Raw genomic sequence first — 282,215 nt, forward strand, 5'->3', positions numbered from 1 at the left:
TAACGACATCAATGTAATTGGTTGCCAAAGGCCATCTTAGAACGAGCAGTGAGAATAGTTTTCAATTTGGTAACTTGGAATAGATAGTTCCAAAAAAAAAGTCAGGAATAAAATAATGCAGTGTACTGGTCATAATTTGGTACGCGTGTGTTAGAAAAATATATGATCTCATAAATTTAACTGAAATCGTACTATGCTTTCTGGAATTTTATTTATTTGGCCAATTAAATCATACAACTTGCAAAGTCATGCGCAGAAGTGAACTCATGCAACATGGTACTCAATGAATAAATATTGCCTTCAGCGAGACCACAGATTTTGTAACTAATTAAATCAATGTGTGTTGACTTGAGGTCTTTTCATAATGAAAAAATGGAACTTGAAAGTTCAATTAACAATGCTATCCAAGGCTGTACAGCCAAAAAAAATTCAATAGTTGGACCAAAGACCCAAAGGATTACCAAAAAAATTTCATTTATTATTAAACCAATGATATCAATACCCAAATGATTAACCCTAAGAATTTAAGATTGCTTTGTTTCCAAAGTGAAGGATGAAACTTCTGGTCCGAGTCATAAACCACCTAGATTTTACAACCAAATTTTAACGGTATAGATAATACTAGTAGATTGGTAAAATCGCTCAAAAAGGTGAAAACGTAGAGGAGAACAAAGCGTGCGTTTTTCTGATAACAAGTGGACCATACACTTGCCTCTTAAAATATTTCAGAGTATGCCTTTTCAGGTTAAAGCTTAGATTGAGAACAAATTTATTAGTACACCACAGACATCAAATAAATTATTTTTTTCAAAATCTACACAACTGGAAATCGACTTGCAAGAAAATCCTACCAGTCAAGATGAACAGTCCTCGTCAACTATATCCATTCTCTATGAACTGCAAAGCTATCAAGAGATGTAAATTATTTTTTATAACAAAATGACACTAACGAAGGGCAATATAGCGCACATAAAAATTCCTAAAAAATGATGTTTTAGTTCAATTTCAATACATAATTCAAACGTTGAAACTTGATGCACTTTGAATTCAGCCAAAAAATGATATGATGATTCCATCATCATCAAATTCTTCAGCTAATATCATTCTATACATGTTTGAGGTAGGTTAGGTTACAAATCTGATGGCTTCATGCCATAAGCCATACAAGTTACACAGGACAACATAAGAAATAAGTAATACATGGAAATCGAAAAAATAGGAAACTGAATTCATAGATAAACAATAAGATAATTTCTCAGTAGAAGTAAGGCTCAGTCAGGTGTGCCCAATTCAGAGAAGGATCATGAGTCTAATAGGGTCAACATGGAAAACAAGTTGAATGTTCTGAATTTTCTTGGAATGTAATCTAGATATGAACTAGGTCCTGAATTCTCCTCCTCCAAATCTGGGACTGGCTACACTTAACCATGATCATCAATCACTTTCTGTCTTTAGTTGTGAGAGCTTTAGAAGGCCTGGTACTCTATGGATGAATCATGTTGAACTGAAACCTGGATAGCTGCTGCGGGATGGTAGATATAACAGGTCCATATCTCTGTGTATGATCAACAATGAGCTCTATAGGGAACATATGACTATTGCATAAAGATGAATGACTATAAATGCTCAGGAAGAGTCGGAGTGAAAATAAATTAAAACGTTTGCGAACTCAAAGGAATGTTTCACTCTGAAAACAGAGCTAGCTTAGATGTTAACATGCCGGTGCAAATGTATTCCAAGTATTCAACATGCTCTGTCAATATGAGGAATACAAATCATGCTCTGTCAATATGAGGAATACAAATCAAGACATAATATCACAGAGTTGGAAGCAATAATTCTTTTCACTGACTAAAATAAAGGAAACAAGAACAGTGTAGTTAATGGAACCACTTCACTTGCTACACAAACACATATATAAAATGTGTATACACACACACATGTGCGAGTACACAGTTGTATACGCACATGCACAAAATGAAATTACTAAAATTTTCACACCTGAACATTGTCGTATAGTTCAAACAATGGAACAGCCAGAAGTTTCAAGTTCTTCGGCACAGCAAAATACTCTCGTTCAGACAAGTGAACAACGAAGAGCTTTTTGCATTCCTGCAGCAGCAAATATCAGCAATCAGTACAATTCCATTGAAAATGAATGACAGGTGTTCTACTGAGTCTCATGTTATTTTACCTTAGGCTTTGTTATATGTGGGGGGCAGTAAGGATACATGATAGTTTCAAAGTTTGGTCTCCACCAAATTGCCACACACTCTCCAACCTACATGAAAATTTGAAATTTCTCTCAACTCCAAAGCAAAATTCAACTGGAAAGAGATTGATATGCGAATAATGGCAATGAAGCAAGTAGTTGTGGATTTTCTTTAAGTATAGACCAAATCAGAATCAAGTTACTCAAGACAGTTAGACCAAAATCCTAGACAAATCCTAGCTTTTCTCCTAGACAGGTTACGCAAGTAGTTGTGGATTTTCTTTAAATATAGCATACGGAATCAGGTTACTCAAGACAAATCCTAGCTTTTCTCACGACAGTTAGACCAAAATTACTAATAAAAATGGCATCAATCTGTTATCACAATGTTGCATGAATCTCAAACCTTAGGTGCCTATACATAAAAAACACTTTTACCCATGACACTTTTGAGAGGTGCTCCTTAGGATTTTTCTACCTTACAAAATTGAGAGGTATTCTTCACTTTTTACCTGCCAATCTGGCTGTAGAGAAGGTGAATTAGCTGCAAGTTTGCTAGAGAGCTTCCGCTTCAGACCGTCAATTTCTGTAAATTGAATCAAGGGTAAAACTTAAAAGGAAAAAAAGTAAGACCACATTAATTCATACTAATACTTGCCAATCAAAAGTATGCTATACCACATTATCTTTCTGTGGTTACTTGTTACTGAGATTGACAGCCAAAAAGCTTATAGCATATAACAAATGAAAAAAGAGTACCCAAGTAAATATCATACCATTCTCTCCTGGCTTCAATCTACCACCTGGAAGTTTACAAAATGTATTTCCGATTTGCAAAAGGAGAATATGGGGATGATTATGTTCTTGGACCTGGAGGTTTAGACATTTTTTCACCATCAGAAAAGTTAAGGGATTGTCAACATCTTGAAATTAAGCTTAAAAGTATATAGAATGGCGTGACGGCGGTCAATGAGGTTGATTTTGTGACGGTTATTAAATCCTTAAAGCAGATAGAAATAACAGATCAAGATGAATGAACTCTAATTCTACCACTAGAATCCTGCAATAGTGCAGTGCAATTGGAAACTCATTTAATTTGTAGATCAACTTTTCATCATAACTTCTTACATATACAACATTTGACAACCTTATTGTACCCTAAGCTGAAATCAAGCATATTCAATTTTCTATAGGCATCTACACCCAAGCAACTTCATGGATACGGGCAGCAACAAAACTGTGGAAAGAAAATAAAAAATGGCAGACCACCTTGGGCTCACTTTTGATATCTATTTAAGCAAATTCACTAAGCAATGATAACATTCCTCAAGAGGGACTCAGAGACAATAACAATAACGGTCAATCGATGGGAGTTTGTATATTTGGCTCCATCTGAATATTTGTTGAGACTTGAGACATCACACCATCAAAAACCATTGTTTCAAGATAGCTTGGATCAATGTGAATATCATGTCCAATCAAAGCAATTGTAGAAGAGTGACAAAGATTCTAGTGCCATTTGAGTAGAACAAACATGTTTGCATAATGACAACAATTAGAAGGAACAATTATGGAGCCATGAAATCTTGCGCTATTGAACACATTATTTCCAGAGATCTACCAGAAGTTTGTGAGCCGAAAATACAAACCACGGTAAGAAGACACGAAAATTAGTAAAATGTAAAAGAAAATGCATACCAGCAAAATGCCCTCGACGCTAGTCCTCATACCCTCCTTCATGTAGCTGCACAAGAACAATCAAATTAAATATCAATTAGATTATTGGGGCATTTCTTGGTACCGCACTAAAACCCTAAATCGAATTTGATCTAGGGTTTTACCCACACCTGCCAGAAAACTGTAATGATGATATTAAAAGAGAAAGAAAAAGGGAGAGAAAAGGACGAACTTGACTTTCATACGAGCAAGGCGATCGGCGACGGAGGTGTCTTTCTCCATCTTGGGCTCTTTGGTGCCGAAAGTGTAGCTCGAAAGAGGATACGTATTTACGACCTGCGAAGTAACCATTTCGCCCCTGTTTCTCCGACTACTTGTTTAAATTGCTTCTTGTCAGATTTGCGGTAACGGATTTCTTCTACTTTGTCAAGAATTTGCAGCGGGAATGTGGAAAACTTAGAGGGCTCCCCGCTCTGCAAATACTCCAAATAATGTCGCTACTCTTCCTTTTCTATTACACAAGCGAGAAATTCGTCAAACTGCAACAAAACGCTATTTTCTGATTTTCTCCTACCCAATACTTTTTATTTTATGAGCAATAAGTCATACTCATAATTATTCTGGGGTGTCAAAACGGGTAGCGGGTATTGCGTACCCGCACACCCGACCCGATACCCATCGGGTACCTGCGATTGAAACGGGTAACGGATCGGGATCGGTAATCATATTTTTGGTTTTGCGGTAATCCCAAAAATTATCCGATTATAGTAAAGTATTTTGTAATTATTAATATTAATATAATTTTTAAATTATCCCGGTCACACTTAGATTTCAAAATATAATTTTTATCTTTTTTTCTCTATCAAAGAGCATACAAATACCAATGTTATATAGTATACAATAGCATATGTATATAGTAGCACATGTACAGTATTAGCGTATGCTACACACACTCGTTATATATACAGTAGCGTATACATATACTACTTATTAAATTGTAGATGTTCAATGTCTAATCACTAATAATTTGTGGATTTTTTATGTGCTTTTAGGATGCATAAAAAATACTAACATTACTACGGATAACGATCAACAAGTTGAGAATAATGCAAATAATAAACAAAAAAGATTTTTTTTTAAAAAATATCGGGTCGGGTACCCGCCGTGTCGGGTGCGGGATACCCGACTTGGGTATCGGGTAATACCCGACATAGTGCGGGACGAGTATCGGGACAACAATTTCAGCCGAAATCGGGTGCGGGTACCCGCGGGTACCCGTTTCGTCACCCCTATAATTATCCAATAACTACTCCCTTGTCCTACTCAAGAATCAAGATGTCTGCATTCTTAAATGACACTAAATTTTGGTATGAAGAATTGTTAGGTGATATAAGTACAGAAAAAAATGTACTCCCTCCATCCACAAAGATCGTCTCACTTTGATCGAGCACGGGTTTTAAGAAATGTCATAAAAAGTGAGTTGAAAAAGTTAGTGGAATGTAAATCTTACTTTTATATGTTAGGTTTATAATAAAATGTGAGTAGAAATGATTTAGTAAAATATGAGGTCCACTATAAAAAAAAATGGTAAAAAGTGAAATGGGACAAATTTTGTGGGACTGAAGAAAATGGGAATACGAGATAATCTTTGTGGGATGGAGGGAGTAATTGAATATTTTTAATGAGAAGATGAGAGAGAAATTTATTTCCAAATATAAAAAGTGGATATGTTGAGTGTAGGGATGTCAATTCAATCCGAAACCCATGGACCGGCCCGAACAACTCAGTAATATGAGCGGGTTAGGGCTGTAATTTTATTATCCGAATACAAAACTGGCTAAACGGGTTGAACGGGTTGGTCCGAACGGATTGCGGGTCGGCCTGATGGGTTGTGAGTTTTAATTATAAAATATTAAGTTTTAGGGGTTTTTTATATTTTTTAATCCTCAATCTTCATTATACACTCTTCCACTCAATCCCACAATATCAGCTTTCAAGTTCCATCTCAACTCATTATTGCACTGTCCCATCATCTGCCACTAGTGTCTTACCACCACCAAAGCCAATCAAGACAAAATTGAGAACTAACCCATCAAAATCTTAATATATTTATCATTTTAATAATGATTCATGTAAGATATGATTTTTAATTTTCATAAAGAATTAGTTACGAACAAGGCCATAATAATGACACGCACACAAGCTTTAATTTATATTGTAGTTGATCGAGATGAAAGGCTTCTTTTCAAGTATTATTGAAGAAAACTATGAAAATTTGAAGATTTTAAATGATTCTAAACTAAAAAGAAAAAAGTATCTAAAATTTAAAATCATTTATAAAAGAAAATTTTGATACAAGAGATTATTTTTTAAAGCTTTTAGGCCCGAATAGCCCGATGAGTTAGCCCAAAACCCGACGGGTTAGGGTTGAAAATTTATGACCCGAAAAATCCATAACCCGAATGACCCGCACCCAAATAGCCCGACGATTCGAGTGGGCTGGCCTGAAACCTGAACGGATTAGCCTGATTGACATCCCTAATTGAGTGTGACAAACTAAAAAAAAATGTAGACATTTTAAATGAGATAAATTAGTAATATGCAAATAATAATCACATAATATACGCAAATCATAAGATAATACAAATACAAGTAGTTAAAGACTAAGAAATTCATATTGTATTTACTATTTAATATATTGTTTAGTAACTATATTTTCTTTTCGAGAATTGATATGCTGAGGGACAATTTGTGAGGGACTATGAGCGCCTCTTCCTGCCACGTCAGCAATCTTTATTTTATTTTATTTTCATAGAATTCTCTTGCCTCTAATTTAACGCAACTGCCGAGATTTACAAAAAATTCACCCTGCTCTCAGCGTTCCTTCTCCTGCCAATTCTCAACTTTTTTTTTTTTATCAAGATGAAGAGAATGAATGCAAACAAGAAGAAGAAAAATAGGTTAATTCGATTTTGGTACTGCACAAATTCTCCATAAATATTCTCTTTTTTTTCACAATCAATATGATACTACAATTGTTCTCTTACAAAATTCATGCGTAGCTTTGGGAATTTGTTGAATGAAATGTGTTGTTATGCAATTGGGTTGGAATGGAGATGCAATGGAGGGTGATGAATTGAATAGCCTATAGTTGATTAGAAGTTAGGCACTTTCGTAAGAAACAGTGTTGAATATTGATAATGATTTTTGGATATTTTTTGTTGTTTTTTCATTGTTAAACAATTGAATTGGTTGTATATTTATTAATCATTTCATATTTCAGAATGGTGTGATTTGAGATTGTGAGGAATTACATTGAAAGTTCTTGCAACTTAACTGTTCGAGAAAATGCTTCAGTAAAACTTGCACTTGTTCATTTAACATACTTAGTCTTGCAAAGAAGCATATTTTTTCTTTGTGATGTATAATTGTACTATGTTTACTTGGTTAAGAATTAAACTCAATTCATAATGGATAAAGAGAATGCAAAAACTTAAAATAAGGATGCCCAAACATTACATTAGGATTCAAGGATTATACAGATTTGAAAAGTTATCAGCAAACTGATACATATTAAAATTTAGCAGCACTTTGTCTAGAGTGCCATTTTCTGGAGAGTTTCTCTTTAATTTCTCAAGCAATGAGGAAGAGTTACTAAGGAGATATTATGGTATTGAAAGAGTGAAGAAGACAATTTTTTGTGATGAATGTTTTTCAAATATTAATACGAAGTAAAAGTAACTAATCAAAATTTTTTATCAATCACACTAATGAAGACATTCTTCAGTTTATCCAAAGAAATGCAAGCAAATAACATAGCAACAATAGAAGATGTCGAAGGTTGATTAAAATACCTCAAAAAAATTACTATTGAAGAATTGCCAAACAAATTATGTTTGAAACCGTAGAAACAAAAAAAGTTCAAATGAATCAACATGAAATTTAAAACACCAAATATTATATTGAGTCCTAACTCTAGTAATCAGTCTAACATCATCAAAAACACAATTAACTCCAAGGTAGCAATTACAACTCCTTTTGAAAATAAAGTGAGATCATTCTGCCTTAAAGCCAAGTATTCTCCTTCAACTTGCATAACAGATCCAGTTTTCTCCTTCTTATTGCTAAGTTCCAATATCTGCACTGTTCATAAAAGCCACATTTTACTGTATGAACATCAATCCTTTTCAATTGCAAATTAATAACTGTCGTGGCAATCACCTGCAGCTGATCTGCAATTCAAATATAACAGTAAAAATGATGAAGTGAAATTTGTTGATTACTTAAATAACTATACAATATAAATGATAAAATTTCACAATCATACACATACCCGTCATGCAAATCTGGACAATTACGTTTGTCATGTGATACTCCACGAATCCCACATCCATGGCAGGCCCTAGGCTTTACAGTTGACTTCTCCTTTGAAGATAACATTCTCTTACCACACCCTTTTGTTCTAATTTGAGAAGGATCGCCTATACTAATTGATTTATCTAAGTTTTTCCTTCTCTGAGTACTGAACTTAATTGTTGGACTAATACCCATCTCTTTGATTTTACCATGTATATAGTCAAGTTGTTCATCCAAAAACTTTGTCCTCTCATCCGTCAAAGATGCATCATCAATCAATATTGCAGCTTTATAAGATAACTTGGAGTGTCGCGACATCAGAAGTTTTGTTGGATCATCATTAGCATTTTCATCATCTATTGTATATATAACATCAATCTTTGCTTCTCGTGTCCATCGCTTGAGTATATACTTGTCAGGCAGTTCAGATATTTGGCTAATTCGGAAGAAAGCTAGCATGTGTCTGCACGGAATACCATCAAACTCAAATTTTCCACAAGTACAAGATATATGATCTCTTTATCTATCATGTGTGAGCAGCCTTGGTTTCGAGGATGAAGAATTTTGGAAATTCATCACATTGTAAATCGTAATATCATCTTGTGTAGAGGCATATTGCTTATTTCATCTTGAAATTCCGTCCATTTTTTTCTTGTATACACTTTAACCATTTGAGTCTCTATTGGCCAACATGTTTTGATTTTGGGATGCTCATTCATGTCAATATGGTCAGCAACTAACTCATTATGTCTCTGGTGTCTCAATGCTCTATTGAAACGTGTGATAAAATCCATCAATGAGTTCTTATTGGAGACATATTTTTTGAAAAACGAATGTGAACTCTCAGATCTCTGACTACTTGACATCCCAGCAAAAAATATGTGGCTAAAGTATGTTGGAACCCACTTATGTCGCAGTCCATACATCAACAATATCCAACTATTTTGCTCAAAGTTAGCACTTCTAATTACCTCCTTCCAACCATGCTCAAATTCCTCTGAAGATGAAGAATTTTTTATAACATTTTTAATACTCTGATAGTGGTCCCGAAAAGTTACTGGAGAAATCTTTTCTGGAAACTTGTTCAATATATGCCACAAACAATAGCGATGCACAGTTTCCGGCAAAACTCTTGCAAGTGCTTTTGTCAATGCCGGATCTTGATCGGTGATGATTGCTTTTGGAGCACTTGTTGGCATAGCTTCAATAAACTTCTCAAGCAACCAAATATATGATTCAGTTTTCTCATCGCTTAGAAATCCACATCCAAAAACTATAGTTTGATGATGATGATTAACCCCTACGAAAGGTGTAAAAATCATTGCATACTTATTGGTGTTATAAGTTGAATCCAACACAACGACATCACCAAATACACTATAGGCTGCTCTTGACTTAGGATCTGCCCAAAAACATCGGCTGAACCTATTATTCGAATCTGTCTCAAAGTCAAAGAAAAATGATTTGTTCTTCTCTTTCTCAGATGTAAAGAATTCTATCAGAGTTTCAGCATCGATTCCCTTTTGTTCATCCCTTAATTCTTTCTCAAAATTCCTAATATCTCTTTCTGTGCAACCTATACTTTCAGGTCCACCATACTCAATCTCTAATAGTTGCATTTGCTGACATGTCAGAATGTTAGCTTCTGAAAATTTTTGAGTTAATACTTTCTTCACAGTAGAAACATTACGGTGTAATCGAAGCAAGTGAACTTTTGAAGGAGTCGAAAGTCCATGATTATGACCTTCCACAAAGACGCTGACACTCCAATCCGGTCCAGTTTGTTGCTTGACAATCGAAATTTTTGCCTTACAATCAGTTCTAACTTCACCACGAGCTCTTGAATTGATCGTGGCACCATTCACTGCTCTTTTTTTTGAACGATTCTCATCAGTTTGACCAGCTTTGAAGCACACAAATTGTTTCCAAACAAGCTCATTGTTTTTCTTGTTCTTTTTGCTACTACTTGATCTTGCGCTAAAACCAGCTTCCCGTGCATACTGATTGTAGTATGCAAACGCATCATCAACCGTTGCAAATCTCATTCCAATTTCCGGCTTTCGATCATTTCCAACTTGAGGGATATATAGATTCTCGTTCATATTTTCACTCAAAGAGTTGATATCCTCTTCATCATTCTTTGCAGGTAAATAAATCGTGCAACTTAGTTTCTCAAAATGCAGTGAGGTAATAAATTCTATAAAATATAATCTACATAAAAAAATAAAAATTAATACAATTAATAAAGAAGAAAAGGTTAAAACTACTTACATGAGCATCTTCTTCCATAACTGCACGATATCAAAACAAGAAAGAGCATTAGTAACTTAAATAAATGAAACTAATGCCTGCTATTTCTTGATCCAATAAAGAAAAACAAATCATGTGTAATCAATTGACATTACGTTTGAGAAAAAGAACAACAAAAGGTGTAGTAAAAATTCAAACCTGTACTCATCTATGTGAAAATTAAAACAACAACTGGTGCAAACTTGACTAGCGAATTCTTGAGGAGGACGTGGGCGTGGAAAATTTGAGAAAAGCGATCAGCAATGTAAACTCAATTTTTTATGAAAACGGCGTATTCAGCAGAATTCTCATTGAATAGGTTAATATTGCGTTAAATTAGAGGCGAGAGAATTCTATGAAAATAAATAAAATAAAGATTGCTGACGTGGCAGGAAGAGGCGCTCATAGTCCCTCACAAATTATCCATCAGCATATCAATTCTCTTTTCAGAGATATCAAGTTAGAAAACATAATTTACTAAACATTGTCTCCATCAAATAGAAAAAATATGCTTGGCGATCATATTGTATTGCTCTTATATATTCGAATATTTAGATACTAGTAGTAAAATGAAAGCGAAAACTTGATGGGCTGGCCACACTTCTATAAAGCCCATGGGCTATATGACTTAACCCACATCCTAAACGGGCCAACGTAGCATTTTTGTAACCTGGTTTCTCTTTAAATACACCAAATTACTAATAGGTATGGGTGTCAAAATGGATATTGGTTATTGGATATCCGATATCCGAATCCAAAATATCGGGTATTTGGATATCCGATTTTTTGGGTTTCGGGATCGGGTTCGGGTATAGAATTTTTTAATTATCGATTCTCGGGTAACCCGATCGGGTATACCCAAATTACCCGATATTTTTTAAAAAAATTTAAATTTAATAAATTATGTATTTATTAGATTATTTAACAAATTAAATAATTAAATCTAGTCCCAAAATCTTTCACTCTTAAGTCACATTTAGGATTAATATATGAATTATGATGTTTATTATTGATGAATGATGGATGCTATAACTTATGAATCTTTTATTTCTATTAATTTGTAGTAGTTTTTTTTTTCTCTTAATCGAACTAATTCAAGTTTGTATCAAATTTGAACTATTACAAGTTTGTATTTTTAAAAGTTTGTTATTAATTTTGTTAAAAAAATAAAATCAAAATTAAAATAAAAAACCAAAATTGGGACTGGACACCCGAAATTATTTTCAGATCGAGTATCGGGTATTAGATTTTGGGAAATTCGGGATCGGGTATCCGAAATTTTTGGATCGGGTATTCGCGGATATCCGATTTGACAGGCCTCCTAGCAGGGAATAATTAATGTGTTGAATAATTTTTATTCCATAGCTCTCATTTTATTTTCTTTAATTTAAATAATAATTATAAATTTATTATATTACTCTATAATCCATGGTTCTTGATTATTAGAATGAAATAATCTTCGTCTGTTTATTATTCCTCAGTCCTCACTTCAGATTTATATACTTAGTGTTAATGAACATTACTTTTAAGGAGGAGTATGTATAGACCTACTACTGCTTCTGACAATGATCAGGTATCAATTACTATCATTGAAGAAGAAGCATATTAAGAACATCAAGATGATATTGTTGTAAACATTCAATCTCATGCGGATGATATCATTTAAAGTCAATCTCAACAACCTCAATTAAGACTCTCGTCAATGGCACCACAAATTTTATGAAGTAGTTCTTTCATTTGGATTCAGAAAGAATGCTATTGATGGTTGTGTATGTCACAAGTTCAGTGGGAGCAAATGCATCTTCTTTTGTTTTGGAATCGAAAGAAATAATTTTCACTGCCCTAAGATAAATCTTGAGATTTAGAAAATGCAGAAGGTTCCATACACTTCGGCGATTGGGAGCCTAATGTGCGCTCAAGTGTGTATTAGATCCAATTTGGTTTTAATTGTGTATATGTTGGATAGATATCTTGATAACCTGACATGGATCATTAGGAAGCAGCAAAATGGGTAATAAGATATTTATAGAGAACTAAGCATTACATCCTCACATACATAAAATCAGATCATTTGGAGAGATCTTTAGGCATTTTTATTCTGATTTTGTTAGATGTCATCACAGTAAAGGATCCATTTTAGATTACGTGTGTCTGTTGGCTGTGAAGCCATTTCGTGGAGAAGTGCTCAGCAAACAATTATAGCTACTTTTGCCATGATAATAGAATTCGTAACTTGTTTTGGGGCATCTAGTTAATGAATATGACTGTGAAATTTTGTCACTAGGCTGCATATTGTAAGGTATTGAAAGACCACTTAAGTTATGTTGTGACAATAACTCTTCAGTATTATATTCTAAAATAACAGGAGCTTCCTGGTTGTTAAATAAAGGGTTCGGAATGGACAAATACATATAGAGCATAATGGAATGGATTTGATGATTATAAATCCGCTCATTAAGGGACTATCACCCAAGTTTTTTTCATGGGCATGTAGCCTAAATGAGTGTTATGAAGTTATAAACTCATGTTATTCTCTGCAGAAATAAAGCATTATGTTTTGTCCATTATTTTTGGTTTGATCTCACTTTGGGAGGACCAGTTGGAAATAGGCATGTATGATCACCTTGCATGAAATTTCCATGCTACACTCCATAATTGATCGGTTGTTAATTATGTTTGCATATGTGTTTGCTTAGTCCCTTTTTGATTCAACATGTAAAGCTTCTGAATATGAAGTAACATAATTGAGCATACAAAGATTGATATACACACTTAGTGGCCCAAATACTAGAATTATTGGAAGGATGAACTTTACTATTTCTGAATGAGCAAGAGAAACCAAATGTGTCCAAAGCAGAAATAGAAACCAAATTCTGTCTTAAAGACAGTACAATAAAGTGTCATTCAAAACTAGAAAAATTCCAGTCTTTATTAACAATCTAAAATGCCCAATAGTGTATACTTATACTGATTTGTCATATCACAGTGAGATGTGTCTTTCACCATTAATTGACTTTCGGCAGTTCAGACAGCCTTGCGTTGATAACCTTATGTGAGTAGTAGCACCAGAATCTACCCACTAAATATCATTATGGACTAAAGCCAAATTAACTTCAGAATAGACCAAAACAAGAATTGTAACTTCCTTTGTACGCCATGCGTGATATTTGTCACAATTCTCCTTTTTATACCCATGTATACCACAAAAGAAACAACTATCATTGTCCTTATGTTGTTACCTTTGTGACGAACCTTTATCCATAACAACATTCTCAATACACTTTTTCTTTAATGCCCTTTACTTTATTTCTTGAGATACTGACCAGATGTGCAACACCAAATGCACAAACAAGTCTTTAGAATTCAAGCTTGAGTGAAGCAACGTGAAACATTTTCATAATGTGCTCCCTTATGTTGCCCTTGCCCTTATATACTTTATTGAGATCAAGCACGCTTGTCTCAACCTTATCATTTTTCACAAAACGTTCCTTAATTTTGGCAAGGTATTCACTGGCCTGTCAGATGCAGTGCCTCAAAAGGCTTCTAGGATGCTAAATCCAATGATCAGTAGACTTACACGATTCGAGTATTCCTACTTCTCGTAGTTTCTCCTTTGATAAGAAGTACTACCGTCTGTAGGAGAAGTATGTTGCTCAATCCTTAGCACGTAATCCAGATCCATGCAACCCAGAGTAATCAAAATATAATCTTCGCATTCCTTAAAATTTGACCCATTCAACACTGACATATTGTTCATGTTGGAAGAAACTGCATAAGCAAACATCATAATTGAACAGAGTACAAAACCAAATTAATTGCCATGCTCACATCATAAAATTCAAATAAAATGGTAGCATCTCGAGGTACCGGCACAACATTCAAATCAAGTCTGTGGACAGTAATATGAACTTGCAAGTGGTAACATTTTGCAGTAATCAAACACTGACAATAAGATCATGTCAAGCAATGTCCACTTGTGAGCATCACATTTACTCACACGAAAACTGGATAATCATCACGTATTCACCACAGGTATGTGTGTATCTCGTGCCAAATATTAATCTTCCTGTGGGCCGACTAATATCCGCATTAAAAATACGCACACACTTACCGTCCTAACATTCGCAGAAAAGAAGTCTAGATGAGAGAGGTTACTGTTGCAACGTCTTATTTCGACTAATCAATTTTGAACATTAGTAAACCATATCGAGGTACCGAGCACAACATTCACAATAAGTCCTTTGACAGTAATGTGAATTTGTAAGTGGTAGCCTCTTTACAGTGTGATCAAACACTGACAATAAGATCATGTTAAGCAGTGTCCACATGTGGGCATCTCACATTACTTACACAAAAACTGAATAATTGTCACATATTTATCATTAAAGATATATGTGTATCTCGTGCCAAATATTAATCTTCCTGTGGGCCGACTAATATCCGCATTAAAATACACACATCAATAAAGGAACATGAGATGCACCAAAAAATTTGAATTTAAAATTTTAAAAAACTTAAAACCGAATATAAACGCTCGCAAGCGAGTCGTTAATAACTTTCCAGAATATAGTGGCTAGCCAACGAGCCACTGGGTTCGCACACCTTGCAAACCCATCAAGTCGTTAAATCCTGACGGCCAGTCCAATAACTCCCCAGCAAATCGCAAATTGCTGATTCCTAATGGGATTCCATATAATTTTTCCAAATTCGATTTTCATTAAAATCGACAAAATCTAAATTTTGATGTTCCCAAGATTATAACCAACGAACATAAACACATCCAAAAACAACATCAAAACAACCAAATAAATCCATAAAATACAGTCTCTAGATTTTATGGATTTACCAAAACAAGAAGAAGCAAAAAATCCTAATACTCCAATCAAGAATATAGAATTAGCGAAGTACTTTACTTGAACAGGACTGACCAAACATATAACATGAATGGAATTCCCACGAATTCTGAATTCGCGAGCACAAAGTCACGACATATGTACATATATTATTTTCCACAAAACGAGTATATGCGTGGATATGAATTGAAATATCAATTTCTAAACAGAAAACGTGAATTATGCAAGCAAGATTATACATTATACAACAATGACAATCATCCAATAAGTGTGCATAATTATAAATTCACCGAAATCAATTTTCCCAAAACTGCCGTGTATATATATTAAGATTAAGATATATGACATGAATACAAATAGGAAACCATATCTCAAATCATCAAAAAAGAATCTTGCAATTAAAACATATCACAAAGCGGCGCAGCGGCGATGAATTGATTTTCATAATACAACCAAATTAAAATTATACACAAATCCCATCAATTCACAAAGACTGAACAATTCCTCAACATGCTATAATTATTATAAACTTGAAATTGAAATCCAAACAAGTTATACAAATCCATAACACATAAACCATAATTTTTCTAGATTCGTAAAACCAATTAAGAATTAGAAATCCTAATTCTCATTTTCCAATTCTCAGAGAATCATTAATAGAGTGGCTCTGATGCCACTTGTTGTAATAATTGAATGAACAATTACATAAAGCTCTCTACGATGATTAACTGAGAACGACGGACAAGGAGCATAAACTGTAGAGCGGAAGCGTACCTTGATCCATAACGAATTGAATGGTGGAATTGTTTTGCAGTGGCTATGGATCTTCCAAACGATCAGAGACATTCTTCGCAATAGTCTGCCGAGAGAATACAGAGATATCGAATGTTCTTCTGACGTCAGGGGACCATAACCCTAGCTTATATTTATATTAAATATAAGCCCCTTTATTTTCTATTCGGTCCCTCATCAAATAGAAAATCTCATATGGTATCTACACTTATTTCTATAATAAAATAAATACACTTTAGCCCAAACTTTAATCTTTATTAGATCACTTTAATTGGGCAACTGAAAGATAGCCATACACATTAAAGTAGTCATGTGGAAGCCCAAAAATTCTAACACTTAGAGCAAAGATTTTTTTTATTTTTTGTGTTAGTATAAGATTAATAAAAGCATAAAAGTAATAATGAAAAAGACCCAAAATATGGAGTAACATATTTGGAAGATATTTGTTACATGAGGGACAAAAATGTCAAGCAATGTCTTTCAAAAGAAACAAGACTTAACACGATATATTTTGTTGCTATGAATTTCAAATTAAACCAAACAGCAAAGTATTGGAAAAGTCTATCTAAAAAATCAAGAAAACGACACTTTCATATGCAACGCTAGAAAAGTGTCTGGCCGCAAATTGGGCTGCTTGTGCGGCCCATTGCGTTGCGGGTAGTGGTCTGGCACTGGACGGGGTTTGGGCCACTAAAAGGGTGGGAAGTCGTGATTGTCGGTCGGTCCGGCTCCGAGAGCGATCTGCATTGCGGAGCTTTGGCCGAAGCTGAAGTCGAATTTGATATTTTAAATTCGAAAATTTAATTTTTTATTATTTGGTAGCTAATTTATGGTCTATAAATTCGACATATTATGTAACACCCCATTTTTTCGAACCCTAATTTTATAGCAAAAAATTTAATTCCCTAATTTATGACTTAGGAGACGTGAATTAATTGAGGAACGAAATTATGACCGAGTCAAGTTTAGGGTTGCGTTGGAAGTTTGAAAAGTCAAACTTGTTGATTATATGACGTGGCATGCGAATATTTGAATTTAAGGAATTATGTGATGAATTATGTGTTTGTGGGTGAGTGAGATTATTAGGATATTTTTTCATAACCTTATTTACTTGAATTTTCGAAAACCCCTCATTTTATTGGAGAAAATCCTATTTTTCCGAATTTAATTTAATTCTTGGGATATTTATCCAAATTAAATCCAAAACCCAACTATTCCCTATTTTAATGAGAAAAAAATCGGCCCCCGCTTGTTCTAGGTGATTTTCGAAAATCACCTATATTTGGGAAGGAAAGAATTTATTTTATTTTTAATTGATCCCTTATTGATTTCCTTCCATACCTCAAATCAAATATTCTATTAAATCTTACCATGCCTCAAGAAGATCTTGCCATATCTTATTTTAGTTAATATTAAAAATCTGTCACTTATTTAATACCTATAGTACACGCCTATTTTCCTTTCACAATGGGAGGATTTTTATTTTATTTTTCTCCGTGATATTCTATTCTACTCCGTAAAATATTCAAAACAAAATCTTGGCTAATTAAAAGCCACCATTTTCAAAAATTTTATGCTTGAGCCCTAGAGCTTATTTTTGTTAATTTCTTCTTGATCGAGTGAAAGTGGGATAAAAGGGATATGGAACATATGTGTGCATGTGTGTGTGCGTTGCGTGTGTGTGTGCGTTGCGTGTGTGTGTGCGTGTTTCGTGTGTGTGTGTTGTGTGTATGTTGGCAAAATACTCTTGTGTGACATATGTTGATGATAGATCTAGAATTAAGATGCGAATGAAATTTATATGATGAACATGACTTGATCTTGATTGGTGATATTAAGATAAACCGATGGGAAAAGGGAAAACGTGAGGCATGCATGATTTAGGAATTTATGTTAGGACTAATACATGGTATGTACATGTGTGGTAAAAAGGTGAAACCTCGGTTGCAAAGTAGGATAACAAAGGGAAAGAACATACTTGAAATCTAAGCAGTCGAGGTGGGCTTTACTCTTAAACTCTCTTATTTCTTGCAAAAATATTGATTGGTGTTATAAGGGTGGTTTGAAACGTTATGCCATGCATGTGATTGTTTTTGATGATATTGTGTGTCTGATGCCTAGTTTGTGAGTATGCTCCATTAGGCTACAGTGGCTATGGATATGTATAAACGAATTCGGGTCTGAGTACGGGCCGCAAACCCTACCAGGCTGTGTACACGGTGGGATCGGGAGTCGTCCTTGCTAGTCGGTCGGTCTCGTGGGCGAAAAGTGTGGCCACACTTTCATCGCACCATGGAAAGATTGTGATTGTGATTGTGATAATTGATGAGAAAAGTGGGGGAGTTGTTTGACTGGCCAGTCTAAGAAATTATTTTTGTGATACTCGTGATATTCTTTTATAACTGCTTAAAACTCGAGTTCACTATGGTAAGGGTGGCATAACTTATTAAATAAAATGTTTTGGCAACGAGTTCACTGGGTATTTCAAAATACTCAGCCCTGCATGTGTTTTCCTTATGTGCAGGTTGAATGGCGACGAGCGTTGGCGGGTGTTGAGCAAACTTAATTAATATGATGGATATTTTGAATCTCGAGTGTAGTCGTGTCTTCATACATGGCTTCACTTTCTCTTGGATGCTTCCGCTAAATTTCGAAACTCATTATTATCACTTAGTCATTTTGAACTAATTTTCTCCTTTGGCTTAGACGATTGAGACATGTCGTGGATTTTGTTGAGCTTATGTCAAACCCTTGTTTTTGGATCGTAGTTTATGATATCTTTTCTCCTTTGACTTTCTTGTTGAACCCTTGACTTTGATCGTCATTTATGTTATCCACTCTTCAGTGATTTTCTTGATTAAACTGATGTCTTATTGCTTCAATAGCTCGTTAAATGCCTAGGTCAAATATCTTTAAATGAAACTCTAACCTTGTTCTTGTTGCATTTATGTGGTCTAGATAGCGACCGCCGAATTTATTGTACCCTAGGAGGGCGGGTCGTTACATATTACCATCCCGATTCAAACAACTTACAATATCATAGTTCGATTCTAATTTAATTTTTAAGAATTTTCATTAATACGGAGTATAATTTTTATGGAGATATGATGAGGAAAAATATGAGGTTGTAGGAGTGGTGGGTTTGAGGCAAAAATTGAGAGAAGTTGACGTATAGTTGGGGTATAAAATGGAGGACCGAAATGAAGCCCTCGCGTGTTTCATGATGAATTTCAATTGAGTTGAATTTTTATTATTTGGAGGAGTATTAATTTGTTTTTAGAAGTTGATGAAGAAGTGGGGCTTGCTATAAATTAGACGACAGTTGTGTGTAAAGAGTAAAGATCTTCATCGTCAGTTACTCCCTCCATCCCACAAAGATTGTCCTATTTTTCCATTTCGATCTGTCCTACAAAGTTTGTCCCATTTCACTTTTTACCATTTTTTATAGTTGACCTCATATTCCACTAACTCATTCCTACTCACATTTTATTATAAAACTAATATATAAAAATAGGACCCACATTTTATTAACTTTTTCACCTCACTTTCCATTACATTTCTTAAAACCCGTGTTCGGTCAAATTGGGACAATCTTTGTGGGACGGAGGGAGTATATATTTTAAGCAATAACAACCTTAGAGTGTGTGAGGCCTTGAATCAATACACGTAGAATCGATACACCACATATATACTCCACATGATAAAGTGGGATCTCTATGAATCTATATCAATGAATACAGTATGTTTTAAAAAGTGTACTACTACTATATACAGAGGTAGACATTTCACCACCCATTGGTGGGTATTATGTGCCGTACCGCCATCACTTCGACTTTAGCTAGGCACCTCATCACTTTCTCTCTCATTTTCCACACATATTTACTCTAACCATAATCAATGTTTTAATAGGTAGTCTATAATTGTAAAATAATAGTACTACTATGTAGTAGGAGTAATATTCGTTTTTGGTGAAGATTTAGTGTCTGTACCTTATCCAAATGACTGACCCAAGATACTTTTTCTGAGAAAGAATTGGAATCTAGAGAGAGTGAGAGAAGGAGATAATAGTATATGGATAAGATAGTGAGAGCAGTAGGATAAGGTAATATAATTAATAAGATCGTTGTACGCATTCATGTCCAATACATAGTGTATGAGACACAGAAAGCTTCACCTCTGCATGTCTTAACTGCTGCTGCAGGACCTGGATCTCATCATCAATTAATCTTTTCTTCACCTAAAGGAATTACGTTACAATGGATATATATACTCCTGAAAACTTCTTACTACATATATAGTCGACCGAATGATTTACTATTAAGTTCTTCGGATCGCAAAACACATTCAACTATTGACTAGATAATTATATATGCATGTATATGACCCTTGACCCCTTTATCTTTGAATTTGGAATATGAAGCCTTTACATTTTTAATTCCATACTGCTACTTTACATGGTTAAGAAAAGAAACTGCATGTAGGATAGATTCAGCAAATCGACTATTTATGTCTGAATGAAATGTGGAAGAAGACATGTGATGGTTCAAAACATATGAAACGAATTTATTATACATACACATGTTTTTTGGTCTTATGAGGGGATGTGAAAGTTCATGTGGTTAGCTGCTCCAGCCAGCGAACATAACTAACTATAATTTGGTATATGTCATTTTAATCATAAAATGACACTACTAGTAATCTATATTGCTTGTTAATACACTTTTATTTGTGAATGATCGGAAAACAAAATCAACAATTAAGAATGAACAGAGCAAGGTTGCATTGATATATTGTCACTCATATCATATGGATTGAAATCAACTCTATTTGAATATACGCTTTAATTTGCTAAGAAAAGGCAAGATTAAGCCATAACTCAATCCCCTCAAAAAATAAAAGTTGCAGTTAATCAATCAATCAATCCCTTGGTCGACCTTCAAACACCTTCAACACCCCATCGGATCCACCCGCCACCAGCGTGCAGCAGTCCCCAGCCGTCTGCCGCCAGCACACGCTGCTGACGAAACCCTCATTCTGCTGCGGCGCCGTGTCAAACCCGCATGCCCAGATCGGGTCTCCCCACCTGCTATCGTAGACAAAAACACGGTTATTCTCCGAGCCACAGCTCAGCAACCCACCGCCTCCTCTCCACACCGATAATCCCACAAACCTCCGGCTGTTGACGTGTCCTCTATACCTCCGAATAAGCCGACGATCCTCCACATGCCACGTCATCAAGCTCCCGTCGATGGAAGAAGAAACTATCGTCTCCGAATCCATAAACCTCGCGTAGCTCACGGCCTTCTCGTGCCCCTCCAATACGAAAACCGGCTCGGCCGCCCTCCGCGCATCGTACCCGTATATTCTCCTGTCCGCGCATCCCAGGGCCACGGTCGGACCGCCGAGCGGGTCGAACTCCACGCAGCAGACCGGGCTGAAACCCGCCCGGTCGGGCCGGACCGTGGCCACGGATGTCCCCGCATCGCAGCGCGTGTCCCACATTTGCATGGTCCCGTCGTCTGAGGCGGACGCGCCGAGGGCGGGGTCCGCGGCGGAGTAGTCGATGCTCCAGACGCGCCTCCCGCCGTGCTCGTCGCGCTCGAAGACGGGGAGGCGCCTCTCGAGGTCGTACTCCATGACGACGCCGTCGTAGTCTCCGGATCCGAGGAGGCGGGATCCGGAGCCCGGCTTCCACTTGAGGCTGCTGAGTTTGGCCGGTGTGTAAATGCAGTAGTCGCATCCCTCTTTTAGGTTTGCGGCGGTGTAGATTCTGATTTTGCGGGCGATTCCGCCGGTGGCGAGGAGGGAGTTGGTGGGGTCGAACTCGAGGACGCCGATGGCGTCGGAGGAGGGGGAGGAGGAGGAGATGACGGCGGAGAGTTTGAAATCCCAGTCGCAGCGGGGTGTATCAGCGGAGGAGTTTTTCATTTCCCATTCATATTTTTATGCGGCGGTGGAGGTGGAGGTGGAGGGTTTTCAGCCAATCAGAAGCGTTATCCATGCTTTGAAAATTATAACTACGCTTATCGTACTTAGATTACTTCACCTATTTATATGCTTTTTAAAAATGGGTTGATGAGGTCGTCTGTATGTGGCATCATTTATATCAACAGTTTTTTCAGTAATAGTAGTACATTGACATTCGACTTGAATGTTGAAATAATTTATCTAAAATGAACTCTACGTATGTGTATTTGTATATAAAATAATTGAACATAAATACAGCTTATCATCATATGTACTACTATATATAGTCGTCTGGTCCCAGGAATACAATGAAAATTAGAGAAAGTGACGATTAAATGGCCACGACGAAACACATACAGACACATAGCGAGAGCCACTTTATTCCATTTCGAGCATTTGGATTTTTTTACATATATAACAACTTGCCAACGTCTCTAAAGTCATTGTTGAATAGCTATTTTGCTTCAATTTCTTTTTTTAGAAATAAAAATGGAGGATAATATTCCCTAAAAGGTTATTTATCCGGCTTATTTTTCTAATACAAGTGTAGTTACTTCTAATTTGCTTGTAAATTCCTTGATTTTCACCAAGTTTTAGTTTTGCATATTAACTTTAAAATCCATTTATAATCACCAAACTATTAATTGTTCTAGTTTTGCAATCAAATTATTTGATTTTGCAACCAATCAATATCTTTTTGTATTATGATTTCATTTGTTGGTACACAAAATCTCTTACATTTAATTAATAAGAGTTGAGGCGAATTCATCATCCCCGGCCTGGTATAGCCGAAGAATAAATCACGATAAATCTGAGTCAATTTCTCAAGGAAGCAATCTCATTCTTAATGTGCACAAAAAATCACTACAATTTGATGAAACTTGCACTGTCACGGCCGAGATTTAACATAATCTCTTACTTTTAATTAACACAAGTGGAGCAAGAGGGTAGATTAGATCTTTGGGCCTGCAGGTGAAAGTAGTTATGTATCGGTATTTATTAATTTGGGGTTTATATAAGTGGCGGATGGGCAACTGAAAGGGTGTGGTTGCTTTTGTACCTCAATTCAGTATTGTGGACAGCCCCAGTCCGACGTGGCTCAAGACAAACCTTATGTCAATCCTAATCTTCACTACAATATGTCGTTATTTAATAATTTTCTTTTACTTTCATAAAAGTGGTGTTATTAATGTCATTAAAGTATGGATTGTGAATTGAACACATTATGCCATTTTTAAAAAATATGTTCAGAGATCTTGTGTGAGACGTGGCGCTAGCTAGTTTGTGAGATATTAATATTGATATTTAGTGCATCGCATAAGAGCATCCATTATAGGTGGACAAGTTTTGGTGGACAACTTTTTTTTTTTGTCCAGCCCCATTTTATTTGTCCACAGCCCCAAAAAAAAGTGTCCGCAGCAATAGTGGACACTTTTTGGTGGACAACTTTCACTTTATTTTTCTTGTTGTATTTTTTAATTCAATCTACAAATTATCGGACTAAAAATAATTCGAGAAAAACGGCTAGTGCAATAAAATTAAAATTGAAAACTAAATTTTCGTCGGATTAAAGTGAGAGGAAAATTACAACGAAAATTTGATCTACGGAAATCACACATGTTGTTCATGCTACGCCGCCTCCCCTACGTGCCCAGATCTCTTCAATCAAATCGACCTGGAGTTGGTCATGTGCTGTGCTCCGGCGTATATCAGCGAAACGTTGGATCAGATATTCATCACTACGTGGTACACCCATCTGTATCGGCGCGGAGGCAACACCGTGACTTGTACTTGCACCATCTTCCGGCGCCCAACGTTCTGCAGCAAATCCTTCATCTTCTATTATCATATTGTGCAATATGATACACGCTACCATGATATCCGCGACATCATCTTCGTGCCACACTCGTGCCGGGCAGCGTAGAATGGCCCATCGCGCTTGGAGCACACCAAAAGCTCGCTCCACATCTTTCCTAGCGGCCTCTTGTTTGCGCGCAAAATATTGTCTCTTCGCGCCAGCCGGTTGCCGAAGTGTCTTGACGAATACGGGCCAACGAGGGTATATTCCATCTGCCAAATAGTATCCCCTGTGATACTGCGTGCCGTTTGCTACAAAACTGATCTCTGGACCCTCTCCCCGGCACTCATCATTGAAGATAGACGACGACTGCAGAACGTTGATGTCGTTGTTCGAACCTGCAACACCGAAATATGCATGCCAGATCCGCAAACGGTAGTCAGCAACGGCTTCGAGGATCATCGACGGATGTTTCTGCTTGAAACCGGTAGTGAACTGGCCTTTCCACGCCACCGGGCAGTTTCTCCACTCCCAATGCATGCAGTCAATGCTGCCCATCATCCCGGGGAAACTGTGCACCGCACCGTGCATATCTAGCAGTCTCTGGCACTCATCAGTGGTTGGCTTTCGTAGGAACTCCGGACCAAAGACTTGCCGAATGCCCTTACAAAACTGCTGGAGCACAGTTAGACTAGTCGTCTCACCCATCTGTAGGTATTCGTCGAACATATCAGCCGGTCCGGCATAGGCAAGCTGCCTAATTGCAGAGGTGCATTTCTGCAAAGTAGACAGACCGATCCGGCCAGTGCAATCCCTCCGGAGCGTGAAGCACTCGAACCGGTCCGCCAATGTCGTCGCTATATGGGTGAATAGCGGTCGCGACATTCTGAAACGGCGACGAAAAATCTTAGCCGGGTAACGAGGCTGATCACTAAAGTAGTCGGCCATAAGCCGCTCAGCCGCTCCGACATGGTCTCGTGGGATTGTCCGACGATGACGAATCTCACGAGGGATCGCCGCCGCCGCCTCCTCGTCGGCCTCCCTCTGCACCTCTTGAATCAAAGAATCCCATGCTTGATTCCACAAATCATCCATAAATTGAAAAGTTTTTAGAGATAGAAAATTTGGGTAGAGAGTGAAGAAGTGGGTGGAGAGAAGATGAAAATGGAGGAATATTTATAAAAAAACCTTTATAAATTCGAAATTAAAAAAAAAAAAAAAAAAAAGGAAAGCCGGCGACCGCCGCGGCGGTTTCGCCGCGCAATAGATAGGCGCGGCGGCCGCCGCTTTTCTCTCTCATGCGGCTCGTCCTCGCCGACTAGCCGGCGATGGCCCTTCCGCCCCAGCCAATTCGTCCGCCCCCGGGGCGGACGCCTTCCCCACTACACATCGCCGCGGCGCCGCCGGGAAGGGGGCGGCCGGCGCGCCGCCCCTATAGTGGACGCCCAAGATTACTATGGCGTTGCCAATGGTGGTGACTGTAGTGTGTACTATAAAAACAGTTGTCACTTGGTGTTGAGGTTGCATGAGCACAAGATCGGGTATCGACTCGATGTTGAGGTTGTATGAGCATAGTATCGGGTATCGAGTTTGTATATGTGCTAGCTGATATGTCTAGTATAAATTCAATTAATTCATATCACGTCTATAAAAAATGTGCATAATCTATCTTGATATTGTGCGGTTCCAAGGGCGTGCCCCCACAATTTTGGTTGACTTGGTATGAACTGGTCGAATTCTTAATGTGCGTACTAAAACTGTGCACATCCACCTCCGGCCATGATATTGTGCGTGCTATGAATTCGGACAACTTATATAGTGTCTTCTAGACATGTGCAATACCTCGACACCGAGCACCAGTTGATACGCATGTTATGAATTGGCCATATTTATGCCCCTAATTTTACATATTTGTTGTGTTGGTGACATGAAAGTATAATAAAACAGATCTGGAGCGTCACTATACGTGAACTGCAGTATCATATGAACAACGATTTGCATATGAATCGGCGATGAAATGTAGTTTCACTCTATGACGACTCGTTGGAGAAATAATCATCGACAAGACTGTCTGGTGGCATTTTCCCGATATGATGCATATGCGTCCTGCCCTATTTGCTTTGCACCATTGCATCGAGCCCCCAATCATGGCACATATGACTTCCTCCTATGTGATGAATTGTCCGATGCGTTGTCGAACGAATCAATGAATCTGCTTGGATCCACAAATTTAGGAGAATTATGTGAAGAAAATTGATGAATTTGAAAGAGAAATAGTAATTAAAAAAAATGGATGAGGATTGATATGAGAAATAACAAATGATGGTATTTATAGTCGGCGAAATTGAATCACTGAATAAGTGCACCATTATATTGGAAGGCCACAAGGAAAATACAATACCAGTACAATACAGTTTCATTTCGATTGAAGGGTACTGACTTAAATTTCTTCCACGAAATCTAGTCAATCAACAAAGCGAAGCAACAATGTCATTTATTTTCCACTTTCTTTCCACATCACATAAATAAAACTAGAATCTAAAACAAGCCAACTCTGTTTGCATCTGAAACTTGAGATTTTCGGAATATCACGAAATGAACAAATCCAGTAATTTCTTATTACATTGCCCATGCGAGGGGAAGGAATTTTCCTCTTTCAAAGAACTAATAGTCCTTGTTTCCAAAATTTTTGCACCACATCTGGGAGGGAATTGGGCGCACAGGAAGATGTGGACGTTGCTGCAACAAATTAAAGGCACAATAAATCACTTTGAAATTACTATACATAAGCTGCATGTATAATCGTAAACAAGTAACAAGTCATCTAGACACAGAAATAAAAGCCTCAGGAATATCTATCAAGCAACTGACGATGGGCGCTACAGTCAATAAACTAAAGCTAACAAACCCCATACAGCAGGAAATCAAATCTAGACAAAGAATATACAGCTTTCCAGTAAAGTGTATAACAAATGCTAGTGGCATTTTTTTGTGATCTGTCTAAGGTCATGCGCACAGGTGTGTTTTTGCAGGAGACAATTTTGGTAGCAGGATTTTGTAAGTAAGAGTATATCTTCAATGTTATATTGTGTGAACATATAGATATACTTATAACTCAAAAATAATCTAAAAACTGCACCATGGTCCTAAGTACTGTAATAGGACGAAAAACTGCATTAGCTGGGGTAAAGAAATCATTCCTAGGGTTAACAACAAAAACCTAAAATAACTTTCTGGAACGTTCAAAACCAGTGACAACATCCAAACAGAGACAATTTAATGATGTTTAAATGTGTTGAGAAAAGTATACTTGTACACACTTCTACAGCTCATGCTAAAGGTTTTTGTTCTTGTCAAAGCTGCAAGTCAACAGGTTTGTTAAAGTTAACCTCCCTTAAAGTATTTTAAATCAAACAAATAAGTCTCATATTAACTTTATCTGTCTACCAATACTATCTCGTGACCCAAGTTAAAGCATGCAGATTATGACCATAAGACACTACTTTGCTTGAGGCCTTCCAATAGGACCAATACAAAGATGTATGTTTTCAAAGAAAACACTACTTTACTCAGAAGACGTTGCATCTAGGTAACCGTCAACCAAAATTCAGATGGTATTTATATTAGCATTGGTCCAGTTGAAATTCCAACCTTGATCTTAGATAAGCTCTATCATACAAACACTTTCACAACTTATAAGCTCTTAAACCATTGCATTCTATAAGCTCTTGAAACATCTTACATCTCTCTAAAATAAGCTTAGCCAAACACTCCCTAAGTCGCTAACAGACCATATGGTCCATATCATCGTAGGAATACAAGGCAAATTCTCTAACATACTGTATGAGGTTTTCAAAAGATGCATAACTAATAAATAGGATACACGAGTCAATACGGAGTTTGGCATACACAACCACACTTTATGATGCTGCATTTTCTTTTGAACCCTTCAATCCCTCCCTCACCCCTTTCTCGACCCCCCCCCCCCCCCCCCCAAAAAAAAAAAAGAGCTCCCTGGTTTCTTTTTTTCATTTCCTCTTTCATGATTGGATGCTAAATAGTGATGTTTTCAACGATTCAACCCTCAGAGAGCTGAACTTTAACAGAAAATGGATAATGTGAACTAGCCAAATGCCCAAAGCTGACGGTAGATAATCCCCAAATCACACACCCCTAAATACAATCACGCCTCTAAAGCACCTGTATTAGGAATGCACAGATCGCGAGAAGCAGAAAGGCCTCAATAGCGTAAGGCAATTAAATGAAACAACGGAAAACAATCATAACTGAAAAAAACCCTACAATCAGTTTGATGGAAGAGCAGAAGGATTAGAAAATTAAGCAGCAAAATCAAAGTCATCTGGAATTGAAGGTGTGTACCTCAAGCTGGGCAGATTTCATGGCGATGGGGATACAGATCAGGACGATGCCGGCCATGGCGACGGCGGTGTTGCGCTTCCAGTGCTTGGGGCGGCAGTTGGCCCCGCCCGTCATGCTCCACACTTTGGCCCTGAAATCTCCGCCGTGTGCCCCATCTGCGTGGTGGTGGTGGTCTCCGCCGGCGGCCATCTTGCCGTTAAACAAACTTTGTTGGTGAGTGGAGACTGAAATTTGTGGGTTCGGCTGAGAAGCGTTGCCTTCTGAGATCTGGGCTTTTGTTGGATTTGCTCCTCATAATTCTCAATGATGAGTGAATGGGCCTCATTTTTTTAAAACGGGCCGTAGAAAACAACCCAATTAATAATGGGCTTATATCATTTTAGTTTTTTTCAGTATGATATTTTTCTGTTTATTTTGGTTCGATTAGAAAATGACAGTTCAAAGAGAGTTAAACAAACAGACAAAGTAAATAATAGTAGTAGTATTGATTAGAAAAAGGTGTAATTTAATTTAAGAATTATTGGTGAAACTAAAGTGAGAAGCAACAATTGACTTGTCAGTAGTGCGTCAGATAATCTAGGTGTGTGTGAATTGATGAATGAATGGCGATGATTGATTTCTTGACCACCTAGAATCTGATTATCTCTCCTAATCTAAGTTGCACAATTGCACAACATTACTGCCTAAAACAGAAAATCAAAATTACTCACAGTAATACTCCTAGTAATAAATATCCCATTTCAGACATGATGTTATCATTACAATAAACCCAGATCCCTAAAATTTAAGGTACTCCTTCAATATCACTCCATCTTTTTAATTGCTCGCTCTTTTTCATCTGGATTTTTGCATTTTTCTTGGAATGTTGGTGATTGGAGCAAGAGGTGGAAAATTGCAATTGTCTTTGTGTGTGAGTGTGAGTCGAGATTCTTCTTAACAGAAATGAAATGCTTTCATCCGATTTATGTATGATTTGGTGTTTGTTGTAGTTGCTGTGTGTTCATTTTCGTCTAGTTCTGTCTTAATTTGGCTCCTTCAATTCATGAATTTCTTTGGAATTTGCTATAGAATTACGATAAACTTTATCCCTTTTCTTTTCTTCTTTTTCCTGGTGGTTCATAATTGCGTTTTGAAGATATGATATCAAGAAATTGAGCAGTGGCAGAATTATTAATTGGAGAAAATGAAGTTGGGAATTTTTTATTCTGTACCAACTGAAGTAGCTCTTGTTGCATATTGTAATTGTCTCCCCGAATGATTCCTTTTAGTCTCATTTTGCTCTTATATCTTGAACAATCTGTTGAGCTACTGTGATTGCAATAGGTTTGAGGTGTTCATCTGCTTCTTTGAAACTCTAGTTGTAACAGAATGCTTCATATGAAATGATGAACAGTCTTGTTTAATTCTTTTTAGGGTTGGTGATGTTGTAAGCCATAGTTGAGGATTTTGTGAAGCGCGAATCATGGGGGATGAGTATTCTGGAATCAGAAGATGGGAGGACATGGATATTGATATCTTGGTGAAGATTTTCCAAAGGATGAACATCTATGAACTGACCTCTGGAGTTGCTCATGTTTGTCACACGTGGAGAATGGCTGCCTGTGACCCTTTGCTCTGGAAGACCCTTGACTTGACATTGCTAAAGTCGAACTTCATCAAAATCCCGCTGGAGCCATACGTGTATGTGGATGGTCGATCTGATAAAACATTTACGCGTGTTTTGAAGATTGCTCTGAATCTCAGCCGTCAGAGCATATTGACCATGATTTTCCATTTTAATATGTATGTCAGCGACGATCAACTGACATACACGGCTAAAAGGTAAATCACGAGCTATATACTGCTGATATTACTGAATACTGATATGATCTTATCATTCATGAGGTGAAATTGCTAATTATAAGACTTAACATTCTGCATCTTTGCTTTACTTAGTGTATCTGACTCATATAGTATATCTTATTGGAGATATCGATAATTAGCAGATCGTTTGATTCTCACTATATCCGATCTGGTGATCTGCGTTGTAGGTGCCCACGGCTCAAGCGCCTGGTGATGCCCGCGTGGAACAGAATAAAGAAGACAGGCATATGCCAAGCCATTAAGATTTGGAGAGATCTGGAGTCACTCACAATGCCTAGCATATCAAATCCCCCATACCTAATGGAGGAGATTTCGAGAAGCTGCAAGAATTTTGCACAACTGAAAGTGATGGGACCTTGCGACATATATTTTGCATCCACGCTGGCTCAATATTTGCCAAACCTAAAAGTTCTGAGCCTGCGTTGCTCGGTGCTGTTCAAGGATGCTTTGATCATAATCCTGGAGAGCATGCCGGGACTAGAAGTGCTCAACATATCGCACTGTCTGCTCATGGAAGTCCCTCCGCCGCCAGCGCCTAGGAGAGTCCTTAAAGCATTGGACAAGTCTATTCTAGAGAGGGCAAGCAGGCTGAAGAAGTTTGTGACGTGCATGAGCGAGTCCTGCACGATGTGCCAGAGGACGAGGAACGATGAGGGGCTGATAAGGTGGTACAAGTACGAGGAAGATCTTTGGAGAGATGATGAAGTGAGTTCCCTTGCCATATAGAAAAGTGTACTATGTAGTGTATAAAATTTAAGTGGTACTGTGGTTGACACACCAAAACTGAATAAGAATATATGCGCAGATATTTGATGGTAAATACAAGCCATCTGCAATTGACTAGTAAATTATTAAATGATCATCAAGCTTTCAGCACTAAATTTTGATTTTTTTATATTTATTGTATTCTAATTCAATGCTATAGCTTATACTCCAATCAGGGCCAATCTATTCCAATGTAAATAGAAGAAAAGGGCCAATCTTATCAACACCAATCATCACTTCTTAAAAAAAAATTATCGTATTGATTGGACTTGCCAAAGATAAATAAATAAAGTAAATTAGATAGCGTAAAAATAAAAATATTACTCCTACTGTCTTATTATAAGTGACACACTTCTCTACATTATTATCTCTTTTATTTATTTTCTTTTCATTTTAATTATTTATTCTTCTTCCGTTCCTGAAAATTTATCACTTATTTTTTTTTTGATCGGTCCCTAAAAATTTATCACTTTTCACTTTAACCATTTTTTAATAATAAACTCTACACTCCACCAACTGATTCTCACTACATTTTATTTTAAAATTTATACGTAAAAGTATGATTCATGTGTCAATTTATAATTTTTTCGAAACCAAACTGAACATATAATTATAAATTAGTACTACTCCGAATATTTTATTCATTTATATTAGTATTATTAAATAAACCTATCGAACTACTCAAATATAGAGTACCTTCGTGTTTCATAGCATTAACTTTTCACACCTTTTAATTCATTTGGCCAATCCCCATGCCTAGTGGTCCATGCATATTTGAGGTTTGACTGTGTGAGCCTCTCATTTCAATAAGGGAATAAAAAGGCCATTTACTCTTTTTTATTTCATTATATCAAATTGAAATTGAAAAGATTGAAGTAAAAACAAACTTAATTATACTGAGAAACAAAATTAAAATTCAGCATTGGATAATATTTGTAGAAGTCAGATAGTCCAAATAGCCGACTCAATTAGTAACACTCGTCGCCAGAGCTTTCCAGTCACTTTCTTACCTACCAACCATCATCTCCCTCTCTCTCTCTCTCTAGAGCGCAATGGCCCTTCAATTGTGGGAGACATTGAAAGAATCGATCACCGCCTACTCAGGGCTATCTCCGGCTACTTTCTTCACGGTTCTTGCTCTAGGCCTCACGCTTTACTACGTTGTCTCCAGTTTGTTCGGCTCCTCCGATGGCGGCCACGCCCATGACAGGTCCAGAGGCTTTGAGGAACAGATGGAGCCTCTTCCCCCTCCTGTTCAGCTTGGTGAGATCACCGCCGAGGAGTTGAAACTCTACGATGGCTCTAATTCCGAGAAGCCTCTACTCATGGCCATCAAGGGCCAGATCTATGATGTCACGCAGAGCAGGTCCCTCTCCTCCCTCTTCCCCTTCCGTTTTATTGAAATTTCTGTTTTGGTGGATTTGATGTTGCTGAGGTCGGTGTGCGCTCCATTTGTTAGGGTTTTGCACTGATTTTCTGTGTATTTGCTAAAGAGAAGGGTTTAGTGAATTCCCTTTTTTCTTTATATGGTTGATCGATTGATTCCGTATGTCTATTTTTTGTTGTTCCATGCTTTAAATTCTCACTTTTGAGCTTCCTTTTCTTCTGGATTCTTTGGAAAGTGATTCAACTTTTTTTGGGGGGTGTTTTTTCCTTAACCATTTCTATGCAGTTGTGCTAAAAGATTTACTATAAGATATTTTGAGTGAGTATTTCCTAGTCGCTGTCTCAATGAATTTTATTGCTTGTATCTTCACTCTAAAAGACCAAAACAGACAACTTCTGTAGAAATAAAAATATGCTATAAAAGTTTATACTTGGTATTCTGTTTGCTTAAGATACTGGTCATATCTAACTAAACTTCCAAAGAAGAAGATAAGATGAGTCAATAGGTCAGTACAAGTCATTACCTTTCTTGTAAGGTTCATGAAGTGTTCAACCTTCTTTTGCGCCTATAAATGTTTGTGCAAATTCAGCGAGGACTGTGCTTTCTGTTCAAATTGGGTAAGGTGAGGGATGTGAAGTTTCCCTCTTTAATTCCTTGTTTTGTTCATTGTTGCAACTTATACTACCATTTGATATCACTGAGTTAACAATTCTTCTAGTCAGCAATCTAGTTGTATAGTATGTATATGCCATATTCTACACTTATAGCATAAAAGCACTGATGCTCATCTTTTATTTGCTATTCTTAACTAGTGGTTATAATAATTTCCTTTGTTTAGTTACTCTGGATTAGGCACTTAACTTGTTTGTAATTGCTAAATCAGCAGTATTTCATCTTCTACTGCCAATTATCTACTCAGCTGAGAGAATCACTCGACTCCATATTCAATTTGATTGCTAATTACAATTAACTATTTTTTTGCCATGCTCCACTACTCTGCCAGCTTGTCGCCAACTATCTAACACAAGCTAACATAGCTTATACGTTGAACGAGTGAAGAATTCATATAATCAACTCTTGGTAGACAAAATGAACTCTTAAGTTGCTGTTTGCGGAGCATTGTGCATGTGACAACATAGATAGATACTAAAATTCACGTATGATTATTGAATAAGACTTACCTACTTTGGAACTTTGCCCACACTGAGAGTAATCTTTTACATAAGTAGAATAGATGCTACGTGTCATAATTAACAATTGAGGTCTGGAAACACTGGTAAGCCAACATTGCTGTCACTTCTGGTATTTTACATGTTGTATCAATCCAGTGCTTCTTCTTAAGGAAGCTGGAAGTCGAATTTTAGACCCTATAAGAACATGCTTAAATTCAAAGTGCCAGATGCTGAATTTGTGTAGTTGGGGTCATTCTATGGTTGCAGGATGTTTTATGGACCTGGTGGACCTTATGCATTGTTTGCGGGAAAGGACGCTAGTAGAGCTCTTGCAAAAATGTCCTTCGAGGATAAAGATCTTAATGGCGATCTTACTGGGCTGGGTGTGTTTGAGATGGAAGCTCTGCAAGATTGGGAATACAAGTTCATGAGCAAATATGTGAAGGTGGGAACTGTCAAGACAACCGTGCCAGTAACCGATGGTGCCGCCCAAAGTGAAGCAACCGATGCTTCTCCAAGTGATGCTGCTAAACCGGCAGAAGAAGCTGCCGAGGGTCATGTTGCTAAACCTGCTGAAGATGGTCCATCGGAGACTGCTGCTCCTAAGGAAACTGAGGAAACCACAACCGCTGCTGCTGATGTTGATGTCGAGAAAAAGGAGTGAAATACTATCTATATGTTAATGCAAATAGGGTTGAATGATATACTTTACCCTTGTTTACATCATTTCTCTCTTATGACAGCCCTTGTAGGTCACAACTTGTCTATTTTTTTTGGCTTAATAATGACGTGAAGCTTATGAAGTTGTGTTTTATACGCCAATTTATTCAACTATTTAGGTTCCAATCTTTTGTTATCTTTCCACTGCGAGCTAGAGGAAAAGGCAAAAGGCATAAATGCTAAAAGGCTAAAAATTACATCTTGCAGGAAAGGTTGCCCACGAGAATTTTGTGATATAAGATTCAAATTCCATTCGTAGTGTTTCAACTTTCAATTCATAATATCTATATATAGTACTCCATAAAATAAATTTTATAGTAACATAGTAATCCCTCCGTCCCACAATAGGAGTCACTCTTATTTTGGGCTCGAGTTTTAAGAAAGATAAAGAGTTTGAAAGTTAATAGAATATGAGACCCATTTTTTAATATTGGTTTTTATAATAAAATATGAGCGAAGTGAGTTAGTGGAATGTGACACCTACATACCATTTATGTTAAAAATAAAGAGTTATTCTTATTGTGTGACGGATCAAAATGGTAAAGTGTGACTCTTATTGTGGAACGGAATGAGTAATTGCTATTTATTTGAAAAATAGAATTAGAAAAAATATTTTTACTTTTGTATTTGTGGACTCAATAAATTCATTTTTATTTAATAAAAGTAATAGTAAAAATTTAAAAATATTTATATACTCTAATTTAGTGCAATAAATATAAAATTAAATTTAAAGAAAAATAAAAAGAATATGCTTAAATATTGAAAGTTAGAGTTTGCATGGAGTAAGATATTAAAACTAGTGTTTAGTATTTCCACCATTGGCTGTTTTTCAAATAAAATTAGTTTTAGTGTATGTTTTCATGCTTTCCGGGCGTCTAAAGAATACAGTAATTTGAATTGAGTAGGAGTATTAAGTAAAGCGGTGATGAGTTTATGTTGTTACTAAAAAGCTGAAAGAGAGATATAAGCAGTTAGAAGTTTGAATTGGGAAATGGCAGCAGCAGAGTCATCGTGTTCACACTGGTGGCACGCCCCTTTCTACGTGGCCATGTGTTGCACCCTCGCTTTGATGGCCATCTCCACCGCTAGATACCCCTCCACCAACCACCACGCCCTCGCCCTCAACGCCTCCCTCGCCCTCCGCCTCCAGGGCGGCTTCCACATCACCGCCACCCTCCTCCAAATCTCCCCGGAGCTCTTCCTCTCGTCCCCCCACACCACCCTCTTCGCCATCCAAGACTCCGCCATGTCCCTCCTCGCCCTCCCGCCCTCCTCCATGCGCCACCTCCTCCGCTACCACGCCGTCCCCGCCACCCTCCCCATGTCCCTCCTCCTCAAGAAACCCCCCGGTTTCTGCCTCCAAACCCTCGCCGCCCGCGACACCCTCGCCATCACCAACTCCACCAACCGCACCTCCCTCACCATCAACCACGTCTTGGTCTCCCACCCCGACATCTTCCTCCACGGCCCCCTCGCCGTCCACGGCGTCTCCGCGCCCTTCCACAGCAGCAGCAGCCGCAAAGGGGCGGTGGAGTGGAAACGGATCATCAGGGTTTTGAGCTCCAATGGATTTGTTTCATTCGCCATCGGATTGAACGCGGTTGTGGATGGGATTCTTCGAGACTACGCCAATCTTTCCTCCGTCACCGTGCTTGCGGCGCCGGATTTTGAGTTTCTGTCTTCACCGTCGCCGTTCTTGGATAGAATCGTGAGGCTTCACATTCTGCCACACAGATTTACTTATGTGGAGTTGAGTGCGCTGGGGATGAACAATTCAACGCTCACTACATTGCTTCCTGCCTCTCATCTCCACATTTCTCCAAATTTGGCTCTAAATGGACTCCACATTACTAGGCCTGACATCTTCTCCTCCAACAACGCCGTCCTTCATGGAATTTCAAGGACTTTTCATTTCCACGATTTCTTTCACTAAATTCCTTCCTTTTTTTTTTTTTTATAATAATTTTTGCTCTTCTTGTACATTGTAAAGACTAAAGACAGATATGTAGATACGGAGATTGCAGTTTTTGACTTGTTATTCATTTCATTTTATTATTAAGAGTCAAATTATTTCTGTTGTCTTACAACTGGTGCTCCATAATCTATTAATTAATTAGTATTGTTTCAATATCCGTACCAGATTCAGTGGTACAACACATTCTAACAAGAATACAAGATGATCAGTTGACAAAGTAAAACGTGAGGGTGAAGAAGATAAACAAAGATGTCATTGGCCTATCGGATCAAGGAAACCATATAATGTCAACCACTTGTTTATGCTATTTTTTCAGATATTCCTTGTGATTTGATACTAGTATTAATCAAATTCCTAAAGTTAATTAAATACTTAATGAATTAATGGCACTGCATAGTTGAATTGACAAATGGATATGACCAACTCTAAGATTAAAGCCACACAAAACTTGCACAGAAAATGCCACTGGTAAGAGTCTTAGATTAGTAGGCTTAGGTCGCGCCTGCAACAGAGTTGACCCCAAAACAACATCCATATATTTCAATTACTGCTTTAATTTCATCCAATTATAATGTCTTGTAACTGCTGCACTAGATCACTATATTCCTTTGAGAGGAATTCAAATTCAAATAATAATAATTTTCCAAAGCAATACATACAATGTGGAAAAACACAAAGTCAACTACTAATTATTTTATTAACAGTTCACGACGTGAAACCATTGTTTTCTTGAGCAATACTGTGGCACGCGTAGAGACGTTGCTTCTCATCCCTGCCTCTGACTTTCTTCATATATGGATAAAAAAAAAAAAAAGAGAGTTTCTTTTAATTTGCTATAAGTAGCTCTACAAAACATCATTTGCAGTTCATCTTGATTTAGTTAAGGATCTTCTTTCTTTTAAAAAAAATCATTCGGATATGAGAATCCAAACTAGTTCGATCTTGTTTCTCATATTCATGATTGTTTCAGGAGAGTTCCATGTTTCCAGTTGCAGAGACATCAACCATGCTGCCAATGAAGCAAGAGTGAGGGCTAACTTTTATTCCACTTTTCTTCGACACTTCTCCGTTGTTCCTCAGTACACAGCCGAGAGCAACAAGCTGCACGTGGTGTCGCGAAGGCTCGTCCCGTGTGGTCCGAACCCGCTTCACAACTGATCTTGCCAATCATCCAAGATAGCTCTGAGTCTTTAGTTTTTCTATATCTGAATATTGAAGACATAAATAGCCTAAATATGATACAGATTTTATTCCCTTTTGTTATTTCATTCAATAGATTGGATACTGTTGCAAATATCGGGAGTTTGTTGGATTCTTTGGATTGTGAAGAATCATTTATATTCTGATGATGTGTATAAGTTGAAGGGCATATACATGAATGTTACTCCTTTCAAACTCCATGTGATGTAAATTAACAGGCCTATTATAGTATTATATGCAACTATTTAATTCAAATGGTTTTTAATTTCTTGTTTTCTTTACTTCAGTAACGTGAATATCGTGAAGAAATCAAGCTTCACAGCACAGTTTATATTGTTAGAAACTTGTATTTGAGTGATGTTCTAAAAAGGGGTTGACTTGGAAATATGCTGCGCCTCATGTTGTCAAAAATAAATGATTAGTCGGAGAAAAAGAATTAAAGATCATTTTTTTTTTCTTGTTTTGAAAACATTGGAATAGTATTGATATTGCGTTGAAGACCCGCAAATTACAAGGCTATAATTTAATTTAACATAGAGTAAATGAATAAGACAAGAATTTACTGTGACACACATTTATTAATGGCGGCCTACTCTACTCAAAGACTGTAAAGTTGGAGCTTTTTTCCTTTATGTATCACAAAAAATGTAAAACGCATCTTCCTTTGGACCCCATCACTGTCTCTCTTTTTAAGTCTCTTGGGCGGGAGGGCGTGTGACATGTAATGTTCGTTGCGGTCAGAGTGGATTCAAATAAAAATGAACAAAAAAAGGGGGCAAATAAAATACTTACAATAAAAAAAAAATGCTGGAAAAGCGGTATTTTTGTAGAATTGATTGAATCCCAGTAGGTGAAAGATCCTAGTTGGTGTTTCTCTTGCAGTGCAAGCCCACAGAGTGGTCGTGAATGCGATTTGTCCGCTTCCTACCCCCAATTAAACCACTCTGCTCACCCTTCACACCTTCTTTTCCCTTTTTCCTGTTTTCTAGTATTTCCCAGCTTTACCTTTCTTCAAAGATTACAATTTACGCTATCTATGAAATCACGTGAGAGAAGAAGAAGAAGAAGAAGAAGAAGAGACTGTGTTTCCTATTCCCAGAAAAAAAAATTCTCTCTTTTTTTGGGGGGAAGTCAGTGTTTGTCCCAGGAAAAGAAGTTGTAAATAGTGCAAAATTGTGAAATGGATGGTGAACGCCCGGAGTGGCTGCCGGTGGACTGGAAAGTTTGTGTGAGCGTTCGGAGCTCTGGAAGAAAAGATAGGGTAAATTAGTTACTACTACTTTATTTCAATTTCATAATTAACTTTTTATTTCTGCAATGCGATTTTCGTGGCTGATTATCTCGGTGTAAGACTTGTCTGATGAGTTCATAGTTAGTACATGCAGTTTGATTTAGTGAAGTGGGAACTGGGAAGAGCAGCTGATCTGTCAACGTGATTATTTTGAATTTTTTTGTTGCTAGATATTATGTTGAGAAGCACTTGGTTTGGTAATTAAAGTCTGATAAATCAAGATTCAGTCTTTTGCTGTATTACATTTGAGTATGAGATCTTGAGACTTGATCTTCTATTTGCAACAATCCATGACACCACTAAAAAAAAGCCTCAATGGCGGAATACTGTTTTTTGAAACTGGTTCTGATTATTCTGTGTACATGGCTAGTATTATGTGAGTCCATCAAATGACCACAGATTCAAGTCCAAGCCTGAGGTGTTTCGGTTTCTTAAGAATGCTGAGAAAGATCTCAAACTCAGGCAGCGGAATAAGGTAGTAGAAACTAGAAACCTTGTGTTCTTGTCCTATCCCAACGACGTGAATCCATCTGTTAAAGGAGTTTATATACTTTCCCACTCTGGCAATGTGTAGGTAGACATGAAAAAGAGTGTCGAAGAAAGATTATTACCTTCGGGATCGATCAAGGGTGGCAAGACCAGGAGTGACACGGTAAAGTCAGGTACAGCTTGTTTCTTGCATGTAGTATCCGCTTATTATGACTCACATTTACATGGGACATTCCAAGTGATAATTCTGATAGTAAAGATTGTTTCTGGTGGCGCAGAAGGTGAATGCATTGAAGATGAGGAAAAGGCAGCATCCCTGAAGAAGAGAAAGAAAAACAGCAAATGGATGAATGAGTTGCCTCGCAGAAGTTCAAAACGGCTTGCTCGGGTTGAAGCAGATCCACCATTGGATGTTGAAACCATCGGCAAATCTAAGCTGTCGGGTAGTACAGAGATGAGTAACTCTGAAAATCTCAACCAGCATGAAGAAGCTTCCACTAAATTTCCACTGGAAGATGTTTCATCTGCTGAAGAGCATGAGTGTGATGAAAAGAAGCTCGAGTCTTCACTGAATGATTTAGTTATGGATCCATGCATCGAGTTTGCAATCAAAACTCTCACCGGTGCAATCCTGATAGAAGATGTGAACAAGATGCATGAGGCGTCACCCATCCAAGCTTCGGCTTCCTCCTCCGCGCTTCCTTTCAGTGATATATGGGGCGATCCTTGTTTTGAGTTCGCGGTGAAGATGCTTACCAGTGAAATCCCGGTGGAGGATGGCTCCCATTTTCAGATCGCATTCCAGCAGCTTCTTAGCTCATCAGGAACCACTACCAAATGACAATTCCGACCACTGTATTACAAAATGAAAATGTTTGTAGCAAGTTTCTAGGTTTAGATAGATGTTCTGTTTTGATCCCCTTGTCTAAAATTACTTGAAATATTTGTCATTCTAGTGACTTTTTGCAGCAGCTGGTTAGGCTTTCCTGATTTTGTAAATCTATCTGGATAATCTGAATTATCAGACTTCAGATTACATGGTCCAGACTCCAGAATGATTTTTTGAAGAATTTCAGCGTTCTTAAACATTGCTATCACAAATGCACATAATGATAATATAACTTGAAGCGAAATGCAAGTATATAGTAAAAAAGAACAGCAGCCACTTTACCATGAGAAAACTATAGAATTGATGTCGATTCAATGCCAAACTATTCAGATAAAAAATTGAACCATGAGATGCATATAACAATGTGTAATACTAGTATATAACTCTATTATAAGGTTGCTATAGCACTATCAATTCTAAACAACACTGGATCCAGCACGAACTCGCAATGTATCTGTTCTCTCGCTTCTTTCCATGGCATCTACTAGCCACTTTACACTTTCTTTGATCCCAAGCCTGCGGTCACGCCCAGAAATTGTCATGTCCATATCTGAACATATCCTACTTCAGTTGCTCTCCTACCAAATAAAGTATAAGCAAAAGAACGTGTTTACCCATCAGTTGCCGAAACTGCTTGAAATGCATAAACTCTTTCGTTCAATTTTTTTAGGTCCAGATATCGAGCAAGTGCATCAGCATGTACAGCATCTTTGAGATCCTGCAATTTACAATCTAATAGTAAGTTACTAGAGATATTTCTTTTGCTACATTTTTATTTACTTCATATATAAGGATTTAGTAACTTATGGTGAACAGATAATAAAAGACTGTATTAAGGGGGCCCCTCAATATTTGTTTTGTGATATAGTAACATTCAGGATTACGCAGATGGTCTTGTGATATTATCTGTGACCATTATTTCATAACCTCAGTTCGAGAGTACTTAACAAGATCTAGAAGTATAAGACTATGAAATGAAGTGTTTGATAGTACTCTTTTTCATTGTCAAAAACATCCCTTCTGGCACAGGACAAGATGTTTACCTGTTTATTTGCTAATATCAGAAGTGGAGCTCCTTGCAAATCCTCATGCCGAAGAACCTTTTCTGCAAACCAAATTCAAAGTGTAATGCCTTTTGAATACAATGTTACACATAATGAAGAAACACAAGAATGACAACAAGAATCATTGTAATGCAGTACTATAAATATTCTTGCCTATAAACATTACCAAGAGCAGATATTGAATCTTCAAAACGGGATGGACAAGCAGCATCAATTACATAAACTACAGCATGTGCCTCTTCATAATATTTTTCCCAAATGGAGCGAAGACCAGGCTGGTGAAACATGGTAAGTATCTAATCAGTCAAAATTTTCTCGAACAGAATAAGGAACCAAAAATCAAGCCCTTAAGAGGTCAGCTGAAAAGAAATAGTCATTAGAGGATAGAGCAGAGCTATTAAATCCCCTTTCCGCTAAAAAGAATTGCACCCGACCCATAATCAAAGTGAACGTGTGCTCAACTGGGTAGAAACTTCCTCCTTATTCTTAAGGAAGGGCAGAGCTTATTTGAAGGGAACACCAACTATGCATGGCGAAAAGGGCACTCCCCTCTCAACGCACATGTTAAGAGTATTTGGAAGGGAACAAACTTTAATAAGTTTGATGACGCAACTATTAGAATGATGCTGCCAGGGTAAAAATGGAACTAACATAATTATATCGTTGATTAATGCAGAAAGCTAGAGTGCATTTCAAACCTGACCTCCCAGGTCCCAGAAAACGAGTTTTGTGTTTGACGCTTCAACACGACCAATATTGAGCCCCACCGTTGGAACAATTCGGTCAGGCGGAAGGCCTTCCAAGTTTGAATACTGTGACTTCACTTTCTCCAGTAATGTCTAAGAAACAGAAGTCATGAGGAACAAACAAAATATAGCAAAACACAGAAAGCTCTTTAGTGATTTACTGTTTTGCCAGCTTTGTCAATTCCAAGAATGAGAACACGAAACTCCATCTTGGTGAACATGTACTTCCAGAGTCCATAAAATAATGAAAACATCACTCAGACTGTTCGGGTTCTCCAGTTATATCTTGTACGAAGTTTATGAAAATAACTAGGAAGCTAATAGCTTGCAACAGTAACAGGCTACAGCAAAAAGAATAAAAAAAGTCCCTGTAAGTAAATGGATAGATGTTGAGCATGTAGGGTGAAACTTACAAATGTATACTCGTAGATTATATGATCCAAAAAAATAGGGAACATTGCAAACAAAGATAAAAATGTAATAAAGGTAAGGTACACCCCAACCAAATAAAAATAACTTATTCTTATGGATGACTATAACGCTCGACCAAATGCATCAGATAGTCTGATTTTTCACATTGCCATGACTAGAGTCTGAATTGCTAGGATACCTCTCAGCTAAAAAGAGTACGCCACAAACATGTTGCATTCCATATAACTTGCATTGGCGTTGGTCCCCGATAATTCTTTATCAAATGCATGTTGATATTAATGATCGGCACTTAAGGAAAGAGCTTAAAATTCAATTCGTAACCCAATCTTTCATTTCAAAACCCACCATGACTGCTTTAGTTCAGTGACCGCCAGTGAATAAATATAAGAAACTCAAATCTCATTTGATAACTCGAATGTCAAGAAAGGTAAGTAACGCCAGCATATTGATCAATTAGATTTCAACCAAATTATCCTAAAACACACTGAGACGGAGACGATCCAGCATTCAAACACATTAGAATTCGTGTACAGGTCTAGAATAATCGGGATCAAGAAACAAGTGGCAATGCAACAGAAATCAAAATACACAAATCCGTATAATTTGAAAAAGAAATGCGTTAGTGATAGGAATTCGTACCTTCGGTTGTTATTTGTTAAAGAATGAAATGACTGGAACTAGCTCCCAACTGTGTCGGTAGTTTAGGCGTAGAAAAATGGTTTGAAGTTTTGAACGAGGCCAGATTTGTGTATTAATTTTGGTGATTAAGCCCAATTGATTGCTTTGTTTCTTCAGTCGTTCCGGAAAAAAAACCCTACTAGTACATGTTCAGAAGAAAAAAAGGAAATTATAACAAAATTAATGTCAACTGCTAATTAAGTTGGATTAATTATAGTTATTTATCCTAAATTTTCATTTACTTTATTTTTTATTGCTGCAAGAATAACAGTGTCAAGTTTACCGCTAAAATCCAATCACTTTTTTTAGCCATATTCGTTTGTTTGATACATGTACTTTATCGATTAAAATTGAACATATAGCTCAATAGTTTAATTAAAAGTCGTAATGAGAAATTTTCATCAAAACAAAGCAAAAAACAACTACCGTCATATTCTCATTAAAGAAAATACTCCCTCCGTTCCAAGGTATTAGACCAACTTTCTTTTTTGGGATGTCCCAACATATTAGACTCGTTTCCTTTTTTAGCAAAAAGCAGCTATCTTATTTTATTCCCCACCTACTTTTTTTTTCTCTTCTCTCCCCTACTTTTTCCCTCTCTCATATTTTACTCTCTCCACTTTAACTATTTAAATATCAATTCCTTAAATCATGTGCCCAAAAGAATTGAGTCTAATACTCCGGTAAGGAGGGAGTATGAAATAGGTACTTAAAGTTTAAACCAGTAATTTGTTGTGTTACCCGAATCTTAGCGACTGGGTTTAGAATGGTATCTGGATAGTCCGATTCATTCAACTCGGCTGTACTATGACTTTTCTATAGGCTTATTGAGGGGTATATTTGTCATTGTTTAGGCAGCAAATAAATTCCCGATTCCTGAATCCGAACTGCAAAACGAAGAGGGAAGACTCATCCATTTCGCAGCGCAGCATATTAGAAGGAACCCAAAACGAAATCCATCGTGTATCATCAAATGTATGAAACTCTTATTCTCTTTCTCAATTCATTTCTGTTTCAACATCTCTAGTTTTACCCTTGTCAAAATGATTGGTTTGACCTCGTTTTTTAGGCATGAAGGTCTTGAATGATTTTAATTTCTTAATTTGCCCCTTTTGTAACAGTTTATTTAACATCGAATATGAAATGTAAGAGTTAGGCATTTATTTTATTTTTTCTAGTTTGTTTTTGTTCTTTTTTTTTTTGTTTGGGGAAATTTTAATCATAACACTCTCTGTTTCGTCCGAGAATAATTGGCCGAAATATGATCTCATGGAATGTTGATATGCCTAAATTGTTAATCTCTACTTGAGTTCATCTGTGTATGAATTTGTACTAGCAGAAGGTGCTTCATGAGTTATACAGTATGTTTTTGATTTTGTTGTTTAGTATCGGTTGAGGCTTGATAATTTGATATTAAGAGTTAAGTTGTTTCTGTATTTCCGTTATCTGAGTTATCAGTTTGCTGCTGCAGAGTATGATTTGGGACTATTAAATGATTTATCAAGTTGACAATCAAGAATATTGTTCCCTTTGCACATTGCCATTGTATCGTATCTTAGAGTATTTTGTTCTGAATGTTTGCTTGTCATAATACTCTATTGCATGATGTATATTGGTTTTGGATTTTGTGACTGAATTTTGTCGTTTCGAAGTAAAATGGTTCTTTTTAATATCGACCTGTCATGAAACACATAGCTTTTTTTAAGGGGTGAAATGAGATATCCAGATTGTAAATAATGAGATGTGATTGCTCCAGTGATTTGTTAAATTGGACTTGCCAACATGTTGTATGTATATAGCAGTAATGTGGTGGTTAATATCCTTTTTGTGACTGTCATGACCCTTTAGGCTTTAGCTACATGAATGATGGTTATTAAATGTAAAATTTTTTGGTTATCATCCATTTGTGCTAATGCTGGCCATTTTGTTTCTTGTGCTAGGTCACGAGTGAAATGGAATGAAGATAATTTAGCTGAAATTGAGGCAAACAAACCTGTCAGGCAGAAAATAACTGAACCAAAGACACCGTACCATCCCATGATTGACGATGAAGATGATGGTGGTATGTATATACAGTTCCAGTTGTAATTACTAATTATTAAAGTATATAGGTCCCAAGACTAAATTGGAAATGCATGGATAAAATCTTAGTTGCAACTTTACAAATGTTAAAATTAAAGGCAGTATGGCATATGCTGTTAATCCGCTGAATGAAATTCTTGTATTGTGTCAGATTTGCAAATGTATATAACTAAAGATTGTTGAACCACATAGCTCAAGTGGTTTGTATATGGTGTATATTGGCTTATAACTGGTTCCTACAACCCTACTGTTGCAGATTCATCATCTCCTTCGAGAAGAGGAGGTTTCGGGGATCATTTTGAAGATGCATTGAATATACTAGCGACATCATCTTCATTTAATGATGTAGGCTCCTCTAGTAAGACTGGCTCACATCACTCAGGCTGGACATCATCTGATGATGATGCAGACGCAATGGATCAAGATGAAGAAGGTCTGTCTTTTGCCTTTATTATTAGTTCAAGTATGCACTCATGTTTCCAAGATGGTATAGCATGTATCATCACTTAATCATGTGTTCTTTTGACCAAATTAGTTTTTAGAATTGCAATAGATAGTACTAGTTGTTAAAAATGGTCATAAATGTTCGACTCTGTTGGAACTTGGAACTTGGAAAAGTATTGTGCTTAGCCCCTAAACAGTCCTTTGTTGATTTTCATGCCTCCTTTTAGCAGCCTTCGGTATTTCATTGTATTATTGCAATGTGTGTTGCTTTACTTTTCTTTTCTTATGTTTTTACACTAGATGACTAATTCAGAAACTACTTTGGCCTATCAGATTCTGATTCGGAGAGGCGCAGGAGCTTTAAGGAGCATAGGAAAGATCACTATGACGAGTTTCTCAAAATTAAAGAGTTGCGTCGAAATGGATCCCAACTGGAAGAAGCATCTGACGATGAAACCTCAATAACTGCTGGTGTGAAAGACATTGATATTCAGGAATCATCTCGACCTGCAAATGGATCTTAATATCTGCTTTTGATACTTGCTGGTACTTTGAAACTGATACATTCTGTTTCTCAACTTGTAACATGGCCACTTCATTCAGCGTTTAGTTTTCCAAGCAAAATCTTTTAATCTGTACTGGAATGAAATGTTGTCTGGTATTCCAGAACTTGTGTGTAATCTTAATCTGTTCGTTAAGCCTAATATTTGATCTACATCAACAAGGATTGTGTTATTGATGTAGCGTTAAAAATATGAAATTGAATATCTGAATATGTCCTATTCTTCTTTTTTTCTATTTTTATTGTGGGTGGGGTAATAAGGGAAGTCTGCTGAACAACCTCCATTCGAATGCCTCTAAACTTTAAAGCATGCCGAATCTACAAATATGAGTGTTGTTTTTGATTCTTCAGTGGTTTTAGAAATTTTTACAACTCAAAAAGTGGTTACAGTTTTACTTCGCTCGATTGGACTCTGTATTCATGGAAGGAAAACCATTTTTTTTATATAACCAATTTTTGATGTGCCCTAGTTTCTTCAACTAAAAATGAGCAAAATGAATTTAAAGAGATTATGATGACAACTTTGTCCAGAGAGTAAACTTTACGCATCAACTAGAATAGAGAAAACAAATAAAAAAAATACTAAAGCAAAGTCTCATAAGCCCAGGGCCTGAAACTAAGAAGCAAATTGTGTGTGATCTTCAAGTTTGACTTCTTCATATCACAATCCATCAAAGTGAGAGCTGCGTGAACTCCATGAAGCTTACAACAGAGATATTCTCAACAAGCAATCTCATTCTGCACGCAGCCTTTGCAATATCCCTCACACTCATCCTCTCTCTTCTCAAGATCCCAGCTTTATTTCTTCATGGTCTCCACACTTACATTCACCCAGATGATGTCAATCCCAACGCCACCACATCTAGCGGAATCCGAGCGGCAATCAGGAGGCCAGGCGCCGCCGACTCCGAACACCCCAAGCCCAGAAAGAAATCCAAGGAGAACTTCGAGTTCGACGAGAATAAAGCTCAGATCTTTAGACTCAAACTCACTGAAGGTCACCTCCAATCCAGAATTTATTTCGGCGATTTTTACACCGCTTTTAATTTCTCCGTTATTGGGTTTCTGTCTCTGTCGCTTCATAGATTCTTGAGGATCGATGCTGATTCCGGATTGGTGAAAAGTGGGACAATAATACCTCTTTTGTTAGGGCTCGTGGGCGTTTCAAGATTGTTCATCTTGATCATTAGGGTCGGATTTCAGAGGTCCGCATCGAAGAGGTCTGAGAGGCAATTGAGCTTCGTGTGTGGGGTTTTGGGGTTTCTGTTTGGGTTGATTATTGCTTTTGGGATTGTTCCTGATTGGATTCTTGATTTTAGCTTTGAATCATTGGATGGTTTAGGTAAATTTTTTCTTGCTGTTTCCATGGGATCTACTGTGGGTTATCTCTACATTCCTGCTTTGCGATATGCACGGGCTTTTTGGCTCGGAACTGATCAAATCCGCTCTAATTTGTCGATAATTTCGTGCGGATGGTTGTCAAGAACACTTCTTTATGCTAGTTACATAATGACTGTCTTCACTTCATTGCTTTGGATTAGCCCTTTTGCTGACCTCCTCATTAATGGTGGCGCGAGTAGATCACATATGGCTACTAATAGGAGAGAGGTCATTGAAATAGCTAGCCGTCTTGGTATGCCAAGATCGAGTTTTGACAATGTGAGGAGCTGGTGTTTGTTTGGTTCAGGAATACTGCAGTTTTTAACCTTGAGGCCTAACATACAGTTGTTCCTAAACGAAGCCGTGCTGTGTTGGTACCAAAGACTGCACGCCAGCAAAGTTCCGGACTTGGAATATAGCAGGGCGAAGGTCTTTCTTCACAACCACTACCTGTGCCTAGCAGTTGTGCAATTCTTTGTGCCTGCCATGATGATACTTCTTCTGTTTGGCTTGTCTCAACTCGATGATGGTTTCCTTAAAGGTACCCCGGGGGTTCATAACTTTAAACTTTACTCGGCTTGGGTGAAAGAAGTTGCCTTCTTTATGGCTTGGTGGATTATCTTTGTTTGGAGTGTGCTTAGCTCAGCCATCCTTGCCTTGTATCGCCATGGAACTTTATATGTTTCCTGATTTTACAGCTCTTGGGGATGTCACATATTTTGATCATCCCACAGTTTGAACTGATTAGCAGTGTGATTCACCTTTTATGTTTCACCTGGGAACATGACAAGTTTTGCTACAGTTTTGACATTTTTACCGAGTTTTTATTGTCTTTATCGTTCCCGGTTTAAACGCATGCCTATACTTCAATTGGAAAACTTGCTGTTACTCACTTTGAAGTTTTTACCTGTACATGCACCCATCATGGTAGACTAGAGAGTTGATCTTGAAATCTAATCATTCAGTTTCATTAGATATAAAATAAGGTTCATTTATGTTTTGTTGATCTTTGGTAACTAGTAACTCTTAAGTACTACTAGTTTTCTACTAACAGGACTACTACCATGGTTAACAACCCTTTGAAACATTCATTTTGTAACAATCTCATGCCATAACTGCATGTTACTACTACTTATTAGCCATTAGGCATGATTTAGAATTTTGGCATTCATAGATTTCTTTTAAAAGTTCCTATCGTGAATATATTGTCTCCTATTTGCATATTCTCATAATCTCCCTCTTTCTGGTACTCCCCCCGTCCCACGTTACTTGAGGCGTTTCTTTTCGGCACACGAGATTTAAGAAAGTTGTGTTTAGTGAGTTAAATAAAGTAGATGAAGTAAGAGAAATAATAGAGAGTAAAGTAAAAGAAAGAATAAAGTATGTGAGATTAGATGTTTTGTTTTTAGCAAAAAAAAATGACTCGAGTAATTTGGGATAATCCAAAATGGAATATGACTCAAGTAACTTGGGATGTAAGGAGTAAAATTCAGTTAATTCACGCTCTTATCCGTGTATCTTCTTAATCTTGTATATGAAGGAAGTTTGCAAAAGTTTGATTAAGTAAAATATTGTGTTAATTACAAAGGTAGGATAAAAAGAAATGGGCATAAATTTACAATAAAATTTTGAAATGAAACACTTCATCAAGGACAAATAGGGAATTCCTATTGACGAGAGCAGATTGTTAATCTAGCTTAGGAGAAAGCATAATAAAGATCAACGCCACTAAAGTAATCTACAGATATGTGCTTACTGTTCTAATTATCGAGTTTTAGGGAAGATAACAGTCAGTGAATCATCAAGTATCGTGGTTCTTACTTACATAAATTCCAACCACTAATAATTCAACCACACTGATACATATTCAATCCTATTCTGTCCTACCAAATTTCTTTACAGACCTATCAAACTGTCTACCAACCAGAAATACAAGTGTAAGAAACCAAAAACTAAGGCCTACCATCTCAATCCCAGAATCAAAATCCACAATAGTATTTACCAATTCAAAGCATTCATGCGTTGATCTCTGCATTGCATTGATTCTCCCTACTGCAGCTTCTTCTACCCCAGAACATATTCGAACATGTCGTTCTCTCTGATCTCACCCCCTCCAGTTTTTCCCGTTCCCTTGGTTCAGGCTGTGGATGATGATGAGGAGGAGGAGGAGGAGACTCTTCTGGAGGTTCTCTTTCTCTGGAATCAAAATCAGGGCAAGGGCCTTCGTTGCATGTACACAACGGGATAGTCACCGAGGGAAACAGACTACAAGTGACCGGACAGAACATATCTGAGGAGACAGAGGCAACACGATTCTTCCTCTTGTCAGGTGAGCCAGCAACCTCTGATGTGGTGTCCTGCTCACGTTCTCTTGGATGAAGCATGCAGGGGGTGCATAAGCCAAGGGATAAGGGCAGTTTTATGTCTTTAGATGAAGAACCGGGTATTTTGACAAAATATAGAATGGCGTGCCGGCAGAAGGGGCAAGGAATGGAACCAGGAGGTGTTGAAGATTCCGAAGGAATGCTACTGGTTGAGCAAAGGTAGAGAGCACATCTTACACACAGTTCATGTGCACATCCTGAAAGCAAATAACATAAAAACCACAAGTAAATCAGGGAAATATATCAAAATTTTGGAATCTTCTGTCTCACATGTGTAACTCACACAGCATATTAATCAAAGATTTCACAGTAAATGGCAACATATAGTCAAGTTTCAAATCTTCTACAAGCAAAAGGGATCAATCCAAAATGACGACCACTTAATAAAAAAATGCATAACAGGTGCATATGATTCAGGAGAAAATATCCAGGTAAGGAGACAGCTAACCTTCAGCAGCCACACTACAAGCTCTCTCGAGGCAAACAGCACAGATATCCGTATCATCTGACCCAGTAGCTGAGGATTGCAATCCATAGTCTCTGCAGCAAGTGCCACACTACTCAGTATAAAGAAAAATTGATAAGCAGAAAAGGAATTCAGCTGCTAAATAAATAATGATTTACCTAGCTATATTTAGGACACTCAGTAGTGGAAGTGATAAATAATTAGAATGTGGAAAAGTTGGGAGTGGCAAATCAGAATTAGGCGCCAGCAGTGGCTCAAGCCAATGACGCCCCCACATCCTTGCAACATCAATAGGCAGCCATCTGAAACAGTGTATACACTGTTACTTTTAGCAAGGAAAAACTTAATTGACCAGTGTGCAAAAGAGCATATACACAGGTAAATTACCCGTTGCAGTTCAGCGACAAACGACTAGCACCTTTAGCAAGAAGGATCTGCAAAAGTAGAGAAAGTGTAAATGTAACATATTACATGTAAGCAGTCAATACCAAGAAACTATGGCATAGAATTACTAGCATGTATTAAAAAATTAATGGGGGTGAACTATCATCACCTGGCAGCACTTTATATGTCCTCCACATGCAGCATAGTGCAAAGGAGTGCTCCCAGCCCCTATAAAATACAGATAGAAATCGATGTAAAGTGACAAATTAGAAAATTTTATGGAAGTGAGCTATATGTGGCCATGGAATATACCTATCAAATCCATCGATGTGCCATAATGAAATGTTACGGCTGATACACTGGCATGAAGGTCAAGTAGGAGCTGAACACAGTCAAAATATCCATTCAACGCAGCCATATGAAGAGCAGTAATGCCACCATCTGCAGCCTTGTTTACAAACTTAGAGAGAGCACTGCCATGTAGAAAGGAAAATATTCGATAAGAACAGGTTTAGGCTTTATAGCTCATTTCAAGCTTGTAGTTGGGGAAGAAGCATGTTTTCAGTTTCAGATCCTGATCAAACTAGAGTTACATGTGGGAGTGCATGACCCATGTAATAGATAAATCTTTAACTAACAAAATTTCCTAAAGTTTAAGTAAGGTACCAAGTTGATCATTTCATTGTGTTCATTATTTGAAGGAAATTCATTTCTACCTTTCCAACCCAGTTGAGATATTATCAAAGCAGTATAATCTACCACTTGCTTTAGTTTCCGTTTCCGTTTCCATTTTGACAAGTGATGGCCAAGATAAAAGTCACAGTGGAGGATGAAAAACACAAAAACCTCATTATGTACCTGGTTTTACTATTAGAACCATCACTTCCGTCACTAACTGTTTGGGCATTCTGAGGCTCGAACAGAGCACTTGGAACAAAATCACTGAGCACCAATCGCATGCATCGCACGTGTCCATTGACAGTTGCAAAATGGAGAGCAGTCCTTCCACTAAGATAATCTGCTCTAGTAACCTGAAGTATCCGAGAACACAGGACATCATAGATAAGTATAGACTCTCTATGAACATCAACTAAATCTTGAAAATTGTAGGATAAGTAAACCATAAAGCTGAAATACTCACATTGCATCTAAAGAGAAGAAGAGTTTGAACAACTTCCCAATGTCCATATCGACACGCTTGCATCAGAGCTGTCTGCATATATGGTATTTAAAGACAACAATTTAACATAGATCCAGCAGCATTCATTCATCAATCAAACTTCCTAATTAAAGTATCTACATATAGTGGGGTACTGTTTAACAAGTCAAATTCACACCACAGTTGATTTAAAGTCATTTATTGAATAGAGAAATTTAACTTTACGAACGTAATAATCTTTCCCAAAATAGAGAAATTTGTTCACCTGTCCACAATAATTCCTTGAATTGACATCAGCCCCGTTGTGTAGCAACAATGCCACAATCTGAGAATCCAATCATCCTCGAATCAAGATCAAACGAAATGAATAATTGAAGGGGTAGAATTGAAGTAAAACCTCGTTGTGGCCCTTGGCGGCAGCGAAATGAAGAGGAGAGTTCAAGCCACCGAAAGTTGAGTACTTTGCAAGGTGCGGATTGCAATCCAAAAGCATCTTCGCCTCAACAAAATCCCCATCTCTCGCTGCGGAGACCAATCTTTCTCCTGAAGCTGAGCAGCCAAACGAATTCCCCATTCCTGGTCGACAAAGATTGAGGATTCACTAATATTTCTCTCTCTAAATCTTTGTAAAAGATCGTGTACGTGGTGATGGTTTTGTCTGGTGTTGGAGAGGACTGAGGAGAGTTATAATTATAATTGAAGAAACATGATTGCATAAATTAGGTCAACTGTCATTATACCATTCTCCTTTTTTCCTCTTAAAGCAACAAACTGAATAAAACTACTCTTAAATATCCATAGATTAACTGAATTCATTGAGAGTATGAATCCAACAATTACCAATTTTATCGCTATTTCACCTTCCAAAAGCAGGAGTAGTAAAATTTGAGAGTGAAAGTTGTGCTCCAATGGTGGAGTATAATTGATTGGGACTCCTCTTCATTGTGGGAACTGAAAAGAGGAAAAAAAAAGAAGGATGTCTTGTTTTCCTTTTTTTTTTTAATGTTTTTTGGGGGCTTTCACTTTTGTATTTTTGTAACAAAGTTAGTACACACTTACATGTTTAATCTTCTTTGGAATAAAAGACTACTTTTTCTTCTCCCTATTAAAATTCCAATACCATCGAGATAGCAAAGTGAGGAACAAAATAGAGGACACTTGTCAACGTCTCCAACGTGTGAACTAATTTTCTTATAGATTTATGAAATATAACAAATTTTAATAATTAAATTGAACAGCATGCATGTGTAGCTAAGATAGTGATCAAGTATGAATGCTTGTTAGACTTATTCAAGATGTCATTAAATGACCAATTAATAATGAGCTTGAAAATTGAATTATGTGGTGATGCTAAAAAAGATTAAAGTTGGTAGCTTATAAAATTCATCAAGTCTATACTTTTTAGAGGCTATTTCTTAGATATATGGTACTTATTCAGTGTAGTGGGACATTGATCTCTCTTTATCCTTGAAATCAGGAAGAAATAAATAATCCAGACTTCTATGATTTCATTTATCACGATAAACTATTGAAGTTCTGCTGCAAGAGACAAGTTGGTAACACGACAACTACTTGTTCTCTAAACAATTTCTCCACTACCCCATAAAAAGTAACCCATCATCCTTAATTGGCTTTTTAATTTTTATATTTCAAATTTATTGAAATGTTAAATCTCGTGGGGAAAAATAACTGGAGTACTAATTTTTGAGTTTTTGTCGTTGTTACATATGGTAGTATATGTTGTTAAGTTTAAAAAATAAAAGATTTGTGTAAGTGAATCAATCAAAAAGTGGAGGATTGAGGAGTAATGCAGTCTGTGCTTGGGAGGCAAGATATGTGTGGAGCAATAATTATTATGGGAACAAAAGAACTAAAATTGGGAGTGAAATGGGGCAAGTGAAGTGAGTTAGCAAGAAGCCATAAGATTGGGAATTTGTGTTTCGAACTAGGGCATGGCTCTCTGTCATGTCTTTGTTCCCACCAAATGGTCTTGCCCTCCAGAGTGTCTTACAATTACAGTAAGATACTCTCTCTGTTCCATAGTAGTGGAGGCAAAACTTTTCGGTACGGAGATTAAGAAAAAGTATGTTAGATGAGTTAAATAAAGAGAAAATAAAGTGGAAAATAAAAAAGATAGAGAGATGAAGAGAGAGTAAAGTAGTGTGGAAAAATGTGGTGACTTTTACTAAAAAGGGAAATGACTCTATTACTATGGAACAGACGAAAATGGAAAAACGCCCCTATTACTATGAAACGGAGGGAGTATTTTATTAATATTACAATTAAATATCCCCACCTAGAAAGTGTCCATTAAAAAGTTTTGTTGTTTCGAAATACTTAAGATTTAGTTCAAGATAAAAACGTAACAAATGTGAATTAAACACAATCATTTTAAATGATTGCAAGTTGGATAACCTTTGTTAAAAAATCAATTAAAGATTACATTTGACAGACCCCCTTTGGACGTGTTATTTGCATATATATTTTTATTTATATTTTGTAATATTAATAATAATTAGTTTAATTATATTATAGTTATCGTAGGTGGTTTAAATATAAAAATATTACCACTACTATTTGATTTGAAAAAAGCGTAAGCGCATGGATTTATTTTTCAAAAATAAAAATGACTACATTTTAAAGGTATTTATAGTATTTATTTTTTAAGACTAAAAGGGCAATATATGTATTACTTAATTCGCATGAATTATGCTTTGTAACGCCCTTCATTGATAATTATTAAAATAAATTGCAAATAAAGGAAAATTGATAGAATTTATAGTATGGATATAATAAAAAATTTCGAATTAATTTAAAAATAAGTGGCTTCGCCCGGACTCGAACCGGAGACCTTCAGTGTGTTAGACTGACGTGATAACCAACTACACCACGAAACCAATTATACTAAGTAGCACTCCAGTTCCCTTATTATTAGATGAACTGATCTCTTCATAGAAAATAAATTCCAAGTCTACAACTGAGTAATTGACTTGACGTTTAGAAAAGCAAGCCCCAACCCAAGGGAGTGGAAGCATAGCACTGTAGCACTAAATAATTCAAAATACTGGTAGTAGTATAAAGTAAACAAATGATTTATTAATCCATATAACAATATATCCTAGAAGATGTCATACTCAGATAATGGTATGAGTATTACTTTGTGTTAAATTGAATTTTTTTTAATATATTTATATTAATATGAGAGAGAATTTTTTTATTTTTTTTTAAAGAGAAATATAACATCTTTTATTGGACAAACTAAAAAAAAAGTGTAATATATATATATATATATAGGGATGTGATCATATCATAACCCCCAAATCACATAATAACTCTATAACCAAATCTGGACCACACATATTTGATAATCTTGTGGTTGAGATTCAAACTTAGATTTACTTATAAAAAAGGCGCAGAGGGGTAAAAATGTAATTTCCTCATTTAATTTCTGAATTCTACTCCAAACGCGCGAATCACGCTTTCATCCTTTTTGAACTCAATTCTCTCCTTCATCTTCATCTTCACAATTAAGATCGATTCTCTCATCTTCATCTTCCATATTTCTCGCCTATTTTATTTCAACATCTCCAGATTTTCTTCGATTTGTTTCATTATTCCGTATTCTCCAGATTTTGTTTCCATAATTGTGATCGGGAAGATGTTTTCAATTTTGCGTTCTTATTTTCATTGATTACCTCTTCAATTGCTGTGAAAATTTGCTTCGATGGAATCTGTAGCAAATAACGAAGGTAACAATCATTATCTATTACTTAGCTTATTGATTGTGTTCATATTCATGTATTGAATTTGATTTTAGATTAATATTAGTTGTTGATTGGTTTATGTTTCTGATGTACTGAAATTCTTATTTGATTATATTATGTATTGTCGATTATGTGTTAAAATGATACTTTTGGCTTATAAATGTTAGGTTTACTGCATAATATGATAGTTTTGTCGGATAAAATGATATTATGATAAAATGATACTATGATAAAATGATACTATTACTGATTTGTAGGTATGTGCATTCCTGTTTGTGATGATAGGTTTACTGCATAACATGATAGTTTTGTCGGATAAAATGATACTATGATAAAATGATACTATGATAAAATGATGCTATTACTGATTTGTAGGTATTTACATTCCTGTTTGTGATGATAGGTTTATTGCATAACATGATATTTTTACTGCATAAAATGATATTATGATAAAATGATACTATGATAAAATGATACTTTTACTGATTTGTAGGTATGTACATTCCTGTTTGTGATGATGCTTTGAAGCCAATGATTGGTATGAAATTCAATACATTAGTAGAAGCAGTTGGTTTCTATGAACATTATGCTCGTTCAGTTGGTTTTGGCATTCGTAAAATGGGTAACAAATCAGTTCAAGGTATTACTAAGTGGCAGTATTTGGCTTGCAGCAGACAAGGCTCTAAGAATTTTATACCTGGTCATGCATCCCAATCAACTGAAGTGTCTTTTAAAAAGCGTAGGTGTCGATCATTTAGGTGTGAATGTCTTGTTAAGCTCAATTTGAGATATTATTCAGATGGCAAGAGCAGAGGATATGAGGTTTATCAGTTTGTTGAGTATCATAATCACTTAATGGTTGCGGATGAGCATAGGCATTTTATGATGGCCAATCGCAATCTGGATCCTATCCATCGGAGGTTTATGGAGGATTGTGGCAGGTGTAATATTGGTCCCACTCTCACATTCAAACTTTTGAAGGAGATAATGGGTGGACCTGAAAATGTTGGATGTGATATTATTGATATTAGAAATGGTTATCGTGATATTATGTCCAATATTGATGGTTCAGATGCTCAAATGATTTTTGATTATATGCGTTCTCAAAAGGAATCATCTGATGCCTTCTATTATGAAATTGAGATAGGATCTCATGGAAAGTTAACTAGACTCTTCTGGGCTGATGCTATTTCAAGACGAAATTATCATATGTTTGGAGATGTAATTTCATTTGATTCAACATACAACACTAACAGGTATATTACTTTTGTTGCTAATAGACATAAAATGATACTTTTTGCTGATTAAATTATATTTCAGTTGATAAAATGATACTTTTTGCTGATAAAATGATAGTCATAGCTGATAAAATGATACTTCTGAATTATATAATGACAAAATGATACTTGCAGTAGATAAAATGATATTTCTTACTAATAAAATGATACTTTTGCTGATAAAATGATAGTTATAGCTGATAAAATGATACTTTTCTATATGCATGAAAATATAATTCATTTTTATGTTATAAAATGGTACTTCTGAATTATATAATGACAAAATGATACTTGCAGTAGATAAAATGATACTTCTTACTAATAAAATGATACTTTTGGCTGATAAAATGATACTCAGAATATACTCATTTTATTCACAGAACCTATCATTTTATTCCCCGAAACTATCATTTTATCATTTTATCATGCAAAAGTATCATTTTATCCGCTCAAACTATCATTTTATGATGCAAAAGTATCAGTTTTCAAATAAAACAGAACCACCAAAAAACATCATCAAACCTATATCATTTTAACCATTTTATGATAAATATAATTCATTTTTATGCTATATTCTGAAGGTATTGCATGATTTTTGCTCCATTCACTGGAAAAGATAACCATTCTAGACCAGTTACATTTGGAGCTGGCTTGTTATCAAGTGAAGGTAGAGAATCCTATTCTTGGTTGTTTGGCTGTTTTGTTCGATGCATGGGGGTAGCACCCAAATTGATTATCACTGATCAAGATTGGGGGATCAAACTTGCTGTTCAACAAGTACTTTTACAAACAAGGTACCGATGGTGTATGTGGCATATCATGGTTAAGGTGTCAGATAAGTTGCCCAAATCTTTACTTGGTAATGAAGATTTCAAAAAAGAGTTGAATGCATGTGTTTGGTCTGATTTGTTAGAGCCTGATGAGTTTGATATAATATGGAATGATATAATGGAACGGTATGGATTAGAAGACGTGCACTGGTTTGGATCAATGTTTGAAGATAGAGAATTCTGGGTTCCTGCTTATTTTCGAGATTTTCCCATGGGGTCGCTTCTTAGGACTACATCGATGTCTGAATCGGAGAATAGCTTTTTTAAAAACTACACAAAGCCACGTGCAAATCTTGTACAGTTCATCAATTTCTTTAATTATGCTGTGGGAGATCAAAGGAATGCCAATTCACGATTGAACTACTTGGATTACTCAACTATTCCTGATTTGTCAACCCAATTGCCTATTGAGAAGCATGCATCTACAATCTACACTGATTCTATTTTCAAACTTGTACAACAGGAAATAAGTATGGTATGTGAGATTGTTTCTATAACTACTGTTGAGGATAACATCAAGATGCATCAGGTCAAGGACCAATATGGTAGAACATTGGATGTTAAGTATGATTGTAAGAAAGACACATTCGACTGTAGTTGCAAGAAGTTTTCCAGAATTGGTTTGTTATGCTGTCATATATTTTGTTTGTTGAAGAATAAGTCTGCTAATCTCATTCCTGAGAAATATTTTGGTCGAAGGTGGTTGAAGAGCTCTTTACTAAAGGCAGCACATGGTCTACCATCTGAGGAACAACAACCATTTGAACGTGTGTTCCATTTTTAACCTTATTTGTAAAAATTCTATTTTTCAGTCAGAGAAATGATAGTACTTATTGTAATAATGTTATCTTTTATCTTGCAGATTTGGATGAAAAGCAGGAAGTTAAGAAAAAGTTGTTCTCCAACTTTTATCGATTAGTCCAAAAGTCTGAAGGAAGTATTGATCATTTGTCTTTGTTAAGTGCTGGTCTTGATGATTTGGAACAACATATATTTGGAAATTGTGCAGCACCTTCAGTCATTGAAAAGAAGAAGATGGTTGAGGATTTTTATGGAATGGCAGTACCTGATGTAATTGATGTACATCCTCCAGACGTTGTTAGTACCAAAGGATCAGCTAGTGGCAAAGTAGCAAAGAGGCAGAGTGCAATAAGGAAAGCAAATAAGCCTCTACGACGGTGTGGTAAATGTCATGAGATGGGTCGTCATGATTCAAGAAATTGTGGTAGAGTCAATGAGAAGACAGATTGAAGCCATTTGATATAGTTTAGGTATTTTTGGTGTATAAAATGACATTTTGGCTGATAACATCATACTTTTGTTTATAAACTGATAAAATGATACTTTAACCTGGAAAAAATGACATATAAGCTGATAAAATGATACTCTCAACGGATAAAATGATATTTTAATCTGACAAAATGATATATAAGCTGATAAAATGATACTTCTGACTTATAAAATTATAAAATGATACTCGCAGTTGATAAAATGATACTTTCAGCAGATAAAATGATAAAATGATACTTCTGACTGATAAAATGATACTTCTGATAAAATGACATTTTTGTTTAATAAAATGATACTTTGGGCTTATAAAATGATAAAATGATACTTCTGACTGATAAAATGACAAAATGATACTTGCAGTAGATAAAATGATACTTTGGGCTTATAAAATGACATTTTGGCTTATAACATCATTCTTTTGTTTATAAACTGATAAAATGATACTTTAACCTGAAAAAATGATACTTGGAGCAGATAAAATCATAAAATGATACTTCTGACTGATAAAATGACATACTTGCAGCAGATAAAATGATAATTTTGGGTGATTATATTCGAAACCACTATTACAAAACGCTATTATCAAGTCATATAAGTTAGTATACAAGGGGTTCAAATTCTCTGATCATCTTTTCAACATCAATTTCTCCTTTTTTGCTGTCATTCTCAAACTTCTTCTTTATCATTGTAAGTGTCTCAAAAGCCTTCTTGTTAGTATCTCCAATAAGCAATGCTTCAGTATATCTGGCACGGAGTTTTATGAAAGACTCTGTTCCCTTTTTCGTTAAACCTGAATTCCAGTTACGAACAGGACCACCCATGTAAGTCCCCAAATGGCGCATCACATAAATTCCACAGTCAACTTTATTTGTATCGTTCTGCCATGGCATATTCATGTATCTGGTTTTTGACAGTTTGACAGTTCTTCCCATTGATGGATTGACTCCATTTCCAAGATAAGTTCGGAAGAAATTTCTCTATTCAAATAACACAAAACATACATGAGGTTGATTAAAAATTATATTATGTTCCATACTGAATTATATTCAATGCATTTTAACTAATAAATATTGAATGCATTTAACTAAACATATCAGAGTACTTGGTGCATCTTCATATTTCTTCTCAAGTAAATCTTCACTAACCAGAGAATTGTCAATCACATCCATCATTTGATTTTTGAGATTGAAGCAGATGATATAATAATGTTCATACGCCCATATCGGAAAGAATATCTAATTTTCAAAACATTATATATAAATGTCATTTTCAAAAATATAGGTATGTTGTTCTGTAAGGGATGTCATCATATCATAACGCATATTTATGATGATAACCTAATAACCCTCATTTTATGGAAGTAAAGTATCATTTTATAGAACAGAATATCATTTTATGGACGAAAAATATCATTTTATCATGTATAAATATCATTTTTAGTAAAAATGATACTTTTGACCCATAAAATGATAGGGTTATTAGCTTATCACATAAATATGGGTTATCATTATAACGCACCCCTCTTCTGTAATGTATATCTAATTATTACTTACCAGGTCATAATTTTCCCATTTGAAATTTTCAATCTTTGACACAAATTCATTCAAGTTTGAGCAAAATCTTTCTCGACTCTCTGCTTCAGTCCAACCAGATCTCCTTGCAATAATGTTGTAAATCTGTCATGTTTACATTTTTGTAAATATATTTTAACTTTTAATGTAATACTATTATTTATTTAATCGTTTACTGTACCGTAGGTGTGGTGTTGATGAAAAGACGACTCGGTGATGCCTTTGATTTGAATTTTTCATTGTGGTTGAGGAACACAACCCATGCATCTATGATGTTGATCCTGACGTATGTACGTGGAGCAAGGCTGTGGAAGTCAATCTTGAACAATGTGATCTTGTCGTTCTCATAAACTATCTCATAACTGATTTCAAATTCATATTTAATGTTAGTTAAAAGAACTGAATAAGAATATAATTATGTAATTCAAAACTTACTGTTCACTTTCTTCATCTGCCATCAACCAGTACATTATTTCTCTCTCTTCTTTATTCAGCTTTCCTTTCAGATTCACTGCTCTGACATTGTAGGGAGAGCACATTGCTTCAACAATTTTCTTTGTTGTTCTGACCACTTTCTCCTTTTCCATTGGAGGATCTTGAGAAACCATCTTCTTCCCTTTGTCCTTATTCAAATTTTCTTCTTTTTGTTTTAAAACTTCATCATCTTCTTGAGAAACCACTTTCTCATTATTCAAATTTTCTTCTCTCTGTTTTAAAACTTCATCATCTATGTGGATATCCTCCATGACAGTGGTTATTATGGTATCAACTCTGTCATGCTTTCATTAAAAAAAAATATAAATTGTTATTGACAGAAGGTATACTATTTTATCCACAGGAACTATCACATTATCAGCCAAAAATCTAAAACTATCATTATGAAACAAAAGTATCATTTTATTCACAGAATCTATCATTTTATTCCCCGAAACTATCATTTTATCATTTTATCATGCAAAAGTATCATTTTATCCGCTTAAACTATCATTTTATGATGCAAAAGTATCAGTTTTCAAATAAAAGTATCAGTTCTGGGATGATGCTATTTCAAGATGAAATTATCATATGTTTGGAGATGTAATTTCATTTGATTCAACATACAACACTAACAGGTATATTACTTTTGTTGCTAATATACATAAAATGATACTTTTTGCTGATTAAATTATATTTCAGTTGATAAAATGATACTTTTTGCTGATAAAATGATAGTCATAGCTGATAAAATGATACTTTTTATGTTATAAAATGATACTTCTGAATTATATAATGACAAAATGATACTTCTTACTAATAAAATGATACTTTTGGCTGATAAAATGATAGTTATAGCTGATAAAATGATACTTTTCTATATGCATGAAAATATAATTCATTTTTATGTTATAAAATGGTAATTCTGAATTATATAATGACAAAATGATACTTGCAGTAGATAAAATGATACTTTTGGCTGATAAAATGATACTCATAGCTGATAAAATAATACTCATAGCCAAAAATCTAAAACTATCATTATGAAACAAAACTATCATTTTATTCACAGAACCTATCATTTTATTCCCCGAAACTATCATTTTATCGTTTTATCATGCAAAAGTATCATTTTATCCGCTTAAACTATCATTTTATGATGCAAAAGTATCAGTTTTCAAATAAAACAGAACCACCAAAAAACATCATCAAACCTATATCATTTTAACCATATAAACAATCATTTTATGTACTTAAACTATCATTTTTAAAAGTTACCTCATATTCTTCATTCTGAACTTCTTTCCCTGAAACTTTTTCCTCTTCTTTTCCAGCTGCTTTATTAGCCATTTCCTTTTCGCTTTCATTCTTTTTCTCTTGCTCGTTTTCCACCTCATCATCTTTTTCCTTCTCTACATCCTTTTCCCGATTAAATTCTTGATTCTCATTAGGACTGTCGTCACATTCAGGTATCAGAGTGAAGGTAGGGAACTCATTCCTATTTTTCAATATATATGTCCTCTCAGCAGCTTTAGTTAACTCAATCATGATATCAATCCATTCAGGATCATCAGTTTCATCATTGTTTATAGCCTGTGTCATTGTATTCCGACTTTCTATAACATGCTGCACACCTTCCTCTCTCAATCCCACTGCATTTCTTGTTGTATCACAAATTATCTTAAAGCTATTTAGATTCCTGAGTTTTTCCGGCGCTGCTTCAAGGACATCAACAATCTTCTCCATTGACGCTTTAACATTTTTGGCAGCTTCCTTCCATTCATGTAAGAAATTCTCCCATTCATTGGTTGTCCCCACTTCTACATCTTGAGATTCTTCTTCTTCGTCATCTTCATCATTTTCTTCATGTGGCTGCTTTTTATATCTGTCATACATATGACCCATACCAAATGTTGAATTCTCCATTTCTGCTCTTTGTCTTTCTTTCAACAGTTCGGCAGTCCATCCTTTCACTGTTGGATAACATCTTGGCACCATTTTTTTTTCAAAAAGAATCCTGTCCACGTAACAAGCCTACATTAAACAAAAACTAAATATTAGTTTTTCTGTAAATAGATTCATAGACAATGGAAAACAAATATATTCTTACCACTACAAAGATAACTGGCCCGGTAAATATCTTTGCTGTGTTTTTTTTCCACCTCTTTTGTGTTTCATGCAATCTAGATATGACATAGCCACACCAATTGTATTCTTTGATCTTCTCAACATCAGCTATGTAATCTAAAATTTTTGGCCTCAAATTTCCATCAGCAGGAGTGTTAATCAAGGCATACTCCATGAGAACCATAAAAGTCCATTTAAACAACTCACCACCTTCTTTGTCTCTCTCCATCTGCTCTACAACATACTTTGGCACCATTTTTTTCTCTCCACCTTTACAGAATTTAGCAATTTCAGTTTTGATGTGGGTATTTTTCTGAAATTTGCTCTTATTGATAGGTAAAGATCCAATCGGGAACCCAAGAGTTATGTGAACATCTTCATCGTCTAAAAACAGTGATTCCCCACTGTTCAACTCAATTGATGAACTTTTACGGTTAAAGTTGTAGATCAGATAATACGCTAATGCTCTTGGGAAACTTCTTATATTGAAGTTTAGGAGTGCGCCAAACCCAATCTCTCTAACAGCTCTTCTTTGATTCTCGTTTAGAGATTCAAGCATGTCAACGAAGAAGTCAGTATTCCTTCTTCCTGCCAAAGTTGCTATCTTAATGAGTGTAATATCTTCAACAACTTTTTTCTTGCCCTTCTTTGATGTTGTCTTACCATCAGTTGCATCATCATTCTTTCTTTTCTTCTTATTTCTTATATGTTCTACTTCTTCTGCTAATGTTCTATGTTCATAATCATCATCATCACGAATGTTCTTTCCTAATAAACAAAAGATTTTAGTGTGTTAAACAGTTTATGTCATTATATAAAGTCAAAGTATCATTTTATCCCATGAAATTATCATTTTATCAACAGCAATTATCATTTTATCTTCTGAAACTATCATTTTCTAAATTTCAATGAGTTCAAAAAAGCAGAGAGGGCATAACTTGTCACTTAAGTAGAACAAAACACTATTCACAAAGTATCATTTTATCATTTTCAGAAACTATCATTTTATCATTTTCAGAAACTATATTTTATGCACCCAAAGTATCATTTTATCAAGCAAAGGCACAATTTCTACATTTAAACAGATCACCAAACACATAGCAACACACACACACATACAAAAACACAGAGACACACACAACAACACACACACAAACACAGCAGCATTAGCATCAGGACACACACACAAACAAACATAAAGTATCATTTTATCCCATGAAACTATCATTTTATAATGTAAACTATCATTTTATCCCATATCCCATGAAACTATCATTTTATAATCTGAAACTATCATTTTCTGAATTTCAATGAGTTCAAAAAAGCAGAGAGGGCATAACTTGTCACTTAAGTAAAACAAAACACTATTCACAAAGTATCATTTTATCAAGCAAAATCACAATTTCTACATTTAAACAGATCAACCAAACACATAGCAACACACACACAGCAAAAACACACGTAAACAAAGCAAAACACACACACAAACACAGAAAAACACACACCAGCAGCATGCACGGTAAAATGTAAATCTAAATATGTAGATTGTTCTCAATATTGTTATGCATGAACGATATTGTATAAATGTAAGAAATATCTACACTAAAAAACTACAGAATCTAAAAAAAATCGAGAAAATCTTCAGCAAAATGATAAATCGAGCAAAATCAAAAGTGAAATAAGTAATAAACTTCATCCAACCTTTCTTCGGTGAAGCTTCAGCGTTTTCCTTCGACATATTCCAGAATTGTGATGATTTTTCCTTCGATTCGTAGGGTTTGAAACGGGATTCGGAGGGTTTGATTGTGGGAGATATTGATGGAGGGTTTGAGTTGTGAGAAATCGAATGTTAACGTCTGAGTCAAGTTTCTTCTTTCCCACCAAATTTTAAAATGAAATGACAATTTTGCCCTTAATATATCCGAAAATGATAGTTTTATTTGATAAAATGATAGTTTTTGTTAGATTAAATCTAGACCATATATTTTAAAAATGTGTGGTGGAGATTTAGTTATAGGGTTATCACACAAATTGGGGTTATCATTATAATGCACCCCTATATATATGTATATATAGGGATGTATTCAGGTCAGAACGCTAAGTATAAGTAAAACTCAAAGCACTTGCAGTCCATTGGATCATATGATCTAATGGTTAGATTAATGCCACGTGTCATCTAATAATGTAGAATTTTAGACTAATAATGTAGCTCGGATAATAATGTAGCATTTTAGTTTAATAATGTAGCATTTTAGTTTAGAAATGTATAGTTTTAGTCTTACAATGTACATTTCTAGTCTAATAATGTACCTCGCCTAATAATGTAGATTTTTAGTATCATAATGTAACAAATCACAGCCATCCAATCTAATGATCCAAGGGCTGTGATTTGTGCTGTGTTTTACGCTAAGATGCTGTAAGGACCCTAACACACCCCTATATATATATATATATATATATATATATAAAGCTACGACTTAGTAATTTACATCTTTGATATCACTAATGATTGTTCAATCTTGTCCAATATTCGTTTTAAACGGTTACTAAATCGTTGCAAATTCTTAATTTTAAATTTAGATTAAATTTTTTAAATTGGACGTCAAAGCCTTATATGAACCTTTTTCTTCTCAAAGAAACTTTAATCAAACCTTGTTAGTTGTTATTATATACAGAAAGCCTTTAATCAAGCCTTTTTCAGGTGGGAACCTTAACCTAACCAGTTTTAGGAGGAAACCACAACTCTAAAAGAAAACATTAATCAAACCTTTTATTCATAGAAAGGACACTTCAATAAATTATACTCCCACCGTCCGCCATTAGGAGTCTCATTAATGGGCGGCACGAGTTTTAAGAAATGTTAAGAAAAGTGGATGGAAAAAGTTAGTGGAATAGGGGTCCCACTTGTATATATTACTCCCTCCGTCCGCGAATAGGAGTCCCGTTTTTCCATTTTGGTCCGTCCACGAATAGGAGTCCCGGTTCATAATTACCATAAATGGTAAAGAGGCCCCACAATTCACTCACATATCATTTAAAACTAATATATACAAGTGGGACCCCTATTCCACTAACTTTCTTCCACTCACTTTTCTTAACATTTCTTAAAACCCGCACCGATAAGAAATGGGACTCCTATTGTTGGACGGAGGGAGTAGTTTTAAATGAAATGTGACTGAAATGAGTTATTGGAAGGTGGGACCCTATTACCATTTATGGTAAAAGTGAACCGGGACTCTTATTCGCGGACGGACTAAAATGGAAAAACAGGACTCTTATTCGCGGATGGAGGGAGTACCTTATTAATCAAGTTTCCTCAACAGTCTAATCATAGTTAATCTTCAATCTTGACGGGTTTTGGAGAGATGTAGAAAGAGAATATAGAATGAGAGTGGAACGAAGGGACACTGGAAAAGGTGAGAAACAATGGTTTTATATATACAATAATATATTAATGGGAGTAATGATAACAATTGTTTATGAGTAACGATAAACAACCAAAATAAGGTTAAATTAATAATTTGATGCATTAATTATATTAAAATAATAAATATAGTAAGTGGATAAGTTAAAAAGATTTATTAGCCTTTAACCTTATTTTTTATTTTTATATTTGAATTTCCTTCCTATTTTTTTAAAAATTTGAATTAAAGTATACATTAATTATATTTATGGTTCCCAAAAAATAAAAAAATTATATATAAATCATAAATATATGACCATAATATTATGCACTTTCCATATACTACATATGTATTCATATATTTTAATTAAATGCATAAATAAACCTATTTTTTTAAATAAATTAGTTTTTAGTTATACAAAATTTAGTCACATAGATTTGTTGTTTATAAATACAATAATATATTAGAATTTAAAAAATGAAACATTCTCAAAATGCGAGCAGCTTAGACTACGGCTGAAAATGGACGGTGGAATGCTCTTACTATAATTGATATTTTATTAAGTAGTAGTACTATGTTACAATCAAATATCCCCAACCAAATCTGTCCATTAAAAATTACTACATGCCGTTTCAAAATACGAGATTTATTAGCAAAAAATATCACAAAAGCGAACCAAAAACAATCATTTTAAATTATTGCAAGTTGGATACAAAGATTTATAAAGAGTACGTACTACTAAATAATACTAATAATTAGTTTGATATAGGAGTATTATATTTATTTTGGGTGTCCGCTTGTGTATCTAAACACAAAAATGTATTATTATTTCATTTTGAAAAAGCGTAAGGCATCTAGTTATCTAAAGATGAAGACTGCAGATAATATATGAGTACTGTATAGATTTATTTTTTAAAATAAAAAGGACAATATGTTTATATGTTAAGGTATTTATATATTTAATTTTCAAGAATAAAGGACAATATATTTACTGTAAGTAATTCACATGAATTATGCTTTGTAACGTCTGCACAGATGCATTACTTTACTCATAATTATGGTCATATTGGAAATAAATGAGACTTGAGAAAAATTGAGATGAGATTCGCCAAGTACCATACTCCTATTATGTTAAAAAAATATTTAAACAAGAGATAATTGAATATAAAAAAAAAATAGAATGAAAAAAAATGGCTTCGCCCGGACTCGAACCGGAGACCTTCAGTGTGTTAGACTGACGTGATAACCAACTACACCACGAAACCAAGCTTGTTCATTGATCTCCAGTTTATTAATATGAAAGAAAGTAAAGTGGTGTATTGGATGATATCAATACGAGGCCAATTCTGCGGATGAAATAATCTTTTCATTGAAAAAAAACTGCATCTAAACAATTGACGTTTAGAAAACCAAGCCCAAGGCCCAAGGGAGGGGGAAAATAATCTTTTCATTGAAAAAAAACTGCATCTAAACAATTGACGTTTAGAAAACCAAGCCCAAGGCCCAAGGGAGGGGGAAGCAAAGCATAGCACTAAAGTAATTAAAATGGAAATAAAGTAGAAAATCGAGCAATTCAAAACAAATAATGATCATTCAATTTTGTCCATTCATTTTAAACAATCACTAAATCGTTGCAAATTTATAATTTTAAATTTGGATTCAAATTTGAAGTTGGACGTCAAAACCTTATTATATGAACCATTTTTCTCTAATAGAAACTTAATCATGCCTTTTTATACACAGAGGAAACTGATACGAGTAAGGAGGCAACGCTACCCACCAATGTGGCACCAGCAATGGATCCAGGATTGTAGATTCGGAGGTACGAAAAATAGTTATAGGAGCTTAAAATCAGAACAATGTTTTTCATTCTCTTAGTAATGAATGTCTTGTATAGACACGAATATAATTACTAAACGAGAAATATATAGGAGTAGTTTAAAAATAAATCTTTATGCGGTAATCAAATCTTTTGGATATATAATATTTGAGTAAAGTTTCAATTTTTTTTATAGATAAAATATATTTTAGAAGTAAACCTTGTGAACATAAATAATTTAAGCAAAAATTCAATTATTTTTATAAAATTGAAAATTCATAGATACTCATACTCCATTTTTATTTTATTATTATTATTATTATTATTATTATTATTATTATTATTATTATTATTATTATTATTATTATTATTATTATATATATATATGCTACAGAAGTTTGTAATTGTTTTGATAAAGCGAAAATCTGAAAAAAAAAGATAAATAAATTGTTTCAATAAAATAAAACAGAAAAAGAATTGAATTGAGTAGCACTTGCAATTGTTACACTGTTCTAAGGTGGGTCCGTGTTAAGGACTCCCTCCTTAACTAGGATCGGCGGTCGAGTTCCGGCGATCAAACGCGTTTCCGGCGCCCTAACATAGGGTCGGGCGTAAGCTAGTAATTCAGGCTGTGCGCGGTTTTCCGTCGGGCAGCGTGAGAAACTAAGGTTGTCGATTGAATCCAAGATTTGTGGGCAATTGGTAAGTTTATTCATAATGATAAAGTTCGTACAATTGCCCTATTTATAAACTAAGGACCCTATGGTTGATTCGACCTAATCCTATTCATCCTGGGAAAGAATCAACAAAGAAAATCCAAGACGAAGCTTATAGATATGCTCGACTCGTACTGCAAAAATATAAAACAAAATACTAATTATTCAAAAAGGAAAGAAAATAGAAAAAAGGAATAAAAAGACTCGATATCTATTTGGGAACGAATTCGCCCAATCTTTCGGGCGGGCGAACGTTCCGCTTCCCTTTCGTTGTCGCGATAGATGGCGGTATCCCCGGCTGACCACTCGTATCCTCTTGCGCCCTCGCCGGTCTGCCTTGGGCGGTGACGGACTGATGCGGGTCCGTATCAACCCCCCCCCCCCTCGATAGCAACCTCCTTGTCCTCAAGGAGCACATTGGGAAATTGACGCTCAATGACCTCTAACGGTTCCCACGATGGCGATTCCGTGCCATCCGACCACCCAACCAACACATGCTCCTTCGGTTGATCCTCGTGCCACAAAACTCGGCGATCCAGCACCCTCACCGGATAGACCACCGGCCGATCATCTAAAAAATCCGAAGGTAATGCCGCAGCAACCCCTTCCTCATCTCCTTCCACAAATGGCTTAAGTAGCCTCACATGAAAGACATTGTGGATCCGACTGCCCTCTGGCAACTTTAACTTGTACGCCACCTGACCGATACGTGCTATAACTTCAAATGGTCCGTAAAAACGACGGGCCAGCTTTGCCGACAACGGTCGCGCGACCGAGTGCTGCCTGTAGGGCTGCAGCTTAAGTAACACCTTATCGCCCTCCTTAAATTCTACATGCCGACGATGTTTATTTGCAGCGTCCCGCATCCTTTGTTGTGCATGCTCCAAGTTACGGCGTAGCTCCACCAACAAAGCCCCCCGTTCACGGATTAACTCGGCGACAGACGGCGGCGTTGCCGCCGACGGAAGAGCGAAGATCAAGCTCGGCGGCTCCCTGCCGTATAGCGCCTTGAAAGGCGACATGGCCAATCCCGCATGGTGAAAGCAGTTAAGGGCCAATTCCGCCCAAGGAAGAAAATTTGCCCACTTCGAGGGTCTGTCTGGCGTGAAAGCTCGCAAATACTGCTCCAGACCTCTATTCCGGACCTCCGTCTGCCCGTCCGATTGGGGATGATAGGCCGTTGAAAAATTCAGCTTTGTACCACTAAGACGCATCAAGTCCTCCCAAAATTGATTCAAGAAGACCGAGTCCCGGTCTGACACCAGAGTATTGGGAAAACCGTGGTGACGAACAACGGTGTTAATAAACAAATGGGCTACCCTCAAGGCGTCGAATCGCATTGGCAACAGCGCAAAATGCGCGTACTTGGATAAGCGATCCACCACCACCATAATAACCGTGTACCCTCTCGACTGGGGAAGCCCTGTGATGAAGTCCATTGAAACGTCCTCCCATACCTGAGTTGGAATAGGTAAGGGCTGCAATAGACCAGCCGGCTTCTGGGTACAATACTTCGTCGTCTGGAAAACCACGCAAGCGTCTACAAAACGCTTTACCTCCTTCTTCATATTTGCCCAGAAAAAATTAGCGGACACCCGTCTAAGGGTCCGTTCAAATCCCGGATGGCCAGCCGACGGCGAGCTATGATACTCTGTCAAAATAGGCGTGCGAGCGGAAGAGCGAGACCCCACAAAAATCCGTCGGTTGTAATAAACCAACCCTGCTACAAATGTCAGATGGGGCGGTGCACTGCCCTCCTTGATTTCCATAACAATCTCCCTCATTTCTGGGGACGAGGCTGCCTCTTGGCGTAGCATTTCCAACAACTGGGGAACCGGGTGGGCCACAGCACTCAAAAGGGCGCCGCTCGACAGCGCGTCGGCACTCGGATTCGCTGCAGCGTCGTCCCTCGGTATCTCCCCTATCGCCGACGATCTTTCCTGCCGGGACAAAGCATCCGCTACGCGATTCAAGGTTCCCTTCTTGTACTCGATCACAAACTTATAGCCCAGTAATTTACGCACATATAATTGTTGGTCCGGAGTTTGAACCACTTGCTGAAGTAGCTCCTTAAGGCTTTTCTGATCACTCCGGATGACAAACTCCCGTCTTAGCAAATATTGCTGCCATTTTTGCACGGCCTCCACTATGGCGTATAATTCTTTATGGTATGTCGACGCAGCTCGGCGTCGGGGGCCCAACTTTTTACTAAGTAAGCGATAGGATGGTTGTCCTGTAACAAGACCGCGCCAATGCCGGTGTCAGAGGCATCAGTCTCTATGCAAAAAGGTTTATCAAAGTCGGGAAGACGCAGAACCGGTGCGCTTGTCATGGCCTCCTTTAAATCTTGAAAGCTCGATTCCGCTCCCGCAGACCATATAAATGCGTCCTTTTTAAGTAGATCTGTCAACGGAGCTGCGATCAAGGCATACTGGGCAATAAAACGTCGATAATAGCCTGTTAAACCCAAAAACCCTCGGAGCTGCTTCACATTCTTGGGCGTAGGCCACGCCGTCATTGCCTCGATTTTACTGGGGTCGGCCTTCAGTAATCCTGCCGTGATTAAGTGGCCCAAATATTCAACTGTCGTACTGCAGAAAGAACATTTAGACATCTTAACAAAGAAGTTGTTTTCCCTGAGGACGGTAAGGACTGCTGTCAAATGTTCGCCATGCTCTGCTATGCTTGCGCTGTAAACCAAGATGTCATCAAAAAATACTATCACGAACTTCCGGAGCATCGGCTGGAATATCGCGTTCATAGCTGCCTAAAACGTAGACGGCGCGTTCGTCAGACCGAAAGGCATTACAAGAAACTCAAAGTGGCCATTGTGCGTCCTGAACGCAGTCTTGAAAATGTCCTCATCATGCATCCGGATTTGGTGATACCCGGAACGAAGGTCCAATTTGGTAAACACCCTGGCTCCGCCCAATTCATCGAACAACTCGTCCGCTGTTGGAATAGGAAAGTGATCGGGTACCGTCGCGTTATTCAAAGCCCTGTAATCAATACAAAAATGAAATGTGCCATCTTTCTTGCGGATAAGAAGGACCGGGGACGAGAACGGACTGCTGCTCCGCTGAATTATTCCCTGCTCAAGCATTTCCCGGACCTGGCGCTCAATTTCGTTTTTCTGAAAATAGGGATAGCGGTACGGCCTTACGTTGATCGAGCGCGACCCGGGTAAGAGGTGAATGCGATGGTCATAAGGTCGTTTAGGTGGCACCCCCTCCGAGATCGCGAAGACCTGGCGAAACCCTTCCAGGGCCGTCAACACATTCGGCGGTAAGCCCAGTGGAAATTCATCTTGACTAGCTCCTGGTTGTGTTTGCGTCTCCGGTTCTAGCAGCCAGATTTCATAACACTCCAGACTCGCACTGTGGCTGACCAACGAAGACAGTGATTGCAAATTTACACGGCTTGGTGGGGGTACGATCCTGCGCAGAGTAATCAGTTTGGAATCTTGTGTAAATTCGAGCGTCTTGCCAACGAAGTCTGCCGTGACCTTGCCTAGAGATTCAAGCCAATTCATGCCCAATATAATGTCCGGGCCGTGTATCGGCAAGATGTGGAGGTCCACTGTAAACACGTTCCCCTGTACCGACAACTTTGTTTTGCGCGCCACATGTGTGCATAGTAGTGCCTCGCCATTCCCGACATATACCCTAAAGGGCCGAATGGGGGACAGGGGTAAGTGCAAAGACCCTGCTATCCTTGGGTGAAGGAAGTCTCTATCACTGCCAGTATCAATGAGGATGCAGACTTCCATCTCTTGTATGTGTCCCACTACTTTCAAGGGTCGTGACTTCCGGTCACCATTCATTGCATGGATGTGAGAGATGTCTGCTGCAAATAGCTCATCTGGTGTGTCTTGTTCAAAAATATCCAATGCACAGTAGTAATCGCTGTTTACAAACGTGACCAATGACCCACTTTTCCGGGCAATGCCAACACAGCCCCAGACCCCTGCTCGGCGTCGTGGCTGCCTGACCTGAACTCGAGGTTGGCTGAGTAGCCGTAGGTGCGGCCGTGGCTGCTGTCGACGCCCGACTGTCCCGATTCTGCCAAGGACGTCGCGAGGTTGAAGAGGGTTGGGTCTGCGGTGGTTGGTCGACCGATGTGTCGGCCAATTCCAAGGCCAGTGCCATTGCCTCTGCCAGAGACGCCGGGCGGTGGAGACGTAGGCGTTCCTGCATGTCCGGTTTAAGGCCGGCCACGAACAAGGTGAATAATTCCGACTCTGGAACACCCTGAACCCTATTGAGATATTTTTCAAACGTATCGTGATACTCCAAAACTGTCCCTGTCTGAGTTAATTTAGCGATCAACCCAAAATAATTCTTAAAACTTTGTCTGTCGAAGCGATGGCGTACGTCCACCAAAAAATCCTGCCATGTGACGAACTCTGTGTTCTTGCAATAATTGAAGACCCATTCTGACGCCGGTGGGTCAAATAGCATTACTGCATAATGTAGCCGTTGAGCATCCGACATCATGAGATGGTCAAAGTAATACTGAACCCTAGATACCCAATTGGTTGCGTCAGAACCATCGAAGCGTGGTGGGTTCATCTTGACGCGCTGTGGCTTTTCATAACCCTGGACATTGTTATGATAACGTTGGGGAGGGTCCCAACATGTAGCCGGTCGTTCAAATGGAGGTTCGTTCCCGCCAGGAATAAAACGCGCCTGTCGGGTGCCCGGCTACTCCCAACCTGGGCCGTTCCGACCTCTGCCCTCGCGACGTCCTCTCTCCTCAGGGACGTTCTCTCGGAAACCCAGATTAGGGTTATGAGGCTGATTTCCCCTGTCTCCAAACCTTCGACGGTGGACCTCGTCATAATCGCCGTCCTCTCCATCATCAAACCCGAACAGAAGGTCGGTCTCACGGTTCAAAATCGGACCCAGATTGTCAAATTTACGGTTGGTCTCATCCCTCCATATGTCGAACTGGTCAAATTTCTCCAACAAGCGATCAAGCTTAGTATTCATGTTATCGTCCTGCAGATTGTCCTGCGGCCCACGGCCATCGAACTCTCCGTCATCCCCTGGCGTGCGGTGGTTCCCGCCGCCATTACCGCGCCCCGCGGTTGTCAGTCTTCCCCCGAAACGGTTCGGAGGGTAATTGTCATGGCGTGGGGTTCCCCAAACCGCCTTGCCGTTGTTGTAATTGTTCCGTCGCATGAGTACACGGATGAAAGCACCAGTTGTTAAGGACTCCCTCCTTAACTAGGATCGACGGTCGAGTTCCGGCGATCAAACGCGTTTCCGGCGCCCTAACGTAGGGTCGGCGGTAAGCTAGTAATTCAGGCTGTGCGCGGTTTTCCGTCGGGCAGCGTGAGAAACTAAGGTTGTCGATTGAATCCAAGATTTGTGGGCAATTAGTAAGTTTATTCATAATGATAAAGTTCGTACAATTGCCCTATTTATAAACTAAGGACCCTAGGGTTGATTCGACCTAATCCTATTCATCCTGGGAAAAAATCAACAAAGAAAACCCAAGACGGAGCTTATAGATATGCTCGACTCGTACTGCAAAAATAAATAACAAAATACTAATTATTCAAAAAGGAAAGAAAATAGAAAAAATGAATAAAAAGACTCGATATCTATTTGGGAACGAATTCGCCCAATCTTTCGGGCGGGCGAACGTTCCGCTTCCCTTTCGTTGTCGCGATAGATGGCGGTATCCCCGGCTGACCACTCGTATCCTCTTGCGCCCTCGCCGGTCTGCCTTGGGCGGTGACGGACTGATGCGGGTCCGTATCAGTCCGCCATTGTGTGGCACCCGAGGGAAGGGACGAAGACTTGGAGGTGAATGAGCAGACCGGAACACCGACAGTGGCGCGCAAAGAAGTAGATCAAGTAGGAGAGACAAGGAAGACGAAGGACCGGCTCAAACAGAATACCCGGAAACCCGAGAGATACCAAGACTATGTCTCACGTTGACTTAGTTATTTTAAATTTTTTACGTTATTTCTTTTTGAACTATTTTGATTAAAGTATTTCGAGTCGAGCATAATTATAAGATCCGTGTCGGGCTTTCTTTGTTGTTTTTTTACCGAGATACTTAGGAGGTCGAACCAACCCTAGAGTCCTTAGTTATTATAAATAGAGATTCTGTACATTATTATCAATGTTAATACAACAGAATTTACCTAATTTTTCTGCTCTTTAATCTTTGCAAGTTATTTCCGCTGCCCTAACCCTAGTTGGGCGACACACGGTTGCTCGACGGGAAGATTTCTTGCGAATGGACCTTCTATCCTCCGGTGATCCCTCGTTGCCAAACCCCGATATGAGTAAGCTCGTATCAGAAACCTTAACCAAACCTTCTTTTCATATCAGACCGAAACCTTAATCAGGCTTTTTTTTCAGAAGGAAGCCATAATCAAACATTTTTTCAGAAGAAAATCCCAATTAAACTTTTTTGTGCTTACAAGGAAACCTTAGTCAAACCTTTTATTCATAGGAAGGAAACCTTAATCAATTGAACATTATAAATCAAGGTTTCTCAACAGTCCAATCATAATTAATCTTCCCCAAACTACTGGGAGGAGGTTTTAGTTGATGGCCGGTGGCCGGTTTGGCTTAAATTAATGAGCCACATAATCAAAATATAACGTGATTACTTTAATCTAACACGATGTTAATAAATCAACCAAAATGTCTGCATGACTTATAATCCTTAAGTGGAATAACTTGATAAAAATTAATTTTTTTTATATTAGTCTGTCTATTAATTATGATTAGTTTATTTTTAATGACTTAAATTGTATTTTATACTAACATTAGTTCAACCATTTTCTCTGTTTATTTTTTTTTATTTTATCAATTTTTATATTAGGATTTAGGGTTTAGGGTCAACCCTATCAATTTTTATACTAACAATAGTTCAACCCTATCAATTTTTATATTAAAATGATGGTCATCTGAAATTTAAAAACAATTTTTGATAATACAAAATGGATTTAAGTATAGAATGATTAAAAGTCATGCAGATTGAAATGTAGCACACAAGTCACATTGTGCACCTACTAAACGAATCCACCAAATATAATGCAAAGCAATTTCCAGTAAATCAAAAACAAAAATATGAAGGTTGAAAAAATGATGCAATTAATTAGGCATATGGCAGTGGGAATGGCGGTGATAGTAGTGCTATCGGCAATTCCGGCGGATTCGTCGACGGACTGCAGCACAGTGACGGCATTGATCTCGTCGTGCTCGAGCTTCGTGAAGGACGGGACGCCCGATCCGATGCCCGGATCCCCCTGCTGTATGGCCATGACCACCCTCAACAACGTCGCTGACTCAGCCGACAACCGCCGCAGCGTCTGCCGCTGCTTGATGGACTTGATTACCCAAAACAACCCTAACGCCACCGCAATCGCCACCTTGCCTGGTTTCTGCGGTGTTTCTCTCGGATTCACCATTGATCTTAATACCGACTGCGAATAGTACTCTCTCTCTCAATCTCGATCTCGATCTCGATTCACTGTTAATTAATACTATTAGTATGTGTGTGTAATTAAATTCAATTTTGTGTAGCATCGACCAATTTGCTGAGCTTGAAGGAAGGTGAAGGCAATGCTGTGGATGGATGCACTCAAACTGCAAATAGGTTTTTCTTTTTTTTTCTTATTTCAAAAATGGGAATAATGTATCGAGTTTTCAATTTTTAGTGGAGTATTGAAATAAAATGGGATAAGTAACTTGAATTCGAATGTACCAGGGGGGTACTATTTTACAATCTCTTCAAATGTTTACATTTTCTAATTTGGGCTAATAGCCAAAAAAATATACTCCTACTTACCAATTTTTGATCAATTAACGTGTTTATCACAAACTTTAAATATGGTGAAAAAATACATTAACTTTTTTCGGTAGTCAATTTGTCAAAAAATTCAATACGTGCTGTACTTGGATGTCTGCTTTATCTGACTGCTGGTCCCTTAAACAATGTAGTAGTTCATATAACGAACTTATAATGTATTAGCACAAAAAATAATACAAACTTTAAAATACACAATCTTAAATTTGCTGGAAAATTTAATCGTGGGAAATTTACTACTAATAAATTAAAAGTTTGTGGGAAATTTACTAATAAGTTAAAGTTCGTTATAAAAACATGAATTGACCAGAACATAGTGTATTTTTTGGCTATTAAGTTTAACCCTTGTAATTTCAACAATCATGCGTTGTAGTATTTAATTAGAGTAATTCATAAGAAAGATGAATCTGACAGAGTGTAACTGTAAATAGTAACACAGACGTAATAGATACTCCATATTTATTTGAGTATTTCACCTTATGAGCATGTGACAGAATATAAACAAAACATCCCGTGAGCTAATAATTCAAGACATTTCACTTTCAAGGAATGACAAATCTCATCCCTTAAAAAAAAGGTAAAAAAGACAAAGGAATGAACGTCTTGTCTTTTTGAAATTTGGTTCCATGTTTTTTTAGTAATTATTGTTTAATGGAGGAAAATAGATGGGAGATTTGAATTGTATAGTATGTACTTAGACCACCTCCAACCATACACCAAATCCCATTTTTGGTATAAAAATGTGCTCCAATCATACTCCATACCCATACCCATTTTTGGATTTTTTAATCAAACAACACCAAATTTGAAGTGAACACCAAAATTGAGTATCTACTGCAAAAAAGTTTTAAATATTGCATAATAGTCCTTTATATTATTTGGAGGTTCATGAATCAGCCGGCCATAATTTGTGTATTGGAGTACTTGATAGTTTGAATCAGCCGACACTCCTTGCAAATATTGAGTAGAGCTATGGATGTTGAGTAGAGATATGTTGGCGTGTGTTTTACTAGTGTCTAGAAAATCTGATCACACACACACTCTCTATTTGATTTTGCAAATATTTTTCCATAAGAAAATTAAAAAGGAATCAGAAAGCTGACCATATTATAATAAATTATATTTTTTTTAGCAAATAATAACTAATAAATTTACAAATATATGAATGAATATTGCTAAAAAATCTTGTTATTATTGCTTACCGTATTAATAGTTTAAAAGTTTCAATTATGTGTCAATAGTTTAGAAGTTGTTTAGCTGAGATTCATTTTTACTAAAGAGCTATGGATGGATGTCGCACAACTATAGAGCAAGTCTTTATTAAGAAAGCAAGTTAAACACAATGCATTAAAATAAAATAAAACACGAACAACAAATTATTATAATAAAATGAAAAACGTCATCTAATAATTTGGTAAATCAGAACCGGAACCTCCAATATTGTCGAAGTACGAAGAATATGCTCTAGTTGCATAGTCATCTGGTTCATCTTGAATATATAAAGTACATTTAATATATAAATATATTAATAAGAAAATTTTGTATACTTATTTAATTTACATAATTAAAAATATTGCGGGACTAATATGTAATTTAAAATAAATATGTAGGTACAATTAAAAAGGTGTAAAAAGTATATAAATATGGAATATTCTTTTGGGTTTGAGTTTGGAGTAAATGATTGGAGTAAAAGTACTTTTTGATGTGACCCATACTCAAAAATGAGTTTGAGTTTGGTGTAAATGGTTGGAAATGGCCTTATATAGAAAATGGGATTTCATTCTATAGAGTGAATTTTTCCAACGACCCCCCTAAATAGGCATGGTAAATTTCAAGAAAAAAACTCGTACTGTCCAAAACAATTTGATGGAATTTTGAATTCAGATTTACTATCTATTTGTGGGGTATCTATTACTATCATATTTTAACTTATTGTTATAATTGTCATTGACATCATCATAGATTGTTACTCGAGTCAAAAGTGAAATTTTGCGTGATTGAAGTAATTAGTAATCCAAGTGGTCACAGCCTTCGTGACTTACTCCATTTTATTTTAAATATTCAATTTTGAAATACGTATCCAACTTCACTAGCTTTTGTAGCATGCCAATTGAGAGATTTAAGAGAGGCCATCAAATCACAAATCATAAATCATAATACAGCAAATTATCAATCTTCTACAATATTATATGTTATAAACAACAGCAGAAAATACAAATCAAATATGTGCAATATTGTTTATTATGGTTGGAAATAAACACAAGAGCTCAATCTATTCTTACAAACAATTACTGATCACAAACAAAACACACTTACAAAGCCAACTTCAAGAAACAAGAAAATCATGGGCTCTTTTCTCCAAACTACTACTCCTTAGTTCTTACCATAAGTTCTGCCAACAATTTCATGCCCTGCAATATGTGAATCTTCTGCACACACTGACTTTTATGATGCAGCTCAGACAAAAATCATGGCAAAGAAATTTATCTGTAGGCCCTACGACCGTAGCCAGCATCGTTTCTGGGAGTCCCCGGCCTCTTTAAAAGACCAGAGTACATATATGTGTTGCTAAATGCAGATCCCCTTTCTGAGATAGTGTCCATATTCCAAGGATCACAGCCATGTGTAGCGTTCAAGGCGAGCTCCTCCTGCTGTGTTGTTCTCTGCTTGGGCGCGCTATGAGACCTGACTTTAGCCCGAGATGACTCGGTATTTGCCATGTAACTGGGGTGACTAAGATAATCACCAAAAACACTTCTTGAGCACTCGCTCCGAGCAGGAGTGAACGGGCCCCGTAGGTTGCTGGTTCGTCTGGACGAAGCTGAGTGTACTCTCGGGCTGTTGTCAGCAGTCCTTGCTTCCTCGGATGATATACTAGGATTCGGTTTTTGAAGCTTTGAGAAAACTCTCTTTGAATAGTCATGTCCTAAGTCATTATTCTTCCATGCTGAGAAATTGTGGGAGTTAGGAATTGCTCTGTTGTCACCACCGGTTTTCTGGCTAGGCTTCCATGTATCTATCTCCAGTATCTTGTCATTTCTCTCATCATCAGCATTCCCACTCTCTAGGGAGGCCTCATCATGGAGGTTGTTCCGCGCGTTTTGTTCCATCCAGTGATTTAACCATCTTGAAGCTTGATGTGGCTTCTCTTTGTCGACATTGTTGCCAATATGTGATCTTGAATGCTGCTGCTGCATTTTCAGGAAGCCACGAGGCACAATAAACGAATGTTCTTTGCTTGATTTCTTTAATATCGTGAGTAAGTAGAATTGGGATTATCATCAGTAAACTACCTTAAGAAGAGATCCACCATGTTTCAAAGTATTTGACCTCTCTGCGTTTCTTCCGATGCCTCCCACGCCCTGCTAGTATTTTGAACACAAGAACAGAATGTTAATGAACAGCACACTGAGTCATAGAAGTTCATTACAGCAGATGTCTTTTCCAACCCACTAATTCTTGAACTGAACAAAACACGTTCATGCTTATGCACCGAAAGCAGACTCACTGTATGATTAGAACTACAGAAGAAGTTAATTCTGGCATCTGTGTAAGATCGATGTGCAGAGGCTCGAGCCTGGATCTTGGCCATTGTTTGCATGCGGTAGAGCATATCTGCGCTTTGCTTTCTCACGATGTGCCCTCTCACCAGGGCTTGAAGCTTAACTAATCCCTTAAGGGCCTTCAACGCTCTCTTAGCCTACAAACAAGCATTAGACATCATACCTTCTTTGCTTTGTCGCACGACAAATATGACATAAATAATTTGTAAACAACTAACAAGAATCGACCTTATAGATGCCTAAAAAGATAGTAACCACAAAAAAGCAACAGAGTTAAGCCAAACACTTATGAATCAAGTATATTCAGGAGTTTCTCGCTTGCTCTGCAACGGGATTCCTAGAACCGTATATCAAGCTTATCAAGAGGTCCTTACAAGAACGTCTTAAGATTTTCATTACAAGATTCTCGAGATGTATCTAGTAAACCGTCTTAGTCAATTCAATAAGCAGCAGCAACTGTTTAGATCAAGTGATAGTCCATTGTTGCGTCATTCTACTTAAAATTGGTCACTAATGACATCTAAGTCCCACTCGCCACTGTTTTACACGCACAAAGGTAAGAAAACTTGTGATTCAAAATAGTCGGTCGTTAACTGGTAAGCAGAAAGAATGCTACCAAAACTTTAAAGTTGTTTCGCATGCGCCCAGAAAAATTTCAACTTCACATGTTATGCATCACATGGTTGTTATCCTAAAAACTATGCTTTCATGTCTCATACTGGCCAAATAAAAGGACATATACAAACTTCCCATCAAAGTAAAACACAAAAGCCCCTATTCCATTACCAAAGGATAAACCACAGACAATAACAGGCATCTAAAACTCCCAAAAGAAAAAGGGAAATATTCATCACAGCTCAGAATTGCTGCAACATCTGTGTTATAAGACAAAGGAACTAAATGTTAGTGATTGTGAAATGTCACAGCCACTAGCTTGGTGGAATTGAGTCCCTCTTTTCCTCTACCACTCCTTTACTTGATGACTTATAACATCAACCAGTACTTCCCCCCAAAATCACATACCATATTTGTTTATTAGAGGTGAAAGTCGAAGAGCATCTACTAATATGGGCATGTTGTCAGCATGTGTGAATGGAACTAGTGGTATATGATTTGCTGTCATTCCCCACAAAATATATATATGTATGACAAAGACTGCATCACATAATCCAAGAAACGGAAGAGGGACTCTCATCCCCCCCAAACTTCCTGGCCACAAATTGAAGTCCATAACCACAACTCAGTTAATGCTTCCACCCTCTTCGATTCATTTCCATAATCAAACAAATCACACACTTTTTAACTAAAAGAGAATACCAGAAACATAAATCGAGTAAAAGACACAATTTTTATAGTTGGGGGTGAAAAAAAAGCAAAATTACGAACCAAATAAGCTCGGAAAGCAGACTGAATCTTGACTGCGGCCAATACAGACCTCCGATCAGCAATGTTTGGGGCAGTTCTCCCACTCCCACTCCCGCTGGTCAAGCGGACCACCTGAGCGGCGGCCTGGGCCGCAGCCAGCGCCGCCTCGGCGACGGCGGCCGTGGCGGCGGCCACCGCTATTGCATGCTTGTTGGCGTCGATTCCTTCAATGTAGGGACTGGCCATGGGGTCCTCCCCGTAATTCTTGAAATTGAGGGAAGCATCGGAGGGATTCCACTTGTTCTTGTTGTTTCCCTTGGGCGGCGCCTTTTTGGAGGAGAAAAGCGAACGGAACCACCTAGCAGCCTTACCCATGGCGCATTATAGGAATTGGAGATGAAGAGATGGATTGAGGTTGAGATGCGGTGAGCATTTTGGTGGAGAGGGCATAGGAATTTGGATGAGAAGATCAATCGGTGGTATTTAATGAAGTGGGGGAGGTTTAAACTTTTTGACAGAGAGGGAGAGACTTGTGATCACGCGCGATACTGCTGTAGTGGTGGTTGCTACTTTTCTATGAAAATCCAATTGGACTTTTTGCAGGTAAAAAAAGTCCAGTGAGAACTCATTTTAATTTTGACTCTATTACCTAAGGGGAACAAATTTTTATAGTGAACACTAACTTTCCCACTGCTACATGCATTCATCTTTCTCGGTTCTTGGTATAGAGATTAACAATTTTTATACATGGACCAAGTTTTAATGCAAGGATTTAATAAATCGATATGAAAGTGCTGAAATTTTGGTGCAAGTCAAAGTGCAAGTTAATGATATAACTAAGTTAAGGACACAATTTTGAATAATTTAAAAATGTGAGACGCTAAAAAGAATTTTGCTACAAATTAAAATACTCCCTCCGTCCCTATGTATTAGAGATGTTTCATTTTAACACTCTTTTAGATAAATGATAATAATAAATAATTACAATAAAGAGAAAATAATATAAATAAAATCTTTCTCAATATTATTATCTCTATTATTTTACTTTTTCTCCACTTTAACTATTTATTAATATTATTTTTTAAAAACAAGTGCTCATAAAAAATGCTTCTGCTACGGAAGGACGGATTGAGTACTACTTTACTCTAGCCTAGTGAATTTGAATCGTATTCGCAAAACTTTATATGAAAATGAAGTGCTCCCGATATCATTTCTTGATTTTAGTTTTGAACTTTTGGATACAATACTTTATACTCCTAATATCTTAAGATAATCTGGTCATGAGCCGGAGAGATTAAAGATTTAAAAATAAAATAAAATAGCACCTCTTTTATTCACACAAACTATTGTTTTCTACTCCCTCCGTCCCAATAAATATGAAACATTTGGTTTCCGGCACAGGATTTTATGCAAGTGTTGTTTTGTGAGTTAATAAAGAGAGAGTAAAGTAAGAGAGAGGGAAAAGTAGAGAGAGTGATGTTTCCATTTTAGGAAACGTTTCATTTTTAGTGGGGCAACTCAAAAAGGAAAACGTTGCATTTCTAATGGGACAGAGGGAGTATTTTTTAAAAGTACAGTTTACAGAAGTGTTATCGTTGCTCTTAAAGAATAAAATTATTTTTATATGTCAAAATACTACTAACTTTAGTTTGTCGCTCAAGTCTTTATGATAAACCCAATTAGCCTGCGTGACTTATGAGGCTTTAGTATGTAGTAGTACAGTAGTAGCATTTATTTATTGATTTTATATGAGAGCGAGGTTTTAGCTGTTTCATTCTTTTTAAATTTTAACTAGCAAACTGGTACTTGCAAAAGGGCCTTGATATGTCAATTTAAAAAAAGAAAAGAGGTGTTTTTCAAAACAATCGGTGAAGTAATCCATAATTAGATTGGTTGGCAAAAATCTTGCACTTGAAGTAGTACCAAGAGTGATGATGATTGGAACAAATGAATGGGATGATTATTCGGCATCAAGAAAACAATTTCACACGTTAAGAATTAGGTAATATTTTTTGGTGTTAAAAATGATTCCAATTTCCCACTCATCTCATCCACACCACAGTAATAAAAGAAAGGTAATGGGCACTCAAAACAGAAGACGTGACCCAAAGATGGGTAAAGCTAACAAGAGCCACTAGTCCTAGTAACCCATTGGTGATTGGCCCCACCCCTACTTATGAAAATGAAATCACACATTACTGCACCACCTAACCAAATCTCCCCATCTCCTTCAATATCAATCCTTCAACACACAACAAACACAAACATCTACCATGTTATGCAACTACAAATTGAGGATCATAGATTCCAACCATCACAAGTCACAACCTCAGATGATTGAAGTGGTCCGAGTTGATATTCGAACACTCTAAATCGACTCTCTAAGCTCGGGATTTATTTACTATATACACTTACTTGATGTGAATTGCATTTCTGGGGAGATAATTTTTTATCCTTTCGTATGGAATGCATATAACATGGGCCGCGGGAAACACCATCAGATAAATTAATCAGCATTAAGTCTGTCCCTTGATCATGTACTCTGTATCATGTGAAACAGAGAAACTCAGGCTTTCAAATGCAAAATAAGGAAGGAAAATGTATAGGGAAAAATTGAGTAAAAACTTGAAGGTTCATATATGTTAGGATTAGATTGTTGGTTAATGGTTAAATCAGATGCTTGATACATACTCTGCATCATATGACTGGATTCAATGGTGTATAAGCCCTTCAATACACAGTAAAGCATCTGGTTTTAATTGGCAGGACACAAACAGCCAATCAGGAAGTTTTTCAAAATCCAACCAATATACCTGTGTAAGGGGACTTGGTGAAGAAATATACGTGGGAGGAGCACATGCAATAGATAGAACTATCCCAGGTGGAGAAGGACGAATATTTAGATTGCAACTCACACCAGGGATTTGTTCACCACAGTGATTCAGTTGATCTTTATCAGGTAGTATTATACTTTCAGCTTCAGTGGTTCCTTTCATCACATCAACATTCCTGATCCTCAGAGTCATTTCTATCAAGGCCAACATCAGCTAGCTCGTTGTCTGAAGCACGAGGACCTTTAGCTTCCTCAAAAGTTCTAAAATTCAAGATTCTTTCAATTCCTCGCATGACTTCATCAAGTTGCCTTGAACATATTATTCAGCAGCCCTGGCAGATATTTTCATTATATTACGGCAAATGTCTTTGTAACGAGTGGGTATAATCTTTCTGTTGTCTTCACCTGCACAACTATGACTTTCTCCAATTGGTGAAATCCTTGCATCTTTTGCCCATCTCTTCAAGATATAATAATTTTTATATTTTGATGACCAAGGACTTTTAGAGAATTATATGCAACTAAGAAATCAGCTGCACAAAAATCCTACATGCTCAAACATCATGCAGTTGCAAGAAACAGTGCCATCAAAAGAATTATATGCAACCATGGACTTTCCATATGTTTTGGCTTTGTAATCAGTTCTTATATCAGGATCACCACACTTATCAATGATGACATTTAAACATTTCTCATATTCTCTCTGAAATACTTCAAAAGCCATAGGGTATACGTCTCACAATTAGATGGAAGCAAAGCCTGAATCATAGTAAACAATAATATATCGAGAGAGTTCAAACGCTATTTAAACCCTTAGAGCAGCTAAAGATGTTGTAAGTTGTAGTATCCTTGCCGTAGACCCCGATTTGTCACTCAACAAACATGATATAATAGGGGACTGACCAGAATACGAACGAAGACAATGATCACAATTTATGTATATTTGCAGGACCGCCCTGGTTGTTAGCACTTAGCATATTATCAACATGACACCGTGAGTCAATGCACAATATACTGCCACCAACTGCATCCATTAATAACCGAAAAGAAACCACGAATGGAACACATTCCAGCTGTGTGTATATTGTTCTGCGCTTGTTGTTAGTATGTTAATTTTATGTCTTGAAGAGCACAAATTTTGACACAATTAAATTAAGTATGGATTCTCACTAAAGTCTAACCAATTGTAGTTTGAAGATTACTTCTGAACATATCGCATAATATTTGGTCTCGTTATGATGTTAGTATGCCTTGAACTGGGAAATTAGCTGAAGTGGCAATTGAAGCAATACACAGTACACAGTGATGAGACTGACAAATGGAGTCGAGCTCGGAAGCTTCAGTTAATACACAAGGAATAAACAATGAAGCACAGAAAGAGAAGCCGCGAGAATTTGTGCTCTCCGTCAAAGGCAGGTATCGAGACGATGGTTGATTTGGGCGGAGATTGTCATCGGAGAAATGGTGAAGTCCGATCTCATCAAATTCAACCGTTCATGTGTTTTGGGTCAGTTACTGTTTACTGGATCTGAACCTCACCCGCTCGTTCCTTCCATTTTTTCTTTTTTTCTTAAATTTGTATACAACATTTCATTTTATTTTATGGTTGTTTAAACTTAATTATCTTACAAAGAAAAAATGGAAACTTTGCTAGTTTTAGATTGTTTTCACTCTTGTAGAATTATTTTCTTATCAATACTTCCTAAGAAACGATTGTTTTTCCAGTGTAAAATTAATGAAACTTTGCTATCTTAGTTTGTTGCATTGGCGTCTCAACTTAGGTTAATTTGTGAAAAAAAATTTAATTTATTTTTATTATGAAGATGGGAGTAGTTGATAACCGGAAGGGATCACCTCCTACACTATATACTACTAGCAACGACAAAATGTCAGAATCTGCAAACTAGGAAGATAAAAATAGTTTTATTCCTGGGAAAAGGAAGCCATATATGTTTATTGGTTATCTGATGAGAATGGCTCTCGAACATTACATGAGGAGAAAAAGATAGAAAAAGAGATTGTTGTAAAGCATTATTGTTGATGATCGAAATCCCAGGGTCAGTTTGCTGTTGCATCAGAAACAATTTATCAGTATACGTAATTAATAAGAAGAAATGTTAAAGAAAAAAGAAAAGAGTAGATTACGGCAAGTGAAGGGAGGGAGGTTGCACTGAGCAGGGATGTGAGAGGCGATGCGAAGAGTGCTGCACAAGCAGTCACGGTCAATAGACTGAAGGGCGCCGCAGCAGTCGGAGCTGGGGTTGCTCACTGCGCCTGGCACCACAAACGGCGTGCACACGTTCAGTGCCGACAGCGCCGTGGAGCACGTGCTCTGTGGCTGTGCCCAGCTTCCACTCATCATGCCCACCACCAAAACCACCACATAAATACACTTCACTATCTCCATCTTCATTATATTGCAATGCACTTATGTTTCTCTTTTCTACCCCCTAATTTATAGAGATAGAAAAGCCTAGCCACTGTTGCTCAACTTTTGCATGGCCAACCTAATTGCAATCTGTGTGTCATCACATCTGTGCCTTTTGGTTTTGGAACCAGGACTATTAAAAAACACACAACTAACAAAAAATTTTTTGGCAGAATATACAAATAATTTATGATTAATATGTGGATGCTAAACTTTTGAAATAGATAGATATGTACATGTCCATGTAGAGTGTAAATCTTGAATCAGCATGTATGAGATCAGGTGTTGAGGCTCGGCTGGAGAGGATCCAGTGTCCGCCTGGCCTCATCACCCGATCGACCTCAAAATATTAGTATAAGCACATATGAGCCAAGGGAATGAGGCAGCCATGTCAAAACCTGTAATTGGAGGTGATGAAACCTAACTCTGCTCCTTGCCCCTCCCAAGCTGCAAATATGTTTCGAGATATAAGATGCAACCCACACCATGCATCTACATGAATGTGTTCCTCTAACTTGAGGAGGTTTATGGCTTAATCTTTACTACCCCCGTCCCTGAAAGTTTGACACGGTTTACCATTTCGGTCCGTCCCTGAAAATTTGACATACTTCACTAGTTGATCTCATATTCCACTAACTCATTCTTACTCACATTTTATTATAATAATACTAATACTTTAAAAGTATGACCCACATCCCACCAACTTTTTCAACTCACTTTCCATTACATTTCTTAAACCCGTGTCCGGTCAAAGTGTGCCAATATTTGGAGGACGGAGGCAGTATATCATAATTCAGACCATCTCTCAGTTCATTATCTCATCTTCAACTTCTTGAAATTCTGTCCTGCTCGTTTCTCATTAGGTTCAATCACAATGAATGATAATCGAAAATAGAAAACAACGTTATGTGAAACAAAGCCAAATGAAAACCATTAAAAAGACGAGATCTGTCCATGCAGACTCAGGTAGAAATTCTTACACCAACAAAAATGATACTGATTAGTATCATCGGACCACATTAGCCAAAGGCCTTTGTTAGAAAACCATTGCTAAACAAACACATACGGTCTACATTAGCCAAAGGCCTTTGTAAGAAAACCATAAGCCAAAAAGACACCTCAGACGGGAGCGAACAAGCTCTACAGGATCAAGGAACATCCAAAAGAAAAAGGACAAAAAAACTAAAGTAAAACCAGCCTATACAAACACATGCGTAATGTATACACATAAATGAAAAGTTATCCCTTCCAACTGAAGTTCATGCTTTCATCAAGATCATTGTTAAAAAAGCCATTTTCGATGAATTGGTGGGCAATGTCCGGAACCATCTCATCAGAAGAATGAAGGCTCTCTGGAATATATGCTGATTTCTGGCCATATCCCATATGACCAACAGATGCCGTAGATTCACTATTGAACGAACCAGCTTTAAAACTATTGCTTCTGCTTGGTGGTTGCACTTGAGCATTCCCAGCTGCAGATGTTGCTGGAGAATTTCTGATGCCAAGCTCACTGGGATTTTGAATGGAGTAGGTCTGCTGCATGGCTGCTCCCTCATTATTCTTTTTGTTTATATCATGTAGAAACTGCTGAATCATCTGATGTTGTAAGGTTTGGTTGTTTTGTGAGAGCAGAGGTTGACTTTGCTTCATTTGATGTTGCTGGGGTGCTTGGCTACCAGAAAAGCCACCCATCTGTGGATTCTGAAACATTCCCGCCAAAGCGCCTGAAGACCTTGGAGTTGTGCGCGGAGTCTGACTGGAAATATTGAAGGGAGAAGAGCTGTCATGCTGATTTACACTATTAGCTGAGTTCATTGAGTTCTGTCTCATCAGCAAATTTTGGTAGTTAGTCATTGCAAGACCACCATGTGCTGATCCAGTCAAAGCTCCTCCACTACTCCCCGCATGTGAGCTATTGCTATTGAGCCTGGGATGCAATGCCATGAGCTTGTTGAGTGTGTTCTGATCAGTTGGAAGACATTGAAGGCCTCCCATGTGATGTGTTTCTTGCATCTGGACCCGAGGTGCAGAAGAACATCTGGGGAAACTGTTCAAGCCCTCTGCAAACAGAATGCATTGGTGAAATGACTGTTCAATCTTACATGAGTTTAAGCTAGTAAATCAGGTGTTATGCAAATATGTCAACAACATATTATACAGCATAACACAGAGAATGGCATGCACATGAACGCGAAATTTGTTAGAACTACATAGAAATACATAAATACAAATTTATGCCCTTACCTATAGGGCCTTTCTTTTGGTCTCTGCAGAAATCCATCAAGTCTTTCATGTTGTTAACAACATTAGCTATCTGCTAACAGTAGACGAATATGAAAAACTAGATGAAAGGGATTGTTAGCCTTAAAGGGGATGTAATGGTTAAGACATGCCTGGAGGCACCGGACATATCTTTTGGAGAAGCCGAGATCATTTAGTGACGGTAACTCTAAACTTTTAGCAAGTTGGCGCCCAGCTTCTAAGACCCTACAATAAAATAGCATTAAATTAATACCCAAGCACAATCCCATATGGAAGTCAGTACACCACCAGACCAAGATGAAAGAAATCTAAACCAATCAAAGTCCTTAATATTTACTCACATAGCACTGTTTGCCTGTAAATCTGGCTGAGAAACACTGTCTGTCCCACTCTCAGATAACGTGCTCTGACATTTCTGAGCAACCTGGAGCAATTGATTAACCTGCCGCAGATTTTTGTTCTATAAGCTCCATGACCTAAATGTAACACTCTCCTCGTGCAAGATCTTTTCTATAAGTTAAATGTATACTGTTTCTCTCTATGCTAATCCGTATATCAACTTCCCAGACTTCTACGCAATGAAAATCAAATTCTCAAGAGTCCACAGACATGTCATTGTCAACAATGTCGAACAATCTATTGAGGCATTAGATTACATGAAAATTCAAATGAATGTAGTTGCTGCTATAGCATAGCAAATACCCAAGTGAGTACTGTTGAAATGTGTGGGAGATGAAACTAATTGTCATTATGGTATTGCAATTTTAAAACATTTTAATAATTTAAAAGTTCATCACTATGGTACAGGATTCGAGTAACAACATGATGCACAAGAGACATGTAAAAGATTGTGCACAACTCATTAGCAAGTAACAAACCCACTTATCAATGTTATTACAATGGAGTATTAATCTTATATTCCAAGAGTAAAAAAAAGAAATCTGTTACTCCTAGGCAGGTAGCTTGCCAAGCTCAAATAGAGAATATGATTATGCAAAAGTAAAACAAAAAGTATAAACCACATTCACTAGTTATCCAAGCTGCTTATCACAAGCAACATAGAATATGAAGATTAGATAAGTATAACAATATGAAATATGTTGTCTTGTGCTGGCAACAAGATTGTAGGGCTCAGCCCATGTAAACTCAATCAAAAGATGTCTACCTGCGGCGCAACAACCCGACGTGGAAGAAGTTCTTCATGATGTCGTGCACAAAACTCCCAAGACAAAATCTAAAAAGTTTTGTTGAGGCAAGTGTTAATCAAATTAAAAACAAAGAACAAAAAATCCCAACCGAACTTTCAAGTCAACTAATATTGCGGTTTACCTTTAAATCAGGAGAGAACAAAATGCGAAGATGACCCTCACGAACTACGCGAAGTTGCTCATATACACTTTCTTGAACTGCCTTCGCATACTCCAGCATCATTACTCCCGAAGGGAATCTACACTCACGAGGCAAGTCCAGAAATAGAAGCTCATCGATTACACCACTGGCAAATTTGATCTCATTAAGTCTAGGGATAACTTCAAAAGTTGCCTCTGTTAAAACCACAAAAGCAGGTCAAATTTTCAGAGCAGTAAAAGCTAGCTGACTCACAAGTTACTTAGTCAGCTATGCATGCTAGATGGAGTGAATATGGGTAGAATATTATTTTAACAAATAATTAAATTAACTCAAGCAACATCTACAGGTTGAGATTAACACGCACCAAACCCCCTTCCAGATTTTGAGCCACAAATGTCACAATACCATGCATCCTGTGGAACAAAAGCAAACAAATTTCATAATCAGCTCGGAAGGACACAAAAAGACAGAAAAGCAGAAACAGACACAGGAACATGCCACAGACAGAGAAGAGGAAGTGCATGAATTTCATGGGGAAGTTGTGTTCCTTTGTAGGACAATAACAAAATAGTCAATAGAATTAAAAAAGAAACAATACCATTGCAGTCTGGGGAAACACCCCGACTGAATGGTGCCCAACATTATTGTACAGGGATAGACACCATCTCTTCTTCGCACGTGGAGAGTAATACTCCGCCACAAATTTTCTCCAATAGGCAATAGCATTGTCCTGAAAGGAAGCAACTAAGTCCAGCCATCATAACATGGTATGTACAAGGTTGCCGACACAGGTCAAAATAGAAGAAATTTTTTAAATCAATTAGCAATGACATGAGACCTGTATATCAACACAAAAAGAACAGTAGCCAACCAAAATACATGGTCCGCCGTCTGCCATATATAATCAAATGGGATTAAAGTACTCACAGTAGGACGTTGTCTCTGGTGATACAAATATTGCATTAAACGACGTGAGCATACACCACCATCATAAGGCCGTTTAACTGCAGTTCCAGATGGCATCCCCTGCATTTGAAGCTGCTGTCTTAACTGCAACTGCTGTTGTTGCTGCAACTGCTGCTGTTGCTGCAACTGCTGCTGTTGCTGCAATAGCTGAGCCCGCTGCAGTGGCGGCATAGCCTGTAGAATCTGTTGTTCTTGCTGCCTTAATCTCTGTTGCGGATCAAACCTTGCAATTGAGGATTAGAGTTCTGTAAATGCATGGAAACAGCTGTTGCAAAACCTGCTGCTGTACAATATCTTCCTGCTTGATATCCAATGGGGTTTTTTCTGTAGCTGAGACATTACAGTTTGGTCCTGGGTTTTGCATCCTTGCAATTTGCTCCATGTGTGGCAAAGACGTAGCACTGGAAACTCCATGATGCTGCTGGGTGTGCTGTGAACCAGGATCTTGAATAGAGCTTTGTTGTACAACTGAGGATACTCCTGAGATGCTAATATTATTAGATGAGAATGACATGGGCGAGGCAAGCAAGCGCATGTATGATTCTGTATTAACACTAGCACTTCTTTGAAGGTGGGGGCCTCCTGAAAGTCCTGAGTTCGCATCAGTAACCAAAGAACTTGCCCCAACACTGGGGCAGAGCTTCCCAGACTATTTAAGAATGTATTGCTGACATCCCCGGAAAAGGGTCCTGGTTGTGCCTGTGCACGCCTTGAACTGAACTGGGAATTTCCTGGAACCTGGCCCTGCCCATCCCCTTGAAAGAAAATTCCCGAGCTTGAAGACGATTGTGTCGTTCCTCCTGCCACCCTTGGAGGCACCATCCGTGACGGGGATCTGAGTTTTAGTACTTATAAACAATTCACACCACCTAACCAGATATCCCCCAATAATCCGGTAATCATATATGCCAAAATGGTTTGTTTTGCAGCTGTCAGCAAGCAGAGTATCAGTATACAACAAATACAGCTAAAACTCGCATAAAAATAGCACGGAACACGAGTAACAAGCCATCTACACAACAAACGGAAACTTCGCCACCTCGACTACACACCCATACAATTACTTTCACCAAACCCTAATTTCCAACTTAAACATAAATTTACTTAAGCCACACAACTTAAAAGTAAAAGCAAAGCAAAAGCACCAACTGATTACGCACTCAACTGAGCTACAACCGAACCTGGTAAACAAACCCGCCTTACAGCAAAGGAGTGATCATACCCAATTTTAAGTTAATTAATTCGGATTCCTCACGCACCAATATTTATTAGATAAAATTACTACATATTAAGCTTCAAATTAGTTAACCTCGGACGACACAGATTATAACCAGAGATTGAAAATTCACAATTGATCCAAATTCGGGATGACAACAAAATTCAGAGGTCTGCACTAGAAATGTTCACCTTAAAAATTTCTAAAAACTTACTTCCGCGTTTTGAGGGAGAGGGGGAGAGAGAGTTTTCACATAAAAAGGGAAAGCAAGTTGAGCTGGTGATCAGTGTTCACCTCAGCAGCTACCTAGCGGGAAACAAAAGGGGGAGTTATCGGCTGCAGCCAGTCGAAAATTATGAATCACCGGTTGTAGGCGGTAAGATACACGTGTCAGACGATTAGTAAGGGTGTAGAACCAGTACAGGAATCAATGGCTCATGTTTGTCGTAGGTATACGCGGCAATATGTCATTGGGTGTCAGAATCGCTCAGCTGAGGTTGTTTTAGGATATTTAAAAATTAAAACCATACCAACAGTTTTAGTCAGTGTTTTAAAAACCGGACCGGCGAGCGAACCAGCGAGGCTACTGGTTCACTGTTCAACTGGTCCAACCGATCGAACCATCGGTCGAACCGTTTTACTGTAGCATTTATATATATATGAGTATATAATTAAATACATATTTATTATAAAATACTTGGTTTCAAAAATACATATACGAGTATATGTAAATAAACAAGCATTAATGCAATATATAATTTAATTTTAAATAATATAGAGATATATAAGTATAGATAAAACATATATATACCAATTCTTAACTAGTAATACTAGTAATGTAAAAATACATATTCATATTTTTATTATACTATATATTAATTTTCATGTTATGAACACTTCTCCCATTATATATTCTTGTTATTTTATTTTCAATCTAAGCATTAGTAATTAAAACTTTATTTGAAAGTTAATTAAGATTTATTAATTTTAGTTATGATATAAAATATGTATATAGCTTTTAATTATAAATATACAATTAGTATATAGTCGATAGTTGATATAATATGAAGTAGTACATATTAACAAAACAAACTACATCCCACATTGAAAAAGTAAAGGCAAAAGATTGTAAAAGCTAACTATAATAAGCTTTTCATCCCACATTGAAAAATGAAAGAACAATCTTGTGGAATACTTCTATAAAAGAAAGACACAAATGATTTTTAAGCTAGTTTTTATAAATTCATAGGTCCAATACAAGTATGGGTTAATATGAAATGAAAGTTTAGGGTAAATTTTTTTTAAATTGATTTTTAATTCATTTTTAAAAATAAAAAAATTTGGTAATTGGTTCGACCGATTCCCGGTTTTCGGTCCAACCGGCCGGTTCACCCGGTCCAAAACGGTTCAATGCTCCACCGGTTTTATATGGTGAATCGGACCTGAGAGGTCACCGGTTCGCGGCCGAACCGGTCCGACCGGCCGGTCCAAACCGGTTTTTAAAACACTGGTTTTAGTAAGATAGAGTGAACTACAAAAAACACCCTTACGTATGGACGTTTAAACGTTGGAGGTATCTATGTTTCACGTATGGATAAAATATCAAGTGGAGTCATTTTTCACTTTTTTGGGTCTTCCATGCCCTTTTGGCCCTCAAATTTTTTCCAAAATGCCACCCATGGCATTTAAGTCCTTGTATGTATTCATCATTTATTTTAGTATATAAAACTAGGTAAAATTGATGAATTAACATACTTACCAATTCTAATTATCATTTCATATTGTATTACATAATTTACTGTTTTATTCAAAAAAATTTATTTACAAAAACTTATCCAACTAATATAAAAACATACACCTATTCTAAGAATTTCCACAAATAATAACACTATCGATAAGTATTTTAATTTATCAATCTAATTAAATTTAAAATATTTATGAATTAATTCAAAATATAAAATAAACGTATTATATAATAATAAAAGTGAGAAAGACTAAAATACCCTAGGAATGGCATATAGGTTAAAAGTAAGGGAGAAAAGGGCATAAAAGACTCAAAATAGTGAAAAAGGGTCTGAAATGATATTACACACATACGTAGAAGCTTACAGTGCATTTTTTTTAAACATAGGTATCTCTTGCATTCAACTTGTCATACGTATGGGTCAATTTTGTAGTTCACTCTCTATGATATTTCAAAGCTAAAATTTTTTTGGATGCATTCACAACCAGTATAAGTGTTGTTTTCTTATTGGTTTCCTTAAATATCTTTTGTCCTATAAGTATCGAAATAAATGGAAAAAGAAAACCACATTTGTTAAAAGAGTACTTTATTTAATTGTAAATGTAAGAAAAATGCACGAGTCATATTTGGTTTTTAATGCTCCCTTTATCCCAACTAAGTTGAGTCCAAACTTTTGAGCATGGAGATGAAAAAAATATGTAGAAAAGTTGGAGAGATGAATAAAATAGAAAAAAATAAAAAGAGAATAAAATATGTGATGGAATATAGTATGAGTGATTGAATGTTTTATTTTATGTCAAAAGAAAAAATAACTCAATTTTATTGACACATTCTAAAAATGAATACGACTCAATTCAATTCAATTGGGACGGAGATTACCTACAAACATCTAGTACAATAGATATAAAATGTTTCACCTTTTTGTGTTATTTATTAAGCACATCATTTTCAAACATGCTTTCCACACACACAAAGTTTATTAATGGGGAATTGTTTTACATTTTACATCTCAAACACTAGAATTCCTCGTTAAGACCTATAAATATTAATTCGATCATTGTACCAAATTATCAATCGATATCTTGAATTAAAAGCCACTAATTTTAATTAGAAGGCCCATATATTTTTTTTGGACCTCCTTTAAGAAACGGATAAGGCCTATCAATAAATCCACATTCGGGCTTGTTCCACTTTGAGTTAGAGCTAAGGTCATTTTCAACCCAGCAATTAATTTGTGTTGAATTAAACCCGCACATCCCCACCAAAAAATAAGCTCTAATAAAATCCACCCACCCCACCAAATCTTGCTCTAAAACTGGTCTACATTTAAATTTAATTTGTGAACCATTTGATAAACATTAATAAGAACACAATTAAACAATTAAATTGGGTAATGCATAATTTAACTAGTGCAAATTATTCTTAAAAATACTAATACTCTCTTTTGTCCACATTACAATTTACTAGGGCAAATTATTCTTAAAAATACTAATACTCCGTAATACATAAAATAAAGGAGTTTAACTATTAATCGCATTTCAAATTACATAAGGTATAATACTTTACTATAATGTCAGTAATGTACCCTACCGCACACAATCAAAATATGTCCTTAGCGAGAGTCTTTTAGTTCCTCAATTATCACTTAGTCTAGGCTTCTTACTTAAATTTAAACGTAAAGGTTGGAGTAGTAGTTACTATTTTCCTTGTTAGTGAAACATTGTTATCTATTACATCGAAATCTCATTCAAAATAGGTTGGTTAAATAGGTAGAATTGAAATCGACAAGATTGATAAAATAAATAAATAAAAAAGTCACAAATGAACTCCAGTAGTATATGTTTTTCATTTAATCACCAAATTTGTGTATATAATGTAGTACTATAGAAAATCAATTTTGAAACTTAATTTAGTTATGCATTTATTTTTCTCGTGTACTACTGTAGACAATAAGATATTGGAACATATTTCATTTACTCCCTCCGTCCCAGATAATTCGACCTAGTATTCCATTTCGAGTCGTCCCACATAATTTGTCTCACTTCACTTTTATCATTTAGTAGTGTACCTCATATTCCACTAACTCATTCCTACTCACATTTTATTATAAAACTAATACTTTAAAAGTAGGATCCACATTCTACCAATTTTTTCAACTTACTTTTCATTAGATTTCTTAAATTTTGGGCCGGGTCAAAGTGTCCAGGACGAGGAGTATTTAGTAAAAGAACAAAAAAAAGTGGCCAAAATAAAATAAATACTGGTAGTATAAAGTAAGTTTCAGACAAAAAGAATAGTATACGCCTCACCTGAAATAGTAAATGATGTAAACAATAGTTCCCAAAGTTGGCAAGTAAATAAGTCTGCAACCGACGGTAGTGTCGGTGGATGTGATGGTGTTGGATTTCAGCTTTTCAACTTCAATTATTATCATCTAAACTTATATACAATATATATACTCTAGCATCGTGAAATTTTTATCCAAACATTGATTAGTTATTTCATAATTGTTTGGAATTATGGTTAGGATTTGATAATGTACAATTTTGCTCTAATGAAGCATAATCGCGATTTAATATTTCATAATTATAATTTAATTAAACTCTTATATACATACGCATAAGATTACAATTGGTGCATACCCCTCTATTAGTTTGTTTTTAGAAAATGACAATAAATAGGGAGTATTTAAAGTGGAGAAAGAGTAGTAATCGAGATAATAATATATAACAACAAAAGTCTTATCTACATTATTTGTCTCTTACTTTACTTAGCATATTATCATTTTTTTCAAAATGAGTACAATAAAGAAGTGATTTAGTTACAATGCAACGGAGAGAGTACAAAATTTGTAGTGTAAATCGAGCTTAGGACAATGCTTGGGATGCTTATGCTATATACTGTATTAGTCAGTTTCAATTAGTTCCGTGCATAGATGTAGCAATTACTTTTGGATCGATATTTTAGTTTACAACACTTTATTGTCAATTTATTATTCATTATTATCAACAGATAGCATACAATTAATTCAAGAATGAAATACCAGTACAAAAACATTCGAAGACTCTATTTTTGCTACTAACGATATTATCTGTATTGCCTATTTAATAGTACTGTAGTTTTGTTACTGTTTATGTGGTCTATGAATTTAATTTGAAATATTAGGAGTAACATATATTTTCACAATAATAATTTTCTTTTTGACTTCCTATCTTCGTCTTCGGTTTCTTCTCCTTTTTATTTCTTTCTCTAAAATACATAAAATTGGATAAGAGAAACTTGATTGGATGCAATTGTAGAGTTTTTATCTAAAAGATAGGAGTAGTACTTAGTTCATACTCCCTATATCCCAAGTTATTTGAGTCGTATTTCATTTTGAATTATCCTAAGTTATCGGAGTCAATTCTTTTTATTGGCTAAAAACAAAACATTTTATCTCACCTACTTTTTTTTTTCTCTTATTTTATTCTCGCGTCTACTTTATTTAACTCACTAAACAAAAATTTCCTAAGTCTCGTACCGAAAAGAAACGTCTCAAATAACATGGAAAGTATGGAGCATTTAAATTCCAATAAGGACAACACTATATACTAGTTACGGTTTAGTAAATATTTAATATAGGAACCAATGAACCATGGACTTTGTAGCATTTTCTTAGAAATACATTTGTTTCTGAAAGGGATGTTTAAATTCATCGATAATATGTCATAATTACATTTATATTAATGATTAAAATATCTGCCAGTAATGATGTATCGAGTCAGCTACATTCCGCGGTAAAATATACGCCGAAATCATTAACAACTTTTAATTGAGTAACAACTAACAACCGACAATGCAAAATTTTGTTTTCTACCTCTGTTTTGTCTCCTTATTTGAACTCATCGTTATGTATTCTTATTTTTTTGAATGTTAACGAGGGCATCCACGATAGGGCGCTATAAGGTCCGCCTATGCTCCGACACGTCACCATCTTATCCTCCTACTCTTCCACTTGCAGTGGGATGCTCTAAAGTCCGCATTATAATTTTTATCCTCGTACTGGGTGTTGGAGCCGAAGGGCCGGTATTCATCGGCTTCTGTACTCGGCCACCGTGCATCACCACCGAACATCAGACTATTCGGACTTGGGTAATCTTCAGGATTCATTCTATTTAGTGAAATAGAGAGAATGAGAAATAGAGAGAATTGAGAGAGTGGAAGAGTGAAATTGAATGAAAAATGTGAGGTAAATATATCGTGTTTAATGAATTAAAAAAAAAAACAAAAACAAAAACCCGTCGCATTGTCCGCGTCGCCCACAGTGGGGCGGACAATACCGCGGACGATGGATAGTAGAAGGCCTATCGTCCGCGGACGATCTATCGGGCGCAGACGATGGATAACCCATCGTCCGCATATCGTCCGCCCCATTGTGAATGCCTTAAAAATTAATCTATTTATAATTATAAACTTTATTATGCAAGACATTATTTTAATATAGTAGTGCTATTAAGTTATGGTATTTTCTAACATACTTGATAGGACCCTCGATCTACTAAATCACGTCACAAGATAGCATATACTATTTTATTTTAGTCTATTTTTATGTAATCTTTATTTTTATAGAGTCTAGTTAGTATCCTATAAAGAGTGAACTACAAAATTGGCCCCTACGTATGGCAAGTCGAACGCTAAAGATACTCATGTTTAAAAAAATGCACTGTAAACCTCTACATATAGGTATAATATCATTTCAGACTCATTTTCGCTATTTTGAGTCTTTTATGCCATTTTTTCCTTGACTTTTAACCTACACTAGTATTACACCTGTACGATGCTGATTAAAATTTTTTTAATCGAAATCAATTAAACAAAATTAGGAATAATATCATTATATAAAAAGTGTAAATAATTAATATGTACTCATAATACAATGAATTATTGGTGAAGAAATTTATGAACTGATGATTTTGTATGAATGATTTACACCAAATCTTCAAACAAAAATGCATATTCACCTACTTTCTTTACTTTTTCAGTTTTGCATATATATTTTATATAAATTACTATATATCAACCCGTCAATTTATACTTTGTGTTATGCAATGTTCTAATGAACATGAGTGTTCCTATTACTTTATTAGTTTAATTTTTATTTTAAGTAAAAGAATATCAAATTTCTTTCTTTTTCATTTCTCATTTAATTTATTTATACTATTACACATCAAAATTTATTTATTTAAATTGATAAATTTTCAAAAAATACATACTTATTTAAGACAATAATTAGTTTAAATTAATACGGTGTATAACTCAAATAAAAAAAATTAACAAATCCCATAACATAACTAATTAATAAATATATTAACCAAGAGCAATAATATACTTCTGTAAATAATATATTCCATTAACAACTTTAGTAATCGGTTGATGAAACTCATGTATTGAAATATATAACCAAACGAAGCTTTAATAAATTAAACCTAATTTTAAAATCGTGTCTCCATACCACAACGTCTTCTTGATTCTTCCTTTATTGAACTTCCTCTAACATGGTCAAGGTATGTTGCTATTGGCCCGGAGAACAACCACTGGATCGGGGGATGCCCCCTTCTCATTTATTTTATTTGTACATAGTGAGGAAATATGTTAAATAAATTGGCTACATTCAAAACCCCAAAAATATATGACTCCCTAGAACAAAAATAAAACTGACCATTATAAAAGTAACATTACATGTACAAAGTAAATCATGAATAACAAAAAGGCCATCTGTTACGAACTTGAATCCTTCGAGTGGATTCTAACTCCAACAAAATAACTAATTTGTAAAAATTTAGAAAACTTGATAGACTAAAGAAAAAAAACTTGATAAACTAATGGAAACGGAAATATACTTTTCTATTCTTCTCTGCTTAATGCCAAAGGATTTCAAGTACCTTAGCGGAAATGGTAGGGGTGGCTTGGACGTGGTCATCGGATCTGACGACATAATCGGCCAAAATGACGACGTTGCTCTGGATTTCTTCGGAGACGCACTTTGTGCCAGAGGCCAGCAAACTCAGCCATATGGCGTTGCTCCTCCGCAGAAGACACATGAAAACGAAGAGTAAGCCAAGGACGCCGACGTTGGCACACGCCACCATCGCTGTTTCTCCGTTGAAGATTGGGAATTTCAATCTCAATCAAGCAAAAGCGATCAAAATATTTGTGCCAGGTCACATGTGTGTATTAAGTAGATGAAACACATAATACTACTCCACTAATTATATTTTCCCCTATATATTTAGTTCATATTTCATCCTCTGTTCAATAAACTAACACTAAACATTATGCCACTAACTATACCACTAATCCATTAACTATGGAAACTGACTCTAAATAAAAGAACGTTGTCTTCAACATTAATCTTTATATTTAATTAAATAATAATATCTATTTTACAAAAGAGCATTTTCCTAAATATCCTAAAACTCTTTTTATTTTCCTAAATATCCCCAAAACTCCCCTTTTATATATTGTATAGATGTCATTCCAAGGGTGCTTGAAGTGACTAGAGTAGACGTGCAGTGCAGGTACGGTATGATTTCACTCGATCTTACAGGTCCAGAGGATTCGACTAGACTTCAGAGGCTAGAAGATCATGAAACTATCAGAAAGGGGTCGTTGGGTGCACTCTATTCCTTCAAAAACCTCAACCCACTATACTACAACTTAGCACAGGGAAGTAAAGGATCGATCCCACGAGGACGAAGGTGTTACGAAACTGCATTTGAGAATGTTTTGGGAAAAAGGGGTTTGGCTGCTGCCATGCAATTTTGTGGGTCGAGAACTTAAAACTACTGGGTCTGAGAGATAGGAAAAACTTTACTCTACCTACTAGGTCTAAGAACTGAGAACGTACGAAACATACATGACTTAGAGAAACTAAGATATTTTAAGTTCTAAAACAACTGGAGTAAACTTAATAGACACACTTTCCTAATTTGGACAGACAAGCATAAAGCGAAAAGTAAAGACAAGTTTCCTTAAACTACCAGGGTTTGGAAAAGCATGCAGAAAAGCAAAAAGACAAAGCAGATCGTACTGACAGGGTCTAGGGGTGCAGAAAAAGCAAAGTACATATGCAGAAAGTACTGACAAAAGCAGATCTGGTTCTAACTACCAACAACTTCATCTTCTTCGGGAATCAAACGAGAATAGCAGATAAAACAGAGTATTAAACACCATGAAAACAGAGCAAATTTCAGATCTAAACTTAAAACGAGAAATTAACGCCTAAACTAACAGATCTACGCTACTAGACCTAAAGGATGCAGAAACAGAAAGTAAATAGCCATAATCATGCACAACGTAAACAACAAACTCCAAATACGCGAAACTCCAACCCAAATACATCACGATTCAACAAATCCAGACATCTCCATACGCAAATCCCCAACCTCCATCAACAAACCAACAGATCTCAGCTCCAAACATCCAACAATAAACAATAACGAAAGCTAAAAGCAAGAAATAAACATCAACTCAGCGATATGCAACAGAAACCAACATAAACTTCCATAGTAAAGAGAAATAGGTTCGAAGTCAGAACTAGAGTTCCGAAATTTAAAACCAACAAGTACTAAACGAAAGCAAGTAAAGATTATTTCTTCGCCTTCACAAGGCAGTGTTACACAGCAGCAAAATAACAATAATGAGAACCACGGTGGCCAGAATCCTCCATCTCCAAGTGCGCAGCAGACGAAAAGAGAAATTTGAAGTGTGGAACTAAAGCATGGAACGAAAACTTGAGCTAAGAAAGTGTAGAAGTGGCTATCTTGTTCTTCAAGGTTGAGCTCTTTATATATGTGAGGCTCTAATCCCTAGGGTATCCCTCTGGTGATTTGACGCTCTTGCCCTTGAGTAAGACTCTTTAAAATAATCTACTCTTGCTTCATTCTGCTCCTGTCGCCAACTTTTGATTCTCCCAGGTCCGAGCGACGACTTCTGATTTTTACTTCAATTCCATCTCTTTTACATCTGCCAGGTCAGGTAACAACAACTCCTGGGTCCAGCAGATTCACTACGCTTCTGAACTCATAAATGCACATTAATGCCCCAAATACACAGAATTTTAACCCTAAACCAATGCATGAAACGAGCCTTATCAGTGCTTTAGTCTTTCTCGCTTTTATCATTATTTATGACTTCTCTATTCTTCTCCCATCTATCTGTTCTCTCATCTTATCTCATCAGTGTGGCAGTCATCAACTAATAGTTATCATAGGAATGATTTATGTTTATTTTAGTTATATATGTTTTTGTAAATATTTTTTTAAAATGAAATTGTAAATATATGATAATTACAATTGGTAAATATATTAATTCATCAATTTAACCAAATTTTATATATTAAATTAAATGATGAATAAATGGAATGACTGAAATGCCTTGGGTGGTATTTTGGGAAGAAAAAAAAAAGTGGGTCAGAAGGGCATAGAAAATCGGAAACAGTGAAAAAGGATCTCAAATGATATTATACATATACGTAGTGGGGCCTGTTGCATTTTTTGAAATATAGGTACCTCCAGCGTACGAACGTCCATACGTAGGGGTGTTTTTTTGTAGTTCACTCTTTTTTAAATTGAAAGTCAATGTAGATCTTTATTCATTGAGAAATAATACACAAATTATTCTCAGTCACAGTTCTGGCGGAAATCGTCCCTAGAACTTCCACTAGGGTTATTCTATTTTCTCTCTACAAAACTCACGGTAATTCCACTCCTTTGAACCGTTAGGGAAACCCAAAGCCTAACAAATTAGTGTTTTCACTGTGTTCTCTTCTTTCTATTCACGCAATTCGGATTTCCACTCTAGAATCTTCAATCATGGAATCGACTCAGATATGCTTGGTGTCCCCATCACTTTGACAAATCTAATGATTGCCATGAAGAATCTTGTGGCGACAATTGACACACAAACTTTAATAATCGAGTCCATGAACATCTAGTCCGAGTCAATTCGTTGCCAGATGGCCGAGTTTACCGAAAACCGAATATCCGAATTGAACCAAATTGATATTTTGAAATTCGATTCGATTTTTTTGTTCGGTTCAGTTTTAAAAATACAAAAATTTCGATTTTTTAGTTCGGTTCGGTTTGGGCGAAAAAAAAAACAAAAAACCGAATTATATATTAAATATAATATTAGATATATTTATTCTATTAATTTAATATATTATATCATATAGATATTATTTTAATGTATTTTATATAGTATGTATTATATATATTCTATTAATTTTGTATTATATAAATTTATTTTCTATCAGTATATATAAAATAAAATAAATTATATATATATATATTAATATATACTATTTTTTTCATTTTATTTTTTAAATTTCGGTCTTTTTCGATTTAATTTGGTTTTTGAAGTTCGGTTTTTGATTTTTTGGTTTCTCGGGTTCGATTCGGTTTGGGTTTTGAACTAAATTCGGTTTTTTGAGTTTGCTTCAGTTTTGGCAAAAAACCGATCCGAAACCCGAATGCTCACCCCTAAGGTCAACATAGATCTTTATTCATTGAGCAATAATACATAAATTTTTCTCATTCACGGTTATGACGGCAATCGCCCTCTAGAACTTCAATAAGGGGTTTTTTTTCCTACCAAATTCACGTCAATCTCTCTTTTATACGCAAACATTGGCTCGTTGGGAATTGATCTCGTATTAATTCATATTAATTGGTGCTTTCATTGATTTACTCTTTTCCACCATGTTGGTCATGCTGTCAAGCTCCCCTCGTGCCCCTAGATTCTTTGGTGTTAACCCAGTAAAATGGACTTTAGATAGTAAAAAATATTTTGATTATTTCAAGTTATCTGATACCGATTGACTGTTTTTCGTGGGGATATTTTTGACCATCTAGTATCTGAATGGTTCCATTACTATCGAAGTTCGAATCCTTATTGCTCATGATAAGAATTTTTGGTAGTTGTTTATCGAAAATTTGATGCATCAGTCATCATCAGACAGATGACGCAAATTCTCAATAAAATGACAGAGGTAATTACGTATTTAGCAAAAAACCAACGTCAAGAACGACGACGAATTGCCACAAGCAAAGGACGAGACAATGGCTATGGTGGAAAGTAAATTTCCTCCAAAATTCCATTTCCCAAAACTATATGTTGTCGTCATTGGTCATGTAACAAAAGAAGTCTCACGTCAGGTAAATGATGCAATTTTGATTGCAAACGATAATTAGACGGAAGCTTATTTTTTTTGGCTTCGTCCTTGAGAGCAATGTGGTTTTTAATCGTGAGAAGTTGATGGGGACTTAGACTTTTACTTTATTCTAGGAGTGAGCTGATGTTTTCTGTCACGCCTCAACCAATCCTTTTGTCCTATATTCTTATAATTATATATGTCACACTTAAACCCCTTTTACATATATTCTTATAGTAAATAAATCAATAAATTTAAAAGTTTTTTACCCACATGTCAAATATAACACTAATATCAAATACATTAAGTAAAAACATCTATCTATATCATCGATATCTTGCTTCTGAAAAATACTAGTGGTTATATGAGCCACAACTCAGTGTATATATTTCACCTTTAATATTACAATTATCAAACAAATCCTCTAACCAACACATATAACCATAAGCATTAAATATCATACACAATTTCACATCCATATGCATATGCCTTTTTGTCCAGTTTATTATTCTGTGACAATTCAAGCCTTGTATCTGCCCGAGATTTTTAAAAATGCCAATATGATTTGACCTGAAGGTCCTACTATGATTGACCCGAAGGTCCCAATATGATTGATCCGAAGGTCCCAATTTTAATTGACCCGAAGGTCCCAATATGTCTATTGTGATTTCAGATCCAGAGCAGGATCGTCACAGATCCTCTTTAGTCATATGATTCATGTACTTTCAATACCGTATGTAAAACATATGAACTCTATCAACTGCATATTCGGATTATACACATTAAATAATTTTAATACAATCTATAAAGCACATCCATCGCATCATTTCAATACTTTTAATTTATATCAAACCTCCACCATATAATCTAAATATTCATTCCAATTTATCATATAACAATATTGTAAGATTAAAAGTGTAATATAAACACACCTGATATAATTTAACTCAAGCTCAATATTCTTGCTTCAGATTTATAACTCTTGATCATGAGGTGACCGAAACCTTCTTCTCAAATAATTTTCTATCATCAGAAAGGAGACTGCTCCCTTCCCATATTCATTGTATATACCTATATTTATATTATTCCCAAAGCCGGTCTAACCGACTAAGAAAATAGGAGGTGTACAATCTATAATTCCACTTGCTATTTAATATACACGTGTAGCTCTCATATAAATGAAGAGCTATTTTAATAATTAAAAAAAAATCCTTTGCAATTTTCAATAAATAATAGTAAAATTACTGCATGAAATTTCCAATCACATTCTATGAAGCCCACGTAGCCCGAGTAGTAATTTCTGGATCGTGCAATATGATTTCCCTTTTGTTTACGTTTTAATTATTAATATTCACCTCTATTATTTCATTCATATCAGAAGTCCGTACTTGTTTACTTGAAATTACAAATATTGAAATAACTAAAAATATATAATATATTTTGGGTCAAGAATGTCACATTTTCCGTTACTTATTTAGCTTATTTTAAGATGTATTGTACTATTATTATTGTTTAAGATTTGTTTTTCAGAGTTGTAGGAGTTCTTGTTTTTTTATCATATATATTATAAATATGTGTAAGTGTTATTATTATTAAGATGAATGAATTAAATAAAATACTATATATGTGTAAGTCTTATCATTATTAAGATGAATGAAGTAAATAAAATACTATTTCTGTCCATGAATAAGAGTTATAGTATATACTATTTCCATGCGTCACTCGTTAAAAGTCATATTTCATTTTTACTATAAATATTAAGTAAGCTCCACATTCCACCTTATTCCACTCACTTTTATTATAAGTATGACTATATTTCACTAATTTATTCAAACAACTTTTCTTTATATTCCCTCCGTCTCATAAAAATATGCATTTTTTTCCTTTTTGGTCCGTCCCACAAGAATATGCACTTTTCAACTTTGAATTTTTTTTTTTTCTCTAATGAGGTGGGACTCATTCCCCACTTACAATACTTTATTTACATTTTCTCTCGACCTCTCTCTTACTTTACCAATTTTGCATCAAAACCCGGCATGAACCCAAAATGCATATTCTTTGGTGACGGAAGGAGTATTTATTAAAATCCGTGCCAAAACCAAATAGGACTCTTATTAGGTACTTAGGTACTCACTCCGTCCCAAGATAAACGAAGCATTTCTTTTAGGCACGGGATTTAAGGAATTGATATTTAAAGAGTTAAAGTTAGGGGTGCTTAAACGGTTCTCCGGTTCTCGGTTAACCGGAATCGGAACCGGAACCGAATTTTCCGATTCCGGTTCCGGTACCGGTTCCAACTTTTTAAATAAAACCGGTTCCGGTTCGGAACCGGTCGGTTCCGGTTCCTAACGGGAACCGGATTATAATTCAATTTTATTTTTTTTATAATTTAATATACTAATAAATCTAATTTAATTGAATTAATTTTGAATTATAATAAAATAATTTGAAACATTGAGTGATTTTTAGATTTAAAAAGTGTTAGATTTGCGAGCTCTGTTTCTGAAGTATTTAAAATGTTTAAACCGTGATACTTTGAATCTACAATTATTTCCCCAATCAATTTTTGATTAAATAAACTACAATAAGTAGGGCATCATAAGTTTGTTTTAAATTTCCAAAAGAACTTATACAATTACAATATCATTTCATATGATAGAAATTTAACTTTATAACAAATATATGTAACAATTCATTTAATATACGATTTTAACATGTTTGTGAATAATTTATTAACTGTTCCGTTATAAACCATAAAAGTCACAACCAGATCAATTAGTAATATTAGAAATTTCCATTGAATTTAGCCAAAAAGGGGAAATGGAATTCAATTTTAAAACTTATTTTTTTAAAAAATTGCTAAAGTTTAGAAGTCCTATTTTTTAATTAAAAAATTGCTAACATAAATTAGTTCGACCTACTACACTTGGCATCACTCTTATCCATATATGAATATTATTGTATTGTTGGTTTGTACTTTTGTGTATTTACTTGATTTTTTATGTATTATTTGTTATATTTCTAGATGTTGGCTTATTATTTTTTTAGTATTGAACTATTTAAAATTATAAATAAATTCGGATTAAAATTACACATCGGTTCCGGTTTGGAACCGGAATCGACCGGTTCCAAACCGGAACCGATCGATTCCGGTTTCGGTTCCGGTTCTAGGATTTATGAAAATTTAAAACCGGTTAACCGGTCGAATAAGCAGGCCTAGTTAAAGTAGATAGAAGAAAGTAATAGAGAAAGAAAAGTATAGAAGTAAAGAGAGAATAAAGTAGGTGGAGAATAAAATAAAAGATGAAAATTTTTGCTAAAAAGAGAAATAACTCACTTATAATGGGACATCCCCAAAAAAAATATGACTAGCTTATCTTGGAACGAAGAGAGCAGTATTTATCATTTCACTTTTATGGTTTCTCCCTTAGACCATTTCCAACCATACACCAAAAATGAGTTTTGGTGTAGAAATCTTCTACAACCTACACCAAACACCCATTTTTGGTGTTTTTTGTGAAACAACACAATATTTGGTAGGACTAACAATTTTTGGCACGACATGAACCCGCACGAAATTAATGGGTATGTGTCAATGCTTATTGGGTTCGTGTCCTTATCGTGTCGACACGATAAGGACACGAAAATTTCGTGTCGTGTTCGTGTTACACGTTAAGTATATATAATATTAATTTTATTTTTATTTATTTTAAAATTTTAAAAATTTAATAATTTAAAATTGAAATTAAAATTTTCATATTAGAAATAATATTAATATATTATAATATTATTATAGTGTTGTTATCGTGTTGTGTCGTATATGTGTTGTTATCGTATCGTGTTGACCCGAAGTGGTTCGTGTCGTTAATGGGTTCGTGTCGTGTTCGTGTCTAAGGGTAGCGGGTCGTGTTCATGTTTGGAGTTTTCTTAACGGGTCGTGTTCGTGTTTGTTGTTATCGTGTCGTGTCGTTATCGTGTCGACACGATAATCGTTATCGTGTCGACACGATAACGACACAACACGCACGATTTACCACCCCTAATATTTGGTGTTACTGCTGAAGTTTTGTCAGGCAAAATCCCAAAAATGGTGTAAATCTTAAATTTGATGTAAATTATTGGATGAATTATTTTTTAGTGTGACGTATATTCAAAAGTGAGTTTGAGTTTGATGTAAATGATTGGAGATGAATTTATAATGAAAACCTATTTTTCTCTCTCTACTTACATGTTCCTTCTTTTTGCTCTCTCTTCAAATAATTTATCTGATATGTATTACTTCATATTAATATCTTATCATACCTGTTTCACAGTTTTCTCTATTTATATTTTTAAAATTTGCAATAAATGAACTATTAACATTAACAATAATAGTAAAAAAATATACATTTAGTAAATTAGTAATGTATATCTTAAAATGACAATATAGACATTTAATATCTTACAAGTATTTAAAAGATTGACTCTAATGATTTATCGTTACTGGTATTTGAAAGTTTATTTCGTTATAATACATAGTAGTATTAAACAAATTACGTTATCAAATTAGTGACTTCAGTTTTATTTTTGCCAAGTCAATTTTAATTCAGTCGGAATGTTAAATGGAGAAATTGTTTACAACGTCATACTTAATTCATAATTTTCCATCCAATTTTTAAGTTTATGAAAGATACTACTATTCAACCAGAGTTAATTATTTTAGCGACAAATACCTCTTATTTTCTTTTTAATAATTGGTACATAATCACTTTTTAAGCAAGCATGATTTGATATTAGAGCTATCACATCAAATCACAATGGTTAGTTGGCAAAATATTTAACGCTTTTCGATAAAAGTGAACCAAATTCAAGGCATGACTTTAAATACTTTAAGTGTAAACTATAAAATTAGCTATGATAAGTCGAACCCTAAACTTTAAGTGTAAACTATGATAAGTCGAACGCTAGAGGCATCCATGTTTCAAAAAATGCATTGTAAGCCTCTATATATGGATATAATATAATTTCAAGTTCTTTTTCATTATTTTAAGTCTTTTATACTGTTTTTCCCTCACTTTTAACCTAAATGTAATTTCAAGGATATTTTAGTCTTTCTCATTTTTATTACTATATACACTATATTTACTTTATATTAAAATATTGTTTTTATTTAATTCGTAAATATTATAAATTTAATTAGATTGATAAATAAAAACACTTATCAATAGTTATGATAAGAATGATTTATACAAATTAACTATTGAAAAGAAGTATAAAATATTTTAGTTAAACTAAAATAAATCCTAATTTCTCAATTAGGTTAATATTAAAATTAAAGAGAAGATATTTAACTAAAATATTAAACATAAATCCTAATATTGAAAAACAATCCATCTTCTAATTTAACTAAAATAAAAACATAAATCATTCTTAAGATAACTATTGATAAGTATTTTAATTTATCAATCTAATTAAATTTATAATATTCATGGATTAAATAAAAATAACATTTTAATATAAAATAAACATAGTACATAATAATAAAAATGAGAAAGACTAAAACATCCTTGGAATTACATTTAGGTTAAAAGTGAGGGGAAAAGGATATAAAAGACTCAAAATAGTGAAAAGAGATCTGAAATGATATTATATCCATACGTAGAGGCTTACAATACGTTTTTTTAAACATAGGTACTTCTAGCGTTCGACTTGTCATACGTAGATACTAATTTTATAGTTCACTCAATAATTAATTAGACGTCTGAACTCACAAAAATTATACAATAACAACACAATACCCACCCTCGATCCCCATCTATTAGTTCTTGTGATTTATTACTACTAGGCAGTTGCATTTTCGTTTTCTCCTGTTGTTAGCTTCTCATTTTCATAATCAAGATTTTTTTATTTTTAATCCCTTGATCTATGAAAAATATACGAAACACATTATCCATTCCATCACAATTACTCTTGTAAAATGTTATGACCTTTAAATGTACAATGTTGAATTTTTTATTCGATAAGTACTAATATAGTAGTAATTCTTATTTAATTGTATATATTTATAAAAATAAATAAATAATTTTAATATTTTATATAGTATTTATTTAATTCTATTTTATCATTCACTATTTTTATAGTATTACAGCTCAATTAGCTAGCTAGTGGTCAAACCAATCCAATCAGTTGAAACAGAAATCGATGGCTTCATCAGAGCGATTAATTTTTAAATATCACCCAACTCCCATTTCTATAATAAAAACTTTATTGTTACTCTTACTATTAATATTAGCATTAATAAAAATATTGGACCTGGAAGCGTCGTCTTGCAATGTTTAAATACATCAAAACTAGAAAAGGATACAATATGATTGCATTTTTTTTAATAATAAAAGCAAAAATAGTAATGCTCTAACAAACATACCATATCCATATCTACTGTACTATTTTCCCACCCCAAAGTAAAATAAAAAAATATTAAACACGTTAAGATATGGAATTATTTAGTATACGAAGGAGAGAGAGAGTCAACACCTTTCATTGATTAAAAAGAAACTAAAACACTTAGCCCTAAGCCAGTAATAATAGCATTTCAAATGTAGCAAAACAACGTTTTCTATATATGCTTCTTTTGAGGGCAGATCCTTCTTCCTTTTTGTGGATTTGTTATTTTCCAGGACCAAGATTCAGATATAAATTAAATGTCGCTTGTGATTCGAGAAGCTCCATTAATATTAATTATCCGAGCAAATACTAAAAAATCAAGGGGTTACTCTTAAATGGAAATTAAATGCAACCCAAAAATCATAAAAACAAATTAGATACTATAAGTATGGAGATTGATCAGGTTATCAACACTATAGTTATATCTATATCTATACATACATAAATTCTTACCGACAATAGTTTTTTCACCAAAGTTAGTTTCTAATATTGGCACTGTGTTATTAAACTACTCCGTACTTATTTTATTAATATTACATTTTTTACTATTAGCTAATAGGAGTACTGTGTAAGTGTAACTATATATCTGGTCATTGAAATTTTTATATCTATCTTAAATTAAAGTTATAAATTTAGTTCCATATGAAATTACGTACAATTCATTTTTCTGAATTCAATTAATTTTATGTAAGATAATAATTCTATACATCCAATACTATGATTAGGGTTATATTAGCTTAATTTAGTGCGGATATGACTATTTTTTTTATTGTTCGGGACGACGCTGAAAGCAAACGGAGGAGGCGAACATGGTAATTTTACGTCCCGATATGAGGAAAATAGTCACACGGAGGACTCCCCCTACTAGATCCGCCACTGTTTGCAACAAAACTATATATTCATAAAAACAACAATACTTATTTGTATTTTGCAGAAGTTCCAATGTAGCCATCCAGTGTCGGCACACTGTCATCCAACCTACTACCAAATAGAAAGCCAATATTTGGTCGAAGATTAAAAATTCACAAAACAGTTAAAATAGTCAACAAACGACCGCCCCCTGTTTTGTTATTCAGTCGCCATCGAATATCTTTTCTCTGCTCCATTCTTTAAGCCTCAGAGTCGATGCACGGCTCACAACACGCCACGTGTCCAATGAGATAATCATGTGGTGGCAAGGTGTCGGTGGCGTTTAGTGAGTCCTACTTCCCTTTTTTAGAAGGGTTGTGGCTAATGACGTACTTACCCCTGATTCGATGATTCCTTTTCTTGCTGATAACTAGACAAGTACCACGACTTTTTAAAATCTGTTTTTTGGGTTGTTTTCCATTTTTCAATTTATTTTCAAAGACATTCCACTTTAGTTGGTAAGAGCATTCCCAATGGAGGTGGCGAATTCTCGGCGATAAATCGCCGGTTATCGCCGAATTATCGCCGGCCATTGTGGCGAAGTCGGCGATAATTCGGCGATAATGTTGCCGTTGCTTCGCCGAGTGGCGTTCTAACGCCGGATTATCGCCGAGCGATCGCCGGCCACTGTGGCGACGCTCGGCGATAATCGGCGATAATTAAAATTTTTTTTTTTTTTTTTTGAACCCAACGGCTATTTTACATTCCACCCCTATAAATATTTCCTCCACTTCCTCCATTCATCACCCACAATCTTCATTCTCTCCATTTTCAATCTCTTCTCCCAATCTTCAATTTTCATCAAAATTATGAGCTTTTGGAAGAAAAGTTCCCGATCGGGTAAGGATAAGGGTAAGGGGAAAGAGTCGAGTTCACAAATTCCCAACACGGATGAAGCAAACGAGCAGTGGATGCAGTCGTTGTTGGCGATGGGTTCTCCTCCCGGCCAACTTCCATACGGGGGTCCGTCTCCTTTGCAGACTCCTCCGGCGCGGAGACTTTCTCCGTACTTCAACTCTGCCGGCAGAATGCCCTTTCCAGCCGACGATGTGTATCGGCCCCAGTTCGACACCCCCGGATCAACCCCAGGCGACCAAGAATCTCAGGCCGCGACACTGAGCGCGGAGGACTTCGAGGTGGAAGAAACGCCCACCGAGCCGCCTTCTAGGAGCGGGAGGGGGAAGGCGCCGGCGTCGTCGGCTGCGACTGATACGGGTTCCGATGAGAGGCCGAAGCGGGTAAGGACTACTTACACTCTGCAAGAGTCCGAGCTGATAGCCGACTGCTGGGCGGACACGTCACAGGACGCGGAGCGCAGCAACTACCAGACTGAGATCATATTCTGGGAGCGGATTGCCGCGAAGTACAGGAGCCACAAGACTGCCTCAATGAAGGACCATGGCAGCGAGGCGATCCGTCGGCATTGGGAGCGCCTCATGAGGGACTGCGGGCACTTCAACGGTATTTATTCTAACTTGATGACTCACATGACGAGTGGCCAGAACGAGCACATGGTCCGAGATGAGGCCATCCGGATGTATAGTAGCCAGTACTTGTCGACGAAGGGCTTCAAGTATTGGAACATCTACGATAAGCTGAAGGATCTCCCCAAATTCCGGACGGGAATGCACGACGCGCTGCACGGGAAATCGGTGCGCTCGCGACTTAGCGTTTCGGAGAGCGAGGGGAGCGCGGCCCACATCGACTTGAGTGGGGATGGTCCGCACGAGCGCCCGGAGGGAGTGAAGAAGGCGAAGGGGAGGCGGAAGGGGAAGGGCGCAACGTCGGAAGTCGCGTCGGAATCCGTCATCGACTTAGAAAAAGCCACTTATTCGAGCAATGTCGCCAATCTGACCCAGATGTACACGCTGTACTTCACCGGCGGCGGGACCCCTGAAGAAAAGGCGGCCCTCTGGAAATGCATCCAACACCTGCAGAGTACGCTGGGGCTCGATCCCGACGCCCCTCCGGCCCCTCCGTCTTAGATTTTTTTTTTTTAAATCTTTGTTTATTTGCGTTTTTTATTTGTAGTTTTTTTTTTCTCGTTGTATTATATTTTCCAATGATTAATACAACGATGAATTGTTCATTATTAGTCTATTTATTAAATACATTTGTAGGGAAAATTAAATAATATAAAAAATAATGATGTAAAAATGAAATGTTGAGTTAGGGAGAAATAAGGGAGAAATAAGGGAGAAACCAATGTAGCACTTGGCTAAAAACTGGGGATAAATTTTGGTGCTGATGTGGCGCTGATGTGGCAGGAGTTAGGGAGAAATAAGGGAGTTTTTAGGGAACTCCATTGGGAGTGCTCTAAGCTTGCTTCCATGCGTGTTGTCACATAAATACTGCCAATCAACAACCCACCATTGTTAATCTATATAAAATTAATAAATTAATCACGTAAGTAGCTATATTAATCGTGTAGTAAGTAAAATTGTTACATGACTTTAGTGAGTATTTTTGAATTGGAATTGAAGTCATAAATTCTAGAGGTTGCTTATTTTAGTGGAGTTTATTAAAAATGAATTAATTGACAAACTACCATCCACACTTGCAAGCCAAGTACTTGTTGTGGGAAAAAGGATTGTCTTGATGATATATCTGAATCGAATCGAAGTGAAGCTACTAAATTAGAATAATATAAAGATTTTTTTTGAGTATTCTATGTTTTTGTTTAAATTATGTGTCATTTAATTTGTAGGTAAGTCTAGAATTAGGTTGTGATTATAGTTGTATAGTTCGGTTGATATGACTCGTTATCATATGATTATTCATCTAAGATTAAGTTGTCAGATTATTTTAGCAGGAGGTGAGTGGCTATGACTTATTATCATATGATTATTCATTAATAATTAAGTTGTGAAATTCGATCTCAAGAATAAAATATAATAAAATTATGTAATATAATCTTTCAAAATAACATGCCTATATATACATCTTTTTAATCCACCCATCTACGTATACATCTATGTATAGGGGAGTGATCAATTGCTAACTCATCCCTTAGTTCCTAACTACAACTAATTTAAGACCATAAGATTTTAGAAATCTTGTGGTCTACAATTTGCCATGTGTAATTTCGTTTTTCATTTTTTAATATTAAAAAGATAATAGCAATTATCAAATTTAGGGTTTAGAAATATAATGTCAATACAGTGTAGGAAATACATCAACAAGAAGACATAATAATGTCAACACAATTTCATATTGACATTTTACAAGCATAATATTGACATATTATGTAAGGTGTATTGACATAAATCTGTTCGTAAAAAATATGAAAATTAAAAAAAAATGCAAATTTTTTTCAAATTTTGACATCGGAACATATGCATGTAGTATATCGTTGGAATCCTTATAAAATTATCTTTAATTTGATATATTTTATATGAATTTAAAGTTTTAGGATTTCTTTTAAAAGTTAGTTATAACTAAATTGACATTAATATCCCTATTGATTTTTATTAGAATTAATCCTATAGCCTTATTGACGTTTTTTGTTGATCGTATTGACATTTCGTGGTTGATGATCTAGGCCTTTAATTTGAATATCTAATGGCTATTATTGAGTTGTAGTTAGTAATTAACCATTAAGTTAGCAATATAACACTCCCCTCTATGTATAATACCAAAAGATATATAGTCCGAATTGGGAAATTTCCTTATGTATTAGTACTAAAACGTAATTGATGGCATAAGAGATGATTTATTATTTTGGAGGAGTAATTACGGAGTATTTTATTTTATTGGGAATAATATGCTAATGATTGTTTTGAGGAAACGCAATATTCTTTTTCTTAATCTCAATTCGGGAAATAGAAGAGGCTTGACACAATCAATACATATCTTGATAAAAAGGAATGGCATCATTCAAGTTAAAGGGGGCAGAAGGTACCATGTTCCAGTATTTCATTCAAAAGCTATGATTAGTGATTATATGACGACCACAGTAATTACTGCCCAGCATTTAAAAATATTAAGGCAAAATAAAATTGTGTAAGTTTTCGCCAGAAGTTCAAAAAAAGAATTACCATTCTTATAAATAGAAAATGATTATTTTTATAATTAGAAATCAAAATTTGTCTCAAATAAAAAGTGACATTTCGTGTGATTAAAAATAGATCTTATTTTATTATAAAAAGTATTGTTTAAAAAATGATTCGAGATAGGATGTATTGAATCGAACCAACCTTGATTCAATCGCGCACCCATCAATATGTGCCAAAATTAATAGATATCGATACCAAAACTTGTATTATCTTGACTTTATTCATTTACTCATAATTGAAGCCTTGTAGTTGCAGGCAATGTCACGATCTTAACAATCTTTTAATTTGATAATTGAGTTTAGTAACTGCACAAACAACTTGATTGTAATGTGTAAAGTTTCATGATCTTGATTGTCCAAGCTTGAAGATATGGAGTACTCAAAGAGAGCTTTGAAAATATGTACATTTATATCATCAATATGCAACGATAAAATACTGATAATAATGAAATTATATCGGCTATATAGTAATACAAACATTGACAATGACGGACACATAGTAAACCATCGAGGAACTCGTGTCTTTATCAATTTTTTTTTTTTTTTTTGTAATTTAAGTAACAACATCAAAATTTTAATATTTTCTGCAATTTATTATGCGAAAGTCATAACAAGAATTATATGCAAATTTATGTGTGTACCCATAGGCCATAAGAATAAGAGTGTATCTAATTCGAAAATTTAGATTAATTTACGGTGAACATCTTTTCCCAATATAAAAATATAATAATACGACAAAATATTGAAAATCTAGTAGACGGATTCGTGTAGATTCGCAACCTGCATATACTTTTGCTTGAATTTCACTGCTGCAGTAATTTAGCTCTAAATGGTCCCACCATCTACTCTCTAACTCTCAGCTCTATTATAATCGACATCCATGTCAGAGAAAAAGAAAAAAAATAAAAGAAAAGAAAAAACCGAAAAGAAATGAAAGACAAGAAAAGAAAAAACAGAAAAGAATAAAGAAATCAACAATCATTAGCGCGCTAAGCATGACCTAACAAAACCTACTGCGCATCTTCCCAAAACTTAACTAATTAAGCATCTACCTAAATCCCAATCATTACCCTATTAATTAACATACATATCTTGATCAATTTATTACAAAGATGCTAGATGTTTATTTTATGATTGATATAATATATATTGACGAAATACTTGTACATCTTGTTATTAATTAGTAATTCTCATCTTTCATCTTTTTTATTGAGATACGGACATGGTTTGACTAAAAAACCCCATTGATATGAACAGTGGACTAGGAGTATAGTACTAATATGTTTTCTAAAGTTTACTTGAAAAAATAATTTTTAAGTGAGTTAACTAATTGATAACTACTTTTACATAATAAGTTATATACAATTTAGATTAATAAATAAGACAATGTTAAAAAACTAAAATTTAAAATTAAATTTGATCTAGTAGAGGCTTAAGCCCCTTCATCTCCTCATATGGGTCGGCCAACAATATAAATTGAGCAAAATTATCTCAAATGATAGAGTACATAAGCCTAAAATTTCATATATATAACAATCAATCCAAGTAAATAGTACTAGTCCGTTCGGTTGACATGCCTCATTATCGTATAATTATCCATATAGGTTTAAATTATTGAGATTATTTTAATTAAAAAATAATAACTATAATTAATTATTGATTATGCATCTAAACTTAAATTATAAAAATTTAATCATATGACCAAACACATACTTAACATATTCATCCAAACAGATACTCACATATTCATCCATATAGACTATAACCCTCAAGGTAAGTACATAATGTTATGCATAAATTTCATTATCCAATGCGCATTGAACACATCGGCTTCGAGTTTACATAAGAAACTGGTGAGCTCAATTATAAAAATATTGATGACATTTATTGTTATCAAGCTATATAGGAGTATATGTTTCCCATGACGCCAACTCCACAATAAAAAATGTTGCTGGTTAAACTGTTTGGATTTTATTAAAATATATCTTCAATTTGCATGTCACCCTGTATTCTTGGTGAATTTTTAACGAATAATTGATAATAATAATAATAATAATAATAATAATAATAATAATAATAATAATAATAATAATAATAATGCCACAATCAAGCTATGATTTTAACGAATTAATTGAAATCCCCAATTCCACTTAGAAAATATTTATGTGTGCCAATATGTGGGTTGGACCTTGTTTAATTTATTCTCTCATTTACATACATGCACATACATTTATTTATTTCATAACTACCGAAACTTCAACTGAGACATATCTTATGATCCTTAATTAATATTTTGTTCTTAGTTTCTTCGAAAGTCATGTTTGTTATGAGCCTATGACTATATTCTGAATATATTTATGAAACTCATTTACCTTTAGCACTAAGATGTGGATTTTGTTATATGCATGCATATACATTTATTAAAATACTACTAGTATTAATTTGTTTTCAAGCGTTTGTCACATTTATTTATCGTTCATGAATAATTTAAACCTCATTTTTGTTGGTCAACTATGCCCTTGCCACGGAAAAAAATATGCATCGTCACAATATCTTATTAATTGTATTAATACATCAAATCAAATCAAGTCCAGACCGATTATGATCGCGACGTTAAACCATAACAAATCCGAGGGGAAAGTTAAATCTTCAATGTGTCTGAGATAATTGGGATAACATTTGCTATGGTGAATATATTTATCGGCATTCTATGTTTTTAAGTATAAACGAAACATAAGAAGATGCTTTAAAGATAGTTTAATCGTTCTATGATTTTATTATTATTACTATTGTTACTATTACTATTACTATTTCAGGTCAACTTATTTCTTCTTGACTTATATATGTGGAATTTAATGGCATGTTACTATGTTAGACACAATTGGGCGTCTCAAATAATGGATCGATGCAACTAACGCCATATGAAAATAGTAACTTAAAACATGCAAACATTTAAAATAGAACGGATTAATAAGCTAAGAAGAATTAGTTGGTTTTCATCAAACGAAGATAATAGACTAATTCATATTAACATAAAAATACGACGCCCAAATGATACTGATATACCTAAATCATTATTGTAACTTTTTAAATAGGGAGTACAAATGTTGTCATGATTGAAGAATTATATGCGAGTTCATTATATAGTAGAGTACTTAGTAGTAGTAATTGTTTATGAGATTTTGGCGGCACACGACTAAGCTACTATGCAGAGATCAAATTTGATAAGTTAATACATAGCCGACCACACCCAATATAAAAGTGCAAATAGATAAAAAAAAAAAATTAACTGAAAGCATATTAAAATAATCTATTATAATAAAATTGATAAATAATAAGTACTTCAATTGACTATTAATCTATTATGGTTAAACTTATTGTATTTTCTTTTAATTTTTACTTTCAGAGGCGTCGGCGGCTTTCGTGGGTCTTGTAATTTCCTCATTTGTTTTTTAAATGTGTAATTTGGTTTTGGTGATTTTATAGAATTTACTGTATATTTATATAATCTGACCTCAATGCTGTTGTGTTCGCTGTCCATACAATTTTTAATATCTTTACGTTTCTCTCTCTTAGCGTCTTCTTTCTCCAGCCTTGCAGAGAGAGAAGCACGCAGTAACCAACTCAATATTCAGTTAATCTTTCCTCGTTAGAGAGTTATGGCATTGTGTTTTTTTTGAGGGATTTTCATCGGAGTTTTTTCAACTTACGGAGACTAGATATTAGCATTTGCAGATTTCACTCTGTAACTGATTCTTTCGAAATTTTTGTGAGAGATCTGATTATTTTTTTATTTCTGTCGGGCGATTCAGCCTCAACCCAACGCAATTAACCACCACTCTCCGCCGATCTTTCCCGAACACTCGAGATTCCCGGTTTGACTTTATAATTTTTTACCTTTTTCCTTTTTTTCCCCATTCGAGCTCAAACTAAATCTTTGTCCCATTTTATTTGGTGATTTCCTCTCACGAATTTGCGGTAACATTCAGACGTTGTGATCGGGTGATGATGAGATTCAGAAGTTTGTGAATTTTTTTTATTTGCGAGGGTTTTTCTTTTCCGAGTCAACCCGTGGATCAAGTCGCAGTTTGTTTTTGATCTGCTGAATTCCAAAAAATTATCGGGATTTCAACCGTAGTTGATAGTATCTGTGATCGAAGATGATGCGGATGAGGACTAAGAATGAAACGCTACCACCCGGCGCGGAGAAAGAGTGGGAGATGAGGCCCGGCGGAATGCTGGTCCAGAAGCGTACCGACGGCGGAGAAGAGAGCCGAGTGCCGCCGCCGCCCACCATTCGAGTCCGCGTCAAATACGGTTCACTTTATCATGAAATCCGCATCAGCTCGCAATCAACCTTCGGTAATTTCCTCAGCGTGATTTGCTTTTATATGTTTCGTTTCAAAAAATTTCATTCTGTTTATGTTACTGAATTTAGGGGAACTGAAGAAGATGCTGTCGGCGCCGACGGGGCTGCACCACCAGGATCAGAAGCTGTTTTACAAGGATAAAGAGAGGAATTCGACTGCGTATCTAGACAGTGCCGGAGTGAAAGACAAGTCTAAATTGGTGTTGGAAGAGGACGCCATTAGCAAGGAGAAACGCTTCCTAGAAATGAGGAAGAATGCTAAAATGGAGAAGGCTGCAAAAACGCTGTCAGATATCAGCTTGGAGGTTGATAGGCTCGCTTCGCAGGTAATTGCAAGCTTCATTCTGTTATTAGTATGAACTATTTATGAAAACTCGTCGTAATTTGGGATTGGCGCAGGTATCTTCTCTTGAAACTGTGATTTCTAAAGGCGGGAAAGTGGTGGATAAGGATTTAGTGAACCTCATTGAGCTCTTGATGAATCAATTGCTCAAATTGGATGGCGTCGTTGCTGACGGCGATGTCAAATCACAGAGGAAAATGCAGGTAGTTTATTCGAATGTGTAGTCTTGTCTGTGTGAGGTGTGGTGTTACAAGGAAGAAGCTGATTCTTGAATCTTGAATTTTATAGGTGAGAAGAATACAGAAGCATGTGGAGAAACTTGATGCGATGAAACTCAAGAACTCGATGCCTGTAAACCAAGTTTCATCGCAGAAGCACTCGAATGGTCCTGATGTGCCTTCTTCACCTGCTCAGCATCAAGCCAGGCATTCCCTGGGGGAGTCTTTGATCGACTGTGATTCACCAAAGCTGCAGGATGAACATCAACCTTCAAGGAGCTCGGGCTCAGGCACTTCTGTGGTGATCACAACACAATGGGAGACTTTTGATTCTACTTCGAATCCATTTTTAGGTGGCCCTTCGACCTCCAGTACAACAGAAAAAGGAAACATTCGTCCAGCTTTCAGTTGGAACTTGCTGTGAGTTGGTAGTAAGATCCAACGCGGATGCTGTGTCTAGTGTGGATTTGTTTGGAAGTATGTTTGGTATCGATTCTCGATTCTTTTCTGTATTTAGAGCTCTTGTCTTCCCATATGTGTTTCTCTTCATCACAAATAAATGGGGATACTTGCATCCACGCTTGATCATCCCCATTGAGTTTGTTTATATTTTGTAATGTTGGTGATATACATCATGTGTCGTGACTACTTGTACTTATAGTTTGCAATTGCATTTCAATGAGTAGTTTTTTTTGCTGATGCAACAGAATCTTATTCGGAGTTGTAAGTTTTGTTTAATACTTTACATATGAGTAGTTAAAAGTAGGTCAACCCTGGTGTGATAATGTTCTTCCCAGTTCCTTGCATTATTGAGAATTAATCATTCGTCTATATAGTATATATACACTTGCTTCCTAAACAACATTAAACAAGAAGAATACATATCTGTGAAGGATTTACTTATTCATCCATCAATAAGTTTGACAGTTATTTTAATTAATTTATTATTGTACTATCAAGTTGTAAATTGGTACAAACATAAGGACAAACTTATGATATGATCATAGCTTATTCTAATTTTTTAACATTGTACACTATATTCATAATTGTTCATATTAATTATTATTATTATTATTATTATGAGTATGATTTTTTCCGTTTTCAATAATTAACCATGTCTTTATATACTTTAAAACAGCTTGTTTGCTGGTCCTGACAAGACAAGGACAGTATATTGGTGATGATGTTTCCTTTCTTCTCTCTTTTTATTTAGATAGAGTATCAAACTACATTATTGCTTGAAATACAATTTTGTATGTGCATAGGTAAAATCCACTATAAGCCATAAGGCCATCGCATTTAACCTTGTTCATGAAATTGCAATTTTGTTTTGAAGTTTTTATTAATAACCCACGATAGTATTAATTGATATACAAATATAGTGATACAGGGTAGTAATAGGTCAATTCGTTCTACATTTTATGTTTTTAGTGCACATGACATGAAATTTAGGTATTTAGAAATCTAGAATCAAACACAGGGTAGGGAAATGCATAAAGATCCCCTTTTTTTCCTTTTGATATTAGCATACAATACATACTCATCATCATCATCCTGTAAAATGTAGGCAGACAAACTGTAAGTGTTTCCAACAGTTAACTCTAAGTTACCATTTCCTTGGATCAGTAGTTCAACTATTTTTCAACTTGAAACCAATTAGTATGTACAGCGATTAAGGTGTTTCCAAAGCTGCTGAATTCAGATCCCTTCAAGGGTTTGGATTTGATCTTCTCCAAACAGTCCAAAGGCAAGTAAAGATTCCAGAGCAGCGTCGTTGTAGTCGCACTGTATTGAACAAAAGTCAGTCGTAAGCATTATATCGGGCAGAGTAATTAGAAGATGATGAAGTTACAGAATAGCATGCCTGATCTGTAGATTCAATAGCTTTATGGAACTGAGAAGAAGTAGTTCCAAACACCACAGAGTCTATTGTTCCTTGTACCTGCTGTTTGTATATAACAATTGTGTAAATAACTAAGAACCTCTGAGAAAAACAATTTTGCTGAACAAAGTAGTGAGTGTTTTAGACTTGCCTGGTAGCCAGCTAGATCATAAGATGAACTAGTCATGCCAATGTCATCATATAAGAGGGTGGGGCTTTCAGTATATTCACATCCACGCTGCTGTCAAGTTCTTCACTTAATCAACAGTTTCTAAAAGCTGTGTTGTGTGTGTGCTAATGTAAAAGTGAAGAGCAAATAGAAAAAGTACCTGTTGTTGATTTTGGAAGTTGATGAGTTGATATGAGGGCATACTACTGTGAAGATGAGTTGGATTCAAGTTGAAGGGCTGTTGTACATGTGAGGCAGGCAAATCATAAACAGAACAAAACGGCGAATCATCAACTATCCCTCCATTGAACTGCTGGTCTTGGACAAAAGACAGATTCGATGAAGGCAGTGGTGGCAGCAGCAACGGTTCATTTAAATGTTCCGCGTAACAAGTTTGGTCAATGTTGTTCAGCAACTCATCAATATCAAAATTCACAGAGTTTCCTGACTGGTGGTGCACTATATGAGTAGTAGAAGGCAATGCACAAGTAATTTCTGACTTTTTGTTGATTGAATTTGAGCCAAGACTAATATGGGATGTGGGATGTGTCTGATATGACTCAAACCGAAACTGAGGTTTGGTTAATCTGTTGAGAGAATAATTCGACGCATAGCTTGGCATCCGAATCATAGCCCCATCATCCTCACCAGCCTCGAGTTTGTAACTTGCATCTGAAACTCGTTTCAAGAACATCCTATATTTCTGCAAATGGCTAGCCACATTTTCTCTGGTTAATCCAGGTACGTCCATCACTTGAAGAATTTTCTTTGGCACAGCTCCTACATTAATTTAAAATCAAAATAAATTAATTGTGAAAATTGAGATTGCATAAATATGAATAGAAAGTGGTAATGCTTACTCTCGAGACCAATGCTTCTAATAGCCTCCAAGAAGCGATAATGCAGGGCATTAGTCCAAATAACTTTGGGCTTTTTAGTATTAGCATCACCACATTCAAGCCTCTCTTTATTCTGTGGTCTTCTCTTGGAGTTTTCATTACTATTTGCTTTCTTTTTCAAGGAAGCAAATTGCCATAAATCCTTCAAGTCATTTGGAGACACTGGCTTTGATATGAAAAGTGCAGCGCCACTCTTGTTCACCTTCGAAAGCACAACCTCTTTGCTATCAACCGACATCACTGCGCCATACCATAAAAGTATTCAAGCAATGAATGAATTAAACATGAAAATAATATACAAATACACAAACTTACAAATCACAGGCAGATTGAATTCATGAGTGATGGCTTCTCGAAGCTGGAAACCGTTCATGTCTGGCATGTTGACGTCCGACACCACCAAATCAAACGCACCGACCTTGATCCGAAGGGCGCACAGCGCATCATTTGGGTGCTTCGCCGTCACAACTGGAATTCAAATTCATATACTTATTCATGTAAGATTAATTGAATACATTTCAATAAAAAATTAAAAAAAGAAGCAAATTGTGAACCTGAATATTTGAACTTCTTAAGCAGCGCTGCAACAACTGCAAGACATGTTGTATCATCATCCACCACCAAAATACTTATCGAATCGCATGATCTTCTCGGCTTAGACGAACGCTTCAAACAAATATTTTCACTTGCCATTTTTATTTTGGGAAATTGGGTTGACAAATGTTGAAGATGATGATATGGTAAATAAGAAAAGGGGAGGGAAGAAGAGCAAAGGCAAGTGAGAAATTATATACAACAATGTTTTGGAGGTCCTTTTTAAATATTTATTTTGGAGCCGTAACAATCTGTATTTGGAAATAAATAAACAAAATTTGGAGGGAAATTTCATTTAAAATTCTGTAGTGGTGGGTTTGAAGTTTTTTTTCACGGTGTAATTAATGTGGGAAATCTGAGTAAAATATCATATACCATACATATTATAATTAAGATGTATGTTCATATAATGTAGTCTGCTTTTTCGGATCGATTAATTATTTTGATGTATGGCGAATTTAATATTACTCCTTTTGAGGTTACTAATGTCTATATTAGATAGTGCACATAATTTTGGATGAGTTATTGTTATTTAGTTTGAATTGATATATTTAATAGATCTCCTTGCAGGGATAATTTATTTATAATTATAATTATAAGCAAAAATAACAAATAACTTAATTTCCGATGTGCGTCCAGAGAACATTTAGAAAATCTCAAAATTCATTTATTTAGTTAAAATAAAAGAAACTTTAGGGAATAAATGAGAAAAAGTAAAAACTCTTCATTTACAATCAAATAATACAATTAGATGATTTGTCACATTTAACCACGTAGATAATAAGGGGAGTGTTATATTGCTAACTCAATGCTTAATTGCTAACTACAACTCAATAATAGCCATTAGATATTCAAATTAAAGGCCTAGATCATTAACCACAAAATGTCAATACGATCAACAAAAAACGTCAATGAGGCTATATGATTAATTCCAATAAAAATCAATAGGGGTATTAATGTCAAGTTAGTTATAACTAACTTTTAAAAAAAATCTCAAAACTTTAAATTCATATAACATATATCAAATTAAAGATAATTTTATAAGGATTCCAACGATATACTACATGCATATGTTCCGACGTCAAAATTTGAAAAAAAAAATCTAGAATTTTCGTATTTTTCGTACACAGACTAATGTCAATACAGCTAAGATAATATGTCAATATAAAGCATATACAATGTCAATCCTAAATTTGTGTTGACATTCTCAAAGCATTGTGTTGATATTTTCAAAACACTATATTGACATTTTCATCTAAAACCCTAATTTGGCGTTTTTTTTAATTTTTTTTATTTAATTAATAAAAACGAAAATTACACGTGGCAAATTGTAGACCACACGTTTTTTAAAATCATGTGGTCTTAAATTAGTTGTAATTAGCAATTAAATGATGAGTTAGCAATTGATCACTCCCCTAGATGATAATATATCATGTACTGTCCACGTCATCTCAATTTGATCGAAATAATTTGTAAAAAATAATTAGAAAATTTTAAAATTCATGTACTACAACATTCGCATTCGCATTTGTAATCTAGAGAGGAGGTTTATAGGATGAGGCAATGAGCACGTGGGTCACGCGTTTCCGTGGGAAAACACCTGATTAACTGTCATCCGTGTATTGAAACCAGTCAACCTGCCTTCTCGCCCAATTTTGTCCCTTGCTTTTTAAGATTACTTACCTAATAAATTAAATCCATATTCTATTTAGTCTACTAACTTTTTATCTTAATTTAGTTATGAAGCTTTTACATAACATTTCAATTTTGCGGCCGATGTTGCATCAACTCTTTAGGAGTTTAATTTATTTTTAATTTATTTTTTATAACGAGTAATAGCCGTCTTCTTCAATTAAAATAATCTCACAATGTAATCTTAGATGGATAATTATTATGAATTTATGATAATAAATCATAGCAACCAAATGCCACCATACAAATTAAAAATGACTAAATTAAAACCCTAGTTAAATTATAACAATATCCATAGGATCATTTGGTTTGAATGACTATATCGATTGAATATGTACTACTATGTTTGATTTATGAGATTAGATCTCACAACTAAAAGTTAGATGAATAATTATATGATAATGATGGTTAGCCATCCACTCTGAATTAAATAATCTCACAACTTAATTCTAAATGAATAATTATATGATAATGAGTTATAGCAACTGAACGATATCATAGTGTCATTCTTACCACATTACTATGTCTAAAAAGCTACAAATAAAAAACATTGTGAATAATAATAATAATAATCTGTCTATTTGTAGCGGACAGTGCGAGTTTTAATATACAAATAATCTAGTAAGGGCGAGAGAAAAATGTGGTTGAAATCATTAGTAATACTCCCTCCATCTCATCATAAGTGAAACACTTATTTTAAACACTTAGTTTTAAAAAAAAGAATAATATAGAGATAAGTAATACTCGTTCCGTCCCAATTTAGGAGTTCAAGCTTTGACACGAGTTTTAATAAATGTAAAGGAAAGTTGGTGAAATACATAGTCTATTGCCATTTATGAAATATTCTAATTGGAACTCCAACAGGGATACAATGATAAACGGGGAACTACTGGAGTGAGACGAGGGGGTATAAAACTAATTATGACAAACTAGCTTAAAGACAGGTGGGAATGGGAAAAATAAGAAATTTATGGTGCAGTGGCTCTTTTGGATTTTGGAAAACGTCACAATCACAACAAGTTCACTCATTGTTAAGACTTTTACACGTGGTGTAAGAGACTTATTCAAAATTATGAATAAAAAAACAGCTGGCCTATTATAAACTCCCACATCACTTCACTTTCCTTTTTCTTCCCTTCTTCCTCCAGCCTGGCATCTTACACATCTCCGTGTCTAACTAATTTATAAAGTACTGGAGTATCACTCATTCCAACAAACTGAAACAACTGAAAAACACTCTCGAAACATATAGTCAGTGCTTATCGATGGACCATTTCTCAGTCTCAGATGATCAACTCAATCTAGCTTCCAACAGCCCAAAGAAGCGGGCAGGCCGGAAGAAGTTCCGAGAGACGCGCCACCCCGTCTACCGCGGCGTGCGTCGCCGTGACTCCGGCAAGTGGGTCTGCGAGCTCAGAGAGCCCAACAAGAAGTCAAGAATCTGGCTCGGGACCTTCGCCACCGCCGAAATGGCGGCCCGGGCTCACGACGTGGCTGCCATCGCCTTGAGAGGCCGGTCCGCTTGCCTCAACTTCGCCGACTCCACCTGGCGGCTGCCGATTCCGGCGTCGTCGAGTGCTCAGGACATTCGGAAGGCCGCGACGGAGGCGGCCAAGACCTGCTGCTCTGATCAGCCGTGGCTTATGTATGATGATGACTATGAGAAAGCGTTTGGGATGCATGGATTGGTGGCGGATATGGCTGAGGGACTGATGATGCCGCCGCCGCCGCTGCCTATCTACTATCATGACGTGGAATTCGATGCTGATGTGGCGCTGTGGAGTTATTCTTTCTAGTAGTATAGCACAGGAATCTCCATCACGTGTGGTTGTGTTACTTGTGTAGGTAACATTAGAATTCGTACTCTGGAAAGTACAAATGTAAAAGATTTGTTTTCTATGAGCACCAATAAGAATTAAGACCAATTTAAGGAATCCATACTTCATTCCTAAATTTTGAAATCAAGGTTACGATTTACGAAATAGAGAGTGAAAGAGAAGTATTGGGGGTTTCTCCATACTTTTTCTTTTTATGGGCTGCATTTAAAAGAGAACAATGAAAGTGGGTCCACGAGATATTTAAACTCGCCCCATGAGTCTTTCTTATTTTCATGAGCGCCTACCCTGGGGGGTGTCGTAATGTTTTACAAGCATCACAACAGCCCCTCTATATATTCTTAGATGATTTCTGTTGATAGCTTCTCCCTGTACGGAAAACCTAAACAGCTGCGGATGAAGAATTTTAGGAAATATTTATGTTATGGTGCAAACATAATGAAAGGCGAAAATATGAACCCATGTTTAGTTACTAGTAATAATCTACATAGCACAAACTGAAGGATGAGCTTTGCAGTGCGCTTACCATATAGTCAAACTCATAGAATAAGATGTGGGTTGTTGGAATGCCCAACACTGGAGCTGCAATCATGACCCTCATTGCATCAGCTCTTACTTTAAAAGCTCGTATTGTAGCTAGAAAGAGGGACTATCCAGTCTTCTCGCATTGCCAGTCTTACTTTAAAAGCTCGTAATGTTTCCTCACACATCCAGTCTTCTCGCATTGCCAAACACAAGCCCTAGCAGTTATTCAAATTGTTAAACGAAATGCAAATAAGTTCAATGGACCGCATCAAAATAAGGAGCCATTAATAGGGGTGGCACAAAATTTTACAACTAAGCCAGCTATCTAAAGCGTTTCGTATAGCAAATGATATAAGAATTGAAAGGCACAATGTTTGTAAATGTAAGGAGAACATGAATCTCTAAGAAGCAAGAAAAAGATGCTTGCTGGAAGCCTGGAACATGGTGACTCGTACTATAAAACAATGCCAAGATTCATGCCTATTATAGATATGAGATTGTCCAATACTAACGGAGCAATTTGAGAAGACATGTATGATGGTGAAACAATGCTAATCTTAATACTCATACAGATTCCAACAAAAAGTATAATCACATCTCATTGGCTTTTTAACCTAGAACGTGCCATCACCCTCCTTTCCAAAGAAGCATCTCAACTCCAGACATCATTTTTAACCACTAAGCCTGCATCAGTTAACTGCATGTATGCAAAATACCAGTTTGGGTTCCATCAATCCGATTTTCCAGAACCAGAAAGTTCAGAAAAACTATGCACTGTATCACAGCAAAAGAAAATAAATACCATAACAAATCCTACTCTAGAATCGATAGTTCAATCCAAAGTTCTGAACATGAGGAAACATATTCTGCAGACATAAGTCTGCAACTGCTATTAGTCTAGAAACACTATTTAATTGTTTTAATGCCACATAATTTTGTAGACCCTGTGATAAAAGAATAACGCTTTTCACATAATAAAAGACAACAATCTAAAAAAGCTTACTGGTAAACGGAATTGGCATCATCGGGGCTCCCTCGAAGCAATCCAAAGAAGCAAGATAGAGCAACCGCAAAAGGAAGGATCCAGCTTGGGGCCCTCAGATTAGCTGCTTTGTTCAGCTTCAAACAGACACACACACCAAGATTTGATAGACTGCCGCTCTTTCTCATGTTCTTGTTAATTTGATCAATAAGGAAAGAGAAATAATAAATTTGTGCCCTTTGCCTTTCTTTTTGATTAGTGGATGATAGTTATTTCTGCATTAAAGGATGGAGTTTTTTATTTAATGGATTTGTTACCTACAGGAAACAAATAATAATTTGTTACTACTGGCACACTCTGCTGCTTTAAGTTGTGGCGAACCTCATTGAATACGGGTTGATTGCTAAAACAAGCAATTGGATGTAAAGTGGTGAAGATTTAGTTCAAGATCGTCGTCAAATTCGTTTAGAGTTCGTTGGATGCAGGAACGAGAAGGGCCTCGGAGACCAGTTGACATACTACGAATGATACCAGACAACTAAATAGTTTTTTTCATCTTCTCATCCTTAATTATTACATGAAATGCCAAACAACTAAAGATGTGTATTGACTACAGGGCCAGAATGACTAGTTTGTATCCTAATTGTATAATTTTTAAATAAGACACTTACTCGGAATGTTGTCAGTTCCTACACAACTCCAACCTACTGGCTTGGGGATGTCCCTGCTGCCCATCAGTTCCCTCACTTTTATAGCATCATCCCATCTCTCTGCACTGGCATATGAGTTGGATGAGAGCACATAGTTTGCACCATTACCCGGATCCAATTCCAGAAGCTTCTCAGAAACAATTCTTGCTAATACCAGATTACCATGAGTTTTACAAGCACTCAATAATATCATCCACACTGCAGCACTGGGAACTATAGGCATCTTCCTTATGAATTCGTATGCCCTACTAAGGTCGCCAGACCGACATAAAAGATCCACGACACACCCGAAGTGTGTCATTTCCGGTGCCAATCCATGATCCTTTTGCATACTGCAGAAATATTCCAACCCTTTCTTCACCAAACCAGAATGGACGCAAGCCAGCAGCACCCCAACAAAAGCTCCATGAGTCGGTCTTAATCCTCCTCCTCTCGACATTTCCATGAATAACTCAAGAGCGCGGCTAGATTTTCCATTCACAGCAAGACCAGTGATGACTGAGCTCCACGACACAGAGTCCTTCACTTTCATCTCATTAAACACCTCCATTGCCTCTTCAACAGATCCACATTTGCAATACATGTCTATAAGAGCATTCTCAACATAGATATCTGATTCCACACTCTCACTGATCACATAATCATGAATAGCCCGGCCCATCTCAAGCCTCCCTAGACGCGCACAGGAAGAGAGCACGGTCGCTACTGTGATTTTATCAGGAATAACCTTTGCTACCATCATCTCTTTGAAAAGACTGATAGCATCATCGTGTTGGTTGCCCTGAGCGTATCCGGTGATCATGGAAGTCCACGAAATCACATCTCTCTCCGGCATCTCACTGAAGAGTTTCCTGGCTGCAGATAAATCACCGGATTTGGCAGTCGCAATAACCATCACATTCCAAGAAACAACATTCCTTACAGTCATCCTGTCAAAAATCCTTCGAGCGAATCCAATCGAGCCGCGCCTTCCATATACATTAATCAGTGTATTGCCCAAGTACACATCGATATGAACACGATTATTCTCTATATACTCCACCACATAATCCAAAATTTTCCACGCACCTAAATGATTACAAGCTAAAACAACTTTTACCAAAGTCACAGCATCAGCCGTCACATTTTCCACCATCATCGCATCAAAAAGCCCCAAAACCTCAGAATAATTCGCGCATTGACTGTACGAACAGATGATAGAGTTCCAAGAAACCAAGTCCTTGTCACCCATTTCATCAAACACTCTTCTCGAAGAACACAAGTCACCACAAAAACCATACATATGAATCAAAGCGTTGCAAACAAAGAGGTACGACTCGAACCCAAGTTTAAAAATATGAACATGGACCATTTTCCCGAATGTAAAATCCAAAACCCTAGCACAAGCTTTGCACAGAAATATAAAAGTGAGATTATCGCCACGCAATCCTGAGTGACGCATTTTCCCAAACATGTGGAGTGCGGCAACTGGGGTGTCGCTTGTGGAGTGAGCGCGTATCATGTGATTCCAAATAGGCAGTGTGGGTTGGTCGATCCCGTTAAAAGCGGAACGGGCTTTATGGATAGATATTTTAGAAAGGGCGTAAGATCTGATGACTGGTGACATTGCGTTCGAGTTCCTGTGCTGATGGGTACGGACAAGGTGCGCGTGCAGCTCCCTGATTGGGTCATGGACCATCTGGTTGCTGGAATATGGACCGGACTTGGTGATCTTCGAGGTGGAGAAGCGGCGGGAACATACTGCCGCTAGTTTCATCACAAGTGGACAGCCTTCAAGATTTAACAGACTGGTTGTACCTTATGCATATCAACACGTACCTTTAAGGTTTTAATTGCATTAATTAGCTCATTAGCGGATTTGGAAAAGTAATTATTATAAAAATAAAACTAGGGGTGGGTTGATACGATATATCGTATCGAAAATATTGTATCGTGTTTCCTATCGATAGAAAATATCGATATGAAAGAATTTCATATCGTTATCGTATCGAAAGTTTCGATATATCGAACTTTCGATATGGATAATATCAATATCGTTATCGTATCGATATTTCGATATATCGTAAGATCGATATGATATATCGAAATATTGTTATCGTATCGAATACCTGTATATCGAAAAATATAATTTCAAAACTGAAAAATAACACAAAAATTAATAAAATTTTAACACAATAAAATAAACAGTGTTCTTATTAGGGTTTCATATATATATTTTCTAAATATATGAATGAATTAAATGAATTTATATATATTTATAATTTTAAACTTCCATATGTATTGAATTTCAATATGTTTCAATATATATGATATATATCGTATATTCGATATAAAACGATATTTCGAAAATATCGATATGCATCGTATATTCGATATAAAACGATATATCGCGATAAAAGGAAATTCATATCGTTATCGTATTGAAAACTTACGATACGATACTGTATCGTATCGAAAATTACGATATACCGAAAATTTGATAATTTTTTGATATTTTTCAATACGATACGAGCGATATATCATTTTATCGATACTTTTCCCCAGCCCTAAATAAAACATTAGATAAAAATTTATGTGATAAAAAAACTCATAAGATTAAAATCAAAATAAAAGTGAGATATTTGATTGCCAAAATTATTTATTAGATTAAGACATACTCCCTCCGTTCCATAGTAATGGAGGCATTTCTTTTCGGCACGAAGATTAAGAAAAATTGTATTAGGTGAGTTAAGTAAAGAGAGAATAAAGTAGAAAATGAAAAAGGTAGAGAGATGAAGAGAGAAAAAAGTAAGAGAGAGTAAAGTATGTGTGGAAAAATGTGTTAACTTTTACTAGAAAGGAAAATGACTCTATTACTATGGAACGTACCAAAATGGCAAAATGACTCTATTACTATTGAACGGAGGGAGTACTATAGTATATATATGTTTTTGTCACCGCCCACTCACCAATATTGGCCATACATCACTATCAACTATTCAAAAAAATTTAAGCAGTAAAAAAATAAACCACATAACTCACAAAAACAACACCACATGACAAACAACAACGAATCCAACATCACAAACTATAAGTTGAATCAGTGGCGAACGCATGATTTTTATGCTGAGGTCCAAAATACTATTTCCCCGTCTATAAAAAAATAGTTTCATCTTTCCATTTTTACCATGTACCAATATGACAAATGCGCCACTAAAGGGTTTCAATCCAGGTTCCAGAGGTAAAGAGACGCTTCTCTAGCCAACTGAGCTAAGCAGTGAACTTACAATTCGTCAACTGCATATATTATATATACACAACCTCCACATAGGTCCGCCACTGAGTTGAATCAATCCCGATGGAAAATAAACTTGGTCAACTCTAGTGCCACCACGTGTTTCAATCTAGACTAAGATTGACAGAGATCAAGTTGTAGCACGAGATGGTACGAGAGAGAAGGCGGCGATGAAACAATGCAAAGGGCGATGGCGAGGCGAAGACGCTTGTGACATCGGGTAAAGTGTTGCATCGTAGCCTAAAGAAAGGGAAATTTGGTCAATGTAGCAACGTCACAAAAGAGATTTCATACTATTATTACGAAACAATATTTTATTCTAGGCCGAGATCGTACATAACTTAATTTTTATCTATCACTTCTACCAAGCACCATTATAACACTGTTTGACTAAAATCATTTATCCAATGTCGGCCTAATCTCAAAGGAATATATCAAACACATCCTAATGGTATATGGAACATACTGTAGGTAAAGTGACGTAGAAAAGCATCTTTCATTTTCAAATTGACTTTTAGTTAGCACGCCATGAGGTCTAGTTCAATGCCCATCTCATAGGCCACAAACTTCTAGTTCAAAATTAGACATCGGTTGCACATGTTATTATATAATAATAATAATAATAATAATAATAAAGGTCAAAATTGGTCATAAACATATAGTCAGAATACGAATTTGGTCTAAAACATTCATTTTGTGAAAATCGGATCCAAAACATTTGAAATCGTTATCGAAGTGGTCCTAAACATTTGAAATCATTGTCAAAGTGGTCATTTTCCGTCAAAAACTAACAGTCAACATCCAATTAACAATTTTTTTACTTAATTAGTATAATGATGCATAATAATTTAATAAAATTAAATAAAATTTTAAAAAAATCAAAATAGAGTCCTCTGCTCCAGAAATCTACGCCGCCGCCGCCTATCTCGACCCCTAACTCAGCCCCATCACCCGCCGCCTCAAGATCAGTCATGGAGCAACAATACTGCTCGACTGACAACGAGCAGGCAGAGGCGACAGAAGCGAACCCATCTTCCAGCAACAGCGACCGCGTCGACGGAGATAACAACGCCGAACCGCCGAGAAAGAAAATTGAGAGAAAGATGAGGAGGACCGAAAGGAATGGGGGTGATGGCGACAACAATGGTGGACGTCGACGGTTTTGATCTCGGACAGCAGTAATGCAGAGAAACACACGATGACGATGATTTGTGGAGGAGCGAGCAAAGAGATAAAAACGCGACAACGTTGAGCACCGGAGAGAAGAAGAGAGAGATTCCGATTTAGGAAGAACGAAGGAGAGATGGAAGAGAAGGAAAAAGAGGGAGAAATAGTCGATTTTGAAATTTCTTAGCATTTTATTAATTTTATATTTAATTTTGTAATTATGCATTAGTATATTAATTAAGTTTAAAAAAATCATTAATTAGGTGTTGACCGTTAATTTTTGACGGAAAAGGACCACTTCGACAATGATTTCAAATGTTTAGGACCACTTCGATAACGATTTCAAATGTTTTGGACCCGATTTTCAAAAAGTGAATGTTCTGGACAAATTCGTATTCTGGCTATATATTTAGGACCAATTTTGACCTTTACTCTAATAATAATAAGAGTGATATTATTATTATTATTATTATTATTATTATTATTGTTATTTATTATTATTACACACGCGTGTAAAGTATGTAAAGTACTAGTGCCAATAAATACGTATGGAGCCTTTTATTACAACTAAGAAAATAAAAATAGAATATTTTGAATAAACCGATCCCTTCCTTCTCTTCTATAAAAATACTATAGTACTACTCCAGCTCTCTTCTCTCTTGGGAGATAAAATGTTTACACTGTTTAAATAATCTTTCTGATACACACAACACACACTGTATTAATTAGTACTCCCTCCGTTTCACTATAGTTGAGTTATTTTATTATTTCGGAAAGTTTCATCATAGTTGAGTCATTTCCTTATATGGTAACTTTTTTCTCTTTCTTACTTTACTCTCTCTACTTTATTCACTTTATACTTTATTCTCTCTACCTTTTTCTCTCTCTTACTTTTTTATCTATTTATTTAACACACCCAATATTCATTTCCAAAACGACAGAATTCGGAAAAAGGAATTAATTTCGCTGACCTTTCGAAATGAGGGATTAATTTCGCTGACCTTTCGAAATATGAATCCGAGGCATGCGAATTTTTCAGAATAAGGGATTTTCAATTTTTTATGCATTTTCTCTTCTTTTTAATAATTATTTCGTTCCTAACATTTATTAAATGACCAAATTACCCTCCATAATAATAACATTTATTAATTGACATTCACTTGTCAAATAATAATAATATTTCATCACAATAGTAAAATAAAAAAATAAACCAGAAAATCAATACGCAATAAATGATTCAAATACAATACACTCCGTCACCATTAGCGGCGTCATACCGGCGCTCCTCCTCCTTTGTGCTGTCACACAGCGCCCTCCCCCTCGTCTCCGGCAAGCACACCACAAACATCGCACACACCGCAATCGCCACCCCAAACACACCGTAAGACAAAAACGCGTTTTCCCTCCCCGCCGCCGCCAGCAGCGGGCTCAGCGCCCGCCCCCCCCCCCCCCCCCCCCCCAGCGCCTGCCTCACCATTGACACCGCCGAGTTCCTCACCGTCGTCGGAAACAGCTCTATCGTGTAGATCAAGAATTGGACACAATTCCCTTGAAATTCTTGATTAAAGCCCATTTCTCGGATTTGGACTTGTACCTCTGCCGCTGCTGATCTTACTGATTCTCCGAGAGGCTGGGAGGAATCTGCGCTCAAATTGGAGCTCTCAAAGGCGGAAGCTTTGTCGATTTGAGCTCTCAAAAGTTTGTATTTCTATGTATTTTGGTCCCTCACAGAGACGCTGCCATGGAGGATTATGGAAGCTGGAAAGAGGCATGCAGTTTGGAGGTGGAGGGTGGGGTTGTTGGATGATTTTTTTATAAATTATGTTAAAATTTATGGAGGGTAATTTGGTCATTTAATAAATGTTAGGAACAAAATCATTATTAAAAAGAAGAGAAAATGTATAAAAAATCGAAAATCCCTTATTCTGAAAAATTCGCATGCCTCGGACCTATATTTCGAAAGGTCAGCGAAATTAATCCCTCATTTCGAAAGGTCAGCGAAATTAATCTTTTTTTTCGAATTTTCTCTTTCTAAAACTCCGTGCTGAAAAGTTTACCCTCAAATATGACGAAACGGATGGAATAGTTAATTAATTCGTATCACCAATACATTGATTGCTGAGAAGAGTTCTTCAAGTTATTTATACTTTTTTATCGGTGTTCTGTCATTGTCTTACTAGTCTTGAGAGGGATACGTTGGATATGATCTCCAAATAATCTTCTCTTAATAAGAAATTTATTTACGTGAATCAGCTAACTGACTTCCTCGGTTCATACAACCTTTTGATCAATAGGAAGAAAGTCATATATATACTCCAAACTATGATCTGAACAGACTGAACCATTAAAAAATATCAACAGATGACAAAATTATATCAACAGAAATGTCAACACAATGTCAACGTGTGATGTTGTATTGAAATTGTGTTAACATTTTCTATTGATGTATTTTAATCATCTGTTGACATTTATTAATGGTCCAATCATAATTTGAAATTTGTACAATATATAGGTTTACATTTTATCATTACCCCACGTATAATTTTGGTTTGCCATCAGTATATAACTAATAGTACTACTGTACTACATATACTCCCATGAAATAAAAGCCTATTTTTTTAATTTTTAAATTATGGCCAAATTTCAAACCAGCTCGGTGGTTATCCCAAAAATAAATACAGTACTATAATTAGTTTGGAGACGGTGTTATTTTTCCTTTCTATGCCCTGGCGGCCTTTCTTATTAATGGAGTGTGAATAGGAAAATATCGACATATCCGGATAATTGGTTAACTGGTTATTCACTTTACATTTAATAAATATACAAAATGATCCACTGTAGAAGATTGAACATGACACGTCTACCGCCACACTGAAATTAAGGTGGAAACAAGCTGAGGTTGACTGGTTGATCATGCAGTTAATTAATCTTCATAATAAAATTCTAATTCGACATGATTAATGTACCAAGCGGTTTCCACATCCCTATCTCACCAAATAATTACTCAACAGCCAATTCTCAAGAATTTATGGGAAATTATAACGTGCCCCTTCGAGTTGTGACCTTAGATTCTTTTGAACTGAGAATGGAAACCAAAATGAAAAAATGATACTCCCTCCGTCCATGAATAGGAGTCCCGGTTGGCCATTTTCATCCGTCCGCCATTAGGAGTCCCGGTTAGACATTTTATCTTGGGAGTATAAAAAATGACCCACTTTTCCCTTAATTTAGAAGCTGCAATTAATTTTAATCCACTTTGATTGCAATTTCTCACTCTCTCTTAATGTTAGATTTCACTATTCCAAAGAATAAAGCAAATAATAATATAAATGAGTCCTACATTCTACTATCACACACTTAAATTATTACACTCAAACTTTTCTTAAAATCTGCACCGAACTCAACCGGGACTCCTATTCGCGGACGGAGGGAGTAGCAAAGAAACAATTATGGTTAAGGGTGATAAGATCCCAGATCGAGATCCAATATCGCTTATACTTACTAATTTCGAGATAAGAAAGTAATTTCTACTAAGTACTACTTACGTGCACTTCCTATATATGGCAAAATAACAAACAAAAATTATGAATCATATACAAATTGCAATTTGCAACTTATAAAGAATGAAAGCTTACCTTATACTAATACTACTTAACTAGTTGACCAAACTTTCCTTCAAATGGAATCAAATTTAATAATTTGAAGGCACTCTTGGATTGAGTCAGTGTCTATAGATGCTTCACACCTAACATATTTCCAATAACTATATATAGTATTACTAACAATCAATATCACAATTGTGACTTCATGTAGCACACAAACATAATGAAATCAAATTAGTAAAATAATGAAACTTGACCACACGAAAGTGCTTAGACGATGGACCATCTATATAATCCCACTCACCAATACTACCCTAATTCGATTAATTGAAGTCAATCAAAATACCTTCTCCTCCTCCCTTCTCCACGGCCAATTATATAAATGGCCAAATACATAAAAACATCGGTAGCCAGCGTGTGGTTGTGGTTTGGCGTTGGTTTAGTTGGTCTGGTCCTCCTAACGACGAATTCGGAAGCGGCAGTACTGAGAGGGCTGGTGGAGAAGCCGTGCGACGAGATATACGTGGTGGGAGAAGGGGAAACCCTACACACCATCAGCGACAAGTGCGCCGATCCTTACATAGTCGAGAGGAATCCGCATATTCAAGATCCCGATGATGTTTTTCCCGGCCTTGTCATCAAGATTGTGCCTCTCACTCACATGTAATACTATAAACCAAAAGCACACACCACTCACCACTCAATATATAGATGTACTTGTATATATCATGTGTACATAGATTTGATACCGATTAATAATGTAAACTTCGAGTTATTGCTCAAGGCTTTTCAACTTTGCATTTGCTTAACACTTTTCCTTCTTTTTCTTCTGTCAAGGTGAAGGATGGCCGTATTTTGATTTTATATCTGTGACGGCTGATTTTCCATTTTCAGTTTTTAAATATCTTCTCATTCAAACGCCCCTCTAACAAAGACTTCTAATTCGACGTATAATGGGCGCAACATATACTCATATATTTTATAACACATTAATTTATTATGACTGATTATAAATGTTGGAGTGCACAAGTGGTTTTGTTTGAGCCACAGGAATCACATTTTGTAGGTAAGAAAGATTAGATGAAAGAGTTGTTGTGGGTAACCATGTATATACGTCACTCTATCATACTGAGAAATGGGCTTCCCACCAATTCGTATAATCCACAACTAATTTATTACTTACTTCGGTTGTTGATGACGTTTATTAATTATGGTCTTGTAGTTCAGCAGTCTCTCTTGGGATTCTAATTGATTATTTCAGGATATACATATTATAACAACACACATTTAATTTAAGGAAATTGTAACAGAATAAAATAAAATTAAAAAACTAAATAAAGGAAAACAAAACAATAAATAAAAAATTTACATCTTAAAAATACAAATACAATATAAAATCAAAACAATCCATCAACCTCTAAGCTGCCGATGCGGCATGATCCATGGCTTCCGATTGTTATAGTATACTCCAATTTTTAAATTGAGTTAGTAGTAGTAATATTTTTTAAATTACAAATTGCCAATGTTAATCCTAAATTTTCAGACCTTGGGCTAATCTGTTGGACTTTTAGGGCTCAAAATTTTGTCTGATTTTTGAAACTAATTTCCTAATAATTTTATGTGTTTATTAATATTAATACATATACAAATTAGTGTTATTTCCACTCAATACTAATGTACAACTCATAGAGTGACGAAAAATAATGGTTACCTGAACTGGCAATTGAAATTAGATATAAAAATATAACTATCCCATGCATAGCTGAAACCACTATATAACTCTAATAGGTCACTCCTTCTATCACTAATTGGTTTTAGTATAGAACCCATGAATTTCCATCATGGTATCAGAATGGGTCGCTGAATGTGGGCCAAATTCAACTAATACAATAGTATATCTAAGCTGAAATTGAAAAAAGTGACTACCAAGCAGTATATCTGAGCTTAAAATTGGCCAGTTGTCCAACCGGTCAGGAAAAAAAAGTCCAAACCCTCCAAGTTCACCTTGAAGGGTTTGAGGGATGATGTTGGCAATTGAAAATAGATACTCCATCCGTCCCACAATAAGAGTCACACTTTGCCATTTTGGTCAATAAGAGTCACACTTTGCCATTTGATCCGTCCCAAAATAAGAGTCTCACTTCACTTTTACCAAAAATGGTAAGTAGGTCTCACATTCCACTAATTCACTTTATTCACATTTTATTATAAAATCAATATAAAAAAGTGAGTTTCAAATTCCACTAACTTTTTTCAACCCACTATTCTTTTTCATTTCTTAAAACTCGTGCTCATAATAAGAGTGATTCCTATTGTAGGGCGGAGAGCGTATAAAATATAACTATCTCATATCAACGTTCACATAGACCCGCAATCACTATAAAACACTAATGGGCCACTCCGTCTATCACCAATTGATTTTAGGATAGAATTCATGAAATTCTATTAAATACCGTTTTCAATGTTGATATTCATGGAGTATATGAGGGCTGGAAACTAAATGATGAGAATTAACTCATTTTGGGCTAACCTTATTGGGCCTGGGTTAATGTTGGATCAATCCTATCGGATTGCGGGCTATTAGGTTTGAGGTCATTCCAGATTATAATTTTTTATTCCAATGTTATAAATTTTCAATTTTAATTCTATTAAATTGTAGACAATTCGGATCAATCAGTGATTATGGGTGTATTAGCTAAGTTATGGAAGTGGAAATAATCACTGCGGCTACCCTATGATAAATAAGCTCGAGTTTGAAAAAGGAAAAACTATTCCATCCCCTGCTAAATTAGATCGTTACGATTTATGAATGATTATTCGCAGAATCGCAAATAAAATCGTCAAGAAAGTTAGTACTAGTAAATATGAAACCGCACGTAATTAATGTTCATTAGTTCTTTGTTAATTAAAAGCGCCACGCAGAAGAAACACGTGATATTTAATAGCAATGGTCCAACATAGTAAACAAATGGTTGATACATGGAGTAATTTTTTCTATTATATTGTCAATCATTAAAAGTAAAAATTCTCTGCATTAATTAGGCACTGGTGACTTCAGCAAATGCATACATATTAATTATACGTAGAAACTATATAATTTACTATCAATAGATAGGTGGAGTACTTATATATGAACTTAATCAGCTATTGAAATTGTCGTAAACTATACGACATTTCCTCACAGATATCGCATTAAACTTCATCGAATTGATCACTTATTGCTTACAGCCTACGGCTACGACACTTTTCTATTTTTAAAGGTACAAGAAGTACAAACATGTAAAACTGTAAAGAATTCTCATAAATATTTAATAATATTAGAAGCAGTACTTGTATCTTTTGTACTCCATTTTCAGTTAGTCGTTTCTCACCTACTATTTGGCATAGACCAGATTGTTAGAACTCAACTCTCAGCATAAGAGATTATCTAAGTGAAAATGAGGCACCACCAACACCTCTAGGATACGTATAGTACGTAGTATTTCCTCCCCTATACGTATTCCAAACTTTACAAATGTACACTAAATTATATAGTACTCCATCCGTCCCAAGTTACTTAAATCGTATTCCATTTAGGGTTGTCCCGGGTTACTTGAGTCATTTTTCTTTTTGGTTAAAAACAAAACATCTAATCACACTTACTTTATTCTTTCTTTTACTTTATCTCATCCCTCTTACTTTATTCTCTGTTCTACTTTATTTAACTAACTACACACAACTTTCTTAAATCTCGTGCTGAAAAGAAACGCCTCAAGTAACGTGGGACGGAGGAGTATTACTGTTTTACTACCATTGCGACTAATATACTTATGTAATTATATCTATTTTTTAGCTAGATTAAAACATGATACATGAAGAATTTTGCTTGATTATCAAAAGTTAGTCAATCACATAAAATTTGAAATGTACATATACTTGGAAAACAGTAAATAAAAAAGTCCACATTATAAGTATACTTAATGTATGGTACGGTCGGTATAAGATAGATAGCTATAGGTTCATTATAGCAAAAGGTACAAATTGGCAATGCTTGGTCCTAAAGCACAACAATGTAGGAGTAGTAATTTTCAACATGTTTTGCCTTGGCATCAGTGAGTAACTTAAAAGTATTGCACCCTAAAACCTCATGCATTTTCAAATATTGCTCTACTAATTAGTTTATTGGCTTATTAATTCATATAGCTATATATACCACACCGAATTCTGTATACATTCCCTCGTCTCAATCATTCTCATAGTAATTAATATCTGTAGCAAATACACAATGGTTTCAAAAATGAAGTATTATATCAGCATTCTTCTTGTTTTAGCCGGAATTTATCAGCTGGGAGCTGCTCTTGATCCCCATTACTATGCCAAAACATGCCCTGAAGCCGAAAGTATCATCTTCGAAGCTGTTCGCGACGCATCAGCTCATGATCCTAAAGCCCCTGCTCGCTTACTCAGAATGTTCTTTCATGATTGTTTCATCAGGGTACTCTCTCTACCCCTCTGTCTCTCATAGTTAAGCACTTTCAAAATTAGAAATATTTTTGTTTCTAATGTGGTGAGACTCGTTCTCCATTTGTGATAATTCAGTCACTTTTTCTTTCTATCTCTCTCTTATTTTACCTTATCGTATTAGGGTTGTGATGCATCGGTGTTGGTGGATTCGACCCCAAACAACAAAGCGGAGAAGGATGGCCCTCCCAATCTCTCACTGGCTGCATTTTATGTGATAGATGCCGCAAAAACAAAGCTAGAAAAAGCTTGCCCCAAAACAGTGTCTTGCGCTGATATATTAGCCGTGGCAGCTAGAGACGTCGTCGCTCTGGTACTAATTTCGTAGTCCAAAGATATAATTTGCTATTTTTGAGAGTTGAGATAAATACTTCTAAAGGGCAGTTTGGTAGGGTGAATAATTTATAGATAAAAATAACCTAAAATGCAACGTTGTTATAATGGTTCCCTAACAAGTAACAACTGCAGTCGGGAGGGCCCACGTGGAGGGTGGCAGCGGGGAGAAAAGACGGGAAAATATCGAGAGCAAACGAGACCATAAATCTGCCATCGCCATCATCCAACACATCGCAGCTGATTCAAAGCTTCGCGCAGAGAGGGCTATCGGCGAAAGATCTGGTGGCGCTCTCCGGCGGGCACACGCTGGGGTTCTCGCACTGCTCCTCCTTCGAGGGCCGACTACGCAACTTCAGCGCCACCCACGACACCGACCCCACGCTGCACCCGCAGCTGGCGGCGGAGCTGAAGAGGAAGTGCCCCAAGCCCAACAGAGACCGGAATGCGGGCCAGTTCCTGGACGCCACGTCATCGATCTTCGACAACAATTACTACAGGAGGGTTGCGGGCGGGGAGGGCGTGTTCGTCTCCGATCAGTCGCTTTTAGGGGATTACAGGACGCGGTGGATGGTGGAGGCGTTCGCCAGGGATCAGGGCTTGTTTTTCAACGAGTTTGCGGATTCCATGATTCGCCTTGGGAATGTTGGAGTTGTTGAGACTGGACAAGTGAGACAGAATTGCAGAATTGTTCATTGAGAACCCACGCTTTGCTTTATTTTCTTCCTTCTTTGATTTGTTTTGTTTTGAGTTGTGAGGTAACTCGTTTCGCGCCATCCTACTCCTATAAATGTCAAATTAATGTATTAATAAATCTCGTTATACTGATGCCCGCCCGCTCACATATATATAATAAATCACGTATTATTTCTTGCGAAATTATTTTACTTATCTTATTACCGTTACTTTATGCGATATAGTTACTTCACTTCCCTTGTTACTTATTTTGTTTCTCAAAATCAAATTTTCTTTTAATATGTGAACAATAGGTTTGCCGTGATATAACATAAACGGGGACAAAAAATTTACAATTAACTAAGAATATTCAAAAATGCTTCTATGGTGAATTTCCCAATTTTCTTGCTTACATGGCAATAACTGTATACAGTTTTATTTTGTGTGTTACGTGGAGAAAAATAAAGTAAGAGAAATGAAATAAAGTAGAGGTAAAAGAGTTTCTAATTTTAGTTATGAGTCATCTCGAATGAGACAAACTACAAAGGAAGTGAGATAATGTTCAGTTGGTGTGTCGATAATTGATACGAAAGAGTCGAATTCGTTGTTACAAAAATATTGGTGTCTCGATATAAGAGATTAATGGTGAGGAATATCAATTCACCTTTCTATTTTAATACTAGTACTATTATACATTGAACAAAAATAATTATGTTATCAGATTTTCTATTTACTGTATATAGTTTACAACAACTAGCATTATCATTTCATTAATCCGGAGTAGTAGTTAAATAAAAACAAATGACGTAAATGTAGGATTTCAAAAAGTTATATAATCACATCAAGATAAAGTTTGTGATCAGATGTTGCGCGTGGAACAATAAGAGAAATAGCATTAAATTTCAAAAAGTGTCATCAGTCTTACATACAGAGCCATACTGAATAAGTTGTAGTTTTATCATACAACCGCATATGCAAAATAAAAAAGGAGTAATTTCAGTGTACACTTTAGTAAACATTAATCCGTTTTAGATAAATTTGAGGTCCAATAAACTCACGTCTTCTTTGGCGAATATACAGACAAACCACCGCCAGCAGCATATCTGCATTGCAATGAAAATCTACACAAACGTAGATGGCGACTTATAGATGCCTTGATCAAGCAAATGCTACATCAGATCGTAAGATATACTTGATGCCCTTACTCACGTTTCGAGCTTCATGCAGCATGCACTTATCACCATGAATGTGAAGCAGAGCCATGCCTTCTGTCGGAGCTACCTGCAAAAATTTGATAGTTCCATCATCTCTGATGTGCAACAAAATTAGCTAAATAATTTGGTTGGAATTACTGCGCTCCCTAATCTCAGATGCATAACAATCCTACTAATCTAATTTCAGTTAGTGAATATGGTAAGGCCATTATGCGGTGAAATTTATTGCAAATACAAGGAACTTATAAAGCTTTTATTGGATTTTGCGTGTAACATGTGTAAAACTGTAGAGAAGATAGCACAGTGGGAGGCAGCCATATGTTTCCAAAGAGACTAAAGATTTACCCAGTGTTAGTAATTTTATCATTGCACTTTGCAATGTTGAGATTCAGTGTTTTCATTCTGGACAATAATATGAAGTGCAGCACAAGATGAGTGAACATGAAAGGGAAAGTTGTTTTGGTATTTAAACACTCAGTAAAAGATTAAGAATTTGTAGGAATGGTCTTAGGATCTCAGGCACAGGTTTTCAAGGATACGAGAAGGAGTTTTAAAGGTTTATGAATAGGGCTGTCAAAGGCAAGGCAAGGCAAGAAAAAAATAGAATTAAAGTTTCCCTCCTGAAGTCCTTTAGGAAAGAAATGCTTATCAACTAAATATCAATTCATTTCTAGAGAGACAACAACAGAGGAATTGAACTAACAGAATTTTTAAATGTAAGCTACCACTGAAGGCAAAAAAAGAAGTTAAATAGGATGTACCTCAGCAACCAAAGCATTTCTAGGGCCATAAAACACAGTCTCCCCTCCAACTAGTGGATCCAAAGAGTCTTGAGAGCTGCTGTCGTTTTTAGATTTGGCTTTACTTTTACCAGGGGCACCACTTAGATAGATCAATAGTGTATAATATGTACGTCCTCCTTCTCCCAGATCAACACTCTCATCAATATGTCTACCAAATCGTTGACCAGCAGTGTACCTGTAACTTAGATTATTAAGATCAACCACAAGCATATAGACATCTGCTAATACAGATACATCATTGCCACCGCAAGCACAACACACAGGAAGATCACATTGAACCAAAGGATTTCAGCATCGTAGAAGACAATGTCTCAGTGACCACATAAGTGGAATCCAAGTCTGCAGATGGTGCAAATGCCACATACCGATAAAACCTTATATTTGGATTCAACCCAACCGCAACTTTTCCTCGAATCTTGAAATCTGAAAAGAACTTGTTGAGTCCAGCACTCCATATTGCTTCTGCAAGAGCAGGATCATTAACAGCTATCCGATCATTGTCTCTATAAGCCTCTCCCATTGTGGGACCAAGACTCCCTTGGTGAACAAAACCAATTGCCTCAGCAGCATCTCTAAATGCTTTTGACTCGGCAGAGGTGAGATAATTTTGGATCTGAATACCTTGAACAGAAACAGGGGAAGAACAACACACATAAAATGAGACGAGTTCGAAAGAACTGAAGGTAAAATAAAATACAAAGCATGGCGTTTATTGTTAACCAAGCTGGCCAATACCATAAAAATGGTCATACCAAGTACTCCGACCAATTATAATCCAATCCCAACTTGTATATACAGCCGAAAGTATTTCAGAACTCAACATCATCTGATATCTAAGTCCAAAATCCTTTAAATCACAACCTATTTATGAAATCAATAGAAAGACATAAGCAATTGAGATACAACTTTGTTCTTAAACATATCCAGCCCAAATTATCACAAAATCGAACAAATTTATTCCCAATTCTGCAACTATTTAGTAAATACAGAAAGAGCGTGGAACAGGATAGCTTCTATTACAGCCGTTGCACGCATACTGACAGCATAAAATGCAAAACCTAATTGAACCTCACAAAAGAAGAAGAAACTGCAGTACATTAATTATTTCACATGATTAGCGAATTCAATCATTAAAATCAGCAACCGATAAACTTTTTCAAAAACAAGGGGGAGTGGAATCCAATCTTCAAAAGAGCAATTTATCCAAAAAAACTGATACAGTAAATGAAAATTGGTGTTGAATAAATGGAAAGGGTAACTCACAGTAATCAGATCATCGCCTTTGAGGTGAGAGATCTTCAAATTAGACTTAGGTTTTACACATGGCCAGTCGGACTTTGATTTCTTGTTTGGCATGGCTGTTCTTTTTGGGTCTCCGATTGTTCTCTTCATTTTCTGGAGGTCGTTGAGTTTAGATGCCTTCAAACGTTGGAAGATTGATGGGCCACAATGTAACTGATTATTGGGCTATGGGTATTCTGATGATTGGGCTAACTTTGGCCCATTAGTTTGCCAGCAAATTTATTTGAATTCTCTCTTTTGATATCGAAGAATTTGAAAATTCTCATCCTTAAAATTCCTCCTTTCGTTTCTCCTACAACTTCCTCCCTCTCGGCTAAAATGACACAATTTGGAGAGAGAAAAAAGTGATCAAGTGCTTTTAACTGGAGAGAGAAAGTTACCAAAAAGTAGAAATATGTAATATCTTGATTAGGATAAATTAGAAAGGAACATAAGGATTTTCTTTTATAAATGAAGAGGGAAAAACTAAAATGCTATAGTTTTCAATTCTATCATTTTCTCAATTAAATTTACAAATGAAGAAGAATAACGTAAAACTGAACGTGTGTAGAAAAAATGACTCAATTTTGATTAAAAGTATATAGAAAAATAACGCAGGTTTGATTAAAATGTGTATGTTATTTCTTCGGCTTCAAGTTGGGAAAAATGACTCAAACTCTGATTAAAACGTATGTTGAAAAATGACTAACTTTGATTATGTAATCTTCACGTAATTGTGCCCACATATTAAATATTGTTGACAACTGATGTTAAATTTATCAAGTTGTTCCAGAAATTTAATTGTTACGGTGGACTTAAAACTAGGGCTGGGGAAAAATATCGAAAAAATGATATCGCTTGTATCGTCTTGAAAAATATCAAAAAATTATCGAATTTTCGATATATCGTAATTTTCGATACGATACGATATCGTATCGTAAGTTTTCGATACGATAATGATATGAATTTCCTTATATCGCGATATATCATTTTATATCGAAAATTTTCGATATATCGATATTTTCGATATATATCAAAAATAAAATATCGATATATATCGATATATATCGAAATTTATATCGATATTTAACGATATATCGAATTTTGGTACGATATATCGAAATATCGATACGATAACGATATGAAATTTTTTTATATCGAAAGTTCGATATATCGAAATTTTCGATACGATAACGTCTTTCATATCGATATTTTCGATACGATACACGATATAACGTTTTCAATACGATATATCGTATCGACCAACCCCTACTTAAAACCAAGACTATTGGTCTTGTACATTAATCATTTAATTTTAATACACGCAGTCGAAGTTGGAGTATGATGACATCAAGGAGATGACGTTCTTCAATAATAGAAGGTCTTATCACTATAAATAATTTCAATAATAACTTTTATTTTCAATATTAGCAATATAGATACCCCAAAAATATTTCAATAACTTAAAAAACTTAGGCATGGGTTTTAATTTCTACGCTGGTGTGAAATTTAATTGAGAGGCTGTGTGTACTAAAAGCTTATGCTTTGATCCTGATAATTTTTCCAATTGTAGAAAAAAATGGATGTGTTTACTTCACTACAAATGAAAATGGTATTATTAATTGTTGATACAATTTATAGAATGCAAAAAATTTGTGTTGGACCTATGGTAATGGTATCCGTTTCAATTAGGATTTTCAAGTTCATATTTAAAGTTTATTAATCGCAATAAAAATTTAATGGTGCATCTTCCATAAATATAGTCTCTCTTTTGCAATTAACCCGTTCATAAACTGATTGCTTAAATTCTTGAGATAGAGTGCACATATCAGTTTGTTAATTAATGAGTTTTGATTACCATTTAATTTACATTTACTACCTTTTCCTCCTAGCAATGGGGGTTATAAAATTATTTTTTCTAGCAACGATGTCTCTTTTCTTAGAGTGCTAGCTAGTTCGCATAATCATGATATATATCTATATAAGCTTTTTAGATAATAAATCAAGCTAGCACTAATCTATTGCACATCTAGAAATTAAGTGATACTATAATTTATCAGGTCCACACTTTAGATATTTAACCAGTATCTTAATTTCTAATTAATTATAGCGAACTATCTCTTTAGGCTGTCTTTGTCAATTGTCACTGATAGTCACTAATCAAGGGATAAGTTGATCATCTTAGACATGTTGATATGTTAATTTGGTCAAATGATTAATCAACGATTAAGTTAATAATGTTAGACAGGTTTGTAAGTTAACTTTTAAAAATCCAAAATCCTAATAATTATAATAATAAAAATTGTTCAATTATCTTTCATCAATGATGAAAATTAAACACCTTATTATATTTAAATTTTATGATATGGAGTAGAAAGAACATCCAACCTATAAAAGATGGGATATGAGAAGATATGTAAAATAAGATAAGAAATACGGGCTTCATGTCAAGATATGCAAAGATATGATTTTTTTCCGTTGTTGTTTGATAGAAAAGAAATTATCTAAATTTGTATTGTATATTAAATAACATGGCTTAACTTGACAAATTGGTGAGATACATAAACAAGGTTAATGTTATAATTTTGGTAGGATTAGATAGGGCCCTAGTCTTATATTGGGCTTTGAGTTAAGCTTAACTATGATATCAAACAATTAGAAATGTCCATATATAATTCTCTATCTTGGTATTACTAACTTATCCAACATGCCTATATATTGTAGTTTCTCTATTTTTTAATGAATCGAGTCTTGGTCTCTTAAATATGAGCTGTCGCAAAAATTATTTGAAATGATGTTTTTTGTATTTCATGTGAGTAATTAGCATGGATTTATGACTTGTCAAGTAAAAGCATGCATAAATGTGGGTGAAGGGAACGAACCCACATAAACAAGATAAGCCCCTATTGAATTAAATTTTTAAATGTTTTTCTTCTATTCATTTTTAAAATTTATCCAAATTTTACGCAAATTATCATACAAAACCATTATTAATAATCTAAATTACAAAAATAAACTTTCAAATAAAATTTTGAAAATATAATTCTTATCGATGTCATTTTTGCATCCGCCCCGTACAGAAGTCAGAAGATGATCACCTGGGTGCGTGGTTTATACTTTATACTTGTTAGATTTTGATTTCTTTTTCTTTGAATGATACCAACACATTTGTTGAATATAATTAACACATACTGACTACGGAAATTTTCAATTAATACTTGACACTTCATCCATGCCATAAAAAGGGTGCTTCATTTATAGAAAATTAAATATATTCAGAAAAATGGTTTTTTTTAATCAAATAATAAAGTTTTACTATAGCTACTAAGCATTGGGCCCGTGAACTGGTAAAAGTCTGTACTTCACTTAAAAATGCTTCCATTTTAAAGGTATATTCTACAATGTTAGCTTTGACTTATAAACCTTATCTTCATTTATTATCTTCATTTGTTATAGTAATTATTTTATAACTGAACGAGTCTTGAATGAAGAAAGTTAGTGGTGGTAAGTTGAGAAATTAAGAACAAAAATTAAACTATCTGCAGTAAATGAAATAAGTATATTGTTATAAAACCTGCCAAAAAATGCACATTTCTTTAGGATGAAGTAAATATTATAGAGGGAACTTCTTTTTTGGTCTACGAACTTTGCCAAAGTATCATTTTAGGTCCGTGAACTTTGAAAATATCATTTGAGGTCCATCAACTATGAGATAATATCATTTGAAGTACTCTTTTACTATTTTCAAATTTTTCTAGACGAAAATACCCTCAATACCTTAAAGGGTATATATTTTTAATAAACTTATCATATACTCATATTTTTTATAAATATCTTTACAATATATTTTTGACGATTTTTTTAAATATAATTTTATCATATTGTGACATGCAAGTTAAATTGCTTCTTCAATTATTTATATTAAAGAATTTTAAAATTGAATATAGAACTTCTTTAATAATAAAAAAAATTGAATAAGGATTATTTCTTGCATGTCACAAAATTAAGTGATAATATTGAAGGTCAAATTATATTTAGAAAATTCATCAAAAATATATAGTAAAGATATTTATAAAAAATATGAGTATATCAAAAGTTTATTAAAAATATATACCCTTAAAATATTGAGGGTATTTTCGTCCAAAAAAACTTGGAAATAGTAAAAAAGTACTTCAACTGATATTACTCCAAAGTTGATGGACCTCAAATGATATTTTCAAAGTTCACGGACTTAAAATGATACTTTGACAAAGTTCGTGGACCAAAAATGATGTTCCCTCAATATTATAATACGATGGTCCATACCAAATTAACCTGCATAAGTAGATTCATTAATTGCTTAAATGCAGTAATAAAGACAGCCAAATCCAGAAAATTGTCAAAAATAATAGTCTTCATGCATGTTTCAAGTTGATCCACATCGTATGCCTCCATGTATTGATTAACTTCTCTAGAATTAGGACAATAATACCAAAAAGGTAGTAGTACTAGTTCATTTCAATTAAAGTATTGGCTGTCTAATAAAGTAGTAAGCTTTTGCAATAATAAATATATTCAACAAATGTGTTGGCATCATTCCTCCAATGAAGCAGTACCTCCTTTTTTTTACCAGTATTGTATTCATTAGTTATTCAGAAAATTAATCATACTCAAGCAAGCGGGAGATGACTTTTGTTAAACTTAAGTTAGAAATTTGCAAAATTCAAAATGATTGAAGTATTATTAAAGAATGAGATTAATAGATGCCGGCTAACACCTAATTATCGATATTTAAATTCTTAAGTTACATTTTAATAATAGAATTTTAAAATAGCAAATGATTATAATTTTAAATTGTATTTTTTTCGTTTTTTATTTAATTTTCTTCTTTTGTCCTCTCTACCTATACATCTCTTTGTAAGTCAAAAGTTAGTTTTTTATTACCTATTATAATTATAATGTCTAAAAAATATTTCTGTGATTCACCATTATTGCTCCCGAACCAAATAAGTCATTTCAATTCAACAAACTGTTGTGTGATTCACCATTATTACTTTCTGGTTACAGTTTGGCTTCATCATTAACATTCAATTTGTTATTTTGTGTTCATAAATGCTAACTAGTAGTATTGACCATCTATATAAGATCGTATCAAAAACGTTGTATCGTGTTTTATATCGAAAATATCGATATGAAAGAATTTCATATCGTTATCGTATCAAAACTTTCGATATATCGAATTCGATATATCGAACTTTCGATATGGATAATATCAATATCGTGATCGTATCGAATACCTGTTTATCGAAAAATATAATTTCAAAACTGAAAAATAACACAAAAATTAATAAAACTTCAACACAATAAAATAAATAGTGTTCTTATTAGGGTTTCATATATATATTTTCTAAATATATGAATGAATTAAATGGATTTATATATATTTATAATTTTAAACTTCAATATGTATTAAATTTGAATATGTTTCGATATATACGATATATATCGTATATTCGATATAAAACAATATATCGCGATATAAGGAAATTCATATCGTTATCATATCGAAAACTTACGATACGATACTGTATTGTATCGAAAAATACGATATACCAAAAATTCGATAATTTTTTGATATTTTTCAATACGATACGAGCAATATATCATTTTTTCGGTATTTTTCCCCAGCCCTATATAAGGCTGTAACATTCACAATCTCATTCCTTAAATCAGTTCTTTACTGTACTAGTTTTAATGTTTCCCACTTAAAGAAAAGTTTCTAATGCTTCTTTGTCTCCATCTTTTGAATTATATCGGTTATGAGATTTTGAAAAACTAACAACTCAACAACATATTCCCAAAAAGTTTTCACTTTTTGGTTGTTTCCAATAGTTGGATCATCCGTAGTGTCGACATACATTTCAAAAATCTTCCTAGTTTCCTCTGGAAAGTAGGGAACATGAGTAGCAGATTGATCTTCGATGGTTGCCGAAAACATGATTTGGATTTTGTCTAACAATTGCGTCGACGCCTCCAACATGTTGGACATATGGGGGAGGGGCGAAGCCAGGAATTTGGGGGGGGTCCGGCATTAGGAGTCTCTATTAGACATTTCCAAAAGTAATAACGCATCCAAAGAATAAAGCAAATTATAATATAAATGAGTTCCACATTCCATTAGCACACACTCTGATTATTACACACTCAAATACTCCCCCGTCCCAATAAATATGCAACATTTGATTTCCGGCACATGATTTTGTGCAGTGTTGTTTTGTGAGTTAATGAAGAGAGAGTAAAGTAAGACAGAAAAAAAAGTAGAGATAGGGTTGTTTCCATTTTAGGAAACGTTTCTTTTTTTATTCCATCATTTACTATACTCTCACTTATCTTTCCTACTTTTTTCATCTCTTATATTTATTTAATATAAATTCTTAACCTCCGTGCCCAAAAGTTCTGTCTCAACTTTTATGGGACGGAGGGAGTAATATATCCGCCCATGGGTGCCGATATGGAGGGATTTGGATCCCCTGCTGTGGCATAATGAACAGCAGGGGATGTTGTGCACATCACCACCCTCCATTTGTTTTATAAAAGAAAATTGTATAACTTCATAAAAACAAATGGAGATAGGTGATGTGCACAGTAACTTCTACTATGCATTTTGCTAAAGCAGGAGATCCAAGTCCGACATGAAAATGGCAAATATGTTGACTTACTATTGGGTCTATTCACTATCGGACACAGCAAAAATTTAGAAAGAAAATTGAAGGTAAAAGAGATTTTTGAAATGTAAAACAGTCCTGAATTAAATAAGATAATAGTAGTAAAATATACTAGAGAGAACAAAATTTAAAAACAACTTGATAGAAATTCGTTTGATACATATACTCCACGTTTTTTAATAATGTTTAAAATCATTTCCTCAATTAATAAAATTAAAAAATCAAACAAAACAAAGGCAATTTCGTGGGTCTGCGACAATGCGAGTAGGCTTCAGATCGCGACATCATTAGATGAAAGGCCGTGAGCGCATGACTGAACAACCACCACCTCACTCTCGGAATTGAGACTACACGAAACACATGCAACATATGCCGACTGCATTCCGTTCTGAGGGAACGGTATCTTCCATTGCTCAAAGCATCCACAATAGCAACGAACTAGTAATAGTCTAGCCAAAAACTCTTTCTGCCACATCATCATGCCCTTCCCACTGCCCTAGCCAAGCAACAACTTAGCAATAGGCTAGCAACAGCTTAACCAATGCTCTAGGCCTAGAAATGAAACGTTTTTCTTTTTAGGTTGTCCCAATAAAAATGAAATGTTTCCTAAAATAGAAACAACACTCTCTCTACTTTTTCATCTCTCTTACTTTACCCTCTCTTCATTAACTCACAAAACACCACTGCATAAAATCCTGTGCCGGAAAGCAAATGTTGCATATTTATTGGGACGGAAGGAGTATTGAAAAATAAGTGCAATAAGTTGTAAGTATAGAGTATAAATTAAAAAAAAAAAAAAATTTGGCTAACCAACCGCTCACCGGTTAGTCCACGCTCACCCTCTTGGGGTTTGTATTTTCATCCATTCAGTTAGCCCACCACAGTAGGGGACTAGCCGAGCGCCTTAGCAGCTTGCCGGCGGCTAGGGCGCTATCTAGTCCACTATTGTGGAGACTCTAAATTGTGCCAAATAGGCGGAGCCACGTGACATATGGGATACCCCAATTGCCCACTGGCTTCGAAATGGTGTACAATAAGATGCGCTGTCAGAAGTGGATTCGTTGATGCATCACATCAAAGTACGATGATGTTAATGTTATACTTACTGCCTCCATTTATCATTAAAATTTCCTCTTTCTGCAAGCTCATCCTCCCATAGCTCTAAACAGTCAAGTTCCATTTTTTCTAATATAACAACATTTTTAGAAAACCAAAACAAAACATGGATTTTTATTTATTATTTTTATTTGGGCCTTTTCCTCTTTGTGTAGCTTTCCCTTTTCGTGGGATGACCGGGCTGATAGATGATCAATATGGAAAGGTTGGATTCTTTAATTTGCGGTATGAAAATAAAGAGATTGTCTTCATCAATAATTGTCAGATAATTAAAATTGAAAAGAAAAAAAAAAACCCTTTGTATTATTCTTGTTGCTCAAATATTCTCGGCTCATTCCAATTGTTGAAACTTGAAATGGTTTCTCTTGTTCTTATTATTCAGTGTATCTCTCTCTACTTCCCCATTGTGGTTTCCAGCTCAAGTTCTTCTTCTCCGTACTACTGATTTGTTGCGGTTGATTTTGTTTTTTTTAGCACAAGATTTTATCGTTTGTTAGTTTTCCTATTTTGGCGTAGTCCTGCCCGAATTTGATTAGTCAATTCTTGAAAAAAGAAATCTAGGGTTCATAGCTTGTAGCGCCTTGATTGAGCACATTTTGATTTCTTGGCTTGTAAAAATTAATTAGGGTTTATAGGGGTCATTGGAAGGTCCCCCCCAATCTCCTGATCTACAATTCTCATTTTTTATCCATAAATATCTCACTCATTTCTCCATATAACTCCCTCCCTCTCTCTCTCTCTCTCTCACATCACATGTTTCTCTATCTGGGATTCATGGGAGTTCATCCTTTTTCCTTTTTGTAAAACTTTCCCACAATCAAATTGATTGATAGCCAGAAAGAGGGGGAAAATGGTGAGAGGGAAGGTGGAAATGAAGCGCATTGAAAATCCAACAAGCAGGCAGGTGACCTTTTCAAAGCGCAGAAACGGGCTATTGAAGAAGGCATATGAGCTCTCAGTGCTCTGCGATGCAGAAGTTGCTTTGATCATATTCTCTCAAAAAGGAAGACTTTATGAGTTCTCAAGCTCCAAGTGAGTTATGTTTATGCTCTTCACTCATTTTTAATCATAAGAGTACTATTTCTTTCTTCATTTTCTTGCAATCAACCAACAAATTAAGTCGGATTGAGTGGATAATTTGTTCCTTCACAAATTAAGTCGGATTAAGTGGAGTACTAATTATTTAATGTTCTTGATTAACTTTGATCAGTGTGCACTTGTTTTGGCTTTTTTAATTCCACTTTCGCTATTGTACTACTCTTATTCACTGTTATATATGGTTCTATCCCTATGATGATTCAAATATTGACTCAGTACATTTGGGACAGTAATTTCTCTCAATGTGGCTGTGTGCCTAGGTACTTTTTTTTCAGAAAATAAGGGTCTAATATCAAATTTTATCTACTACTCCTATAAGGAGTGAGGAAAATGATATTTATTGCCTTATTGGAGTTTACCACAGTGTTTTATCAACATGAATAAAATATAAATTAGGTTACAAGTTCGAAACATTTGCAAGTTTTGGAATTCTCATGCATAATTAGGAGCATCGATAACATTAGATTGGTTTCTTAAATTTAGTTCAAGTGTGGCCTAAATGATTATGATGAATATTTTATTGAGTGGGTAGTTGAATTAATTTACATGTTTCCTGAGCATTTAACTGCTGAAATATGTGTATTAGCACTCAATTAAATGACAAAATCTGCCGTTAACTAGGATGAATTTTTATGAGCCATTACTGTCTATGTCTATTCACATCTATACTAATTTATGAGCTAATATTATTGTACTTAAAACCTTCGAAACTTGGTTGGTGGTTTATATGGTGTGCACGGTAACTAGATTTAAAATTCTGCCAACATTAATTGTACACTTAGACTAGGAGTTGGCTGAATAAATGAAAAGTTTTCATATGTATTTGCTACCACCTTCTGCTACATTACATCTGACCACAGCTCTTGAAAAATATCTGAGTTCTTGAGCAGTGTTTTGAAGCTACGCATGGTTTGGTATGTGATTATTTTAATTGCGGATGGAGTGGTATTATTTTTGGTTGTATAGAAATTTCCAGTATAAGTTCCACTTTCTTCAATATTCTACTAGTGGACGGAGGGAGTATCACTTTTAAGTGTTACCTTGATTGTTTGGTTGCCTTTGGTGTTTAGGTAAACTAAACATACATGAAGTCACTTACTTCTCACTTTATAAGATACTAGCTACTATATTGATATCTGAACTGGATTTTTATCATTTTAGTTACCATACAATAAAAGTATAAAATAGCTATAATAGAATTTAATTAGCAATTGAAATGTATGATTATACAACTATATATCTTTAGAAAATGTAAGGTTAGAGAGAGATTTGGTTTACCAATATCAGTTAATAAAGAAGATCAGAACATATACATGATCAAACCAGTACCAATTATATGTTTATTAATAAGGTAACTACAAGTATATTTTTCTGGTATTTTCCTATTCATTTCTCCGTTTTATCTTTCTTTGTAAATACCATGCTTTATACTGCATGTAACTGTAAATTCATCTTTTATTATGGTTTCAAGCAACGGTAGTTATTTATATAGGACTTGAGATCAACAATTCCACTTTTGGTGTCTCATTTGTGTTTCACCATGATTTTTTTAGAAAAAAATTTCAGACTAATTATACAAATATTAAGTAGGGTTCTTTATTTCCATTTAGAATTTGTCATTTGTAAATAATTAGCTTTCAATTCTTAGTTACTAGTATTACTTTATTATTCTAAATATAGATGTGCATAATCCTCTTAAGTTTCAATTTTTTATAATAACTCTAAATCATGTTCAGTATAGTACTACTACTACTTTCCTTATAGTACTAATGGAGTAGGAAATTTAATAGTAAGGCATGAGTAATTTGAACACAAGAAAAAACTATGGGACAGAATTTAAATCTAATAGTATATGCAAGGATCAATAAAAACATCATACTTTTACCTGCATTTCAGTAGTGTATAGTAGGAGTATATTTTATCATAGCACTAAAGATGCTTGTAATGTGTAGTTGTCCGCATACTAATTGCTATAAACACGAATAGAATTTGATGGAGAATAAATCTTTCACTTTACTTTGAATATATTTCATCAAATCTAATTTTGTTTATAATTTTTAGCATGCAGAAGTCCATAGAGAAATATCTTGAACGTGCAAGAGAAGAGCGGGGCAATGAAGTCGAACAACGCATGAAGGTTTGTTAAATTATTTTTTCAATTCTATATTTACATGCATGTATTTGAATATCTAGTAAAAATTCAGTTGCAGTATTTAAAGCATGAAGCAGCGTTGATGATGAAGAAGATAGAGCTACTAGAGAATTCCCAAAGGTTGTCTTGTCTTCTTCACCTTTTCTCTTCTTTCACAAGTTGTAAAAAGTTGCTTCCTTCTAATTAATAAACTCATCTAGCTGTTGTATTATTGTATTGCATATGGATGAAACAGGAAGCTTTTAGGGCAAAACCTTGGAGCTTATTCATTGCAAGAGCTCCACGAAACCGAAAACCAGCTCCAGCGAAGCCTACACAATGTCAGGGCCAGAAAGGTAATTTAATCATACCATTTGATCATGATCTATGTGTAAACTATCTCTAATATATACTTTTTTCTTCTAGGCTCAACTATACAAGGAGGAAACAGAAAAACTACTTGCAAAGGTATGATCATGCATGCAACACACTTGTGTTAGCTTCTGTATTTAAAGCGTCATAAATTTTTAGTATACTCGATCATTTGCAATTTCAGGAGAAGTTTTTGTTGGAAGAAAATTCCAAGTTGCGCCAAAAGGTAACTTTTTTACATCAATATATTTAGTATCATCTCCATGTTGGATTGTAAATGAATGTTGGATTTTTAAGTTTAAAATATGGAATGATTGTGCAGTGTGAAGTTAGGGAAGCAGAAAGAGAGAGTCAGAGCCAAACCACACTGAGCTCGGAGGTTGTGACCGAGTTGTTCATCGGCCCACCAACTACAAGGAAAGCCCGTGATTTCTCAACTTTTACTAGCAAATAAAAATGCTTTTTTTTTCTTATGGCATACATATAGACAAGTATATTTATCGTAAATATATACGTTAAACAAATAAGTGTATTTTGTTGTTCAGTATATATAGTGGGCCATTAGAACTAGCAAAATAAAAATGTAATGGGATATTTCATTGTTCAATACTAGTATAAGGGATTGGACATCCTAAGATAAATTGGGCCATTGTGGGCTGGAAATTCTTTTGGATGCATCTTTAATCTTCCTTTTTCACTATAATATACTGTAGTACTGTACTCCATATTGTGCCTATGATTCATCTTCAAAATCCATAGAAAAATTAACAATAGAAATATTTTCAACTCTAGGTTTGATAGAATATTGATTTTTTTTGGAAAACTGAGTTGAAAGATGGTTGTGCTGTTTTGTTTGAAAGATGGTGAGAGGTCTATAGTGTTGTTGGGTTTTTGGGATTTCAAACAAGTCAAATTATTGTTTATTTGTGTATTTAATGGAGTAGTAATAAAAGTTATTGTCAGATAATACACAAAACTGCACATAACTTTTTAAACTGGCCACACAATATGAAGTTTTAATTAATAGTAGTATGTTATGATTAATTAGCATTTGGCTCCACCTTTTGATTTTTCACTCTCTACCAAATACTTCTCAATTACTTGGTCAGTTTTTGAATTGGATAATCTACAATCTGCATCCAACAACACACCCAAATCAGCTGAAACATAGCCATCATCACTAGGAAATTGAATCGATCGCATGAGTTTGAAAAGGAAAAGTGGTATTAAAATATGGTCACACAAGAACATGATGATGCACCCCAAATTATAGAAAACATCTTGTGATATAACTGACACAATCCTCCGTGAAATTTGGACATAGCATTTTGTAAGAGATGTCAATAATTCATTTTCATATAATTGATTAGGGTGATATTGATACATGAAGTAGTGGTTTGGGTACCTCAAACTTTGTTTGCTTCGAAAAAGGCTAAAATGGCACGTATGCATATATGTGGGATTTGCTGCTATTGAATGTTTGTACTCTAATCTTTCATTCCATCGCACCTATTTATCTATCTTACATTTCATGTACTCAAAATTCACAATTTTAAATTTTTTGCACTTGTTTGCATGAACATATAGTACTCCTCCGTCCCAACTAAGTTGAGTCGTATTCCTTTTTGGGATGTCCCAACTAAGTTGAGTCATTTTATTTTTTTTACAAAAAACAAAATATCAAACCACTTCTACTGTATTCCATTACATATTTTACTCTCTTTATCTTTTCTACTTTTCAACTCAATATCTTAATTTCCGTGCCCAAAAGTTTTGACTCAACTTAGTTGGGACGGATGGAGTACTTCATATCTGACACGCTTTTCTTTTTAAAATGTCTCCAACCTTTTCAAAAAATATAAATATCACTTTTTTTTATCTTATTCTCTCTTCACTTAAAACACAAAAGAATATGGAGTACTAGTAAAAAAAATGCTCCAATTCAAACCTAATTAAAAACACATATGTGTTTCAATCTTTTAATGTGTCGTAAATACTATGCTCGTTTGTCTCTCAAAGATTTTTTATATAACTTATGTAGATTTATCTCCATTTACACCTTTATGAGTTATGAAGCCTTGGTAGTTAAAGAGAAAGTAAAGAAAAAATGGCTCGAAAAGCAGCTTTTTATGTTATGTAAAGAATATTAATCCGATCAGTAAAAGGGATTTCGGATCAATTTTATTTGGATTGTGAGTTTATCAAGTGCGATGATCAAACTATAATTTGATCAGGTTAGAAATTTTCGACATAACCCTAATCGTTCAAATTTTGGGATTGCCCAACGGGGCTACTCGAAAGCTGCTATGTACTCATAAATAAGGGCGGGGATTGCACATATGTAAAGTAATCTTAGTAATAAATTTAAAAAAGGAATAAATGGTAGGGAAATGGAACAGTGGTCCTACAGAAATTCTAAATGTTAGCAGCTATGGCCTATCAAATGGGACGGTGGATCGCCAATGCTCGATCACATCGCACCTCACACCACACGACTCTCATGATGGGACATACTGCTATCTATGTGATCAAATTTTATATAATAAAAAATTAGTTTATTTGATAAAAAATAGGTTTATTTATACGTTTAATTAAAATATTTGAATGCATATATAGTACATAGAAATGCATAATATTATAGTCATATATTTCTGATTTTTGTATAATATTTTTTATATTTTTAAAACCATAAATGTAATTAGTGCATATTTTAATTCAAATTTTGAAAACAATAGAAAGGAAATTCAAATATAAATATAAAAAATGAGGTTAAAGGCTAATAAGTCTTTTTAACTTGTCCACTTACTATATTTATAATTTTAATATATAATTAATACATCAAAAATTATTAACATAATCTTATTTTGGTTGTACAAAATTTGGTTGTTTATTATTACTCTTCCTAAAAATATAATTTTCAAAATGACATAAGTTTCAATGCGAAATTGATAAAAAGAAAGAGATAGAAAGAAAAAGTGTGTTAATGAAAAATAGATCTCATCTCATAGAAAAATAACTTTTCTAAAATAGAGTGTTTCTATTTTAAGAAAATTGCCCAAAAAAAAAGGTTTTTATTTTTAGAAAACGGAGAGAGTAGTATTTTATTACTCTGTAGTAATATGCACTACTCCCTCCATTCCTGAAAAGTAGTAGTATGAACTTTCTAATTTTGTAATTTTTTTCTCTCTAATAAGGTGAGACACATTCTCCACTAACAATACTTTAAAAACGTATTCACTCTATCTCTTTTACTTTTCTAATTATATATTAAAACTTGTGTCAAACTAAATGTTCGTACTCTTTGGATTTAGAGTAAATGTTCATACTCTTTGGATTTGACGTCAAGTAGTATTATGTTATTTGAACAATAAAATCTGAGTCTCGAAGCCAAACAACACATTAGAATATTATAGATAAATAATTTGTTAATCAGACCCCGTGAGCAAAAAAGCTTAGGGAGAATGAGTGGAAGTTTATTTATAAGCTATTGATTACTCCATTTCAGAAAAGGTCGTGTGTTGGAAAATATAAGCTAATTTTTGAGTCTTGAATTCAATTAAACCAATGCTCACATTAAAAATAAAGAAAAAATATAGAGCAGGGAGGTATTAACAGCTTTTCTTGTGGTGTGATTACATTAATTAGATTGTGTGTGTCCAATATATTAAGATATACACCAGATTCAAATAGATTAGATTGGAAACACTGACTTATTAACGGTCATGTAGTGGGGAAATTTGAAAAATTATTATTGTAAAGAAATGTGGTGGTGGTTGTGGTGTGGCATATACATATACTCCATATTGATAATATTGCAGATCCCGACCCAATCCTTAAAAATTATGGCACACGCACATGACACACACACACACACAATATTGATGCATCTCTACAAATAAAAATCCAAGAAAGAGAGCGTGGTCATTTCGTCATCCTTCCTATTCCCAAGACCACCAAACAGAGAGACTGAGGCCCCCCCATCTAAAATAATTAACTGTTTCATTACCATATGCATCTTTTTAAGTGAGTATCTCCATCACCACTGCGCTCCCCCTCCCTCTCTTCCTCACTTTCAGCGCTTGTCTCATTCATCCATGGGCAGAGAGTGGCTTTACTGGATTGGCGGCGCCTCCTCCTCCAGAAGGCGGAGGGCCAAGCAGGAGGAGAGCACCTCTGCCGGCTGCATGTGTGCCGTTTTTCAGCTCTTCGATATGCACCACCACCTCCCTCTCAATCACCAACATCCTTTTCTTCAACAAGAAGCCACCACATTTCAACTTAAAGGTACCACTTATAATCTTTTTCTCTCTTTCTCTTTCTCACCACATAGTAGGAGTACTAATATTTGTGTCCACCATGCAGGAGTGGAGGCGCCAAGAAACAGCATGGAGCTGGAGGAGGCGCCCCCCATTAAACAACAAGAGAATTTAAATTTCCCAGTAAGTACTACTAATACTATAGAAATGAAATGTGAGTTTCCAATTCATGAGCTGAAATTGTAAGTTTCCATCAGGGTGGGATACAGATCAAAACGATTTCAAGAAAAGAGGATTCCGAGAGCATTGATTCACCCTCAACCAAGACCCCAAATCTTGTAGCCAGGCTAATGGGGCTGGATTTGCTTCCAGAAAGCAACACCACCTCCCCTTCATTCTCCTGTCCCAATTCCAAACCCCCACCAAAATCCCATCTCAACCAAACCAGATGCTTCTACGACGACGACATCAAAGTCGGCGCTCGCTCTCTGCCGGAGACGCCCAGAATGGAGTACCACCGCCTCTCCCTGCAGATAAACAAGGAGAACAGCAACAACACAAACGATGAATTCAAAAGCCCAAGGTCCAGATTCCGACAGCAGCAGCAGCAGCAAGATGAGAACAGAAGCCCGGGACATTACGCGAAACAGATTTTGAAGCAAGTTAAAGAGAGCGTGAGCAGAAGAGTGGGGCTCGTCGACATCACCAACACAAACAGAGACGAAATCCGAAGAGATCAAAATCTCATCATCAAACTCTCCAAGAAGAACTCCAACGATACCAAGCAATCATCGCCCAAGTTGAGGATTTCAGACACCAACAAAAGTCCAAGAAATTCAACCTCTTCCGACACTAATCCGCCACCACCGTCCAAGCCTAAGCCTAACAAGGGAAACAGGGTGAAAATAGGCCCAAAAACAAGCCATCAAGCCATCAGAAACAAGAAAGAAGAGCCATTTGTCCGATCGCCGGCAGCGAAGAAGAAAAACAAGTCCAAGAAAGCTCCATTGTCGAGTGAGCTCATTCATTTAAGTGGTCCCACAATTGTGCCGGTCAAGAAAGGTCCTTCCCCTCCTGCAACTAAACTACCTCAAAAACAGGTATTCAAGGCTCTCTGTTTTCTTTCACCATTTTTTATGGCTTTCTTGTTCATATCTGCAGCCTTTTTTTTGGAAAGATTATACCTTCCGATAAAATACAATACACCTACTCAATTTCAGGCCCCAATCTACATGCTAAATCACAAAATTGTTATAAATCATAGCTTTTCTGGTCAAAAGGGTCATTTGCTTGTTTATTCTTTATATGTTTTTACTCGATAACACAAGTGGACGAGTATTTAGTAAATCATAAAAATCGCGGAAATCATGAGAGGGAGCTAGAACAAATATAGGCTAGAAAATCCAAAAATACATGTCGTTATCATGATTTTTATTTGCATTAATATTTTAAAATAATTTAGGTTTTTTTTGGGTTGCAGGTATCAGATGCTCTTTCATCGAAAAGGAACACACAGTTATCTAGTGATACGAGCCGGTCGTACAAGCAGCCGGATAAAATACTCGCCACCGCGCCACACAGCGGTAACGCGGAGGAGTACAGATGCTACATCCAGAAAATCCTCAAACGCTCCGGCATAATCGACAAATTAACACCGCTAACCCTAGGCAAATGGCACACCCCTTCCCACCCATTGGATCCCTCAATTTTTTACTACCTCGAGCTCTTCCACCCCGCCGCTGCCCCCTCCGCCGCCGTCCTCAGCCGCCGCTGCAATCGGAAGCTGATATTCCAGCTGGTGGACGAGATCCTGGCTGATATTTTGAGGCCGCACTTGGATTACAAGCCCTGGATTCATAAATCTCCGGCGGATCAATTCTCTTTGGTCGATGATCTGTGTGAGAGGATTGGGAATTTTCCGGCGAAGGACTGTCAGGTGCTTGAAGATATCGATTTGTTGGTGGAGAAGGATCTGAGGAAGACGGAGGTGAATGAGTATTTTGAGGAGGAAGGGGAGCGGTTGGTGCGTGAGGTGGAAGCTGAGATTGTGGAGCGGTTACTCATTGAAACGGTGGCGGACGGAGTCCGTACGGAGAGGAAGAGGAGGTGGGTGGCACGTGACCAGATTCCACGTCAGGGAATCATCCACGTGGCATAATGGATTGTTGTACAAAATTACCAATAACTACTTTTTTTTTAATTTTTTGTTAAATCTACATATGTTTTTTTTAATCTTCCCTTTTTTTTAATTCTCAAGCTCACTAATTATGATTAATGTACTTAATTAAATTCCTAGCTATGAATCATAAGTTTGTGTTAATTGCAAAATTAGTTTTAAATACACGATGCAAAATATAATATAGAGGTCATTGTTATGTAATACTCCATCCATCCATTCCAACTTAATTTTCACACTTCATTTTTAAGATAAATGGTAAGTAGGTCTCACATTCCACTAACTCACCCTACTCACATTTTATTATAAAACTAATATAAAGAAATGGATTCTACATTCCACTAACTTTTCCAACGAATTTTTCTTTACATTTCTTAATACTAGTGCCTACTCCAAGAGTGACAATTAAGTTGGGACGGAGGGAGTATGAAGTTTATTTCTCCTTCCGTCCCGGCTAAGAGACACATTCCTTAGCCGACACGAGATTTTAAGAGTTATTGGTTAAAGTGTTTAATTGGAGAGAGAAGATGTAGGTATAAGTATTAAAATAGAAAGAGAAAGAAAGATTAATATTTTAATTGGAGTGAGAAAAAGTGGTTGGTGTATTAATTGGAGAGAGAAAGATTCCAAAAAAGGAAATGTGTCATCTTAATTAGACAAACTAAAAAGGAAAACGTATCATCTTAAGCGGGACAGAGGGAGTAGTAATTTATTCGTAGTTCATTCTAAAAAAAATATGTGTAATAGTTCATTCATCTCGCGTGTTAAACATATTGCACAGAAAATATTAATGAATTAAAAACAAACCAATAATGTTATCTAACAATGATTTTTCGTGTTTTGGTATGCGTTTTGCATTTAAATAAGTTCTGCATTAATCAAACTCCATGAATAATATAGTAGGAATACTTAATTAAGAAAATACATTCTAATTAAAATTTTACATACTTCAGCTAAGATGTGTATCGAACATTTAGAAGTGCACAAATTTCCATCCAACGTATATACACACAAATGTGAGTATCTTAAGTGGGGCTCGTGGAAATGTGTATATATACCCTAGCACAATAGCAGTACAGCATACTATTTATTAATAAAAAAGATTCAAAATGATTTGTTTGTTTCTGTAAAAGTAAATAACGTTGGGAGAAATAAATAAATACCAAAATAGATGAGTTTTGAGAAAATTTTATGAACTTAAATTATCCAAGTGCTTTTATGAATTACTTTTCCTAAAAAGTGGGCACAAAATGGAGAATCATGAGCATATGATTCTCAATTTATGGAAAGATGAGCTAGCACCAATATACAGATATAGTCCAACCTCAATAAATCTCTAGTAGAAAAGATAGAAAGTTGATTTTCTCCCAATAAATTCTGATTTAAAAATCCCTACTTTTTCACTTTTTTGTGTCCAGCAATGAAATCTACTTTCATGTGGAGGGCCTTTTATCGTATAGAAGGAAAGAGAGAGTACAAAACATCTTGTCATCTCAAAATAAAGATGTATTCTTTCTTAAAACGATTAGATTATTATATTGATACAGAGTAATTAGTTTATTTATTAAAAAAAAGCGTATAAATAGGTATGAGTACTCATTTTTAAATTCACAAGTCACATCCAGGTTGCTACTTGCTATCAGAAAACATCAATTTCTTAAAAAAAAATTATTTAAAAAAAAAACATACTATATACTCTTATTGATTTGAATTTGCTGAAGATACTCACCAATTTGAAATTGGGGATAAGCCCGACCAGAGACACAAAGCACAGTGATCTCAGAATTATAATTAATTATATATTTGTAAGTATATAATAATAGTATATACTGAGAGTTTCTACCGGTAGGTGTCAGTGCAGATTGGAAGAAACAAAACATGGAGAATATATTTAATAAGCATATCATCATTTCTTGCACTGAATAACCTCAGCAACCATGGGCCATGGCATCATCATCTATCTCTGTACTTCCTCCAACATAACATTAATTTTTATAACAATAAACTATATAGGAGTACCTAAGTATCTTTCATTTCAAAATAAAATGGACCGTAGTGGAACATGAAAAATTGAAAAACATATTTTATTCCATCAAATAATAATACAAACACAGGGTGCAGGGGGAGTATTATTGAAGCATACAAATGAGTGAGTGTGACTGACACCCACCATGTCGTAAGGGGGAGCTATCATTCCTCTGTAAGGTAATAATCTCAGATTCAGTCTCTACTTATCTCTTTCCTATTTACTCACTTTATTTATTGTGGTGTTTTCTTGTATCACCAATCCATTGCATGTAAGTGCACATCATATGTGAAGCTTATGCACACATTCAAAAGATAAATTATGAGTTGCACATTTATTTATTTGATGGAAATACAATTGCCATAAATGTAAAAAGTCAAATAAAGAGGGGGGTGGAAATGATTTACCAGATAGGAAAAAGATGAGAAATGGAAAAGTGCACATGCAGGGTTAAATGCGAATTTGAATAGAGGGAGCACATGGGTTATTATAACATATGACAAGAAATTGGCTACCACATTAATGAGGGAAAGAGATCCAAGAAGAGCTCTCTTCATTTCAATGTTGCACCATCAATTTTAATAAATTTCTTGTTTTTGTGAAACTAGGCTATCAATAGAATAGATGGGGTCAATTTAATATAGTAACACATTTTAAACCATCAATTACTTACTTGTCAGTCTCAAACAATGATGGTTGCCAGTTTCCATTCTTCAGCAGGAAAAATCTGTGGCAGGTACAAATGGATCATCAATCACCCAAGTTGAAGCAAATTCACATTCATGTAAAAATCATTATAATTTGCAATTCAAATCTACAACTAACAAGGCTTAACTACTTGTCCATAGTTGAGGCCTTGAGGGTCATACTCATCACTTCAAGTGGAGTGCCAAAATATTTCATTTGTGAAATATGGACAAGTTTATTCATGTTAGATAAATCGAATATTACATGATCGAGATTCAAGAGAACAGAGATTATAACCTGTTAGTTTGTGTCAAGGTAACCTGCTAGATTTAGTCCAATAAAATAAACGAGAAATGGGTCTTAAAAAATAGTCGAGCGCCACAATTTGGTAAGGAATGTGTTCACTCTCAACCTCTGCCATCCACATCAAAACCAGCTCCAGTCCAACCAGGTGCTGCATGCCCTCTGCCCTTAGGTACTGCCCCTATTCCCCTTATTCTTCCTTGGTTTGAACTTTTCTTCTTTCCTCGTCCCTCGCTGTCGCTAGAAGGCTGTCGGTTTTGCTCAGTTATTATGGAGTTCTGTGCATTAACTTCAGTAGCTATGGTTCCCATAGCTCCACTAGGTGGTCCCGATGTGCTTTGAGCAGCAGAAGAAACTTCAACTGTACTACCCTGTGGCAGCCTTTGATTTCCCTCCTACACGTTGTAATTAGCCGAAAATTGTCAAAATTTCTAAACTAATGCCTAGTTAGAGTTATTCGATTTTTGTTAGTCGGTGATTTATGTCGCAGGGAATGGGTGAGGATCAAGTATTAACAAATGTGTTATGTATGACCATAAGTAAAAAAATAATTATTTCTGCACTTCAAAATTTTGGAATCCGAAATGTGACATCAAATGATCAAATAGGATAAAATGATATAGGGAGGTAAGTCATATTTGTTCACTGGGAATGCCAAGTATATGAACCATCACCAAATGCATTAACCATACACAAATTAGGTGCATATGAATAATCGGAGATGAAGGTACATGTGAATCATACTGAGGGCTTGTGTATATTGGAAGATCTACTTGGGTTCAGAGACTTCATACGGCGCTTCAGTTCCTCCAGTCTAGCAAGCTGGCTGTTGCTACTTTCCTGGACCTGCAAGAGCATATAATTTAAGATGAGATAAAAGTACTCAAATAAACTAACATGATCCGTTTCCATTAAATATCAATACCAGATTATTTAGATCATTGCAAAGCTTCTGTTTGATTGCTTCCTCATCCTGCACATCTTTTGCTGCTGCTTCCCAGGCCTAGTGATAAGCAGAATGTTTATCAGAGAATACACAGAGAAGTAAAAATGATCATCTGAGAACTTCAGAAGAAAACTTCATCGTTAGAGAAGAATGAAAATCTTAGATAAAGTATACACCAAAGACGACATTTTCAGGTAAAAAAATGGACCCACTTAGCATAGCACAAATACAGAAGATTAGAAATATTATCATGTATTTTCATCCCATTTATGAAGAATATGACTGGGAAAAAGTGAAAAATCAAGTACAGAATGAGTTATGCTGACTACTTCTAGTTCTCACTAACAGCTGACAAAAGAAGCTAATGAAAGAAATCAGATTTTTAGTTTGCTTAATATTCTGGAGATACCTTCTAAAAAAGATACAAACTAGTGTCTGATGAGTAATGCCAGCAGAGGTAGGTATCAGTTTATCTCAAATGATCTTTGACCATGTATTTGAACCTCATTCTTTTTCAGTGGAAAACAAAGATAAATGTGTATATTACTAATCAATTAGAAGTGGAAACATCAAACAGATAGAAAGAATCCACGATGTCCCTGTGGGTAATTTAAAGTGTACATGAAGAAGTTCACGTCTTGGACCTTTTAGTATATATACATTGGATAGATAACAAAGATCAGCTCCTTTACAGAAAGAATCATACCTTTTTAGCTTGTTCTTCTTTCACCTTAGCCAAACGAATTCTCTCTGTTGACATTTCTATTTTCTTCCGTAGGTGTTCAAGTGCTAATAGAGTAAGACAAGAATGACATTATATACTACAGAACATGCGAAATTATTCTGAGTAATTGCTGACAAAAAACATACCAGCTTTCTTTGGACCGGCAGTAAGCTTCATTTCCATTGAGAGGTTTGCAAGTTCTCGTTCAACGTCACGAATCTTAGAATAGTTTTCTTCAATGTACCTGAGCGGACATATGATTCATTTTATACACACCTGATAAGTTGAAATGGATATTTGCGTGGTGGGATAACTGGAGAGGAATTGCTAAACGATGACTCTATCCAGTGTGAAATGAAAATGCATATATATATACATATCTGTGAATTCTCTCCAATTATAAACAGAACAATGGTAACTCAATTGCAGCCAAGAACTGAAGCTTGCTATGAATTATTTTATGTGAACCATTATAGGCATGGTAATCTAATCAAACTCTGGCATTCCAATTAAACTTAGTTTGGACGTCAAGAATACTTGAAGATCATAAATGCATCTAAATATTACATGCCACGAATGAATAATTAACACGCCACTACTGATTTAGATATTAAACACAAATAAACTACACCAGAGAGGAAAGTCTTGATAAGTTATCACATCACACACTCAGAGATCTCTGGGATCAACACTAAATTACAATAAATACGTAACACTGGGAAAGATTGACTTGAATTTTGATCATCAGTGTGTTCATTAATCTAAATTCACATCAGAATATAAATTTATAAAGAGAAATTAAGCTAACGTACTTCCTCAACTGAAGCTGCTCCTCTTCAATTATCTGAACCCAAAATTGAAAACAAAATAAGCAATGAAAACAGTAATTGGTGATTTGTAGTGGCAGTGATATCTAAAACAGAATTCGGGAACTATACCTTCTCGGTGTAAGCTATGATAGGAGATTCTCGGGCCAAGCCATCTGGCCCGATCTCAGGAAGCAAGACTGTAGCCGCATTGCTGTTGGGGCAGGGGTTCTGATTCGTCGACATGCCAAACAATCTGACGCCAATTTGCCTCTCAAAATCGAGCTTAAAACTTCAAATGAAAGAGAAGCTGCTGAATTACTGCCTAATTCTTCTTTAGCAAAAACTAGTGAGTAATGGTGGACGGAGGAGTTATTGCCGGCATAATTCATTCACATATCACCTCATTTTAGTCAATTAAAAACACGCTTTCCGTATAAAAAATAAGGTTTTCTTCATTGTTGCACACAATTCATTCATTAATTATATATTAATAATCGAAAATGTAGAAAAAAGAAATACAGATCTGTTTAGTTTTCTTGTTTTGTCAAGAAAATAAATCTTATTTACACAATTGCTCTTCGAATTAAGATATAATGGAAGTACACCTTTTATTTTTCTTTTATCGAGAATTACACCTTTGTAGAATAATTAATTATACAAAAAAATATAAGAGACTGAGAATATCCACGTCGCGGCTCGATGCTGTCTTGGTCTCGTCTCAACGAGACGAGACAGCATCGAGACAGTGTTGCGACGCTCGCGACAACTCGTCGCGCGACGCGTCCGGAAGAGGCCGGCCTCGAGCTGGCGAGCCACGTGGCGCGCGCTAAGCGATGGCATGACGCCCACTCGCCGGCCCGCGAGTGGGCGTCGGAATTATGACGTAATAATTTTTTTTTTAATTCAAAAAATTCGAAAAAAATAATTTTTTTTTAAACGGTCAAATGACCGTTGCAGCAAACGGTCGATTTTTTTTAAAAAATTATTTTATTTTTTATTATTCTATAAATACTCCATTCACCATTTTACACACAAACACTACTCTCATCTATTCTTTTCTTTCCAATTGTTGAAAAAATGTGCGGCGATGGAAACTCCAGCAGCGACGGCGGCTCCGGCAGCGGCGGTAGGCGGCGCTCTGGCGAGTTAGACTTGAACTCGTTCGACAATTGGGTGAGCATGTACAACTTTTTGGGTACTCCCGGTTCGTCGCCGGGCACCCAAGCCTCGACGACTCCGCCGGCGTACCAAACACCACATTATGATGTGGATGCATACTATCGTCCCTCCCCTTCAGAGGTACGGGCAATCGCCGGGATTATTCCAAATTCCGGAGAATTTTTTGCCACCTGAACGCACTTTGCCCGATTGGCCAATAGGTGGAGGCTCCGGCAGGATCGGCGTCAATGCCGAGGAGGAAGAGGAGGAAGAGGGCGACCAGCACGAGGTTGTGGGGGACGGCGGGCGTCATCCATACAGCGAAAAGGAGACGTTGGCGTTGTACGACGCTTGGATCAGCGTCTCGTACGATCCCGTCGTCGGGAATCAACAAACCCACTTGTGCTTCTGGAAAAAAGTCACCGAAGTTTACAACGCACGAAGGCCGAAGAAGACCTTTGCCCGCAACGTGAAGATGCTCCGCAGTCACTGGGACCGATGCGACAAAGATGTCAAAAATTTTTGCGCGATATACAGGGCAGAAGAGGCGAATTACCAAAGTGGAGCCAGTGGAGCCGACATTCTGAGAGCGGCGTTGCGGGTCTTCAAAGACGACGTCGGTAAAGATTTCAAGTATGTCGAAGTTTGGTCGCACGTCCACCACCTTGAAAGGTGGGCTGGAGGTGTCAAGTCGGGCTCGAGCTCAAAACGCACAAAGCACACAGTGCGTGGCCACTACTCGTCTAGTGATGGCGGCGAAGGCAACACCTCACAAGAGGGCACGCCAAGCGATGATGCAGGGGGGTCTTCTTCCAGTTCACGGCGTCGGCTGCAAGGGACCAAGGCGGCGAGAGCGAGAGGGAGGGGGAGGGGCCGCGGCGAATCAAGCCATGCGGGCGAGGGCTCCGGCTCCGGCACGGGCTCGAACGCCCTAATGTCCATGTACCTGGTCGCCATGATGGCTGACACTTCAAAAATGAGTCCTCCCCAATTTGAAGCTCATATGGACGGAATTGCGCATTTGAAAGCTCAACTTGGTATTCGGACTCGATCTAACTTGGGTACACCGCCGACTTCGGGGATGATTCGCCGGCGGAGTAGTTTTTATAATTTAATTTAGAGTATTTTAATTATTGTATTTTTATTTTCTTAGGATTTTAATTATGTATTTTTTTATTTTTTAGACCTTTAAATTATAATTTTTATTTTATATAATGAAGTGTGTTTTTATTAATTGAATTTGTTGGAAATAAAAATAAAAAATGGAATTGAATTAATAGTTAAGAAATGAGATAGTTAAGAGATGGAGGGATGTAGATGTTGTCTCTTAGTTAAGGGATGAGATGAAAAGTACAGTGGGGCCCATGAATAGCGAAGAGATGAGACGGTTAAGAGACGGGGATGCAGATGACTATATTTTTCAAGAATCTTAGTGAATTTTTTTTACCAGACATGTGAATGTAAAGATGATGTGTAAAAGACCGCTGGAGCTGAAAGACATCAACTCAATCTGTGATTAAAACAATTATCAAATCAAAATGAATAGTACAAAAACTGCATAGACAGTTAAATTTTCCCATACAACTTCTACATTCTTCTACTCTGACCAAAATTTCACCTTTGAAGTCATCTGATCAGCTCATACATGGAAAATTATGTTTATTTTAGCATCAACAGCTCTCAAGAAAGAGCTACTAATGCCACAACTACTTCATATTTTCTGTATAATTTTTTCAATTTCGGGTTTTGTGGGCAGAGCAGGAATGGCGCCACTCTTTGTAACGGTGAGTGCTCCGCATGCATTTGCGAATAGTAGAGCATGCCTCAACCTCGCCTCGTCCTGTCATTAGCAAAATCACCAGTCACATATCGTCTTTAGCTATCACAGCTTATGAGGATATAAGAACATTTTGTTACCTTCAAAATATTCAAATCTGCAGCTAAACAATAAAGTATCGCTCCAGTAAATGCATCACCAGCACCAGTTGTGTCAACAGCTTTGACTTTGATACCAGCAACTTTTCCCTTGAATTGCTGTCAAGAAAATTTGAATGATATCAATGAAACCATAATTGATTAGGAGAGGGGTATATACACAGTTGTTTCGACTTCATGTATAAGTTACAATCACTAAATAGACTGAATGAAATATCTCAAACAAACCTTAGTGTAATATCTGCAGCCAGCCTTTCCTTCGCTTACAAGCAAAAGACTTAGATTGGGATGAAAAAGCTTCTTCAACACCACTTTATCGTCATTTGGATTATCACCATCGGTCAGAAATGAGATTTCATCCTCGCTTATCTGTGATGTTGAATAAATTATGTTATGGTGGAACATCGAGCCTCTCAAATGGGACATAGTTTCTAGGATTCACCTTGATGATATCTGCTTGATTCCATATGGACATTATATTCTTGCGAGCAGCATCTTCTGAGGGCCACAAGGCCAATCTAAGATTTGGGTCATAAGAAAGTATACTATTGGATTGCTTGGCAATGCGCATGGCAGCAAGATGTGTCGATCTACATGGTTCATCAATCAAACTGATTGACCCATAGTGAAAAATGGACGCCTGCATCAAATACTTGTCACTCAGTGTACCTGCATACTATCAAGTGTGCCTCATTCTTAATGAAATTGAGCTTTGAAAATCAAACCTTATTGACAAGATTCAGATCAAGCTCTGACTCCTTGAGAAGCATGTCAGCACTTGGATGGCGGTAGAACATGAACTCACGCTCGCCATCTGCTCTGAGTGTGACAAATGCCAGAGCAGTTCTTGCGTAGGGATCGAATCGCACACCAGAATTGTCAACTTTGTTTTCTTTCAACATGTCAGAAAGCATTTGCCCGAACTCATCCTTGCCTACCTGAGAATGTACTACTGATTTTCAGGTATGCAGTTAATCAAATGTGAAGTTTGATAAGAAAAGTAGTGTGCCATATTCAGCATGTTGAAATTGGAGTAGTAAAGGAAACAAAGGAATTCAAAAGGAGTGTTACAAAGGAAGATCAAAGAGCATGAAAGGTAAATCCTTAGACTTTACTGATATCTCATCAAGGTACACTGAGAACTGCTCGAGTAAAATTACGAGCAAAGCAGACAATGTCATCATCTACAAAAGGCTTCAAAACATGTTTATTATTCCGTATCTAACAATGGTTAATTAGTAGGAGCACATTCTTGGTGATAAAAGAAGAAGAAAGTAAGCTATTAATAAAACACACACAAGAGAAAGGGGCAGCAGAGAAATGCACCTTTCCAATAAAGGCAGCAGAACCTCCTAGTTTTGCTACGCACACAGCGACATTTGCAGGAGCACCACCAGGAGCCTTGTGAAAGGCAGGAGCTTCAGCAAGTGAAACTCCACTAACCGTAGGCACAAAATCTATCAACATCTCTCCGAAGCAAACGACAAGATGACTTGTCTGAACTGAACCTTCACCATTCATGGAAAGTCTACTAAGATCACCTATAAATCATGGAACAAGTCACAAGGATGCACGATAAGAGTGAACTGTGTAGTTACAAGAGACAATTCAAAGCACATACAGAGCCAAACAAGATTGCATGCTAACGACGACAACTGACATTTATTCTCTGATCCACATTTTTGAGATTCTTAATTCTAGGCAAAAAACATTTTAAAACTGATCCATCGTCATCTAGGAACTCAAAATCAATGCCAGTTGCCCTGCCTCTTTCAGAATCTACTGAAGGCAAAAGATAGAAATGAAGAGACTCCCATGGGCTTATTCACAATCGAGTTATCAATAAGAATAAATGTGAAGAATTCGGAATCTCATTTATTGATAGGTATGCCATATTTATAAACAAGAAAGTTGATAAGCTTTGCCAAGTTTACCATACGTTGTGATGCATCTAAAACAGGTATCTAAGAACAACCCATAAAGACAATCCAAGAAAGTTGATATCTTTGTCAAGATTCAAAACTAATCCAACTGTCAGCTCATTCAACAATCAACTAGTAAAACCCAAATGTTCCAAGAAATCATAGTATCACAATTTTGTCATATGTTTAGTCAGCAAAAAAACACTTGAACCGAATCCCACCTCATCATTCATCCAGGCAAGTTAATAGCAACGAAAGAAGAAGAACCTGAAATGGATTTCTTCGCCATGTGAAGCGGGTATCGCGGCCGGAGTGAGCTTTGAGAATATCGCACGACAGAGAGAGAAAGCGGTGGGATTGGAACTTGGTGCCTAGATGGCGTAGTTAAAAGCGAAAAAAACAAAACAATTTTGTCTTATCGGCTATGTCTATGAGAAAGAACTAGAGCTAGATCTTGATTCTATGATGTTGGTATCCAGTATAAAAAAAATGGATAAAAGAGGATCAGCTATATGAATGCGTCGTATAAAACAGGGAAAGTGAGTAGATAAGAATAAGATTCATTCATCTTACTTTTCTGTGGGCGTCAATTTCGCTATTTCTCCCGCTTAGCACATTACTTGTGATCCTTTTACTTAATATTCAATGTCTTTTATTTGATTTTTCATTTAGTTTTTATAATTATTACACAAATTCAGTTTTTATAATTATTACAATATTTCTTAATATAATGTTCACATTTCTATCATCGATTAGATTTATATACAGCACAAATTCAACCGTATAATTCATTTTCAAGATTAATTGTACTCCATATTAATTTACTATTATCGCACCATTTCTTAATATAATGTTCACATTTCATCATCGACCGTTTAGCTATACAACATATATTCTAAATATAATATTCACATTTCATCATCGATTGGATATTATACATGCCTTTCTTAATATACTATTTGCATTTCTAAAAAGATATAAATATATTGAAGTAATAATTTTTAAAAGTAGTGCTTTAAAAATATAAATGTTACTATATTTGCATTTAGAAAATATTGATGAATTTTAGTCAATTATGCCTCAAGTAAATGAGGGGCACAGTGGGGAAAATATTAATAACGACTGGAAATATGATAAATAATTTATGATAATATAAAACTCCTAATTATATTCGTTTTTCCTATCCAATCTCTTGAATTTTGATTAGGATCCTAAAAAGTGAGTGGATATATATAAAAGAGGTTCACGTCTTTGGTACACTTCCTATTCTTTACTTGTGCAGGCAGCTTACAACCTTATAGTTTAATAAGAGAAACATTTTTTACGTGTGATCGTATGCACTTCACTGTACAAAATCGCAACTTATTTGTCCTTAAAATTGGAAAGCAATTTCAAAATACTGACGGACACAATCCATAAGATGTGAATCCAACTTCACAATTCAATTTTAAAAGATACATGATCGTCTATATAAAAGAATTATAGTAACAATGTCCAAAATAGAGTCACACTACATTAAAAGAGTTTAGATTAAATTCTCACGCGAAATAGTCGTTCTTTATTTTACTACTAGTGTTAACCCACGTGCGATGCACGACGGAATATTTTTTTATCATACGATTTTAGATTTTGAGTCAATTACATAAATGGTATTTGATCTTTCACTTTCGCACGTAAAATGTATTCGATCTTTATTTTATATCGTTTTTGGTACCTATAAATCACATTTTTGGTACCTGATGACATCAGGTACCAAAAATGTAATTTTCTTCCCAAAATGCTCTTTAAACAAATATTTTCCCATTTATATCATAGAGGGTATTTTGGGCAAACATAAAATTAGTACCAAAAGTGATATTATAATATCTTCTCTCATTCTCCTAATTCTTTATATTATTATTATTAATCAATATTAATATTAATATTAATATTAATATTATTTTTAATATCATTCAATTATATTTAATTATTATTGTTATAATACTAAAAATTGATAGTAATTAATAAATAATTATAGTATAATTATATAAATTACGAATTACATAATATTATTTAATAATAATTATTATTATTTTACATTAAATTAGTAACTAATCAATATAGATTATTATTGTTATAATACTAAAAACTGATAGTAATTAATAAATAATTGTAGTATAATTATATAAATTATGAATCACATAATATTATGTAATAATTATAATTATTATTTTACATTAAATTAGTAACTAATCAATATAGCCTTAATAAAAATTAAAATTTAACATTGTGAATTGTATTCATAATGAAATAAAAAGTTGAATATTTTTAGTTAGGTGTTTCAACCTTAAAATGAGTATAAAATAATTTAATAAAAAATATTCAATTGATTTAATTACTTTAAATAGTTAATTTAATTAGGCATTTTGTTTTTATTTATATTATGAATGCAATTAGATGTATGTATAAACCACTAAAAAGAAAGAAGAAAAAAGAAGCAAGAAGAAACATAAACTAAGGAGAAAAAAGATAAAAGAAAGGAAGATAAAATACTAAAACGAAAGAAGAAAATGAAAAAAAAAGAAAGAAGAAGAAACTAAAGAAGAAAAAGAGAAATAAGAAAAGAAGAAAAAATAATCACATATTTGGTACTATTTAATGGAAATTTCCAAAAATATCCTCCATGAAAAAAAATCACATATTTGGTACATAGGGTTATTTTTGTCACTGGGTACCAAAAACGATATAAAATAAAAATCAGGTACCATTTATGTAGTTCACTCTTAAATTTTTAATCGATTAATTAAAATAAGAAACAATATAATTATATAGTAAGATTTAAAATGGAAAAATATACTACTATATAATAAAAATTCAATAAATATATACTCCTCAATTCATTTTACACTTAAAGACATTAAATTAAACATATTTAAAATGAAATTAAGACAAATACAATTATTTGGACAATGATAAAGAGACTATATTAAGTGTTGACATTTTTGAAAAATATGTTTAAAACAATCCATCATATTTCTCTACTAAAAATAATAAATTGTGTAAAGATAAAGATAAATACTATGTATGTTTGAGTTAAGGATGTTACAATTCTTCCCTCTTTAAGAAATGTAAGAAATACAGAGATAAAATTCTGGAACCATATACACGCGGTACTCTAACTATTGTAATTAAAGAAAAAAAAACAATAAATGCAATGAAAATTACAATGAAAATTAGTCAAGAAAAACCCTCTTTCCGCAAGACAAATTACATCACGGTTAGTGCTCTCGGATTGACGTATTTTTCCCAAAGATGAAACGAATTCCTCCTAACGTATATTGCATCTCAAATGTGCTAGGCACCTATAAACTTGATGGGGCTTCAAAATCGAGCAAAACAGTGTTCCTAAAATGTGCAATAAAATGTTGAGGGCTTGAGAGAGAATGAAGAATGTTTTGTTAGTGTGTATTTCATTCACAACTCTATGCCTTTTATAGGTACAAAATTAGTACATGAGAGAACATGGAATTAAAACATCATAAATTATAAATTCAAGACAATATATGTTACAAAATTTGTTAAATGCTCATTATTTTATTTAAATATTTGTAACCACCAATGAGTCACGGTAGTGCTTAAAGAATTAGTCAAATGCTCATTAAAATATCTAAATAAATATTCATGAGAGTTACTTAAAATATTCAAATTGGTCCATAACTTATAAATATTTTAGTATAAGGACAAAACATATAAATATTTCAAGAAAAGGCAAAAACTCGCCTTTTATATATGTATAGATATGCGATTTTTAGTCGGTTATGTGCATTATCTTATGAATACAAAATGGATCAAATGGTATATGCACTTTATTGAGTATGCATCCAACATAAGGGCATCATACATTTTACCACTGCCCAATTGTAAAACGTGTATACATGTTATTTCACAAAAAAAAATAAAATTTATAAAATATAAAGAAAATTTTATTATAATTTAATTTATACATTATTTTATTTTTTATCTCTAACATTTTCTCCATTTAATTTAATTTTATTTTCGACCATAAAAATAGTACTAGTAGTTTTCTTTTTTCTTTTTTTTTTTGTTTTGATTCATCCACCAAAATTAATACTACTAATATTTATTTGAGGTAAAATTCTCTGTAATAATTTTAATCTCATTTTCTACTAGAAATATGAAATCATTTTTTCTCTAATTTTCTTTTATTAACAATTTTATATTAACATACATATAATTGGATATTAAGATTAAAATTTACGTAAACGATAAACCTATAAAAAAACAGAAATAAGCAACACAGTCACGTGGGGCAAGTGACACGAAAACCACGAAACAATCTAACTTACACGTGGCACACCCACAATATCTCCCTGGGTTTGCGGACCGCATTAGCTCCATGTTTCGTCTTCTCAATTTCTCTATCACCTTACTCCACCACTCCTATACAACTACTACAATTCACGGGAAAAGAAGAGATTTTTGAAATCCCGTTTCTCTGATCGCAGTAGCCATGGCTTTGAACTCCAGGCCCACCTCCTCTTTGTTATCAAGAAAATTGAGTAATTCTGCTGCAAATGATCCTGCTAAATCCCTCTCTTTCTTCAATCCCATTCCACTTTTCTCCAACATTTCCTTCAAGAATGCTTCACCATCTCCACTTTTGCCTGTCTCGGTGAAGGCCTCATCACCATCATCAACTTCTCCTTCCGCCACTGTTGCTCACTCCCAACAACTCAAGGTCCATTCTCATTGCAAAATTGACGGAGACTTTTTTACTTTATTTGATTGATTGATTGATTTTATTTCAGATTAAGAGCGTGCCAACGCAGCCAATTGAGGGGCAGAAGACTGGCACAAGTGGTCTTCGGAAAAAGGTATCATCTTTGGGTGCTACATTGGATTTGGGTCAATCATGTCTGGAGATACTTGAATTTGATTGTTTGATTTCTGCTACTGTTGCTGTTAGGTGAAAGAGTTCATGCAAGAAAATTATCTCGCCAACTGGATTCAGGTCTGACATTTTCAATACTAGAGTAGCGAACCACATAGTTTGTTAGATTGGTGGCTTATGCTGATAAAGCAAATGAATACATGCTTTGTGTGTGATTGAAGGCACTGTTTGACTCATTGCCACCAGAGGATTACAAGAATGCAGTCTTGGTTTTAGGCGGTGATGGTAGATATTTCAACAAGGAGGCTGCACAGGTGTTTTAATTTCAGATTGATTAACACGTCATGAGGGTCGTCTTGTTCCAAATGCTCATAGGGTTGCTTAATTTGAACACAGATAATTATCAAAATTGCTGCTGGCAATGGTGTTGGGAAAATCTTGGTTGGCAAGTGAGTTTTTCCATTTTGTGAATTTCCAGTATTGCTGTTTCCAAGACCATGTATAAACCTCCAGATTATGTGTTTATGAAAACCATTATTGCTGATGATAATGAGCAGGGAGTTAATTTTGTAACTGCAGGGATGGTATATTGTCTACACCAGCTGTATCTGCAGTAATAAGGAAGAGAGAGGCATGAACTACTTGTCTCTTTTTCTGCATTGTGTATGTTATTTCCTTTTTATGCTATAACTTGCAACTCGTATTAGTTCCACTTCTTTTGTTCATATAGGCTAATGGTGGATTTATAATGAGTGCAAGCCACAATCCTGGTGGTCCTGAATATGATTGGGGAATCAAGGTATATTTTGATCTTAGTAATTTGTCACGAGCCTTGTTTTGCCTATATAATTTTCTGCAGCAAGTTTGTGTCTCTCTTGAACCCTATATCATCGCAGTTTACTAATTCTTAATGTTCTCTTGTTTCCGACTTTTCCAGTTCAACTACAGCAGTGGCCAACCTGCACCTGAGTCGATTACTGACAAGATATATGGAAACACTCTTTCTGTATGTATCTGATGCTTTATCTTTTCTTCTGTAGAGCTTTCTCATTGTGCATTTTTTTTAGGACGGTTTTGCCATAGTATATAATGATTCTCTATGTTAGTGTCTGTAAGATTTGTATCCCTTCATTTATCCTAACAGAGTATGAATTATCTGTGCTGAAAATATCTAATGATAGATTTTGTAAAGTATGTGATTGTAATTGTTTCTTTAGCAGACAGTGTTCAGCTCATGGTGAAGGGAATATTCTAGTTCATGTTAAAGAAACAGAATTCTATGTCAAGCTCTCAACCTTCACAAAGAAGGATTGACTCATTTTCAACTAAGAATATACCTTTATCAAAGATATTGATATTGGGCTTTTTAATACAATATATATTTGATAAATGCTGCTGAATGTTTTGGGTTTTATTATCTTTAGCAGGAATCTTTGGATTCAGTCAAATGATTATTAAGCTTGGAACTTCCATTTGACTTGTCTTAGTGTCCTGCAGATCTCTGAAATCAAAGTAGCTGACATTCCAGACATCAATCTCTCTCAGCTTGGTGCAACAAACTATGGACCTTTTAGCGTTGAGGTAATCGATCCAGTAGCTGATTATTTGGAGCTTTTGGAGGTGAGTAGTCCAAATTCAAGTGCTTGATGCTTCAAGTTCTCCTCAAACAATTGTACCTTTATTGCATCAACATTTGTTTTCATGTAGATCTATTCCATTCTAAAATTGAAAATGTTTGACACAACTTGGATCGTTTTTGGTAGTAGATGCAGTTTATAGTTCATGATCTAGCATACACTGAAACTTCATTCTCAACTTTAGAAGAGTATTTGTGAAACCTTTACATTTGATTCTCTCTGATGGGAATTCCGGTTCCAACTTATTTTGCAGCAAGTATTTGATTTTTCACTTGTCAGGAGCCTTATATTACGACCAGATTTCAGGTACACAACAAGTATTCTGCTTCATGATTCTGATGCTTTTCTGCTTCTTCTTCACTACTTTGTATTGTTTCTTGATGCATCGTTTTAAAATGGTTTAGCCATTACCACTTGTAGTTTTCTTTTTACAATACTTGAAAGGAAAAACTGAAGGATGATCAAACATTTTACTGTTAATCATGAGTAGCTTTTATAGCTGATATTTACTCAGCTTTTGGCTCTTAACCATGAATGATACTATCGCAGTCCTAGTAGGTAGAGACGAAAATCCCTCGATACAAAATAATCATGATGTTAAAATTTGCTAAAACATGACTTAAATAATCTCTAGAGCACATAAAATGGAAATCACTGAGGTAAACGCAAGATTTACAGAACAGTAAAGTAGTATTCCTGTACAATTTTATCTGATACTTTCTGGTTTTTTGGCTTCCTAGTTTGAAGGTTCAAAGGGACAATATAAATTTTAACTTTTCTGTGTATGTCAAAGTCTGGTTAACAGAAGAGCTACATATATATAGCCCAAAAACAAGGTTCATAAGGTGATAAGGTCCACTATGACTAAACTAATCGATGATTTTTTCTGTTCACTATTTTTTTTTAAAAAAAAGAGAAGAAGAAGCTGAAGGTCCTTTATCATTCAAACATTTTCCTGTTGTCTTTTAGAAAAGAAAACTGTTTATCATATCTACCATAAAGTGAAGTTCATAAACTCAATATTTGGTAGAAGAAATAAACTCCTCGTTCTACTCTTTTCAGGTTCACATTTGATGCCATGCATGCCGTCACTGGTGCATATGCCAAACCAATTTTTGTGGACAAGCTGGGAGCTAGCATCGTATGTTTGTTTCTTTCATTTCTGAATAACCAAATTTAATGAACAATGCATGATGGTTCCATATCAAATTACCTCTCCATGAACAGGATTCCATTTTAAACGGGGTGCCTCTTGAAGATTTTGGACATGGCCATCCAGATCCTAATCTCACGTAAGAAGTATACTTTTGAAAAATCTAACATAATTCCTTAAATGCTGATTTTAATTTGTTGATCTGGAATAGATATGCGAAGGAATTGGTGGACATAATGTATGGAGAAAACGGACCTGATTTTGGCGCTGCTAGTGATGGTACGTGTCAGTGTACTTCCATTGTAGAAACATATTTAGTGAAGACTAACAACATTAATGGTTTCTGTTTTTATAAAATTTATTTGCAAAGACAAATAAAATTAAGGAAGCAACAGACATAATTTATTCCGCCCTGATAAACAGATCTTTCATATTCTATCGCTTTATGCAACCTACATATTAATGCTCAAGCCAGTCTATAATCTTATCACTGTCACACTTTTTTCAGGAGATGGTGATAGAAACATGATTCTTGGGAAAGGATTTTTCGTGACTCCTTCAGATTCTGTTGCTATTATTGCTGCCAATGCAGAAAAGGCCATCCCATACTTCAAAACCGGCCCAAAGGTTTAAATAGCATGAAGATTCTACTGCCATTGTTTTCTCTTCAAAGAGCTTACATATCCCCAGCTTATATATGATATAACAGGGTTTGGCTCGATCCATGCCGACTAGTGGTGCTCTAGATCGTGTAGCGGAGAAGTTAAACCTTCCCTTCTATGAGGTTCGGTACTCTACAACTCCTTGTAATGAGCTTTGGCTGATTTATATTATAATGGAAGGAAAAGTATATTCTGATGTCAATCCTCTCTTATGAACAAACTTTGCTTTAGGTGCCCACTGGTTGGAAATTTTTCGGGAACCTAATGGATGCAGGGAAATTGTCGATCTGTGGAGAAGAAAGTTTTGGCACTGGTTCTGATCACATCCGTGAGAAAGATGGTATCTGGTACGTGTATATCAATTCACTTGTACATAAATGTTAAAAGAAAACTTAATCCACTTCATCTATAGGATTAAGCATCTGATTTGATATCATAAGGAAATCTTATGGTTGATCACCTCATCTGCCTTTTTAAGAAGATTTAGTTTGAGTTGGTTAACCGAATATTGCTTATTGACAGGGCTGTTTTAGCTTGGTTGTCGATAATTGCTTTTAGAAATAAGGACAAGAAACCCGGGGAAAAGTTGGTTTCTGTGTCTGATGTTGTGTATGAGCATTGGGCGACTTATGGAAGGAACTTCTTCTCTAGATATGACTATGAGGCAAGCCTTAGATACTCTGCTACTTTGTTATATCTCCTTCTAACGTGTACATTTTACTGCTACTGAAATACCTCGTTCCTTGCACAATAGGAATGCGAGTCCGAAGGGGCTACTAAAATGATTGACTATCTTAGAGATTTGATTTCCAAAGGCAAGACCGGCGATGTATATGGTAAGTATCGGTTACTAATTACTTGACCGAGGGATTGGCTATTTAGCTAAACGAGATATGTTTATTGTAGGAGACTACACCCTGCAGTTTGCAGATGACTTCACCTACACTGATCCTGTAAGTTGATCCTAACCCAAAATCTTGACCTTAATTTTCAACTATGGTTTATATTTATGACACGATCTTCCCATAATTCCGCAGGTGGATGGCAGCGTAGTTACCAAGCAAGGCGTGCGTTTTGTGTTCACTGATGGATCCAGGATTATATTCAGGCTATCGGTATGTTTCTTCTCTGATCTTGAGCTGAACTCAGCTCTCGGTTACAGTTTTCTACATGTCAACATCGTTTTTCAGCTTCCCTTTTCCAGTTTCTCTATCCCTACTAAGATGATCAAACACAGGGTACCGGGTCTGCTGGTGCAACTGTTCGCATATATATTGAACAATTTGAGCCTGATTCATCCAAGCACGACGTGGATGCACAAATAGCATTGAAACCATTGATAGGTTTGATTCTTGTTCTGTTATTGTTTCCCCGTGTTTTTCTCGAAGTTTCTAATTGTCTGTGTGGTTAGATCTGGCTTTATCTACATCGAAGCTGAAGGAGTTCACTGGAAGGGAGCAGCCAACGGTCATCACATAGATTGGGATCTTTGAGGACGAAACGACAGCATTTGAGCCTACCTGAGGTTGGATATTCATCCCCGTGTCTGATTCACAATTGGTTAGTTTAGTACTATGTTTTTTGTCTATATAACTTGCATCAATAGTCCTGGTTGAGAAACTCACTCTATTCACATGCTGATGCAAAATCGACTTAACATATTTATACAAATCATCATCGGTATGTATGGGACGTCGAACAGAATGCACGTTTTACCCTTGTGAGGTAGCATATGTTCTACTATCACTCATAGTAAACTTGTGATACAGGTGTTGATTGGAGTTATATATTGTCAAAAAGATTTTGATATCTTTTCAAAGAGAGAGTGTGTGTGGGTGCTCAGATGATTTGTCTGAAAGTAAGCAACAAGTTCACGTGAATATACACGATACTTTTGGTTTGAAACTTTGAATAAGTGGAAGTAGCCAAGTTTAGGCACATTTTTGAGGTCATCCTCCATCTCAACATTGTCCCCCATTTCTAACCACACTGATTTTTTTGAACTTTTTATAATAGTGCATCTCAAAACGATGCCTATAATGATCGTGAAATTCATCAAAAAATCTAAGAGGCCTATTTTAAGTTATTGAGAAGGAGATTCTCTTTATCACTTTTGTAGGAATTAGGTATTTATTTGTATATATTGGAAGAAATCAATCACTAAAAAGTAAAGTTGAATTGGGGCAGCAAGTGTTGGCAAATCTTGTAGTGGATGTAATGAGTGCTTGATTGCAAAGAAAGACTAGAGGTAAAAAAAGGTGGGACATTGCTATAAACATTAGTATGCTTGTTGATCAGACTCTCACTCACACTCTCAGTGATCTGCTTCGCTAACTATAGTTGTCATCTCCAATAATTGTTGTGTTAAGTGCCCAAGAATATGTTTTGAACATTGAAAATCTACCACTAACACCACACCCTTTCCTACTTGGTAGAGAGATTATCTTGTTGCAAGTGATAAATCAAGTCAAGCAGATTGTCTTGTCGTTGGTTGTGTTGGACTTCACTTAATTAATCATGGAGATTCACATGTTGCTGCTGCCAACATTATTTTCTTGATTAGTAGTTGACACACAAATTAATATTCCATATGTTTAACTTGCTTAGGACATCTTTTATATGGTCAAATCAATTAGTGTATGTAACAATGCAAGTCCACTTGTTAACTAATTCGTCTTATGTGAGGAGTTTAGTTTTGGGTCAAGATCACATATAATCTAACAACCATAACACAATTTCACATTATATTTTGTGCACACCAACAATAAACAAATATTGTTAACATCGATGAGGATAGATTGCAAGCAAGCTTTTCATTATTATGGACAAGCATTACAAAATTTTCCTTATTGCTAATGCGACAAAAGGTTAAAAATTACTTTTCAAGAAAATAAATTAGAACATATAATTATGCGTGAATCCAACATTAATGCCGAAAGGGGGTATAAGGAATGGACAGTGTTACACAATCAGACAAACGTGAAGCATCTTAACATATTTTTGTGTTAATTTTTAATACCATTTCCTTGATAGGTTAGTTCCTTTTCCTGACGTTTCAAATTATGTCTTCCATCGTTCCTTATTAATGGATGCATTTCTTTTCATTGCAAAGTTTAAGAATAATGTGTTAAATAGAGAATGAATAAAGTAAAAGAGAGAATTACTTTTTGCTAAAACATAAATGATTCAATTAACTTGAAACTTTCTAAAAATAGAAAAATGACTCCATTAATACGGAGTGGAATACCGTTTTTTACAGTTTCACTTTTGTACCGTACACGGATACACCATTGTTATGTTCTGATTTTCTCTTCAATTCCATTTTTGTGTTATGATTTTGCTTTTATAATTGTTAATTAGGATTGATTACACGTAATTTGGATTTATATTTATTTCTCAATATTATTAATTGGTTTTTTGCTTTTAAATTTGTCAATTAGGATTTGATTACACATAATTTGGATTTGTATTTGTATTTATTTCTCAATATTATTTAATTGGTATTCTTATTTCGTAATTGGGAATTAAACCTTTGTATTACATTTTTATTAGTTAATTGATGGAGGGACACGTATTTTGTTTGTTGGTATTGTCAGATGTCCAAAAGGGGCGAAACAAGTAATACTTGAAAGTTGTGTAGTAAACAAAAAATAAAAAATAAAAGTAAGATATTTAAATGAAGAAAGAGTTGCAATTGATCAAAGTAAATGTATAGATAAGTGAAATAAAGGACGTGGGATGCAAATTTGAATCACGAATATTGAGAGCGACAGCCTTTTATAAGAATCCATATTCCTCCATTTATAGTAGAACCAAAGCATCGGGAATTGTTAAAATGGCAAGTCACCCCTATTTTGGAGGGTATTCTAACACGTACTCAATAGAAGCAAAAACCACCTTTTCCATTTAATTTTTTAATTCTCACCAAACAGCCTTGGAAATGATAGGGCTGGGGGAGCCATCTGCCTTTGTCTTGCCAAATATAGAAACTAATACTACTTGTCTTTAAACTCCCATCTATTTTATTGTATTAGTATAAATCTAGAGGCGCAAGTGTTATCATGTATATGGTGGGACTGGGAATGGAACGCAACGAGGTTGGGGAACTGAGTTGGGCATTCATAGACAAACACAATATAAATAAAGAAGCAACTCAAATCTTCACTACGACAAGTCAACTCTACAAGTCTTACAAAATTCATACTACATCATTCCAATTTGAATACTAACCTCAGAAAGCACAAAGGGAGAGGCGCTTCCATAGAAATTAAGACTATTTTATCCTAAAGTTGGGTTTTTTGTCTGTGATCATACCTAATGATTATCAGTATCTAGTACTAGTAGTAGTAATAAAGAATGTGTAACTCACCAATTTTGGCGACGCAGTATTAATATATTTTTAAATAATCAACACTTTTTAGAATTATGTACTGGTAGCTACCAAAAGTTAAAACAATATAGATGACTCTAATAACCAAATAGTTGGATTCTGGAGGGCTCAAACTCAAAATTTTGAAATCACAGAAAGCTCCGATGAAAATTTTCTCCACCCTCTCTCGACATAAATCTATAATAACGAAGAAGTTAATTAGATTGGATCACAACAGGATGCAACAAAGCATTAATATATTCAAAAAGAAAAGATGCCATGCATCGCAACACCGAGAGGTCTAAAATTTTATATTACACACCACTATTTATGAATTAATGTAATATATTTCATGTTTTAAGTAATTTAATGAGTTTCACACACCAGTATTTATTTATATATTTATAAAAGTGAAGTCATTACTTTCACATGCACTGGTATCTTTACAATTGAACAATTTTCATAATAATTCTTTAGTCTCTACTGGCTACTGCGTTGCTAGTAGATTAATTAGGGTTGTAACACGCCATTGAAAGGATGATAGCCGTCTTGCTTACCAAAGGAAACGCCAAAATCCATTGGAAACGATTTCTATCGAGTGAGTAAGAGCCCTGTTTTGTAAAAAGACTTCTCCTAGAGCCCTTGTTTGCAAACAATCCCTTTTTTGTTGTATGCGAAGAGAGCCTATAAAAGGAACCTAACTTTGTTCACAAAAATCCCAAACAAACGGCGTTTTGGCTTTTCTATCATCACACCTCCCAAACCCCTCCCAAAATATTCCTATATAAATCTCCCAAAATACAAATATTGAAGAGCATTACAACATTTTCATGCAAAATGAGCACCATAGCGAGCGAAGCATCCCATTCCCTCCCCCAACGCAATTACGATCACCCAAACAGGTCTCTCATCTTCGACGCTACGCTGCTAAAACAACAATCCAACATCCCTCCCCAATTCATCTGGCCCGATAACGACCGCCCTAACCCGAACCCGCTCGAGCTCGACGTCCCGCTCGTCGACCTCCGCGGCTTCCTCTCCGGCGACCCCTCCGCCTCCGAGCGGGCGTCGCACCTCATCGCCGAGGCCTGCCGCAAGCACGGATTCTTCCTCGTCGTCAACCACGGCGTCGACGCGGATCTCATCGCCGACGCGCACCATTACATGAATCGCTTCTTCGAGCAGCCTCTTCACGAGAAGCAGAGAGCTCTGCGGAAGCAAGGCGAGCATTGCGGCTACGCCAGCAGCTTCACCGGCAGATTCTCCTCCAACCTTCCATGGAAGGAAACTCTCTCCTTCCAATATTCGCCGGAGAAAGCTTCGTCTCACATTGTTGAAAACTACTTCCGCACCAAATTGGGGGAAAATTTCGCACACTTAGGGTAATTCAAAACAGAATTGAATTACAAGGAGTTCATGAAAATTAATTGACACAAATTGTAATCCGTAATTGCAGGAGAGTATACCAGGACTACTGCAGTGCGATGAGCAATCTCTCCCTCGGAATCATGGAGATTTTGGGGATGAGTTTAGGAGTGGGAAGAGAGCATTTCAGAAACTTTTTCGAAGAAAATGAGTCGATAATGAGACTCAACTATTATCCGCCATGCCAGAGGCCGGATCAGACCTTAGGCACCGGACCGCATTGCGATCCAACATCGCTCACCATCCTCCACCAAGACACCGTCGCCGGTCTGCAAGTCTTCGTCGACGATCAATGGCGATCCATACGCCCTAACCCGGAGGCCTTTGTAGTCAACATAGGCGACACTTTTATGGTACTAATTAATTAATATAAATTGCACTGTTAATGATGTATTTTAATGCTAATTGATGAGTAATTTGGGCGCAGGCGCTTTCAAATGGGAGATATAGAAGCTGTTTGCACAGAGCGGTGGTGAACAGCGAGAGCCCACGGAAGTCTCTGGCTTTCTTCTTGTGCCCGAGGAAGGAGAAGGTGGTGGCGCCGCCGCATGGGTTGGTGGACGGCGAGAATCCGAGGATGTACCCTGACTTCCAATGGCCGGCGCTGCTTGAGTTTACGCAGAAGCATTATCGTGCTGATATGAATACGCTGCGATCTTTCTCGGATTGGATAATATCAGGAAAACAATCTAATTAATTAATCCCATCAATAATCGTTTTGTCCACTTTTTCTTTGTTTTATTGCATGTCGTCTCCAGAAATGAAAAAATTAATAAACAAAACAAAAATAGATCAGGGTGAAAATGGAATCAAGGTTAAGGGATTAGTTACTTTTGTAGTTTTGGAAAGTTTGTAATTTCATATACTCCTATACATATATGATGATGTGTATATTACATCAATATGATTGGACTATATATATATCAACCTTCCTCGCACTAGATTCGTCTTTACATGCAAGCATATTGCCTTTTTCATTTATTTTTCTCCTAATGAATAAATCGGAAGTAGTGAATTTCGAATATTAACTACTACTACTACGTTACTAATAAAAAAAAAGGAAAAAAAACAATTCATATTCATTTGAAAATTAGTTTGTACTCTATCAAAATTATTAGGAAATCACACTTTGTTCATACAATTATACCAACACGATTTAATACTCAGTTTAATAGGATAGATAACTCATCTATTTTGAAGTTATTTAATCTAAAATAAATAAATAAACTAAAATGGATAGATCAGTTATATAGTATTTCTAGCTAGCTAGGGGACCCGGTTCCACTTCTAATTCCTCAACACTCGAACAATGAACACATGAAAGTACAGAGTATGCCAACAACATTTGAAAAAAGGAGCAAAGTGAAATTACTTGATCACAGCTAGCAACTGAATAATTAAATACTGTATATTTTCTGTAGAAATGGATAAAATGTCGGAATATATCCATTCATAAAGTTGAAAACAATAAGTATCATAAAGTCTGTTATCCATTAAGGAATTAAATTCATCATAGACTAGAATATAGATGCATGCATTGTTTATGGAGATTAGGGCTTGGTTGGGCCACCTTGTTAGTTTCTCATCAAACTCGTAAGCTTGTTTGTTACTGTAAAGATTATGAAAAGATTACAAGTCCTGAGTTGAAACTTTGAGGAAGGAAATAACACTAATTACTGTTAAGGCGAGGGAATGTATAGAGAGGGAGGCCTTTGTCCATGTGAAGAGTGAACATAGTTCTGTAAGTAGCATTCCTACTCTCCTCCACAAGCTTGAATCTCAAGAACATCACAAGGGTTGCTGCAACAATCTTCATTTGCCTATATGCAAATTCCTTCCCCTGGCATATCCTAGGTCCACCCTAATCACAACTTTAATTCAATCAAAACAAATCAAATATAATTGGATGGTTTTCTAGAAACAATGCTAACCTGAAAGGCAGTGAATTTAAAAGGGCTTTCACCCTGAAAACCACCATCTTCAAGCCATCTCTCGGGCCGAAATTCCTCAGCATCCTCTCCCCAGATATACGGCATTCTCCCCATTGCATACGGCATGTAGCTTATGCCGTCACCTTTCTTTATCCTGTGGCCATCGGGCAGAATGCCGTCTTCATCTGCAGACTTCCCGTCCTGCAAAACCATAAGCAAACACCATTATGCATGATTATTAGTACTTTTATTAACTTATTAGCCTCATTTCATTTCAGTGTCTCTTATCAATTTTTTTACCACAGGAACTGCAGGATATAGCCTGAGAGTCTCTGTAAGAGCAGCATGTAGATATTGCATCTTATCAAGAGCTGCCTCAGTCAAGTTGAGCACAAATTCATCAACCGATGATTCATCTCTGACCTCTGTACCTAATTTCACATCTTGTAGCACCTTGTCTTGAATCAATGGATGCTTGCATAGCATATAGAAGAACCAAGCAAGTGTGTTCGCTGATGTGTCCTTCCCCGCGATGAGAAAACTAAGAATTATGTCTCTCAGATACTCATCAGTCATCTTCTCCTTATCCTTTTCGCTTTCAATCAGAAACCTAGATAGTATGTCCTCCTTTTCACCCTAAACCCAACAAAAAGTTATCAAAAAATGAATGGCATAAAACCATGAGAGTTGTTGGGTTACTCTAGTTCAGACTGACCTCTTCGTTCCTCATCTGCTCCCTCTTGCGGTGGATCAAGTTGTAAACAAAATTGTCGATGACTTGAATGTTCTCCTTGAGATTTCTCTCAAGGCCAATGTTAAGAATCCTTTTCGCTTTCCAGAATACATCAACGTATCTCCAATATACAATGACATTGGAGTCGTCAAAGGCTTTGATAAACTGGTTACTGATTTCATCTGATCCAGATAGAGTATCGAGGTCAACCCCAAATCCCACCTTGAACATTGTATCCATTGCTGATTTCATTAGCATATCCTGTAAATAAGATTTTCAACTTCATTACTATATGCAGTTAAAGATACTAATCAAGTGAAAATCATATCTGCAAACTAGGTACTATTAATCTATGATTTTTATTGGCATTGTCAGAATAAGATGCTAAGACATGGTTGACCTAACATAGACAAAATTAGAGAAATTATAATAAAAGTGATGGGAGATATAGACCTGCAAATCCATCTCTCTATTAGCCAGTGCTTCTGCATAAACCTTGGAAGCTAGTTTAGCAGCATTAGATCGAAAACACGGAGCAGCTGAAGTCTCTGAGGACTTTGGCCGAGAACTCATAGCTGGCAAGCTTTCGTTGGTGGCGTTTCTTCCCATCTATTGCAAAAATCCCTTCACCAAATAGATCCTTCATAATACCACGATTGTACTCTCCCTGCATGAAATGCAATAGATGGAGACTCAAATATCATTAGCACTCGACAACTCCAAATTACTATATATACCTTTCCATAGTTGGGGAAGTTGGTTTTCAGGATGTATTCAACATTTATCGGATCAGCAGTATATACTTCACTGTGCGAGTCAGTTATCAGACGGTATGTGCGGTACCTCAGAGCAAGTTTGATCTGGTAATCAAAAAGTGTACGGAAGTGTATGAGCTGATTTATCATTGGTCCAGCCACAGGTGGCCTATGAGAAGATGATATCAGTTCTCTGACATAAGTGAAAAGTGAAAACGCGATAAAACCGGCCACAATGTAAAGGGGAAAACAAAGAAGAGTCAATATGAAAGATCTTGTGGCAAGAGCTCCCAGCAGGAGAAACAGCAAAGCCAAAACGAATACGGGCATACTCATCTCCTAAAACTCGGAGGAAAGATTAGATGCAGAAACCAAGTGGTTAGGATGTTATATGATGCAGAAACCTACATATATCAAAGCTTCTGAAAACAAATATGGATGTCGACTCTTTCATATAATATACACCATAAAGTTGATGTATACCGGCTAATAAATTTATGTGAAAGTCATCGTCCTATATCTTGTTTTATGGAGGGAGTAGTTTTTTTGTCTTAGCTTAAGTGTTTTTTTGGGATGTGGCAGATATATTGGAGCTAACAGGTTTGTTTTGTCTTTGGTTTCATTGTTATCCAACTATGAGAAAATCTCTATCAAACAGAGCAAATGAAAGTTTGATAAAGTTAACTGTATTCCTGCAATCTTGTTGTCCCTTGACGTGGAGAAAAGAGGCAAGAGATGAGAAAAAATCGATCATCCGCAAATAAATTTGGCGATTCTATAGTATGGAAATGGATTTGAAATAATTGACAGGCCTATGTTGTTGCGAAAGTGCAGCTGAACATTGATTAATCCCAACGTTGTTGATTACAAACAAAGAAAGGAATAAACAAATTAAGGAAATCAATTAACTCAACTCAAAAATTCAGAACTCCCAATAAATAATAAAGAACTCCCAAATAATTAATGTAGTACAATTGAGGTGTTCGAATCAGAAAAGGAAACAAAAATTGCTAAAACAAAACTTCGTAAAACACAAAAACTACTACTAAAAAAAAACAATAAAATTATTAATGTGCCAACACCAAAATTTGATGCCCCTTGGGCAATTGCATCTCTGCCAATAGGTTTGCAGCCACATGAAAAAGCTTACCATCTGCTGTTCCTATTGCCACCACCACCACGACCTCTAGAAAAGGATCCTCTACCACCCCCTCCTCTTCCACCACCAAATCTGGCACCTCTCCTATCCCCGAAGCCACCACGGCCACCACCGCCACCACCAAATCTTCCTCTTGATGGCTCTCTTTCCTGCAAATTTGGCAACAAGGTCACCACTTCCAAGCTCACACCAGCAGCATTCTCTTGCCCTGCAAAACCATCAATGCAGCAAGTATGAAACATTAGAGTTTAGAAATACAAATAATATAGGACATAAATCTGTAGGAAATTAAATAGATATTGCCACGAATGTGAGACCATATCACATGTCAAGATGTATGCATTCCAGAACCCCACTTCTATGCCAATTAAATTTTAACAAGATTTTCAAAAACTAAATATTTCCAAAAACTAACCTGCAAGGAAAGCATCAAGATCTTCGACAGCAACGTCGAATACAGCACCCTTCCCATCGGCAGTTAATGAAAGACCCTTTATAGATTCAACCTTCTCCTCAGGCAAAAACCTCCTCAGAGCTCCATAAGCAAACCTGACAATAGTTTACATAGACAGCAGGTTACACAGACAGCAGTAAAAGAAGCTATTTATGGAATAAATAAAGGATCCATTTTCTTAGGTAAAAAACAAATTCATTATTAATCTCAAAAGGTAGTATGGTATAATGGTAAATCCAAGTTTAATGAGACATAAGATGCTTCTCCAAATGGTAAAGCATGATAGCATGACAGCAAGTGGGATTCTGTGACACAGCAATTAATTGAGTATACTCGTAATGGTGTTTATAATTCTTCCTAAGCATAAAATAACTGAGGCACTCGTAATGGTGTTTATATGGTGAAGTTAAAAAAATCAATCACTCACGATGGTGAGTAGATGGGCTTTCCACACTCGAGCTGTACAGTAACATGATTTTCTAATGAAGTGAGAAGTGACCGATTCTTAATTTCAGTGTAACCCTGCAAAACAAAGACCACATATCATATCAAAACTAACAAATTATAATCTGTTTAATACATGTACAAGAAATAGACTTACAGCAGCATTGGCCAATGCCTTAGCAAGTAGGTCTGCTGGAGTTAAATCAGATGAGTTGAGTAACTCTTCAGCTGCAGCTTTGAATACCGGAATCACACTGCAAAACTTGTGGAGTTAGAAACAAAGGAGCTATGAGTACTAAAGTTTAGACAACTGCATGCATATCAGATATACCTATCTGAAATTTCATTGATTTTTTCTGCTGCTTCAACACCAGCAGATTTAGCTATATCAGATGGCTGTGGAGCACTTATACGTTCAAATTTAACACCTGATTCTCTTTCGATCCTAGAAAAATTTGACATCCTAGGATCATAAAGCATCACAGCAACACCACTTTTCCCTGGAAAAAGGTATTCAAATGATTAATAGAACTCCGGCACCTTGTAAAAATCAAAATATCAAAATATTAGTAACTTACCAGCTCTTCCTGTTCTCCCAGATCGATGAATGTATGCCTCTACATCACGAGGTGGCTCACACTAAACACAAAAATGATTCTCATTTAAGCGTCATGTGGGGAACAAATATTAGCCAAACAAAAAGAACATGCTGATATAAACAGACCTGAATAATTAACTGGACATCATCAATGTCTAGTCCTCGTGCTGCAACATTGGTAGCCACAAGTGTAGAAAATTTGCCTGATCTGAAGGCATTAAGAGTTACCTGACAACATCAAAGGACACATTGATAAAAGACATCCACAGAAAAGATGTGAAGGTCTCTAGTCATAGTTAAGCCTTTGTTTGTAACAACTGATCTTAGAGAAACATTTTTCCTACGGAGACATCATAACAAACAGCAGAACCTACTGGAGTGAATATATACACTTAAACAGACCGACTAATATTGATATAAGATACCAAAGCTTGAATGGTGCCCAATGCAGTATAACTTTCCTCATAATAAATATATATGGAAACAAAGAGTTCCTTACCTCACGGGTAGACTGTTGTATATCACCATGCAATGCACGTGCTCCAGGAAGCACACCAGCAAGTGTGGAAGCAGAATCCTTTGTCTCGGTGAAAATAATAGTGCGTCCTCCACTGGATTTTAAAAGAGAGATTATAAGCTTAACTCTGATAAGACTTTAACAAAACAGAAAGAAGCAAATTATGAATATTTTATTATGAAAAGGGCCAAGAAAAAACAAACCTGCTATAGCAACGAATGATGTCAGGAATGAGCTGAGCTCTGGCAGATACAGAGCAGGGAAGGACAAAATGCCTTACATTGGTGCTGGCTTTCATTTTCTCATTACCAACAAGGTCAGCAGTTTTCTTGTCTGGTTTCAAAAATTTGGTAGATATCTAATATCACAAACAAAGTAAGATTCAGAGAAAAATGTTGACAGTCTGCAGAGGAATATTCTAGATTAAATAGACAACATATTTAAATTATAAACATACTTGCTTAACCCAAACTGGCAATGTAGCACTGAAAAGCAGCGTTTGGACTTTGCTAGAATCCTCAACCTTGCCTTCAGAAATGAATATTGGAAAACTCAGTTTAATTGACTAATATGCAATTAAACAAGAGGAATAACAAATGCAAATAAGGATGATATGACACAACAATATTATACTCTTAAACATAAGCACTTCCTTGCATCGATGGTCCAAAAGATTAATAGAAAGAAATAAGTTCAACATACCAAGAATAAGTTCAACATCATCAACAAAACCCATCCTCAGCATTTCATCAGCCTCATCTAGCACTCGGAACTGTAAGGACCGGAAGTCAATATTTCCTCGCTCAATGTGATCCTGCCAGATAAATATCGTTAACACACTAACAAACACTGATTCTGAACCAATTGAACAAACAGTGAAACTAGAAAGAAACAAATGGACAACCCACCTTAATACGGCCAGGGGTTCCAACAATAATGTCCACGCCTCTTTTCAATTGATTCTGCTGTGGCGGATAAGGAGAGCCCCCATACAGGCAACAGCAAGTCAACCCTAGAGCTCCACCATAAACTTCAAAGTCGGCAGCCACCTACAACATAAAAACAACAAGGCATATAAAATAAATTTCATAAAAGAGAGACTGGGAGAAAGATATGGCCAAAGTTCAATAGAAAAGTGTGAAAAAAGTCTGCATGTAACTATACACCCAACAGATAAGAGTACCTGTGTGGCCAACTCCCTTGTGGGTAAGAGAACAAGAACACTTGGTGCCTTCCCATATCCAGTCTTCCTCAAAAACGTAGCACGTCCATTTGTCAATGATTCCAATATAGGTAATACGAATGCCAAAGTCTTACCCTGATGGAGATTACAAACGCAAAATTAGATACATAAAACAAAGAAGTTGGCTAACAGAACATGGAAGACTAGGAAAGTGATTCATTATAACCAATAAGATAGTCCATAGTGTACAACAATCTGAGATGTAGTCGCAAATCCAACAGCCTAACATAGCTACAGAAACCATATCAAATGAGCCAGCGATAACTAGAACCTTATCATCTACTGTATATTGGCAATAAGTTTTGGAGTCATGGACATTATGGTATTCATGCAGACTGCAGAAGTTACAAATAAGAGCTGGGAAGAGTAATAAAATTTCATCTAAAAGCTAATATGTTTAAATAATCTGCAGAGATTGTCTAAAAGCTTATATGTTGGGACAAAAAGATCTCATCTTGAAGGTAGAATCAAAGAAAAACATATGCACAACAGAAACAAAAGAGAAGCAAGTCATATGTAAATCCAACATTGGGCAGAAAGCAGCCCTAACAAACAATAATAAAGCATAAAGGCAGCAATAGTAACCAGTAGAGTCGAAGAGATAAAAGGAGAAAAGGTGAAGAAGCCCAACCTGACCAGTGCGAGCCCTTCCAATCATATCGGAACCATCGAGAATGGTGTCGAATGTCATTGCCTGAATCGGGAACAGCGCCTCAATTCCCTTGGCCTTCAAAGTCTCCCTAAGCGGCGCCGAAATTCGGAAATTGGAGACAGAGTTGGGGTTGTCCTCTTTTTCCTCCTCCTCCTCCTCCTCTCCATGTCCGTCCTCAAATTTCATCTTCTTCTTCTTCTTGGTCGAGCCGTTCACAGGCTCACCCATCTCGGAGCTGGTGTCGCTTTTCTCCTCCTCATTATCGATTTCCAAAGCCTTGCGTTTCTTTTCTTTCTTAATTTTGACAGGGCTCTTGGGATTAGAATCAGTTTCCGAGGTCAATTTGGTCTTTTTGCTCGACTTTTTCGTCTTTTTCTCAGCTGATTTCTCCTCCACCTCCATCTCCTCCGCGAGCTGAGACTTCTTCATCATCTTCTTCTCGTCGGCGAATTGAACCTCAGCATCAGCCATAACAACAGAAGGCATCACGGTCGATAGATATTATTCTGTATGTATAGCTAGTAGAAAAAACCGAGATTGATTACACAGTTTCCCTGCGTGTTTGATTGTGACGAGGGTGGGGAGGGGGGCGGTGGCTGTTATGCTCTGCTGCCGCAACACAAGTTGAAGGCAGTAAGAAGCAGGGAACAGCGGATGAAAGAGGGGTTTCTAAAAATTTAGGGTTTGCGTATTTATAGGCCTACCGGTCACAGAATTTTTTAATTGGCGGCCGTCGAATTCTATTGTAGAATTAGGACCGCAAATTGGGCCGCAACCTCAAGGCCCAAACCATATCAAAACATTACCATCTCAAACTCCATTCGTTATATTTGTAATGACATCTCAAATTGGGCCGCTTCCTATTAACATCCATTTTTTTAGAATTATTGCGACATTATTTGTAACAAGGCATCAATCTCAATTGCAACTTGGTAGTATTATTGCAATGAATACATTCTTTTTTAATCGGAGATATCGACATTTTAAAGTTGTAATTTATGTAAAGCAAAAAAAAAATTGAAATAGACTGAATTCTTTTTTGTCCGTCGAAATGGTTCATATCTACTCCCTCCAACCCACAAGAATACGCGTTCTTTCATTTTTTAATCCATCCCACAAAAATATGCATTTTCTAAATTTGGAAAATTTCTTCTCTCTAATGAGGTGGTACCCTTTCTCCACACTTACTTTTTCTCTCTACATTGTTTTACTTTACCAAATTTATACTCCCTCCGTCCCGCTTTAGGAGTCCCGGTTGAATTGGGCACATGTTTTAAGAAAAAAGTGTTTGATGTGTAATAAATAAATATTATAGTGGATGTTGGGACCTACTTTTAGATGAGTGTCCAATAAATAAATGTTTTAGTGGATGTTGGGACCCACTTTTTGAAGGAACTGACAGCGGAAGCGTGCAATCCATAATTTAATAATTGATCGAACAAATAAATCACATAATAATCAGATCTATTTAGCAGATTATTTAGACAAAATCTATTCGTGTAATTCTCACATATATCATGCTCATAACTTGAATTGATCATGCTTTAAGTATATTGAAACCTAAAACATGCTTTGCTCACCGAGCAGAAATAATACCTTATTAATTCTCCAAAGAATTGATGATGACTAGCGACTTCTCCACGTGACGCTTTGAATACTAGACCACAGATCTTCTCTCTGGTTCCCGAACTGTACTCCAATATCAGTGTGGGCTGATCTCACTGGAATACTAGAACTTAAATAAAGAAGACAGAAATTCTACTCCACGGAGGAGAGGGAAAAATCGTCCAACTCCAATAAGGGGGGACGAAAATTTACAAAATAAAATTATGTTTTCTGTCTCCTTTATTCTCCTATTTATATTAAGTTCCTTTTGGGCTCAGACAGGGATCTATGGACGGTTTTGGATGTGGGCTCACCCAATTTACTTTTTACTAATTAATTGAACCCACGATTTAATATAAGCATTAATTGGAATATTACGAGCAGCCACTACAGAAGTAATATTGAACTCTCCCCATCCAAATCCGAAATTATAAGTAATTCGGGTTTCTGTTTTAACTTTCATTTCCCTCGCTTAAGATAAAAATGTACATTAATTAATTAATATCTGCTATGGACTTAATTAATTAACTTCTTATTAATTCCAAGAGTGGACTTAGCATGAAACGCTTATTTATTATTCATAGAGTGATCAAACTCTAACTAGCTAGGTTCCGAATAATAAAACCTTGTTTCGCGCTCCTCTTGACGACATTATCAAACGAGACTCACCTCGTGCACGATTCAATATAATAGCAATCCTAGCACCGATAGATATTAATCACCACTACCCAATATATCAGGATTATTGGGTTACGAAAAATCCGCACCATTAGATAAGTCAAAGTAATGCATAATCAATACTGTATGCTCAAAATAACCTACATTGATTAAGAAACAAATATTTATCAAGACCTCGTCTTTCAGTAGATAGCATAAAGACACGCCTTGCTGTTAGATCCGTTCAGTGCTTTACCACACCAATGTCATCTTATTTCAGTAAGACTTAGAAATATGCGGACTGGCATTGCAACCTTTCACGATGGATAGTCTAATTCCATCTAGGTCGTGAAATTCTTCTTTTTCTTTGTTTAGGATTGACCGTGTTACCTTAAAGTGGACGTCGCCCACAACCGGTCTACTAAAACAAAGACTTAGACTTTGTTAAGTTAACTTATACATTTAAACATGCAATTAACATCCATTAAATGTAAAACATAACAACATTATAACAAAAATAATCTGTTTTATTCCTTGAAAAATAAAATAAGAGTTTTACAGTATTCAATCACTCGAAACGTGATTTCTAGTATACAAACTCTAACAATCTCCCACTTATACTCAAAACACTTTCGAGTATACAAAAAAATGTGCTAACGTCTAATTCTCCCACTTATACTGAAAGCGGATTGAGGTCTTGTATTAGTCGAACTCTCATTCCTTCAACATGGCTCTCAAACGGCTTGACCGCTAATGCCTTCGTGAAATGATCTGCCAGGTTGTTTTCTGACTCAATCTTGACCACTTGTATGTCTCATCTCTGCACTATATCTCTAATGATATGATACTTCTTCTCTGTATGCTTGCTCGCTTTATGAGCCCGTGGTTCCCTCGATTTCGCCACAGCACCAGAATTGTCACAATAAATGGTAATGCTCTTGGGCATATTCGTAACCACACCTAAGTCCAGAAGGAAGTTCTTAAGTCATACAACCTCTTTTGCAGCCTCCGAAGCGGCCACGTATTCGGCTTCCATGTTAGAGTTTGCAATGCATTTATGCTTTACACTCTTCCAAATTACAGCTCCACCTCCTAAGGTAAACACATATCCGGAAGTTGATTTTTCTCGAATCTACATCAGCTGGAAAGTCTGAATCTGTATATCCTAAAGGACAGAGCTCGGCTGCATTGTAAACTAGAACATAGTCCTTAGTCCGATTAAGGTACTTGAGTATGTTCTTTACGGCAGTCCAATGTCCTTGGCCCGAATTTAATTGATATCTTGCTACCATGCCAACAACAAAACAAATATCAGGTCTAGTACAAAGCATAGCATACATGAGACTACCAACAGCCGAGGCATATGGTATCCTTCTCATCTCTGCTATCTCAGATGTTATCTTTGGACACATCTCTTGAGATAAATGGATGCCGTGTCTAAAAGGTAAGAAACTTTTCTTGGCATCTTGCATGCTAAAGCGTCTAAGTATTGTATCGATGTAAGATTCTTGGGATAAGCACAACGTTCTCTTTGCAAGGTTGCGAAGAACCTTGATACCGAGAATGTGTTCCGCATCACCCATATCTTTCATCTCGAACTAGCTGGACAACCAAGTTCGTACTGATGACAACATTTTTTTATTGTTTCCAATTAGAAGAATGTCATCTACATATAAAACTAAGAACACAACATTTCCTTTTTCAACCTTTTTGTACACGCAGCTTTCATTAGGGCACTTTTCGAATCCAATGTCATCATATTTCAGTAAGGCTTAGAAATATGCGGACTGACATTGCAACCTTTCTCGATGGATAGTCAAATTCCATCTAGGTTGTGAAATTCATCTTTTTCTTTGTTTAGAACTGACCGTGTTACCTTAAAGTGGACGACGCCCACAACCGGTCTACTAAAACAAAGACTTAAACTTTGTTAAGTTAACTTATACATTTAAACATGCATTAGCATCCATTAAGGAGTCGTTTGGTTATCAAGATGAGTTTACAATACATTCGGGTCTCATCTGGGTTTATAATCAGCAGCTATCATGATTTATAATAATCTGGCTGCTTGGTTGGATATTTCAATTAATCACATTATTCTCATCCTTTTGTTTGGTTGATTGTATTGGTATCGGTAGTTAAGTTATTAAGACTTTTTTGCCCCTAGGGTTTTCCACTTATTTCTAGATTGCAGCATATTAAAACCGCGCCTCCCTCTTGGATTTTCATCAATTGCGCGCTGAACTTCCTTGGGAGCAACTTTTCGTCCGACGGCGGCGACGACATATGCTCATTCACGATTAAGAACCACCTCCCACACAGGTTAGATACTCTGAATTTGTTGCAGATTTACCACGGTGATGTCGAGAATTCCTATAGTTAAAGCTGTGGTTTTATAATTTTGAGTTTCAATTTTCTGTTCCATAATGTGGTCCTTGGTCTTTGTTTAAATCATGAATTCATAAACGATTTGGGTTTTTATGGTGTACAATGGTGTATGTCAATGGTATTTGTGGCATAAAACGACTCCTATGCGAGAATCTGCTTTGAATGTTTGTTTTTTTTTTCTTAATTTTTTGTAGTGTAATGTTGCTCTGTTTACTTTATTCGGTACCCATTCTTCTACTTGTGTTTACAGTTGTTATTTGTTAACATTGTCTACTTGTTACTCTTTATGTGACTCATGCCCTTTTATTCTTCAAAGCTATGGCCGAGCCTTCAAGGATTGCACCATCTGGAGACGGCAGTCGGGGCCCTCGTCAAGGTTAATATTGTTATGAACATCAACCTGTCTATATTTTGCTATCGTCAGAATACTTATACATTTTATACTTGCGTGCCTGTAGGGAGTAACCATAGCCGAAGGGCAAGCTTGCATATAACTGATAAGGCGCGTTGTTCTTGGTCTGACCGCGAAAAAGCTGCACTGATACATGTCTTTAAGGAATTGGTGGCTACTGGTTGGAAATCGGATAATGGTTTCCGAGGCGGCTACTTGAAAATGGCGGAAGAATGGCTGCAAAAGGAGTTTCCGAGGACTGATATAAAGGCAAATCCACACATTCAGTCTAAGCTCATAGCGTTGAAAAAAAACTACAACTTACTTGCAAAAATCCTTGATTGAAGCAGGGTTGGTTTCAACGTGCACGGAGACTTTAAAATTGATTGCACAGATGAACAATGGAACCAAATCGTGGAGGTTTGTCATTTTTCACAAGCTTCTGAGCCCACTGATTATTTTTGGTATGCTTTTATTCTTTCTCTTAACCTTGTATACATTTCCATGTTTTCTACGCAGGAAGACAGCAGTGCACGCGGGATGCGCACAAAGTCTTGGCCGTTCTGGGAAGACTGGAAGGTCATCTTCGGCAAGGACAGGGCAACTGGTGCCAATGCGGAAGGGGTGGTTGAGGCAGCAAGGAACGGTTCTGAAGATGCATCTGTTACTGAAATAGGTGAGAGTAGTGATTACTACCCTAGCTTCGACGACTTTATGGGGTCCGAGCAAGTTCAAGCTACTTTTGGGAACAACGTGGTTGATGACAGTAGCATACATAGTGGGTAGAATGTATCTCTGAGGTTCCCCAAAAGATGAAGCGCAAACGCAAAGTCAGCGAGGAAAATAACGGCATAGTAGAGATGCTAGGAAAGTTGCACTCTAAGACCAACGCTCGTCTGGACACTTTGTCAGCACGTATTGGATACGAAATGGATTTGGGGAAAGCCCAGAAGGAAATCTTCAGTTATTTGGGCAACATACCTGATATGACTAAGACTGAAAGGTATGACCTTTGTGACATCATTGGAAAAGAGAACGCATGACTAGAGATCTTCACAGGACTCCCTGATGCTTCGAAACCAGGTTATGTGAAGCGAGTCTTGGAAAATGAAAGACGCATGTAGGATGGCAGCGCACACGTATGGATCTGATCTATATCCACCTCATTTGCGCCGGTATTTTTTTGCCTATGAAAAAACTATGCACTTTTGGACAATTTAATCTTTATTTAATTGGTGTTGTGGTATGATAATCCTTTTTTTTGTAGATCCATATGTGTTGTGACCTTTTGTGTAGTAATTGTAGTTTGATGCTGCTATATTACAATTAGACAAGCCTTCAAGGCTTAGAACTAATCGTTGGTGATGATTTATGATTATCTGTCTTTATTACATGTAGTTTTCCAATTGGGGTTGCCTCTACCTGTTGTACATAAATCGTGTTACCTTTTCCTTTTCTCAAAATCACAACATCATTTTCCCTAAATTAAGAAATTTGTGCATCTCACTTTACAAATTCAATGACTACTGAATAGATCTCATTTATTCTAATTACTGAATTATTTTTTCTGCATAGTCACAATGTATTTGCTTTAATTTTTAGCATTGATTGGAGGTGTTTTGGATACTCAAATTTCAAATGCAAAGCTTCATGCTTTGAAAAAGGGCATTAACCAGTGATTAGAATAAAATTTAGTTTATTAGATTCAAATTTAGTTTATTAAATTCACTGCAAAGATTCAGATGTCCACTAAAGGAGAAGAAAATTCAAGAATTTGTTGGATTCATTAATGGGCAACTACGTGATTAATGTGGAGTTTACACTACAAACAAAAATAAAAGTCTAAGCAAAAAGTCACTTTTCTTAAAACTAGTAGATTACTTCAAACAAAATCGTGCATTTTAAAAAGTAGCCAACAAAATCATTTCCCCCCGAGCACCAACAATATGCTAAATGAAATGAACTATTAGTTGAAATATAAAATACTTAATCACAGAAATATTCATTTTTTTCATCGCAAGCCAACTGCATAATAGTTTCACCTACTTAGTTTTACTTGCCCGCAAAATAAGACCTATAATACAATGAAAAAGTGTTCTTGATATGCAAGAACAATGGCCTTGGATACTAGCTAAAATTAAGATCAACATAACATATTACTTAGCTAAAGTTGCGATAAATAAGACACATGCCATATGATATGGGTGTCAGTCCAAAAAACGGCAACCTTGTGTAGCGGCAGTTATATGTTGGGCTTCCTTGGCATCCTCCACACAGTCTTCGGGCTTGATGATGCACACGAGTAGGTCAATGTTGGACTCTTGGGTGGCAACATTCGAGGAAGTATACGAGACTTGTTTTCCTCAACCCTGATTTCATGCTTACCATTTAGGAGGGGGACATAGTAGCATACAACCTTCTTATTGGTTGACTCTCAGTCCACTAGGCCGCCTTCATCGAACATGAGCTTACGCCGGGAAAATGAGGCTTGAGGGTTGCTATTCACCTCGCCATAGTCATTGCTCTCAGCTGCGCTCATACAAGGTCCAGCAGACACATGGCCTACATTCAATGCGAACAACTCGTCGAGTTGCCTGTAGGCGGGGTCACCTCGTTGATGATAAGCTCCGAGAAGAGGGTTTCGCTTCGTGAAAAGCAATACATACTTAGAAAATCAATAATTTAAAGAATATTCATAATATTTATTGGCATACTTACTTCGAGTGCTTCTTCCCAGTTCGACGCCACAACTATGACGGTGTTGGTTGGTGGGTTCCAGAAGGTCCCCTCCAAATGTATGATCTCATTAAAAGTTTTATACTCTCTCCAGAAAGTGTAGATGATCAACTAGTTCATACCACTCGAATGAGTGGCCTAACTGGTTTTCAATCGCGACCTTTGCCTCAAAGAAGAAGTGACTGGGAAACACTGTCCCAGACTCCCGGTACAGCCAGCAGCATGCTTCAAGGTTATCAATGTACTGAGAAACACTGAGTCTATCTCATGGCTCCATTTTGATTCATATAGGAAGGAGCTTTGGATGGGAATATTGTCTGACATTATTGACGAGGGAGAGGCTAGAAGCAATAAGAAATGCTTTGTGTTTTTGGGTCTCCATTTGTTTTGTATTTATAGGCCAAAATGATATACGATTCATAACACTATACCTTCAGCATTTTTTACATTCAACTACCAACTTAAATTGTGAAGCGCCGCTGCAGTGGGCTACGATTTGACTACATGGTCCGTAATTGCTGGGAAAGCTGATTTTGTATACTCAAATTGAAGTTTTTGACATCTAACTACCAATTTAAATATGAGGCGCCACCTGGAAGGAGTGGGTTTATGTCTTATCTTCAACCTCTTGTGCTAAGTCATCATAATGAGCTCACACTTCACATTAGTAACTCACTACATTTCTCAAAAGAAGATAAACTTCAATGCTTCACCCACCAACCAAAGGATTGAATAAATGCTACTTTGATCAATAAATTAGCAATATGATAGCAGCTGCCAATAAAAATGTGATTTTACCAACCAAATACCTAATGGTCATTTCGAAAATGAATTCACAACACAAGATCATCGAAATTGTTGCCATAGTTCATTGCATAGATATCATGGAGTACATCACAAAATAGATCTATATAGTCTCACACAAACTGAAAATTAAAATTAAGCTAATGATCCAGATTGCAACAAAGTAAAATAGGTAACTAGAACAATTTCCCTAAAATAACTCCTAGCAACAACAACACTACACCCATGAAAACCAACACATAGTTCATCCTCCATTCAGCTTGACATCGGCCACAAAATCCACAACCGTGTCCTTTGTGAGATAGCCTTTTTTTTTCTCTGCATCATTGTTTCTTACTGTTTTAGCTGGACGATACTCTTGATTCAAAACAAAATTTGGTTGCTTGTCATCTCCAATCTTACTATGATAGCCGTCACACCATAAAAATGACCGCAAATGTTTTTCATTGGTAGGACATTTGTAGAAGTATCGTCCACTGTGTATGGCATCCTTCCCAGCACAAAATAAATTCATCTTCCCACCACCACAAAGACACTCGGGTATCACGTCAACTTCGTTAGTTGAGGTCGACATTAGCTTGCTGTAAATCACCAATACAAATACAAAAAAAATGTCAGTTTGTCTCATAGTTAATTCAAGCATTCACAAACAAAATAACAAGATAAGAAAATCATAAAACTAGTAGTTCTATCTAAACTAGAGGTTGATACAGACATTGTTCCACATGGAAGCTGTCAAATCATCCCGCATTTGAGTCCAAGCCGTAAATGTCTCAACTTGATCGATGAATTCGGGCTCACCATCTGCTTCCTAAAGTGCATCAACCTGTATAGCACCATCAACTTCTTGTTCTATTGGGTCATTGTTCATTTCACCACGGATAAAGTTGTGGAGTAAGAAGCAACACATTATGATCCGGATTTGGATCTTAATCGGATAGAAACTAGCACTCCTTAATATGCCCCACCGCATCTTAAGCACAGCAAAAGCTCGCTCGATAATGTTACAAGCTTTACTACGACGTAAATTGAACAACTCCCATGGATTTTGTGGTCTTTGGGTGCCAACGCCCCATTCTTTCAAATGATAACGAACATTTCTGTATGGCGTCAAGAATCCTTCACAGTTTGCGTATCCATTATCGCATAGAAAATAATTTCCTAAAAAATATCACATTCGGATAAGGGCTGATGTCATGTACTAGTCAGCAAAAAAAGAACCAATTTTTTAAAATCAATAAAAATCAAAGATATTGGTTTAGTTAAACCTTTGGGCACCCTCAATCCCCCTTGTCTACTAACGGCATCTTTAAGCACGCGGGAATATCCAGCAGAACCCTCCCACCCAGGTAGAAAATATATGAACCTCATGTTTCGGTCACAGGCAACGAGAGCGTTTGTGGAGATTTGCCCCTTCCGATTTCGATAGCGTGGCTTATCCGCGTTACTAACAAGGACATTTATATATGTCTCGTCAAAGGCGCCAATACAGCCCTATGACGAATCACAAAAAACCTTAGGAATGCAAACCAACTCTTATAGAAACTGACAAACCACCAAATCTAACTAGTCAGACAACAAATTACCTTGAAATGTTTCCACTGAGGATCAACACAAGTGTTGTTAACTGTTTCGGGTTGAGGCAATAGAATGTCATGAAGCCTAAGGACAGCTCTTAGAACATTATGAAAATAGTGGGATATTGTTTCCCCAGACCGCTTAAAATCAAAACCTGATATATGATTTTTCTTGTGGTGGGCTAAAATGCTGAGAAAAATAGCTACTTGTTCCTCCAACAGCACATACCTACCTTTTCGCAAACCACCGACCTCTTTCAAAAGGATACATAGACGACCAAATGCATTCCTATCCATGCGCAGGTTATTAAAACAGTCTATGTCACTAACTTCTACGAGTCTATTCATATGTTTCACCTGAGGAGACATCCTATCTATAAGTGAATACTGAATTAGACGTTGCCTCGCACGTCACCCATATCGTGTTCTTCTTTTCACAGCTAAGTACAAAAGGATGAGTGATTGAATACGTAAGAGATGCGCTATATCTTCTATCATGATGTAAACGGCGGTGGATAAACGAAATGGACGTGCCATCAAGTATTTCAGTAAGATGGATCAATTGACTGCACCAACAAAATGTCCACAAAGAATACACATGATTAACAAAATAAATCTGTAAAGCAAACAACAAAATTGTATGTTGAATGTACAGCAGCAACCAAACTAAACTGGATGAAACAAAATTGGCCTACTTAATTAAAAGGGTATGTTGGAGAAGCATACAGCAGCAACCAAACTGGAGAAGCATACACAAAATAAATCTGTAAAGCATACAACAAAATTGGCCTACTTAATTAAAAGAATATGCTGAATGTATAGCAACAACCAAACTAGAGAACAACAAACCAAATAATGGATGATACCCACACAAAACACATACGAAAATTACCAATTTATTCCCCACATTTACCCACTAAACCCAACCATGAAATTTATCTTCTGTAGTATCCAACTTCCTTGGTCAAAGACCCAACACATTTATTTGCGAATATAGCATATACATAAATCGTAACTCTTTGTTGCTCTATAACAAAATACCCACTGAAGATCTCTTTTTGAAAACTAGATCCGACAGACGATTCATCGAAATCCAACGAAAATGTCTACATATTTACAGAATATAGCCTAAAACCCCAAAATTACCTGGTGCGGCAGCAATTGGTTCTCTTTGACTAGAATTCCGTCGCTGGATTATACGCAACCACTTCTTCTACAATGCCTTTGTTGTGAGACGAGGGTTTTTGTATGAGTTGTGTTCAATTTCAAAATGGCAGCACGACGAAGGGCAATTGGGACAAAAAATGCATTAATCGGACACGCCGTTCAATGCCAGCAAATAATCGCAGCAATTTTGGCCGATAATTATCAGCTGAAAAGTAAATGAACAGTGTGGGCTTTGCTTTTAAAACCGGGCCAAAAGATAACATACCTACGTAACCAAACACTAGGTAGCGTGCGGATAATAATTCTAATATGGCTGAAACTCATTAACCAAACGTCTCCTAAATGTAAAACATAACAACATTATGACAAAAATAATCTATTTTATTCCTTGAAAAATAAAATAAGAGTTTTACAGTATTCAATCACTCGAAACGTGATTTCTAGTATACAAACTCTAACACTTTTAACACTTTTTTATTAGTTGTAGTGGATGTTGGGACCCCCTTTTAACACTTAGTAGGCATTTTTTATTAATTTATCTCAACCAGGACTCCTAAAGCGGGACGTCCCAAGGAAGATGACCCATTTCTTGAGTGGCACGGGATTTTATGCAACTTTATTTTGTGTGTTAAGTGGAGAGAGTAAAGTAAAAGAGAGGGAATAAAGTATAGATAAATGGATTTTCATTTTAAGTAATGGGTCATCTTGATTGGGACAAACCAAAAAGGAAAGTGGGTCATCTTCAATGGGAAGGAGGGGGTATTAAAACTCGCGTCGTCCCCAAAGTGCATATTCTTTAGGGACGGATGGAGTATTTATGAAAAAATTTCTCTTTTGTCTTTTAATTTATCATTTATGGACTTCACCATTCACTATACATTTTAATTACTTTTTTCTCATTCCCTTTTACTTTATCAATAATTGCGCATTAAAACACATATCATTCTCAATTAGTCTATTTCTATGGGACGAAGAGACTAGTACTCCATCCGTCCCACATAATTTGACCCAGTATTCCATTTTAGGTCATCCCACATAATTTGTCTAATTTCACTTTTACTATTTTTGTTAGTGGACCACATATTACACTAACTTATTTCTACTAACATTTTATTATAAAACTAATACTTTAAAAGTAGAACATACATCTCACCAACTTTTTCAACTCACTTTCTTAAAACTCATACCTGGTCAAAGTGTCCCAAATTATGTGGAAAGGGGAGTATTAAGGATTGGATGCGGTTACCCATTTTGACATTTTCATTTTTTTGACATCCTTGACTCTTGATTGAACCCCCTCACATGATGTCGAGCCGGAGTATGGGACCGCCAAGGCGACGAAACCGCCTTTTGCTGCACCGAATAATTATGCACATCCAATCAGCCACGTGTCGAGTTAAATTATATAGTAGGAGTACTCTAAACAACAGCATATAAAATGATTACTGTCTGATTCAAATTTAAACCTGGGCATGCGCATATTAAAACCCTGTCAATTTCTCGGGTCCTAACGGTCAAATTTTCCAAAGTATCGCACTCCCTATTTCTCAGCTTTTCCTCGCAAATCACAACTTTCGCCCAACACAATTTAACGAGGCAAACGTATGTAGCGTCTGCTTTTTGGTTTTCAGGTGCGCTTGCTTGCTGTCTTTCTTCCTCTTCTCTTCTCTAATTTGATTGTTTATTGGAGTAGTATGAAAATAACTGAGATATGTCCAAGTCGGACGTCTAGAGTATATGAATTACTTGTAAAAAGAGGGAGATTTGATAGGAAGAGGCATTTCGATATCCTATTTCTGAGTTGCGTTATAATTTCTGAAACTGACAATTTTTAACAGTCTTGGACCTTCATTGAAGATGAACTTACTTTTAGAGTCTGCTATTTCACTCATTGGGTTATCTCTTCTTTTTTTAATGGCAGCTGCGAACGGGCAATAATATTCTCTCTAGCTAAGATTGTCATTTCAGAGCCTCATACGATGATATTCATAATTTAAAACGAGTTCGTTGTAAAAGATAGAAAAGGTTTTGCCAGATTCTTGTTTTATAGTACTATAAACAAACGCCTGAGCAATTAGGTTGGGAGTATAACTGTGTGTATGCTGGATGAAACTAAAGATAAAAGTTAATGAGTTGATATCAGAGACCTGAGAGATAGTTCAACGAGGGCAGATTTATGAGTGGCAAGTAATGTGTGTGTGTGTAAATGTGCATTTAATCTTAGACCATTGTCACAAACTCACATTCAACCATAGCAGAAATGAATTGACACGCTTTTTATGCCAATTGCCAAATACACCACAAAGAGGAATGACTTAAGTAAGAGTCTCTTACATAAAACATTAACAAGTAGTCTCACTACAGCATCTAAATAAAAGGGAATATTGCGTTCATGTTCTAATCTCGAGCATTTACTTCAAATTTGGGTTTGGCTGATGTGACATAGGTAGGTCCATAGTTCTATAACAGGTGTGGTTTATTGCCTTGAATAGTTGAAACATCACCCTACTCATTTTTATATTTGCACATTTTTGTTCCACATTATCTTCCTGTGTGCTGCGTTATTTTACCACACTTCTTTCCTTTGGTATGTCAAAACTGAAACCAATCTTTTGGCAGGTCTAGTCACCTTAAAATGTCAGCATGTCAAGGCGATGTACTTTTGCGCATGCAATCAGCATTTAGATCTATTCTATATGAATTGCAGGTAAATATTTGTAGCTCTCATTTACAGATTGCTTATGCCCCCTTCTTCTTGCCTTTTAACCATTAGAAAATACATATTTCTGTGATGCTCTTGAGACCATCACATGATTGGATGTCAATGTTACAGAATGTAATTTATATCGTTTATGATCTTCTGCTCTGTCCATCAGTTAATATGGGAGGAGATTGGGGAATCTGATGATGAAAGGGATAAGACGATAGTTGAACTTGAACAAGAATGTTTAGAAGTGTTCAGAAGAAAAGTAGATCGGGCTAACATGCGTAGAGCTCAGTTGAGGCTGGCAATTGCTGATGCTGAAGCAGAGCTTGCTGCTATCTGCTCTGAAATAGGAGAGCAACCAGTGCATATCAGGCAGGTGAGCCTTTGATTTGGTCAATTAGTCTATGTATTGAATCTTTCTTCTACTCGGATGTCATTTTCTCCAACATCAACTTGCTGATCAGTGTCAAATCCATCTAAAGCTTCTATAATTCAGAAGTTCCGAATTGACATGATTGCATATCTATATAAGATTGTCACTATTTAATTTCAAACACCATTTGCAGTAAAATGAATTAGGAAGACTTGGTGGTCACTGTTTTGAATAGGATTTGCTGAACAAAAAAGCATATATATTGCGGAATTAATTCGAAAGCTTTTATTTCTCTGTATGTTGTTTGTCAATGAAATGGTATTTCTTTATTCAGTTTGATCATAAACCTGAAAGCTTGAAGGCTGAACTCAGAATGATCCAACCACTGATAGAGGAGTTGAGAAAGAGAAAAAATGCTAGGAAGAATCAAGTGTCTGAGGTCCTAACTGAGATGCAGAGCATAAAGAATGAAATTTGTATCTCAAATGGGGTTTCCTCTAATGAACCAATAACCATTGAACCTGATCTTTCGATAAAGAAGCTTGAGGAATTGCACAGAGACTTGAGGGCACTTCAAATGGAAAAGGTTTGTAATTTCCCTCTCTTGCATTTGAAATTCAATTTTAATTATGTATTTAGCCTCTGGTATATTTTATGAGTGATCTTTGTGTAGAAAAAGTGTCAGAAGATGACACAGGACCGCCTGAACTCTTTGCACTCTCTGTGTGTGGTGCTTGGTTTGGATTTCAAAAAAGTTGCTAATGAAATCCATCCGAGTTTAGGAGAAGCTAAAAGCTCAAAAAATATTACTAACAGTACTATAGAGCAACTGGGGACTGCTATACAACAACTAAGAGAGCTTAAATTACAGCGAATGCAGCAGGCAAGCATTCTACTGCTTATTTACTAGTCTTTGTTCATCCATAAAACATCATTTTATGACTGTGTTTACATTGGCAGTTACAAGACCTTACGGCTTCATTGTTGGAGCTCTGGAACTTAATGGACACACCAACCGAAGAGCAACAGATATTTCAGAAAGTTACTTGTAAGCTCGCTGCTTCAGAAGACGAGATAACAGAGCCCAACATGCTTTCTATTGGCCACATTAATTATGTGAGTCAAATGCCTCATTGTTACATTTGGCTTGGATTGTATAGGCAAAAAAAATGGTATACGAGAGTGGTAGTGAGCAATTCCACTTTTAATTTTCCAGGTCGAGGCAGAAGTTTCTCGCTTGGAAGAGTTGAAAGAAAGCAAGATGAAGGAACTTGTTCTGAAGAAGAGGGATGAGTTGGAGGCCATTTGTAGGAAGACTCATCTTACTCTGGAGAGAGATAGTGCAATGGCGATGGCAATGGAAATGCATGCTACTGAATCTGGTACTACTTGTGATCATTATAATGAAAATTCTCTGCTTCACCATAACCCATATTTCCTACTAATTTCTTGATTGGTAAAAGGATCTGTTGATGCTGCTTGTGTGCTTGATGCAATTGAGCTTCAAATAGCTAGAGCTAAAGAGGAGGCTCTCAGCAGGAAAGAAATTCTCGAGAAGGTTGAGAAGTGGATGGCTGCGCGTGAAGAGGAAAGCTGGCTCGAAAAATATAATAGGGTTGGTCTTGCTTCTTGTTTTTAAGAGATGCTTTTTGGTACAACTGCTTAAATTATCATTATATTCCTGTAGGACGGTAATAGGTATAATGCTGGGAGAGGTGCTCATCTTACACTTAAACGTGCTGAAAAGGCTCGTGCTTTGGTCAATAAGCTTCCAGGTACATAGGCATCACAACAAAGAAGCCTTCTTATGCAGCAGTCTTATGATTAAATCACATAGTTAATTTTAATGTCTTTCCGTTCTCTATTGCCGTTGTGCTACAATAGCAATGATGGATACACTTGCTTCAAAAATCTTAGCTTGGGAAAATGAGAGAGGAATTGACTTCATTTATGATGGCGTAAGTTCAAGTTTACAATGTAAATTTCCCGCTCTCATTTGCATTTATCCGGACAGACTTTCATCTTCTTTTCCTTTTTCTCCATTCTCCCTCTTTATAGGTCCGTGTGCTTACTATCATTGAAAGTTATAAAGTTCTCAGGAAAGATAAAGAAATGCAGCGGAAAAGACAGAGGGTATACATTTCTACAACCTAAATTGTTGCTCAACTTTTTATTCTCTCTCCCCTGCCTGTGCATTTATGGGCATTTTTTTCAGGACCAAAAGAAACACCAAGGACAGTTATTAACGGAGCAGGAAGCTGTTTATGGTTCAAAGCCTAGTCCCATAAAGAACCCCAATGTGAAGAAAGCACCTAGATTATCATATGCTGGGGCAAGTAATAGAAAATTATCTCTTGGTGAACCTATGCTACAGTCTCATGTGACCCCAGCAGTGAAAGCTATACCTAATATTCGGACCGCCAAGAAAAAGGAGTGTATAAATCAGAAAGCACCTAGATTATCATATGCTGGGGCAAACAGTAGAAAAGTATCTCTTGTTGAACCTATGCTGCAGTCTCATGTGACCCCTGAAGTGAAAGTTATCCCTAATATTCTAACCACCAAGAAAAATGAGTGTATAAATCAGAAAGCACCTAGATTATCATATGCTGGGGCAAGTAGTAGAAGAGTATCTCATGTTGAACCTATGCAGCAGTCTCATGTGACCCCTGCAGTGAAAGTTATCCCTAATATTCGGACCACCAAGAAAAATGAGTGCGCAGATCAGAACTGTCGCAAAGATGATAGACATGCAGCTTCCTCATCGGGTAAATCATTTTCTTATTTCCAGCACTTAAATCCTTTATTTTCTGTCTTCCCTAGCCTCTGCAAGTTCACTGGATGATGATGAGCATTTAAAAAATACAGGAAGTAGAGGAGATGTGATCAATGTATATAGATTAAAAATAAGCAAAGCTGAAAGGTGGTCATTTTGTTTGTACTATTAAGTAAAAGATATTTGTACTGAAGTATATTAGAAGGTGACAGACAAGGGTGTGATAGTATTTCTTTTTTTTTGGTAAATTTGTTTCTGGTTCTTGGTTTGCAGTTCCGAGAAGAGGTCTGAACCAGGCTGGCGTTACCACAAAACAACATTCTTCCAACTTATCAAATGCTCGTGAAGCAGAGCGACAATTGATGCGAAAGCCTTTCTCTCCTCTTTCTTCAGCAAATCCATCAAAAACAACTGCAGCAAATGTCATGGAAGACTTGAACAGGAAACACGATGAGTTATGGCAGAAGCTGCTTACAATCAATAGGACCCCTCCCAATATTAAGTTGAGAGCTGAGCAAGAGAATAGAACACCTCAGAAGACACCAACAACTGCACCTTTAACACCCACAGCAATATCCATTCCAATGCAGACAGCTGTAACACCAGCTTCCATCAAGACGACATCCATTGCTCGAGTTGAAGAGGAGCTTGAGTACTCGTTCGAGGAGAGGAGAGCTCATTTTGTGCTCCCTAAATCACCTCTGATTAATGTGGCGCGAGTTTGAAATATGAACATTGATCATGGCCTTAAGTTATACTGAGTTATTTGATTATTCAATGTTGTAAATACAGGTGAGTTCTACTGTTCTTTTCTTGTGTGCGTAGTGTGTATACAGTATAGAGGCTCTCGAATTTGGATGTTGTAGCGAGTTTCCAACTCCAACATTTATTTATAATACTAGTAATTTTTTTGGAAGGTTGATTCCATTTGTTTCATGTTGCTTCTGCTATAACATTTGTTTATAATGTTGATATGATTTTAAAGGCACTACAAAAAATCCAAAGAATCAAAATCACATGCCTCGATTTGCAGTATTTATTCTGTTATACACATTTCATATTTATAGATTTTTAAGATTTAATTTCACAAAAGGAAGTATACTTGATCTAGAACTCCATCAACATAACTTCCCCCAAAAAGAATTGAGAAAAAACACACACTGTTTTGTGGGCTAACTTACCAGCTAGCAGCTGATGGAATATATGGGACATGATATCTTTATTTTATTCCGTGGTTCTCTTTTAAAAAGGGAAATCTCCTACCCTTATTCATACTCTTTATTAATTAAATTTTTTCGATTTTCTTGCTACAATATTACTTATACATGTGATTTTTAATAGATACATGTCACATGCAAGTAATCCGAGTTGTCATCAAAGTGGCAGTTACAGTAAATTAACCAAAATTTAAGGGCACATATTTTTTGAAAATGGTCAACTTCTTTTATCGAATAGACAAAGAACATGCTGAAATCTAGGACTGGTAAACTTCCAACCTTAATTAAACTGTCATTTCAATATTCCATGACAATACTCTTTTCCCGTATTTTCAAATTTATGTATTCCAATTCCTTTTGAAAACAAGACGGACCTGAAACCATTTTATTAGCCGTAATTAATACTCTGAATTTTAAAATTAAAATATTGCTGCTGACCAAATTAATTATTATCACTCCTAGTTTATTTTCATCTCCACCTTTTATTTCCTCACAAAAACCCTAATTTCATTACATCTCAGGAAAAAAAAAGTGTGCAAGAAACCAAAAAAAATAAATTCAGTAGTAGTATTCCATTCCATTTTCTGAAGCTACGTATTATTATTACTAGTAGTTCTGCTGCACTAAACTGACATCATATCAGAATATTCAGTCAGCCATCATACTTGAATGCCCTTTCTTTTTTGTATCGCTACTACTCTACATTCTGTAATCTTATTTTGCCTAGCTTTGAGTGTCGAAGCTGAAAAAGATTCCACCTTTATAGTAAAACGTCGCTGTGTCTTGTTGAGGTTTTAAGGATTTTACTGTCGAACTGTCTGTTTTAGCACATGAATGGAGGGATTACAAGAAGGGTTGAATGGTGCTGATGTCACTGAGAAAGGTGATGAGAGCTACAGGGTGGAGCTGAGAGTTGAAAGCCCCGACCCAGCTGGAGGGAAGAAGAAGAGGGGAAGGCCCAGAAAGTATGCAGCGGCGGATGGCTCGATCTTGGCATTGTCTCCTATGCCGATATCGGCCTCCATTCCGTTTACGGGCGACTATTCGGAACGGCCCCTCAACTCTTCAATGAAAAAACATAAATTGGATTTTTCAAGTCCAGGTATGATTTGTAATGTTATTAATGCGTTCATTGAAATTGCACCTTTTGTGTTTTTGGACTGCATTCTTGTTTTCTGACTCAACTTTACATGCGGTTTGGTATTGGGACACCTGTCAGGAGAAACCTTGGTAGTTTGGTGATTTTGGCACAATGAGTGAAATTTTCATAGAATCATTAGTGTTTGTTTATTACTTATGCTCCTCGAGCTGATGTGACAAAACAAAAGATCTGTCTTTTCTCAATAATTGCGGTTGTGCATTTGGCAATCTGAGAATAAACAACTCGAATGAGTGAGAGATGATGTAAACAATTTGGGCTTTCTGCAGTTTCAGTGTTATACTCGTAAACAAGATGTTTAATTGTAGAGCTTACTATTTGCACCTCTTTTATCCTTCTAACATGTTTATATTTCATTCTCTGCTCAAAACTAGCCTCTCTAAGCTAGTGTTTTTTTGCATCTGTAGACATCAAACCAGAGTATCTATTTTCTGATTTCTAGAATGATGCATGTTCACTGTTTCTAGATGAGGGAATGTAAGTAATGCACATTGGGGTTATTTGTGAAAGAATGAATTTGTTGGAATTCCTCTGGCTACTGAAGGATTAGTAAAACTGCATTGCCTTGGTGAAGTTCTTGAAAAGTTTATGAGGATTAGTTATGTGCTAGTATTCCAATTGGCGAACTGGACTCAGCTGAAAAAAAAATATGTGGAGTTGATTTACAGTTGTACTCTTTTTGGCAATATTTATTACTGTAGTTATTACCTTAATAGATTTATACTTGCAATTGATCTTAAAAGTTTCACAATATTCTGAATCTGATCCTGCAAATGCCATATGTTTCTATATTGTAGGGGGTGAACTGGCATGCTCCGCGGGGGGAAGTTTTACACCTCATGTGATTACTGTTAATGCTGGCGAGGTACTTCTGATTATGACCAATTAACTATACAGTACTGATTTAGTTTCTTTACACACCTTAATGTGCTTCTCTTTACAAATTTGTTCTAACCTGAGTCATGTGATCCTTTACAAATTTTATTGTGATAACAATATCATCTTTAGTGAATAAAAGTCATGAAATCACAATTAAGATACATTGTGTGAGGGTGAAGTATACTGTTTAGATCCTTCACTGCAGTAATTAATGTTGTTGGTGGTGTTATTTTGATCGACTAATTAAAAGAGTTGTGTTTATCTACTTAATAAGAGCGCATGTCTTTAGTCAATGTTGGTGGTGGTGTTAACTCATTATTACTGTGATTATATTATGATCTTGCATATCTTCTAGATGATAGAAATACTTACTGCCAAGGTTGATCAGAAGGTTCTTTATCTCGTGTTTTACTACTGTCTTATAGCTTCACTCTTTAATGACAGGATATAAATATGAAGATAATATCATTTTCCCAACAAGTATCTAGAGCAATTTGCATCCTGGCTGCAAATGGTGCCATCTCAAATGTTACACTGCGTCAATCTAATTCTTCTGGTGGTACTTTAACGTACGAGGTAAAATCTTGTTTCTTTTATACTGAATTTCATATGGTAATGTATGTAGAAGAAATAGTATTCTCATTTTTTGTATTGCTTTCCACAGGGGTGTTTTGAGATACTTTCTCTAACAGGATCTTTCATTGTAAGCGATGAAGGATTGGCAAAAAGCAGATCAGGAGGGATGAGTGTCTCTCTAGTGGGCCCCGATGGTCGTGTATTTGGAGGAGGACTTGCTGGGATGATAGTAGCAGCTGGCCCTGTTCAGGTAAGACGGTTTTTCCATCTGAAATTTTATGCTATGAGATAATATTCAAGCTGATGAAACTGGCCTCATAATGTTAATGATTGGCATAGATAGAAGGGTAATCTAATGTTTTGACAAGCATGAAATTTAGGTTGTCTGTCTATACTTTGGTACTTGCCGTTAAACATCGGAATGCAATTTACAGTTTGATCTTGCAAATTGATACTGAATCTTGAAATGCTACAAACAGGTTGTTATCGGCAGCTTTGTTTCTGGAAATCAGGTGGAGCAAAAGCCTATGAAGCCAAAATACGAGCACACAATTTCATTTGGCGCCGTCCCTTCTAACCCGGTCTCTGAAGAAAGATATGAAGTAGCCTACAATAGAGCAAGGCCAAATCTCACCTCCTCTGCTTCATATCACAGCGACAACTTGCCTTCTGTACATTCTGAACATAATGCTGAGGATTCTAGAGTGCAAAGCCATGAAATAGCGTGCTGATTGTATCCCTATCCCGTGTGAATCTTTAGCCGTTTTTCATTAGAATTAAGGATTTTAGGGCCGTGCCCTCCTTATGTTGCCAAGGAGTGTATGTCAACTCAGAGCAAGGCATGATTTGCCTGACTCAATCTGCTTTCTTTTTTCCTAGTTTAGTTGCTGAGTGAGGAACTTCTGATGCTTTGCATTGTGTAGTAATGAAATTGGAGACAGCATTTTCACTTCACAATTTCAAGAAATTACATTACATTCAGGATCTTACTGAAGATTCTCTGACAAAAATACAAGATTCTTTGCATGAACCTCAAAATATTGTGTATGTTCTCATCTCACTTTGTTATCCCTTGTTCATTTTTTGAATAAAATCTTCCACATTGAGCTGCTGCTGCTGACGACGATGATGGCTATTATGATGAGATTAAACAGACAGAAAATCGTGTGGGAGTTGGAAGCTGCGAGGGTGATCAACTCGAATGTGGACAGAAGCCTTTTTTGAAATTGTGTGTTTTACTTAATGTGGGAAGGTGAATTGTGAGAGATTTTGTGGCGCTAAATAAGCTCATGGTTTTGTCAATGATTTGATTTGAAGTGTGAGAGAAGCTACGTCCTTAGCAATATATACATGTGAAAGCATTCCTAAACTGAAAATTTGAATTAATTAATACGACGGCAATTAGCATCATTCGAGAGTTTGAAAGTTGTGTATGTGCCATAATTTTCACTTGTTTGGGAAGTATTTAGTGATTTTAATATGATGAAAATCGACTACCTAATCCACTATTTAAAAAGGCAAAATGAAGTAGTAGGAGTAGTGCTTAATTTTGTGAATCCGTCACATTCTAGATGTTCACGTTCTTGAGTGACATATGACTTTAGGAGGGGAATTGTTAGGTGGCAAAAGTATATTTTAATAAGGAGAGATTTCTAAATATAAAAAGTAGACATCTTGAGCGAGACAAATGTAAAAAGGAAAAGTGTATATCTTGAATGGGACGAAGAAAGTACCGTTCAAATCTATACATAAAAAAAGCCAATACCTCTTGGCATAATAATAATAATAATAATAATAATAATAATATAAAAAAGTACTATATATTTTATGTGTGATACTTTTAAAGAGAAATTCACTTGAACTTTTATTAGGGTAGGGGGTCTATGAACTTTGGATGGTACTAGGTGTAATTATAGTCATGTTTTTTTATCATAGGCTTAATTCCCTATGTTAATTAAGAGAATACCTAGAAAGCAGTAGTCTGGTTACCCACAGGATAAATGAGAAAAATAACCAATTTATATTAATAAGTTATAGTAGTACTAAATCTCGACTGATTAAGCTAATCTTCATTAGCAGTAATTGTCAAATCATGCTGTGGGAGCCACGGTTGTATTTAAATCAACCACTTCATTAAATCTATGGGTTGTTTTAGCTAACAACTCTTATTAACAGTGCTTGCACTTGTCCCACTAATTTAATATACGAATTTAATCAAAGTTCAACCAATCGATTAAGCAGTATTTTGTGAAAAAATCCAAAGGTTTGATGGCGTGTTTGACATTTGAACGAAGACACAAGCCACTTTTTCTAATTAACATTAAGTTTGATTTCCATTACCATCTCTGGCGTATTCTTAAAATCCACATACTAATTATCAAAGCCCAGTGAATGCTCAAAGTGGAGGCGAGATGCATCAACGTCAGTGATAGTCAAATAGTTTATTAAGTGTTTTTTTTTAAGGTAAAAACTGTAGATGTTTAAGTTAGACATTTTGATTCCTTAGATAAGTTGGTAATGCCTAAATATAGATATTTATATAATTATTTTTAAATTAATTAACATATCATGTAAGCCTTGTGTTTCAATAGCTCATTCAAGCCTGCAGTTTTTTCCTCAAAATACAAAGAAGTGTATCTCATAAATTTGATCGGATATCAATTCTATCTCATTTCTTGTCTACTAAACAAAAACGAAAAAACCCTTATCAGAGTTTATTTTGATACGAAACCCGCGTTTCTTATCTTACTTTGCAAATCTTCTTATATCTCATCTTTCTTCTCAAACCAGCTAAGCATGCAGTACCCTAATTTTATTTTAAGAAATTTAAGTGAATTTTTTTTTGAATTATAATTTGCGTACTCGCAATTGTTGTTAAACAAGTCCGTTAACCCATTATGTAGGACTTATAAGTTTCTAATATTGCTTTTATTTTCCTGAAAATATTGATTATATTACGAGCATGTTGGGCTCTAGTGAAAAGGCACCCATTTTACTAATCAGACCAAATTTTGGATAATCAACCAGGCTGTGAAAATTCCCTTGCCCAGACTCTCCTAAATAAATGCCTTTCCTAGCCCTTCCATCAGTCCATATAATTAGGACTGATAATTTTTTATATGATACGATAATTTAATATGAACACACATGAAGTTTATCTAATACAAACACACAATTTTTAGGTTTCATGTAATTATAATTCAATTCATACGATTTGTCAGTTCTACACATGGCTACCTTATTTTTCATGTTGACCAAATAGTCAATATGATTGTCTCATTTCGAGTGGGCCATATATTAACGAATCATGCAGCTTTTTCATTCGTTGATTCCCGCACGTGCACGCGTGGTACACTACTCTAATTTCATTAGCCACCCTAAATTTTTATTAAAGTTTAAAACAGAGTAATAAAATAAGAGAAATGGATGAAAAATTTATGACTTTCACTTAAATATTGGTTCAAAGTAAGACCATAATCTGCCTAAATATAGGTAGTTGTATATAATTTTTTCTCAACCGTCATAAAATAAAAGCAATTAGTCCTTAAAATTACTGACTTTGCTCGAATTATGCTATTTTTCATAATTGAAAATTTAAATAAAAAGTCATGAATTTAAATTTGTAGCCAGTTTCTTACTCTTAAAAAGTATGATTTACAATTAAACTAAATCTTATGTGACAAATTAAAATTTACGTGAAGAAGAGTGATTGGGTGGCATTTGGGTTAGTGGCGGAGGTAGATGGGTAAGAATCGTGAGCTGGAGTGAATCAAAATTCAAAACTACTGCTGTGATGTAATATTTGATTCGAGATAACTGAACTTTTGAGCATCAACAATGCAGCTGCATTGCAACTCTCCCCACACGTGGCCGCCGCCCGTACCACCCCTCCAACAGCGGGAAGCTGCACAAGGTGTTTCGGGCACCCGCATCAGATTTTATTTTATTTTTTAAATATACCTAATTTAATCTATAATTACTCTTTTTTCCATTCATTTTTTATACTCAAACACTTTAATATGATAGTAAGTAAGAAATTTGGGTAAGTAGCAATTGAGGTTTTATTTTAGAAATTTAAATTAATAAGTATATATAATTTTTGTTTTTAATAAATCTGAATCAGTTTTTTCTTTTGTTTTTAGTTAATAGTACTACTCCTAGTATCTGAAATTGATATGTAGATGAAAATAGATTTATACTAGCTACTGCTGCATTGCTGATGCCTTTGGCTGCTTACTTTAAAATCCCCATTTTGGTTTTACTTTCTTCTCCACCACTATCTCTATCTCCACACAGACAAACAAGTCAAGAGCACTTCACTCACACCTTGTCTATATATATATGTCTCCCTAACCCAAATTTTATTTTCGCGGTCCAAGCTCCAATTTAGCCTCAAAACTTCGTAACTGCCAGAACACGGCCACCGCCGTCGGTGAGAAAATGCGGTGGAACCAAAATCCGACCTCTTAAAAGAACTCATCCTTCATCACTTGAAAGCTACTCAGCCTGAAATGGCGATACAACGATCATAAACTACCCACAAAAGCAAAAGCTAAAAAGCTCCGATTTTTACAAAAAAGAAAAAGCCCTCGTCAATGTCTAATGCAAACTCATCTGCTGAAGATGTGGCGGCGGACGCCGTGGGCAAGCGGTATGAGAGGCTACTGGCTCTCCGTACAAAGGCGGTGAAAGGGAAAGGAGCATGGTACTGGGCTCATTTCGATCCTATCTTGATCACAAACCCCGACACCAACCACCCAAAATCAGTAAAGCTGAAGTGCACCCTCTGCGATGCTGCATTCTCTGCGTCAAACCCATCAAGAACTGCTTCCGAGCATCTCAAGCGAGGAGCTTGCCCCAATTTTAGCTTACCCCCTCTTGCCTCGCCCTCGTCGCAGCGCAAGCGGGCCTCTGACTCTTCCTTGGACGTGTCTCCAATAAACATGTTTGATTCGTCTCGATTAATGGGCTTTATGCCTCACCAAACTAGGGAACTGCAAGGCCTGAGGATTTTGTCTGGTGGTAGAGATGATTTAAGGCCATTGGCAATGCTGGAGGAGAGTGTGAAGAGGCTCAAGAGCCCCAAGGCCTCACCAGCTTATGCATTGAGTAAAGAGCAAGCTGATGCAGCCTTTGATCTCTTAGCTGATTGGTTCTTCGAGGTCTGTGGATCGGTGACATTTTCGAGCCTCGAACATCCCAAGTTCACGGCTTTTCTTAAACAAGTCGGCTTACCTGAGGTGTCAAGAAGGGAGCTTCTATGCTCGAGGCTCGATTCCAAGTTCGAGGAGGCTAGAAGGGTGTCCGAAGCAAGACTCCGGGATGCAGCTTTCTTTCAGGTTGCTTCTGATGGATGGAAGAGCCAAATTTGCAGTGAAGGGGACAAGCGTCTGGTCAAATTTATGGTTAACCTTCCTAATGGAACCAGAGTCTTCCACAAGGTGGTCTACTCGAACGGTGGAGTAGTGCCATCGCAGCATGCGGAGGAGGTCTTGTGGGAGACCGTTGGAGATATTTGTGGTGGCAATGCACATAGATGTGTAGGCATCGTTGCAGATAGGTATAAAGGGAAAGCATTGAAAAGCTTAGAACTCCAGAATAATTGGATGGTTAATTTATCTTGTCAGATTCAGGGATTCTGTAGTTTGATCAAGGACTTCACTCGAGAGCTTCCACTATTTGGGAGAGTAACCGAAAAGTGTATGAAAATCGCAAATTTGATTAACTCTCGACCGCAGGTTAGGAATTCTTTCCTCAAGTATAGGTTGCAAGGGGTTGAAGTTCCTGCCTTTATTACAGTCCCCACTCCTAAATGTGATATTTCTAAGAATTCAGGTCTTTTTATTGCCATGTTGGAAGGTGTCCTAACATGCTCACAAATTCTTCATTTAGTTGTGTTGGATGACACATTTAAAGTTGCTTGCTTAGAGGATCTTGCTGCTGCAGAAGTGGCTGGTGTTGTTCAGGATGTTGGATTTTGGAATGAAGTAGAGGCTGCTCATTCATTGATAAAGTTGATAATGTCGATGGCCGAAGAGGTTGAGGCAGAGAGGCCTTTAGTTGGGCAATGCCTTCCTCTTTGGGAGGAGATGAGGTCTAAAATCAAGGAGTGGTGCACCAAATATAATGTTGTAGAGGGGCCTGTTGAGAGGATAGTCGAGAGGCGGTTTAAGAAAAACTACCAGCCTGCATGGTCAGCTGCCTTCATTCTTGATCCGCAGTATTTGGTTAGGGATGCCAGTGGGAAGTACCTCCCCCCTTTCAAGTGCTTGACGCACGAGCAAGAGAAGGACGTTGAACAATTCGTTACCCGTCTCGTTGCAGGGGAGGAGGCTCATATCGCGCTAATGGAGCTTATGAAGTGGAGATCAGAAGGTTTGGACCCACTGTATGCTCAGGCAGTTCAGCTGAAGCAGCAGGATCCTGTTACCGGGAAGATGAAGATTGCTAATCCACAGAGTAGTAGGCTTGTGTGGGAAACTTGTCTTAAAGAATTTAAATCACTTAGTAAAGTTGCAGTGAGGCTTCTTTTCCTTCAGGCAACCTCAAGTGGGATTAAGTGTGATTGGTCATTCACAAGATTGTTAGGAGGGGCCTCAAGATTAGGGTCTGAGAAGGTACAGAAGCTCATTTTCGTCGCAGCTCATGCGAAACTTGAGAGACAGCACTTCTCCAGTGTAGAGGAGAATGATGCAGAGCTTCTTAGAAGCGTGAATGGCGAGGATGAAATGCTTAATGAGGTTCTTGCTCATACGTCATCAATATAATGTTTTTTTGGTTTAACTCTCTAGAATTGTTGGTGTAGGATTTGTTAATTAATTAATTAATTTATTTTCATTTTCTCAATCAGTTTAGTGAGTGAATTAGATAGTAGTACTACATTATTGTGTTCTGAATGGATCATCTCTTTGTTCCATCTGGTGTGTAGAGAGGAAGAGCATTATTGGTTATGCTTCTTTTTTTGATTCAGAAATAGAGGTGGAAATCTCAAACTTTATTTATGACTCGCAAATATTTGATGAGATAGGTAGAACTTTTTATCATTGACCTCATAAAATTCACCTTTATTCTCATGATGTAATGACAATTACTACTATTTAACAAGGTTGCAATTTATTTTGTATTGCTATTAAACAAAGACAAACAGTTTGCTGCTTCTGGAGTCTTGATATTTTCCTAATCCAATTATGAACTCCTGTTGTTTCATTCTTTACTTAAACCATTAAATTCACTCTGTTGTACATAGCGAATGTCTGTTGTTTTGAAAGGTATGAATTTGTTTTAATATCCATAAGGTTTTAAAAGGAAACGTTTTAGTTATTGATCTTTGATCTTCTAATTCATGGTGGTTGACTTCCACTGGCTACTGTGAATTGCTGCTAGGGATTAACATACTTATAAGTTATAACTGAATAAATATTGTCTTCCTACTTGAAGACATAAATGGCCTTGTTGATTTCCTAAACAGCCTCAGCTGAACATGATTGTTGTCAATAAAACGCGTTGTGTGATGAAACTGCTAAGCTAACATCAATGCGGCCGTCCCATACATGAAATAGACGTTGGCACGTTGCAACGAAAATGTAAACTGGTTTTTTACCAAGGCAGGACAGGTACAGGAGGTGCTGGTGAGATTCATGCTTGCCTTGCAACAATATCTGATTGTTTGTGTAGGCAACAACAAAATTGCTTGGATATTTTCATGGAAATGGAAAAAGGAAAAGGGTGCTCCATTTGTGCAGGTATTACGGCACCTGTCAAGTAAAAGGTTGTAATCAGCTAAAGATGTTGATGATTGTCCATTAATAAAGACTCAAAGATGAAATTGTACAATGGTAGCAAAAGTTGGAGAGAGAGAATGAAAAGTACTGAACGTATGGCAACACCACATATAGGATTGGGATATCTCATTCCACAGCTATAGTTGTAAAGCAGTGATTGCCCTTCAATCATTCTTGTCGTTCCATCAATCCCTTCACATACCAGCACCAAGGCAATTCGCATCCTTGTCTCTTATCCGTCGCTTAACCGTCTCATCTCTTCACTATTCTTATCACTTAATTTTGTGACATGCAAGAAAAGATCCTTATTAAATTTTTTATTATTAAAGAAAAGTTCTTTATTCAATTTTAAAATTCTTTAATATAAAAAATTGAAGAAGCAATTTTACTTGCATGTCACATAATTAAGTGCAGGAGCGAAACTAGGAATTTGAAGGAAATGGGGCAAATTTACATACAAAGGAATTTTAAAATTTTGAGGAGGGGCATTTAGTAGAAAATTAAAAGAATTAAATTTAAAATATGCATATAAATACATGGGATGAAAAATAAGAGAATTGCCCCACTTTGTTAACATGTACATTCGCCCCTGATTAAGTGATACTCCCTTCGTCCCCCATTAGGAGTCACACTTTTCCATTTCGGTCCGTCCCTAATTAAGAGTCACACTTCATTTTTACCATAAATAGTAAGCAGGTCCCACATTCCACTAACTCAATTTACTCACATTTTATTATAAAACCAATATAAAAAAATGGGTCTCACATTCCACTAACTTTTTCAACCAACTTTTCTTTACATTTCTTAAAACCCGTATCCGGTCAAAGAGTGACTCCTAATAGGGGACGGAGGGAGTAATATTGAAGGTCAAATTATATTTAGAAAATTCGTCAAAAATATATTGTAAAGATATTTATAAAAAAATATGAGTATATGATAAGTTTATTAAAAATATATACCCTTTAAGGTATCGAGGGTATTTTCGTCCAGAAAAAACTTGGAAATAGTAAAAAAGTACTTCAAATGATATTGACTCGTAGTTGATGGACTTGAAATGATATTTTATAAGTTTACGGACCTAAAATGATATTTTGGCAAAGTTCGTACACTAAAAAAGATGTTCCCTCTAAATTTAAAATCCCCGTACGAAATAAAAACAGCCCGAAATTTATTTATTTCAAAACAGTTGATCTGTTATTGTACTACTAGCATTATTTAGTTTAGGGAGTACTAGTAGTATTTTTTGTTTAAAAATCAAATAAGAGGGGAAAAACAATAAATCTATGTGACCAAATTTTGTACAACCAAATTCTTGTTTATTTGACAAAAAAATAGGTTTATTTATGAATTTAATTAAAATATTAGATACATATATAGTACATGGAAAGTGCATAATATTGTGGTTATATATTTATGATTTTTTATAATTTTTTTTATTTTTTTAGAATTATATATGTAACTAGTGCCTACTTTAATTCAAATTTTAAAAATAATAAAAAGAAAATTCAAATATAAATATAAAAAATGAGGTTAAAGGCTAATACGTCTTTTTAACTTATCCACTTACTATATTTTTAATTTTAATATATAACTAATACATCAAATTATTAATATAACTTTATTTTGGTTGTACAAAATTTGATTGTTTATCATTGCTCGGGGAAAAAACCCCTAATTCTTGGTTTGGTGTAGAAACACATAATTGCGTAGGTACTGACTACTCACCAAACTTGAAAAAGGAGAATATGGGTATTGATTTCGGTCACGTTCTTTGTTAACAAATGAAGGAGATATCATGATTACATAGTAAGTACACAACAAACTTCGCTTTTTTCCCTTCATAATTCATTTGTTCACCGGTATTCCTATTCAAATTTGAAGAATTCAATTTTACTACTACCAGTTTTTGTACTCTGTTAAAGAATTGACAGACACTGATGGATCAAATTATGTGTTTGGCAATATATAAAGTGATTTATTCGAAAATTAGAAATTATGGCAGTACTACTGAAAGTGACTAGAGTAAATTGGATTCCACAAAATTCCGTGAATTATGATACAGTATTTATAACTTTGATTTAATTAACTCAATTATTATGTGGGTGACCCCCTTTTAGCTGGAAAATTAAGGAGCTATGTTCTACCCATTGTTATCTTGCTTCACTCATTTACTTTCTTTCTTCTTTTATTGAATTTTATTGTGTCATCATTCCAGTGATGTTCCTTTCATGTCTTCAAATTGAACCTATCATTATTGCTGAGGTTGTCTGAGTCAAGACCCAGGATTCTTCTGGAATCTTTGTGGTATCATATTTTACTTTCTCTCTCTCTAATTTTGCACTGATTGTGGTGTTGACAAATGGGGGCCATTCATATTTGGTGTCCATCTTCCAGATACAGGGTTTTGATGATGTCCAAAATTTTCCACATGTCGCATCGGACTTGTTGGAGTAAAAAAAGTTTGAAATCTATAGCATAGAATTGGTGAATGCTAGATTGCTTCACCTCAATCCAAGATTGGGAATCACAAAATTAAATTTTCATCACGTGTTGACGACGATTGAATTGAAAATGTGATCATAATTTTAAAACAGTAAAGGCCAAAATTGGTTCTGAACATATGGTCATTTTATGATTTTGGTCATAAACTTCATCTTTTAAATTTTGTGGTCCTGCACATTTCAAATCGGATCACAATTGGTCCTCCGTCAATAATTCCATTAATTTTATAACAGTCAACGGTTTAACACCAATTTTGACCAAATTATCTGATTTTTAAGTTATTAATTAATTCTCTAATTATTTTATCAAATGCTCATTTAAAATCATATGGTCACATTCATGAAAATAACTAATATGCTCACAATTGCGTCAGCGTCTTTGAAGCTCAAACATCACATGTGAAAACAACTCCATGTTGGCCTCATGGTCCGCCGCCTGCGGCTCCACGTTCCCCAACTATATCCAAAGCCATGTAAACCTCCGCATATTTCTTCCCCAATTTCTCCGGCGTCACATCGACGCCGCGGCACACGGTCACAATCACAGAAACAGATTGATTAACGATATGGATGCACTCAAACAGATTATTATGTGAATCATCAATCGTAGTAACACCGAGAACGTAAATTAAATTAACTAGACGGTATACAACACGATAGCGCGACTCGGCGCCGAAAATCACCTGACCAGAGGAGGCAGTCAGCATATCGTCGCCGATAAAATCGGCGGAGGAATCGGAGGCGGGATGCTGATGATTCTTCGCGAAGGAGCGGCGGGTGCCGCGGAAGGCGAGAGAGCCACGAGCGCGCGTGAAGGAGAGAACCATTCCCCGGGTCTGGAGAAGAATGTCGGGGCCACTTGCGGGTTGAAGAGCTAGGGCTAAACACGACATCCGGATCTAGATTGTGGATTGATAGATTCGGATTGGGAGAGGTTTAGAATTGGGGGTTTTGGTTTTTCCGGCGAGAGAGAATTTTGAATTCGAAATGTGAGCATATGAGTGGCGGAGGAGTCTCCGAAGCTGGAGATTAGTGATTTTCCGACGATGTTTGCGTCGGCGTCTTTACACAATTCAGGACCATATGATTTTAAATGAATATTTGATAAAATAATTAGAGAATTAATTAGTAACTTAAAAAATCAGATAATTTGGTCAAAATGGGTGTTAAACCGTTGACTGTTATAAAATTAACGAAATTATTGACGGAGGACCAATTGTGATCCGATTTAAAATGTGAAGGACCAAAAAATCTAAAAGATAAAGTTTATGACCAAAATCGTAAAATGGTCATATTTTCAGGACTAATTTTGGCTTATACTCATTTTAAAATCATTTGACATTCACAAAAGGGAATGGGAATGAACCCAATTATGAGTTTTTTAGTTTTAAACATAACATTAAAATTTAGAGGGAACATTTTTTTTTGTCCACGAACTTTGCTAAAGTATCATTTTAGGTCCGTGAACTTTGAAAATATCATTTGAGGTCCATCAACTATGAGTTAATATCATTTGAAGTACTTTTTTACTATTTCCAAGTTTTCCTGGATGAAAATACTCTCAATATCTTTAAGGGTATATATTTTTAATAAACTTATCATATACTCATATTTTTTATAAATATCTTTACTATATATTTTTGATGAATTTTCTAAATATAATTTGACCTTCAATATTATCACTTAATTTTGTGACATGCAAGAAAATATCCTAATTCATTTTTTATTATTAAAGAAAAGTTCTTTATTCAACCTTCAATATTATCACTTAATTTTGTGACAGGCAAGAAAATATCCTTATTTAACTTTTTATTATTAAAGAAATTTCTTTATTCAATTTTAAAATTCTTTAATATAAAAAATTGAAGCAATTTTACTTGCATGTCACAAAATTAAGTGTAATATTGACGGTCAAATTATATTTAGAAATTCGTCAAAAATATATCGTAAAGATATTTATAAAAAATATGAGTATATGATAAGTTTATTAAGAATATATAACCTTTAAGGTATTGAGGGTATTTTCGTCCAGAAAAACTTTGAAATAGTAAAAAAATACTTCAAATGATATTAACCCATAGTTGATGGACCTCAAATGATATTTTCAAAGTTCACGGACCTAAAATGATACTTTGGCAAAATTCGTAGACCAAAAAAGACGTTCCCTCTAAAATTTAAGTCACAGTGGTCCGGTGTTAATAATTACTGCAAAGTGAAGCATTAGTGGTAGACACACAACAAAAGATTATGAGTTTACATATTCTTCAAGAATAACGATGCAAATCAGGAAAACTAAATGTTACGCTCTCTATTAAAAATTTAAATGTTTTGTATTGTTAAACTGATATCAATGTATTTCTAAAATGATGAGTATAGTTTTGTGTAAATATTTCAGGAAATTAATATTTATAGTAAATGAGATTTTTTATTTTGGTAAAGAACAACAGCTACTATCGATTAAAATAAGACAACTAATTGATGGTGGCGCCTCTAAAATATGAATGCCTATATGAATGCGATAAACCAAATGCGACAAGATTTTAGCCGAAAACTTACCTTATATATGATGAATAACTAATGTTTCAAAACCAACCTGCGCCCATCAATGGTGTCTCTGTCTCAGGTAAGTGAGTTATAGGTATTGGGCTCAAATATAGGCGGGCCTAATCTTTAAAATATTTTGACTTTAATAGATTAGGCCACAATACTTTATAGTAATTAAATCATACTATTTCGAAATGGATCAGTCCATTCTAGCCAGCATGTCAATGCATCTCTGAAAAGAAATTTCACGTGAAAACTTATCTTATTCAACCATAAAAAACTAATTCAGTCACTTTTTTCGATGCCTAAATTCATAGTGCCACAACTACCACTCCCTCCGTCCCACAAAAGATATCACACTTGTGGGATGACACGAAATTTTAAGAGATTCTGTTTTGTGTGTTAAATGGAGAGAAAATATAATTTTTATATTCATGTGAGAGAGAATTTTTTTCAAAAAAGAAAATGTGATATCTTTTGTGGGACAAACTAAAAATGAAAGTGTGACATCGTTTGTGGGACGAAGGGAGTACTATTTATGATGCTCTATGAATAGCTGAATAGATCATCTCCAATTATATACTAACATTTAAAATGAGATAAATAATTATAAAATCAATTTTATTTTTGATTTTTGAGTAAGATATACAGTACATTTTTAAGTTTACAGTAAACTAAAATAAAAACTATTACAAATTTTAAAAGTAAAAAAGACATAATATAAAAAATATTCTTTTAAGTTTGAGTTTAGTGTAAATGGTTAGAGTAAAATTATATTTGATGTGACACGTATAATAAAATAAGTTTAAGTTTAATATAAATGGTTGGATATACTCTAAAATCAGAAATTATGCTACCGATTTCTATTTATTGATACTATGCAAATTTGCCATTGTTATTTTCGTTAACAAATATTTCCTCTGTCCACGAATAGGAGTCCTATTTTTCTATTTTGGTATGTCCTTCAAATAAGAGTTCTGGTTCATAATTACTATAAATGGTAAAGAGACCTCACACTCCACTAACTCATTTTACTCATATATATTTTTAAATTAATATATACAAGTGTGACCTCTATTTCACTAACTTTCTTCCATTCACTTTTTTTAAACATTTCTTAAAATGTGTGTTGGAAAAAAATGAGACTCTCGTTCGCGGGACGAATACTGTCGCGAAGATTTTTGCAGTTATGGAATTAGTATATTTTAATTGATTTTCCATTTAATATTTTGTAAGTGCCATTTCGAGCTGATACAAGCCCATTAAATTTTCTGTATATGTGACACATTAATTAAGGTTCCTACTAATTAGTGGGCTGATTAAAAAGCCCAATGATATTTCAATCTCGTCTCCAATCATATTAATACCATAACTCGAGAATATTCAGAAATCTAGGGTTCGTGGCCTGCTTATTGGATTTGGGTGTTGAACCAGCGTCATCGGAGTGAACATACAGCCGCGCCGCCAGCTGCCATGGGTCGTATGCATAGCAGAGGGTAATCTCATATCTTTCTCGCGTTCGAATTAATTTTGCTTCTTTTCTCCATATGATTTTCTCGTAAGCATTGCATTTTTATTGATTTTGCGTCCTATTTTTTTTTTTCCAGTAAGGGTATATCTGCTTCAGCCCTACCTTACAAGAGATCTCCTCCTACATGGCTCAAAATCTCATCTCAAGATGTAAACTAATCTAACTTAATTATCGCATTTGCACTAAAATTGATTACATTATGTATGATAATGTAATTTCTTTTTTTTTCTTTTTTTTTTAATTTGATATTCGATAGGTTGAGGAAAATATTTGCAAATTCGCTAAGAAGGGATTGACACCATCACAAATCGGTGTGATTCTTCGTGATTCCCACGGTATTGCTCAGGTGAAGAGCGTTACTGGCAGCAAAATCCTTCGGATTCTCAAGGCTCATGGTATTGCGAATTTCTGCTGTCAAAATTGATTTTATTTAGTGAATTAGGGGTGTTATTGATCATTGGTTGGTGTTATTGCTGCTTCAGCGCTTGCGCCTGAGATTCCTGAAGATCTTTACCACTTGATCAAGAAGGCAGTCGCCATCAGGAAGCATTTGGAGAGGAACAGGAAGGATAAGGATTCAAAGTTCAGGCTGATTCTGGTGGAGAGCAGGATTCACCGCTTGGCCCGTTACTACAAGAAGACCAAGAAGCTTCCACCTGTGTGGAAATAGTAAGCCCCTTTTGTCTTACTCTACATGTTGTCTTACCTTGCCTCTCATTTTCTTCTTCTAGTTTAAAGTTAACAATGTTGGTTGGGCAATTTCTGTTGGTGAATTGTGTTATATTTGCCTTAGCATACTTCTTTAGGCATAACTATTACTGTTATTGTATGCTGTAGCAAACTGTCTGTTGTTCAACCTCCTTGGGCAGTTTGTCATCTGAACTTTGTGCTACTCGTGTATGAATCTTGTTTAGTTAGAGATTTGCAGGAAACAAGGCCATTTCTTATATGTCATTTTGGATTGCATGCATTTCTATATGCCCCTTACTTGGGTATTCAAAAAGTATCATAACATTGATTTTATCCTTTTTCTAACTCCATGGTGTTAACTTTGCTCCTACAGCGAGTCCACCACTGCCAGCACCCTAGTAGCTTAGGCTGGGAATTTCCCCGTGGTGCCGTCTTGATGAGCAGCTGGAGGTCTAGGCTATCTGGAGTCAACAGGGGAAATCCATTTGTATTTTGGCAAACAGATGTTGATTTGGATTTTTGTTCATTTTTATTCGACAATTTTACTTATTATGAATGATGATTAATCAGCAATTCAGTTCTTGTTGGTTTAATTAATTTTTGGTTACTCCAAAAAAATCATAGTAAGATGTAAAACATCATAGTAAGATGTTTTTGTGCTTAATTTATTTGAATTTCATTATTCTTGTCCTCAGATTCTCAAAGTTTTGTTAGATTTTGTTTCAACAAAAAAGCACATTGTGAGATTAAGTTCTGGCCTATTAGCCATATCAAACATTTCTTAAAATAATGTGAAATCATTGAATGAATGGAGCCCAAAAGTAATTAGGTATTTTGAAAGCATTGTGCAGTCTCAGGAAAACATTAGGCTGCTCCTATGCCGAAGAATGATTTTTTTCAGAGCAGAGCAGCCCAACTAATAGTGGTAATTCTGCTGATATATAGTAGGAGTAATGTACTTCATGTGGAATTGTGGATAGATTGATATGGAAATCATACTTTTTCATTATAGGGGTGAGTTATATTGCTAACTATTTAAATTGCTAACTATGTTAACTCATTAATGTTGTGTATTAAAAATGTCAACATTAAAATGTCAAAATATAATATCTACACATTACATTGAAGTTCAACAAAATTATGTGTTGACATTTTAATGTCACCGTATTGACATTTTTAATACACAATATTGATGAATTAGCAAGTTAGCAACTTAAGAAAATTAGCAATTGATCACATCCCTTTTATTTTAATTATCAGAATGGTATATTCGAATATAGAGTAATATAATGATTTTTTTAGTTAAAATTTCACAAATGCCGAAAGTGGAATGATAAGAAGTTTAACTTAATAAAAAAAATAATAAGAATGTGCAAATTTTCAAGATTAGTTGTATTTCCTAGCAATTCTTAAATATTCTTTTTCCTAATTTCAAAATTCTTACATCTTTAAGGTTAATATTATTTTATTAAAATATTATTAATAATTATAACAATAATATTAATAATTTAAAACAAGAATAGTAATCATGGTTATACATAATAATAATAATAATAATAATAATAATAATAATAATAATAATAATGCTATCAATTAATAACTTATTGAAAAAATTACAATATATTTTGTAAAATTAATACTACTTAATTATAATAATGATAACTACTAACTACTACTAATACTATTATTATTTTTCAATATTATTATTACTACTATTATTATTATGAATAAAACATATAAATCAAAAATACAATTTTTTTAACTTACGGAGCACATTTTTATCATAGTAATGATTACTATAATGTTAGTATTCATTAATTTTCTTATCATGATGTTGTTCTCAATTAATAACTTGTCAAGTAAATCTTAATGAAATTTAAATATTATGAATTGTATATTTTATGTTGTGGTATCTTAACAAGAATTTAAATAATACTATTGGGTGCTTTTTATAAATAGGGAGTAGTATTAGTTAATTAATTTGTTGACCTATAAATAAACACTAAATAACTTTTCCTTTAAAGAAGATGAATAGATAAATAACTATTGGGTGCTTTTTATAAATAACCAAATTGCAGGGTACGCAAACGCAAAAAACTGAAACGGAAAAAAGCCCTAGGTTTAAAATCTCAATTACATATCAGCTACAGTTCTATTTCGTCGAACTCTTCTCAGTTTTCTCAGCGCTGCCGCCGCACCCCTCTATCCCGCCACCGGTAAATTCACTAACTAAAATGTATTTCATGATCGCCTTCTTATTAGAATTTTGTTTCGCGAATATGAATTTACGTTTTCTGATTGATTGACTGCACTATTCTGTGTGTATGTTTGGGGCAGACGAAACAATGGCGTTCGCAACAATGAAGCCCACAAAGCCGGGGTTGGAGGAGCCCCTAGAGCAGATTCACAAGATCCGCATCACTCTATCCTCCAAAAATGTCAAAAATCTCGAGAAAGGCATGACCTTTATTTATTTATTTTAATTGGATTCCATTGTTTGATTGCTCTTTGTACTCTCTAGATTTCTCAGGTGACATGTTCCTATGAAGAATTTATTTTTGTTGTCGCATAAAATTCAGTATTGCGATGCCTGCCTACCATAATTCTACTAAGCGCCTTGCTGAAGTAGGCTGGCTAGCATTACAGTCCACTTGCACCTTTGAATAATACTAGTAGTAGTTTTAAGTATATGGATAATTGATAAGGTCATATAAAATGTTAAATCAATGGTATATTTATAATGACAGATTTTCTATGCAAATGGTGATCAGTGATTAAGCATTAAGTTTGAGTACCCTTAGATTTGAAAAACACTTACAAGTTTCTAATAACATAGTTTTGGAGCAATTTCTTCTAAATAATGATTACCACCACTTTAAGTAGTAATAATCATATAAGTTATTTTATGTGCCAGTGAGCTTCATATATTACTCTAATGTGCTAATGGCATGATGCTATATGAGTCATCTTAGTGAATAAGTTTTCATATTTTTACCTACCAATTTGATTGACATTATTGTCTGAATAGGCTGTTACTGTTTATTTGGTTGATACTCATCAACCATATATGGTTGGGGATTGATTTCTTGGTAATGTCTAATTGTGTGCTTTTTAATCTGTATTAGCCGGTCATCAATTATACTATGCTCTGTCTTACAACGCTTCATCAACTCTTAAACTGGTTGTTTATATTAAGACTTGATGTTAGTCCAACGGAGCTATTCATGAATCCTGGTTGTGCTCCGAGTTATGATGCTTTACCAATGTTACTTTGTTCTGTGTATGGTTCCTATAAGATTAAAGCATTGTTGACCTGAAGGTCCTTGTTAACAGTTTGTGCTGACCTTGTACGTGGTGCCAAGGACAAAAGGCTGAGGGTCAAAGGACCAGTCAGAATGCCTACCAAGGTTCTCAAAATCACCACCAGGAAGTCTCCTTGCGGTGAAGGTATGGATCCTATATAAACTGTACAAATTATATATTGCCATCATTTTCCCCATTGATTGTTTGCTTATGTGAAACTCTCTCAACTATGATCTTGTATTGTTTCTTAATTTGAAATTTCAACCTAATTTTTAAGTATTAAGTTCTTGTCCATGTATGTAATGAAAGTTTGTTGTTTGAAAAAACCTAACTTTTGTTAATGTCATAGTTCTTTGGTTAAATTAGTTTCACATCTACTTGTAAAAATTATTTGGATTCACATCTTAGTGCTAATTTAGTTTCCCTCTCAATATTTCCAGTTTCCTGATCTGTTCACATAATCTTGATGTTTCTTTATGTTTAAATTATTTACATTTTGTTGAATTTACTCTTTAGGAACAAACACATTCGATAGGTTTGAGCTGCGTGTGCACAAGCGAGTGATTGATCTTTTCAGCTCACCAGATGTTGTGAAGCAGATTACTTCAATCACCATTGAACCTGGTGTAGAGGTCGAAGTTACCATTGCTGACTCATAGATGATCTGCACTGTTGCTGTATTTCTGCTTTTGCTAGTTTGAAGCTTGTTTATTCGTTGACCTTTTTTATGTTTGAAATTTGAATATAAGAGTGTTTCTGGACTAATGAATTTAAGTTTTGTAACAATGCTTTTTTAGGGCATTTAATTTTTAAATGGCGGTTTGTAGTTAGTTTTATATTTTACGCATAAATAGAAATCCAATTTAAAATTATGTTCATCAGGTGTGTTGTTACTGATCTGCATGATTCACTCTCTTTAAAAGGTTTGGGTTATTAAGGAGTACTGAATAGGTGTACAAATTGCTTCATTTATTTTATTCAAATTACTTCAACGGGTGTAGATTTTACTTTTCCCATTCCAGTTTTATATCTAGCGAGTACATCAAATAAAACCTGGAATAAAAATAGTTTCCTATGATTTGCAAGAAATGTATGATGTTTTTGTCATTTATGATATTTAAATTTTTTATTTTTTTAATTACAAAATTGATTAAGTAAATTGATGAATTTATAAGTATGTGAAAAATGTTATAATCCATACTTCTGGTGAATATAACTCTTGTTTAGTTCATGTATTAGCCTTATTTATTTTTATTTTATATTTTAAAATTAATTTTTAATAGTTTAATTGACATATTTATTTCATAAATTAAAATAAAGTTCATGTAATAGCCTTATTTTAAGTCATACTACTAATAAAAAATGAATAAACTAGGCATTGATATTTATATAGTAATTGTAAAAATAATAAAATTCAATAGATATGTTCAAATTTTGAAATCAAAAGTAAATATACATAATAAAATAATAAAACTATAATTTTTAAAAAAATGTTATTAGCATTATTAATTTTTCTAATTTTATGGAGTAGTAAACATTGTAACTTCATTTGTTTCTTATTCATTTATTTGAAGTTATAAAAAATGAATTATAAATCGACACTGATATTTATATAATTCTTAAAATAATGATATCAATAGTAATTTTTAATATTATGAAATCAGAATAAATGTACATGACAAAACAAAAATATGTAAAATAGACTAAATAAAAGAGTGGGGTACGTTATAACGTTAAATTTTTTAAAATTGCTAACTTGCTAATTCATCAATGCACTGTATTATTAAAAATGTCAATACGATTACACTAAAATGTCAACACAAGCTTATGTTGACATTTTAATATACTGTGTTGACATTATAATTATCAATGTCAATATAGTGTATTAAAATATAAACTAATTAAGCTTATGTTGGTAATTCAGTATGATCGTGTTGACATTTTTAATACACTACGTTGATGAGTTAGCAGAGTTAAGAAAGTCAACAACGGATCACGCTCCAATTCAATATGATCGTGTTGACATTTTTAATGCACTGCGTTGATGAGTTAGCAGAGTTAAGAAAGTCAACAACGGATCACGCTCCAATTCAATATGATCGTGTTGACATTTTTCGTACACTGCGTTAATGAGTTAGCAGAGTTAAGAAAGTCAGCAACGGGTCACACCTCGTAAAAGAGTTATTCACATGCATCATTTGCATGTGATATGTAACCTATATAATAATTCTACCTCTGTCCCACTCAAGATGTCCGCCTTTCCTTGGAGTTTATCACACTTAAATAGGTATATATTTGAAAATAAATCTATCTCTCATCTCTCATTAAATATTCAATTTCTTTTTTTCTTTCTACTTACTCCACCTAACAACTTCTCTTAAAACCACATGCCAATTTTTCTTTTCTTACATCGATAGCTATATTTAAAAATGCCAATTTTTCTTTTCTTACATCGATAGCTATATTTAAAAAGAGTGATGATTTAGAGACATAATGTCTCCAAGACATAGTACCCTTATGTCAATTTGACATAAGCCAAATTATAATATGGACTAATATACCTTTATTTTAAATTAAATAATAATTGAATAAATAAATATATATCAATTAATCATAAAAGGAAAGGCATATCAAATTATTATCTATTATCAAAATATACATCAATCAAATATTATCAAAGTCAAACTCATATCAAATTATACCCTTTTACCTAATACACTCAATCAAATATAAGGATTTACAACGGCAGAAATATCTTCACTCCTCCATCCGTCGACCAGCCTCCAACGTTCGGCCCTCCGCGTCGCAGGTTGCGGCATCTTCAGCCTTGTTCATCTAAATCATTGGTGCCACGATATAAGAAAACATCAAAGGTACCGGCCATATGTGTTTTAGGCTTCGTATACATGTTCATGGTCAAGCATTTCTACGTTCATGGTTAAGCCCTTACCCAAATGTCTATTTTAATAATTTTTCTATAAACAAAATTTTCTCAATTTTGAAAAATTGAGTTCAGCCCTTACCAAATTAGTGTTATGAAAGATTAAATGGATAGAAATTGGAGTATAACAAAGGACTGAGTTGAAATTTCTCAAGTTACAGAGAAAGCAGCCATAGTTGGTTTCGATGTCTAGAGAAGACGAAGATGGAGTACTTGTTAATCACAATTAATAATATTATAATATTATTACTTAGACTATTATTAAATGGAACTTGTTTGGGTTTTGGTACTACTCTCATCATCACTAGTGTCAATGTGAGTAGAAGAAATAAATTTTATTTCAAATTATAATTCTTTAATTTCTTTTTTATCGGCATTGGAACCTCTTTTTTGGCCGCTGATTTTATCCTTGATTTCAATTTTCTAATGCTTCTTTTCTTCTCTTTTTTAGCCGATGATTTTATCCTTGATAACATATTTGCATTTACTTCATTGTTGGCTTAGGTGCGAGTTCGATTAGATCCTTGTTCGAGTATGATGAACGAGATATATGAGGAAATTTTTGGCGACAATCATGAGTTATCGGAAGAGGATAACAACAATGGTGAAAAGAATATGATGTGACAGTGGAAGAGGAAGGTAACAACAATTATGAAGAAGGAAATGATGTGATAGAAGAAGAGGACAAAAATAACAACAGAGAAGAAGAAGCTACTGTGATCCTAGATTCTAATGGTGTAGACGGCGACGATGATGATGATGTTTCGGGTGAAGATCTTACAGCCAACATGGTTCCTATGAAGGGAATGGAATATGATTCAAAAGAGAGCCTTATGAAAGCCTATCAAGATTATGCGAAGCTGCAAGGCTTTTCTGTTGCAATACGTAGCTCGTCGTCTAAGTATTACGTGCTTGCTTGCTTCAATGGAATATGATTCAAAAGAGAGCTTTATGAAAACCTATCAAGAATGGAATATGATTCAAAAGAGAGCCTTATGAAAGCCTATCAAGATTATGCGAAGATGCAAGGCTTTTAAAATAAGGAAAATTAATTGAAACTTACTCGAATTTATGCGCTACTACCGTAAAGATTTAAAAAGGTCTATGATTTTATTCACCATTTTCGGATGGTAAGATGTAAACTTTTCAAACTAATGCACATGTCAAATTAATTCACTAGTATTGTAAAGATTTGAATATTTCACATCAACGCACTAATTTTGCAATTGTAATTATTTTCTGATTCTAAGCGCTAGCCAATAATTTAGTAGGATACTCCATAAGTCCATATCATAAATGGACTTTCTACAAAATTTGCATTATATAAAAACATTTGAATTCAATCATCTAATAGTCATGTAGGAATACTTAATTTCTTAATATTATCCTCCAACGAAATAAAAATATTTATTCGCATCCAATTATTTTATTATTAAATAATAATTAAAGTTCTAGATTGTAAAAAGTATACACATACATAAATATGTTTAATTTGTAATTATTTTCATCCCACGAAATAGTAATAGTTAGTATACATATGTTATAGTACTTAATTTCTGCATGTATCATCTAATGAAAGGATAATAGTCATTTGCGTCAAATTATTTTATCAATATTAAATAATTACAAAAATTCCGAATCATAAAAATGATTGCATGCATATACATACTTAATTTCTTAGTGTAATTGTTCAACGAAATAGTAATAGTCACTCACATCAACTTTTTTTCTTTTTTTTTGTATAATAATGTTTAAAATTCTAAATTGTAAAATAGTACTCCGGTAGTATGCATATGTTATATAGTACTTAATTAATACTTGTATCATCTAATGAAAGGATAATAGTCATTTACGTCAAATTATTTTATCAGTATTAAATAATTACAAAAATTCTGAATCATAAAAATGATTGCATGCATATTCATACTTAATTTCTTAGTGTCATTGTTCAACGAAATAGTAATAGTCACTCACATCAACTTTTTTTTTTGTATAATAATGTTTAAAATTCTAAATTGTAAAATAGTACTCCAGTAGTATTTTAATACTTGTATCATCTAATGAAAGGATAATAGTCATTTGCGTCAAATTATTTTATCAGTATTAAATAATTACAAAAATTCTAAATCATAAAAATGATTGCATGCATATACAGACTTAATTTCTTAGTGTCATTGTTCAACGAAATAGTAATAGTCACTCTCATCAACTTTTTTTTTGTATAATAATGTTTAAAATTCTAAATTTTAAAATACTCCCCCTGTCCTAGATTTGTAGTAACATTTTGCCATAAAAGTCCGTCCCACATTTTGAGTAACATTTAGAATTTACCATATTTGCACATAAAATTTTACCCCATTATTCACTAAACTTACACCTAAATGTCATTATCTATATTAAAATAAATCAAAACAAAAATAAAAAACCAAAAAGTCAAAGAGGGACTCACCTTCAACCAACTCACTTCAATTATTACACACTCTATCATCTCACTTCATTTATTACACGCTCCATCATATCACTCCACCTCCCACTTCATTAATTACACACTCCACCAATTCCTTAAAGCCCGTGTCATAGCTAAATGTTACTATAAATGTGGGACGAAGGGAGTAGTACTCCAGTAGTATACATATGTTATATAGTACTTAATTTCTACTTGTATCATCTAATGAAAGGATAATAGTCATTTGCGTCAAATTATTTTATCAGTATTAAATAATTACAAAAATCCTGAATCATAAAAATGATTGCATGCATATACACACCTAATTTCTTACTGTCATTGTTCAACGAAATAGTAATAGTCACTCACATTAACTTTTTTTTTTTTTATAATAATATTTAAAATTCTAAATTGTAAAATAGTACTCCAGTAGTATACATATGTTATATAGTACTTAATTTCTACTTGTATCATCTAATGAAAGAATAATAGTCATTTGCGTCAAATTATTTTATCAGTATTAAATAATTACGAAATTTCCGAATCATAAAAATGATTGCATGCATATACATACTTAATTTCTTAGTGTCATTGTTCAACGAAATAGTAATAGTCACTCACATCAACTTTCTTTTTTTGTATAATAATGTTTAAAATTCTAAATTCTAAAATTCAAAAACACATTATTTTGACACCATGTAACAATTTATAGTATACAAATTCAAATTGTTGTACCCTAACATTTTGTCCATTAATAAAATAAAGCATGTATAAATTTCGAATCTTTATTTGATGCTATAAGAACTCAAACAACTAAATTGATTTATTAATTTTATAAATATAAATTCTAGATTCAATAATGTTTTGTAATAATAAAATTAAGATTGAGTATCAAATCTATTTAGTACCTATAAGTATAGAATTTAAAAAATTTAATTGTATAATGTATTATTTAAAATAAAGTTTAAATTCATTAAATTAGAATAAATCCAATATACGATGCAGTCGAGATATTATTAATGTGAGATTAGAGAGAATATTTGCCTTAAATCATGTCATCTGTATAAATGCATTTAACTTTCCTAAGCAAGTAATTCTTAAATATAAATAAATGTTTTTATATGCACAAGGGTAGTATGGTATATGTACAAAACATTTATTTAAAAAAAATATAAAACAATCTAAAAAGACTACTTTAACCTCATTATGTCTTAGACATTATGTCTCCAAAACATTATTGATTTAGAAATTAAAACATTGCCAAGTTGTTTAGAATTAAAGCACACTAGTATTTTACAACGAAAAAAGGTAAGTAAATGAAAAAAACGTGAATTACTATGCTCTACACCTCTACTTAATTCAATGTTAATAAAGTGACGATAAAATCACGGGGACTGAAGGGGCATTTATAGCAACTTTAATGAGGTTTGAAATTTGATGTGTTTCATTGAATTACTTTTTCTTGCTTCTTAATAAGTCAATCGAGTATGTGAATACCAATGGTAAGTTTTAAACAATAAATCTACAAGTTTGACGTCTGTTTGCGTCGCGTTTGAGAAAGACTGAGTGCTGCAATACAAAGGAAGAAGATGCCTTACAGATTTTATCCATATTATAGTTTGCTCGTGATCCAATAGTACTATATTGGTGAATATAGTCATGATACAGTGATATTAACTTGATAATATTACTTTTTAGGGTAAAAATATAAAATAGTTGAAATGTTAGAATACGCGGCTGAGCTCATATTAATAGTTCAAATTTGGTTAAATTTTAATCAGTACATAAATTTTAAAATTAGAATACTCCTATTAAATAGTAAAATTAAATGTTTTGCAATGATTACATACATGCACAATATGTCATTCATAAACTTTGAAATTAGAATTGCTCCTATTAAATACGGAGTACTTAATAAAATTCATTTTTTTTCTTCCAATTATTACTTTTACATATTTGCACAACATGTCATCTCTTGACTGTATTGAAAATGAGGTGTTTTGTTAATATAAATATTTTTTCTTTCTCATTTTTTTTCTTATTCTACTAAAATATTATCATTTATAACATCATAAAAGAAATGATTTGTATATGGATATGACAATTTTAAAAAAATGAAACTTCATAATTTAATATTCTAATAAATTAAAATTTAATCAAATTTTATGATTAAATAAATGTTATCCCTTTAATAAAAATAATAATGGAGTATTGAGTATTATTTGCATTACACTAATGTTGTGTCGTTTTTATTGGCCGAAAAAATTGGAATATCGTTCAAGAGAATTGGACGGAGAATAAAAGAAAAAGGGAAATGGTAATCAGTCAGAGAAAATGGGCCCCACGGGGGCGATTGTAGTTTGTTTTGGAGGTTCGGGCCGTAACACGGGCCCCACAGCTCGCTTTCTTGGTCACTTGTGCAGTGGGCCTCAATTTTCATTTGCTTACTTGAGCCATTCACTCCGTGATTCACTTATCAACTTTTGTCGTTTGTTCCATCCCTTAAATAATTCATCTACGTCAAATACTCAAAACGCAATTTAATAACAGTTTAATAGAGAAGATAAATAAATAAATTACATATTTTAAATTATTTTTGTTCATATAACTTTAGAAATAATCTTGTGAAGTTTTTTGGTGGTGAGGAGTATCTTCAGTTATTCATACTAAATTCAAACTTAAAAAGTTATTCTTTATATTATTTTTTTTCTATTCATAAAATTTAGAAAACTTAGTTTTGATGTAGTGTAAATCTCAAGATAGAAAATTTTTTCCTAAAAACAAATAATGAGATTAGTTTTGAAGTACTATCGAATCTAATTAATCTTATTTTAGATTTTAACTTGGAGATGGTATAAAAATAACAAAATGTGTAAACTCAAATTTTATAACGTTAATTTGATTATTCACACCATTCTTTTCTCAATTTATGGAATTCATTCTTGCAGCAACATTTTACTGTATTTGTATATAGAAGAGAGGACTGAACAAAAGTTCTTCTAGCGTGCACTAATATTAAATCTGAGGAGTATAAATTTGGTACGATTGTTATAGAAAATTTAAAAATGTAGTAATAGGATCTATAGTACTCCCCTATCTCCATAAAACGAGTACAGAAACGGAAGTGTGACTCCTAATGGGGGACGGGTGGAGTATATTTTTGCCTCTCCTTCACTAAAATCCTGGCTACGCCTTTGTATTGTACATACATTATATTCAAACTTTTTATGCAATTATTGTTACATATTCTGTTTATCAACATATATGATAATTAAAATAAAAATTACTAAATTTCATCATTATCGGAACATATGTAATTGAGATCTCGTTTGAATCCTTATAAAATTATCTTTAATTTGATTTATTTTTTATAAAAAATTAATTTAAATTAAGAGATCTACATAAATTTAAAGTTTCAAGATGATTTTGAGTAGAGATTGTTAGGATCGTCGACTGCAACATTAGTTTGATATTGTCCACTTTGGGTCAAGCCCGCACGGATTTATTTTTGGATCACTCCTAAAAGGCCCTAAAGTAATTAGGGATGAATAGCACTTATATACTAATCCAATTTTCCTCACTCATTCGATGTGGGATAGGTTTGCACCCAACAGAGATAAAGTGGTTATTAGTTTTACTACCGTATATTAGAATTGACTTTAGTACTACTTAAATTTATTTAATAATTTTTTAATTCAAATTATAATTGACTTGACATTATTTCAACCATTAATAGCACTCACAATGTAAGGGCTCTCGTGGAGGATCCTTCCATTCCACATTAGCATTTTACCCAAGAGTCTACCTCCCTGCAATGGAATGGCCCTTCCAAAGGGCCTATCCCACTTCCATTTCGTTTCCACATTATCACTATTTTGTTTTAGTTTTCTTGCACTTCTATATTTAATATGTTATCAAATTAAATAAACTTAAATGCAAAAATTTTAATGCACAATTTTTCGTTGTATTACAATATTGGCAAAGTAATCTGCGTATAGCCGGTCGTGAGCGGCAACGTGGTCACGAGAGACCGACAGACGGTGCCGGATTGGCCATGGGATCGCCTCCTGGTTTGCTTCTTCACGGCGTCGTTCTGCCCTCGCAATCACGCGTTGTACCACACGGTTTATTACTTGTCGGAATCACTATCTGAAGACATTGATATTCTACTAGAGAGAGAAAAAGTGTAGAAAAATGAGAGAAGATAAGATGTTGGTGTGTGAAATGAAAAGAATGGGATGGGCTATTTACAGAAATAAAAACAGAATAAAAAAAAAATGTTAGGGCCGATGATCGGCCTAATCCCCGCAATGGGTGGCTAATCATCGACCAATGTCGATCGGCTAGGGCCGACCATATGGAGGGGGCGGTTGATCGACCCTTTTCCAGTAGTAGAGGCCTTCCGATCAGTCTTTCCATTGTCATTATCTTAATCTCCTAATATAATGCCTAAGAATTAATCTTAGTTTTTTATTACTAATTACTCCATCCGTCCACGAATAGGAGTCCCGTTTCTTTTCGGCATGAGTTTTAAGAAATGTTAAGTAAAGTCGATGCAAAAAAGTTAGTGGTATATGAGTTCCACTTGTATTTATTCGTTTTAAATGAAATGTGAGTGGAATGAGTTAGTGGAGTGTGAGAACTATTACTATTTATAGTAAATGAACCGAGACTCCTATTCGCGGACAAACTAAAATGGAAAAACGACACTTCTATTCGCCACCGGAGGGAATAGTCAGCAACTGATCACAACCTTGTACTAATATACAACATTATTTATATTATTGTAACTACTGATGATGTAGGTGATTATAAATACGTAAAATGATTCCGGATCAAATTTAAATTATTTACACATTGGACTAGTTTGGTATGCGATATTGGAATTTTATGGAATTGAATTGTACGGAATTGGATTCCAATTCAATTTCAAATTCTATGTTTCGTAAAATTAAGTAATTAATACTATAAAATTGCATTTGATGAATTTGCGCGCACACAACAACATTGCGCGCACACACACTTGCAATATATGTTTGTAGGTGTGTATTTTGTTTGTATTGCATGCACAATATGTGTAGTGAGTGCATTGTGTGTATTTTTGTGTATATGTGTGTTAGTGTATGCTATGGATATATGCATGAATATATCTAATTTATAACCATATGAAATTTCAATTATCTACTTTTCAAATCGTAGAATCGAGAAATCTGAAATTATAAATCCAACTTCAATTTCAAATATTTTTATAATATCAAATGTAGTATGTATTCGATATGAAATTGAAGACTCCAATTCTCATTATCAACCAAAATTGTACTTTCATAACTTCCGTGTATGTGTTAGTGTTTTCCCTCTTCCTATCATAGTCCATAGAGACATGCAACATTAATGATGAAGTCTAGATGTAAAAATAAATACAGTGCATAATAAAAGGAAAAATTAATGAATATATTGACATATGGGTAGTGCATGAATACTGATAGAATCGTGATGACCGAATTCATAAATTTCATGGGCAGGAATTTATAGCATATTGTACTGGAAAATGACGAACAAAATAATGTGGGATGGCTTAAAAATTGTGGGTGAAAGTGGGGTATCACTCACTTAAGAAATTTGTACATCATATCCCAACTCATTTAAATTTCTACCTGTCTTTTAATGGTGATGCGAAGACTTACACAGTTCTTGCTCATAATTATAGATCAAAGTAGGTCTGTTAAAGACAAATCATAATTTTCATGGGCTGCCTATATTCCATCAATATCAATTCTTTATATAAAAGATATATACTCCTATATCATGAACCATCTTCATATCGCCTCCTATCTCAGAGATATTTGCATTCACTGAGATAAAATTTAATTTCCAAACATATACAATATTATATAATATCTAGAAACATTTTCGTCCGAAGATAAAAATAAAAAATTACGGATCGGAATTCATATATAATTGGACCCACGTCTTTAAATTGCTTCAGTGGTATAGAAGAAATTATTTAAGCTTCCTTATAATTATTGTATTTAAACTGATTATTTCTTTTATTAAGTTTGGGTCATATCATAAAGTCTGAGTTTGAAAACGTTGAGCTGCCCATAAAGTAGTTTAAAAATAAATACACGTAGATATGCCAAAATTTTATTAAAAGAAAAAGTTCATTCATTGACTATATATATATACAAAGCTGATGGGTTAATTAAGACACATCCAGCATAATATTACCCAATGCAATTCAATAGTATATTGAACTAAAAAAAAAGCAATAGTAAAACTACATGTAAGAAAACTTTAACCAATAGTACAAATTATTTCAATCCTCATGATTTATAAATTATAACCATCAATTTATACCGATTCATGAGATTTTCTATTACTAGTACCATGTACGGCTGATTTATTGCCTATGTACATATCAAACTTAAAAACGCTCACTTAATTACTCATTTAAATAGATCTATTATTGTATACTAGTACGATTTTTAATTTATTTTATGGCAAAATATCCTCATTGACTATTTTCAAAATTTGAGTTTAGCTCGCAGTCAAGTAAATTGAATTAAATGATAAAGCATACTTGAGGGTCGTGAAATAAAATATATAGAGAGAATTGATGTGTCAGTTACTTATTTTTAGGGAATTATTAATACTATTTAAGTGCATTTTTAATTAAGCTATAAGTTTCTTAATACGCGATCGAGATAATTAACTATGAAACACATGAAGCATTGTTGGATTATATTTCTTGATGTGTAAGTTTGTTGGATTATGCATTTAAACATTCACATAAAATCTTAGGCCCGCCAATTAATTGGATAAGGCTGTGCCCACCATTCGAACGATATTAATCCTTATATATATACTCGAAAAGATCATTTTTTATACTCTAGCTATTATTCTCTTACATTATATCTATAAAAAGATTGAGATATATTCATTACTATCGATATTAATCGACATAAATAACGGATTACTATTTCATAAAATATACTCCTAAACACACCTCATTAGCATGTGGACTTTTTTAAACAAAGGAAGCATATGATTAAGATAATGGAGGCCGTGCACCTAGAGACGGCCCAAGCCCCAAATTATGAGTCCGTGTGCTTATCGTTAAAGCACGTGGGTGCAGCTGCCCAAAGCACGCAGCTCCATTGCGTGCACACATACAAAAACAGGCAAAGGAGTAGAAAAATGGATGAACATTATGAGATCATCATTAAATTTTTTTATTAATTTTAATTTGAAAATTGATATTCAATTTAATTAAAAATAGACATCCACATATTTTCAAACAATCATTTTCAGAATATTTTATTTATTTTTCCTTATTTTATCTATAAATATATCCACGCACTCAACACTCCTACAATCCCACAACTCTTTTGATTAACTTACGGAGTAGTACCCTATTTTCATTTTATTTTGATTTCTAATTAATTATATTACTGTAAATTTTAGTTGTTTACTAAAATCATTACTTTTTTTTTTATTTTATTTATATATTTTAAGTGAAGTATATAATCAATAAAAAGAATAAATATTAATAATGTTGATTGCTTAAAATTGAAGTGTTTTTTATGCATATGATGATATATATACAGATAATGTACACAATTTATGGTAGTATAAATATTTAAAATTTTAATACTTTTAAGTCTACTGATATGTAGTTGCCTGATTGATTCGGCTCAATTTTTGTTGTTCTATTTCCATCGACCATCTAAATACCAATTTCAAAAATTTAATCACCTCAAAATTTATCGAGATGTCTATTCCAACATTAAAAAACATCACATCCACTGCAATTCTAGTTTTTTCCCCCTCTTTTTTAATTACTGTCTCCCCAACACTTGAATCATCTCTATCATTCAAAGATATACAATCAAAGAGAATATCAAAATACCATAAAATGTGACACAAAAGAAGTAAAATAAAATAAAAGGTCGGAACAAAAAATTAGTAGAACCTCCAATTCAAAAGCCTCCGCAAGACAGAAATCCAAAGCAGGAAGCGGTCCCAAAAAAGGCGTGCCCCCAATTCCAAAACCCGCGATTCCCGAAATACCCTCCATGGACACTTTTTCCCGCCAAAAGAGACAGAAAGAGAGCGTGAGAGCGAATCCGGCAGCGCCACGTTAGCAGCGGCGAATTGCACAATCATGCCGTCACGGGCCCCATGGCTCCACCTACACCTTTTAAGAATCCATCTGTCCGAACATTACCCTCTATTCCCCAGTCTCCACTTTCCATTTATTTATTTCCTTTTGTTCGTACATGCATAATATTTTCATCACTATATATCCCACCCAATCCAATTTCACTCTCCCAGCCCAACCCTTCTCACAATTCCAATCATGTCCCACCTAGCGCCGCTCATTCTCACCCTCACCCTCTTCTTCGCCGCGCCCGTCCTATGCTGGCGGCCGTGGCCCAATTCCACCGATTCGCTCTACGGCGGCTCAAAAAAATACGAAGGCTCCTCGGAATTCGTCCACCTGAAGTACCACATGGGCCCCGTCCTCACCGCCAACATCACCGTCTACCCAATCTGGTACGGCACTTGGAAAAGCTCACAGAAGCGGATAATCCGCGACTTCATCGACTCCATCTCCGCCGGCGACGCCAAATCCCCGTCCGTCGCCGGGTGGTGGAAAACCGTGCGCCTCTACACCGATCAAACAGACAACAACATTTCCCGGACCGTCCACGTGGGCGAGCAGAAAAACGACCGCTTCTACTCCCACGGCAAGTCCCTCACGCGCCTCTCCGTCCAGTCCGTGATAAAATCCGCCGTCTCCGCCTCAACCCGCCCGCTCCCGATTAACCCCAAGAGCGGGGTCTACCTCCTGCTGACGTCAGACGACGTCTACGTTCAGGACTTCTGCAACAACGTCTGCGGTTTCCACTACTTCACCTTCCCTTCCATCGTCGGCTACACGCTGCCGTACGCCTGGGTGGGGAACTCGGCCAAGCTCTGCCCCGGCGTCTGCGCCTACCCCTTCGCCGTACCGGATTATATCCCGGGTTTGAAGGCCGTTAAGTCGCCTAACGGTGACGTCGGGGTGGACGGGATGATAAGCGTGATTGCGCACGAGATAGCGGAGCTGTCCACGAATCCGTTAATTAACGCCTGGTATGCGGGTCAGGACCCGGTTTTCCCGGTCGAGATAGCGGATTTGTGCGAGGGCATTTACGGGACTGGAGGAGGCGGGTCCTACACGGGCCAGATGTTGAACGGCAGGGATGGCGCCACGTATAACATGAACGGAATCCGACGCCGATTCTTGGTGCAGTGGGTTTGGAATCATGTCTTCAATTACTGCACAGGCCCTAATGCGCTCGATCAGTAAACTTTCTTTAAACGCTTCATTTCTGTTTTATGAATTTGTGTTGCCTTCTTTTGACTATAAACAAACTATTGTTTAATTAATCCGTTATTTTTCGGTTTTGTATGTATGTATGTATGTTCATTAAAATTTTCAAGTATATTTTGTTCTGGGAATTAATACGTTTGATTGAATGAGTTTCTGAGTATCAAAATAACTTTCCGAAATTGGAAAGTATTTCACCATTGAAAGAAAATTCGAGATGATTTGTGAGATTTTTCTGTTCAAGTTGGGTCATTCGCTTTATTACATCATCTGTACTGATGAAAAGTCATTTTAATTTTTGATAATGCATTGCCACACTTGATAGAATTGAAAAAACAAGATGGTAAACGGGATATTATAGTTGAAGCTTCTAAAATTTTGGGTTGAAAATTTAACCAATGTTTCGTGTGATATTTGAAAATGTTCAGAATTTGTAAGAGTAATTTGAAAATGGAGGCATTGAAAGTGAGGGTCCCACAGTTGCGACAACAGTGGTAGATTTATCACATCCCAAGGGTCGTCGCGGACGCTTTTGGGATTTGAGCCTCTGTGCTAATTATTCAGTCTCCTTTATTTTCTCCTTTTTTTTTCTCGGTAAACACAGAAGCTATTTTGTGATAAAGTTTACCAATGGTAAAAATACTTACAGTGGTAATCATTGTCAAAAGCCTTTTCGATCAGTTTTTGTTTTGCACACTTTGCGTGTATGAATGAATGTATATATATTGCCTTTTCTGATAATACAGAGTATATGGAGTATAAATACAGCTTCAATACACACACCTATACAATGTGTATACAGCTTCACCGATAATACATCTTCAATACACACACAGGTGTAGCCTGGAGTCTGGCAACAGGTACTAGTATCTCTTTTCAGATGTCAACAAATGTGAAAAAAGTAATTTGTGAATATTCTTTTTATAAATTTATTTTTTAATAATAAAAATCTCAGTAAAATAAGTTAGTAATAAAATGTGAACTGTCTATCACTTAGACTAATAAACAATGAAAGAGATATATAATGAAATACGATCAAAATGATAAAATGAGACTTCTATTTATTGTTACGGTTGCTAAAAGCATAATAAAGATGACCTCATGTTATTTTTGATATCTCACAGAGTTTAGTTTGTTTTCATTTTTAAAAAATACTAGTATTTTATTTTATACTCTTATTAAAAATGTTGTGCAATTTTACATTACGATCTTTTATCATAGTACTAGTAGATAATTGTGGTGAAAGAAATTAATCTAATCCAATCAAACCGAATCGAATTGATTGAACCCAACCGTGTAGACAAATTACATATAGACCTCCTCCGTCACTTTTCGTGAGTATTACTCCCTCCGTCTCATTTTAGAAGTCTCAGTTGAGTTCGGAACGGATTTTAAGAAATGTAAAGGAAGTTAGTGAAAAAAAGTAGTGGAATGTGAGTCATACTTTTTTATAGTATTTTTGTAATAAAATGTGAGTGGAAAAATGTTAGTGGAATGTGAGGCCTGATACTATTTATAAAATATTTCAACCGAGACTCCAAAAGTGGGACACCCAAAAATGGTAAACCGAGACCGTAGACGGAGGGAGTACATTGTACTCCTATAACATGTACTCAAAGACACATAGTGAAGTATTGATGTTTCTTTGAGTCCGCATATTCAGCATTTTAGCCTTTCCTCTCACATTTTATATTTATTTTCATTTTTTTTCATTGGGATTTTTGCTATGTAGACATGCAGTGGACAATTTTATTCTTATATGACCAAAATATTGCATAAAAAGTTGGATAACTTAAAATACGGAGTAAATAATTTCAATAATGAAAAAGATGAAAAGAAACGTTTAACATTATACTCCTACTAGTATCTTAAAATTTTGAAATGACAGACTTATGCGGAGACAAAACGCATCTCCAACTAAGATAAATCCAAACCGAAAAGACAACCTCCATTGAAATCATCTCATACTCATAATAAATACTAGTAATATGCGCTCAAAATAGTGTAAATTTTGACAAATTGTGCGACTATTAATCAAAGACTTTACTTACTTACTGTCTTTATTATTCTCAAAAAATAATGCAAAGATTAAGAAAGCCCTTTTCATTGTATTATTTATTAGCTAGGTTTCACCATATCAATGGGCAATAGCTATCAGAAACTTAATTGCATCAAAGTTAAAGTTATACTAATAGTTACTATACCTACCAACTAGTAACAAAAAGATAACTATAGGCTGGGTTGATTTATATTTCAGGCTCCTTGTAAATGCCTTCATTCGTTTGAGATACAATTGGTATCAACTTTATTACATCAACTATTGTTACTTGTTAGTAGTTAAACAATGTACTAGCTGTAATGGGGTTAATTTGACATCACGGTTGTTACAATATATTCAAAGTTCAGCTTTTAATAATTATTATGTGATCTATTACTTTAATATCGATCATAATTGGCCTCCAAAATGGGTATGAGTGATACAAGATGCTATATGTGTGCGTACAGCACATGCATTGGTGGATTCAATTTGGGTGATGTTTCAATTACTAATAGTAGTAGTATTTTTATTTATGTTAAAAGCTTTTTTGTAGGAGTACTAATTTTTAATCACCTTTCATAGTATTTTCCATGTCTACCCAAATAGGGATAAACAGCGTATAGTGATGATGCGACAATCTAAAAATTGCATCATGCAATAATCTAAGGATGGTGATTGATAGTATTAGACAAGTCACTCTACCGGAATTCCAATCAAAATATATACGTTTGCATCTTATAATATTTGTTATTATATTGTTTCATCTAAAATGAAAAAATCATGTACAATCTTTGGACACGATCCTCTATCATACGAATAATGATTTGCTCCCTATTCTATATATGGTCTTAATTGTTTAATGGGCGTCTGTAAGGAACAAGGGATTAAGTGTGATTAATTGATAACCATTTATAGCAATTACAACAGTAATAATTTAATTTAAATATATCAGGAAAAAGAATAGGAGTACTTCAGTCATTTAATTGCACTAGTCCTTGCTTGATAGCATGACTCGTCCTAGTTCCTTGCTTAAAAGGAATCAAATTATCACTCACTACTTTTTGGGTGAGTTGAGCCTTTTGTTTTACATATAAAAAATGACTAGGCGAGTTAGAGTGGAAAATACACTCTAATTTTTAGTTTTATCTGGCTAGTTGGATTAAAATTTATGAAATTTTAGTTTTACATAGAGACTACTATTAAATTATTTTATAGGAGTATTACAACTTTCACCTGTTTTGCTGCCGGAACGGTACCATAGTTTTTCATGCAACCAATGATTTCGTTTTACATTTTTAAATTCACATAATTATTTTCCATGGCATCTTGAAATTAAGAAAACGTACAAATTATTGACGTGAACTTTGTGTTTGAGAGTTAGATTTTGAAAATCATGCGCAAGATCAAACATTGGAACAAGATTAATGTATTTGAACTAATTTAATCCTAAAAATTAATCATAGAAAGAGTAGATACTGATAAGTCTAGCTAGGGAATGAATGAATGCCTTGGCCCCCAATGGTGATATATGCATGCTTCCACTGAAAGCAATGGAGAGTTCATATAATTAAAAGCATAAAAGTATAATAATGTCTGTGACATTAGGCATATTTATAGTGTACAATATGATAATACATATTATAAGCGATAAAACAACTGTATCTCCAATTAAAATGAGAGAATAATTATAATAGGGAAAATTAATTCGGGAGTCAACATCTGCGGAAAAGGCAGCAACGGCGCCTAAATACAAAGATGTTGTTTGTTTGACTTGATAATAACAAACAAGGGAGCAATTTTTTTGAAGTGCTTGATTTCATAAATAATCATTTCGTATTTTTTTATGTGATAACTAATCATTTCTTTGCAGTACTGTAGTCCATCTCTCTTTGCATTGTTGATGATGATTTTTGTCTTTAATAAAGACTCTCAACCCCACATTGATCTTTAATTCACTCTCTTTTTAACTACTAATTCATATTAATGCATGCCTATTTGGGTTACAGCTAGAGCTCAAATTTTGCATTTTTAATTGTGGGACGGGCCACCATTTATTATTTATATTTTGGGGTAATTTCTATCATTTGGGAGAGTGGTTTGGATGTCATGTCAGAGTGAAACATTTGTTGAAGCACATCGTTTTACAAAAGAAAGGATAAAGAGAAAAAAAGTCACGAGCAATAGAGTAATTACTAGGGGTGGGTAGGTAAGGTATATCTTACCGAAACCACCATACCGTATACCTTACCGTAAATATGATATGCGGAAAAGACTTTTACCTTACCAAAGTTTTCGGTATACCGAACTTCGGTATACCTTATTTTCGGTATGACGAATTTCCATACCGATACCATACCTTATTTTCGGTATACCTTACTTTTGAGGTATACCTGACTTTCAACATCAATTAAAATAGAAAATTAGAGTATTTAGAATATTATTTATATTTTATAATTTTAAAAATAAATTAAATATCATTTATTCATAATTATATTTATATTTCACAATAGATTTTATAATTTAAAAAAATATAAAATATAATTGTGTTTATATTTTTGTGGTATATACCTTAGTTTACGGTATATACCGAATTTCGGTATGCAGTGGTATACCGCGGTATTTGAAAATTCATACCGTTACCTTACCGGAATCTTTCGGTAAGGTATCATACCGTACCGAAAGTCACGGTATACGGAAAATTCGGTATTTTCGGTATTTTTTTGGTACGATAAGGCCGGTATTTCGGTATTTTTCCCTAGCCCTAGTAATTACATTAATTAGTTTGAAAAGGAAAGAATAATATTTTATCTATTCAGAAATACTCCCCCGTCTCACCGAAGATAACTCACTTTCTTTTTTAGTTTGTCCCAAACCTAGATGATTCATAACTAAATATGGAAACATTTTTATTCTTTCCCTCTTATTTTATTCTTTCTAGTTAACCCAAAACATAAAAGTGCATAAAATCTCATATTACCCAAGGAAAGTATCATCTTTTTTAAAACGGAGAAAGTAAGAGTTATTTTTACTGAGATGTTTTAAGAGATGTGATGTAATGCAAGTTGCTACTACAACATAAAACACCAAAGTAATTTGTCTCCACACTATGTATTTATTCAAATATGAAAAAATCCCTAACAAATCAAGTATCCGTGCCCATTTGAGTCCCATATTGCTGGCTCATTAATGATGCACCGTAATTGGAGTCAATACACGTCCTAACGTTATCCGGTTATCCGTCAATCTCATCCATAAAAAATGAAAGATTTTGTAGTAACTCCAAGTTGAACGAGAAGTTTGAAACAACGATCAAAATATTATTAAGATGGGATATAAGTGTATAACTTTTAGAGTGTGATTAGTTAATATAAGTATATTATCTTAAAACAATAAATGAAATTGGATATGCTTTTAGGCAGGGACAATCGAGGCAATTGGTGAGGATAACATCAAACAAGCTTGTACTATTACGTAGTCCAAGTTGGCTGCTATATAGGAGTATTGAATTTTAGTCACGCAACTCCAATCATATATATGGTTTATGACATGGAAATTTTCTTGTATGTTTGAATTATGATTGATAAGTGTGAGTTTGGATGGGGAGTGATTGGCCCTAAAAGTCATAAGGAGGCAGTGAGAGCAGAGAAAACAAGAGAAATAAACTGGAAAATGACAATGGAATTGGAGGGGACCTCATTGAAATGGATAATTTGAAGACAAAAGCCACCCCATAATGAATTGGCTGGAGAAAAAAGGACCAACTTCAACTTGAGTGACTCTCTATCATCATTCTTTCATAATACAGAGGCGGTGGCCCCAAAGACACAATCCTTGGACCAAAATCATACTGTACATATTTTCTGGCTAAAATTTTCCTAATTTGAAATATACAACTTTCAAAACTCCCATGGTTTCACGAGGAACAAATTGGTTTGGTAGTACCTAATTAATCAGGTGAATTGCTGAACGATTAAATCGGGTTGACAGTAGTACCTAATTAGTAATAAGGTTACAAAGATAAATCTGTATTTTCTGGTTAATTAATAAGGTGACAGATTATACCCCATTTAACTAACTTTAGTGTGATAGCCCAACCTTCAGCCCAATTAATGCAATGTTAAAATTCTCCTACATTGTATTTGTGGCCAATTGGGCTGGATTTTGAGCCCAATGCATGGATAGAATGGAATTGTCCAAGGACATTAGAGGAGTATTTTTTTAATGTAAAATTCTTAAATATTTTAGTACTACTATTAATTGGTGTGATACGAATTAACTCCCGCGAAATATAAATTTCGGCACCCTTTTTTTTTAATATATAAATGAGCAACAATGCAACATAGTACGACCAAGATTTGATTATCGTGTCGCTAAGAATATTACTCCATTATTGACGAATGTACTGTTATCAACAGTCCTAGTGTACTTGTTGGTGTGCTTGCTGCTTCAAGCTGGATCGAAGTGGTTCAAGCTGATTAAAGCTGAGATGAATCAAGAAGAGGTCGAACTGATGAGGAGTTTCAGCAGTCGTCAGATTTGGCTTAGTTTAGATGTTTTAATCTGAGCCGTAGGATCTTACTAGTCGTTGGTTATTTCTCTTCTGTTTTATGACAAGTGTTGAAATTGAAAATAAATTGTACTAGTACTTGTTAGAAGATATTGCACAAAATCAGGAATTGATATGGGAGATCAGGAATTGATATGGAAGAATATTTCACATTTATTGAGTGTAATCTAGGTTTACCATGTATAGAATATCCTAGGCTATATAATCATGTAAACTCTACATTGTTGATATATTGAATAAGAATGAACCATTCTACCGACCCTTTTATTTCTAACATGGCCTCAGAGCAGATCGATCTTGGCTCAGAAAACCTTCATCACAGCCAATAATACCATTTTCTCGACCCTTTTTCCGACCAAATCAAGCCCAGAAAACAGTTCCTACAACCAAAATGTCAGATACAGAGGACACAAAAGCCGATCCAGAACAAATAATAAGCTTGAGGAATAGCAAAAGTATCACTGTTGCATTCAAATTCAATGGCAGAAACTACCCCCTTTGGTCTCGGTTGATCAAAGTTAAGATTGTAGGCCGAGGAGCCTACTCATACATCAAGAACGAGCCCCCGGAGCCTGGAAGCAAAGGGTTCGATGTGTGGGAGGAGAACGACTTGGTGGTGTTCTCGTGGATCGTCGACAATATTGAAAACGACATCATCGCCGATTTCGCACACCACCAAACATCCAAAGCGCTGTGGGACAGCTTAATGGTGACTTTCGAGAGCAAAGCAGATCGATACCTCATCTACGATCTGGAAGAACAAGCAATAAACATTAGACAAGGGAACCTTGACCTAGAAACGCATTATCGAAAGATTCACGGGCTGTGGATCAACATCGATCGGTGCCAGAAGCAACCGATTGATTGCTGCGACAAAGGAATCAACCAATTCCGTGCACACTCAAGCGACAAGCGGTTGATCAAGTTTTTGACAGGATTGAATCAGGAGTATGATTCAATTCGAAGGGAGATATTGAAGGAGGAACCCCCCCCCCCCCCCATCAGTGGAGGCTGCCTACGGTATGGTGAAGAAGGAAGCGGCTCGACGTCACATCATGCCACCAGCGTCTCCATCACCTACCGGAGAAGCACTCGGAGGAACCGATTCGTCATTTGGGGGGGAGATCGGACATGGTTTCGCTGCCCAGAGCCAACGACCGCCAAATCGAGGAGGTCTGCCACCATCACGCTCCGCCGCTACTAGCCGGCCGTCCGGAAATCGCCCAGACACGTCGAAACTATGGTGCTCTCATTGTGGGAAGCAAAAACACACATGGGAGACTTGCTTTAAGTGATTGGGCTACCTAGAATGGTGGGAGGAACGACAAAAGGCGAGATCGACTCAAGCCCAGGTGAGGCTAGCCGTCGGAGTGAGCGGCGAAGGAGTTTCACGGAGAAACGACGGGGAGACTACTGGACAGGGGACCGGAGTCCGATCAGAGGGTCAGCCGACCGGCGTGACCGGCGGCAACGTGCGAGGAGCGGGCAATTTTGCAGAGAGAACGGAATCGAGAGACGGCGCCGCCCAAGGAGGTATAGGGTTTGGGTTAAAACCAGACCCTAATTATAAGTTTTGTTATTCTGCAATTGACCCCATCCAGAATTCGAAATATTATAAGAAGCCCCAATACATGTTATTTAGGACCCCAGGCTTTGATAAATCTGCAATTGAACCCCAAACGTCCCAGAAATTACAAATTTACCCAAATTTTGTGTCTAAAAATAATTTTCCCCCTTAATTTCCGCTGCATACCATGTTCAAGATTTATCTGAGAGAGATTCAAAGGGTTGGATTTTTTACTGTGGGGCAACTGATACCATGACACCTGATAGAAATGATTTTCTTGATTTTAGTGAGATTCCAAAGTCATATATTAAAACCGCGGGTGGGGATTTGATTAATGTTATGGGATCTGGAACGATTGAGATCTCCCCTACTCTCCGTCTTAAAAACTGTCTATATGTTCCCAGTTTATCTCAGAGGCTGATGTCTATTAGTCATGTGACTAAGGAATTAAACTGTACACTACTGATGCATCCCGACTTTTGTATCTTACAGGATATTCAGACGAGGGGGATTCTTGGGCGTGGCACTGAGAAGCAGGGACTCTACTACGTGGACGAGATAGCTCAACATGGTAGTGCGATGCTGGCTCACGGATCCACAAAGCAGGAAACTTGGCTTTGGCACCGAAGACTAGGACACCCCTCTCCTGGTTACATTAAATTACTTTATCCGAACCTTTCAATTCCTTCTGATTTTTCTTGTGAAACTTGTGTTTTGGCTAAGAGCCACAGACAATCATTTAAACCTACAAATACTCGTATGAAATCCATGTTTTCTTTAGTGCATTCTGATGTATGGGGCCCTGCACCAGTTATTGGGGGAAATGGTTTTCGATATTTTGTGATTTTTGTGGATGATTGCACTAGAATGACTTGGATTTATTTTCTGAAACATAAATTTGAAGTCTTTGATAAATTTGCTACCTTTTTTAAACTGATACAAACACAATTCCATACCACCATCAAAACCCTTAGGTCAGATAATGGGAGGGAATTTGTTAACAGCCCTATGAACCAATTTTGCAAAGACAACGCTGTGATCCATCAAACCTCCTGTGCCTATACACCCGAACAAAATGGGGTAGCTGAACGAAAGAATAGGACCATTCTAGAAATGACTCGGGCCCTTATGATTGAATCCAAAGTTCCCAAATTTTTCTGGCCAGAAGCCATTGCCACATCAATCTACCTCCTCAACCGCCTACCAACCAAAGTCCTCCACATGAAAACTCCCCTCGATATACTATCCAAACAAGCCAAAATTCCAGACAATATGAACCTTTTACCCAAGGTATTTGGGTGTACCGTATATATTCATATCCCAAAACATGAGAGAAACAAACTATCACCCTGTGCGACCAAATGTGTATTTGTGGGATATGGGGTGAACCAGAAAGGATATAGATGCTTTCACCCCTAAACCAAGAAAATCACCACCACCATGAACTGTAATTTTTTGGAAACCGAATTCTTTTACCACACCCACCTTAGTAGTCAGGGGGAGAGTGTTCCAGATAGTTCTGTGGACTACCTAAGTTGGGTGGTGCTATTGCCAACTTCCCGAATTAAGGAACCACCAGAACCAGTTGTCACTACCGCCGAGCAGGTCTCTTCACAAGAGCCATCTCATCCGCCCCCATGTGATCCCCTCCGACGATATCCGAGGTAATCCCTGAACCGACACTTGAAAGTCCAGTTATTTCTGACCCTGTTGATACAGAGCTCCACGAGGAGAATAACACTGTTGACGGAGATACCGGGAAATTTATACTTCCTTATCGAACTACAAGGGGAATTCCACCGAAAAGATACTCTCCCGAGAGGATTGGGAGGAAAAGTCAGTATGGAGTAGCGAATTTTGTGCAAGGAAATCTCACCAAGATGGCACGAGCTTTTGAGGCTGCACTATACGAAGAAGAAGCGATCCCACAATCAGCCGAAGAAGCTATGAAACATAAGAAATGGAGGGAAGCTATGCTAACTGAGATGAAGGCACTTATGAAGAACAATACATGGGTGAAAGGGAAGTTGCTTGATGGATCAAAAACAGTTGGGTGCAGATGGGTGTTCACGATAAAGAGAAGGCCAGACGGTACAATTGAGAGGTATAAAGCGCGGCTTGTGGCAAAGGGGTACACTCAAACCTATGGGGTAGATTATGCTGAAACTTTTTCCCCAGTTGCCAAGATTAACACTGTAAGAGTGTTGTTCTCGATCGCAGCAAACAAAGATTGGTCATTTCATCAGTTTGATGTAACTAATGCGTTCCTACACGGGGAATTACCAAAGCCTGTGTATATGGAACCACCACCTGGGTTCACCGAAGAGTTTCAGAGAGGAGAAGTTGTCAACTCAAGAAGACGTTATACGGGTTAAAACAATCTCCGAGAGCGTGGTTTGGGAGGTTTACAGAGGTTATGAAGAAGTATGGATATGAACAGAGTAATTCAGATCACACTCTGTTCCTCAAGAAGAAGGAAGGCAAGATCACGTGCCTAATTATTTATGTAGATGACATGATCATTACAGGAGATGATGAGGAAGAAATGGCAGAACTCAGAAAGAACTTATTCCAAGAATTTGAGATGTAGGATCTAGGCCTCCTCAAGTATTTCTTAGGAATTGAAGTACTGAGATCAAAAAGGGGGATTTTCATAAACCAGAGGAAGTATATACTCGATCTATTGGCAGAAATTGGGATGCTAGATTGCAAACCTGCAGATACCCCTATGGTGCAAAATCACGGACTACAAATTAAGGAAGATGGAGAACCGACCGACAGGGGGAGATACCAAAGGCTTGTTGGAAAGCTGATCTACCTCTCTCATACAAGACCAGACATTGCATACGCAGTAGGAGTGGTGAGTCAGTTCATGCATGCGCCACAAGGAGAGCACTGGGAGGCAGTGCTAAGAATTGTGCGATACTTGAAGGGAACAGCCGAGCATGGGCTCATGTTTGAGAAACACGAACACATGGAGATACATGGTTTTACTGATGCTGACTGGGCAGTAAATCCGAATGATAGGAAATCAACCGTAGGATACTTTGCCTTTGTTGGAGGGAATCTTGTAACGTGGAGGAGCAAGAAACAGAAAGTAGTAGCACTTTCAAGTGCGGAGGCAGAGTTCAGAGGAATTAAGAGTGGATTAACAGAGATATTATGGCTACGGAGGTTGATGACGGAGTTGAATCTCCGCTCTACGCTACCTTGTCGATTATTCTATGACAACGAGGCAGCCATTAGTATTTCTGAAAACCCGGTACAACATGACAGAACCAAACATGTAGAAGTAGACCGACATTTCATAAAGGAGAATTTGGAGGCTAAGGTGGTGGATATGCCCTATGTCAAGTCCGAAGATCAACTGGCAGACATCTTAACAAAGGCGGTGAACTCGAAGTCGTTTCGAGAAGTACTTGGCAAGCTAAGTATCGGCAACCCCGTTACATAGCTTGAGGGGGAGTGTTAGAAGATATTGCACAAAATCAGGAATTAATATGGGAGATCAGGAATTGATATGGAAGAATATTTCACATTTATTGAATGTAATCTAGGTTTACCATGTATAGAATATCCTAGGCTATATAATCATGTAAACTCTAACTTGTTGATATATTGAATAAGAACGAACCATTCTACCGACCCTTTTATTTCTAACAGTACTAATTAGTTAAGTTGATTAGTTAGTTTTTGTTCGTTTACTTAGCTTATATATAAGGCTTCTTATTGTAATTTTTGTATATTAATCATTAAAAATGTAGTCCATTAAATGAAATTCCCCTTATTCTCTTTCCTCTCTTCTGTCACGGTAGTCTTGTTTATGAGCAGTTTTTTCTTCCTCCTACAATGGAGATTTCTCCTTCCGATTCAATTCACCATTTTTTACATCAAGTTAGTTTGATTCATTGTTCTCTCTTGATACTGTTCTGTTTCACATTCCTCTCGATACACAAAGTTTAATTTTCGCTTTCTTGTATTCTTTGATTTCAATTCAAGAGTTCACAATACTAAAATAACTGTGAGTGCAAATTGACTTAAATAAAGATAATGAATATTTAGTACTAAATATTAATGAAAATCCCTGTTATTACAGTTGGTTTTAATTTAAATAATGTAATTTTTTTTAGAAAAAGGGAAACGAAGATTATACCAATGATACACATAAGATTATTTTAATTAGGGGGGTTTACAATATTGTTCTTCATAAATTGTCTGCAAAACTAGTACTCAGCCCAAATACGTACAAACTCTTATAAATTTCTTATAGTATATGGGCTTATTTGGGCCTAGGAATTCATCATTAACCAATGTTCAATGCTATAACGAATGTGTTGCTATCGTTATCACTTATCAATCGTTTCTGAAATTTTTTATTCAGGAAATTTATAAATTAGTTACCAAAATCTGCATTTGTTTGAATATAAAAATAATGACAGTTTTGGCACGTACCAAAATATAATATCCGTGTATGTAATTATTTGTTTGTGGTATGTGAAAGTGTGGACGGTGGTTGTTTTGAGTTAAAGATATACACTTGCTTTATTCTTTATTAAAAGAATAAATATTTTGTTCCCACTACTTTCACGCGCAGCGTCTGAACGCTTTGATTACAAGCTTCACTCAATTAGTCTCTCTCTCTCTCTCTCTCTCTCTCTCACACACACACACACAGAATGAAAATCGTGTTCAACCAGTGTTCTTGTTTTTTCACTTTTCCTTTGGTGAAACAAAAGGGCTGCCATCTTTTATTATAGGATCGTACTATATTGGGAAAAAGTTGAAATTAAATACTCCACGCTCATACGTGTCAAAAGAAATATGATAGATATGGAAATAATTTTTATCATTAATACTCCCTCCGTCCCACTTAAAATGCAATATTTGAGAATCGGCACGGGGTTTTATATAGTATTGTTTTGTGAGTTAATGAAGAGAGAGTAAAGTAAGAGAGATGAAAAAGTAGAGATAGAGTTGTTTCTATTTAAGGAAACGTTTCGTTTTTAATAGGACAACCAAAAAAGGAAAACGTTGCATTTTTAATGGGACAGAGGGAGTACTACAGTATTTTTTTTTATTTTTCTTTATTGGCGCATATTCGAGACAAATTTGTAGATTCGGTCCATTCGGATTAGCGGAAAACAGTGCCCATGTTTAATTTTTTATGCTTGTTGATTAGGACGAAGCGTCGATCAGTAACGTCAAATTAATTTTCAGTTGTTTGAGTCTTCAAAACTACAATTAATAGGAAAATAACAAATACACACACACACACACAAAGTTCATGTCGGTAGCAAAATGTCAAAATTTGTCAACATACTACACTTCAGAAAAAGATTAATGTCTCTCCGATCAAATATTCAAATCTGCCTACCCTCAATAATGCAAATTAAAATATGATAATAATATTATGCTGTGTACGTTTTAAATACTTTACCAAACCGTACCATAAATTAGTGCCGGATTGCAGGTATTTTCTTATTGAAATTTCCACTAAGTGGGCCCAATGGGCCTAACCACAGCATGTTCATAATAATACTACTCCCTCAAAGATCTTCGATGAAAAGACTATATCGGAAGTTGAAGTCGTAATACTAAAGTCGATACACATCAAATCTGATATGAAATCGTAGCGACATTTCGCTAACTGACTTAAAAGAACAAATATTTGAACTTGAGATAGTATAATCTCTACACTATAAATTAAGTCTAACTAATTAGACAGTCAATCGAATTTATGTAACTTTATCAAATAATCCGTACAAAAAGACGAATGTAATTTATTCAAGGATGAGTGGTCTCACATAAAATATTTTATACTAATATTTTAAATAAATATCTCAAAAATGTATGTTCAGAAAAGATAATTTCCGACAAGCAGTTGTGGGCCTGATTATGGGCATAATAAAGAGTTACAGATAAGGATGAAATTTGTGTGTATAAATAGAGGGTAGAACAAGAGCATATTCGTAGAAACAAGAAAAAAATGGGGTCTCCCAACAGTCTCACAATATTCTCACTCATAATCCTCTCTCTCACATTCTCATACGCCGCCGCCGCCAACCCAGCGGCCAGCTTCATCAGAAGCTCATGCAAAGCCACAACATACCCCGCCGTGTGCGAGAAGTCCCTCTCCACATACGCCTCCTCCATCAAAAAAAGCCCGCGGCAGCTGGTGATGACGGCGCTTACGGTGAGCGTCGACACCGCGGAATCGGCCAAGTCATTCGTCGCCAAGCTCACAAAGTTTCGCGGGCTGAAGCCGAGGGAGCGGTCCGCCATCAAGGACTGCTTGGAGGAGATGAGCGACAGCGTGGATAGGCTGAGCAAATCGGTGAAGGAGCTGAAGAAGTTGGGGCGGGGCAAGGGCCCGGAGTTCACTTGGCATATGAGCAATCTGCAGACGTGGGTAAGCGCCGCGCTCACGGATGACTCCACCTGCTCGGACGGGTTTGCGGGCAAGGCCTTGAATGGCCGGATCAAGAATTCCATCCGGACCCGGATGACTAATGTGGCGCAGCTTACTAGTAATGCGCTCGCTCTCTGTAATAAGTTTGCGGATAAGTATACTTAAGTTGTGCTTCTTTTCAACTGTAAAATGTGTTTTTTTCTTCTTCTTTTTTTACGAGGTTGAGTGAGTGGTTTTGTCCGTCGATGTTTTAGTTTTGTGGTATGATATATAATGATGGTGATCTCGCACCAGTTTTGTAATATAATGAAATTATACTAGTGATATTTGATGGAGTTATACTAATTAGAGCAATTTAATTGAACAAGTAACAGTAACATTATGAATTAATACTAGTGCCACCATGAAATTCAGAAATGAGTCACTTATTGAGAATAGGTGGAAAACAAATTAAATGCAACCACTTGACAGCCAATGGCGCGCTAATAATTTGTTGAATAATACGTTGGTGGGCTAGATTGCACAAGGACTTGCGGAAAATCCGCATATGGTTACTAGTACTAAATTGCTTCACGGGCTTTAATGCTTATTACTAGTACTAGTAATATTTAATTTGTAGTATGTCACAAGTTCACAACTCAGCTTGATGCGGTTCGGGTATCATAACTCACAGTAGATCCTAGACTAGTTGATCAATAACTTCAATGAATTAGAACGAAAACCTTGGTGTGATGGATTCAATTAAAATAACAATCCTATTGATCTTTTGGTGGTCAATAATATTTCCCCTTTTTATAAAATATTTTTATTTGTCAATCATACATACTAAAAGAATTATATGTAATTTTGTTGGTTAGTGGAGTATAACATATAGTATGGGTAGAGAAGCGAAATACTAGTTGCACTAAAAGTCGGGAGTAATTCAATATGAATGGAAGAAAATTAAGAAGCGAAAAAAGTTGTGAGTTGAGTATGAAGACATGAAGGTGATAAAATTGGCAATTGGTTGGGTATAAAAACAACAGTCAAAGCTAGTGGGCTGCGACTGGCGATTCTGTTTTCGGTTTGAGGAAAACAACTTTCACCACCTCACCGTGATTCTCGGTGTTTCCGACACGTAACATCACTCCTCGAGATTGCAAATCTTCACACCCGTTTTTTAATTATTGGAAATCAAATTAGGATTCGGCTTCGGCTAATGTGTTTCGTACTACTGTTTGAACGTCGTCTCATACGTGGACTATATCAGTAGTAGTTAGTTACTCCCTCCGTCCCCAATTAGATATCACACTTTGACCGGACACGGTTTTAAGAAATGTAAAAAAAAGTTGGTTGAAAAAATTAGTGGAATGTGAGATCTGTTTTTTTATATTGATTTTATAATAAAGTGTGAGTGAATTGAGTTAGTGGAATGTGAGACCTACTTACCATTTATGGTAAAAATGAAGTGTGACTCTTAATTGAGGACGGACCGAAATAGAAAAGTGTGACTTTTAATAGGGGACGGAGGGAGCATATGCTTTTATAAAATTTCTATAGACATCTGTTTACTCGCTTAAAAAAAAATTATGTCAATGCAAGTATACAACAATCTAAAATTACAATAGAGTAAGTGAGGTATGTCTTCATTTGGTTACTAATTTTAAATGTTAAAGTAAATAACTAAATATATTGATTAGTATTGGTGATTAGTATTGGTGATTAATGTGGATTTAATTTTATCAGCAAAACACTGTGGAATATATTTCTCATTTTGTATTGTCGTATAGTATGTGATTAGACGTCACCATACTGAACCGGCTCGGAACTGTCACCGGCGGTTCGAAACCGTGAATCGAAACCGCGGTTGCGGTTCGGAACTGGATAGGAGTCGGCGGTTTAGGCGGGCCGATTCAGGTTCGCGGAAAAACAAGAACCGGAACCGGAACCGCCGGTTCGCCGGAAACCGGCGGTTCCAAACCGCCGGTTAGGCGGTTCCGGCAGCTTTTTCAGGCGGCAGGTGGTGGCAGCGTAGGGTTGCAGGCGTAGGGTGGCAGGAAACCGACGGTTTCTGTCAGAAACCGGCGACCAAACCGGCGATTTGGTCGGGAACCGGCCAGAAACCGCCGGTTCCGGCAGCTTTTCAGGCGGTCTAGGCGTAGGGTTGCAGCGTAGGGTGGCAGAACGGCCAGAAACCGGCGGTTTCGTGTCAGAAACCGGCCAGAAACCGGCGGTTCAGGCGGTAAACCGGCCGGTTTCAAATTTTCGAAATTCAATTTTTTATTTTTATTTTTATTAAATCTGTTTTTTTCTCCTATAAATACCCCATCTCCCCTTCATTTCTACTCACCCAATTCTTGTGTTAACAAAGATTTCTCTTCTCAATCTCACAATTTCTCTCATCTCTATCTCCATTCTCTCTAATTGTTCAAGTTGTTTACTATATTTGTGCAAATTGTTTTTATAATTTACTTCAATTGTCTATCATAATCATCCGGTCATCCCTCACTACTCTTGTTATACTCTCTCTTTATTTTTCAATTTGCAAAAAATGTCTTCATCTCGTCGTGGTGGTGATCGGGGCAAGGGAATTGCCCAAGACCAAGATCAAAGTGGTCGTCGGAAATCAAGGCACCCTAGTCGTCGTGAGGTTATGGATGAGGTTTCCCGACAAACCACTATGCGTTTGCAAGTAAGTTGTTCGAATATTAATTTTACAAATTCTTATTTTTGGTACTATACATTATTTATACCGTTTATAACTTTATATATAATATTTGTAGGCCGAAGAAGATCATAGGGCTGCCATGGTACTTAGCAACATGAGCGGCGCCGAAGGTTACGAGTCTTATCACTCTTATGGTAACGTGAATTTATCATCCGACGACGACGGTGGTAATGGTTGAGGATCTGCACAATATCCTCCGACGAGCGCTAGACAAGTTGGTGAAAATGATGAAGCGGTTCCTCCTCCTGAAACTCAAACCGAGCGGGGTAAGGCTAATAAGAAGGCTTTGAAATCGGATATTTTTGTTAAACATTATAAAAAAGTCCCGGTACTAGATGCAACCACTCAAAAAGAGACCAATGAATTTGTCGCATATTGTAACTATTGCGATAAATCCTACCCCTTTTTTGCCGGTGGGGGCTATGGTACTCTCCATCGTCATTTAAAGGCAAAGCATCCGATCGAATATGGGACCGCCAAATCCCAAACCCAACTAAACTTCCCGTCCGGTGCGTCTGAAACAACAGGTACGCCTCTTTTTAAATATGATCATAAAGTCGCTCAAGATGCTATGGTTAGATGGGCTGCAATGAAGCATTTGCCTTTCAATTTTTTTGATGACAAAAAATATGAAGTTACTATGCAAACTGCTTTTAATGTCGGTGCTAAAAGAATACCCGCAACTTCACATCAAAGATCTAACAACAGACAATTTTTTGAGAAGCAAAAAGAAGTAACACGTTTTTTGTCCACCTTGGGTCACAAAGTAAACATTTGCTCTGATGTGTGGACTGATGCTTTTCAAAGAAATTCTTATATGGGCATTACATGTCATTTTTTGGACAATAGTTGGACGTTGCACAAACGTTTGATTGGTTTTAGACAATTTCCTACGCCACACACCGCACCCGCAATTGCTGCTTTAATTATTCAAGTTTTGAATGAATATAGATTGTGCAATAAGGTCTTTTCTGTTGGTTTTGATAATGCAACCGCTCACACTGCAAGTATTTCCGACTTAATTGCGGCTTGTGCCCCGGTTATAAATGGTAAGTACTTTCATCAAAGATGCATTTGTCATATTTTAAATTTATGTGTACAAGATGCTCTTTCTTTGTGGCAAAAACATGTTGATCCTATTAGAACTGCCGTAAATTTGATCCATTGGAAGCCTCACATTGGTAAGGCTTGGAAGAAATATTGTCATCAAAAGAAGATCAGGTACACAAATTTTACAATTGATGTGTCTACTAGATGGAACTCCACATATGATTGTTTGAGCTCTACTTTGGAGCATATAGATTATTTGATTGATTTTTTTAGGACTTATCCCGTTCCTGATTTATATTTATCGCATGCATGTTGGGAGCAAAGCATGAGTTTGTTTAAATTGTTCAAAGGTTTAAAAAATGCGACTGTTGAGTTATCGGGTGTTTATTATTGCACATTTGTTCGTGTTTTAGAGCATTGCATGTATATATCACTTGGTTTTAAGACGACTATGAAAAATTCCATTACAAATCCTGAGTTGATGTGTGTTTTACATTATATGATTGACAAATGACTTAAGTATTTCAGTGAGATTCCAACGGTGTTTTTGATTGCAAAGGTTTTGGATCCGAAATGGAAATTGGTCGGTACCTTGAAGATTTTAGAATTTTATTACAACAATTTGAGTTCTATTGATCTTCAACCACTTCGGGATTTGCAATCCGAAGTCAATGAGGACAACAACATACGTTTGTCCGAAACATTCCAAATAAACCTCCCCAATCTCTCCGTCATCAAACATGCATTTGAGTTTGAGTTGCGAACTCTCTTTGCCGAATACGAAGCCAAGTACAACAGTACCCACCAAGTGAGACAACGACCCACCCCTCATCAACAACACAGTTTTGGTTCTTTCAAGTTGATGACCCCGACGCACAATCCCAATTGGCCGACCTATACGGTTACACCACCAGCTGCAGTTCGTCCGCAAGGAGTACGGTAAGTGAGTTAGATTTATATTTTGACTCACGCTTTTCTTTGAATGAAAATGAAGGTCCCGTTCCCAACCAAATCGACGTCCTCGATTGGTGGGGAACACATGAGAAAGATTTTCCCATCCTTGCATCAATGGCCAAGAAGATTTTTTCAATTCCGGCTTCCACTGTCGCTGTCGAGTCCGCTTTTGGTGTTGGAGGCAACGTCTTGGACGATAAAAAAGTAGACTATCTGGCCAAAATATGGAAGCCACCATGTTACTTGACGATTGGTGTTCGGCTGACATTAGAGATCAAGAGCTAGATTGGAACACCCAAGTACAAACCGACCAAGACTACTACCCCGACGAAGAAGAAGAAGAACAATGAGGTGGAGTGGGAGGTCTACCGCCGATTGCCGAATAGGTAAGTAAGGTAAGAGAACTACGTGGACTTTGATTCCTTAATGTAATTGAGCATTAAGGATACGTAGGCAACCCAACTTAAATTTTAAATTTAAGTTGGGCTCAAGTCCTTTTCCTTTATTTCTTTTTTTTTTCCAATTGTTTCAACTTTAAAATATACAAATACAATTATATAATTGTATTTGTATATACTCTAATCAATGAAGAAGACTTCTCTATAAGACTAAATCCGGGAGACTTTTGACAATTCTACCATGATTGTTGATGGTTAAATTAAACTCAACAATTAAGGTTGAATTGCTAAAGGCATCCTCAATTTAGTTATGTAGAAACATCTCCTTCGCCGACTAAGAGTATATATATAATATATTATACTATCTATTTGCATTTATAATTTATTGTTTTTTACTTCAAGATTTTTTATTTAAATTGTTATACAAGCTAACAAGCATGTATTATGTCATGTATTAAGTCTTTTGACTCTTTTGTAATTTCAATTTTCAACATTTGTATTTGTAATATCAACATATCGTTCAAATTTGTATAATTGTATGATTGTAATTTGTAATCATTGTATCAATAAAATTCCAATTGTCCAACTCCAATGTCGACTTCTACTCTATTTGTCAATTGTCATTTTCGTTATATTTATTTATTCGATAGTAATTAGTAAGTAGAACACTACAACTACAAGATGTAATTTGTAATTAGCACTATAAATGAATAAATTAAAAAAAAAAAAACGAACTTGAACCGGTGAACCGGCCCGGAACCGGACCGGAACCGTCTGAAAACCGCCGGTCTTGAACCGGCTACGAACCGTGAATGAACCGGTTCATGAACCGGAACCGCCAGAAGCTAGGCGGGCCGGTTCAGGTTCGGGATTTTTTTGAACCGGAACCGGCGGTTCATGAACCGTGGTGACGTCTAATGTGATGGACCCATACTAGAACAAGCAGTTGTACCCAATATTATTTTTATATAATTATGTTAATAATGTACCTTATACTCCCTCCGTCCACAATTATGTGTCTTAGCCTTTTATTTTAGTCCGTCCCTTATTTATTGCCACACTTCAAATATACTACTTTTAGTAATGGACCTGCCATTCCAGTAACTCAAATATTCTACTAAATTTTTGTATTATAAAACTAATATAATATATAAAAGTACAACCCACGTGTCACTAACTTTTTAAATTCACTTTTTTTTATATTTCTTAAAATTTCTATGGATTAAAGTGCTATACATACTGAGGGATGGAGAGAGTACTAGCTAGAGTGAGTGAGTGAGGGATATTGCATTTTGTGTCTCACGGGTGGGATAGATCTTGGATTTGGTAGTTCAAGTCCAAAACTTGAGCTAAATGGGCTGACCTATACAATGGCAAACAGAACTTTTTATAGTATTCGCTTATTTATGTTTTATATTATTGGACTATAGTGTCTGTATATTGAAGTTGAGAAGAATGTAAAAATAATTTATAGCTTTTGCTTTTCTTGCGTTCATTAAAGTTGAGAGGAACGTCAAAATAATTTCTAGCTTTTAATTTGCTTTTCTTGTGTATATTAAAGTTTAGAGGAATGCCGAAATAATTTCTAGCTTTTCTTTTCTTGTTTGTGTTTTTTATATTCTTGTGTTTATTGTCGCTTTGTGTTTATTTCGGCCAATATACAACATTCTCATGAATTTTGTTAGCTTCATTTCTGATTCTCTATTTCAACTTTCAAGCATCTCGCCACAGTATTTTACATACAATTTTCAACAAGAAATATGTATCACCAATTTTTTTTTATTACAGCATTATAAAATTAAATTTTTTCACTTACAATTTAAATCTAAAAGTCAATTATTAATAGCAACATGATTTTGTTGGGCTTTATTTATTGATGGAGTAAGGCAATGGGCAAAAATGGCTAACTTGAACGGATTAAACCTTAGGGTTGCAGCCCATTTAGTACCACTCATTACGTTGTTCGATTCAACAAAAAGTAAATGAGATACTAATATATTGAATAGAAAAGCTCAAATTAATTTTCATCTTTAAAAATGTTTCCTACACAACTTAGTACCGAAAACCCAAATAAATTTGGACCATAGAAAATCACGGATCAAAATTCCGGTGTTTAATCCCAAATAGTAGGAAAGAGAACAATCGCCTTCATTCAATTAGCCATAACTAATTCTTCAATCTCCCTCATTTTCAACAATCAAAACTGCTGAAAAGAAACTCTCAAACGAAATGGCTAAAGCCGCATTCCACATACTGCTCATCCTCTTCCCCATCGTCTACGCCGCCGACGACGGAGTGGTGACGGCGTGCGAGAAGACCTCGAACGCCAGCTTCTGCGCGGAGTTGCTGGTGCCGTACGCCTCCCAATTCATGGACAAGGACGGCGACAAAATGGGGTACGCCGCCATCTCCGCCACCCTCGCCCAAGTGCAGTCCACGAGGGCGTACATGGTGCGCCAGACCACCGAGCCCACGGCCACTGAGAAGGAGCGCTCCGCCGTCACGTCGTGCCTCGGAGATATCGGCAACAGCGACGACAGCCTCCGCAACGCCTCGCAGGAGTTCGACCTGTTTCGCGCTGCCAAAGGCGAGCAGCGAAGCAGCCACAGAGAGAGCGTGATCAAGATGATCAATTCCGCAAGGAATGATCTCACCGCCTGCTCCGATTTGTTGAAGAAGCATAATGATGTTGTCGGCGCCGGAATCATTAGCGAGTCTGCGCGCATGACGGAACGCTCCATTCAGGCGTGTTCCGTGGCTGAAGCTTTCATACACTGAATATTAGGTGTAGATTCCAGAAATTTACTGTTTTCCCTAACCTCTTACAATTTGTAGGTAAGACCAATTTCAATATCAATAATTTCACGACAAATCAAATTTTGTTACGGTCACGGCATATATTGTTTTTACCATATATGTTGATATCGGTATATACACATTATGCCGTAAATTAAGGTATATATATATAATGAAATTTTGGTATCGCGGCCGTTACTAATACCAAATTCTTTCAATTAGGTATCGTACTGTACCAAAAATTATGAAATACTAAAAATTAAATATTATTAATATTTTTTTTCCTATAAGATAAGTCTGATACCGATATTTCAATATTTCACTCCCACCAAGAAAATAGAGTAATATTCAATTGGTATATAAATATAACTACAGTATTTTAAGAAATTTGATCAATATTCAGTCAAAATATTACTAGTATTTTCGTTTCATAGCCAAATAAAGTAACTGACCACCACCTTGGGAAGAAGACCACAAAAAGTCATTTATAAATTGATCATAGAATAATAGTACTAATGGATCACAAGAAAATGAAAGTATTCGTTAATAGAGATGGTTAATAAGGGCCAAGGCGTTGCTGATATGCCTCTCAACTCCAGTGACACAGCTAGTGATCTTCTTCTTAACGGAGGCGCTCACCTTCCGCTCGAGGACTTCGTCGATGCACGTCTCAGCGTCGGTGATGGCGGCGCTGGCGTAGGTCTTTGCATTGGCCCACTCGAACGCCCTGTCACCGCTCTTCATGTGGCCCATGGCGGTGAGCGTGTCCTTGAGCTCAGTGACCGCGTCTTTGAGGTCGCCGATGCAGTTCTTCACGGCCATCGCCTCCGTCTTCTTCACCCCCTTCTGCTTCGCCAGCTTCGTCACGGTGGCCGAGCAGTTGTAGGTGGCCTGCACCGCCGCCTTCAGGGCTACCTTGCACAGCTTCAAGGGGTTTGTCCCCACCGTCGACGCGTAGGGCACCAGCGTCTTGATGCACAGCGACGAGTACGTCGTCGTTTTGCACTTCTTCACGACGAAGTTGGTCGAGCTTTTCTTTGACGTGGCGGCGGAGGTTGGAATAGTGTTGCATGAGATTAAGACCGAGAGTGTGAGGATGGCTGTGAGGAAATGTTTAGTTCCCATCTTTGGTTTCGATCGATTGGTGTGATGATATTGATTTATTTTAATTTGTGAGGATGGATTTGCAGAGAAGACGCAAGGGGTATATATACTATACATATAACATCTATATAAGTAATTAATGTAGAAATGAAGTTGTCAGCAGGCGAATTAATTGTTGAATCTAGCGGGAATAATTTAGGTATTTAAAAACTGCTATTTTAGGTTGTTGATAGTCCGAAGGCACATGCGTTTTGTCAAAAGATTAGCATCTGTTCAAGTCACATGCTTATTCTAAGCCATCTTGTTCATCATTTCTGATCATTGATCTATATACGTTGTTTTAAGATGTACTCTTGTTTAATTGCATTGTCAGTATACATATTTAAGAGTAATATAAGAAAATTGCTGATATATTTTATTTGTCGATTACATAATTTTTTTTTTTTTATTATTGTGAGAAGTACAACAAGAGTATACTTTTGGGTTAGAGGGTGATAGCAGTTTCTCATTATCTTATTATTAATATAATTATACCAATTAAGAAAGTAACTTTTGTCTGCAATTTCCTCTAAAATGTAGGAGTACTTGGTGGAGTATGAAAGTTTTTTGTGATCAGTTCTCTTTCCCTGATAAGAGAAGAGCAGCGAAATATATTCTTTATAATAGGTGTACATGTTTCCTTTGTATAGTACTCATTCGTTTCTTAAAAATAGGAACATTTGAAATGACACGAATTTTAATGCAAATTTGATAAAGTAAGAGAGATATAAAAAAAGTGTCAGGTGGAAAATGGATCATACTGGTAAAGAGAATGAACTTTCTAAAATAGAATGTTTTTATTTTTAGGAAATGGTCCAAAAAGAAAGAGATTCTATTTCTAAAAAGCGGAGGAAGTATATTATATGTAGGGTTGGCCACAATTACGTTAGAAGCACTAAATTGGATGAATTGAGTCAAATAATAATTTATGCAATTTTATTGTATGCAAGTAATGTTTCCGCCGCTTAACTTCATATGCATGCTTTCCGACTTGATAACCGGTGAAGTATAGTAGTAGTACTAATACATGTAAATTCAAGTTTAAGGGTATACAGGGTTCGTATATTTTTCTAATATGTTCGTACATTGTATCGCATAATATAAAAAAGTTAATCCTAGAAATTTATTTTCCAGAATGATGTCAATTTAAATTGCTCCAAGCTGCCTCCAATAATATTTAGAACGTGGGCCGTCGTATGCCTACATTAATTGGAGGTATAGGTATAGAGTGCTAATTATTTGAATTAGATGATTGATATAATTGGAATTAGATTAATACGTTGCTGTGATCCTTAATTACATCATGCGATGGTGGATGTTAGGGGCATGTGTTGTGAGCACATGCGCGTAAGGTGCTGCTCAAACAATGCCGCCTTTTATGGATTAACCTCCACGAAATTTGCGCTTATCTCAATCCACTTCCATTTACGTGACCATTCATACATATACTATTTCATACTTATTTCAATTAATTAAGGTGGGAATTTAGTCTTAGCTTTATTAATCGAACGATGTCAATTTCAAATTCGCTAACAACAATTTAGACTGAGTAAATCGTATACCATCACTTGACAGCTAGGCAATGATTATCTTAATTATGCCCTAATGATAAAATAATTACGCATCAAATCCAATATTATTTTGAAGTAGATACATATTACTGTACACTACTATTTGGGCATATGGCAAGATTTATACAGTATATATGAATATATCGAAATTAGGGGTAAAGAAGAAAGATATTCAATCCATATTTCGTGGATCAGATAAGTACGACTTGAATATATATTTATGTGAAAAAGCTATGAGTAGGATGATTTAGACCAAATTAGAGATTTTCTACAAAATACCCCTCTAGTTTGACGCAGGGTATATTTTTTATTAAAATTGTTAGGTGTGGATGGTTAAATATACAACTCAGTTCAAATACATCTGCTTTCCCATTAATAAGTCGAGAGACTGGTATCGATATCAGCTAGTTAACTAATTCTGGCCTAAGTTATTAGGAGTACCAATTTACTATTTTCATATATCCACAATTAAAAATCTTAGTTCACTTTTAATATAATTTAAGTCTCAAATTTCATTAACATATTCTCATCACATTATATTATAAGGAGTAGTAAATAAAAATAGGTCTCACATTTTACTATTTTTTTCACTCACTTTTTCTTTATATTTCTTAAAACTATTATCGAACTAGACTGAGATTCTTAGAGTATCAACATCCATGCTCTCCACGGAGAATATGCTCTTCACTATTAATAGGCCCGACCCCACTTTTATATAGTACCCCTCCGTCTCATAATAGATGTCACACTTTTCTTTTTAGTATGTCCCACAAAAAGTGGCATATCTCTTCTTTTAGAAAAAGTTCCCTCTCACATCAATTATAAAATTATATTTTCTCTTACCACTTAACATACAAAATAACATCTCCTAAAATCTCGTGTCATCTCTCAAGTGAGACATCTACTATGGGACGGATGGAGTATATTTTATCTTAACAAAGGCACAAAACCCATGATCATGTTCTTTTCCAAGAGCATGTTTTTCACCATTCATGAATTCCACTATTCAATTTTAAAACTGCAATTACTAAAAACATTTTCTTAATAATAAAACTTCATTAAAAAATCCAAAATGAAATTACAAAGTCACATAAAAACATAGGTTAATAAAATAAAATATTATTCTTCCGGTGGCGGCGGTGATGGCTTCGTGTTCAAACAAGACATGTCGGTATTTATAGATGATTTGGATGAATTGAGGATATAAAAATGAAAAAAAAAATTGTTCAAAAATGGTACTCTGCCGCTGGCATGAGCACAATGGCGAGCTTGTCGCGTGCTATGCCAATGGCACGAGCACAGCTCTTCACAGCGGCAACGCAGCGGATGCTCTGAGTGCCGGACGGAGGAAGAGAATATGGGTTAGAAAAGGGAGATCAATGTGAATGAGTAAAATAATGCTCTTAGTACATGAAAGATTTCTAAGTTGATTCCATGTTGATATGACAATATACGTGAGTACTACTTACTATATAAGTCTCTGCCAGTAACTAAATTACTAATTGGCATGTGGGCTGGACCGGTCTGTCCTAGCTCCGTCTTAGTCCATGTCTGAAATGAGTCGAACTGGGTTGGTATTTAATTTTATAAATCTGGGTCGAGCCCAACCCAAACTCACTTTGACACACAAATATTTTGAATGACTTTTGTAGCTTAATTAGATGATTCCATGCTATGTCTTTTTGCACCACCACTACTCTTGCATCCATAATTTCCGATATAAAGCAAACAATTACTTACTACATGTACACTTCCATATCTACTTTCAAATTCTATTACACTAGAAAAATTTACCAAGTGAAACAACACAAATATGCCAAAACTTCCAATTTTGATGTCGCTCACCTAGCTATTCATAGCTTAGATAATCTGCTGTTCACATGTGTCAATTGTTATTGAAAAAATGGTATGCGATTCGTCATGCTGAAGAACGCGATTTGAAATAAGCCAATAGTCCGAGAAGTGGTGCATTGATATAAGTGGCGGGCTCGGATTTGGTGGAGTCGACACGATCATCAGCAAAGGAGTCGTCCACGTTGGGGCCTCCGACCACCGCCCCTGTGAGCTCATTGGGATTGGCGTCGGCGCTCATGAAATAAGGCGTTCCGTCCTTGCAGGCTATGTGGTCTGGATGCTGAGCCACCGATGGCAGCGATGATGCCCTGTGGTGTATTCTCCGTGGAAACTTACTGCCGTATCCCACCATGTAAGACATGCTCAACGGATTGCTTCCTAGTATATAGTCCACCTATGTATACAATAATACAAATACAGTACAATTCTCACACTCATCACCCATCAGATTTATAGTATTTGGAGGAATACACTTTGTACGTTGTTTGTACCTACCTGCTTTTTTGTGAAACCAACGAGCATCTTTTGAGTGATGATTTTATCATTGCATCGAATGACATGCTTCGATTTCTTCAGGTAACGTGCATATACTAATATGAGAAATGAGACCGCGGTTGCATGTTGCAAGTTACAAACTCCTTGTTTTGCTAGAAGCCCTCCTGCAACATATACATTAGTTTCTTTTTTATTTAAGTACTCCATATAGTAGTGAGTATATATATATAGATATACCTGGAGAGAATTGGACGATATTGGTGGGAGAGTCTGGCAGTATTGAACAGATAAAGGTATCCGCATAGGAGAGAAAAGGTGTAGAAGTTTCCATGGTGTTATTTAGCACCAACTGCATATATCGAACCCCAAGTTATTAGGAGTACTACTTTTTAAGGCTCATTGAAGTTAAATTTAGTAAATGAGGGGAACTTTAAAACTTACTTTTGAAATAAGAACACCGATTCCAGCATGCTTTGCATCCCATCCAAATTCTGAGATGCCTGCTTCAATCTGTGGTTTGAAGTTTATGATGTTTTGCATCACATAATTCAAATAAACTGATTTTTTGCTAGCTTTGTATAGCCATGCTGCCCCCCACAACAATTCATCCTGCAAACATTAAATCTTACACTTTTATTTTTCATTTTTTTCCCATTTACTTTAGAATGATATATATACCTGATAGCCACTGTAATCACAATAAAAAGGACAGGCTCCTCCAGCAATACTGTCGTTGTATGAGCCTCTATACTTGTCTGCAAACTCAAATACCTGTAGTCACAAAATATATAAACCATGAAAATTAAATACCTGTAGTCACACAATATATAACCTATACTAGTTCCTTGCTCCTATTTGTTTGGGTTAATAGCTATTTAAAATTTAAATAGCCAAGTTTGGTTTGGGTTAACTATAACAATTGTCTCATCTATACACAAAATATCGTCTCATATATTTGTTTACCTCAGAGGCCCTTTTGAGGAGCACTTTAGCGTACACCTTATCTCCGAAAGCTTTGAAAACCAAAGACGAGGCGGCCAGCGCCGCGGCTATCTCAGCCGATACTTCGGATCCAGGTGCGTTCTGAGTGACCGCATACAACGTACGAGGAGTGTCCATGTCTTCTGGCCTCTGCCAACAGTTGTGGTCGGCGTTGGGGTCTCCCACCTGAGCATACACGACGCCGGGAGTGGCGGTGGCTTTCAGGAAGTACTCCGTCGACCACCGAACTGCCTCCACCGCATGCGCCAGCTCCGGGCCCATGGACTTGCCGTATTCGATTACTCCCCATGCCATCATCGTCGTTGAGAATGCCATCGGAAAATTGAACTTCACATTGTCTCCCGCGTCGTAGTACCCACCTGTTAAGTCTACCTGGCCAACACAAAAAACAAAGTTTTTTTTATCACGCTATTTAAGAAAGTAATATTTGATAAAAAGAAAATAAATGTAAAATAAATTAAGAAAAACAAAAGTATATATATAAAAAAAATGAATGAGAGAATTGAATTTGGAAGGATATGAATCGATTTACTTGGCTGAATAGATGATTTATATCAATAACTACGACGTAAATTTACACTTACGCCCTTATCGAGACCGTCACCGAGTGCCGAGTCTTTCCTCCATGTCAAACGCTGAGAAGCGGGAAGCTTCCCTGACCTTTGCCCCTCAAAAAACAATATGCTTTTTGCAAGGGCATCTCCATAATCATGCAATATTGCATTTCCGCTACTCAATCCTACTAATACTATCACCACATATATTATTAATTTTCTCATCACTGTCAGATTTCTATTCCTTCTCAACAGTATGACTAAACAAGAGACTTCTCTCTTTTGAATAAGAACCGAAGACCTCTCCTATTGTTAATATAATGGCTGTTTAGTATGGGTAAAAGATTGAGGGCAAATATTAATTTGCTTCTTTAAGTGAAATCAACATCAACTTTAACTCTTTAAGTGAAGCTTACACATGCAAAAGTCAATATTTTGCTCTAAACCTCAGTATGGTGATTAATTGGTTTCATCTTTGTGATAATTTACCTCAGATCGATCACATTCACTTCTCATAATACTCCGTTTTTATTTGGACGTTTACCTTATAGGGTTGACAAAATATACATAGAATATTCACTGGTGAGCGTTTTCGTTGTAGTAGTATTAATTAATTAAAGGATTCATGACTTCGGCAATTATATAAAGTAGCATCATTGACAT

General features: G+C 35.7%; 38 protein-coding genes, 1 long non-coding RNA gene, 2 other non-coding genes and 7 pseudogenes across 63 annotated transcripts; 25 read left to right on the forward strand and 23 right to left on the reverse strand.

Moving 5' to 3' along the window:
* Positions 1–1,046: 1,046 nt before the first annotated feature.
* On the reverse strand, positions 1,047–4,433 carry LOC125208005 (pre-mRNA cleavage factor Im 25 kDa subunit 2). The gene is made up of 7 exons (XM_048107544.2): positions 4,122–4,433; positions 3,911–3,956; positions 2,989–3,082; positions 2,725–2,798; positions 2,195–2,281; positions 2,002–2,112; positions 1,047–1,555 (listed from the first exon to the last, which is right to left on the reverse strand). Exons 1-7 carry the CDS (start codon positions 4,238–4,240, stop codon positions 1,484–1,486), a joined length of 603 nt encoding a protein of 200 aa, XP_047963501.1. The 5' UTR covers positions 4,241–4,433; the 3' UTR covers positions 1,047–1,483.
* A 3,438-nt stretch (positions 4,434–7,871) lies between these two features.
* LOC125198909 (uncharacterized) lies at positions 7,872–10,353 on the reverse strand. The gene is made up of 3 exons (XM_048097147.2): positions 8,223–10,353; positions 8,111–8,121; positions 7,872–8,032 (listed from the first exon to the last, which is right to left on the reverse strand). Exons 1-3 carry the CDS (start codon positions 8,702–8,704, stop codon positions 7,872–7,874), a joined length of 654 nt encoding a protein of 217 aa, XP_047953104.2. The 5' UTR covers positions 8,705–10,353.
* Positions 9,564–10,353, reverse strand: LOC148923373 (protein FAR1-RELATED SEQUENCE 5-like; annotated as a pseudogene).
* A 10,582-nt stretch (positions 10,354–20,935) lies between these two features.
* On the reverse strand, positions 20,936–22,289 carry LOC125205219 (WD repeat-containing protein RUP1-like). Its single transcript, XM_048104048.2, has one exon. The coding sequence runs from the start codon at positions 22,105–22,107 to the stop codon at positions 21,097–21,099; it is 1,011 nt and encodes a 336-aa protein (XP_047960005.1). The 5' UTR covers positions 22,108–22,289; the 3' UTR covers positions 20,936–21,096.
* A 3,999-nt stretch (positions 22,290–26,288) lies between these two features.
* Positions 26,289–28,588, reverse strand: LOC148923374 (uncharacterized). The gene is made up of 2 exons (XM_089061023.1): positions 28,325–28,588; positions 26,289–26,683 (listed from the first exon to the last, which is right to left on the reverse strand). The coding sequence occupies exons 1-2, from the start codon at positions 28,511–28,513 to the stop codon at positions 26,609–26,611; spliced, it is 264 nt and encodes an 87-aa protein (XP_088917149.1). The 5' UTR covers positions 28,514–28,588; the 3' UTR covers positions 26,289–26,608.
* A 378-nt stretch (positions 28,589–28,966) lies between these two features.
* On the forward strand, positions 28,967–31,068 carry LOC125204074 (RNI-like superfamily protein). 5 transcript variants are annotated; one of them, XM_048102618.2, is made up of 3 exons: positions 28,967–29,113; positions 29,738–30,145; positions 30,355–31,068. In XM_048102618.2, the coding sequence occupies exons 2-3, from the start codon at positions 29,787–29,789 to the stop codon at positions 30,911–30,913; spliced, it is 918 nt and encodes a 305-aa protein (XP_047958575.1). In that variant the 5' UTR covers positions 28,967–29,113; positions 29,738–29,786; the 3' UTR covers positions 30,914–31,068. The 5 variants fall into 5 exon arrangements, with proteins under 5 accessions (XP_047958575.1, XP_047958576.1, XP_047958578.1 ...); XM_048102619.2 differs by having other exon boundaries at positions 29,102–29,240; XM_048102621.2 differs by having other exon boundaries at positions 29,102–29,234.
* Positions 31,069–31,919: 851 nt separating this feature from the next.
* Positions 31,920–34,314, forward strand: LOC125206057 (membrane steroid-binding protein 2-like). Its single transcript, XM_048105342.2, has 2 exons — positions 31,920–32,318; positions 33,779–34,314. The coding sequence occupies exons 1-2, from the start codon at positions 32,005–32,007 to the stop codon at positions 34,173–34,175; spliced, it is 711 nt and encodes a 236-aa protein (XP_047961299.1). The 5' UTR covers positions 31,920–32,004; the 3' UTR covers positions 34,176–34,314.
* Positions 34,315–35,222: 908 nt separating this feature from the next.
* FLA21 (FASCICLIN-like arabinogalactan protein 21 precursor) lies at positions 35,223–36,278 on the forward strand. The gene has a single exon (XM_048107744.2). The coding sequence runs from the start codon at positions 35,223–35,225 to the stop codon at positions 36,162–36,164; it is 942 nt and encodes a 313-aa protein (XP_047963701.1). The 3' UTR covers positions 36,165–36,278.
* A 1,875-nt stretch (positions 36,279–38,153) lies between these two features.
* Positions 38,154–40,224, forward strand: LOC125203465 (uncharacterized). 2 transcript variants are annotated; one of them, XM_048101811.2, is made up of 4 exons: positions 38,154–38,667; positions 39,068–39,172; positions 39,272–39,359; positions 39,468–40,224. In XM_048101811.2, exons 1-4 carry the CDS (start codon positions 38,587–38,589, stop codon positions 40,025–40,027), a joined length of 834 nt encoding a protein of 277 aa, XP_047957768.1. In that variant the 5' UTR covers positions 38,154–38,586; the 3' UTR covers positions 40,028–40,224. The 2 variants fall into 2 exon arrangements, with proteins under 2 accessions (XP_047957768.1, XP_047957767.1); XM_048101810.2 differs by having other exon boundaries at positions 38,157–38,667; positions 39,465–40,224.
* A 108-nt stretch (positions 40,225–40,332) lies between these two features.
* LOC125203466 (uncharacterized) lies at positions 40,333–43,152 on the reverse strand. Of its 2 annotated transcripts, none has more exons than XM_048101814.2 (7): positions 42,957–43,152; positions 42,047–42,226; positions 41,838–41,978; positions 41,306–41,414; positions 41,119–41,180; positions 40,690–40,793; positions 40,333–40,625 (listed from the first exon to the last, which is right to left on the reverse strand). In XM_048101814.2, exons 2-7 carry the CDS (start codon positions 42,137–42,139, stop codon positions 40,598–40,600), a joined length of 537 nt encoding a protein of 178 aa, XP_047957771.1. In that variant the 5' UTR covers positions 42,140–42,226; positions 42,957–43,152; the 3' UTR covers positions 40,333–40,597. The 2 variants fall into 2 exon arrangements, with proteins under 2 accessions (XP_047957771.1, XP_047957769.1); XM_048101812.2 differs by having other exon boundaries at positions 40,333–40,591; positions 42,957–43,151.
* Positions 43,153–43,819: 667 nt separating this feature from the next.
* LOC125204682 (protein phosphatase inhibitor 2-like) lies at positions 43,820–46,303 on the forward strand. Its single transcript, XM_048103390.2, has 4 exons — positions 43,820–43,970; positions 44,936–45,057; positions 45,334–45,510; positions 45,855–46,303. Coding segments are annotated over exons 1-4 (492 nt in total). The 5' UTR covers positions 43,820–43,968; the 3' UTR covers positions 46,046–46,303.
* A 330-nt stretch (positions 46,304–46,633) lies between these two features.
* On the forward strand, positions 46,634–48,283 carry LOC125203600 (transmembrane protein 161AB protein). Its single transcript, XM_048101987.2, has one exon. The coding sequence runs from the start codon at positions 46,780–46,782 to the stop codon at positions 48,151–48,153; it is 1,374 nt and encodes a 457-aa protein (XP_047957944.1). The 5' UTR covers positions 46,634–46,779; the 3' UTR covers positions 48,154–48,283.
* A 914-nt stretch (positions 48,284–49,197) lies between these two features.
* LOC125203187 (E3 ubiquitin-protein ligase XBAT33) lies at positions 49,198–52,830 on the reverse strand. 2 transcript variants are annotated; one of them, XM_048101495.2, is made up of 11 exons: positions 52,697–52,830; positions 52,254–52,432; positions 52,122–52,181; positions 51,839–51,910; positions 51,556–51,728; positions 51,010–51,170; positions 50,867–50,925; positions 50,701–50,747; positions 50,472–50,615; positions 50,296–50,387; positions 49,198–50,044 (listed from the first exon to the last, which is right to left on the reverse strand). In XM_048101495.2, exons 2-11 carry the CDS (start codon positions 52,428–52,430, stop codon positions 49,479–49,481), a joined length of 1,551 nt encoding a protein of 516 aa, XP_047957452.1. In that variant the 5' UTR covers positions 52,431–52,432; positions 52,697–52,830; the 3' UTR covers positions 49,198–49,478. The 2 variants fall into 2 exon arrangements, with proteins under 2 accessions (XP_047957452.1, XP_047957451.1); XM_048101494.2 differs by lacking the exon at positions 52,697–52,830 and having other exon boundaries at positions 52,254–52,576.
* Positions 52,831–54,679: 1,849 nt separating this feature from the next.
* On the reverse strand, positions 54,680–54,753 carry TRNAV-AAC (transfer RNA valine (anticodon AAC)). Its single transcript has one exon. It is a non-coding gene; the product is annotated as a tRNA-Val (tRNA).
* A 1,646-nt stretch (positions 54,754–56,399) lies between these two features.
* LOC125206388 (protein FAR1-RELATED SEQUENCE 5-like) lies at positions 56,400–58,240 on the forward strand. Its single transcript, XM_089061469.1, has 3 exons — positions 56,400–56,876; positions 57,479–58,197; positions 58,236–58,240. The coding sequence occupies exons 1-3, from the start codon at positions 56,476–56,478 to the stop codon at positions 58,238–58,240; spliced, it is 1,125 nt and encodes a 374-aa protein (XP_088917595.1). The 5' UTR covers positions 56,400–56,475.
* Positions 58,241–67,784: 9,544 nt separating this feature from the next.
* On the reverse strand, positions 67,785–67,858 carry TRNAV-AAC (transfer RNA valine (anticodon AAC)). Its single transcript has one exon. It is a non-coding gene; the product is annotated as a tRNA-Val (tRNA).
* Positions 67,859–71,895: 4,037 nt separating this feature from the next.
* LOC148923375 (uncharacterized) lies at positions 71,896–72,897 on the reverse strand. The gene has a single exon (XM_089061470.1). It carries the CDS (start codon positions 72,895–72,897, stop codon positions 71,896–71,898), a length of 1,002 nt encoding a protein of 333 aa, XP_088917596.1.
* A 106-nt stretch (positions 72,898–73,003) lies between these two features.
* LOC148923376 (uncharacterized) lies at positions 73,004–74,311 on the reverse strand (annotated as a pseudogene).
* A 1,889-nt stretch (positions 74,312–76,200) lies between these two features.
* On the forward strand, positions 76,201–76,848 carry LOC125203506 (putative non-specific lipid-transfer protein 14). The gene is made up of 2 exons (XM_048101861.2): positions 76,201–76,587; positions 76,679–76,848. Exons 1-2 carry the CDS (start codon positions 76,223–76,225, stop codon positions 76,710–76,712), a joined length of 399 nt encoding a protein of 132 aa, XP_047957818.1. The 5' UTR covers positions 76,201–76,222; the 3' UTR covers positions 76,713–76,848.
* Positions 76,849–79,173: 2,325 nt separating this feature from the next.
* Positions 79,174–82,436, reverse strand: LOC125207155 (protein IQ-DOMAIN 23-like). 4 transcript variants are annotated; one of them, XM_048106379.2, is made up of 4 exons: positions 81,911–82,436; positions 80,470–80,661; positions 80,255–80,323; positions 79,174–80,149 (listed from the first exon to the last, which is right to left on the reverse strand). In XM_048106379.2, exons 1-4 carry the CDS (start codon positions 82,262–82,264, stop codon positions 79,445–79,447), a joined length of 1,320 nt encoding a protein of 439 aa, XP_047962336.1. In that variant the 5' UTR covers positions 82,265–82,436; the 3' UTR covers positions 79,174–79,444. The 4 variants fall into 4 exon arrangements, with proteins under 4 accessions (XP_047962336.1, XP_047962334.1, XP_047962335.1 ...); XM_048106377.2 differs by having other exon boundaries at positions 79,174–80,152; positions 81,911–82,435; XM_048106378.2 differs by having other exon boundaries at positions 80,255–80,326; positions 81,911–82,435.
* A 4,190-nt stretch (positions 82,437–86,626) lies between these two features.
* LOC125203661 (stamen-specific protein FIL1-like) lies at positions 86,627–87,140 on the reverse strand. The gene is made up of 2 exons (XM_048102059.2): positions 86,868–87,140; positions 86,627–86,788 (listed from the first exon to the last, which is right to left on the reverse strand). Exons 1-2 carry the CDS (start codon positions 87,133–87,135, stop codon positions 86,781–86,783), a joined length of 276 nt encoding a protein of 91 aa, XP_047958016.1. The 5' UTR covers positions 87,136–87,140; the 3' UTR covers positions 86,627–86,780.
* Positions 87,141–88,350: 1,210 nt separating this feature from the next.
* On the reverse strand, positions 88,351–92,553 carry LOC125208559 (putative transcriptional regulator SLK2; annotated as a pseudogene). Its single transcript, XR_016132234.1, has 9 exons — positions 91,693–92,553; positions 91,364–91,495; positions 91,130–91,178; positions 90,745–90,959; positions 90,581–90,649; positions 89,757–89,857; positions 89,547–89,640; positions 89,398–89,467; positions 88,351–89,213 (listed from the first exon to the last, which is right to left on the reverse strand). The product of XR_016132234.1 is annotated as a putative transcriptional regulator SLK2 (transcript).
* Positions 92,554–102,209: 9,656 nt separating this feature from the next.
* Positions 102,210–105,932, reverse strand: LOC148923377 (uncharacterized). 2 transcript variants are annotated; one of them, XR_016132524.1, is made up of 2 exons: positions 105,816–105,932; positions 102,210–102,746 (listed from the first exon to the last, which is right to left on the reverse strand). It is a non-coding gene; the product is annotated as an uncharacterized LOC148923377 (long non-coding RNA). The 2 variants fall into 2 exon arrangements; XR_016132523.1 differs by having other exon boundaries at positions 102,210–102,795; positions 105,816–105,924.
* A 13,860-nt stretch (positions 105,933–119,792) lies between these two features.
* On the forward strand, positions 119,793–121,898 carry LOC125207469 (BAG family molecular chaperone regulator 3-like). 2 transcript variants are annotated; one of them, XM_048106834.2, is made up of 5 exons: positions 119,793–120,144; positions 120,259–120,631; positions 120,708–120,964; positions 121,038–121,184; positions 121,270–121,898. In XM_048106834.2, the coding sequence occupies exons 2-5, from the start codon at positions 120,430–120,432 to the stop codon at positions 121,621–121,623; spliced, it is 960 nt and encodes a 319-aa protein (XP_047962791.1). In that variant the 5' UTR covers positions 119,793–120,144; positions 120,259–120,429; the 3' UTR covers positions 121,624–121,898. The 2 variants fall into 2 exon arrangements, with proteins under 2 accessions (XP_047962791.1, XP_047962790.1); XM_048106833.2 differs by having other exon boundaries at positions 119,793–120,631.
* Positions 121,899–127,700: 5,802 nt separating this feature from the next.
* On the forward strand, positions 127,701–128,369 carry LOC125207306 (dehydration-responsive element-binding protein 1C pseudogene; annotated as a pseudogene).
* On the reverse strand, positions 128,174–132,271 carry LOC125207305 (pentatricopeptide repeat-containing protein At2g29760, chloroplastic-like). 4 transcript variants are annotated; one of them, XM_089061063.1, is made up of 4 exons: positions 130,449–132,271; positions 129,799–129,968; positions 128,797–129,010; positions 128,174–128,300 (listed from the first exon to the last, which is right to left on the reverse strand). In XM_089061063.1, the coding sequence occupies exons 1-2, from the start codon at positions 132,241–132,243 to the stop codon at positions 129,898–129,900; spliced, it is 1,866 nt and encodes a 621-aa protein (XP_088917189.1). In that variant the 5' UTR covers positions 132,244–132,271; the 3' UTR covers positions 128,174–128,300; positions 128,797–129,010; positions 129,799–129,897. The 4 variants fall into 4 exon arrangements, with proteins under 4 accessions (XP_088917189.1, XP_088917190.1, XP_047962544.1 ...); XM_089061064.1 differs by lacking the exon at positions 128,174–128,300 and adding an exon at positions 128,490–128,660 and having other exon boundaries at positions 129,799–129,914; XM_048106587.2 differs by lacking the exon at positions 128,174–128,300 and adding an exon at positions 128,490–128,660.
* A 10,473-nt stretch (positions 132,272–142,744) lies between these two features.
* LOC125198975 (Peroxidase superfamily protein) lies at positions 142,745–144,242 on the forward strand. Its single transcript, XM_048097183.2, has 3 exons — positions 142,745–143,004; positions 143,155–143,343; positions 143,499–144,242. The coding sequence occupies exons 1-3, from the start codon at positions 142,795–142,797 to the stop codon at positions 144,060–144,062; spliced, it is 963 nt and encodes a 320-aa protein (XP_047953140.1). The 5' UTR covers positions 142,745–142,794; the 3' UTR covers positions 144,063–144,242.
* Positions 144,243–144,919: 677 nt separating this feature from the next.
* Positions 144,920–147,476, reverse strand: LOC125204124 (2-oxoglutarate (2OG) and Fe(II)-dependent oxygenase superfamily protein). Of its 2 annotated transcripts, XM_089060365.1 has the most exons (5): positions 147,319–147,444; positions 146,791–146,916; positions 146,421–146,676; positions 146,014–146,230; positions 144,920–145,319 (listed from the first exon to the last, which is right to left on the reverse strand). In XM_089060365.1, exons 2-5 carry the CDS (start codon positions 146,879–146,881, stop codon positions 145,197–145,199), a joined length of 687 nt encoding a protein of 228 aa, XP_088916491.1. In that variant the 5' UTR covers positions 146,882–146,916; positions 147,319–147,444; the 3' UTR covers positions 144,920–145,196. The 2 variants fall into 2 exon arrangements, with proteins under 2 accessions (XP_088916491.1, XP_047953143.1); XM_048097186.2 differs by lacking the exon at positions 146,791–146,916 and having other exon boundaries at positions 146,421–146,668; positions 147,319–147,476.
* Positions 147,477–155,427: 7,951 nt separating this feature from the next.
* Positions 155,428–159,434, forward strand: LOC125205874 (MADS-box protein AGL42). Its single transcript, XM_048105044.2, has 7 exons — positions 155,428–156,188; positions 158,316–158,391; positions 158,459–158,526; positions 158,642–158,741; positions 158,812–158,853; positions 158,942–158,983; positions 159,080–159,434. Exons 1-7 carry the CDS (start codon positions 156,007–156,009, stop codon positions 159,209–159,211), a joined length of 642 nt encoding a protein of 213 aa, XP_047961001.1. The 5' UTR covers positions 155,428–156,006; the 3' UTR covers positions 159,212–159,434.
* A 3,163-nt stretch (positions 159,435–162,597) lies between these two features.
* LOC125205873 (uncharacterized) lies at positions 162,598–165,245 on the forward strand. The gene is made up of 4 exons (XM_048105043.2): positions 162,598–163,041; positions 163,120–163,196; positions 163,271–164,113; positions 164,494–165,245. The coding sequence occupies exons 1-4, from the start codon at positions 162,852–162,854 to the stop codon at positions 165,169–165,171; spliced, it is 1,788 nt and encodes a 595-aa protein (XP_047961000.1). The 5' UTR covers positions 162,598–162,851; the 3' UTR covers positions 165,172–165,245.
* Positions 165,246–167,259: 2,014 nt separating this feature from the next.
* Positions 167,260–171,084, reverse strand: LOC125204819 (junctophilin-like protein). Its single transcript, XM_048103556.2, has 8 exons — positions 170,814–171,084; positions 170,688–170,719; positions 170,022–170,119; positions 169,858–169,940; positions 169,131–169,208; positions 168,950–169,051; positions 168,200–168,600; positions 167,260–167,942 (listed from the first exon to the last, which is right to left on the reverse strand). The coding sequence occupies exons 1-7, from the start codon at positions 170,925–170,927 to the stop codon at positions 168,310–168,312; spliced, it is 798 nt and encodes a 265-aa protein (XP_047959513.1). The 5' UTR covers positions 170,928–171,084; the 3' UTR covers positions 167,260–167,942; positions 168,200–168,309.
* Positions 171,085–173,314: 2,230 nt separating this feature from the next.
* LOC125203942 (pfkB-like carbohydrate kinase family protein) lies at positions 173,315–176,255 on the reverse strand. Of its 2 annotated transcripts, none has more exons than XM_048102465.2 (7): positions 175,967–176,255; positions 175,104–175,318; positions 174,503–174,715; positions 174,220–174,417; positions 174,006–174,146; positions 173,760–173,876; positions 173,315–173,682 (listed from the first exon to the last, which is right to left on the reverse strand). In XM_048102465.2, the coding sequence occupies exons 1-7, from the start codon at positions 175,986–175,988 to the stop codon at positions 173,554–173,556; spliced, it is 1,035 nt and encodes a 344-aa protein (XP_047958422.1). In that variant the 5' UTR covers positions 175,989–176,255; the 3' UTR covers positions 173,315–173,553. The 2 variants fall into 2 exon arrangements, with proteins under 2 accessions (XP_047958422.1, XP_088918172.1); XM_089062046.1 differs by lacking the exon at positions 175,967–176,255 and adding an exon at positions 175,921–175,939.
* Positions 176,256–180,107: 3,852 nt separating this feature from the next.
* PGM (phosphoglucomutase) lies at positions 180,108–185,851 on the forward strand. Its single transcript, XM_089061218.1, has 22 exons — positions 180,108–180,437; positions 180,508–180,573; positions 180,666–180,710; positions 180,812–180,904; positions 180,987–181,039; positions 181,170–181,221; positions 181,321–181,389; positions 181,528–181,596; positions 182,088–182,210; positions 182,481–182,533; positions 183,290–183,368; positions 183,455–183,519; positions 183,592–183,659; positions 183,889–184,007; positions 184,090–184,164; positions 184,274–184,389; positions 184,565–184,706; positions 184,797–184,878; positions 184,949–184,995; positions 185,080–185,157; positions 185,280–185,385; positions 185,454–185,851. Exons 1-22 carry the CDS (start codon positions 180,210–180,212, stop codon positions 185,519–185,521), a joined length of 1,896 nt encoding a protein of 631 aa, XP_088917344.1. The 5' UTR covers positions 180,108–180,209; the 3' UTR covers positions 185,522–185,851.
* A 3,294-nt stretch (positions 185,852–189,145) lies between these two features.
* LOC125207420 (gibberellin 20 oxidase 1) lies at positions 189,146–190,789 on the forward strand. Its single transcript, XM_048106750.2, has 3 exons — positions 189,146–189,793; positions 189,868–190,189; positions 190,264–190,789. The coding sequence occupies exons 1-3, from the start codon at positions 189,249–189,251 to the stop codon at positions 190,531–190,533; spliced, it is 1,137 nt and encodes a 378-aa protein (XP_047962707.1). The 5' UTR covers positions 189,146–189,248; the 3' UTR covers positions 190,534–190,789.
* Positions 190,790–191,292: 503 nt separating this feature from the next.
* Positions 191,293–194,042, reverse strand: LOC125206393 (cytochrome P450 704C1-like; annotated as a pseudogene). The gene is made up of 6 exons (XR_016132762.1): positions 193,238–194,042; positions 192,954–193,167; positions 192,483–192,761; positions 192,068–192,403; positions 191,768–191,968; positions 191,293–191,697 (listed from the first exon to the last, which is right to left on the reverse strand). The product of XR_016132762.1 is annotated as a cytochrome P450 704C1-like (transcript).
* A 122-nt stretch (positions 194,043–194,164) lies between these two features.
* On the reverse strand, positions 194,165–198,982 carry LOC125204833 (DEAD-box ATP-dependent RNA helicase 7-like). Its single transcript, XM_048103573.2, has 14 exons — positions 198,302–198,982; positions 197,611–197,745; positions 197,336–197,476; positions 197,130–197,241; positions 196,885–196,955; positions 196,631–196,785; positions 196,410–196,521; positions 196,037–196,138; positions 195,891–195,951; positions 195,644–195,812; positions 195,470–195,566; positions 195,296–195,390; positions 194,830–194,963; positions 194,165–194,622 (listed from the first exon to the last, which is right to left on the reverse strand). The coding sequence occupies exons 1-14, from the start codon at positions 198,806–198,808 to the stop codon at positions 194,402–194,404; spliced, it is 2,112 nt and encodes a 703-aa protein (XP_047959530.2). The 5' UTR covers positions 198,809–198,982; the 3' UTR covers positions 194,165–194,401.
* A 4,921-nt stretch (positions 198,983–203,903) lies between these two features.
* Positions 203,904–204,487, forward strand: LOC148923379 (uncharacterized; annotated as a pseudogene).
* Positions 204,488–211,132: 6,645 nt separating this feature from the next.
* LOC125203758 (65-kDa microtubule-associated protein 9-like) lies at positions 211,133–216,439 on the forward strand. Of its 3 annotated transcripts, none has more exons than XM_048102194.2 (13): positions 211,133–211,278; positions 212,267–212,354; positions 212,524–212,730; positions 213,062–213,313; positions 213,401–213,610; positions 213,688–213,843; positions 213,944–214,109; positions 214,191–214,342; positions 214,415–214,502; positions 214,612–214,685; positions 214,786–214,860; positions 214,943–215,495; positions 215,777–216,439. In XM_048102194.2, the coding sequence occupies exons 2-13, from the start codon at positions 212,283–212,285 to the stop codon at positions 216,226–216,228; spliced, it is 2,457 nt and encodes an 818-aa protein (XP_047958151.1). In that variant the 5' UTR covers positions 211,133–211,278; positions 212,267–212,282; the 3' UTR covers positions 216,229–216,439. The 3 variants fall into 3 exon arrangements, with proteins under 3 accessions (XP_047958151.1, XP_047958152.1, XP_088916256.1); XM_048102195.2 differs by lacking the exon at positions 211,133–211,278 and adding an exon at positions 211,579–211,672; XM_089060130.1 differs by lacking the exons at positions 211,133–211,278; positions 212,267–212,354 and having other exon boundaries at positions 212,596–212,726.
* Positions 216,440–217,203: 764 nt separating this feature from the next.
* On the forward strand, positions 217,204–220,328 carry LOC125207619 (AT-hook motif nuclear-localized protein 3-like). Its single transcript, XM_048107029.2, has 5 exons — positions 217,204–217,822; positions 218,677–218,744; positions 219,203–219,334; positions 219,423–219,584; positions 219,814–220,328. The coding sequence occupies exons 1-5, from the start codon at positions 217,555–217,557 to the stop codon at positions 220,063–220,065; spliced, it is 882 nt and encodes a 293-aa protein (XP_047962986.1). The 5' UTR covers positions 217,204–217,554; the 3' UTR covers positions 220,066–220,328.
* Positions 220,329–223,583: 3,255 nt separating this feature from the next.
* On the forward strand, positions 223,584–226,331 carry LOC125204643 (uncharacterized). The gene has a single exon (XM_048103351.2). The coding sequence runs from the start codon at positions 223,930–223,932 to the stop codon at positions 226,099–226,101; it is 2,172 nt and encodes a 723-aa protein (XP_047959308.1). The 5' UTR covers positions 223,584–223,929; the 3' UTR covers positions 226,102–226,331.
* A 7,179-nt stretch (positions 226,332–233,510) lies between these two features.
* LOC125204475 (small ribosomal subunit protein uS15-like) lies at positions 233,511–234,978 on the forward strand. Its single transcript, XM_048103139.2, has 5 exons — positions 233,511–233,656; positions 233,768–233,840; positions 233,948–234,086; positions 234,174–234,360; positions 234,755–234,978. Exons 1-5 carry the CDS (start codon positions 233,634–233,636, stop codon positions 234,786–234,788), a joined length of 456 nt encoding a protein of 151 aa, XP_047959096.1. The 5' UTR covers positions 233,511–233,633; the 3' UTR covers positions 234,789–234,978.
* Positions 234,979–236,472: 1,494 nt separating this feature from the next.
* LOC125204450 (small ribosomal subunit protein uS10y) lies at positions 236,473–238,498 on the forward strand. 2 transcript variants are annotated; one of them, XM_048103113.1, is made up of 4 exons: positions 236,473–236,597; positions 236,719–236,838; positions 237,715–237,828; positions 238,201–238,498. In XM_048103113.1, exons 2-4 carry the CDS (start codon positions 236,727–236,729, stop codon positions 238,341–238,343), a joined length of 369 nt encoding a protein of 122 aa, XP_047959070.1. In that variant the 5' UTR covers positions 236,473–236,597; positions 236,719–236,726; the 3' UTR covers positions 238,344–238,498. The 2 variants fall into 2 exon arrangements, with proteins under 2 accessions (XP_047959070.1, XP_088916517.1); XM_089060391.1 differs by lacking the exon at positions 236,473–236,597 and having other exon boundaries at positions 236,706–236,838.
* A 12,826-nt stretch (positions 238,499–251,324) lies between these two features.
* Positions 251,325–252,599, forward strand: LOC125204004 (protein EXORDIUM-like 3). Its single transcript, XM_048102543.2, has one exon. It carries the CDS (start codon positions 251,431–251,433, stop codon positions 252,424–252,426), a length of 996 nt encoding a protein of 331 aa, XP_047958500.1. The 5' UTR covers positions 251,325–251,430; the 3' UTR covers positions 252,427–252,599.
* A 6,844-nt stretch (positions 252,600–259,443) lies between these two features.
* LOC148923380 (uncharacterized) lies at positions 259,444–260,256 on the forward strand. The gene has a single exon (XM_089061471.1). The coding sequence runs from the start codon at positions 259,444–259,446 to the stop codon at positions 260,254–260,256; it is 813 nt and encodes a 270-aa protein (XP_088917597.1).
* Positions 260,257–266,578: 6,322 nt separating this feature from the next.
* LOC125204609 (21 kDa protein-like) lies at positions 266,579–267,367 on the forward strand. Its single transcript, XM_048103315.2, has one exon. It carries the CDS (start codon positions 266,606–266,608, stop codon positions 267,191–267,193), a length of 588 nt encoding a protein of 195 aa, XP_047959272.1. The 5' UTR covers positions 266,579–266,605; the 3' UTR covers positions 267,194–267,367.
* Positions 267,368–274,366: 6,999 nt separating this feature from the next.
* Positions 274,367–274,915, forward strand: LOC148923381 (uncharacterized). Its single transcript, XM_089061472.1, has one exon. The coding sequence runs from the start codon at positions 274,367–274,369 to the stop codon at positions 274,913–274,915; it is 549 nt and encodes a 182-aa protein (XP_088917598.1).
* Positions 274,916–275,392: 477 nt separating this feature from the next.
* LOC125204610 (pectinesterase inhibitor 4 pseudogene) lies at positions 275,393–276,118 on the reverse strand (annotated as a pseudogene).
* Positions 276,119–279,468: 3,350 nt separating this feature from the next.
* Positions 279,469–281,777, reverse strand: LOC125204607 (endoglucanase 8-like). Its single transcript, XM_048103314.2, has 7 exons — positions 281,579–281,777; positions 280,960–281,366; positions 280,675–280,767; positions 280,438–280,605; positions 280,234–280,345; positions 279,997–280,160; positions 279,469–279,895 (listed from the first exon to the last, which is right to left on the reverse strand). Exons 1-7 carry the CDS (start codon positions 281,775–281,777, stop codon positions 279,566–279,568), a joined length of 1,473 nt encoding a protein of 490 aa, XP_047959271.1. The 3' UTR covers positions 279,469–279,565.
* Positions 281,778–282,215: the final 438 nt, after the last annotated feature.

The sequence above is a fragment of the Salvia hispanica genome, chromosome 6, assembly GCF_029641045.1.
Source record: "Salvia hispanica isolate PSC_SH4W2 chromosome 6, Shi_PSC_v1, whole genome shotgun sequence".
Taxonomy (NCBI): Eukaryota; Viridiplantae; Streptophyta; class Magnoliopsida; order Lamiales; family Lamiaceae; genus Salvia; species Salvia hispanica.

Coding starts and splice junctions, on each gene's coding strand:
- LOC125208005 (XM_048107544.2), bottom strand. CDS start 4,240: ATGGTTACTTCGCAGGTCGTAAATACGTATCCTCTTTCGAGCTACACT. Junction 3,957..4,121: donor CTTGCTCGTATGAAAGTCAA/GTTCGTCCTTTT, acceptor GTTCTTGTGCAG/CTACATGAAGGAGGGTATGA. Junction 2,113..2,194: donor CACATATAACAAAGCCTAAG/GTAAAATAACAT, acceptor TTGCTGCTGCAG/GAATGCAAAAAGCTCTTCGT.
- LOC125198909 (XM_048097147.2), bottom strand. CDS start 8,704: ATGCTAGCTTTCTTCCGAATTAGCCAAATATCTGAACTGCCTGACAAG.
- LOC125205219 (XM_048104048.2), bottom strand. CDS start 22,107: ATGAAAAACTCCTCCGCTGATACACCCCGCTGCGACTGGGATTTCAAA.
- LOC148923374 (XM_089061023.1), bottom strand. CDS start 28,513: ATGGCCGCCGGCGGAGACCACCACCACCACGCAGATGGGGCACACGGC. Junction 26,684..28,324: donor TGAAATCTGCCCAGCTTGAG/GTACACACCTTC, acceptor AATTTGTTGCAG/CAACGTCCACATCTTCCTGT.
- LOC125204074 (XM_048102618.2), top strand. CDS start 29,787: ATGGGGGATGAGTATTCTGGAATCAGAAGATGGGAGGACATGGATATT. Junction 30,146..30,354: donor CTGACATACACGGCTAAAAG/GTAAATCACGAG, acceptor TCTGCGTTGTAG/GTGCCCACGGCTCAAGCGCC.
- LOC125206057 (XM_048105342.2), top strand. CDS start 32,005: ATGGCCCTTCAATTGTGGGAGACATTGAAAGAATCGATCACCGCCTAC. Junction 32,319..33,778: donor TATGATGTCACGCAGAGCAG/GTCCCTCTCCTC, acceptor CTATGGTTGCAG/GATGTTTTATGGACCTGGTG.
- FLA21 (XM_048107744.2), top strand. CDS start 35,223: ATGGCAGCAGCAGAGTCATCGTGTTCACACTGGTGGCACGCCCCTTTC.
- LOC125203465 (XM_048101810.2), top strand. CDS start 38,587: ATGGATGGTGAACGCCCGGAGTGGCTGCCGGTGGACTGGAAAGTTTGT. Junction 38,668..39,067: donor GCTCTGGAAGAAAAGATAGG/GTAAATTAGTTA, acceptor GTACATGGCTAG/TATTATGTGAGTCCATCAAA. Junction 39,173..39,271: donor AACTCAGGCAGCGGAATAAG/GTAGTAGAAACT, acceptor GGCAATGTGTAG/GTAGACATGAAAAAGAGTGT.
- LOC125203466 (XM_048101812.2), bottom strand. CDS start 42,139: ATGTTTTCATTATTTTATGGACTCTGGAAGTACATGTTCACCAAGATG. Junction 41,181..41,305: donor AGATTCAATATCTGCTCTTG/GTAATGTTTATA, acceptor TTTGGTTTGCAG/AAAAGGTTCTTCGGCATGAG. Junction 40,592..40,689: donor GCAGTTTCGGCAACTGATGG/GTAAACACGTTC, acceptor GCGTGACCGCAG/GCTTGGGATCAAAGAAAGTG.
- LOC125204682 (XM_048103390.2), top strand. Junction 45,058..45,333: donor TGACGATGAAGATGATGGTG/GTATGTATATAC, acceptor CTACTGTTGCAG/ATTCATCATCTCCTTCGAGA. Junction 45,511..45,854: donor AATGGATCAAGATGAAGAAG/GTCTGTCTTTTG, acceptor TTGGCCTATCAG/ATTCTGATTCGGAGAGGCGC.
- LOC125203600 (XM_048101987.2), top strand. CDS start 46,780: ATGAAGCTTACAACAGAGATATTCTCAACAAGCAATCTCATTCTGCAC.
- LOC125203187 (XM_048101495.2), bottom strand. CDS start 52,430: ATGGGGAATTCGTTTGGCTGCTCAGCTTCAGGAGAAAGATTGGTCTCC. Junction 50,616..50,700: donor TTGTCGCTGAACTGCAACGG/GTAATTTACCTG, acceptor ACACTGTTTCAG/ATGGCTGCCTATTGATGTTG. Junction 50,045..50,295: donor TTGTAGTGTGGCTGCTGAAG/GTTAGCTGTCTC, acceptor ATTTGCTTTCAG/GATGTGCACATGAACTGTGT.
- LOC125206388 (XM_089061469.1), top strand. CDS start 56,476: ATGGTTGCGGATGAGCATAGGCATTTTATGATGGCCAATCGCAATCTG. Junction 56,877..57,478: donor TCAACATACAACACTAACAG/GTATATTACTTT, acceptor TATATTCTGAAG/GTATTGCATGATTTTTGCTC.
- LOC148923375 (XM_089061470.1), bottom strand. CDS start 72,897: ATGGAAGTCTGCATCCTCATTGATACTGGCAGTGATAGAGACTTCCTT.
- LOC125203506 (XM_048101861.2), top strand. CDS start 76,223: ATGAAGGTTGAAAAAATGATGCAATTAATTAGGCATATGGCAGTGGGA. Junction 76,588..76,678: donor CTTAATACCGACTGCGAATA/GTACTCTCTCTC, acceptor AATTTTGTGTAG/CATCGACCAATTTGCTGAGC.
- LOC125207155 (XM_048106376.2), bottom strand. CDS start 82,264: ATGGGTAAGGCTGCTAGGTGGTTCCGTTCGCTTTTCTCCTCCAAAAAG. Junction 80,662..81,910: donor CTGCTTTCCGAGCTTATTTG/GTTCGTAATTTT, acceptor GCTTGTTTGTAG/GCTAAGAGAGCGTTGAAGGC. Junction 80,327..80,469: donor TCTGTAGTTCTAATCATACA/GTGAGTCTGCTT, acceptor TCAAAATACTAG/CAGGGCGTGGGAGGCATCGG.
- LOC125203661 (XM_048102059.2), bottom strand. CDS start 87,135: ATGAAGATGGAGATAGTGAAGTGTATTTATGTGGTGGTTTTGGTGGTG.
- LOC125207469 (XM_048106833.2), top strand. CDS start 120,430: ATGATGCGGATGAGGACTAAGAATGAAACGCTACCACCCGGCGCGGAG. Junction 120,632..120,707: donor CAGCTCGCAATCAACCTTCG/GTAATTTCCTCA, acceptor TACTGAATTTAG/GGGAACTGAAGAAGATGCTG. Junction 120,965..121,037: donor TTGATAGGCTCGCTTCGCAG/GTAATTGCAAGC, acceptor GGATTGGCGCAG/GTATCTTCTCTTGAAACTGT.
- LOC125207305 (XM_089061063.1), bottom strand. CDS start 132,243: ATGAAACTAGCGGCAGTATGTTCCCGCCGCTTCTCCACCTCGAAGATC. Junction 129,969..130,448: donor AGGAACTGACAACATTCCGA/GTAAGTGTCTTA, acceptor CAAATTAACAAG/AACATGAGAAAGAGCGGCAG.
- LOC125198975 (XM_048097183.2), top strand. CDS start 142,795: ATGGTTTCAAAAATGAAGTATTATATCAGCATTCTTCTTGTTTTAGCC. Junction 143,005..143,154: donor TTCATGATTGTTTCATCAGG/GTACTCTCTCTA, acceptor TTATCGTATTAG/GGTTGTGATGCATCGGTGTT. Junction 143,344..143,498: donor CTAGAGACGTCGTCGCTCTG/GTACTAATTTCG, acceptor TAACAACTGCAG/TCGGGAGGGCCCACGTGGAG.
- LOC125204124 (XM_048097186.2), bottom strand. CDS start 147,447: ATGAAGAGAACAATCGGAGACCCAAAAAGAACAGCCATGCCAAACAAG. Junction 146,669..147,318: donor AAGGCGATGATCTGATTACT/GTGAGTTACCCT, acceptor CAAGGTATTCAG/ATCCAAAATTATCTCACCTC. Junction 145,320..146,013: donor GAAATGCTTTGGTTGCTGAG/GTACATCCTATT, acceptor AAATTTTTGCAG/GTAGCTCCGACAGAAGGCAT.
- LOC125205874 (XM_048105044.2), top strand. CDS start 156,007: ATGGTGAGAGGGAAGGTGGAAATGAAGCGCATTGAAAATCCAACAAGC. Junction 158,742..158,811: donor ACAATGTCAGGGCCAGAAAG/GTAATTTAATCA, acceptor TTTTTCTTCTAG/GCTCAACTATACAAGGAGGA. Junction 158,854..158,941: donor CAGAAAAACTACTTGCAAAG/GTATGATCATGC, acceptor TTGCAATTTCAG/GAGAAGTTTTTGTTGGAAGA.
- LOC125205873 (XM_048105043.2), top strand. CDS start 162,852: ATGGGCAGAGAGTGGCTTTACTGGATTGGCGGCGCCTCCTCCTCCAGA. Junction 163,042..163,119: donor CACCACATTTCAACTTAAAG/GTACCACTTATA, acceptor TCCACCATGCAG/GAGTGGAGGCGCCAAGAAAC. Junction 164,114..164,493: donor CTAAACTACCTCAAAAACAG/GTATTCAAGGCT, acceptor TTTGGGTTGCAG/GTATCAGATGCTCTTTCATC.
- LOC125204819 (XM_048103556.2), bottom strand. CDS start 170,927: ATGTCGACGAATCAGAACCCCTGCCCCAACAGCAATGCGGCTACAGTC. Junction 170,720..170,813: donor TCATAGCTTACACCGAGAAG/GTATAGTTCCCG, acceptor TTTTGGGTTCAG/ATAATTGAAGAGGAGCAGCT. Junction 170,120..170,687: donor GAGCAGCTTCAGTTGAGGAA/GTACGTTAGCTT, acceptor ATGTCCGCTCAG/GTACATTGAAGAAAACTATT.
- LOC125203942 (XM_048102465.2), bottom strand. CDS start 175,988: ATGGCGAAGAAATCCATTTCAG. Junction 174,418..174,502: donor ATCTGAATCTTGTCAATAAG/GTTTGATTTTCA, acceptor TATTTGATGCAG/GCGTCCATTTTTCACTATGG. Junction 174,147..174,219: donor ATCAAGCAGATATCATCAAG/GTGAATCCTAGA, acceptor TCAACATCACAG/ATAAGCGAGGATGAAATCTC.
- PGM (XM_089061218.1), top strand. CDS start 180,210: ATGGCTTTGAACTCCAGGCCCACCTCCTCTTTGTTATCAAGAAAATTG. Junction 180,711..180,811: donor ATCTCGCCAACTGGATTCAG/GTCTGACATTTT, acceptor GTGTGATTGAAG/GCACTGTTTGACTCATTGCC. Junction 183,369..183,454: donor ACAAGCTGGGAGCTAGCATC/GTATGTTTGTTT, acceptor CTCCATGAACAG/GATTCCATTTTAAACGGGGT.
- LOC125207420 (XM_048106750.2), top strand. CDS start 189,249: ATGAGCACCATAGCGAGCGAAGCATCCCATTCCCTCCCCCAACGCAAT. Junction 189,794..189,867: donor GAAAATTTCGCACACTTAGG/GTAATTCAAAAC, acceptor CCGTAATTGCAG/GAGAGTATACCAGGACTACT. Junction 190,190..190,263: donor ACATAGGCGACACTTTTATG/GTACTAATTAAT, acceptor ATTTGGGCGCAG/GCGCTTTCAAATGGGAGATA.
- LOC125204833 (XM_048103573.2), bottom strand. CDS start 198,808: ATGCCTTCTGTTGTTATGGCTGATGCTGAGGTTCAATTCGCCGACGAG. Junction 196,786..196,884: donor TGCCAGTTTGGGTTAAGCAA/GTATGTTTATAA, acceptor TTGTGATATTAG/ATATCTACCAAATTTTTGAA. Junction 195,813..195,890: donor TGGGAGAACAGGAAGAGCTG/GTAAGTTACTAA, acceptor ACCTTTTTCCAG/GGAAAAGTGGTGTTGCTGTG.
- LOC125203758 (XM_048102194.2), top strand. CDS start 212,283: ATGTCAGCATGTCAAGGCGATGTACTTTTGCGCATGCAATCAGCATTT. Junction 213,611..213,687: donor AATTACAGCGAATGCAGCAG/GCAAGCATTCTA, acceptor TTACATTGGCAG/TTACAAGACCTTACGGCTTC. Junction 214,686..214,785: donor TTGACTTCATTTATGATGGC/GTAAGTTCAAGT, acceptor CCCTCTTTATAG/GTCCGTGTGCTTACTATCAT.
- LOC125207619 (XM_048107029.2), top strand. CDS start 217,555: ATGGAGGGATTACAAGAAGGGTTGAATGGTGCTGATGTCACTGAGAAA. Junction 217,823..218,676: donor ATTGGATTTTTCAAGTCCAG/GTATGATTTGTA, acceptor TCTATATTGTAG/GGGGTGAACTGGCATGCTCC. Junction 219,335..219,422: donor GTGGTACTTTAACGTACGAG/GTAAAATCTTGT, acceptor TGCTTTCCACAG/GGGTGTTTTGAGATACTTTC.
- LOC125204643 (XM_048103351.2), top strand. CDS start 223,930: ATGTCTAATGCAAACTCATCTGCTGAAGATGTGGCGGCGGACGCCGTG.
- LOC125204475 (XM_048103139.2), top strand. CDS start 233,634: ATGGGTCGTATGCATAGCAGAGG. Junction 233,657..233,767: donor GGTCGTATGCATAGCAGAGG/GTAATCTCATAT, acceptor TTTTTTTTCCAG/TAAGGGTATATCTGCTTCAG. Junction 234,087..234,173: donor TCGGATTCTCAAGGCTCATG/GTATTGCGAATT, acceptor TTGCTGCTTCAG/CGCTTGCGCCTGAGATTCCT.
- LOC125204450 (XM_089060391.1), top strand. CDS start 236,706: ATGTTTGGGGCAGACGAAACAATGGCGTTCGCAACAATGAAGCCCACA. Junction 236,839..237,714: donor TGTCAAAAATCTCGAGAAAG/GCATGACCTTTA, acceptor CCTTGTTAACAG/TTTGTGCTGACCTTGTACGT. Junction 237,829..238,200: donor GAAGTCTCCTTGCGGTGAAG/GTATGGATCCTA, acceptor TTTACTCTTTAG/GAACAAACACATTCGATAGG.
- LOC125204004 (XM_048102543.2), top strand. CDS start 251,431: ATGTCCCACCTAGCGCCGCTCATTCTCACCCTCACCCTCTTCTTCGCC.
- LOC148923380 (XM_089061471.1), top strand. CDS start 259,444: ATGTCAGATACAGAGGACACAAAAGCCGATCCAGAACAAATAATAAGC.
- LOC125204609 (XM_048103315.2), top strand. CDS start 266,606: ATGGGGTCTCCCAACAGTCTCACAATATTCTCACTCATAATCCTCTCT.
- LOC148923381 (XM_089061472.1), top strand. CDS start 274,367: ATGGCTAAAGCCGCATTCCACATACTGCTCATCCTCTTCCCCATCGTC.
- LOC125204607 (XM_048103314.2), bottom strand. CDS start 281,777: ATGAGAAAATTAATAATATATGTGGTGATAGTATTAGTAGGATTGAGT. Junction 280,768..280,959: donor TCCTCAAAAGGGCCTCTGAG/GTAAACAAATAT, acceptor TTGTGACTACAG/GTATTTGAGTTTGCAGACAA. Junction 280,606..280,674: donor GTGATTACAGTGGCTATCAG/GTATATATATCA, acceptor TAATGTTTGCAG/GATGAATTGTTGTGGGGGGC.